The 252,132-nt window shown below is 44.2% G+C and overlaps 3 protein-coding genes across 3 annotated transcripts; 1 reads left to right on the plus strand and 2 right to left on the minus strand.

Moving 5' to 3' along the window:
- Positions 1-74,392: 74,392 nt before the first annotated feature.
- On the minus strand, positions 74,393-84,726 carry LOC115458685 (C-type natriuretic peptide 2-like). The gene is made up of 2 exons (XM_030188513.1): positions 84,637-84,726; positions 74,393-74,665 (listed from the first exon to the last, which is right to left on the minus strand). Exons 1-2 carry the CDS (start codon positions 84,724-84,726, stop codon positions 74,393-74,395), a joined length of 363 nt encoding a protein of 120 aa, XP_030044373.1.
- Positions 84,727-94,649: 9,923 nt separating this feature from the next.
- Positions 94,650-101,354, minus strand: LOC115458690 (C-type natriuretic peptide 2-like). Its single transcript, XM_030188517.1, has 3 exons — positions 101,144-101,354; positions 98,500-98,800; positions 94,650-94,750 (listed from the first exon to the last, which is right to left on the minus strand). Exons 1-2 carry the CDS (start codon positions 101,228-101,230, stop codon positions 98,525-98,527), a joined length of 363 nt encoding a protein of 120 aa, XP_030044377.1. The 5' UTR covers positions 101,231-101,354; the 3' UTR covers positions 94,650-94,750; positions 98,500-98,524.
- Positions 101,355-125,098: 23,744 nt separating this feature from the next.
- Positions 125,099-235,568, plus strand: LOC115458686 (DIS3-like exonuclease 2). Its single transcript, XM_030188514.1, has 13 exons — positions 125,099-125,185; positions 127,800-128,505; positions 139,290-139,448; positions 140,241-140,386; positions 147,182-147,235; positions 165,626-165,727; positions 198,325-198,541; positions 204,549-204,655; positions 208,330-208,576; positions 212,697-212,725; positions 213,147-213,277; positions 234,021-234,100; positions 235,447-235,568. Exons 2-13 carry the CDS (start codon positions 127,821-127,823, stop codon positions 235,566-235,568), a joined length of 2,079 nt encoding a protein of 692 aa, XP_030044374.1. The 5' UTR covers positions 125,099-125,185; positions 127,800-127,820.
- Positions 235,569-252,132: the final 16,564 nt, after the last annotated feature.

Here is a 252,132-nt window from a genome sequence, read left to right on the forward strand (position 1 = left end):
ATGTCCTTGGGCTCAAACTCGGTTAGACTCAGATCCGGAAGCTTTTGAAAAGTAGATTGACTACTTCACTGTTTGATGTAACTTTGTTAGCAAATGTGTAAATGGATTTTAGTTATGGTGTAATATAACTAGCAAAGGTAGTAACTGGGGGGGGGGGGGGGGGGGGGGGGGGGGGTTGTCTCTGCAAATATGGTAATCCTAAGTGGATTGTAGCTGGGCAGAAGCCCACCTGTTAAGAGGCAGGGGACTAGGAGTGAGGGGATTAGGACCTCTCTTTGCTTGTGGGTTGACACTGAAGGCTTGTTCTAAAATTATAATAAGGAAAGGGAGTAAAAATGTTCATTTTGCTATACCCAAACTTTATCAACTAACCTGCACTACAGAAAATTAATTTGATTACAAAAAAAAATTGCAAACATAAAATGAAAACCCTTCATATAAAATTGTTATAATTGTGCAATCATCACAGTGTGAGAGTAACCAATAGGAACCATCATAGCACATTAACGGTTCAAAAAGAGTAAGACATTTGGTGGCTCAATTTCAAAGCAGTTAGACTTACAAAGTTCCATAGGTTATTATGTAACTTTATAAGTCGAAGGCCTTTGAAAATATGCCGCCAACAAGGAACATCAAGGTTTTGTAGGAACAGTACTTAACTGTATTTATGAAACAGTACTTATCTTGTATGATGGCTACTGCCTCAAATTAAGATGTATATCCATAATGTCCAATAATTATTTATTGCATTTGTATCCCACATTTTCCCACCTCTTTGCAGGCTCAATAATAATATATGGTGAAATTGGTCTCGCTCAATAATAATATGTGGTGAAATCAATCTCGTACAAAAGTAGGCTCATGCTGCTTCACAAAGTGTATAAAAGTTATTCAAACTTGATTATTTCCTCAACGCAGAACTGAGTTTCATCTTGATGAAGGATGCATATTGTCGGCATCCATCAAAAGGCCTGTGATAAAATTATTCTTAGGACTAGGCAGCTGAGGATTTTAACATGCAAAATGTTATAAATGAGCCCTGTAGTGACTTGGCCCAAGCATATTAAAATGTTTTCCTTTGCGGTGGCGGTCCATAAATTCTTTCAAACTTCCTATCGAAATGCCCTCTTGCCTCAAATCCTGTCCTGGGAAAATCGCTCCAGTATACATATAAGAACATATGAGTAGTCGTAGTTGGTCAGACCTGTGTCCATCTAGCCAATATCCTGCTTCCAATAGTGTCCAATCCATGTCACAAGTACCTGACAGAATCCCAAATAATAGCTACCAATCCGAGGGCAAGCAGTAGCTTCCTCATGGTGTCTCAGTAGCAGACTATATACTTAGGCATGTATTTTATACACGTGCAAGTGTGTGTAAATATATGTATCAGGCAATTTTCAAAAGACCCATTCCAAAACTGATATCACTTCTACCCTCAGCTTGAAAAGTGAAACAAGGGCAGACTGACCAGTGTGTCAAAAAGGCAGTGCCTGAGGGCCTAGAGCAGTAGGGAGCCCCCCCCCTCCCTTAACTAGTAATAACCAGCATCATATTTCAGATGCATGTTTAGGGGCCCATGAGCCTTGCTGCCTGGGGGCCTAGATCCCTCTCAGTCTGTGAAATGAAGACATGAACAGATTAAGGAGACTTACTTCATCCTTCTTCAACTTTTACAGCCCATTCCAGACATAGCCCCGATACGATCCAGTCTGTGCCCAAAGCAGTTGCTTTGCCTAACTTCTTCATAATCTTCCTTTGATTCTACTTCTCTAGAGACCAAGTGCTTAGCACAATCTATGTCCAGGATAATGCACATTAACTGTAGGAAAAAAAAAAAAACACATATTAGATAAAGTGAAAAGGAAGACAAATATCTCCCACCAGCTCTTGTCTCCCCACTAGAGAGCAGAGCAACAGGAATGTGGACAGAAAGACATGTAGAAGCCCAGCTGACCCTCCTGAAAGATTAAGTGCTACCTCAGCAGATGTACTGGGCTTTGGCATCAATATCTCCTGCATGGTCAGCTCCTTTCCCCTTGAATCCATTTCTTGCTCTTGCATGGAATGACATACTAATAAGTGTTGAGAGTGGGATGAAGGAAATCTTACTTAAAACATTCCCCCCTCTCTGCCATCTTTTGGCATTTCATGCCTATGAAGGAATTCAATCCTCCACTCTTGATGTCACCATTCTCCTTTGCCATCTTTTGGCATTTCATGCCTATGAAGGAATTCAACCCTCCACTCTCGATGTCACCATTCTCCTTTACTACTTATGGCTCCAATACACTTTTTCTTCTTGGTACTGTCCCTTCTTAATCTGTTTCTCCATCTGAAACCACTGTACACTGCAGGAACACATTGTCCACCCTCTGTATTCATCATCTCACCATCTCTTTTTTTTTTCCTCTTCCTTTTTCTCAGCTCTCAACCTTCAACATTTCCTTCCTTCCATTCATCCCTTTCTATCTGAGTACATCTCCCCTTCGTTGCTGTAGTCATACCTCTCCTACTGTTCTCCATACTCTCTTGCTCCTTCTTCTGCTCTCCGCTGGGGACATTAATCCCAATCCTGGTCCTCCACATCAGCTCTCATCCTATTTGTACAGGTCACACCGTGATATCTCCAATCTAATTTCTGTTCCTCTCCTCCCCCTTCTTCCCTGCCTTTCTCTTGCGCTCTGTAGAATGCCCACTCTGTCTGTAACAAACTTTCCTACATCCATGACCTCTTTATCTCTCGTACTCTCCATCTGCTTGCCCTAACTGAAACTTGGCTTTACCCTGAAGACTCTGCTTCAGTCGTGGCCATATGCCATGGAGGTTATCTTTTCTCCCATACTCCTTGCCCGGTTGGCCGCGGAAGTGGTGTCAGGCTACTACTCTCACCCTCTTGTAGATTTCAACTTCTTCTTCCACCTCAGTCTCACTGTTCTTTCTTCCTTCGAAGTCCACTCCATCCGTCTTTGCTCCTCTGCCTCTCCGAATAGCAGTAATTTATCCGACCCCCTGATAAGTCCCTTTCTTCCTTTCTCACTGACTTTGATGCCTGACTTTCCTTCTTTCTTGAACCTTCATCTTCTTCCGAGTTTGACCCCCGTGCCTCCCTCTCTCTCTCTCTCTCTCTCTCTCTCTCTCTCTCCTCCGACTGCAAGCATGACCTGTCCTCCGGTAGCCCCGTCCCTTCCTGCGTGCCGGCTGTAATTTAAAAATTCTAACCTCTGAGTCCGGTGTCCGCAGTGAAGGCGAGCGGCGCTTCAGCCTGCCTTCCCATCTGTCTCGGCTCTGCCTCTGGTCCCGCCCTTCCGGTAACAGGAAATGACCAGAGGCAGAGCTGAGACAGATGGGAAGGCAGGCTGAAGCTCCGCTCGCCTTCACTGTGGGCGCCGGACCCTGAGGTAAGAATTTTTAAATTACAGCCGGCATGCAGGTGTCACGTCTGTGGTTGTGACCCCTCTCAGACTTTTTCTGGGGGTCAGCTTCTGAGCTGGCTTCTGTCTGTCCTTTGAGTTAGTTCTGTCTCTGTGGGCTGGCTTCTTCCAGCATGGCTCTAATTACTCCACTATACTGCACCTGTGTGTGTTGCCTGAGTTAGCTGTGCCTCTGTCTCTATGTGCTGGCTGCTTCCAGCATGGCTCTGATTGCTCCACTGTGCTGCACCTGTGTATGTTGAGCCTTTCTATGATTCAGTATGCTTTCTGCCTGCTTCTTGGTTTGTGCTCCCCTCGCCCTCTGGTGATCAGAACCGGTGGTTGCCATAGACTGTCTTGCTGTCCCTACCCGTTCCAGGCTTCAGCCTAGTCCGGTCTGGATCTTCCAGGCTGCCAGACTTATCTTTCTTGTTTGTGCCTGAACAGCACCCGTAGTTGCCTTGAGATTGCTGCAGTGAGCCTCAGGTGCTGATGGGCTTTATTAATCACCTAGAAACTTCTGTGTTTGCCTTTGCATCACCTAAGGTCCCTGGTATGCTGGTGTGCTCGGTGCACTTCTGCCTAGTCCAGTTTATTGTCTGAGATTCTTGCCTGATTCTAGTCTAATCTTTGTGTAGTTTATCTTGTATTGTATTGCTTGTTTCCCAGACTTGTTTCTTGTTTGTATTTCTCTGTCTAGTTCTTGGTTGTCTGTGTTACTTGTTTGTGGCTGCTTGGCAGCTTTCAGTTCTGTCTCTTACCTGTCTATGTTTCCTTTCTTAGTGGCTGCTTTGCAGCTTTCAGTCCTGAACCTTAAGCCTGTCCATTTCCTGCCTAGTGTAGTATTGTCTGTCTGTGAGTGCTAGCCCAGTTTCCTACCTTGCTGCCCATGTATATTCCTTTCCCCTCTGACCCTTAGTCCTACCCTGTTCAGCCTAGTTGGTTTCCAGTTCCTGCACTGTCTGGTAAGTCCTGCCGGCCACCTGCACCTGAGGGCTCAACCCCTGGGGAATGGTGGTCAAGTGCAGGTGCAGTCTAGCTGTCCATGCCAGAGTTCTGCCTTGTCTCTGCTGTAGGGTGGTTTTGCCTGCCGCTGCCGCTCCTCGGCAGTGGCCCAAGGGCTGACGAACCCAGGTTCTGCTTTGAAAGCCTGACAGAAGGAAGGGAAGGGGCTGCCGGAGGACAGGTCATACTTGCAGTCGGGGGGGGGGGGGGTGCGTCCTGCAACTCGAAGGGGATGGGGACCTGTAACTCGGAGGGGAGCAGAGGGAGGAAGGTAGGGGGGCATGGAGGGGAGGGAGCTGGAACTCGAAGGAGAGGGGGGCGATTGTGTACTCACCTCCAACGTTCTATGGCTGGCTAGTGCTGGCTTCCCTTCCCTCTCACTTCCCATTGGTCTGCCCTCTGATGTCATCTCCAGGGTGGACCACTAGGAAGTGTGTTATGACTCCAGGCATCCAGACAGAGGTGCAAATTATTATATAGGATGGAAATATCAGCAAAACTCTACAACGGAAAACAAAAGCTACCTCTACCTTCTCCTCTTCTAATACGACTCTTCAAAAACTCAATGAATAATCACACGGACTATAGATGCCCTCTCCACATTGCACAACACTATTGTAACTCCAGCAAAGTGTAAATTGTAAGCCACTTTGAACCGAAACTTGTTTTTGAATAATAATGGGATACAAGAATGCATAAATAAATAAGTAGGGAAAGCATGTGCCACATGGAATTATTTTCAGCATATCTGTTTGTGTCCGTGTTGTCTCTGACCTAGAAGGGAGAGAGGGTATTGAAATAGTCCATGGTTTGAAATAAAAATAAAATGAAGGCAAGCGTGATTATTTTTTTATTGGATGTAACTGGCAATGTCAAAGGTTTTGTTTTAATTTCATATATACCTGCGAGCCCAAAGAGTTATTGGAGCAGGAACCGAAACTGTGCCCTGCTGCCACCACCCCCTCACGGGCCACCCACCACTCTGCCCTCCTCGCCCTCTCTGGGTGGTCTAGTGGTGTGTTTGGGACAGGAGCATCCTGAGTTGCTCCTGCCCCCATCTGCTGTGCTGAAAAAATGGTGGCCATGACTTCCTGTGGCTGCCTCGCAAGACTGCTGTGTAGGCCATTCTCAATTTCAAAATGGCAGCTATGACCACCCGTGGCTGTCTCATCTGCCATTTTGGAGTTGAGGAAGCTGGGTGGAGCAATTTGGGATGTTCCTGCCCCAAATACACCCAAATGGTGGGCATTTTCGGTGGAAACCTGATCCTGGATTTTGAGTCGGTTTTGCTGCCGAATCTGAAACTGAAATTTGGTTGGCCTGTAGCTCTAATTATTAGCCTCATCCTTCACTCCTCTTGACAATATAACATAACATTCTGTTGATCTTGATGCATTTAACATTAAAAGCACAGGCACTTCTCCACCAAATAGTATCCAGGAGCAAATTCCATGGCTCAGCCACTATCACTGTTGCATAAGTAACTACTGAGAAAGCAAACAACTCAGTTACTAGGTTTTACAGTAGAATTTACAATACAGGAAAACAAATACACATTTGATATTCTAACAGCCAGTCCAGCAGTGATACAGGAAAACATATGGAGCATGTCTCATGCAATAATTTCCAACCCCTCTGCATGCATGCTTGTATGTACATATATGTATTTGCTGGTGTAATTCTCCTCTTGGTTATTGCTTGTTTTCTCCAAAGACAAGCAGGCTGATATTCTCACAAGTGGGTGACGCCACGTCGGCCCCGGAGGATTTTATAGCAAAATCTAAAAATCTCTTCTACGGCGTTCCGTCGCGCGAGCGATCGCACTGCGCATGTGCGCACACCTCTTCCCGCTCGCTGTGCGGACACGCCCCTCAGTTTTTCTTTTTCCGCGTCTGAGGAGACACGGAATTCGTTAGTGCTTCGTGTTTTCTTCAGGTCCTCGGAGTAAAATCTCTTTTTTTATTTTACCCTTTTGGGTGTTCTTTATTTTTTTCATTTGTACCTCTTTCATGGCAGGCTCATTGTGGCTTATATATACAGGTACTTTTTTGTACCTGGGGCAAGGAAAAGTTAAGTAGTTGCCAGAGTCACAAGGGGCTGTGCCTGAAAGGAAAACAAAGCATATAAGCTTCTCTTTTTCTTTTTTCTTATAAAAGTGCTGGTATATTGTTATCTGTGGGCTCTCTCTCGCCAGCAAACTAAACAAGCCCACATTTTTAGGATCCATTTATTAAAACTTTACAAATGGCTCTCCAGAGCTGTGAGAGCCTGCTCCAGCACACCACTGTCTTTAAGCCCCACAAGTGGTGAAGGTGTATGTCACAGGAAAAAACAGGAACCTAAGCAGGTGCATCCCTGGTCAGCCACTGAATGGGCAACCTGGTGACACAATATCAGTGGTGTAACCTTTGAAGTGAGTCTCCACCCGCCTCGGCGCCTCCTGCTCTGCAGGTCATTCGGGCGCATCGGAGGATGTGTCTTGGGCCGGATCATCTCCCTGTGAAGCGCAAGTAGTGTCTCAAAGACGAGACGTATTCTACTCTGCCAGGGATGCCCAAAGGAGATGCCCAGAGCTTTGCTCCCTCTGTTATGGAGGTATCCGGGCTTCAGACATCAGTCGGTGCCGAGAGCGTTGCTCCCTCTGTTATGGAGGTATCCTGGCATTGGACGTCGCTACACCGGTACCAGGTATCAGTGCCATCGGTACCGGGTATCATCGGTGCCGTGGATACCATCGGTACCGGGTATCATCGGTGCCGTGGATACCATCGGTACCGGGTGTCATGGGTACCGTCGGTACCGAGTATCTTCGGTACCGTCGGGTACCGAGTATCTTCAGTACCATGGGTGCCGTCGGTACCGAGTATCATCGGTGCCATGGGTGCTGTCGGTACCGAATATCATCGGTGCGTCGGTACCGAGGAGTATCGGTACCAGGAACATTGGTACCATGGTCGGTGCCATGGGTCCCGTCGGTACCGGGTATCATCGGTACCATGGGTCCCGTCGGCACCGGGTATCATCGGTACCATGGGTGCCGTCGATACCGAGTGTCATCGGTGCCATGGGTGCTGTCGGTACCGGGTATCATGGGCACCATCGGCACCAGATATCATGGGCACCATCGACTATCGGTACCAGGTATCATCACCCATCGGTACCGAGTATCATGAGTACCATCGGTACCATAGTATCAGGTATCGTCGGTACCGTGGATACATGGGTATCAGGTATCATGGATGCCGTTGGCACATGAGTACCATCGATACCAGATATCATGACCAGGTACCATCAGTGCCATGGGTGCCATTGGTACCAGGTGTCATGAGCACCGTCGGTGCCATGTGTACCATCGGTACCGTCGGTGCTGTTGGTGCCGGATATCATGGGTACCATCGGTACCACATGTCATGGGTACCATCGATACCAGATATCATGACTATCATCGGTACCAAGTACCATGGGTACCATTGGTACCGGGGGCCATCGGTACCATGTGTATCATCGGTACCGTCGGTGCCATGGTCTAGCAGTCTGGTTTCGATTCCCTTGCATTTCCAGACTTTGTCCTTGGCTTCGGGACCATGGGTACCATTGGATGCCATGGGTGCTACCGCCTCTTGTGGCATCTAGCTATTCACCTGGTCTCCTTCACCGATGCTGCCTCTGGTATGGGTGTTCGCACCCTACCGGGGCAACTTCTCGACCCCGTAGTAGAACTTACCGCGCCTCCATATCGGACGCGTTTGGATCTGAGCTGCTCTGTTTGAGTAGTTAGCTCAGTTCAATGATGGTCATCTGACATTACAGTGGAGATTGTGAATCCCAATGCCCAGATGCTCGAGGTCCTGGACTACCATCTTCACCTGAGTCTTCTGCCACTCAGAACAGATAGGAGTTCTAAGAACTTACTTCGGCGCCCCAGGGGCCAGAGCATACATCCTTAGCCTCTTTTGGAGAATGGCGTACCAGGCTGGCATGATCGCGTCCAAAATCAAGTCCTGTCAGATCTTTACGAGCATTCCCACCGGAGTAGGCTAAACCTTTTCACCAAGTGGTCAGGTAGCACACGGTGTGTCGCAGGTTCCTGTCCAAGGGCATTTTCGACACTTGTAATGTAACACCTAGATTTCTGCTCTAGGTACAGTGATGCGCAGACTCTCATGACTGTGTGCCTCTCACCTGGCGGAGGAGACTCAGCAGAAAATTGTAGATATGCTGTGCATACACTTCCTCATCTTGGAAGTTCTTTAGAGAGAAGAGTAGTTTTCCTTGTGCCTTAAGGGGTCGTACCTATACTCCTACTTCTCGACAGCCGGTTCAGGCTATGCCTCAGCACGCTCGTTCTAGTCAGCGGCGTGCACTTAATCAGGCCCCTGCAGCTATTCCCCAGGAACCAGAGAGGGGTTTTGACTGGCTCCAATTCAGCATAGCCACTATAAAAAAAAAAAAAAAAATGTCCGTACCGGCCAATCTGCCTGTCGGGGGGGAAATTTAAATTTTCTCCACCAAAGGTGACTTCTTTTATCCTCCAACCGGTGGCTTTTTCAAATAGTCCGGTTAGGATACATTCTCAATCTGGAATCAAACCCTCCACATTGTTCATTGGAAGCTTAATCCTTTAGCTTCCATCAAAAGTGAGTACTTGCAGAGGAACTCTCTGGTTTTCTCAGCGCCAATGCAGTCGAGCCCGTTCCACCAGGGCAAGAAGGGTTCAGATTCTATTCCAGGTCCTTCCTTGTGGGTTGCGTCCCATCATAGACATAAGGGGCCTAAACAGATTTTGGTTCAGGATGCTTTCCCTGGGCATCCTTCTTCCCATACTTCAGGAAAACGATTGGTTATGCTCTCTGGATTTACAGGATACTTATACTCTCTTTGCATCCAGAGTATGTTTTTTCCTAGTGCCTGGCTGTTGTTGCAGCGTATCTTCATGGACTGGGAGTGCATGTGTTCCCTTAACACGATGATTGCCCGTCTCAACAGATTACAGCACAGTACATATTGAGACTTCTAGACACATGGCTTCCACAGTTCATGTAACTCCCATGGCACTTTTGCACATGACATCCGCTCAGTGCATCGTGGCTTCCCAGTGGTATCAAGTTTAGGGTATCTAGAGGATGTAACCCAACTGTTCGCCAGTCTTCGGAATTCCCCTCAGAGGTGGTTAATTCTCTCCATTTTGATTCTGAGGCGTCCCGTCCACCTTACTCAGTCAAAAGCTGCTGACGAAGGTTGCATCCCTCCTGGCTATCCAACCAAATTATTTTAATTCAACCAAACAATCGGGTTGTGATGCACTCGATAACAAAGGAGTACTGGATCTTGCCCTCTGAGTCAGGATGCCATGCAGATGTAGCGGTGGGCCCGCAACGCGGCATGTTTTCTCCAAGCCACTTATCTAATTGGCGTAAACAGCAGTCTGGCCGACAGGCTGAGCAGGATAATGCTACAGTCATGGTTGTTGAGCATGCCTATAGTTCGAAAGATCTTCCGAAAGTGAGATACCCCCTCAGTGGATCTTTTTGCTACTTAGTCCAATCGCAAAGTCCCTCAGTTCTGTTCCAGGCTGCAGGTTCACGGCAGGCTACCATCGGATGCCTTTCTCCTTCTTTGGGAGACAGGTTTTCTGTATGCGTATCCTCCCTTACATCTGGTGGAAAAGACTTTGCTGATTCTCAAGCAAGATTGTGGAGCCATGATTCTGATTGCTCCTTTCTAGCTGCGTCAGATAGGATTCCCTCTTCTTCTGGAGTTGGAATGTTTTCCAGCTCTCATTACGCAGAACGAGGGGGCACTTCTACATCCCAACCTCCAATCTCTGGCTCACACGGTCTGGATGTTGAGAGTGTGGGTTTCGTTGAGTTTTCCAGAGTGTCTCCCGACTCTTGCTTGCTTCCAGAAAAGATTTCACAAAGAGGTGTTATTCTTTTTCATGGAAGAGGTTGCCGTCTGGTGTGACAGCAAGGCCCTAGATCCTGCCTCTTGTCTTATACAGACCTTGCTTGAGTTCTTTCTACACCTGTCTGAGTCTGGTCTCAAGACCAACTCTGTCAGTATTCATCTTCGTGCAATAAGAGCTTATCATCAACGTGTGAAAGGTCAGCCTTTAGCTGTCCACTTCACGAGAGGTTTATTTCTCCCCCAATATTGAGAGAATCCCTTGTATGTGTCTAGGGGAGATTATTTCTGTTGGGCTTAGCACCCCCAATAATTTTGACAGTTGGCTCTTATGCTTCGGTCAGAGTTCCTATCACTCCTTATCCAGTATCTTGGGGTCCCAATGTCGTTTTCATCCAGCTGCTGCAAGCTTAATTCGGGCCACTGGATTCCTGCCATCTGAAGTATTGGACCTGGAAGGTCGTTTTCCTTAGTGGCTGTTCCTTCAACTCGTAAGGTCGGTGAGCTTCAGTCTCTAGTAGCTCAAGCGCCTTACCTTACTTCTCATCTTAACAGAGTAGTTCTCCGCATGCAGACAAAGTTCTTACTGGCGCTGGTATCAGAGTACCAGCTGATCCAGTCAGTTGTCTTGCCAACATTCTTTCTCCCTCATCTTACAAGCCCTGGCGAAAGCAAGCTGCGCACTGTTTGCGTGGAGCAGACGAGCTCCCGCGGACGGTCCGCCCAGTTGTTTATTTCTTTTAATGCCAGTTGCTGTCGGAAACCGCATCATTTCTTCTTGGCTAGCAGATTGCATCTCCTTCATTTTTGTCCAAGCTGGACTGACTCTAGAGGGCCATGTCATGGCTCACAAAATTAGAGCCATGGCTGAGTCGGTGGCTCATCTAAGATCAGTCACTATTGAAGAGATCTGCAAAGCTGCGGCGTGGTCATCAGTCCACACATTCACATCTCACTACTGCCTTCAGCAGGATAGCCGACGCGTCAGTCGGTTTGGGCAGTCGGGGCTGCAGAACTTCTTTGGGGTTTAGAATCCAACTCCAACCCTCCTAAGCCCATTTTTGTTCTGTTCCAGGCTACACTCATTTAGATGTTTCTTCTTTTCAGGTCAATTTTTATTCTGGCCTCGCCGTTGCGAGACCCAATTGACCACTGTTGTGTTGTGTAAGCCTGGAAGCTAGGGATACCCCACTTGTGAGAATATCAGCCTGCTTGTCTTTGGAGAAAGAGTAGTTACTTACCTGTAACAGGTGTTCTCCGAGGACAAGCAGGCTGCTTGTTCTCACGACTGGGTTGACGTCCGCGGCAGCCCCCACCAACCGGAAAAAGCTTCGCGGGACGGTCGGCACGCAGGGCACGCCCACCGCGCATGCGCGGCCGTCTTCCCGCCCGTGCGCGACCGCTCCCGCCAGTTACTTTTTTCCCGCGACTGAGAGAGTCGTGTTTTTGCAACTCTCTCGTTTCAGCCGCCGGAATTTTCGACCGCGTTTACGCGGGTCGTCGCTCTTGGCCCTTTTGGCCTCTTCTTCTTTCAGTTTCGTTTGTTATCCAAAAAAAAAAAAAAAAAAAAAGAATTTTGCGCGTGTGGAGCACGCGCTCCTCCTTTTTCCCTCGCTTTCTAGCGGGGACGCCTCGTTGCGGCCTAGTGGCCGCTCGGTCGGTTTCAATTTTCGTGGTGTGATTTTAGCCACCATTGCCGACTTTGACTTCGCCGACGCGATTTTTCCGTCGATGTCCTCGAAGGTCCCGAGTGGATTTAAAAAGTGTGGTCGCTGCGGCCGGCCGATCTCGCAGACCGACACCCACGCTTGGTGCCTCCAGTGCCTCGGGCCGGAGCACAATCTCAAGTCGTGTGCTTTGTGTCTCGGTCTCCGGAAACGGACTCAGGTTGCGAGGCAAGTTCTGCGGGACCGTCTTTTTGGAACTTGCGCCGGCCCCTCGACGTCGACCTCGACGGCATCGGTATCGAAGGCCGGTTCTTCGGTACCGGTATCGATGCCCGAGACATCGGCACCGATGGCAGCGACCCCAGGAGAACAGGTCCCGTCGGCCCGCCGGTCCGCCGGCGAGAGTGGGGTAGAGAGACCGCGTGGGCAGTCGGCCCCGGTCACTCCCTCAACTCGTGAGCCACGGGACCGAACCCTGTCGGACCCGGTACCTCGAGACCGAGGGGGATCGACCTCCTCCTCCTCCATGCCCTCCGGCACCGGTGACGTGCACCGGAAGAAGGACAAGAAGCGCCGTCACCGGGAGCCCTCGGTGCCTGAGGAGGTGTCGACGCCGAAGCGGCATCACAGAGAGGAGAGATCTCCGTCGGTGGTGGAGGTACCGACGCGTCGGGGTTCCGGCACCTCGGTGCCGTCTCCTGGCCCCCAGCAGCTTCTGGCACCGACACCCTTGCCGGCCCCACCGCCTTTCTCGGCAGCGGGCCTGGACGAGTGCCTCAGAGCCATCCTTCCGGGGCTCCTGGAAGGGCTGATGCGCCAGGCTGTGCCGGCGCCGGGGGTGCTTGCGCCCTCGGCGCCGATGACTGTGGCGCCGGCGAGCTCTAGCCCGGCGCCGGGGCAGTCGACACCGCCGCCGCTTGCGGTGCCGGTCTCGACAGCCACGCAGGTGGAGTCCCCGTCGACGTCGATGGAGGGAGCTCCGTCCCCGCCGGCGCGGGAGTCCACCGCTCGACGACACCGAGGCCTCGGTGCCTCGACGTCGAGCCGGGCCCGGTACCGGACTCAGCTACATGAGCTAATGTCCGATACCGAGGATGAGGACTCGTGGGGGGAAGAGGAGGACCCGAGATATTTCTCCTCAGAGGAGTCTACGGGCCTTCCCTCGGACCCCACGCCGTCACCGGAGAGGAAGCTCTCACCTCCTGAGAGTCTCTCCTTTGCCTCCTTTGTGCGGGATATGTCTATAAGCATTCCCTTTCCCGTGGTCTCTGTGGAAGAGCCGAGGGCCGAGATGCTCGAGGTCCTCGACTATCCATCACCACCTAGAGAGTCCTCCACGGTACCGCTGCACAATGTCCTGAAGGAGACGCTGCTCCGGAACTGGGTGCGACCATTAACTAATCCCACCATTCCCAAGAAAGCAGAGTCCCAGTACAGGATCCACTCTGACCCAGAGCTCATGCGGCCCCAGTTGCCCCATGACTCAGCGGTCGTGGATTCTGCTCTCAAGAGGGCACGGAGTTCGAGGGATACCGCCTCGGCGCCCCCGGGGCGGGAGTCTCGCACTCTGGACTCATTTGGGAGGAAGGCCTACCAGTCCTCCATGCTCGTGACCCGCATCCAATCGTACCTGCTCTATATGAGCATCCACATGCGGACCAATGTGCAACAGCTGGCGGACCTGGTCGATAAGCTCCCGCCGGAGCAGTCCAGGCCTTATCAGGAGGTGGTCAGGCAGCTGAAGGCGTGCAGAAAGTTCCTGTCCAGGGGGATTTTTGACACCTGTGACGTGGCATCTCGTGCTGCGGCCCAAGGTATAGTGATGCGCAGGCTCTCATGGCTGCGTGCCTCTGACCTGGACAACCGCACCCAGCAGAGACTGGCCGACGTCCCTTGCCGGGGGGATAACATTTTCGGTGAGAAGGTCGAGCAGATGGTGGACCAACTGCATCAGCGGGAAACCGCTCTCGACAAGCTCTCCCACCGGGCGCCTTCAGCACCCGCCCCCACGGGTGGGCGTTTTTCCCGGGCACGGCAGGCTGCACCCTATTCTTTTGCAAAGCGTAGGTACAACCAGCCGGCCCGAAGGCCTCGTCAGGCACAGGGACAGCCCCAGCGCGCTCGTTCTCGTCAACAGCGTGCGCCTAAGCAGCCCCCTGCGCCTCCACAGCAAAAGCCGGGGACGGGCTTTTGACTGGATCCACGGGAACATAGCCGCCCTACAAGTGTCCGTACCGGACGATCTGCCGGTCGGAGGGAGGTTAAATTTTTTTCACCAAAGGTGGCCTCTCATAACCTCCGACCAGTGGGTTCTCCAAATAGTGCGGTGCGGATACGCCCTGAATTTGGCCTCCCTGCCTCCAAATTGTCCTCCAGGAGCTCAGTCTTTCAGCTCCCATCACAAGCAGGTACTTGCAGAGGAACTCTCCGCCCTTCTCAGCGCCAATGCGGTCGAGCCCGTACCACCCGGGCAGGAAGGGCAGGGATTCTATTCCAGGTACTTCCTTGTGGAAAAGAAAACAGGGGGGATGCGTCCCATCCTAGACCTGAGAGGCCTGAACAAATTCCTGGTCAAAGAAAAGTTCAGGATGCTTTCCTTGGGCACCCTTCTGCCAATGATTCAGAAAAACGATTGGCTATGTTCCCTGGATTTAAAGGACGCATACACTCACATCCCGATACTGCCAGCTCACAGACAGTATCTCAGATTCCGCCTGGGCGCACGGCACTTTCAGTATTGTGTGCTGCCCTTTGGGCTCGCCTCTGCCCCACGAGTGTTTACAAAGTGCCTCGTGGTGGTAGCGGCCTACCTACGCAAGCTGGGAGTGCACGTGTTCCCATATCTCGACGATTGGCTGGTCAAGAACACCTCGGAGGCAGGAGCCCTCCGGTCCATGCAGTGCACTATTCAACTTCTGGAGCTGCTGGGGTTTGTGATAAATTACCCAAAGTCCCATCTCCAGCCAACTCAGTCTCTGGAATTCATAGGAGCGCTGCTGAATTCCCAGACGGCTCAGGCCTACCTTCCCGAAGCGAGGGCCACCAATCTCTTGGCCCTGGCTTCGCAGACCAGAGCGTCTCAGCAGATCACAGCTCGGCAGATGTTGAGACTTCTGGGTCATATGGCCTCTACAGTTCATGTGACTCCCATGGCTCGTCTTCACATGAGATCTGCTCAATGGACCCTAGCTTCCCAGTGGTTCCAAGCCACCGGGAATCTAGAAGATGTCATCCGCCTCTCCACCAGTTGTCGCACTTCACTGCTCTGGTGGACCATCCGGACCAATTTGACCCTGGGACGTCCATTCCAAGTTCCGCAGCCCACGAAAGTGCTGACGACGGATGCATCTCGCCTGGGGTGGGGAGCCCATGTCGATGGGCTCCACACTCAGGGTCTGTGGTCCCTCCAGGAAAAGGATCTGCAGATCAACCTCCTGGAGCTCCGAGCGATCTGGAACGCACTGAAGGCTTTCAGAGATCGGCTGTCCTGTCAAATTATCCAAATTCGGACAGACAATCAGGTTGCAATGTATTACGTCAACAAGCAGGGGGGCACCGGATCTCGCCCCCTGTGCCAGGAGGCCGTCGGGATGTGGCGTTGGGCGTGTCGGTTCGGCATGCTCCTCCAAGCCACATACCTGGCAGGCGTAAACAACAGTCTGGCCGACAGACTGAGCAGAGTCATGCAACCGCACGAGTGGTCGCTCCATGCCAGAGTGGTACGCAAGATCTTCCGAGCGTGGGGCACCCCCTCGGTGGACCTTTTCGCCTCTCAGACCAACCACAAGCTGCCTCTGTTCTGTTCCAGACTTCAGGCACACGGCAGGCTAGCGTCGGATGCCTTTCTCCTCCTTTGGGGGACCGGCCTCCTGTATGCTTATCCTCCCATACCTTTGGTGGGGAAGACCTTACTGAAGCTCAAGCAAGACCGCGGCACCATGATTCTGATAGCGCCCTTTTGGCCCCGTCAGATCTGGTTCCCTCTTCTTCTGGAGTTGTCCTCCGAAGAACCGTGGAGATTGGAGTGTTTTCCGACTCTCATTTCGCAGAACGACGGAGCGTTGCTGCACCCCAACCTTCAGTCTCTGGCTCTCACGGCCTGGATGTTGAGGGCGTAGACTTCACTGCGTTGGGTCTGTCTGAGGGTGTCTCCCGGGTCTTGCTTGCCTCTAGGAAGGATTCCACTAAAAAGAGTTACTTTTTCAAGTGGAGGAGGTTTGTCGTGTGGTGTGAGAGCATGGCCCTAGAACCTCGTTCTTGCCCTGCACAGAACCTGCTTGAATACCTTCTGCACTTATCAGAGTCTGGCCTCAAGACCAACTCAGTAAGGAATCACCTTAGTGCGATTAGTGCTTACCATTATCGTGTGGAAGGTAAAGCCATCTCTGGAGAGCCTTTAGTCGTTCGATTCATGAGAGGCTTGCTTTTGTCAAAGCCCCCTATCAAGCCTCCTACTGTGTCATGGGATCTCAACGTCGTCCTCACCCAGCTGATGAAACCTCCTTTTGAGCCACTGAATACCTGCCATCTGAAGTACTTGACCTGGAAGGTCATTTTCCTGGTGGCAGTTACTTCCGCTCGTAGGGTCAGTGAGCTTCAAGCCCTAGTAGCTCATGCTCCATATACCAAATTTCATCACAACAGAGTAGTGCTCCGCACTCACCCAAAGTTCCTGCCGAAGGTGGTGTCGGAGTTCCATCTTAACCAGTCAATTGTCTTGCCAACATTCTTCCCCAGGCCGCATACCCGCCCTGCTGAACGTCAGTTGCACACATTGGACTGCAAGAGAGCATTGGCCTTCTACTTGGAGCGGACACAGCCCCACAGACAGTCCGCCCAATTGTTTATTTCTTTCGACCCTAACAGGCTAGGGGTCGCTGTCGGGAAACGCACCATCTCTAATTGGCTAGCAGATTGCATTTCCTTCACTTACGCCCAGGCTGGGCTGACTCTTGAGGGTCATGTCACGGCTCATAGTGTCAGAGCCATGGCAGCGTCGGTGGCCCACTTGAAGTCAGCCACTATTGAAGAGATCTGCAAGGCTGCGACGTGGTCATCTGTCCACACATTCACATCTCATTACTGCCTCCAGCAGGATACCCGACGCGACAGTCGGTTCGGGCAGTCGGTGCTGCAGAATCTGTTTGGGGTGTAAATCCAACTCCACCCTCCAGGACCCGAATTTATTCTGGTCAGGCTGCACTCTCAGTTAGTTGTTCTTCGTAGGTCAATTTCTGTTGTACCCTCGCCGTTGCGAGGTTCAATTGACCTGGGTTATTGTTTTGAGTGAGCCTGAGAGCTAGGGATACCCCAGTCGTGAGAACAAGCAGCCTGCTTGTCCTCGGAGAAAGGGTATGATACATACCTGTAGCAGTTGTTCTCCGAGGACAGCAGGCTGATTGTTCTCACCTTCCCTCCCTCCTCCCCTTTGGAGTTGTGTTTCATACTTTATTGCTTGTCATTCAACTGGCGGGAGCGGTCGCGCACGGGCGGGAAGACGGCCGCGCATGCGCGGTGGGCGTGCCCTGCGTGCCGACCGTCCCGCGAAGCTTTTTCCGGTTGGTGGGGGCTGCCGCGGACGTCAACCCAGTCGTGAGAACAATCAGCCTGCTGTCCTCGGAGAACAACTGCTACAGGTATGTATCATACCCTTTCTCCGAAGACAGCAGGCTGCATATTCTCACAAACCCTCCCACCTCCCCTTTTGGAGTTGTCTCCTCCATCTTTTGGATTTAACTGAGGGGCGTGTCCGCACAGCGAGCGGGAAGAGGTGTGCGCACATGCGCAGTGCGATCGCTCGCGCGACGGAACGCCGTAGAAGAGATTTTTAGATTTTGCTATAAAATCCTCCGGGGCCGACGTGGCGTCACCCACTTGTGAGAATATGCAGCCTGCTGTCTTCGGAGAACACCTGTTACAGGTAAGTAACTACTCTTTACTAGCTATTATAGCATTGATTCTCTCATGCCATCTACTCTCCTTATCACTCTATTAGAGATCCTATGTACTTGTCCTACCCTCTCATGAATTTCGACACTGATTTCATGTCCACGAATTCACCATCCTTTCCGTGAAGAAGTATTTCCTCAGGTTACTTCTGAGTCTATATCCTTTCATAGTAACATATAGTTAATTACGGCAGATAAAGATCTGAATGGTCCATCGAGTCTGCCCAACAAGATAAACTCATTTTACATGGTATGTGTTACTTTATATGTATACATGAGTTTGGTTTGTCCTTGCCTTTCTCAGGGCACAGACCATAGAAGTCTGCCCAGTACTCTTCTTGTACTAAAAGTTCTGAAGCTAACGTCGAAGCCCCTTAAAATTTACACTCCAGCCCATCCATATCTATTCAGCCATGGTCGGGGCACAGAGCGTAGAATTCCGCCCTGCACCGGTTTTACTCTCCAAATACTGGCGTCGCCACCCAATCTCCGCTAAGATTCTGTAGATCCATTCCTTTTAAATAGGATTCCTTTGTGTTTATCCCAAGTATGTTTGAATTCCATTACCGTTTTCTCCTCCACCACCTCCCACAGGAGGGCATTCCACGTATCTACCACCCTTTCCTTGAAAAAATACTTCCTGACATTACTCCTGAGTCTGCCCCCCTTCAACCTCAATTCATGTCCTCTAGTTCTACCACCTTCCCGTCTCTGTAAAAGGTTCGTTTGTGGATTAATACCTTTCAAATATTTGAATGTCTGGATCATGTCACCCCTGTTTCTCTTTTCCTGCAAGGTGTACATGTTCAGGTCAGCAAGTCTCTCCTTGTACGGTTTGCAACACAAATCCAATACCTTCATCCTATGCCCCTTAGTTCCAGAAATTCCTTTCAATTGAAAGAGACTCACTTCCTGTGCATTTATGCCACCTAAGTATTTAAATGTCTATCATGTCTCCCCTTTCCCACCTTTCTTCCAAAATATACATATTGAGATTTTTAAGTCTGTTCCCATAAGCACATAAATATTGCCATACTGGGAAAAACCAAAGGTCCATCAAGTACAGCATCCTGTTTCCAACAGTGGCCAATCCAGGTCACAAATACCTGGCAAGATCCCAAAAACGTACACAACATTTTATACTGCTTATCCCAGAAATAGTGGATTTTCACCAAGTCCATTTAATAATGCTCTATGGACTTTTTCTTTAGGAAGCCGTCCAAACCTTTTTAAAACTCCGCTAAGCTAATCACCTTTACCACATTCTCTGGCAACAAATTCTAGAGTTTAATTACAGGTTACCTGTTTATGATGAAGATCACTGACCATTTTAGAAGCCACCCTCTGGGTCAACTCTGTTTATCTTTTTGAAGGTACGGTCTTCAGAATTGTACATAATATTCTAAATGAGGTCTCAGCAGGGGCCACCTTAAGATGATCACATATGATCACACCCAAGGCCCTCTCCATTTTCATGGGGGGGGGGGGGGGAGTTTGAACTGACCAAATGGTCCCATGAGCAGCACAGCCACAGTAAAGTATATATATATGTGTGTCTGAAAAGTGACCGTGTATGTTTGTGCATGTGTGTGTGTCTGAAGAATGAGAATGCATGCAGTTCCCTGTACATCCGAAGAATGAGACCCATGCTTGCATGTGTATGTTTCTGGAGCAAGTCTGTCATAAACAGAAGGAAAAAAGTCCACGGATGGAAGACACCAGGCATAAAACCGTAGAGAAACCTCTCATAGATGGTGTCCAAAAACTTCTTTATTATAATAATCTTCAGAAACAATCACGAAGACCCCCTGGTTTTTTGTTTTTGGGGAGGTTTTTTTGCACAAAGATGTATTTCTGTGCATCCTCAGTGAGGGGGAAATTTTTAGCCAGTGGAATATGTCTAATTGTTACCTAGGCAAAGTCATTTGAAAGAGGCTGAAGATTGCCTCCTCTCTGTCCATATCTTTTCAGAAGCACCAAAGAAAGCTAAAGATCATCATCTTTTGTTCCTTCTGTTTGTGAAGATTTTTTTCATGTTATGTTACACCAGGCTTATATTCCGGGACAACCTTAACTATTCTGTGCAGATTACCTAGAGTATTGTGTTCAATTCTGGTCGCCGCATCTCAAGAAAGATATAGTGGAATTGGAAAAGGTGCAGCGAAGGGCGACTAAAATGATAGCGGGGATGGGACGACTTCCCTATGAAGAAAGACTAAGGAGGCTAGGGCTATACAGCTTGGAGAAGAGACAGCTGAGGGGAGACATGATAGAGGTATATAAAATAATGAGTGGAGTGGAACAGGTGGATGTGAAGTGTCTGTTCACGCTTTCCAAAAATACTAGGACTAGGGGGCATGCGATGAAACTACAGTGTAGTAAATTTAAAACAAATCGGAGAAAATTTTTCTTCACCCAACGTGTAATTAAACTCTGGAATTTGTTGCCGGAGAAAGTGGTGAAGGCGGTTAGCTTAGCAGAGTTTAAAAAGGGGTTGGACGGTTTCCTAAAGGACAAGTCCATAAACCGCTACTAAACGGACTTGGAAAACTCCAAAATTCCAGGAATAACATGTATAGAATGTTTGGGAAGCTTGCCAGGTGCCCTTGGCCTGGATTGGCCGCTGTCGTGGACAGGATGCTGGGCTCGATGGACCCTTGGTCTTTTCCCAGTATGGCATTACTTATGTACTTATACAGAAATTCCAGGAGCTATATGTAAAACTTTGTACATTTCTACCTCTGACACATCACTCATAAATTTTGCTCTTTTGGGTCAGTCCGCCCTTGACATCTCTGTAGTGTACAAGAGGCAGTGGAGAGTGAAAATGACTTGCCCAACATCCTGGTTCTCAGCCACTGCTCCAAAGCTTCCAAATTACTCAATTCCAGGAGGGAATCTTTTGGGCTATTCATAGTCCCTGCTTCACTCATCACAATACAATACTTAGTACAGCCACTAGAGGTCTCTGCTCTCTACACAAGGTAGAAGCTTAGAGATTTCCATCTATAGTGTGTTTAAAAGTATGTTGATTGTTAAGTCATCTTGTGTTCTCTTTTGGAAGACACAGCATTTAATACATAAATCTGTAACTCGTTTTTGTCTTGATCAGCCTTATGTGAGGTCCAGGTCAGGCCAAGCATTCTCTGGGAAGTAGAGGGGCTGCTGGCAAAAATGAATCCGCCCACTCCACTCTCTTCTGGCACACAATAATTCAGTCCAGGTTAGAATTTGGTTTGTGAAACAACTGGGTTCCCAATGTCCTACCTGTAATAACGTCCTGGGCGACACGCTATCTAGCGCCTCCACCCAGCCCAGTAAGCCACAGCTACTGCAGGGGGAGACAGTGGACAGGGAGTTTTACACACAGCCCTTGGGATAGCCCTGCTTGAATTAGAATTTAAGTAAAAAAGGGACAACAATTTTCACAATTGCCAACTACAGGCAGAAGCAGGAAGAACAAATCAAGCATGTCAAATGCAATCTTTTATCTGTTGCAGCAGAGCTCACCCTTCTTTGAGAGACCCCTGTGCAGTTCTCTTAAGGCTCTTCCCCATGGACTAAAATCACAGCCAATTAGTTGAACAGCTAATGAGTGCTTACCTCCTGCTGGGACAAGGGTTTTGCCTCCTGCTGGGACAAGGGTTTTGCCTCCAAACCTATTATGCACAGTGCAGTCAGCAAAAGTCCACAAGCCAGAACGTGCATGGTCTGCATTCTGGGTTCCACAATAGTACCGGTGCCGCTGGAGCTAACAGAGAGACAGATAAAGCCTAGATTGGAAGAGCTGGAATTTGCCAGCTGCCTATTTAGACAGGGTTTCTGAAGTTCCTCCTCTCTGGGAAGTACAGGAGTTTGTCAGGCTCCTAGCTCTATTCAGTCATTTTTATAACCCAACCTGGTGATATCACTCAAGCACTGACCGAATCAGAGCTGGATTTATGTGTATTGTGGCCCCTAAGCTGTAACATTTAAGTTCCTCCCCCTAACTATGAATTCAATTTTAGGTTTAATAATCTTCCATGCTGGTGAAAGTGTATGCAGAAACTGAAACATTACATGCAGACATTTTTATTAATGTCTAGGTCAGCTGACAAAGGCCTATATGGTTTGGGGAAAATTCTGGAAACTCCAAGAGCGATGTGCTCAATGACTTCATGTGGCCACATACATTACCTTTTCTTTCCTTGGGGGGGGGGGAGCGGGAGGCCCCTACTCTTTTATTTATCATTGGTGAGAATGATAGTTGTGTTTCTGAATTGGATTTTTGTAAAATGTGATTTGCCTGTCTCATTAAATAAGCAGTCAAAAAAAAAAAGAAGGTATAATTGAGAATGCAGTAGATATTGCACCATGCACAAAAGAAAGTGTTTATCAAAAACTGGAAGTAGACAAAGCCATGGGGTCAGATGAGAGCCATCCCAGGATACTAAGTGAGCTCAGAGAGGTTTCTGGTGGGTTCTCTTAAAGATTTCATAAATCCTTGGAAACTGTTAATATGTGTCCCAGCTTGAGACCCATCCACTGGAATAGTGGTGGGCCAAGTTACATAGCTTAAACTGCTGAAAAGCACTGGCTAGGCCAGAAAATCTGATGATGGCCTTGTAGCTGAGCGCCAGCGAGAGCAGGGCCGCTTGGTGAGCCTTATTAAAAAATTGTGTGATAGTCAAATGCAGGGTAAGAGCTAAGATCAAGGAATTAATGGCTAAAATCCTAAAAAGTTTGGTTCAGAAAATGGAGTCTGCTGCAGTTAATATGGCACCTAGAGTCACAAGATATAAAACTGATCTCTCTATATTACGAAAGATGTTTACAAGCCCGGAAATTGACGTTATTAAGAAATATCAGAAAGGAGGGGTAGGTGGGCACCTGACCTGCGGATAAGTATGATCCTTGAGATGAGGAGGTCTCTGTCTGAGATCCCTGAGAATTCTGTAGCTGAGGATTTGTGACAGGTTTATCACAATATCCGGGGGGTATTGGGGTAGGGTTACCATTTTGTGTCCTCTGAAAAAGAGGACACATGTCACGCCCCTACCCCGCCCCCACCACGCCTCATGCCATGCCCCCGCCACGCCCCATGCCATGCCCCTTCAGGTCGGGTTCCGCCCCTCCTCCCCCCCCCCCCCCCCGTCGCATAGTCCCCTCCAACCATCACATACCCCCCCCCCCCCTCACTTACGATCTAGCCCTGGTGGTCTAGTAGTGTCTTCTCTTCGGGGCAGGAAAGAGCCCCCTCTTTCCTGCCCGGAGCGCTGCCTGCCCTTGCCTGCTGCATCCTCCTTGGTCTGGCTGGGGATTCAAAATGGCCACCGAGAGTTGAAGCGGCCTCGCGAGAGTTCAACTCTCGGCGGCCATTTTGAATCCCCAGCCAGACCGAGAAGGATGATAGACAGGGGAGGCAGCGCTCCGGGCAGGAAAGAGGGGGCTCTTTCCTGCCCCGAAGACGTCACTAGACCACCAGGGAACATGGTAAGGAAGGGGAGAGGACGGGAGACCAGGTGACCCACGGCGCCGATCGCCCGCCCACCGCACGCACGCGCGCGCCTCCCCGCACCCGCGCTCACGTTTGTCCAGAAATCCGGACAAACGTGGGCGCGGGCAAAATCCGCCGGACGCCCCGGACATGTCCTCAAAAAGAGGACATGTCCGGGGAAATCCGGACGTATGGTAACCCTATATTGGGGTATATCCCACTGCGCATGGTAGCAGCTTGGTAGAACTAGCAGCAGCTGCTGCGTCATAAGGTGGAGGGGCAGTAGGTATCACAGCCTCCTGATAAGGGGGTTGATCACAATCGGACTTACCTAGAGCTCTATCGTGCTGGTTTCGTGCAATAAGTATGAATTTATTAATGGCAGCTAAATGTTTATCCCTAGATTTTCCTGTTTTGTTGGACTCATTGTAGCAGACCAAGGCCTGGAGCTTGCCCTGATCAAATGAGCCCTTTGATGGCCATTCCAGTCCCTGATCCTTGGCGGACCAAACGGTATGCCAGGTCTGACATAAACGGGTAAGATCTTTTCTATCGGCAGGGAAAAAGTTGAGGACTCTTTCCAAGGGAGTAGGGGATGAGGGAGTGGACATAGTGGGATCAGAAATAAAGGGAAAACAATCCTCATAGGGAAATGTGTGCAATGTAAAGTGGTATTTAAGATTCACAGGTGATGCAAAAATAAATCTCAATCTGGATCCTAACTCAAATATTTATAGTAGGGGCATCTGAAAAAGATATGTAGAATAAACGTGCAAAGAGATATTATCTAAACAAAAACATGCATCATGCGTACACAAAACACCTTTATACTCACGCGTCTTCAAGAGCGTTCCAGCCACGGAACCTAGAACAGAGATTACTAATTGGCGGAAAGCTCAATGCTTTTGCCGCATGTTAGGTTAACAGACAAATGAAAGACACAAAGGTGAAAGGAGAGTTTAAGAAAATAGTGCAAGAAGTGATTGGTGTCAGCTATTATAGATCTATACTACTCTACCCCTAATTAATGAAAACTACCCTCCAGAGTGTGCTTCTAAAGGCATAAAGAAACCCCGTTCCCCTGCCTGCCAAGAGCTATCCAGGTTACTTGGCCATGAGCTCCAGCCCATGATAGAGCCCCCAAAAAGGGACATTGCAGACACTCCCAAAATGAACTCAAAAAACCAGCGAATAAGGTCTCATGAGTCGAAGAGCAGCGGTCCAATGGGTTTCCGCTGATTAGGGGATCTCACGCGACTAACCACCCCAATGGGCCTTTAAAGCTTTGGCGGCATCCACTCAACAACAAAGCATGCAAAAATTTCATAGCTGGGCAGCATCTCACATAACCTTGCCGTCCTAAAAAGAATTGATGGTTAAGCAGCATCCCACATTACCTAACCGTCCCAAAAGTATGGAAAGGCCCTAGTCAACTAGTCCAAACTCGCAATGAAAAGGCGTCAGACGTCTCTATATTGCCCCCACGCTCATCTGTACTAGGTAACTCATATGTGGGCAATAATGCCAAATCCGCAGGCCACTCCGAAAATGGAATGGAAGTCTGCTTCTACTAATTGAGATACTGTCATCCATTGAAGGGTCCCCTCCAATGGGTGTAAGCCCCAGGCATCGATATCAAACCCAATGGTTATAGCGTGACACTGGTATATAAGAAAATAAAAATAAAGAGTAGAATAAAAATATAGCCTATCCCAGGGAAGAGCCCCTGAAACAAACTGCAAAGATAGTAAAAATAGAATAAATCTTATTAAAAAAAAAATTGAAAGAAAGATTTGTAACACTGAACACATGTAAGCTCTTGGGGGTTGGTACAACCATAAAAAAAGTCATTTGTTGTAATATATTGGCCAGAATGAAAATATGAAAAATGCCACGTTCATCACTCCATGACAATATATTTTTCATTGAACAAACTACAAGCAGAAAGGTTTAGAAGCATTGAAACGGAACAGCTGACAGTAAGGAAACCTATAATGCAAGAGCGAACAGTACAAATTCATTCATTCAGTTATGTCAGGAGTGAAAAAGACAGTTTTAGTTAGAAATAAACAAGTAAAAAGTTGTGCAGCTTCTACCACAGAGCGAACGAAACAAACGTTGCAATTATAGCATAAAAAAAAAGAAAATCTGCAAATAAAAATGACACGCAGTAAAGAGGGAGGGAGGTGGGACTTACAGATTGATAGACAAGCATTAGAAACCAATAAGCAAGCAGATAAGTAATTTCCCCTACATCGGAGAAGAAAAAGAATAAGTGAACAGAATTAATAAAATAAAACCAGGTTGTGAATTAATGTTCTGGAAGGGTTAAAATTATAATGCAGAAATAGAGTCTATCCTTAAGAAAGCAACGAGCCAGCGCTGCAATCATGAAAGCGAAAGTAAAAAGCATTCAAGCATTGACGTTATTAAGAAATATCAGAAAGGAGGGGTAGGTGGGCACCTGACCTGCGGATAAGTATGATTCACAGATGAAAAAAAAAAAGTCTCTCTCCATTGAATTGTATGGACTGCAAAAACTATATAAGAAATGTAAATCTGAGCAGGAATCGGAATCTTTCCCCAACGCTAGTCAGAGGGCGAAGCTACGGTCCGTTGAACTCAGAATCTGACTGATGTGTGTAGCAGCTTGAAGTTTCAATTGGTGAGAATAAAGACTATTTCTATCATAACATTCTCTAGCCTCTGTGTTAACTTTTCTGTTTCATTTAACACTTTTATTCACATAAGTAGATTATCTTTTAAACTCCAGTAGATCATGAGGGAGAATAGATGGCCAAAGATTCACCTAGATTCCAGAAACCAGAGGTTCTACGGGATTGGAGAAGAGTGGATGTGGATCCTCTTCACAAAAGTGGTGATAGAGGAGAAGCGGAAAACTACAGGTCAGTAAATGTCATTTAAATGGTTGGAAAAGTAATGGAGGTGCTGCTGAAGGGAAGGCTAGTGAACTTCCTGGAATCCAATGGATTACAAGATCCAAGGCAACATGGTTTTAACAAAGGAAAATCACGCTAAATGAATTTGATTTTCTTTGACTGGGTGACCAGAGAATTGGATTGAGAACGCGCAGTAGCTGTAATCTGCTTGGATTTGAACAAAATCTTTTGGCATGGTTCCTCATAGTAGGCTCATGAATAAACTGAGCTGGCTGAAGTTTGGACCCAAAGTAGTGAACTGGATTAGAAACTGGATTAGAACATTGCCATACTGGGACAGACCAAAGGTCCATCAAGCCCACTATCCTCTTTCCAACAGTGGCCAATCTAGGTCACAAGTACCTGGCAAGATCTCAAAACAGTAAAACAGATTTCATGATAATGCTTCATCTTATCGAACTAGCCAAGAAGTGCAGAGTGATGCACTTGGGGTGCAGAAATCTAAAAGAGATGTACCAGATAGGAAGGGAAAGATTGGTAAGCTCGGCTCAAGAGAGGGACATTGGGTTGATAGTGTCTGAGGATCTCAAGATGACGAAACAATGAGTTTAATTACACGTTGATTGAAGAAAAATTTTCTCCAATTCATTTTAAATTTACTACACTGTAGCTTCATCACATTCCCCCTAGTCCTAGTATTTTTGGAAAGTGTAAACAGACGCTTCACATCTACCCGTTCAACTCCACTCATTATTTTATAGACCTCTATCATATCTCCCCTCAGCCACTTTTTCTCCAAGCTGAAGAGCTCTAGCCACTTTAGCCTTTCCTCATAGGGAAGTATTCACATCTCCTTTATCATTTTCGGCGCCCTTCTCTGCACCTTTTCGAATTCCACTATATCTTTTTTGAAATGCGGCGACCAGAATTGAACACAATATTCGAGGTGCGGTCGCACCATGGAGCGATACAAAGGTATTATAACATCCTTATTTTTGTTTTCCATTCCTTTCCTAATAATACCTAACATTCTATTTGCTTACTTAGCCGCAGCAGCACACTGAGCAGAAGGTTTCAACGTATCATCAACGATGATACCTAGATCCCTTTCTTGGTCTGTGACGCCTAACGTGGAAGCTTGCATGATGTAGCTATAATTTGGGTTCCTCTTTCTCACATGCATCACTTTGCACTTGCTCACATTAAACGTCAGCAGCCATTTAGACGCCCAGTCTCGTAAGGTCCTCTTGTAATTTTTCACAATCTTTGAATAACTTTGTGTCATCAGCAAATTTAATTACCTCACTAGTTACTCCCGTCTCTAGGTCATTTATAAATATGTTAAAAAGCAGCGGTCCCAGCACAGACCCCTGGGGAACCCCACTAACTACCCTTCTCCATTGAAAATACTGACCATTTAACCCTACTCTCTGTTTTCTATCTTTTAACCAGTTTTTAATTCACAATAGGACACTACCTCCTATCCCATGACTCTCCAATTTCCTCTGAAGTCTTTCATGAGGTACTTTGTCAAGCGCCTTCTGAAAATCCAAATACACAGTATCAACCGGCTTACCTTTATCCACATGTTTGTTCACCCCTTCAAAGAAATGTAGTAGATTGGTGAGGCAAGATTTGCCTTCACTAAATCCATGTTGACTTTGTCTCATTAATCCATGCTTTTGAATATGCTCTGTATAGTCTCTACCATTTTGCCCGGCACAGACGTCAGACTCACCGGTCTATAATTTCCCGGATCTCCTCTGGAAACGTTTTAAAAAATCGACGTTACATTGGCCACCTCCAATCTTCTGGTACCATGCTCGATTTTAAGGATAAATTACATATTACTAACAATAGCTCCGCAAGTTCATTTTTCAGTTCTATCAATACTCTGGGATGAATACCATCCCGTCCAGGAGATTTGCTACTCTTCAGTTTGTAGAACTGCCCCATTGTATCCTCCAGGTTTACAGAGAATTCATTAAGTTTCTCCGACTTGTCAGCTTCGAATACCATTTCCTGCACCGGTATCCCACCCAAATCTTCCTTGGTGAAGACCGAAGCAAAGAATTCATTTAATCTCTCTGCTATGGCTTTGTCTTCCCTGATCACCCCTTTTACTCCTCGGTCATCTAGTGGTCCAACTGATTCTTTTGCCGGCTTGCTGCTTTTAATATAGGTAAAAAAAATTTGACTATGTGTTTTTGCCTACAATGCAATCTTTTTTTCGAATTCCCTCTTAGCCTTCCTTATCAGCGCTTTGCATTTGACTTGACATTCCTTATGCCGTTTCTTATTATTTTCAGTCGGTTCCTTCTTCCATTTTCTGAAGGATTTTCTTTTAGCTCTAATAGCTTCCTTCACCTCACTTTTTAACCAGGCCGGCTGTCGTTTGGTCTTCCGTCCTCCTTTTTTAATACGAGGAATATATTTGGCCTGGGCTTCCAGGATGGTGTTTTTGAACAGTATCCACGCCTGATGTAAATTTTTGACCCTCGCAGTCGCTCCTCTAAGTTTTTTCTTTTCATTGTTCTTCTCATTTTATCATAGTCTCCTTTTTTAAAGTTAAACTCTACCGTATTTGATTTCCTATGTATACTTACTTCAAAGCTAATATCAAATCCGATCTTATTATGATCACTGTTATCAAGTGACCCCAGCACCATTACCTATTACTACTAACTAGCATTTCTAAAGCGCTACTAGGGTTACGCAGCGCTGTACAATTTAAACATAGGACGGTCCCTGCTCAAAGAGCTTACAATCTAAAGACAAAAGAACAATCTAGAGGACGAGTGAACAGTTAATCTGATAGGGTGGATAGATTGGGGCATTCTATCTATCTCGAGCGGTTAGGCGCCGAAGGCAGCATTGAAGAGGTGAGTTTTAAGCAGAGATTTGAAGATGGGTAGGGAGGGGGCATGGCGTATGGGTAAAGGAAGATTGTTCCAGGCATAGGGTGAAGCAAGGCAGAATGAGCGGAGCCTGGAGTTGGCAGTGGTGGAGAAGGGTACTGAGAAGAAGGGCTTTGTCCTGTGAGCGGAGGTTACGGGCGGGAACATAGGGGGAGATGAGGGTGGAGAGGTAGTGAGGAGCCGCAGACTGAGTGCACTTGTAGGTAAGGAGGAGGAGCTTGAATTGTATACGATATCTGATCGGAAGCCTGCTCCAGCTCATGCACTCCACTAAGGACTAGGTCCCAATCAGTAAAAGCCACGAAGCCTTATAGAACTGCTGGATCTAAGATGAAAAACAGTAATTTCTACTGGTGGTTACCATAAATCAGGGGTCTTGAGAATCTTTCACCATCTGACAACCCAAGTAGCACCATGAACCTTGGAAATGCCTGAATGGTTTTTGAATAGGGTATGCACAGCACAGCAGATTTTGTGAAGTGTAACAGAAAGGACAGTCCCAGAGAAGCATTCAAATGTAACGTGCTGGCAAGGACTAGCTTGTGTCTGCTGTAGTTCGTTAACCCTATCACCGAGTGATTGTATAACTTGGACTGTGTTTCCTTATGGACTATGCTAAGGGCTGGGTCTACTATAATGACAGCATGCACTGGCATTTTTGCCCAAGCAGCCCTTGCAGTGGAGGAGTAGCCTAGTGGTTAGTGCAGTGGATTTTGATCCTGGGGAACTGAGTTCGATTCCCACTGCAGCTCCTTGTGATTCTGGGCAAGTCACTTAACCCTCCATTGCCCCTGGTACAAAAATAAGTACCTGAATATATGTAAACCACTTTGAATGTAGTTGCAAAAACCACAAAAAGGCAGTATTTCAAGTCCCCTAGATGTAATTTTTTTTTGGTTACATTTGTACCACATGCTTTCCCATTCATGGCAGACTCAATGCGGCTTACATGGGGTAGTGGAGGGTTAAGTGACTTGCCCAGAGTCACAAGGAGCTGCCTGTGCCTGAAGTGGGAATTGAACTCGGTTCCTCAGGACCAAAGTCCACCACCCTAACCACTAGGCCACTCCTCCACTTGATTCTAAAAGGCATTTCAGAAACAATCTTTTCTAAAGTAACCTCCAGTGTAGACTACACAGATTATGTTCTATACTGTACACCAAGCAATTGGGAGGTCCTTTTCCTAAGGTGCGCCGAAAAATGGCCTGCGTTGGTGTAGACGCGTGTATTGGATGTGTGCAGGTCCATTTTTCAGCGCACCTGCAAAAAAGTCCCTTTTTGTGGCAGAAAATGGCCTGTGTACAATGCTGATTACAGCCGTGCACTGGAACTTTTCCAGCGCGCCTAGTGGCCGCGTGTAAAAAAAGAAATTACTGCCCTGACCTTGCAGCTTAGTAAAAGGGCCCCTTGGTGACCTGACCATGATTATGTTTCTGGTCGGTTGTCTGTTCATGTTTCGACCCATGTGTTGTTCCTTCAACGTAACCTTTTACTGGATTTTCCTCCAGTCAGGACTACAGACTGATCATTAGAAGAAAGAGTACATTAGGAAGTCTGGCATCCTTGACTTGGAATTTACTCCCTTGGGAATTGCAGGAAGAAAGAAACCACAATTTGTTTAGGAAAAAAACGTAGAACCTGGCTTTTCCTTAAGGGTTGAACTTTACATAAATTATTAAATATCTCTTCTTTTAATGTCTGCTGATGTTTATTTATTGTAAGGGGGAACATCCATGAATGATAGTGTTAGTAAGGCAATGTAGGTAATTTGTTATTATATATTGAATCTTAAGTTAGCAAATGCAGGAATCCCATACCAATAGCCTTTATTCAAAATGGGCATAGTCAAGGTGTAAGATAATGCATCTTGGAAATGCATAAGGGGCATTGGTATGGGATACCTGCATTTGCCAGCTTAGGATTAAATATATAATAGCATTATTACAAAAAACTAGTAATCTTAAAATCGACTACCCTACTTTGAGAGACACATATATACCTTTATTGTTATTTTTGTAAAACCTTTTTAATACAAATCGATAGATATGGTAACATAAAAACCAAAACTACATGCTGCAAAAAAAGTTTGGCAGTCTTTCTTACAAGATTGGAAAATATGATTATACATATATGAATATTTGAAATGAACATAATATATAAAGACTGCATTATGGTTACGGCAGACAGAGACATATAGGAAAGGTGTATGACCAACCTGATAAATCCCATTGAGGGGGATAGTCGAATGGCACCGGCCATCTCCGAGGACGGCACCATGAAGGGGCGGAGCCAACCATATTTTCGAAAAAGATGGCCGGCCATCTTTTTTTTCGATAATACGGTTGAGGCCGCCCAAATGTCAGAGATGGCCGGGTTTGAGATGTCTGGCCTCAGTTTTTGCCCATAATGGAAACCAAAGCCAGCAATCTCAAATCCGGCCAAATCCAAGGCATTTGTTCGAGGGAGGGGCCAGGATTCGTAGTGCACTGTTCCCCCTCACATGCCAGGACACCAACCGGGCACCCTAGGGGGCACTTCTAAAAAGTAAAAAAAAAAAAGAAAAATAGCTCGCAGGTGCATAGCTCCCTTACCTTGCGTGCTGAGCCCCCCGACCCCCCCAAAACCCACTCCCCACAAGTATACACCACTACCATAGCCCTAAGGGGTGAAGGGGGCACCTACATGTGGGTACAGTGGGTTTCAGGTGGGTTTTGGAGGGATCCCATTTTCCACCACTAGTATAATAGGTAGGGGGGGGATGGGCCTGGGTCTGCCTGCCTGAAGTGCACTGCACCCACCGCAACTGCTCCAGGGACCTGTATACTGCTGCGATGGACCTGAGTATGACATTTGAGACTAGCATAGAGACTGGAAAAAAAATATTTTTAAGTTGTATTTTTGAGGGTAGGAGGGGGTTAGTGACCACTGAGGGAGTCAGGGAAGGTGATCCCCGATTCCCTCCAGTGGTCATCTGGTCAGTTGGAGCACTTTTTTGGGAGTTGGACCTGAAAAAAAGGGACCAAATCAGTGGCGTACCAAGGGGGGGCGGTGGGGGCGGTCCGCCCCGTGTGCACGCCGCTTGGGGGGGGGGGGGGGTGCCGCGCGTCTGTCGGCAACGCTCATTCCCTCTGTCCCGGAACGGGTTACTTCCTGTTCCAGGACAGAAGGAGCAGGGAACGAGCGAAGTCGACAGGCGCGCAGCACCCCCCAGCAGGTAAAGATGCACCCGGGGGGGGCGGGTCATTTCGCCGGGGGGAGCTGTCCGTCGTTTCGACGCTGTGGGAGGGGTGCCGCGGGTCTGTCGGCAACGCTCGTTGCCTGCTCCCTCTGCCCCGGAACAGGAAGTAACCCGTTCCGGGGCAGAGGGAGCAGGGAACGAGCATCGCTGACAGACGCGCAGCACCCTCCAGCAGGTAAAGATGCACCCGGGGGGTGTCTGTCGTTTTGCTGGGGGGGGTGTCACACTGCATCCGGGGGGGGGGGGGCGCATCGGCGATCCGCCCCGGGTGTCAGTCACCCTAGGAACACCACTGGACCAAATAAAGTGGATCAAATTCTCGTCAAGGCCGGTTTTCTTTTTTCGATTATCGGGAGAAGCCGGCCATGTCAACGCACGCCCCCGTCCTGCCTTTGCTACCATGCTGACACTCCCCCTTGAACTGTCGCCGGCCCCGCAACTGAAAGCAGTTGGAGCCAGCCAAAATCGGCTTTCGATTATACCGATTTGGCCGGATTCGGGAGATCGCCGGCCATCTCCCGATTTGTGTTGGAAGATGGCCGGCGATCTCTTTCGGAAATCACCTGGATTGTCTCTCAGTTGTATAAGCCTCTATAAAATTGAGCTGTTTGGTGTATAGCTAGAGAAACATATAAAGATAATATTATAAGAAGAAACAAATATGAGCTGATCAAACAACTGAACCGTGACTGTGAAAATTAAGGAGTCATGGAATAAGAGGCAATGTCCTTCTGTGGATTAAGAATTGGTTATTGGACAGAAAACAGAGGGTAGGGTTAAATGGTCATTTTTCTCAATGGAGGAGGGTGAACAGTGGAGTGTCACAGGGATCTGTACTGGGATCGGTGCTATTTAACATATTTATAAATGACCTGGAAATCGGATTGAAGAGTGAGGTGATTAAATTTGCAGATGACATGAAACTATTCAAAGTTGTCAAGACGCATGCAGATTATGAACAGGAAACTGGAAGACTGGGTCTCCAAATGGCACATGAAATTTAATGTAGACAAATGCAAAGTGATGCACATTGGGAAGAATAATCTGAATCGTAGTTATTTGATGCTATGGTCCACCTTAAGAGTCAGTACTCAAGAAAAAGATCAAGGTGGAATTGTAGACATTACGCTGAAATCTTCTGCATAGTGTGCAGCAGCAGCAGCAGCCAAAAAATTAAACCGGATGCTAGGAACTATTAAGAAAGGGATGCAAAGTAAGGCCAAGAATATTATAATGTCTCTGTATCGCTCCATGGTGTGACCTCACCTTGAGTACTGTATTCCATTCTGGTCACCATATCTCAAAAATGATATAGTGGAATTAGAAAAGGTTCCAAGAAGAGTGATCAATATCTTAAAGGGCTAAAATACAAATCCATACACGCGACCAGCTTCTCATACATCTGCACGCAACTATGGAACGCATTGCCGAAGGCCATAAAAACAACGCAAGACCTAACCATCTTCAGAAGGCTACTGAAAACAGATCTTTTCAGGAAGGCATACCACAAACATCCATCTTAAATACTAAATAATAACATTATACACGATCCATACAAAACCAACCTTTTATCGCATGACTGCTTAACCTCTCTACTAGTAATGATCAAGCATTACCACTTTAAACCTCATATCGAATAAGGTCTCTCTATAATCGATGACCTAATATCTCTTACAACTCAATTTATTACTCAGGAACCTTCTTGCAATACCATAATTTATTCCTCTTCACCATGTATGTATGAACATGGTATAAATATACACCACGATCTGTTCCATATTTATTATGCTCCATGTATGTTACCATCTATTTATGCACCTTAATGCAATACCATTTGTAATTCTGTTACCCGGAAATGGCAACCGCCATTACGGCAAATGTAAGCCACATTGAGCCTGCAAATCGGTGGGAAAATGTGGGATACAAATGCTACAAATAAATAAAGGGAATGGAATTTCTCCCATATGAGGAAAGGCTAAAGAGGTTAGGGCTCTTCAGCTTGGAAAAGAGACAGCTGAGGTGAGATATGATTGAGGTGTACAGAATGCTGAGTGGCATAGAATGGGTAGAAGTGAATCAATTTTTCACTCTTTCAAAAAGTACAAAGCCCAGGGGACATTCAATGAAATTACATGGCAATACTTTTAAAACAAATAAGAGGAAATATTTTTTCTCTCAATGAATTGTTAAGCTCTGGAACTTTTTGCAGGAGGATGTGGTAATGACGGTTAGCATATCTGGGTTTAAAAAAGGTTTGGACAAATTCCTGGAGGAAAAGTCCATAGTTTGCTATTGAGACAGACATGAGGAAGCCCCTGATTGCCCCAGGATTGGTATCATGGAATGTTGTTAGTAATTGGGTTTCTGTCAGGTACTTGTGACCTGGATTGGCCACTGCTGGAAGCAGGATACTGGGTAGATGGACCATTGGTCTGACCCAGTATGCCTATTCTTATGTTCGTATGGTGTAACTCATCTACAAAGATATCATGAATTGTTCGTTTGTGAAGCGCTGTGTATGACTGGTAGCACTATAGAAATTATTTTATAGTAGTAGAATCATGTGACTTACAAAACAAACTATGATGCCATTATTACAGACCAAACCCCAAATTGTGATAGTATGGCTGAGCTTCCTAACTTTATATTAAAAATGGAAGTGGAAAAACATAATATATTATGTGTGACTAATAAAAAATGTAATGTGCCAGAAATGCCTTAGTGAAATGGTTAGAATAAAATGAAATAAACCTAGAAGTGTAAATATGTTGTGTGGATGAATAGGTAGCACGACTCACCCGTGTAAACTGAAGTTCCAAAAAAGTATCACAATCGTAAACACATGTAACTATAAGGAACAAAACATGGTTATGAATTAAACTTGTGAGTTTGCATTTGCAAAAATTTGTGTTTGCTATATTGAGAATCAGCTGTGAAATTACCACTGATGAGAAATATAAAAACAAATAGAAATCCACATCACTGAATGAGCCGTTGGTTTTAATTGCTATGTAAACCTTGTACATATTCGATCATGGAACTACAAGAAGCAATACTGGACATCATTGTAAGATAACCATCAATCATATGAATGAGAGATTTGCATACAATGGAGGTAGTAAGCATTATAGATCTTGGCAGCCCTCAAGAACTGAGGTGAAGGCTAAGGCCGTATATACATGGATCAAGACTACTTCGAAGAAATTGTCAGTTTTTGCATAACTGTGGAGAAAATTGTTATTTGGAGCACTGTGCGTTACTGGTGAGTCTCAGACTAGACATCCTGGACCTTGAAGGGAAATCCCTTCCTTCTGTCGAAGCATCCACTCCTAGACATAAGAGTGCATTCTACCGAGAGTAGTGGAGAAAGGAGGACCATGGGAAAGAAATTATTTTCATGTGCACCTAGAACAAAGAGCTATACAAAGTGGCACAGCAACATGGGGCTCAAAGGTTTAACAAACTTGCTAGACTTTTGAGTTCATATTGGATATTCGGAAGAAACCTTTGAAAATGATCTTTTTAAAAAATTTTGTTTGAATGGATTGACTTCTAGATTTTCTTTTGGGTCTGTGTAGCTCAGTTACTGTTTTAATTCAGAAACCAAAATACCTTCAATTTGTATTGGGTTTGATATTTTAATACACCATTTTGGAAACTGAAACTAGATTCATTTTATGCATTAGAAAAGGACCAAAATATTGCAGGGTTAGTTAAACGGTGCAATGAGAGGCATCATACCAAGAATTTTATTAAAAATAGAGCATTTGAAGCACGTTTTTGAATTTGCAGCAAGTAAAGTATCTCTAGGCCTCAGTTAACCTTCGAGTTAGTGAAAGACTTTTGATTGGCCATTTTAAGAGCTTTCTTTTTTATATATTATTGTAACCCTTTCCTGCCTGGTGGGCATCATGGTGGGTTACATTAAATAAATTAGGGACTGGTTTGTGAAGTTAGGGCTAGGATCAACCAGGGCTGAGAGGCCAAAGTGCAGAGTAATCTGCTCACTCAGCACTCTCCTTCCATCCCACAAGTCACTTTTGGTTCAGAACTGCAAATTCTTGCCCAAATATTTATTTAAACTTGAAAGGTGGCATAGATAGATATGGGGCAACTTTACAACACATAAATTCAGTTTTTAGGGTGGCGAACTCAGGAATAATGTCAGGAAGTACTTTTTTACAGAAGGGGTGGTAGATACCTGGAATGCCCTCCCACTGGAGGTGGTAGAGATGAAATGGGTAAAGGAATTTTAAAATGTGTGGGATAAACAAAAGGAATCCTGTTTGGAAGACATGGAACCAAACAAGCTGGGCAGACTTCTGTGGTCTGTTCCCTGATTGTGGCTGGACAGATTCAGCTTCAGTAGCTGGAGAACAAGGTCAGTGTTGGGCAGACTTCTAGGGTCTGTGCCCTGAAAATGACAAGGACAAATCATGATCAAGTATACGTATGTAGTTTACATCTTACTTTATGCAATGAGTTATGTTGTTGGGCAGACTGGATGGACTGTACAGGTCTTTATCTGCCGTCACCTACTACGTTACTATATGTTAACCATATAAGAAATAGAATAAAATAGATTTCCGTATGAACCTTTTGCCGTGGTAGAGGTTCTAGACAAATGTCCTTAGCAATGTTCTGTCTGGCCCCTTCTCCACAGGAAAACTGCTCTGAAAGTCCTTTGATACTATACTGGGGCTCTTTGAGTCTGCAAGTAGAAAGTCCTTGTAGATGGGTTCTTCCATGATGAGCTCATTGCTACTTGGGTTCTCTGTCCTATTGTTACTCCTTCTGGGTCCCTCCTCTTCTTTCAGGCTTGCTCTTGTTTCTCTTTCTCCCTGTCACTTACCGGGCTGTGGTGGAGCTGGTTCCCCGTTCCAACTCTCCTCTGATGCAACTGCTGGTTTGCTCTGGCACTTACATCTCCCACTCCTCCTCTCTCCAGGCACAAAGGCTGTACTGGCCAAAGACACTCTTCTCTAACGAAGATGTATTATTAGCGGGAGAATAAAGCCAAGCCTAGTCCCTTCACAGTTGTAGTCCAGTGCCCGGGGAGCTGAGGGTGCTCCCAGTGGGTTTAGTATGTATACCAACAGAGTTTACTCTGAAGGATGTCTCTTCTCACTACTGTCAATCACAGTTAGAAGGAACATCCCCTGTTCTGGAAGCTGTGTTGCTATTCTAAGTCAAAAGGTTACGCTGCTAATATAAGTACATAAGTAGTGCCATACTGGGAAAGACCAAAGGTCCATCTAGCCCAGCATCCTGTCACCGACAGTGGCCAATCCAGGTCAAGGGCACCTGGCACGCTCCCCAAACGTAAAAACATTCCAGACAAGTTATACCTAAAAATGAGGAATTTTTCCAGTCCATTTAATAGCGGTCTATGGACTTGTCCTTTAGGAATCTATCTAACCCCTTTTTAAACTCCGTCAAGCTAACCGCCCGTACCACGTTCTCCGGCAATGAATTCCAGAGTCTAATTACACGTTGGGTGAAGAAAAATTTTCTCCGATTCGTTTTAAATTTACCACACTGTAGCTTCAACTCATGCCCTCTAGTCCTAGTATTTTTGGATAGCGTGAACAGTCGCTTCACATCCACCCGATCCATTCCACTCATTATTTTATACACTTCTATCATATCTCCCCTCAGCCGTCTCTTCTCCAAGCTGAAAAGCCCTAGCCTTCTCAGCCTCTCTTCATAGGAAAGTCGTCCCATCCCCACTATCATTTTCGTCGCCCTTCGCTGTACCTTTTCCAATTCTACTATATCTTTTTTGAGATACGGAGACCAGTACTGAACACAATACTCCAGGTGCGGTCGCACCATGGAGCGATACAACGGCATTATAACATCCGCACACCTGGACTCCATACCCTTCTTAATAACACCCAACATTCTATTCGCTTTCCTAGCCGCAGCAGCACACTGAGCAGAAGGTTTCAGCGTATCATCGACGACGACACCCAGATCCCTTTCTTGATCCGTAACTCCTAACGCGGAACCTTGCAAGACGTAGCTATAATTCGGGTTCCTCTTACCCACATGCATCACTTTGCACTTGTCAACATTGAACTTCATCTGCCACTTGCACGCCCATTCTCCCAGTCTCGCAAGGTCCTCCTGTAATCGTTCACATTCCTCCTGCGACTTGACGACCCTGAATAATTTTGTGTCATCGGCGAATTTAATTACCTCACTAGTTATTCCCATCTCTAGGTCATTTATAAATACATTAAAAAGCAACGGACCCAGCACAGACCCCTGCGGGACCCCACTAACTACCCTCCTCCACTGAGAATACTGGCCACGCAATCCTACTCTCTGCTTCCTATCTTTCAACCAGTTCTTAATCCATAATAATACCCTACCTCCGATTCCATGACTCTGCAATTTCTTCAGGAGTCTTTCGTGCGGCACTTTGTCAAACGCCTTCTGAAAATCCAGATATACAATATCAACCGGCTCCCCATTGTCCACATGTTTGCTTACCCCCTCAAAAAAATGCATTAGATTGGTGAGGCAAGACTTCCCTTCACTAAATCCGTGCTGACTTTGTCTCATCAGTCCATGTTTTTGTATATGCTCTGCAATTTTATTCTTAATAATAGCCTCCACCATCTTGCCCGGCACCGACGTCAGACTCACCGGTCTATAATTTCCCGGATCTCCTCTGGAACCTTTCTTAAAAATCGGAGTAACATTGGCTACCCTCCAGTCTTCCGGTATTACACTCGATTTTAGGGACAGATTGCATATTTCTAACAGTAGCTCCGCAAGTTCATTTTTTAGTTCTATTAATACTCTGGGATGAATACCATCAGGTCCCGGTGATTTACTACTCTTCAGCTTGCTGAACTGACCCATTACATCCTCCAAGGTTACAGAGAATTTGTTTAGTTTCTCCGACTCCCCCGCTTCAAATATTCTTTCCGGCACCGGTGTCCCCCCCAAATCCTCCTCGGTGAAGACCGAAGCAAAGAATTCATTTAATTTCTCCGCTACGGCTTTGTCCTCCTTGATCGCCCCTTTAACACCATTTTCGTCCAGCGGCCCAACCGACTCTTTGGCCGGTTTCCTGCTTTTAATGTATCTAAAAAAGTTTTTACTATGTATTTTTGCTTCCAACGCTAATTTCTTCTCAAAGTCCTTTTTTGCCCTCCTTATCTCCGCTTTGCATTTGGCTTGGCATTCCTTATGATCTATCCTGTTACTTTCAGTTGGTTCTCTTCTCCACTTTCTGAAGGATTGTTTTTTGGCTCTAATGATTTCCTTTATCTTACTGTTTAGCCACGCCGGCTGACGTTTAGTCTTTTTTCCCTTTTTTCTAATACGTGGAATATATTTGTCCTGAACCTCCAGGATGGTGTTTTTAAACAGCATCCACGCCTGATGCAAGTTTTTTACTCTGCGAGCTGCTCCTTTCAGTCTTTTTTTCACCATTTTTCTAATTTTGTCGTAATCACCTTTTCTATAGTTAAGCGCTAGCGTACTTGATTTCCTAGTTTCACTTCCTTCAATGCCAATATCAAAACCGATCATATTATGATCACTGTTATCAAGCGGCCCTCGTATCGTTACCCCCTGCACTAGATCATGAGCACCACTAAGGACTAAGTCTAGTATTTTTCCTTCTCTTGTCGGCTCCTGAACTAGCTGTTCCATGAAGCTGTCCTTGATTTCATCAAGAAATCTTATGTCCCTTGCGTGTACAGATGTTACATTACCCCAGTCTATATGCGGGTAATTGAAATCCCCCATTATTATTGTGTTGCCCAGTTTGTTTGCGTCCCTGATTTCCTTTAACATTTCCGCATCCGTCTGTTCGTCCTGGCCAGGCGGACGGTAGTACACTCCTATCACTATCCTTTTCCCCTTTGCACATGGAATTTCAATCCACAGTGATTCCAAGGAGTGTTTTGCTTCCTGCAGAATTTTCAATCTATTTGATTCAAGGCTCTCGTTAATATACAATGCTACCCCTCCACCAATCCGATTCACCCTATCACTACGATATAATTTGTACCCCGGTATGACAGTGTCCCACTGGTTATCCTCCTTCCACCAGGTCTCAGAGATGCCTATTATATCTAATTTTTCATTTAGTGCAATATATTCTAACTCCCCCATCTTATTTCTTAGGCTCCTGGCATTCGCATATAGACATTTCAAACTATGTTTGTTGTTCCTAAGTACATCATGCTTAGTACTTGACAGTATTAATTGGCAATCTTTTGTCTGATTTTTATTGTTATTTAAAGATACCCGATCTACTACAATCTCTTTTGCAACCTCACTATCAGGATACTCTATCTTCCCTGTTATGGTGATATCTTTGAAAGATACCTTATCCCGAACCATGCTCTTTTGAGCGACTGTCGGCCTTCCCCCCATTTCTAGTTTAAAAGCTGCTCTATCTCCTTCTTAAACGCCGATGCCAGCAGCCTGGTCCCACTCTGGTTAAGATGGAGCCCATCCTTTCGGAATAGGCTCCCCCTTCCCCAGAATGTTGCCCAGTTCCTAACAAATCTAAAGCCCTCCTCCCTGCACCATCGTCTCATCCACGCATTGAGACTCTGGAGCTCTGCCTGTCTCTTGGGCCCTGCGCGTGGCACAGGTAGCATTTCAGAAAATGCTACCCTGGAGGATCTGGATTTCAGCTTTCTACCTAAGAGCCTAAATTTTGCTTCCAGAACCTCTCTCCCACATTTTCCTATGTCATTGGTACCCACATGTACCAAGACAGCGGACTCCTCCCCAGCACTATCTAGAATCCTATCTAGGTGACACGTGAGGTCCGCCACCTTCGCACCAGGCAGGCAAGTCACCAGGCGATCCTCACGTCCACCAGCCACCCAGCTATCTATATGCCTAATGATCGAATCACCAAGTACAACAGCTGTCCTAACCTTTCCCTCCCGGGCAACATTTGGAGATATATCCTCGGTGCGAAAGGATAATACATCCCCTGGTGGGCAGGTCCTGGCTACAGGAGTACTTCCTACTTCACCAGGGTGATGCTCTCCTTCTAGGAGACCTCCCTCCTCCAAGGTAGCACAGGGGCTACCTGACTGGAGGTGGGACTTCTCTACAACATCCCTGTAGGTCTCCTCTATGTACCTCTCTGTCTCCCTCAGCTCCATCAAGTCTGCTACTCTAGCCTCAAGGGAACGGACACGTTCTCTGAGAGCTAGGAGCTCTTTGCATCGGGCACACACATATGACACCTCACCAATTGGGAGATAATCATACATGTGACACTCAATGCAAAAGACTGGATAGCACCCCTCTCGCTGCTGGACTGCTGACTCCATCTTAGTGTTTTTTGAGTTTTTCCGTAATTTAAAACTTGCTAAAGTATTAAGGATATCAGCCTATCACTAACTTACAGTTCCTCCTTTAAACCCCAATCTTCAAGTTCCGAAAGCACAAGCAAAATTTGTTCACTTACCAGAGAAATATCCTCTTCTCCCAGAACTTATTAGAAGGTTGAGTTACTAGAGGTCTCTGCTGATCAATTTACAGAAGCAGAGCCCACGTTCTATTTATATTATTTTGGTGGAAAAATCTTTTTTCACACATTACACAATATGGTGAAATTTGTTTGCGAAGCCACACAAGAGGCTGGAGTAAAGACTTTCAGCGGCATAATCAAAAGAGAATGACGCCCATCTTCCGACACAAATCAGGAGATGGGCATCCTTCTCTCAGTGTCGCCCAAATCGGCATAATCGAAAGCCGATTTTGGGCGTCCTCAACTGCTTTCCGGCACGGGGACGACCAAAGTTCACGGGGGCATGTCGACAGTGTACCGAAGGTGGGACGGGGCGTGGTTAAGAGCTGGGCGTCCTCGGCCGATAATGGAAAAAAGAAGGATGTCCCTGATGAGCATTTGGCCGACTTTACTTGGTCCAGTTTTTTTCACGACCTAGCCTCGAAAAGGTGCCCGAACTGACTGGATGACCTCCCCTTACTCCCCCAGTGGTCACCAACCCCCTCCCACCCTAAAAAAAATTTTAAAACATTTTTTTCCAGCCTCTATGCTAGCTTCAAATGTCATACCCAGCTCCATCACAGCAGAATACATGTCCCTGGAGCAGTTTTTAGTGGGTGCAGTGGACTTCAGGCAGGCGGACCCAGGCCCATCCCCCCCTACCTGTTACACTTGTGGTGGTGGTAAATGTGAGCCCTCCAAAACCCACCCGAAACCCACTGTACCCACATGTAGGTTCCTCCCCTTCACCCCTTAGGGCTATGGTGGTGGTGTACAGTTGTGGGGAGTGGGTTTTGGGGGGGGGGGGTTGGGGGGGCTCAGCACCCAAGGTAAGGGAGCTATGCAGTTGGGAGCAATTTGTGAAGTCCACTGCAGTGCCCCCTAGGGTGCTCGGTTGGTGTCCTGGCATGTGAGGGGGACCAGTGCTCCTCCCGCGACTAAATGCCTTGGATTTGGTCGGTTTTGAGATGGGCGTCCTTGGTTTCCATTATCGGCGAAAACCGAGGTCTTCCATCTCTAAGGTTAACCATCTCTTAGGTCGACCTCAGTGTTGAGATTTGGGCGTCCCCGACCGTATTATTGAAATGAAAGATGGACGCCCATCTTGTTTCGATAATACGGGATGCCCTGCCCCTTCACGGAGACGTCGTCAGAGATGGGTGCCCTTAGAGATGGGCGTCCCTGTTCGAAAATGCCCCTTATATTGTCCTAAAAGCAAATACTGTGCTTCAGCATAAGATTTCTATACTGTCTTTTCGGAAAAGAAACAGGTCAAAGCGTTGTACAATATCAATAAAAACATAAAATAAAGAAAAGAAATAGAACAGCATAATATTGGCAGGATAGAAAACTATCATAACTAAGACCAAACACTCAAAGCGTAGCAATCATTCACAGAACACAGACTCATGAGGTCTAAGCATGTCCTGAATGAATGACGGTTTCTGGCTACTCCCAGCACAGAAAAGTGGCAGAAATATGTGTTCCCTTATAAAACCATTTCTAGCACCTCATATTGTAAGGGGAAAATGCCTAAGGAGTCCTTTTACTAAGGTGCACTGAAAAATGACCTGCGGTAGTGTAGGTGTGGTTTTTGGGTGCGTGCAGAATCATTTTTCAGCGCACCTGTGAAAAAGGCCATTTTTGCCAAAAATGGCCATGTGGCAAAATGAAAATTGCAGCGTGTCGATTTTGGGTCTGAGACCTTACCGCCAGCCATTGACCTAGCAGTAAAGTCTCATGTGGTAACTGGGCGGTAATGTTCTACACACGCCAAATGCTACTTGGCACGTGGCCGGAAAAGCAAAATTATTTTTCGGCCATGCTTGTCAGCTGCGTGCCAGAAATGAAATTACCTTTTAAAGATACACCAATGGAAACATCCGAGATTGCTGGACATTTTAACTAAGATTCCTGAGGCAGGCACGAGCCCAAACATGGTACCGTGTTCAGTCAATATCAAATAAAAGTTTTCAACTACGGACTGAGAGTCTTTGGTCTGTTTTGAAGAACCTGATACTGTTCCCAGTTTCTGTCTGACAGAGAAGATTTACAGCCATCATTAGGAGCCCTTTTACTAAGCTGTGTAAGTGTGCATGTGCACCAAAATGGAGTTACCGTATGGCTACCATGTGGCTATTGCATGGTAGCCATACGGTAACTCCATTTTGGTGCACATGCACACTTACACAGCTTAGTAAAAGGGCTCCTAATGATGGCTGTAAATCTTCTCTGTCAGACAGAAACTGGGAACAGTATCAGGTTCTTCAAAACAGACCAAAGACTCTCAGTCCGTAGTTGAAAACTTTTATTTGATATTGACTGAACACGGTACCATGTTTGGGCTCGTGCCTGCCTCAGGAGTCTTAGTTAAAATGTCCAGCAATCTCGGATGTTTCCATTGGTGTATCTTTAAAAGGTAACCAAAGGTGGTCTTAATGAAAATATTGAACAAGTACAGATGTTTCCGTTGATGTATCTTTATAAAGTGAGCAAAGGTGGTCTTTAGAAAGACCGTTAGTGATTGAATTGCTTATGGACGCCACTGTCATGCGAGAAAACCTTTTCTCGTATGACTGTGGCGGATTGAGAGTATTTGGTCTGTTTTGAAGAGCCTGATCCCGTTCCCACTTTCTGTCTGACTGCGTCTTTCTCTCATGGGACCTTCGTGTTCTTTCCACTTTTGTGGTTTTTCTGTAAATCTTCTCTGAACATATTGTATGTCATTTTCTTCAACCCTTCACCAGATGCTGAACTTCGATCTCCTAAATGCAAAATGTTGCCAGTTATTACTATATAGAAAGATTTTGCCAGTAAGTAAAGACAGTATTTCAGGATGTTGATGGAATGACTTTGTTTTGTATTTTTACATTTTGCAGCTATTTTGGACAAATTGTTACAATGTTTGACCCTCATTCATTTACTTACATAAATAAAATTCTTATAAATATCTGTTTATAAACAGTATAAATAGCTTTCCAACATAAATACATTGATGCATGGCATGAATTTACAAGACACAGTGGCACAGCTGGTTCATCAGTCTCTGACACCTGGGCCCTGGTATTCTGAATACAGTAACCCGACAGCTTCGGGGAAAATAAAGTACAACCAAAAATTGTAAGCAATGGCAATGCATCTCCTGGTACTGGTGATAAAAGGGTTTCTTTATTTCAGCTGTTTGATGCTGGATGGAATATTTAAGAGGAGGTGGGCTGTAGCTGTCTCTGAAAAACCAATGTCTAGTTATAACCCTGAAATGAAGAAAGGGAAACAAGGTTACTTTTGCACATTTGTCCCCATCCTTTGATCTCTGATGCAGTCTCCAATCTCTCCCCCCACTCCCCAGTCCCCTACCATGATTCTCTGCTCACGATGCTACCAGTTCCCTTTATCACCAGCAGGTGGCAGAGTTAGAACAATGTTTGAGGTTATATCACACCCTGTGAGCTCCATGTCCTTTTGCCTGGCAGAGGAGCTGACAACAGATGTAGCACATATACAAAACTAAAATCTATCCAGGTATTACTGATGTAATAAAGAAATCTGTTCATCCATTCTTGTGGAGTAATTCAATTCAGACAGGGCTGGATTCATTTGCATTGTGACTTCTAAGCTGTAGCATTTACAAAGTCCTCCTTGATTAAAGAGGAAATACATTTCAAGGTTAATAGATGATGAAAAATAAATATATATATAAAAGTCAATGAAGTGTCAATAATAAAAATAATCCTTATGATGACTTTACATTGTAATTTTCATTGTTTTCATATGCATTTAACTTTTTTTTAACGAGGTGACAACTCTTGTAATGTGAGTCCCTAAGCTGTAGCCTGCCTAATTTATAGGTGAATCTGTAAGTCTGGACAGTTATTCATTGTTTATCTCTTCTTTCTGCTTTGTCCAGTGTTCTGGATTGGGGGTTTAATTTGATACCTGCAGTGCAGAGACAATGGGACTGGGTTTGTGCTGCAGGTGCAAAATACTCCCTTTGGCCCCTGTGTATAATATATTATCTGTTCACACATTGTATAGACACAGAAAATAAACAAAGTTGTGACATTCTGGATTGACATTACACTAAAACAGTCAGGTTTTCAGGGTAGCCACAATGAATATGCATGAGAGAAATGTGTATACAATAGAGGTAGGGCATGTAAATTTACCTCATGCATATTCATTGTGGCTATCCTATAAACCTGACTGGCCCAAGAACCCGGCCTGCACTAAGGATATAATGGTTTGCAGTCCCTAAGGAAGTGCACCCCAGGTCATCATACAACAGTGACACCTAGTGTTCAACCCTGGTGTCCACATGTCCCACGTGCCACAGAGCTCTGAGGGCTTTTGATATCACCTGTAAAAGACCTGTTCCTTACAAGTGGAATATGGCAGCAGGTGAGGACCACAAGGAGCCATCTAATGACTGCCCAATGTACTTCTTAACATAACACCACAGACCGAACGGACATGGAGCAAGAGAAAATGCAAAGCTCCACCCCCACCCCCACCCCCACCCCCAACAAAAAAGCAGTTAGTATAATTTTCAGAACAAAATTTCTATGAAAACAAAAATAACAGAGGCAGCAAAGGGAAGGCAATATCCAAAGACTGAATCAGTTATCTATTAAAAATTCTGCCCCACTGCAATGCACTACAACTAATTGACTTTCTTGCCATCTTGATCAGGTGCAGGTTATCTGTAAATACGGCTACTCTGAGTGCAGCCAGAGAATGACAAAAGGAGATTTACCTTTCCACCACTAGGTGGCAGTGGTCTAACATCCCAAGTCGCTCAAGGCTCCTATTCGGTCCAGTTTCAGACCAAAGCAGCCTTTAGAGGTTGTGGCTTTTTTGTTGTTATTTGTGAAGTTTCGTTTCTTGATGTTGGAATAATTATTCAACACTCGGGCCCAAGTCCTCTGGGATCTGGAGTCGTTGTGCAGGTCCCTCAGTAGCCGGGATTGGGACTTCAGGCTTCCAACCTTGTCTCCGCTCTCTCTAGATGGCAAGTATTCTGCGAGCTCTTTATCCAGGATACTGCGCAGTGACTGCAAGAAAGGACAAAAAAACACACATATTAGAGATCGTGAAAAGCAGTGGCATAGCTAGGTGGGGCCACGGGGGCCTGCCCCCCCCAGATTTGCTCTGGACCCCTGGTTGGCTGGCAGGGGTCCCCAACCCCTGCCAGCTGAAGACTTCAGTGCTGGTCGGCGGCAGTGCTGCCACATTGCCTGCCCTGCTCTCTTTTCCCCTCACGTTGGGCACGCTCCTTTTAGTGAAATTGAGCAAGGTATTTGCGGCGGCGGTGCTTCAGCTGGCGGGGGTTGGGACCCCCATCAGCCAAGATGTTACAATGGAGGCAGTGGGCAGCGTAGGGGGGAGGCGGCAGAGGGGGGTGACCAAAATGTGCCACCTCGAGGTCTGGCTATGTCCCTGGTGAAAAGGAAGACATATATCTCCTACCAGCTCTTGTCTCCCCACTAGAGAGTAGAGCAGCAGGAATGTGGACAGAAAGATATGCTCTGTTTCTTGCATTAGAAACCCAGCCGACCCTCCTGATAGATTAAGTGGTACCTCAGCAGATGTACTGGGCTTGGCATCAATATCTCATGCATGGACAGCTCCTTTCCCCTTGAATCCATTTCTTGCTCTTGCATGGAATGACATACTAATACGTGTTGAGAGTGGGATGAAGGAAATCTTACTTAAAACATTCCCCCCTCTCTGCCATCTTTTGGCATTTCATGCCTATGAAGGAATTCAACCCTCCACTCTCGATGTCACCATTCTCCTTTACTACTTATGGCTCCAGTACACTTTTTCTTCTTGGTACTGTCCTTTCCTGATCTGTTTCTCCATCTGAAACCACTGTACACTGCAGGAACACATTGTCCACTCTCTGTATTCATCATCTCTTTTTTTCCTCTTCCTTTTTCTCAGCTCTCAACCTTCCTTCCATTCATCCATCTCCTTTCTATCTGAGTACATCTCGCCTTCGTCACTGTCGTCATACCTCTCCTACTCTTCTCCGTACTCTCTTGCTCCTTCTCCTGCTATCCGCTGGGGACATTAATCCCAATCCTGGTCCTCCACATCAGCTCTCATCCTATTTGTGCAGGTCACACTGTGATATCGCCAATCTAATTTCTGTTCCTCTCCTCCCCCCTTCTTCCCTGCCTTTCTCTTGCGCTCTGTGGAATGCCCGCTGTGTCTGTAACAAACTTTCCTACATCCATGACCTGTTTATCTCTCGTACTCTCCATCTGCTTGCCCTAACTGAAACTTGACTTTACCCTGAAGACTCTGCTTCAGTCGTGGCCCTATGCCATGGAGGTTATCTTTTCTCCCATACTCCTCGCCCGGTTGGCCGCGGAGGTGGTGTCGGGCTACTACTCTCACCCTCTTGTAGATTTCAACCTCTTCTTCCATCTCAGTCTCACTTTTTTTCTTCCTTTGAAGTCCACTCCATCCGTCTATTTGCTCCTCTGCCTCTCCAAGTAGCAGTCATTTTTTGACCCCCTGATAAGTCCCTTTCTTCCTTTCTCACTGACTTTGATGCCTGGCTTTCCTTCTTTCTTGAACCTTCATCTCCTTCCCTCATTCTTGGGGATTTTAACATCCATGCTAGTGATCCCTCTGACTCTTATGCTTCTCAGTTTCTTGCTTTAATATCCTCTTTCAATCTTCAACTGTGCTCCACTGCCCCCACTCACCAGAATGGCCACTGTCTTGAGCTTATCCTCTTCTCAAACTGCTCACTCTCCAGTTTCTGTGCCTCAGCTATTCCCCTCTCTGACCATCATCTGATAACTTTCACACTTAAACACCCGCCTCCCCAGTCCCGTCCAATCTTAACCAATACCTTTAGGAATCTTCAGGCTATTGACCCTTCTACTCTGTCGTCCAGTATCTCAAATCTTTTCTCTACCACTATGTTATCCAAGTCTGTCAATGAGGCTGTCTCTTCCTATAATACTATTCTCTCCTCTGCTCTGGATACTCTCGCTCCTCCCATTCCCCGTTCTGTAAAACTTACCAAACCCCTGCCTTGGCTGACCTCTAGAATCCACTACCTACGTTCCTGTTTCTGCTCTGCCGAACGCCTTTGGCTGAAATCCTGTACCCATGCTGACTTCATACATTTCAAATTCTTGCTGACCTCCTTCCAGTCTGCTCTTTTACTTGCCAAACAGGACTATTACACCCAGTTGAGAAATTCTCTTGGCTCAAACCCGCGACGTCTCTTTGCCACACTGAACTCTCTCCTCAAAGTGCCTTCACTGCCAATCCCCCTTCACTTTCCCCTCAGGCTCTGGATGAGTTCTTTCATGATAAGGTTCACAAGATTAAGCTTGAATTCTCAACCAGGTCACCTCCACCTCTCCTTCCCTTAGTCCATTCTCTCAACCCTCCAACCCCTGCCTCCTTTTCTTCCTTTTCTGAAATCACTGAAGAGGAAACTACACATCTTATTTCCTCCTCAAAACTAACTACCTATTCTCACCCATCTACTTAACAGTATCTCTCCTACTGTCATCCCTTTTATCTGTCATATCTTCAATCTTTCACTGTCCACTGCAACTGTTCCTGATGCCTTCAAACATGCCGTAGTCACATCACTCCTTAAAAAACCTTCATTGGACCCTACCTGTCCTTCCAACTATCACCCCATCTCCCTCCTTCCTTTCCTATCCAAGATACTTGAACGTGCTGTTCACCGCCGTTGCCTTGACTTTCTTTCATCTCAAGCTATTCTTGATCCAGTTCAGTCTGGCTTGCGATCCCTTCATTCAATGAAACAGCGCTTGCTAAAGTCTCCAATGATCTGTTCCTGGCCAGATCCAAAGGTCTCTATTCTATCCTCATCCTTCTCGAACTATCTGCTGTTTTTGACACTGTTGATCATAGCCTACTCCTTGATACACTGTCCTCACTTGGATTTCAGGGCTCTATTCTTTCCTGGTTTTCTTCTTGTCTCTCCCAGCGTACCTTTAGTGTATACTCTAGTGGATCCTCCTCTACTTCTATCCCACTGTCAGTTGGTGTACCTCAGGGATCTGTCCTGGGACCTCTTCTTTTCTCCATCTATACTTCTTCCCTTGGTACTCTGATCTCATCTGGCCCTACGTAAACAGGAAGTGCATCAGAGAGGGTCGGATGTACGCGGCAAAGGGAGCGGAGCTGCATGTGTGAACGACAGCGCTTTGCGACGGGCGAAAGAGAATGCATTGCAGCGGAGCCTGGGGAGAAGAGTTATTTTAAAGGCAGGCACACAGGCAATGCTGCTGAACGCTGCCTCCTGGATGGCCGTACCGGCAGAGCCACGGGAGAATGGGCAGCAGCAGACTGGGGGATTGGGCGTCCAAATGGCAGATGAAGTTCAACGTTGACAAGTGCAAAGTGATGCATGTGGGAAGGAGGAACCCGAATTACAGCTATGTTATGCAAGGTTCCGTGTTAGGAGTTACGGACCGAGAAAGGGATCTGGGAGTCATCGTGGATAGGACGTTGAAATCTTCAGCTCAATGTGCTGCGGCGGCTAAGAAGGCAAACAGAATGTTGAGTATTATTAGAAAAGGGATGGAAACCAAGCATTAGGATGTTATAATGCCATTATATCACTCCATGATGCGACCGCACCTGGAGTATTGTGTTCAGTTCTGGTCACCTCATCTCAAAAAAGATATAAAGGAATTGGAGAAGGTGCAGTGAAGGGCGACAAAAATGATAAAAGGGATGGGACGACTACCCTATGAGGAGAGGTTAAGACGGCTAGGACTCTTTAGCCTGGAGAGAAGGCGGCTGAGAGGTGATATGATAGAGGTTTACAAAATAATGAGCGGGATAGAGCGGACAGATGTGAAGCATTTGTTTATGCTTTCTAACAATAATAGAACCAGGGGACACAAGATGAAATTAGAATGTGGTAGGCTTAAAACAAATCGGAGAAAGTTTTTCTTTACTCAGCGCGTAGTTAGACTCTGGAACTCATTGCTGGAGAAGGTAGTGATGGCAGCTGGCCTTGCTGAGTTTAAAGGGGGTCTGGACAGATTTCTGAAGGAAAAGTCCATTGATCGATATTAAATTTTGGGGGTTTTGCCAGGTTCTTGGGGCCTGGATTGGCCGCTGTCGGAGACAGAGTGCTGGGCTTGATGGACCTTTGGTCTTTTCCCAGCGTGGCAGTGCTTATGTGCTTATGAAGGAGGTTGGATGGGCGGGCCTGGAGGGAAAGTGGCTGAGAGCTGCTGGACTTGATGGGAGGGAGAGGAGGAAGGGGCTGGAAAGCTTCTGGACATGGGAGGGAGAGGAGGAAGGGGAGGGAGAGGAGGAAGGGGCTGGATAGCTTCTGGACAAGGGAGGAAGAGGAAGAAGGGACTGGAGGGAAGGGACAGAGCTGCTGGACATGGGAGATAGGGGCTGGAGAGCATCTGGACATGTGAGGGAGAGGAGGAAGGGGCTTGAGATCTGGACAAGGGAGGAAGAGGAAGAAGGGACTGGAGGGAAGGGACAGAGCTGCTGGACATGGGAGATAGGGGCTGGAGAGCATCTGGACATGTGAGGGAGAGGAGGAAGGGGCTTGAGATCTGGACAAGGGAGGAAGAGGGACTGGAGGGAAGGGACAGAGCTGCTGGACATGGGAAGGAGAGGAGGAAGGGGCTGGAGAGCTGCTGGACAAGGGAGGAAGAGGAAGAAGGGACTGGAAGGAAGGGACAGAGCTGCTGGACATGGGAGGGAGAGGAGGAAGGGGCTGGAGATCTGGACAAGAGAGGAAGAGGAAGAAGGGGCTAGAGGGAAGGGAGAGAGCTGCTGAACATGGGAGGAAGAGGAGGAGGGGACTAGATGGAAGGGAGAGAGCTGCTAGAGGAAGAGGAGGAGGGGATCTGAGTGGAAGGGAGAGAGAGCTGCTGGATGTGGGAGGAGGAGGAGGGGACTGGAGAGAAAGAACTGCTGGATGTGGGAGGAAGAGGAGGAGGGGATCTGGATGGAAGGGAGAGAGCTGCTGGATGTGGGAGGAAGAGGGGGAGGAGAACTGGAGGGAAGGGAAACAGAGATACCAGACCAAGGAGATGAAGGAAAAGGGAACAAATACTAAATGTACAGTATGAGGGAGGAAGAGAGGGCCGGGTGGGTAGGCAGGCAGGGAATCAAGCAACCAAACCAGATGCTGGAAAGGGGAGGGAGTGAGAGGGAGAGAACCTGGATGGGGTAGGGTCAGAGAGGGTAGAGATATAATGGCACTGTGGACAAAGAGAGGGGAGAAGCTGGATAGAGAAATATAGGGACACAGAGAAACAGGGATACTAAACATGAAGGAAGATAGAGGTACAGAGATGGAAGAAGATGGATAGTGGACATGGAGAGAGAGTAGAAACATCAAATGGACATGAGACTTTGGTGAGTGAGTTAAGAGAAGACAGAAGGATGTAGAAACCAACATGACTTGGAAAAATAAAATGAGCAGACAACAAAAGGTAGAAAAAAGAATTTTATTTTTCTATTTTGTGACTAGAATATGTCAGATTTGAAATGTACATCCTGCCAGAGCTGGTGTTAAAATATGGCTGGGGCCCAAGGCAGATATTTAGGAGGGGACCCCAAAGCTTACTAACAGGCTGCACCTTCTTCAGCTTCCAGCTGGCCTGGGGTTCTCTCTGGCTAGGGGGCCAAACGCAGTTGCCCTAGTTGTACCTCCCTAACACTGTCTCTTGCATGTGCTATCATATTTTGCACAGTATAGGAAAAAATGCATCTCTTAGTATTTCTCTGTGCTGTGCTAAATGCAAGGTCTGACCTCTTGGGATTTTGATTTAATTTGTTTATGGTTTGTGGTCACTTATTCTGTATTTGGCATTTGTGTTCTGTGTGTGTGACCAAAGTATTCTGTTAGCATCAATTTTCTATGTAATATTCTATAGTACTTTGGCTTGTTCAGTTTTCTTGCTGTATTGATATTTTAGGGCCCCACTGTAATATTTAGGGCATATTTGGGGGAAGCATATGTGTGTTGGTGGACCGTGGCTCAGTGGAGGATGAAGAGGGCAACCTGTTATAGTTCCCCTAGCTCTCAATGTGGCCTGCAGCCACTGAGGCCAGCACTGCTACTCCCATTGAAGTTATTGGGAGTGGGGTAGGTGTGTGATAGGAGTAGGGGCGTGGGCAGGGCATATCAGGTGGCAGGTGTTTCTCTAGTGCCCATCCATCCAACCTGTTGGACCACCCAAAAATTGCCTTCTGGATACTCCACTGGCTCCAGGGCCCCCTCCCCTCCCCTTCGAGTTCGACGCCACCCCTCTCCTCTGAGTTCCAGACTCCCGCGCCTCCCTCCCTCTCTCTGTCTCCCCTCCGACTCCAAGCAAGACCTGTCCTCCGGCAGCCCCTCGCCTTCCTGCGTGCCGGCTGTAATTTAAAAATTCTAACCTCGGGGTCTGGCGTCCGCAGTGAAGGCAAGCGGCACTTCAGCCTGCCTTCCCATCTGTCTCAGCTCTGCCTCTGGTCCCGCCCTCATTTCCTGTTTCCTGTGTACTCACCACCAACGTTCTGTGGCTGGCTGGTGCTGGCTTCCCTTCCCATTGGTCCACCCTCTGACATCATCGCCAGGATGGACCAATAGGAAGTGTGTTACAAACCCAGGCATCCAGACGGAGGTGCAAATTATTATATAGGATAGGATGGGAATATCAGCAAAACTCTACAACTGAACACAAAAGATACCACTACCTTCTCCTCTTCAAATATGACTCTTCAAAAACTCTATGAATAACCACTTGAACTATAGATGCCCTCTCCACATTGCACAACACTATTGTAACTCCACCAAAGTGTAAATTGTAAGCCACTTTGAACCAAAACTTGTTTTTGAATAATAATGGGATACAAGAATGCATAAATAAATAAAATAAGTAAGGAAAGCATGTGGCACATGGAATTATTTTCAGCATATGTGTTTGTGTCCGTGTTGTCTCTGACCTAGAAGGGAGAGAGGGTATTGAAATAGTCCATGGTTTGGAATTAAAATAAAATAAAATAAAATGAAGGCAAGCGTGATTATTTCTCTATTGGATGTAACTGGCAATGTCAAAGGTTTTGTTTTAATTTCATAAATATATATATGCAAGCCCAAAGAGCTATTAAAGCAGGAACTGAAACTGTGCCCTGCCGCCACCACCACCCCCTCCCTGGCCACCCACCACTCTGCCCTCGCCCTCTCTGATGTGGTGTCTTTGGGACAGGAGCATCCTGAGTTGCTCCTGCCCCCATCTACTGTGCTGAAAAAATGGTGGCCATGACTTCCTGTGGCTGCCTTGCAAGACTGCTGCATAGGCCAGTCTCAATTTCAAAATGGCAGCTAAGACCTCCCGCGGCTGTCTCATCTGCCATTTTGGAATTGAGGAAGGGGGGGGGGGGTGGAGCAATTTGGGATGTTCCTGCCCCGAATACACCAGTACAAGGTAGGAATGGGAAGGGGGAGTGGTGGGCATTTTCGGTGGAAACCTGATCCTGGATTTCGAGTCGGTTTTGCTGCCGAATTACATATAAGTACATAAGTAGTGCCATACTGGGAAAGACCAAAGGTCCATCTAGCCCAGCATCCTGTCACCGACAGTGGCCAATCCAGGTCAAGGGCACCTGGCACGCTCCCCAAACGTAAAAACATTCCAGACAAGTTATACCTAAAAATGCGGAATTTTTCCAAGTCCATTTAATAGCGGTCTATGGACTTGTCCTTTAGGAATCTATCTAACCCCTTTTTAAACTCCGTCAAGCTAACCGCCCGTACCACGTTCTCCGGCAACGAATTCCAGAGTCTAATTACACGTTGGGTGAAGAAAAATTTCTCCGATTCGTTTTAAATTTACCACACTGTAGCTTCAGCTCATGCCCTCTAGTCCTAGTATTTTTGGATAGCGTGAACAGTCGCTTCACATCCACCCGATCCATTCCACTCATTATTTTATACACTTCTATCATATCTCCCCTCAGCCGTCTCTTCTCCAAGCTGAAAAGCCCTAGCCTTCTCAGCCTCTCTTCATAGGAAAGTCGTCCCATCCCCACTATCATTTTCGTCGCCCTTCGCTGTACCTTTTCCAATTCTACTATATCTTTTTTGAGATACGGAGACCAGTACTGAACACAATACTCCAGGTGCGGTCGCACCATGGAGCGATACAACGGCATGAAATTTGGTTGGCCTGTAGCTCTAATTATTAGGCTCATCCTTCACTCCTCTTGACAATATAACATAACATTCTGTTGATCTTGATGCATTTAACATTAAAAGCACAGGCACTTCTCCACCAAATAGATCCAGGAGCAAATTCCATGGCTCAGCCACTATCACTGTTGCATAAGTAACTACTGAGAAAGCAAACAACTCAGTTACTAGGTTTTACAGTAGAATTTACAATACAGGAAAACAAATACACATTTGATATTCTAACAGCCAGTCCAGCAGTGATACAGGAAAACATGTGGAGCATGTCTCATGCAATAATTTCCAACCCCTCTGCATGCATGCTTGTATGTACATATATGTATTTGCTGGTGTAATTCTCCTCTTGGTTATTGCTTGTTTTACTAGCTATTATAGCATTGATTCTCTCATGCCATCTACTCTCCTTATCACTCTATTAGAGATCCTATGTACTTGTCCTACCCTCTCATGAATTCCGACACTGATTTCATGTCCACGAATTCACCATCCTTTCCGTGAAGAAGTATTTCCTCAGGTTACTTCTGAGTCTATCCCCTTTCATAGTAACATAGTAACATACAGTTAATGACAGCAGATAAAAATCTGAACGGTCCATCCAGTCTGCCCAACAAGATAAACTCATTTTACATGGTATTTGTTACTTTATATGTATACCGGAGTTTGATTTGTCCTTGCCTTTCTCAGGGCACAGACCGTAGAAGTCTCCCCAGCACTGTTCCTGTACTAAATGTTCTGAAGCTAATGTCGAAACCCCTTAAAATTAACGCTCCAGCCCATCCATATCTATTCAGTTATGATCAGGGCGTAGATTGTAGAAGTCTGTCCAGCACTGTTCTTGTACTAAAAGTTCTGAAGATTCTGGAATCCTAAAGAGTTACACGATTCCGGAATCCCAATTAGTAGCAACATTCCACGTAGAACCCCAAAGAGTAACATAGTAAATGACGGCAGATAAAGACCTGAACGGTCCATCCAGTCTGCCCAACAAGATAAACTAATTTTATATGGTATGTGATACTTTATATGTATACCGGAGTTTGATTTGTCCTTGTCATTCTCAGGGCACAGACCATAGAAGTCTGCCCAGCACTCTTCTTGTACTAAAAGTTCTGAAGATTCTGGAATCCTAAAGAGTTACAAGATTCCGGAATCCCAATTAGTAGAAACATTCCATGTAGAACCCCAAAGAGTAACGTGGAGGGGCATAAGCGAATGCAAACGCCCATCTCCATGGGCGTCTATCTCCAAGGACAGGAGCGGGACAGACCGTATTTTCGAAAAAGATGGGCGTCCATCTTTTGTTTCGATAATATGGTTGGTGCCGGGCAAATGCATCAGATTTGGGCGGATTTGAGCTGGGTGGAATCATTTTTCAGGGATAATGGAAACCGAAGGCGCCCAGCTCAAAAAAAAATAACTCCAAGGCATTTGGTCATGGGAGGGGCCAGGATTCGTAGTGCACTGGTCCCACTAACTGAATGGAAAAAGCCCTTCCCTTAATAATCTGGAAAGGAACGGGCATGCATGAAGGAAATTGAATGCAAATGAGCTGCTCGTTGTTAGCTCATTTGCACACGATTTCCTTCCGAAGGAGGGTGCCCGAATTGCCCAGATGACCACCGGAGGGAATCGGGGATGACCTCCCCTGACTTCCCCAGTGGTGATTAACCATCACCTACGCCGAAAAAAACAACTTTACAAACTTTTTCTTTTTTTAAGAGTATATCCTTTGCTATGCCTCTGTCCCTGGAATATGTCTAATTGTTACCTAGGCAAAGTCCTTTGAAAGAGGCCGAAGATTGCCTCCTCTCTGTCCATATCTTTTCAGAAGCACCAAAGAAAGCTAAAGTTCATCATCTTTTGTTCCTTCTGTTTGTGAAGATTTTTTTCATGTTATGTTACACCAGGCTTATATTCCGGGACAACCTTAACTATTCTGTGCAGATTACCTAGATATACAGAAATTCCAGGAGCTATATGTAAAACTTTGTACATTTCTACCTCTGACACATCACTCATAAATTTCGCTCTTTTGGGTCAGTCCGCCCTTGACATCTCTGTAGTGTACAAGAGGCAGTGGAGAGTGAAAATGACTTGCCCAACATCCTGGTTCTCAGCCACTGCTCCAAAGCTTCCAAATTACTCAGTTCCAGGAGGGAATCTTTTTGGCTGCTTCACTCATCACAATACAATACTTAGTACAGCCACTAGAGGTCTCTGCTCTCTACACAAGGTAGAAGCTTAGAGATTTCCATCTATAGTGTGTTTAAAAGTATTTAATTATTATGTTGATTGTTTATTTTTACATTATAAGTCATCTTGTGTTCCCTTGGGAAGACTCAGCATTTAATACATAAATATGTAACTCGTTTTTGTCCTGATCAGTCTTATGTGAGGTCCAGGTCAGGCCCAGCATTCTCTGGGAAGTAGGGGGGGGGGGGGCTGCTGGCTAAAATGAATCCGCCCACTCCACACTCTTCTGGCACACAATAATTCAGTGCAGGTTAGAATTTGGTTTGTGAACCAACTGGGTTCCCAACGTCCTACCTGGAATTATGTCCACTATGCCACAGCTACTGCAGGGGGAGACAGTGGACGGGGAGTTTTACACACAGCCCTTGGGATAGCCCTGCTTAAAATAGAATTTAAGTAAAAAAGGGACAACAGTTTTCACAATTGCCAACTACAGGCAGAAGCAGGAAGAACAAAACAAGCATGTCAAATGCAATCTTTTATCTGTTGCAGCAGAGCTCACCCTTCTTTGAGAGACCCCTGTGCAGTTGTCTTAAGGCTCTTCCCCATGGACTAAAATCACAGCCAATTAGTTGAACAGTTAATGAGTGCTTACCTCCTGTTGGGACAAGGGATTTGCCTCCAAACTTATTATGCACAGTGCAGCCAGCAAAAGTCCACAAGCCAGAACGTGCATGGTCTGCATTCTGGGTTCCACAATAGTGCCGCTGGAGCTAATAGAGAGACAAATAAAGCCTAGATTGGAAGAGCTGAAATTTGCCAGCTGCCTATTTAGACAGGGTTTCTGAAGTTCCTCCTCTCTGGGAAGTACAGGAGTTTGTCAGGCTCCTAGCTCTATTCAGTCATTTTTATAACCCAACCTGGTGATATCACTCAAGCACTGACCGAATCAGAGCTGGATTTATGTGTATTGTGGCCCCTAAGCTGTAACATTTAAGATCCTCCCCCTAACTATGAAGTCAATTTTAGGTTTAATAATCTTCCATGCTGGTGAAAGTGTATGCAGAAACTGAAACATTACATGCAGACAGTTTTAGTAATGTCTAGGTCAGCTGACAAAGGCCTATATGGTTTGGGGAAAATTCTGGAAACTCCAAGAGTGATGTGCTCAATGACTTCATGTGGCCACATACATTACCTTTTCTTTCCTTGGGGGGGGGGGGGGGAGGGGATGGGGGAAGCGGGAGGCCTCTACTGTTTTATTTATCATTGGTGAGAATGATAGTTGTGTTTCTGAATTGGATTTTTGTAAAATGTGATTTGCCTGTCTCATTAAATAAACAGTCAAAAAAAAAAAAGAAGAAGGTATAATTGAAAATGCAGTAGATATTGCACCATGCACAAAAGAAAGTGTTTATCAAAAACTGGAAGTAGACAAAGCCATGGGATCAGATGAGAGCCATCCCAGGATACTAAGTGAGCTCAGAGAGGTTTCTGGTGGGTTCTCTTAAAGATTTAATAAATCAATGGAAACGGGAAAGGTTCTACGGGATTGGAGAAGAGTGGATGTGGATCCTCTTCACAAAAGTGGTGATAGAGGAGAAGCGGAAAACTACAGGTCAGTAAATGTCATTTGAATGGTTGGAAAAGTAATGGAGGTGCTGCTGAAGGGAAGTGAACTTCCTGGAATCCAACGGATTAGAAGATCCAAGGCAACATGGTTTTAACAAAGGAAAATCACACTAAATGAATCTGATTTTCTTTGGGTGACCAGAGAATTGGATTGAGGACACGCACTAGCTGTAATCTGCTTGGATTTGAACAGAATCTTTTGGCATGGTTCCTCGTAGGAGGCTCATGAGTAAACTGAGCTGGCTGAAGTTTGGACGCAAAGTAATGAACTGGATTAGAACATAAGCATTGCCATACTGGGACAGACCAAAGGTCCATCAAGCCCAGTATCCTCTTTCCAACAGTGGCCAATGTAGGTCACAAGTACCTGGCAAGATCTCAAAACAGTAAAACAGATTTCATGATAATACTTCATCTTATTGAACTAGCCAAGAAGTGCAGAGTGATGCACTTGGGGTGCAGAAATCTAAAAGAGATGTACAAGATAGGAGGGGAAAGATTGGTAAGCTCGGCTCAGGAGACGGACATTGGGGTGATGGTGTCTGAGGATCTCAAGATGACGAAACAATGTGACAAGGTAGTGGCCATGGCCAGAAGGATGCTTCTGTAGTGGATTTACCCCAAGTACATCTAATAATGGTCTATGGACTTTTCCTTTAGGAAGCCAGCCAAACCTCGCCAGGATGAGCAGGTAGACGCAGAAATGATAAAAGAAATCTGAGACGCAAACAAAATGGGCAATGTGATAATAATGGGCGACTTCAATTATCCAAATATAGACTGGGTAAATGTAACATCGGGACACGCTAGAGAGGTACAGTTCCTTGATGAAATCAAGGACAGCTTTATGGAGCAGCTGGTGCAGGAGCTGACGAGAGAAGGAAAAATTCTAGACTTGGTCCTTAGTGGAGCGCATGATCTGGTGAGGGACGTTATGGTACTGGGGCCGCTTGATAACAGTGATCATAATATGATCAGTTTTAATATCAACCTTGAAGTAACTATACACAGGAAGTCAAATACGTTAGCATTTAACTTTAACAAAGGAGACTATGATAAAATGAGAAGAATGGCTTTTTAATATATTTATAAATGATTTAGAGATGGCAACAAATTCCAGAGTTTATGTTTAAATCTTTTTATTAGTGGTAACAGAGCTTGAACAAGTTGCTCAAAAAATGAGACAAACGCAAATTATCAATAATATCACTTAAGTCACCATACACTTTTACATTTTATCCCCCCCCCCCCCTTCCCCCCTCCCCATCCCTCCCTATTCCATCTCTCGCCTTATGTTTATTAATGCGAATCACCCTTGCTTATTCCAAAAGGGTGCATACCACCCTGCTCAATACAACCACACAGAACAGCCAACATCGAAACACAGGAGGTGTCGACCATACGATATAGCCTGCCCCACATGGACTTATATCTTACGACATAATCTGCCCCACATGTACTTATATCTTACAGCCCTTCATCTTATGCCAACACCTCTTTAGAAGTCGTGCAAACTTAGTAATAGGAATCCCCATATTCAAGGGGTGAGTCATCTCTACATTGTGGATTGTCCTTGTCTGCTCTTCTCAGTATTACCTCAGTCCTTCCCGCCTCACCCACCCCCCCCACATAGCTTCCCATCAGTCACTCCACATTCATCCCCTCTCAACCCAGTTCATTCAGCACCTGACTTCTAACTCTAGGGGCTACCACATTCAAATATGCAGTCCATGTTCGAACAAAGTGTTGTCTCCTTTTCGGCGTGTAACGGGCACCCCTAGCCTCCCATAACATGAGAGCATGCAACTTGTTCCTCCAGTACCAGTATGAGGGCGGTATGTCCATTAGCCAGTGGTTCATTATGCATTTCTTCCCCAGAATGCAGGACTTGCTCAGGAACAATTTTTCTTCCCTTGTTCCCACTGTCCATACTCTTGGGGAGCTAAACATTACCCGTTCAAATGTAAAGTGTATCCTACTTCCCAATAGCTCTGATACGAACCGGGCGAGAGACACCCAGAATCCTTGAATGAGCCTACATTGCCATATCCCATGTGCCAGAGAAGGCATGCCCACTCCGCACTTCCCGCATGTATCTGCCCCCACTATCCCGGCATGCCACGCTTGCTTACCCGAGAAATATGCCCTGTGGATTGATCTAAAATGACATTCCTGCAGTTCCGCACTATGCACCACCCCTGTCATCCCTTTTAAGGCAGCCATTACCTTCTCGATTGCAAAGGAACCCCCCACTTCTTGCTCCCATCTCGCCACTACCTCACCAATATCTTTTTTAGGCTTCAGTTCTTCCAGTGCCTTATGAAACAAAGAGATTGAAGTCTGCCCCACTGCATCCCCCTTCAGAAAGTCACGAATCTTCCTCCCAAAATCCAATGTGAGTGCAGACTGGGGCAAACCTCTAAAGTAGTGTTCCAACTGCAAGTAGGCCAATTTTGCCAGTGGACCTCCCACACATCTCCTTTCAAATTCCCCATAGGGCAACAGCGAACCATCCACTTGCAAAAAACTCTCCAATAAATACACTCCCTGCCCCTTCATGTCTTGAAAAATACGACTCTCCTGACCCGCCGGAAAGTCCATGTTCCCCACTATCGTCAGCATCACGCTGGTTCCCGGATCCTGTCCCCAGTGCCCTAAGAGTACCCTCCAGGCCTGTCGTAGAGGTTGCAAAAGTACACTATCTTTAAACGGGTTTGGTATCCCCCTTCTGTTAGCGTGTAACAAACAATTTAAGGACCATGGCCTGAAGAAAGCTTGCTCCCAACATATATCGGTATAGGTTGTCTTATTAAGGAGCCAATCCCGCAAGTGTCTAGCCAAGCACGCCCAATTATAATCCTTCAAATCAGGCATGCCCAAGCCTCCCTTACACTGCGCCCCATATACATGTTTCCACTGCATTTTCGATTTTTTCCCCGCCCAACAGAACCACGCTACATGCCTCTGCAGGGCTTTCAGATCTTTAGCCAACAGCCTAATAGGCAAGATCTGCAGCATATACAACCATTTTGGGAATATTATCATGCGATATAAATGTATTCTTCCAAGAAAGGACAGTGGCATGGAAATCCACGCCGCCAGCTGTGCTTTAGATTCCCCAATCAAACGAGGGACGTTAACCTTATACAGCTGCGCTGGATCCATTGGGAGCTGCACTCCCAAGTACCTAAACTCCTTATGTGTTTGACGGAGCTGTGTCCGATTCCAAATCACCGGATCCACCCCCGCACTAACTAGTGCCTCCGATTTCTCCAGATTCAGTTTAAACCCGGAAAAGTCCCCATATTCCCGCAAACTGTCCATCAGTTGGTCCAACGAACTCTGTGGGTCTGTGATCAGTACCAGCAAGTCATCCGCAAATGCCGCAGTTTTAAACTCCTGACCCCGGATCCGTACCCCCTTAATTCCTACATTATTTCCAATTTCCCGCATTAGCGGGTCCAGGGTCAATACGAACAAAAGCGGCGAGAGCGGGCAGCCCTGCCGGGTTCCCCTCCCTATAGTAAACCAGCCAGAATATAGCCCATTGACACTTATTCGCGCCCTAGGCTCCGTATACAAGGTCTGTAAAGCCTTCCCAAAAAATCCCGTTATGCCATATGCCTTTAAGGTCTCAAACATAAAGCCCCAGTCCACCCTGTCGAAGGCTTTTTCAGCATCAAAGCTGATTAACATAGCTTGCAAACCTTCATTCCGCACTCGCTCCAGGGCACCAAGTATTCGCCTTAGATTCTTGACTACTTTCCGGCCTTTCACAAAGCCCACCTGTGACTGCTCCAGCAATGTCGGCAAGAACCGAGCTAGTCTATTTGCCAGTATCTTAGCTATAAATTTTGTCTCTGAATTCAACAGAGATATAGGCCTATAGGCCTCCGGCAGGTGCGCTTGCTTGTTCGGCTTCAGTATGACCGTAATATTAGCCTGGTTCAAATGGCTGGGCATCTGTCCCCTACTGATCACTTCGTTAAAAACCTCCGATAATTGTCGTCCTATTCCCGGCCTAAGTAGTTTATAGAATTCATTGCTGAGACCATCCGGCCCAGGTGTCTTACCCAGCGAGCTCTGCTTTACAACCCAGTCTACCTCATCCTCCGTTATTGCTGCATTTAAGATCTGTAGGTCATCATTGTGCAGCTTCGGCACATCAATGCTCCCAAGATATGCCTCACTCGGAGTTGCTATCTCCAGCTGCGGTTTGTACAGCGCTTCATAGAATTGCCTAAAGATCTCCGCTATTTCTCTATCCTTATGCTTTAGCTCCTTTTGTTTATTAACTAGCGAAAGAACTTTCCTGGAGCCCACCTGCTTATGCAATAATCGAGCTAAAAATTTTCCCCCTTTGTTAGCGAATTTATACAGGTGATACTTATAATACAGTGCAGATTTTTGCGCTGTTTGCTGCAGAAGTTCATTTAAAGCTTGCTGCGCCTCCAACAACCGGGCCCGCACTTCTGGTGTCTGAGTGTGTCCATATAGTCTCCTCAAAGCTGTTACCCTCCTCTCCCACCTCTGCACTTCTCGTTGCCTCACCTTCCTCCGAAAGCTATTGTAGGCTATTGTCTCCCCTCGGAGCACCGCTTTCGCGGCCTCCCAGAAAAGCACCGGGTCACTCCTATGGGCTTCATTTTCCTCCTGATATTGCTCCCATCTATTTCTCAGCTGCAGGTGGAATTGCTTGTCTCGGTAAAGGTATGTCGGGAAGCGCCAGGAAGAGGTCCTCTGCGCATCTCTGTTCAATTGCATGTCCAGGGAGACCCAAGCATGGTCAGAGACCACTATTGGACCAATCTTAGTCCCCTGTACTCGTGTTAACATCTCCCTTGCAATCATTATATAATCAATGCGGGATTGCGTGGAGTGGGCTCGGGACAGGTGCGTATAATCTCTCTCTAATGGATTTAGGGTTCTCCAAACATCTATCACATCTAACGCCTCCTCCAACATCCCCAAACCCCTCTGGCTTCTGGACAGCTCCCTTCCCGTTGGCTTAGATCTATCTAATTGCGGTTCTCTGACTTCATTAAAGTCCCCGCCCATCACAACAGGGCCTTCTCCCATGTCCTGTAACCGCCGCAGAAGCTGCTTATAGAACACCTTCTCAAATTTATTGGGCGCGTATATATTGCATAACAGCAATGGCTGTCTCTCTATCTCTAGAGCCACCAGGACATACCGCCCTCTAGTGTCCTTTATAGTTTTCTGTACTTTCACATGCAGACCTTTGCGGATCAGTATTATCACTCCGCCTTTCCCGTCTACTGCAGGGGAATCCATAAACTCTCCCACCCACCATCTCTTCAGCTTCTCGTGTTCTACTTGTGTTAAGTGTGTTTCTTGCAGGAGAGCTATTGTTGCTTTCTGATCATTCAGAACTTTCAAGATTTTCTGCCTCTTTATTGGGGAGTGTATACCCCCCACATTCCAGGTCACAATCTTTATATTTATCATCCCCAAATGCTAGTGTGCCTTCCCATCCTCTGTCTCCCAGTTATACGCACCCAGGAGATGTCCCAGCCACCACCTCCCGGGTAATCTTCTTTATCTTCCACCTCACACCCCGTCCCAGTCAGCCAGATTTCACTCTCACATACCACACACATCCACATTCGTCTCTCTCCAGTAACCCTCCTTTGTCCTACCCCCCCCCCCCGACCCTACTCCTCCTTCCCCTTCCCACCCCCCTCCCAACCCCTCCCCCCCTATCTCCCCCCCACCATACTGTACCCCCACCATGCCCGAAGGCAAATGAGCTTCCGTGTCCCCAGGATTAGGACACTTTCTTACTCCTCTGAGGGTTGCAACCCTCTGGTATCCATGTCAAACTGCAGGCTACCCACAGCCCCAACTATAAACAGTTGCGACTCACAACGATGAGTCCGCACAAACATTTGTAACAAGCAACTTGAAATCTCTTCCAGACTCCTGCGGTCATAATTACCACATCAGACTTGGCCAAGTCTTTAAGAAGTTGTCCTTTCAGCCATTATTCCCTCCATGCACACCTCCGTCTGCTGCTTGCAGTTTGCTGACATAATCCTTCGCCTCCTTCACCCTCTCAAAAAAGACCGCTTGGCCATTGTTGATCACCTTCAGCCGCGCTGGGTAAAGGAGGCTAAACTTGTATTTGAGACCAAACAAAGTAGAGCAGACAGGGGCAAAATCCCTTCTTGCTGCGGAAACTTTCTGCGAGTAGTCTTGAAAGCATAATATGTTCTTCCCTTGGTAATCCAACTTTTTCCCCGCTCTCAGGCATTGCAGAATCTCTGCCTTGTGGGCATAATTCAAGATCTTTAATATGGTTACCCGTGGCCTGTCCATATTATCTCGCCTTGGGCCCAAACGATGCGCCCGCTCAATTCTCAGCTTCCCTCCAAGGCTCGGATGCTCCAACGCTCCTGGCAGCCATTTTTCCAGGAATGCACTCAGATTTTTTTCCCCCACGCTTTCTGGGAGACCCACAAGTCGCAGATTGTTCCGTCTTAAGCGGTTTTCGAGATCCTCTAGCCGCGATTCAAATTCCTCCATCCTGCGAGTTAGTTTCGGCTGCTCTTCTGCTACCTTCCGGACCTCTTCCTCCGCCTGCCCCACTCGCTGCTGCACCTCGTGGAGTTCCGCCATCAGCGTGGCCTGCCTCTCTTCCATGCCGTCCAGCTTGTCCAAAATTAGCTGCAGTTTCTGTCCGACCGTCTGCTCCACTGCCGCCTTCACTTCTTCCGTGATCTCAGCGGCCCATAGTGAGCTGGGCGAAGGTGAGTCGGGCGCTCCTTTGTCCGCCATCTTGCCGTCTCCCGGACGTATGCGGTCTTTGGGCTCCTTCCGCCCCGATTTCGTCGCCATATCTTTTAGTTCGCCGCTCCTTGTCTCCGGTCTGTGCAGGACTCACTCCCGTTCTGGAGCCGATGTTTATTTTCTGTTTAGGACGCCTTTTACGAGTGCAGGTCAGTTAGTGTCCCGGAGTAGCTTCGCCTTCCGCCTCGCTACTCCATTCCCCAGCCGGAAGTCGTCCAAATTCCAGAGTTTAATTACACGTTGAGTGAAGAAAATTTTTTTCCGATTCGTTTTAAATTTACTACATTGTACTTCATCACATGCCCCCTAGTCCTAGTATTTTTGGAAAGTGTAAACAGACGCTTCACATCTACCCGTTCAACTCCACTCATTACTTTATAGACCTCTATTATATCTCCCCTCAGCCGCCTTTTCTCCAAGGAAGAGCCCTAGCCGCTTTAGCCTTTCCTCATAGGGAAGTCGTCCCATCCCCTTTATCATTCTCGTCGCTCTTCTCTGCACCTTTTCTAATTCCACTATATCTTTTTTGAGATGCGGCGACCAGAATTGAACACAATATTCGAGGTGCGGTCGCACCATGGAGCGATACAAAGGTATTATAACATCCTCATTTTTGTTTTCCATTCCTTTCCTAATAATACCTAACATTCTATTTGCTTTCTTAGCCGCAGCAGCACACTGAGCAGAAGGTTTCAACGTATCATCAGTGACGACACCTAGATCCCTTTCTTGGTCCGTGACTCCTAACGTGGAACCTTGCATGACATAGCTATGATTTGGGTTCCTTTTTCCCACATGCATCACTTTGCACTTGCTCACATCAGCCATTTAGACGCCCAGTCTCCCAGTCTCGTAAGGTCCTCTTGTAATTTTTCACAATCCTTCCGTGATTTAACGACTTTGAATAACTTTGTGTCATCAGCAAATTTAATTACCTCACTAGTTACTTCCATCTTTAGGTCATTTATAAATATGTTAAAAAGCAGCGGTCCCAGCACAGACCCCTGGGGAACCCCACTAACTACCCTTCTCCATTGAAAATACTGACCATTTAACCCTACTCTCTGTTTTCTATCTTTTAACCAGTTTTTAATCCACAATAGAACACTACCTTTTATCCCATGACTCTCCAATTTCCTCTGGAGTCTTTCATGAGGTACTTTGTCAAACTCCTTCTGAAAATCCAGATACACAATACCAACCGGCTCACCTTTATCCACATGTTTGTTCACCCCTTCAAAGAAATGTAGTAGATTGGTGAGGCAAGATTTGCCTTCACTAAATCCATGTTGACTTTGTCTCATTAATCCATGCTTTTGAATATGCTCTGTAATTTTTTTGTTAATAATAGTCTCTACCATTTTGCCCAGCACCGACATCAGACTCACTGGTCTATAATTTCTCAGATCTCCTCTGGAACCTTTTTTAAAAATCGGCGTTACATTGGCCACCCTCCAATCTTCCGGTACCATGCTCGATTTTAAGGATAAATTACATATTACTAACAAGAGCTCCGCAAGCTCATTTTTCAGTTCTATCAGTACTCTGGGATGAATACCAGAGTACTGATAGAACTCTGGGATGAATACCATCTGGTCCAGGAGATTTGCTACTCTTCAGTTTGTAGAACTGCCCCATTACATCCTCCAGGTTTACAGAGAATTCATTAAGTTTCTCCGACTTGTCAGCTTCGAATACCATTTCCGGCACTGGTATCCCACCCAAACCTTCCTCAGTGAAGACCGAAGCAAAGTATTCATTTAATCTCTCCGTTATGGCTCTGTCTTCCCTGATCGCCCCTTTTACTTCTCGGTCATCTAGCGGTCCAACCAATTCTTTTGCCAGGTTGCTGCTTTTAATATAGCTAAAAAAATTTTGACTATGGGGCTCATTTTCAAAGCACTTAGCCTTCCAAAGTTCCATAGAAACCTATGGAATTTTGGAAGGCTAAGTGCTTTGAAAATATGCCTCAATGTGTTTTTGCCTCCAACGCAATCTTTTTTTCAAAGTCCCTCTTTACCTTCCTTATGTCACAATGGTGACTGTTTCCTTGTCTGTGCTCACCTCTCCCTCTGGTGGCCAAAACCGGTGGCTGCTATGAACTGTCACCCGTTCCAGACTTCAGCCCCGTCCGGTCCGTATCTTCTGGGCTGCCAGACTTGCTTCTATTGTTTGTGCCTGAACAGCACCCGTAGCTGCCTTGTGATTCCTGCAGCTGAACTTCAGCAGCTGATGGGCTTTATTAATCACCTGGAAACTTCTGTGTTTGCCTTTGCATCATCTAAGGTCCTTGGTTTGTTGGTGTGCTTGTTGCACTTCTGCCTAGTCTGGTTTCTTGTCCAGTTCTAATTAGTCTATGTGTAGTTTAGCTTAGGTTATTGCTTATTCCCTAGTCTGGTTTCTGGTCTGTATTCCTGGTCTAGTTTCTGTTTGTCTGTTCTTGCTTAGTGGCTGCTCTGCAGCTTTCAGTCCTGACTCTTGTCTGCCAGTGTTTTTCAGTGGCTGCTTGGCAGCTTTCAGTTCCTGTCCTCTAGCTTGTCCATTTCCTGCCTTGTGTAGTATTATCTGTCTGTGAGCCCTAGCCCTGTTTCCTGCCTTGCTGCCCATGTATATTCCCTTTCCCTCTGACCCTCAGTCCCTGTTCAGCCTAGTTGATATCCAGTTCCTGCCCTGTCTGGTAAGTCCTGCTCAACTCCTGGGGAAGGGCGGTCAAGTGCAGGTGAAGTCTAGCTGTTTCTGTCAGAGTTCTGCCTTGTCTCTGGTGTGGAGTGGTTTTTCCTGCCACTGCCACTTCTCGGCAGTGGTCCAAGGGCTCACGAACCTAGTTTCTGCCTTGAAAACCTAACACCTTATCAGCACTTTGCATTTGACTTGACATTCCTTATGCCATTTTTTATTATTTTCAGTTGGTTCCTTCTTCCATTTGCTGAAGAATTTTCTTTTAGCTCTAATAGCTTCCTTCACCTCACTTTTTAACCACACCGGCTGTCATTTGGTCTTCCATCCTCCTTTTTTAATACGCGGAATATATTTGGCCTGGGCTTCCAGGATGGTGTTTTTGAACAGCATCCACGCCTGATGTAAATTTTTGACCCTCGCAGTCGCTCCTCTAAGTTTTGTTTTTCACCGTTCTTCTCATTTTATCATAGTCTCCTTTTTTAAAGTTAAACGCTAACGTATTTGATTTCCTATGTATACTGTTATCAAGCGGCCCCAGCACCATTACCTCCCGCACCAGATCATACACTCCACTAAGGACTAGGTCCCAATCAGTAAAAGCCACGAAGCCTTATAGAACTGCTGGATCAAAGATGAAAAACAGTAATTTCTACTGGTGGTTACCATAAATCAGGGGTCTTGAGAATCTTTCACCATCTGACAACCCAAGTAGCACCATGTACCTTGGAAATACCTGAATGGTTTTTGAATAGGGTATGCACAGCACAGCAGATTTTGTGAAGTGTAGCAGAAAGGACAGTCCCAGAGAAGCATTCAAATGTAACGTGCTGGCAAGGACTAGCTTGTGTCTGCTGTAGTCCTGTAACCCTATCACCGAGTGATTGTATAATTTGGACCGTGTTTCCTTATGGACTATGATAAGGGCTGGGTCTACTATAGTGGCAGCATGAATTGGCATTTTTGCCCAAGCAGCCCTTGCAGTGGAGGAGTAGCTTAGTGGTTAGTGCAGTGGACTTTGATCCTGGGGAACCGAGTTCAATTCCCATTGCAGCTCCTTGTGACTCTGGGCAAGTCACTTAACCCTCCATTGCCCCTGGTACAAAATAAGTACCTGAATATATGTAAACCACTTTGAATGTAGTTGCAAAAACCTCATAAAGACAGTATGTGAAGTCCCAGTTCCCTTTCCCTAGATGTAATTCTAAAAGGCATTTCAGAAACAATCTTTTCTAAAGTAACCTCTAGTGTAGACTACACAGATTATGTTCTATACTGTACACCAAGCAATTGGGGGGGTCCTTTTACTAAGGTGCTCCGAAAATGGCCTGCGTTGGTGTAGACGCGTGTATTGGATGTGTGCAGGTCCATTTTTCAGCGCACCTGCAAAATTCCCTTTTTTAGCAGAAAATGGCCGTGGTAAAGTTTCACGCATTAACTGGATGGTAATGGACTACGTGCGTACAATGCTGATTACAGCCGTGTACTGGAACATTTCCAGCGCACCTAGTGGCCGCACGTAAAAAATGAAATTACTGCCCTGGCCTTGCGGCTTAGTAAAAGGGCCCCTTGGTGACCTGACCCTGATTATGTTTCTGGTCGGTTGTCTGTTCATGTTTCGACCCATGTGTTGTTCCTTCAACATAACCTTTTACTGGATTTTCCTCCAGTCAGGACTACAGACTGATCATTAGAAGAAAGAGTACATTAGGAAGTCTGGCATCCTTGACTTGGAATTTACTCCCTTGGGAATTGGAAAAAAATTGGTGAAATTTGTTTGCGAAGTGGCTAGGGTGACTCTTCCACACAAGAGGCTGGAGTAAAGACTTTGTGTCCTAAAAGGAAATACTTTGCTTCAGCATAAGATTTCTATACTGTCTTTTCGGAAAAGAAACTGGTAAAAGCGTTGTACAATATCAATAAAAACATAAAATAAAGAAAAAAATAGAACAGCATAATATTGGCAGGATAGAAAACTATCATAACCAAGACCAAACACTCAAATCATAGCAATCATTCACAGAACACAGACTGAGTATCTCCATTTGGTATTTTCTCATGAGGTCTAAGCATGTCCTGAATGAATGACAGTTTCTGGCTACTCCCAGCACAGAAAAGTGCCCAGACTTTAGAAATATGTGTTTCCTTATAAAACCATTTCTAGCACCTCATATTGTAAGGGGAAAATGCCTAAGGAGTCCTTTTACTAAGGTGCACTGTAAAATGGCCTGCGGTAGTGTAAGCGTGGGCTTTGGGTGCGTGCAGAATCATTTTTCAGCGCACCTGTAAAAAATTAAAAAATGTTGCCAAAAATGGACGTGCGGCAAAATAAAAATTGCCGCGTGTCCATTTTGGGTGTGAGACCTTACCGCCAGCCATTGACCTAGCGGTAAAGTCTCACGTGGTAACCAGGTGGTAATGTCCTACACATGCCAAATGCTACTTGGCGCGTGGCCGGAAAAGAAAAATTATTTTTCGGCCATGCGTGTCAGCTGCGCGCCAGAAATGAAATTACCACAAGAAGTCACGTGGTAGCCATGCGGTAACTCCATTTTGGTGCACGTACACACTTACACGGCTTAGTAAAATGTTCAGCAATCTCGGATGTTTCCGTTGATGTATCTTTATAAAGTGAGCAAAGGTGGTCTTTAGAAAGACCGTTAGTGATTGAATTGCTTATGGACGTCACTGTTGTGCGAGAAAACTTTTTCTCGTACGACTGTGGCGGATTGAGAGTATTTGGTCTGTTTTGAAGAGCCTGATCCTGTTCCCACTTTCTGTCTGACTGCGTCTTTCTCTCATGGGACCTTCGTGTTCTTTCCACTTTTGTGGTTTTTCTGTAAATCTTCTCTGAACATATTGTATGTAATTTTCTTTGACCCTTCACCAGATGCTGAACTTCGATCTCCTAAATGCAAAATGTTGCCAGTTATTACTATCTAGTAAAAAAGGCCCGTTTCTGACACAAATGAAACGGGCGCTAGCAAGGTTTTCCTCGGAGTGTGTATGTTTGAGAGAGTGTATGTGAGAGTGACTGTGTGTGAGAGAGAGAGTGTGTGTGTGACAGAGAGAGAGTGAGTCTGGGTGCGAGTGTGTCTGTGAGAGAGAGTGTGTGTGAGAATGAGAGTGTGTGCAAGTGCGTATGTGAGACACAGTGAGTGTGAGAGAGAGAGTGTGTGTTTCACACAGATACAGTGTGTGTGAGAGAGAGAGTGTGTGTGAGACAGACTCTCTGTGAGACCGAGTGTATGAGACCAAGAGAGTGTGTGAGTGACTGTGTGACACATAGAGAGTGAATGTGATACAGTGAGACATAGAGTGTGTGAGTGAGAGAGAGAGAAAGACACTGAGTGTGTGAGAGAGAGAGTGTGTGTGTGTGACAGATACCTCCCCCCCCCTGGTGTCAGGCCCTCCCTCCCTCTCTCTCTGGAGTCAGGCCCCCCCTCTCTCTCTGGTGTCAGGCCCCCCTCCCTTTCTCCCTCCTTCCCTCTCTCTCTCTCTGGTGCCATGGAGAGCGAGTTGCGAGGGTGTGCTTGGCTCCTTGCGCATGCGTTGTTGTGTTTCGCGTGGCGAGAGAATGAGCACTGGACCCGTGGAGAGTGGCGCTGGTGGCGGGAAGAGTCTGCCTCAGTGTCGCATCGATCATCTGATTAGCGCCGTGGAGAGCGAGTTGCAGGTGGGCAGCGAAAAAGGAGACCCCATGGAGAGGCAGCTGAGCGTTACTGTGCAGGACGCTGAGCTCTGGCAGTGCTTCAAGGAACTGACCAATCCTATTTAATAGAATGCACCTCCAACACTTCTGCTTGTGACGGACCCGGAAGTACAGATGGATACAGAGATCACGGATGCTTCAGGCTTCACTTTCTCGGCTTCAGAATGTTGGAGGTGCTTTTTATTATATAGGATAGAAAGATTTTGCCAGTAAATAAAGACAGTATTTCAGGATGTTGATGGAATGACTTTGTTTTGTATTTTTACATTTTGCAGCTATTTTGGACAAATTGTTACAATGTTTGACCCTCATTCATTTACTTACATAAATAAAATTCTTATAAATATCTCTTTATAAACAGTATAAATAGCTTTCCAACATAAATACATTGATGCATGGCATGAATTTACAAGACACAGTGGCACAGCTGGTTCATCAGTCTCTGACACCTGGGCCCTGGTATTCTGAATACAGTAACCCGACAGCTTCGGGGAAAATAAAGTACAACCAAAAATTGTAAGCAATGGCAATGCATCTCCTGGTACTGGTGATAAAAGGGTTTCTTTATTTCAGCTGTTTGATGCTGGATGGAATATTTAAGAGGAGGTGGGCTGTAGCTGTCTCTGAAAAACCAATGTCTAGTTATAACCCTGAAATGAAGAAAGGGAAACAAGGTTACTTTTGCACATTTGTCCCCATCCTTTGATCTCTGATGCAGTCTCCAATCTCTCCCCCCACTCCCCAGTCCCCTACCATGATTCTCTGCTCACGATGCTACCAGTTCCCTTTATCACCAGCAGGTGGCAGAGTTAGAACAATGTTTGAGGTTATATCACACCCTGTGAGCTCCATGTCCTTTTGCCTGGCAGAGGAGCTGACAACAGATGTAGCACATATACAAAACTAAAATCTATCCAGGTATTACTGATGTAATAAAGAAATCTGTTCATCCATTCTTGTGGAGTAATTCAATTCAGACAGGGCTGGATTCATTTGCATTGTGACTTCTAAGCTGTAGCATTTACAAAGTCCTCCTCCATTAAAGAGGAAATAAATTTCAAGGTTAATAAATGATGAAAAATAAAAAAAATATATATAAATCAATGAATCGTCAATAATAAAAATAATCCCTATGATGACTTTACATTGTAATTTTCATTGTTTTCAAATGCATTTAACTTTTTTTTAACGAGGTGACGACTCTTGTAATGTGAGTCCCTAAGCTGTAGCCTGCCTAATTTATAGGTGAATCTGTAAGTCTGGACACTTATTCATTGTTTATCTCTTCTTTCTGTTTTGTCCAGTGTTCTGGATTGGGGGTTTAATTTGATACCTGCAGTGCAGAGACAATGGAACTGGGTTTGTGCTGCAGGTGCAAAATACTCCCTTTGGCCCCTGTGTATAATATATTATCTGTTCACACATTGTATAGACACAGAAAATAAACAAAGTTGTGACATTCTGGATTGACATTACACTAAAACAGTCAGGTTTTCAGGGTAGCCACAATGAATATGCATGAGAGAAATGTGTATACAATAGAGGTAGGGCATGTAAATTTACCTCATGCATATTCATTGTGGCTATCCTATAAACCTGACTGGCCCAAGAACCCGGCCTGCACTAAGGATATAATGGTTTGCAGTCCCTAAGGAAGTGCACCCCAGGTCATCATACAACAGTGACACCTAGTGTTCAACCCTGGTGTCCACATGTCCCACGTGCCACAGAGCTCTGAGGGCTTTTGATATCACCTGTAAAAGACCTGTTCCTTACAAGTGGAATATGGCAGCAGGTGAGGACCACAAGGAGCCATCTAATGACTGCCCAATGTACTTCTTAACATAACACCACAGACCGAACGGACATGGAGCAAGAGAAAATGCAAAGCTCCACCCCCCCCCCCCCCACCCCCCCAACAAAAAAGCAGTTAGTATAATTTTCAGAACAAAGAGATTATAAAATTTCTATGAAAACAAAAATAACAGAGGCAGCAAAGGGAAGGCAATATCCAAAGACTGAATCAGTTATCTATTAAAAATTCTGCCCCACTGCAATGCACTACAACTAATTGACTTTCTTGCCATCTTGATCAGGTGCAGGTTATCTGTAAATACGGCTACTCTGAGTGCAGCCAGAGAATGACAAAAGGAGATTTACCTTTCCACCACTAGGTGGCAGTGGTCTAACATCCCAAGTCGCTCAAGGCTCCTATTCGGTCCAGTTTCAGACCAAAGCAGCCTTTAGAGGTTGTGGCTTTTTTGTTGTTATTTGTGAAGTTTCGTTTCTTGATGTTGGGATAATTATTCAACACTCGGGCCCAAGTCCTCTGGGATCTGGAGTCGTTGTGCAGGTCCCTCAGTAGCCGGGATTGGAACTTCAGGCTTCCAACCTTGTCTCCGCTCTCTCTAGATGGCAAGTATTCTGCGAGCTCTTTATCCAGGATACTGCGCAGTGACTGCAAGAAAGGACAAAAAAACACACGTATTAGAGATCGTGAAAAGCAGTGGCATAGCTAGGTGGGGCCACGGGGGCCTGCCCCCCCAGATTTGCTCTGGACCCCTGGTTGGCTGGCAGGGGTCCCCAACCCCTGCCAGCTGAAGACTTCAGCACTGGTCGGCGGCGGTGCTGCCACATTGCCTGCCCTGCTCTCTTTTCCCCTCACGTTGGGCACGCTCCTTTTAGTGAAATTGAGCAAGGTATTTGCGGCGGCGGTGCTTCAGCTGGCGGGGGTTGGGACCCCCATCAGCCAAGATGTTACAATGGAGGCAGTGGGCAGCGTAGGGGGGAGGCGGCAGAGGGGGGTGACCAAAATGTGCCACCTCGAGGTCTGGCTATGTCCCTGGTGAAAAGAAAGACAAATATCTCCTACCAGCTCTTGTCTCCGCACTAGAGAGCAGAGCAGCAGGAATGTGGACAGAAAGACATGCTCTGTTTCTTGCATTAGAAACCCAGCCGACCCTCATGAAAGATTAAGTGGTACCTCAGCAGATGTACTGGGCTTGGCATCAATATCTCCTGCATGGACAGCTCCTTTCCCCTTGAATCCATTTCTTGCTCTTGCATGGAATGACATACTAATACGTGTTGAGAGTGGGATGAAGGAAATCTTACTTAAAACATTCCCCCCTCTCTGCCATCTTTTGGCATTTCATGCCTATGAAGGAATTCAACCCTCCACTCTCGATGTCACCATTCTCCTTTACTACTTATGGCTCCAGTACACTTTTTCTTCTTGGTACTGTCCTTTCCTGATCTGTTTCTCCATCTGAAACCACTGTACACTGCAGGAACACATTGTCCACTCTCTGTATTCATCATCTCATCATCTCTTTTTTTCCTCTTCCTTTTTCTCAGCTCTCAACCTTCCTTCCATTCATCCATCTCCTTTCTATCTGAGTACATCTCGCCTTCGTCGCTGTCGTCATACCTCTCCTACTCTTCTCCGTACTCTCTTGCTCCTCCTGCTCTCCGCTGGGGACATTAATCCCAATCCTGGTCCTCCACATCAGCTCTCATCCTATTTGTGCAGGTCACACCGTGATATCGCCAATCTAATTTCTGTTCCTCTCCTCCCCCCTTCTTCCCTGCCTTTCTCTTGCGCTCTGTGGAATGCCCGCTGTGTCTGTAACAAACTTTCCTACATCCATGACCTGTTTATCTCTCGTACTCTCCATCTGCTTGATCTAACTGAAACTTGACTTTACCCTGAAGACTCTGCTTCAGTCGCGGCCCTATGCCATGGAGGTTATCTTTTCTCCCATACTCCTCGCCCGGTTGGCCGCGGAGGTGGTGTCGGGCTACTACTCTCACCCTCTTGTAGATTTCAACCTCTTCTTCCACCTCAGTCTCACTTTTTTTCTTCCTTTGAAGTCCACTCCATCCGTCTATTTGCTCCTCTGCCTCTCCGAGTAGCAGTCATTTTTTTACCCCCTGATGTCCCTTTCTTCCTTTCTCACTGACTTTGATGCCTGGCTTTCCTTCTTTCTTGAACCTTCATCTCCTTCCCTCATTCTTGGGGATTTTAACATTCATGCTAATGATCCCTCTGACTCTTATGCTTCTCAGTTTCTTGCTTTAACATCCTCTTTCAGTCTTCAACTGTGCTCCACTGCCCCCACTCACCAGAATGGCCACTGTCATGAGCTTATCCTCTTCTCAAACTGCTCACTCTCCAGTTTCTGTGCCTCAGCTATTCCCCTCTCTGACCATCATCTGATAACTCTCACACTTAAACACCCGCCTCCCCAGTCCCGTCCAATCTTAACCAATACATTTAGGAATCTTCAGGCTATTGACCCTTCTACTCTGTCGTCCAGTGTTTCAAATCTCTTCTCTACCACTATGTTATCCAAGTCTGTCAATGAGGCTGTCTCTTCCTATAATACTATTCTCTCCTCTGCTCTGGATACTCTCGCTCCTCCCATTCCCCGTCCTGTAAAACTTACCAAACCCCAGCCTTGGCTGACCTCTAGAATCCACTACCTACGTTCCTGTTTCCGCTCTGCCGAACGCCTTTGGCTGAAATCCTGTACCCATGCTGACTTCATACATTTCAAATTCTTGCTGACCTCCTTCCAGTCTGCTCTTTTACTTGCCAAACAGGACTATTACATCCAGTTGAGAAATTCTCTTGGCTCAAACCCGCGACGTCTCTTTGCCACACTGAACTCTCTCCTCAAAGTGCCTTCACCGCCAATCCCCCTTCACTTTCCCCTCAGGCTCTGGATGAGTTCTTTCATGATAAGGTTCACAAGATTAAGCTTGAATTCTCAACCAGGTCACCTCCACCTCTCCTTCCCTTAGTCCATTCTCTCAACCCTCCAACCCCTGCCTCCTTTTCTGAAATCACTGAAGAGGAAACTACACATCTTATTTCCTCCTCAAAACTAACTACCTGTTCCTCTGATCCTATTCTCACCCATCTACTTAACAGTATCTCTCCTACTGTCATCCCTTTTATCTGTCATATCCTCAATCTTTCACTGTCCACTGCAACTGTTCCTGATGCCTTCAAACATGCCGTAGTCACACCACTCCTTAAAAAACCTTCATTGGACCCTACCTGTCCTTCCAACTATCACCCCATCTCCCTCCTCCCTTTCCTATCCAAGATACTTGAACGTGCTGTTCACCGCCGTTGCCTTGACTTTCTTTCATCTCAAGCTATTCTTGATCCACTTCAATCTGGCTTGCGATCCCTTCATTCAATGAAACAGCGCTTGCTAAAGTCTCCAATGATCTGTTCCTGGCCAGATCCAAAGGTCTCTATTCTATCCTCATCCTTCTCGAACTATCTGCTGTTTTTGACACTGTTGATCATAGCCTACTCCTTGATACACTGTCCTCACTTGGATTTCAGGGCTCTGTTCTTTCCTGGTTTTCTTCTTGTCTCTCCCAGCGTACCTTTAGTGTATAGTGGATCCTCCTCTACTTCTATCCCACTGTCAGTTGGTGTACCTCAGGGATCTGTCCTGGGACCACTTCTTTTCTCCATCTATACTTCTTCCCTTGGTACTCTGATCTCATCTGGCCCTACGTAAACAGGAAGTGCATCAGAGAGGGTCGGATGTACGCGGCAAAGGGAGCGGAGCTGCATGTGTGAACGGCAGCGCTTTGCGATGGGCGAAAGAGAATGCATTGCAGCAGAGCCTGGGGAGAAGAGTTATTTTAAAGGCAGGCACACAGGCAATGCTGCTGAACGCTGCCTCCCGGACGCCCGTACCGGCAGAGCCACGGGAGAATGGGCAGCAGCAGACTGGGGGATTGGGCGTCCAAATGGCAGATGAAGTTCAACGTTGACAAGTGCAAAGTGATGCATGTGGGAAGGAGGAACCCGAATTACAGCTATGTTATGCAAGGTTCCGTGTTAGGAGTTACGGACCGAGAAAGGGATCTGGGAGTCATCGTGGATAGGACGTTGAAATCTTCAGCTCAATGTGCTGCGGCGGCTAAGAAGGCAAACAGAATGTTGAGTATTATTATAAAAGGGATGGAAACCAAGCATGAGGATGTTATAATGCCGTTATATCGCTCCATGATGCGACCGCACCTGGAGTATTGTGTTCAGTTCTGGTCACCTCATCTCAAAAAAGATATAAAGGAATTGGAGAAGGTGCAGAGAAGGGTGACAAAATGATAAAAGGGATGGGACGACTACCCTATGAGGAGAGGTTAAGACGGCTAGGACTCTTTAGCCTGGAGAGAAGGCGGCTGAGAGGTGATATGATAGAGGTTTACAAAATAATGAGTGGGATAGAGCGGACAGATGTGAAGCATTTGTTTACGCTTTCTAACAATAATAGAACCAGGGGACACAAGATGAAATTAGAATGTGGTAGGCTTAAAACAAATCGGAGAAAGTTTTTCTTTACTCAGCGCGTAGTTAGACTCTGGAACTCATTGCTGGAGAAGGTAGTGACGGCAGCTGGCCTTGCTGAGTTTAAAGGGGGTCTGGACAGATTTCTGAAGGAAAAGTCCATTGATCGTTATTAAATTTTGGGGGTTTTGCCAGGTTCTTGGGGCCTGGATTGGCCGCTGTCGGAGACAGAGTGCTGGGCTTGATGGACCTTTGGTCTTTTCCCAGCGTGGCAGTGCTTATGTGCTTATGAAGGAGGTTGGATGGGCGGGCCTGGAGGGAAAGTGGCTGAGAGCTGCTGGACTTGATGGGAGGGAGAGGAGGAAGGGGCTGGAAGGCTTCTGGACATGGGAGGGAGAGGAGGAAGGGGAGGGAGAGGAGGAAGGGGCTGGATAGCTTCTGGACAAGGGAGGAAGAGGAAGAAGGGACTGGAGGGAAGGGACAGAGCTGCTGGACATGGGAAGGAGAGGAGGAAGGGGCTGGAGAGCTGCTGGACAAGGGAGGAAGAGGAAGAAGGGGCTAGAGGGAAGGGAGAGAGCTGCTGAACATGGGAGGAAGAGGAGGAGGGGACTGGATGGAAGGGAGAGGGCTGCTAGAGGAAGAGGAGGAGGGGATCTGAGTGAAAGGGAGAGAGAGCTGCTGGATGTGGGAAGAGGAGGAGGGGACTGGAGAGAAAGAACTGCTGGATGTGGGAGGAAGAGGAGGAGGGGATCTGGATGGAAGGGAGAGAGCTGCTGGATGTGGGAGGAAGAGGGGGAGGAGAACTGGAGGGAAGGGAAACAGAGATACCAGACCAAGGAGATGAAGGAACAGGGAACAAATACTAAATGTACAGTATGAGGGAGGAAGAGAGGGCCGGGTGGGTAGGCAGGCAGGGAATCAAGCAACCAAACCAGATGCTGGAAAGGGGAGGGAGTGAGAGGGAGAGAACCTGGATGGGGTAGGGTCAGAGAGGGTAGAGATATAATGGCACTGTGGACAAAGAGAGGGGAGAAGCTGGATAGAGAAATATAGGGACACAGAGAAACGGGGATACTAAACATGAAGGAAGATAGAGGTACAGAGATGGAAGAAGATGGATAGTGGACATGGAGAGAGAGTAGAAACATCAAATGGACATGAGACTTTGGTGAGTGAGTTAAGAGAAGACAGAAGGATGTAGAAACCAACATGACTTGGAAAAATAAAATGAGCAGACAACAAAAGGTAGAAAAAATAATTTTTTTTTTCTATTTTGTGACTAGAATATGTCAGATTTGAAATGTACATCCTGCCAGAGCTGGTGTTAAAATATGGCTGGGGCCCAAGGCAGATATTTAGGAGGGGACCCCAAAGCTTACTAACAGGCTGCACCTTCTTCAGCTTCCAGCTGGCCTGGGGTTCTCTCTGGCTAGGGGCCAAACGCAGTTGCCCTAGTTGTACCTCCCTAACACTGTCTCTTGCATGTGCTATCATATTTTGCACAGTATAGGAAAAAATGCATCTCTTAGTATTTCTCTGTGCTGTGCTAAATGCAAGGTCTGACCTCTTGGGATTTTGATTTAATTTGTTTATGGTTTGTGGTCACTTATTCTGTATTTGGCATTTGTGTTCTCTGTGTGTGACCAAAGTATTCTGTTAGCATCAATTTTCTATGTAATATTCTATAGTACTTTGGCTTGTTCAGTTTTCTTGCTGTATTGATATTTTAGGGCCCCACTGTAATATTTAGGGCATATTTGGGGGAAGCATATGTGTGTTGGTGGACCGTGGCTCAGTGGAGGATGAAGAGGGCAACCTGTTATAGTTCCCCTAGCTCTCAATGTGGCCTGCAGCCACTGAGGCCAGCACTGCTACTCCCATTGAAGTTATTGGGAGTGGGGTAGGTGTGTGATAGGAGTAGGGGCGTGGGCAGGGCATATCAGGTGGCAGGTGTTTCTCTAGTGCCCATCTATCCAACCTGTTGGACCACCCAAAAATTGCCTTCTGGATACTCCACTGGCTCCAGGGCCCCCTCCCCTCCCCTTCGAGTTCGACGCCACCCTTCTCCTCTGAGTTCCAGACTCCCGCGCCTCCCTCCCTCTCTCTGTCTCCCCTCCGACTCCAAGCAAGACCTGTCCTCCGGCAGCCCCTCGCCTTCCTGCGTGCCGGCTGTAATTTAAAAATTCTAACCTCTGGGTCTGGCGTCCGCAGTGAAGGCGAGCGGCACTTCAGCCTGCCTTCCCATCTGTCTCAGCTCTGCCTCTGGTCCCGCCCTCATTTCCTGTTTCCTGTGTACTCACCGCCAATGTTCTGTGGCTGGCTGGTGCGGGCTTCCCTTCCCTCTCACTTCCCATTGGTCCACCCTCTGACATCATCGCCAGGATGGACCAATAGGAAGTGTGTTACGAACCCAGGCATCCAGACGGAGGTGCAAATTATTATATAGGATGGGAATATCAGCAAAACTCTACAACTGAACACAAAAGATACCACTACCTTCTCCTCTTCAAATATGACTCTTCAAAAACTCTATGAATAACCACTTGAACTATAGATGCCCTCTCCACATTGCACAACACTATTGTAACTCCACCAAAGTGTAAATTGTAAGCCACTTTGAACCGAAACTTGTTTTTGAATAATAATGGGATACAAGAATGCATAAATAAATAAAATAAGTAAGGAAAGCATGTGGCACATGGAATTATTTTCAGCATATGTGTTTGTGTCCGTGTTGTCTCTGACCTAGAAGGGAGAGAGGGTATTGAAATAGTCCATGGTTTGGAATTAAAATAAAATAAAATGAAATGAAGGCAAGCGTGATTATTTTTCTATTGGATGTAACTGGCAATGTCAAAGGTTTTGTTTTAATTTCATAAATATATATATGCAAGCCCAAAGAGCTATTAGAGCAGGAACTGAAACTGTGCCCTGCCGCCACCACCACCCCCTCCCTGGCCACCCACCACTCTGCCCTCCTTGCCCTCTCTGATGTGGTGTCTTTGGGACAGGAGCATCCTGAGTTGCTCCTGCCCCCATCTACTGTGCTGAAAAAATGGTGGCCATGACTTCCTGTGGCTGCCTTGCAAGACTGCTGCATAGGCCAGTCTCAATTTCAAAATGGCAGCTAAGACCTCCCGCTGCTGTCTCATCTGCCATTTTGGAATTGAGGAAGGGGGGGGGGTGGAGCAATTTGGGATTTTCCTGCCCCGAATACACCAGTACAGGGTAGGAATGGGAAGGGGGAGTGGTGGGCATTTTCGGTGGAAACCTGATCCTGGATTTCGAGTCGGTTTTGCTGCCGAATTTGAAACTGAAATTTGGTTGGCCTGTAGCTCTAATTATTAGGCTCATCCTTCACTCCTCTTGACAATATAACATAACATTCTGTTGATCTTGATGCATTTAACATTAAAAGCACAGGCACTTCTCCACCAAATAGTATCCAGGAGCAAATTCCATGTCTGAACCTGTATCACTGTTGCATAAGCAACTTCTGAGAAAGCTAAACAACTCATTTACTAGGTTTTTCAGTAGAATTTACAATACAGGAAAACAAATACACATTTGATATTCTAACAGCCAGTCCAGCAGTGATACAGGAAAACATGTGGAGCATGTCTCATGCAATAATTTCCAACCCCTCTGCATGCATGCTTGTATGTACATATATGTATTTGCTGGTGTAATTCTCCTCTTGGTTATTGCTTGTTTTACTAGCTATTATAGCATTGATTCTCTCATGCCATCTACTCTCCTTATCACTCTATTAGAGATCCTATGTACTTGTCCTAACCTCTGGTGAATTCAGACACTGATTTCATGTCCACAAATTCACCATCCTTTCCGTGAAGAAATATTTCCTCAAGTTACTTCTGAGTCTATCTCCTTTCATAGTAACATACAGTTAATGACAGCAGATAAAAATCTGAACGGTCCATCTAGTCTGCCCAACAAGATAAACTCATTTTACATGGTATTTGTTACTTTATATGTATACCGGAGTTTGATTTGTCCTTGCCTTTCTCAGGGCACAGACTGTAGAAGTCTCCCCAGCACTGTTCCTGTACTAAATGTTCTGAAGCTAATGTCGAAACCCCTTAAAATTAACGCTCCAGCCCATCCATATCTATTCAGTTATGATCAGGGCGTAGATTGTAGAAGTCTGTCCAGCACTGTTCTTGTACTAAAAGTTCTGAAGATTCTGGAATCCTAAAGAGTTACACGATTCCGGAATCCCAATTAGTAGCAACATTCCACGTAGAACCCCAAAGAGTAACATAGTAAATGACGGCAGATAAAGACCTGAACGGCCCATCCAGTCTGCCCAACAAGATAAACTAATTTTATATGGTATGTGATACTTTATATGTATACCGGAGTTTGATTTGTCCTTGTCATTCTCAGGGCACAGACCATAGAAGTCTGCCCAGCACTCTTCTTGTACTAAAAGTTCTGAAGATTCTGGAATCCTAAAGAGTTACAAGATTCCGGAATCCCAATTAGTAGAAACATTCCATGTAGAACCCCAAAGAGTAACGTGGAGGGGCATAAGCGAATGCAAACGCCCATCTCCATGGGCGTCTATCTCCAAGGACAGGAGTGGGACAGACCGTATTTTCGAAAAAGATGGGCGTCCATCTTTTGTTTCGATAATATTGTTGGTGCCGGGCAAATGCATCAGATTTGGGCGGATTTGAGCTGGGTGGAATCATTTTTCAGCGATAATGGAAACCGAAGGCGCCCAGCTCAAAAACGAATAACTCCAAGGCATTTGGTCATGGGAGGGGCCAGGATTCGTAGTGCACTGGTCCCACTAACTGAATGGAGAAAGCCCTTCCCTTACTAATCTGGAAAGGAACGGGCATGCATGAAGAAAATTGAATGCAAATGAGCTGCTTGCTGTTAGCTCATTTGCACACGATTTCCTTCCAAAGGAGGGTGCCCGAACTGCCCAGATGACCACCGGAGGGAATCGGGGATGACCTCCCCTGACTTCCCCAGTGGTGATTAACCACCTCCCACCCTGAAAAAAACAACTTTACAAACTTTTTCTTTTTTTAAGAGTATATCCTTTGCTATGCCTCTGTCCCTGGAATATGTCTAATTGTTACCTAGGCAAAGTCCTTTGAAAGAGGCCGAAGATTGCCTCCTCTCTGTCCATATCTTTTCAGAAGCACCAACCTTAACTATTCTGTGCAGATTACCTAGATATACAGAAATTCCAGGAGCTATATGTAAAACTTTGTACATTTCTACCTCTGACACATCACTCATAAATTTCGCTCTTTTGTGTCAGTCCGCCCTTGACATCTCTGTAGTGTACAAGAAGCAGTGGAGAGTGAAAAATGACTTGCCCAACATCCTGGTTCTCAGCCACTGCTCCAAAGCTTCCAAATTACTCAATTCCAGGAGGGAATCTTTTTGGCTGCTTCACTCATCACAATACAATACTTAGTACAGCCACTAGAGGTCTCTGCTCTCTACACAAGGTAGAAGCTTAGAGATTTCCATCTATAGTGTGTTTAAAAGTATTTAATTATTATGTTGATTGTTTATTTTTATATTATAAGTCATCTTGTGTTCCCTTGGGAAGACTCAGCATTTAATACATAAATATGTAACTCGTTTTTGTCCTGATCAGTCTTATGTGAGGTCCAGGTCAGGCCCAGCATTCTCTGGGAAGTAGGGGGGGGGGGGGGGGCTGCTGGCAAAAATGAATCCGCCCACTCCACACTCTTCTGGCACACAATAATTCAGTGCAGGTTAGAATTTGGTTTGTGAACCAACTGGGTTCCCAACGTCCTACCTGGAATTATGTCCACTATGCCACAGCTACTGCAGGGGGAGACAGTGGACGGGGAGTTTTACACACAGCCCTTGGGATAGCCCTGCTTAAAATAGAATTTAAGTAAAAAAGGGACAACAGTTTTCACAATTGCCAACTACAGGCAGAAGCAGGAAGAACAAAACAAGCATGTCAAATGCAATCTTTTATCTGTTGCAGCAGAGCTCACCCTTCTTTGAGAGACCCCTGTGCAGTTCTCTTAAGGCTCTTCCCCATGGACTAAAATCACAGCCAATTAGTTGAACAGCTAATGAGTGCTTACCTCCTGTTGGGACAAGGGTTTTGCCGCCAAACTTATTATGCACAGTGCAGCCAGCAAAAGTCCACAAGCCAGAACGTGCATGGTCTGCATTCTGGGTTCCACAATAGTGCCGCTGGAGCTAATAGAGAGACAAATAAAGCCTAGATTGGAAGAGCTGGAATTTGCCAGCTACCTATTTAGACAGGGTTTCTGAAGTTCCTCCTCTCTGGGAAGTACAGGAGTTTGTCAGGCTCCTAGCTCTATTCAGTCATTTTTATAACCCAACCTGGTGATATCACTCAAGCACTGACCGAATCAGAGCTGGATTTATGTGTATTGTGGCCCCTAAGCTGTAACATTTAAGATCCTCCCCCTAACTATGAAGTCAATTTTAGGTTTAATAATCTTCCATGCTGGTGAAAGTGTATGCAGAATCTGAAACATTACATGCAAACATTTTTATTAATGTCTAGGTCAGCTGACAAAGGCCTATATGGTTTGGGGAAAATTCTGGAAACTCCAAGAGCGATGTGCTCAATGACTTCATGTGGCCACATACAGTACATTACCTTTTCTTTCCTTGGGGGGGGGGGGAGGGGATGGGGGAAGCGGGAGGCCCCTACTGTTTTATTTATCATTGGTGAGAATGATAGTTGTGTTTCTGAATTGGATTTTTGTAAAATGTGATTTGCCTGTCTCATTAAATAAACAGTCAAAAATAAAAAAGAAGGTATAATTGAAAATGCAGTAGATATTGCACCATGCACAAAAGAAAGTGTTTATCAAAAACTGGAAGTAGACAAAGCCATGGGATCAGATGAGAGCCATCCCAGGATACTAAGTGAGCTCAGAGAGGTTTCTGGTGGGTTCTCTTAAAGATTTAATAAATCAATGGAAACGGGAAAGGTTCTACGGGATTGGAGAAAAGTGGATGTGGATCCTCTTCACAAAAGTGGTGATAGAGGAGAAGCGGAAAACTACAGTTCAGTAAATGTCATTTGAATGGTTGGAAAAGTAATGGAGGTGCTGCTGAAGGGAAGGCTAGTGAACTTCCTGGAATCCAACGGATTACAAGATCCAAGGCAACATGGTTTTAACAAAGGAAAATCACACTAAATGAATCTGATTTTCTTTGGGTGACCAGAGAATTGGATTGAGGACACGCACTAGCTGTAATCTGCTTGGATTTGAACAGAATCTTTTGGCATGGTTCCTCGTAGGAGGCTCATGAGTAAACTGAGCTGGCTGAAGTTTGGACCCAAAGTAGTGAACTGGATTAGAACATAAGCATTGCCATACTGGGACAGACCAAAGGTCCATCAAGCCCAGTATCCTCTTTCCAACAGTGGCCAATATAGGTCACAAGTACCTGGCAAGATCTCAAAACAGTAAAACAGATTTCATGATAATACTTCATCTTATCGAACTAGCCAAGAAGTGCAGAGTGATGCACTTGGGGTGCAGAAATCTAAAAGAGATGTACAAGATAGGAGGGGAAAGATTGGTAAGCTCGGCTCAGGAGACGGACATTGGGGTGATGGTGTCTGAGGATCTCAAGATGACGAAACAATGTGACAAGGTGGTGGCCATGGCCAGAAGGATGCTTCTGTATTGGATTTTCCCCAAGTACATCTAATAATGGTCTATGGACTTTTCCTTTAGGAAGCCAGCCAAACCTCGCCAGTATGAGCAGGTAGACGCAGAAATGATAAAAGAAATCAGAGACGCAAACAAAATGGGCAATGTGATAATAATGGGATACTTCAATTATCCAAATATAGACTGGGTAAATGTAACATCGGGACACGCTAGAGAGGTACAGTTCCTTGATGAAATCAAGGACAGCTTTATGGAGCAGCTGGTGCAGGAGCTGACGAGAGAAGGAAAAATTCTAGACTTGGTCCTTAGTGGAGCGCATGATCTGGTGAGGGACGTTATGGTACTGGGGCCGCTTGATAACAGTGATCATAATATGATCAGTTTTAATATCAACCTTGAAGTAACTATACACAGGAAGTCAAATACGTTAGCGTTTAACTTTACCAAAGGAGACTATGATAAAATGAGAAGAACGGCTTTTTAATATATTTATAAATGATTTAGAGATGGCAACAAATTCCAGAGTTTAATTACATGTTGAGTGAAGAAAATTTTTTTCCGATTCGTTTTAAATTTACTACATTGTACTTCATCACATGCCCCCTAGTCCTAGTATTTTTGGAAAGTGTAAACAGACGCTTCACATCTACCCATTCAACTCCACTCATTATTTTATAGACCTCTATTATATCTCCCCTCAGCCGCCTTTTCTCCAAGCTGAAGAGCCCTAGCCGCTTTAGCCTTTCCTCATAGGGAAGTCGTCTCATCCCCTTTATCATTCTCGTCGCTCTTCTCTGCACCTTTTCTAATTCCACTATATCTTTTTTGAGATGCGGCGACCAGAATTGAACACAGTATTCGAGGTGCGGGTCGCACCATGGAGCGATACAAAGGTATTATAACATCCTCATTTTTGTTTTCCATTCCTTTCCTAATAATACCTAACATTCTATTTGCTTTCTTAGCTGCAGCAGCACACTGAGCAGAAGGTTTCAACGTATCATCAGTGACGACACCTAGATCCCTTTCTTGGTCCGTGACTCCTAACGTGGAACCTTGCATGACATAGCTATAATTTGGGTTCCTTTTTCCCACATGCATCACTTTGCACTTGCTCACATCAGCCATTTAGACGCCCAGTCTCCCAGTCTCGTAAGGTCCTCTTGTAATTTTTCACAATCCTCCCGTGATTTAACGACTTTGAATAACTTTGTGTCATCAGCAAATTTAATTACCTCACTAGTTACTCCCATCTCTATGTCATTTATAAATATGTTAAAAAGCAGCGGTCCCAGCACAGACCCCTGGGTAACCCCACTAACTACCCTTCTCCATTGAAAATACTGCCCATTTAACCCTACTCTCTGTTTTCTATCTTTTAACCAGTTTTTAATCCACAATAGAACACTACCTCCTATCCCATGACTTTTTCAATTTCCTCTGGAGTCTCAATTTCCTCTGGATCCTCTTCTACTTCTATCCCTCTGCCTGTCGGCGTACCTCAGGGTTCTGTTCTTGGTCCCCTCCTCTTTTCTATCTACACTTCTTCCCTTGGTTCATTAATCTCATCCCATGGCTTTTCCTACCATCTCTATGCTGACGACTCCCAAATCTACCTTTCTACCCCTGATATCTCACCTTGCATCCAAACCAAAGTTTCAGCGTGCTTGTCTGACATTGCTGCCTGGATGTCTCAACGCCACCTGAAATTAAATATGACCAAAACCGAGCTTCTCATTTTCCCCCCCAAACCCACCTCCCCGCTCCCCCCGTTTTCTATTTCTGTTGATGGCTCTCTCATTCTCCCTGTCTCCTCAGCTCGAAACCTTGGGGTCATCTTTGACTCTTCTCTCTCCTTCTCTGCTCATATCCAGCAGACCGCCAAGACCTGTCGTTTCTTTCTTTACAACATCCGTAAAATCCGCCCCTTTCTTTCCGAGCACTCTACCAAAACCCTCATCCACACCCTTGTCACCTCTCGTTTAGACTACTGCAATCTGCTTCTTGCTGGCCTCCCACTTAGTCACCTCTCCCCTCTCCAGTCGGTTCAAAACTCTGCTGCCCGTCTCATCTTCCGCCAGGGTCGCTTTACTCATACTACCCCTCTCCTCAAGACCCTTCACTGGCTCCCTATCCGTTTTCGCATCCTGTTCAAACTTCTTCTACTAACCTATAAATGTATTCACTCTGCTGCTCCCCAGTATCTCTCCACACTCGTCCTTCCCTACACCCCTTCCCGTGCACTCCGCTCCATGGATAAATCCTTCTTATCTGTTCCCTTCTCCACTACTGCCAACTCCAGACTTCGCGCCTTCTATCTCGCTGCACCCTACGCCTGGAATAAACTTCCTGAGCCCCTACGTCTTGCCCCATCCTTGGCCACCTTTAAATCTAGACTGAAAACCCACCTCTTTAACATTGCTTTTGACTCGTAACCACTTGTAACCACTCGCCTCCACCTACCCTCCTCTCTTCCTTCCCGTTCACATTAATTTGATTTGATTTGCTTACTTTATTTATTTTTTGTCTATTAGATTGTAAGCTCTTTGAGCAGGGACTGTCTTTCTTCTATGTTTGTACAGCGCTGCGTATGCCTTGTAGCGCTATAGAAATGCTAAATAGTAGTAGTAGTAGTAGTAGTACTTTGTCAAACGCCTTCTGAAAATCCAGATACACAATATCAACCGGCTCACCTTCATCCACATGATTGTTCACCCCTTCAAAGAAATGTAGTAGATTGGTGAGGCAAGATTTGCCTTCACTAAATCCATGTTGACTTTGTCTCATTAATCCATGCTTTTGAATATGCTCTGTAATTTTGTTGTCAATAATAGTCTCTACCATTTTGCCCAGCACCGATGTCAGACTCACTGGTCTATAATTTCTCGGATCTCCTCTGGAACCTTTTTTAAAAATCGGCGTTACATTGGCCACCCTCCAATCTTCTGGTACCATGCTCGATTTTAAGGATAAATTACATATTACTAACAAGAGCTCCGCAAGCTCATTTTTCAGTTCTATCAGTACTCTGGGATGAATACCAGAGTACTTATAGAACTCTGGGATGAATACCATCTGGTCCAGGAGATTTGCTACTCTTCAGTTTGTAGAACTGCCCCATTACATCCTCCAGGTTTACAGAGAATTCATTAAGTTTCTCCGACTTGTCAGCTTCGAATACCATTTCCGGCACTGGTATCCCACCCAAATCTTCCTCAGTGAAGACCGAAGCAAAGAATTCATTTAATCTCTCCGCTATCACTTTGTCTTCCCTGATCGCCCCTTTTACTTCTCGGTCATCTAGCGGTCCAACCAATTCTTTTGCCAGCTTGCTGCTTTTAATATAGCTAAAAAAATTTTGACTATGTGTTTTTGCCTCCAACGCAATCTTTTTTTCAAAGTCCCTCTTTACCTTCCTTATGTCACAATGGTGACTGTTTCCTTGTCTGTGCTCACCTCGCCCTCTGGTGGCCAGAACCGGTGGCTGCTATGAACTGTCACCCGTTCCAGACTTCAGCCCCATCCGGTCCGTATCTTCTGGGCTGCCAGACTTGCTTCTATTGTTTGTGCCTGAACAGCACCCGTAGCTGCCTTGTGATTCCTGCAGCTGAACTTCAGCAGCTGATGGGCTTTATTAATCACCTGGAAACTTCTGTGTTTGCCTTTGCATCATCTAAGGTCCTTGGTTTGTTGGTGTGCTTGTTGCACTTCTGCCTAGTCTGGTTTCTTGTCCAGTTCTAGTTAGTCTATGTGTAGTTTAGCTTAGGTTATTGCTTATTCCCTAGTCTGGTTTCTGGTCTGTATTCCTGGTCTAGTTTCTGTTTGTCTGTGTTCTTGCTTAGTGGCTGCTCTGCAGCTTTCAGTCCTGACTCTTGTCTGCCAGTGTTTTTCAGTGGCTGCTTGGCAGCTTTCAGTTCCTGTCCTCTAGCTTGTCCATTTCCTGCCTTGTGTAGTATTGTCTGTTTGTGAGTCCTAGCCCTGTTTCCTGCCTTGCTGCCCATGTATATTCCCTTCCCCTCTGACCCTCAGTCCCTGTTCAGCCTAGTTGATATCCAGTTCCTGCCCTGTCTGGTAAGTCCTGATCAACTCCTGGGGAAGGGCGGTCAAGGACAGGTGAAGTCTAGCTGTTTCTGTCAGAGTTCTGCCTTGTCTCTGGTGTGGAGTGGTTTTTCCTGCCACTGCCGCTTCTCGGCAGTGGTCCAAGGGCTCACGAACCTAGTTTCTGCCTTGAAAACCTAACACCTTATCAGCACTTTGCATTTGACTTGACATTCCTTATGCCATTTCTTATTATTTTCAGTTGGTTTCTTCTTCCATTTGCTGAAGGATTTTCTTTTAGCTCTAATAGCTTCCTTCACCTCACTTTTTAACCACGCCGGCTGTCATTTGGTCTTCCATCCTCCTTTTTTAATACGCGGAATATATTTGGCCTGGGCTTCCAGGATGGTGTTTTTGAACAGCATCCACGCCTGATGTAAATTTTTGACCCTCGCAGTCGCTCCTCTAAGTTTTGTTTTTCACCGTTCTTCTCATTTTATCATAGTCTCCTTTTTTAAAGTTAAACGCTAACGTATTTGATTTCCTATGTATACTTACTTCAAAGCTAATATCAAATCCAATCATATTATAATCACTGTTATCAAGCGGCCCCAGCAACATTACCTCCCGCACCAGATGATGCACTCCACTAAGGACTAGGTCCCAATCAGTAAAAGCCACGAAGCCTTATAGAACTGCTGGATCAAAGATGAAAAACAGTAATTTCTACTGGTGGTTTCCATAAATCAGGGGTCTTGAGAATCTTTCACCATATGACAACCCAAGTAGCACCATGAACCTTGGAAATGCCTGAATGGTTTTTGAATAGGGTATGCACAGCACAGCAGATTTTGTGAAGTGTAACAGAAAGGACAGTCCTAGAGAAGCATTCAAATGTAACGTGCTGGCAAGGACTAGCTTGTGTCTGCTGTAACCCTATCACCAAGTGATTGTATAATTTGGACCGTGTTTCCTTATGGACTATGATAAGGGCTGGGTCTACTATAGTGGCAGCATGAATTGGCATTTTTGCCCAAGCAGCCCTTGCAGTGGAGGAGTAGCCTAGTGGTTAGTGCAGTGGACTTTGATCCTGGGGAACTGAGTTCAATTCCCACTGCAGCTCCTTGTGACTCTGGGCAAGTCACTTAACCCTCCATTGCCCCTGGCATAAAATAAGTACCTGAATATATGTAAACCACTTTGAATGTAGTTGCAAAAACCTCAGAAAGACAGTATGTGAAGTCCCAGTTCCCTTTCCCTAGATGTAATTCTAAAAGGCATTTCAGAAACAATCTTTTCTAAAGTAACCTTTAGTGTAGACTACACAGATTATGTTCTATACTGTACACCAAGCAATTGGGGGGTCCTTTTACTAAGGTGCTCCGAAAATGGCCTGCGTTGGTGTAGACGCGTGTATTGGATGTGTGCAGGTCCATTTTTCAGCGCACCTGCAAAGAAGTCCCTTTTTTTAGCAGAAAATGGCCGTGGTAAAGTTTCACGCATTAACTGGATGGTAATGGACTACGGGCGTACAATGCTGATTACAGCCGTGTACTGGAACATTTCCAGCGCACCTAGTGGCCGCACGTAAAAAATTAAATTACTGCCCTGGCCTTGCGGCTTAGTAAAAGGGCCCCTTGGTGACCTGACCCTGATTATGTTTCTGGTCGGTTGTCTGTTCATGTTTCGACCCATGTGTTGTTCCTTCAACATAACCTTTTACTGGATTTTCCTCCAGTCAGGACTACAGACTGATCATTAGAAGAAAGAGTACATTAGGAAGTCTGGCATCCTTGACTTGGAATTTACTCCCTTGGGAATTGGAAAAAAATTGGTGAAATTTGTTTGCGAAGTGGCTAGGGTGACTCTTCCACACAAGAGGCTGGAGTAAAGACTTTGGTGCCTAAAAGGAAATACTTTGCTTCAGCATAAGATTTCTATACTGTCTTTTCGGAAAAGAAACAGGTCAAAGCGCCGTACAATATCAATAAAAACATAAAATAAAGAAAAAAATATAACAGCATAATATTGGCAGGATAGAAAACTATCATAACCAAGACCAAACACTCAAATCATAGCAATCATTCACAGAACACAGACTGAGTATCTCCATTTGGTATTTTCTCATGAGGTCTAAGCATGTCCTGAATGAATGACAGTTTCTGACTACTCCCAGCACAGAAAAGTGCCCAGACTTTAGAAATATGTGTTCCCTTATAAAACCATTTCTAGCACCTCATATTGTAAGGGGAAAATGCCTAAGGAGTCCTTTTACTAAGGTGCACTGTAAAATGGCCTGCGGTAGTGTAAGCGTGGGTTTTGGGTGCGTGCAGAATCATTTTTCAGCGCACCTGTAAAAAATTAAAAAATGTTGCCAAAAATGGACGTACGGCAAAATAAAAATTGCCGCGTGTCCATTTTGGGTGTGAGACCTTACCGCCAGCCATTGACCTAGCGGTAAAGTCTCACGTGGTAACCAGGTGGTAATGTCCTACACACGCCAAATGCTACTTGGCGCGTGGCCGGAAAAGAAAAATTATTTTTCGGCCATGCGTGTCAGCTGCGCGCCAGAAATGAAATTACCACAAGAGTCACGTGGTAGCCATGCGGTAACTCCATTTTGGTGCACATGCACACTTACACAGCTTAGTAAAATGTTCAGCAATCTCGGATGTTTCCGTTGATGTATCTTTAAAAGGTAACCAAAGGTGGTCTTAATGAAAATATTGAACAAGTACAGATGTTTCCATTGATGTATCTTTATAAAGTGAGCAAAGGTGGTCTTTAGAAAGACCGTTAGTGATTGAATTGCTTATGGACGTAACTGTTGTGCGAGAAAACTTTTTCTCGTACGACTGTGGCGGATTGAGAGTATTTGGTCTGTTTTGAAGAGCCTGATCCCGTTCCCACTTTCTGTCTGACTGCGTCTTTCTCTCATGGGACCTTCGTGTTCTTTCCACTTTTGTGGTTTTTCTGTAAATCTTCTCTGAACATATTGTATGTAATTTTCTTTGACCCTTCACCAGATGCTGAACTTCGATCTCCTAAATGCAAAATGTTGCCAGTTATTACTATCTAGTAAAAAAGGCCCGTTTCTGACACAAATGAAACGGGCGCTAGCAAGGTTTTCCTCGGAGTGTGTATGTTTGAGAGAGTGTATGTGAGAGTGACTGTGTGTGAGAGAGAGAGAGTGTGTGTGACAGAGAGAGAGTGAGTCTGGGTGCGAGTGTGTCTGTGAGAGAGAGTGTGTGTGAGAATGAGAGTGTGTGCAAGTGCGTATGTGAGACACAGTGAGTGTGAGAGAGAGAGTGTGTGTTTCACACAGATACAGTGTGTGTGAGAGAGAGAGTGTGTGTGTGAGACAGACTCTCTGTGAGACCGAGTGTATGAGACCAAGAGAGTGTGTGAGTGACTGTGTGACACATAGAGAGTGAATGTGATACAGAGACATAGAGTGTGTGAGAGAGAGAGAAAGACACTGAGTGTGTGAGAGAGAGAGTGTGTGTGTGTGTGACAGATACCTCCCCCCCCCCCCCCGGTGTCAGGCCCTCCCTCCCTCTCTCTCTGGAGTCAGGCCCCCCCTCTCTCTCTGGTGTCAGGCCCCCCTCCCTTTCTCCCTCCCTCCCTCTCTCTCTCTGGTGCCATGGAGAGCGAGTTGCGAGGGTGTGCTTGGCTCCTTGCGCATGCGTTGTTGTGTTTCGTGTGGCGAGAGAATGAGCACTGGACCTATGGAGAGTGGCGCTGGTGGCGGGAAGAGTCTGCCTCAGTGTCACGTCGATCATCTGATTAGCGCCGTGGAGAGTGAGTTGCAGGTGGGCAGAGAAAAAGGAGACCCCATGGAGAGGCAGCTGAGCGTTACTGTGTAGGACGCTGAGCTCTGGCAGTGCTTCAAGGAACTGACCAATCCTATTTAATAGAATGCACCTCCAACACTTCTGCTTGTGACGGACCCGGAAGTACAGATGGATACAGAGAGCACGGATGCTTCAGGCTTCACTTTCTCGGCTTCAGAATGTTGGAGGTGCTTTTTATTATATAGGATAGAAAGATTTTGCCAGTAAATAAAGACAGTATTTCAGGATGTTGATGGAATGACTTTGTTTTGTATTTTTACATTTTGCAGCTATTTTGGACAAATTGTTACAATGTTTGACCCTCATTCATTTACTTACATAAATAAAATTCTTATAAATATCTCTTTATAAACAGTATAAATAGCTTTCCAACATAAATACATTGATGCATGGCATGAATTTACAAGACACAGTGGCACAGCTGGTTCATCAGTCTCTGACACCTGGGCCCTGGTATTCTGAATACAGTAACCCGACAGCTTCAGGGAAAATAAAGTACAACCAAAAATTGTAAGCAATGGCAATGCATCTCCCGGTACTGGTGATAAAAGGGTTTCTTTATTTCAGCTGTTTGATGCTGGATGGAATATTTAAGAGGAGGTGGGCTGTAGCTGTCTCTGAAAAACCATTGTCTAGTTATAACCCTGAAATGAAGAAAAGGAAACAAGGTTAATTTTGCACATTTGTCCCCATCCTTTGATCTCTGATGCAGTCTCCAATCTCTCCCCCCACCCCCCAGTCCCCTACCATGATTCTCTGCTCACAATGCTACCAGTTCCCTTTATCACCAGCAGGTGGCAGAGTTAGAACAATGAGGTTATATCACACCCTGTGAGCCCCATGTCCTTTTGCCTGGCAGAGGAGCTGACAACAGATGTAGCACATATACAAAACTAAAATCTATCCAGGTATTACTGATGTAATAAAGAAATCTGTTCATCCATTCTTGTGGAGTAATTCAATTCAGACAGGGCTGGATTCATTTGCATTGTGACTTCTAAGCTGTAGCATTTACAAAGTCCTCCTCCATTAAAGAGGAAATAAATTTCAAGGTTAATAAATGATGAAAAATAAATATATATATAAAAATCAATGAAGTATCAATAATAAAAATAATCCTTATGATGACTTTACATTGTAATTTTCATTGTTTTCATATGCATTTAACTTTTTTTTTTAACGAGGTGACAACTCTTGTAATGTGAGTCCCTAAGCTGTAGCCTGCCTAATTTATAGGTGAATCTGTAAGTCTGGACAGTTGTTCATTGTTTATCTCTTCTTTCTGCTTTAGCCAGTGTTCTGGATTGGGGGTTTAATTTGATACCTGCAGTGCAGAGACAATGGAACTGGGTTTATGCTGCAGAAAAAACTGCCTTTGGCCCCTGTGTATAATATATTATCTGTTCACATCACGAACCACAAGAGGAGAAACCCAGAGCTGAAAAGTGCTACTGAATGCAGTATGGTGGCACTGCAGGTGCATGGCTGCTTAAAATATTTTTTTTGTTACATTTGTACCCCGTGCTTTTGCACTCATGGCAGGCTCAATGCGGCTTACATAGTATATACAGGTACTTATTTGTACCTGGGGCAATGGAGGGTTAAGTGACTTGCCCAGAGTCACAAGGAGCTGCCTGTGCCTGCAGTGGGCATTGAACCCAGTTCCCCAGGACCAAAGTCCACCACACTAACCACTAGGCCACTCCTCCTGCCCAATGAATGAGGTACGGGGGCAGTGGAGAGAGATGTGGGTCCTGCTTTAGATCAGGATTAAAGCTGCCTGTTGTCTCCTGCCTAACAGCATTTCTTAATGTGACAGTTAATTTCTGTTTCAGATTTCTTATCAACGTTGAAAGAAGTCACAGATATCTCTGTCACCAGGAATCTTTAGCTATACTTGCGTTGCTTATACATGCTGGTGCTTAACCCTTCCTTCTCCCTTTAAAAGCATGGAATAAATTAATTTTCTCCCTCACAATATGGCCAGGTACTTTATGCCTATAGGCATTGCCTAGGTCATGAAGGTGCCCATGAGGTCCAGGCACCTGTGATTTCTGCAGACAGAAAATGAGATCTAGGTAAGTTATTTCTCTGCTGTTCCCCAGGAGCAGGTGCTCCTTAAGCCAGCTAAAAGTAAGCATACCCTGTGCAAGTTTCAAACTGGCTAATCCACCCAGATCCTTTGAACACTGTTCATGTGTTTATAGTATACAGTAAGATATTCTGTATGTCACATTTCATATATCAGGAGAAACAGAGTCTGACTGCTCTGAGCGGTTTAACTCCATAGGTTTAAGATGAATTTTAGCTCTCTTCATGCCTTTGCAGCTAAGCATCTTCCATGCTTATCACACACCTTTTTAAATCCTCTTACTGGATTTGTTTCATGCTTTCTTTGTTGTTCTTGTAGCTCAAAGTGAGTTACAATTGGGTACTTTCCTGTCCCCAGAGTGCTTACAATCTTGAGATTGTACCTGAGACAATACAGGGTTGAATGACTTGTCCAAGGTCACAGTGAGCAGCAGTGAGATTTGAACTCTGGCTTTACAGGCCCTCAGCACACTGTTCTAACCACTAGACTACTAATTACTCCACTGGATTTATCTCTAACACCTCAGCAGGGGTGTAGCCAGCCCTCCAATTCTGGGAATGTCCAAGGATGGACTGGGGAGGGGGGAGAAACACATTCCTCCCTCCTCCTCTCTCACAGCCCCCCACCACTAAACACCTTTGCTGGGGATGATGCCAAGGTCCCACCAGCCAAATAAATACAGGTGGCCAAGCCGCTCCCCTCCTCCATGCATTGGTTTCTTAAGGCAGAAGTCGGTGACATGCTTCAGCCGTGGATGCTGGGACTTCTCATGCATGCGTGCTCCCTTATATGGTCTGTAGCCCCTCCCAGCGCATCACAGGATGCACTGGGAGGGGCTGGGCGCTGCCATTTTACGGCGGTGTCAACCAGGGAGAGGAGGGAGGCAGGCTACCTTCCTCCTCCAACTAAGGTAGGGGGGCCGGGAGGGGGTTCTTTTTAATGGACACCTTTTTAAGCGGCCACTGGACCACCAGGGACCATTTTCTGGGGGTTTGGGGGGGCTGGAGACCCACCGAATCTCCAGACCTCCCTGAACCTGGGGGAATGGGATCATCAGGGGGACCAGAGGTCCGCCGGACCCCCCTGTTGCTCGCTGGGAGGGAGGGAGGGGGTTTAGCCGGCGGCCACTGGACCACCAGGGACCATTTTTCGGGAGTTTGGGGGGGGGGCTGGAGACCCACCGGATCTCCAGCCCTCCCTGAACCTGGGGGGGGGTCATTGTCGGGGGGGGGACCTCCAGCCCCCTGTTGGTAGGTTTGCTTTGGGGGGGAACGGGGGCCTGCCAGCATACAACTGCATGCTGGACAGGGCTCACCATTCCTCCCCAATGATCTGCAAACCCTAACGCCAGCTCGGAGCTGGTGTAGGGTTTGCCTCAGCCAGCGACCCAAATTTTGGCGCGCTGACCGCTGATCATTGGCGATGAATGCACTAAGCCCTGTTTAGCATGCTACTTTCGCAAAGAGCAATGCGCTCGAAGGCTCTGATCATGGGGTGCTAGCAAATGCTGGTGCTAGTATGGCGCTAGCAGCCTCTAGCGCCAGCGTTTGCTTTTGTTCATCTGGGTATAAGGATAATAATGGTTTGCAGCCCCTAAGGAAGGTCATCATGCAACAGTGACACCCAGTGTTCAGCCCTGGTGTCCACATGTTTCACATGCCATAGAGCGCTGAGGGCTTTTGATGTGATGTCTGGGTTTGTATCACCTGTAAAAGGCCTGTTCCTTACTTGTGGAATATGGCAGCAGGTGAGGACCACAAGGAGCCATTATTTTTATTTTGTTACATTTGTACCCTGCGCTTTCCCACTCATGGCAGGCTCAATGCGGCTTACATATTGTATACAAGTACTTATTTATTTGTACATGGGGCAATGGAGGGATAAGGAGGTGCCTGTGCCTGAAGTGGGAATTGAACTCAGTTCCTCAGGACCAAAGTCCACCACCCTAACCACTAGGCCACTCCTCCACTCTATCTAATGTCTGCCCAATGTACTTCTTAACATAACACCACAGACCAAACGGACATAGAGCAAAAGAAAATGCAAAGCTCCCCCCCCCCCAACAAAAAAGCAGTTAGTATAATTTTCAGAACAAAGTGATTATAAACTTTCTATGAAAACAAAAATAACAGAGGCAGCAAAGGGAAGGCAATATCCAAAGACTGAATCCAGGTATCTTTTATAAATTCTGCCCCTCTGCAATGCACTACAACTAATTGACTTTCTTGCCCCCTTGATCAGGTGCAGGATATCTGTAAATCTATTCTCAGTGCAGCCAGAGAATGACAAAAGGAGATTTACCTTTACACCACTAGGTGGCAGTGGTCTAACATCCCAAGTTGCTCAAGGCTCCTATTCGGTCCAGTTTCAGGCCAAAGCAGCCCTTAGAGGTTGAGCCTTTTTTGTTGTTGTTATTTGTGACTTTTCGTTTCTTGATGTTGGGATAATTATTCAACACTCGGGCCCAAGTCGTCTGGGATCTGGAGTCGATGTGCAGGTCCCTCAGTAGCCGGGATTGGGATTTCAGGCTTCCAACCTTGTCTCCTCTGTCTCTAGATGCCAAGTATTCTGCCAGCTCTTTATCCAGGATACTGCGCAGTGACTGCAAGAAAGGACAATAAAACACACGTATTAGAGATCGTGAAAAGCAGTGGCGTAGCTAGATGGGGGCCTGGGCCCCCCCCCAAAAAATTGCTCTGGGTCATGAAGGTCCCCAACCCCCGCCAGTTGAAGACTTCATTCAGCGCTGCCTGCCCTGCTCTCTCTTCCCCTCACGTTAGGCACGCTCCTTTTAGTGTATTTGAGCTAGGTATTTGCAGCGGGGGTTGGGGACCCCCACCAGCCAAGATGTTACAGTGGAGGCAGTGGGCGGCATAGGGGGGAGGCGAGGTGGTGGAGGGGGTGGCGGCAGAGGGGGGTGACCAAAATGTGCCATCTCGAGGTCTGGCTATGCCCCTGGTGAAAAGGAAGACAAATATCTCCCACCAGCTCTTGTCTCCCCACTAGAGAGCAGAGCAGCAGGAATGTGGACAGAAAGACATGTAGAAGCCCAGCCGACCCTCCTGAAAGATTAAGTGGTACCTCAGCAGATGTACTGGGCTTGGCATCAATATCTCCTGCACGGACAGCTCCTTTCCCCATGAATCCATTTCTTGCTCTTGCATGGAATGACATACTAATACGTGTTGAGAGTGGGATTGCTTTTGACTCGTAACCACTTGTATCCACTCGCCTCCACCTACCCTCCTCTCCTCTTTCCTCTACACATTAATTGATTTGCTTACTTTATTATTTTTGTCTATTAGATTGTAAGCTCTTTGAGCAGGGACTGTCTTTCTTCTATGTTTGTGCAGCGCTGCGTACGCCTTGTAGCGCTATAGAAATGCTAAATAGTAGTAGTAGTAGTCTCTTGTAACCAGAGCTAATATTGTGATGTCATAATGCCTCAGGCCACCAATAAGAGCCAACCTCATCAGTGATGTCACAATGGCTTGATTGTCCTATACTTGGCTCACTTTTATTACATAGCTCTTTGAGCAGGGACTGTCTTTCTTCTATGTTTGTGCAGCGCTGCGTACGCCTTGTAGCGCTATAGAATGCTAAATAGTAGTAGTAGTAGTCTCTTGTAACCAGAGCTAATATTGTGATGTCATAATGCCTCAGGCCACCAATAAGAGCCAACCTCATCAGTGATGTCACAATGGCTTGATTGTCCTATACTTGGCTCACTTTTATTACATAGCTCTTTGAGCAGGGACTGTCTTTCTTCTATGTTTGTGCAGCGCTGCGTACGCCTTGTAGCGCTATAGAAATGCTAAATAGTAGTAGTAGATGAAGGAAATCTTACTTAAAATATTCCCCCCCCCCCCCCTCTGCCATCTTTTGGCATTTCATGCCTATGAAGGAATTCAACCCTCAACTCCTCTGATGGAGGCTGTTCCTATGCAAGGTTCAGATCTTTATGATGTGCAGAAAAATGATCACAAGTCTTCCCCCTCTAAGGTCTCATCGGTTCCAGCCTCCTGCATTGTAGAAGTGGGGGTGACCCTCCTCAGGAGCCTGTCATGACTATCTTAATAATTCCTCTGCTTCTTTATTTATTAACATCTCAGATTCCTTATTTCATTCAATCATGACCTACACTGTTCTGGCTTTTTCTTAGTAACAGAGACTGTATTTAAGTCCTTTCCAAAATCTTTCATCTACAACCTCCCCCAACCTCTAAGCCAGGGGGTTATGAGAGCTGTTCTCCTCCCTTCCCTCAGAGTCAGCACATAATATCAGCAAAGGCTGTATGGAAGAACTGGGATTGAAATGGGAAAGTGACTTTTTGTCTTCAGAGGAGAAGAATTAAATCGTGAGGACTCTTGAAGATGCCCCTGATCTTGAGGGCAGGTGGGTGGGAAGAGAGAAAGAAGTTCGAGGATGCTGAGGGAGCCAAGTATTGGAAGAGACCCTAAGATCCAGTACCCCACCCCACACATAGGCAGTTCAGAGCAGACAAGGAAGGGGATGGGCTAGGGATCAATTGTGCAGGGTTGTTTTGTTTTTGTATTGGGGGGTGGGGGGAGGTAATGCCACGGAGATGCAGATTAGGGTTTTTCTTGCAGAGAAACGGGGCGCTTTCAGGTCAGAGAGAAACAAATGAGATGTAGAAAATCGGGTTCGGGGTGAAATCTGGAAAAACAAGTACTAGAGCTTCACAAGCTTCTGTGCAGTATTTATCTCAATGGAAAAGGAGCTTTTATTTTACAAGCTTTGTGCTGATTTATCCAATGCTTCTAGCAACAACAACAAAAAACCTAGTTTCCAGGTGTGCACATAACCGTGCAGTGGGAATAAATCAGAGTGAAAGAGTGCCCCAGGATCTCAGCCCCACAGACTGAAATCTGCATTTCCCTCTTAAAAGCAAAGCCAATTAGTTGAACAGCTAGTGGGTGCTTACCTTCTGTTGGTTCAAGGGTTTTGCCTCCAAACTTATGCACAGTGCAGCCAGCAAAAGTCCACAAGCCAGAACGTGCTTGATCTGCATTCTGGGTTCCACAATGGTACCGGTGCCGCTGGAGCTAACAGAGAGACAGATAAAGCCCGGAGTGGAAGAGCTGGAAGTTGGCAGCTGCCTATTTAGTCAGGGTTTCTGAAGTTCCTCCTTTCTGGGAAGTACAGGAGTTTGTCTGGCTCTTGGCTCTTTTCAGGCATTTTTATAACCCAACCTGGTGATGTCACCCAAACTCTGGTCCAATCCAACTCCACTCTACGCCTTTTCTCGACAGCAGGAGCACAGAAATCTTAGAAATATTTTTTTTAAACTTCAGATAAATGAAGATCTGATTGTGTTTAGGTATTTTCCTGTGCCATCTTCCTTCAGCCCACTTCTCTGCCTGGATTTCCTCTGGTGGATATTTTTGGGGGGCATTGATGTGACAAGGTTTAGGGGCTGTTTTCTACAATTCCCCTGAAGGGAGTCCCTCAGCAGTGTCAGTCCTGGAAGTCTGAGCTGATGAGAGAGAAAAACTCCTTCTAGTAAAGACTGCAAATCCATTTAGTCCCTCTCTGTCTCTTTTGACATCTCCCCTCCCCCATGCTGCCCCCTCCTGCTGTGGCCACTCAGACTCCTTTGGATAAAGGATCTGAGATGCAGAAGATCATCAAAGCCTGAAATCTGCTTCCAGCATGAAGTCCTGAGAAAACTATCTGATTCCAGAACAGAAAGTGAGGATCCCAGTGGAGACAGACAAGCAATTGTGCCCACCTGAGCTTAAAGTGATTGCATGAATGTGCTGGTGTGAGAGAAGTACAGAGACCCCTGGGTCGCTCTCTTCTCACCTCAGTCACCCTGTTTATGTCTGCTTCACTATTTGCTATACCAGACTCAGTGAGAAGGCATCGGAGTGGCTCACGATTTTCAAAAGCAAATTCAAGAAAGAAAGAAAGAGTAAATGGGAGGATTAGAAGTGAAGTCAGTGTGAGATGAGATGGAGTGGAAAAGAAAAAAACAGGCTCCAGCTAACTCCTGCCCCCCCCCCCCCCCCAACACACACACACACAAAATATCAACCCCACAAAGGCCTGGAAAAAGAAATGAGAGTTCAATATTCAAACTCCATTGTCAGTGTTTCATTGAAATAGCCAAGGCATCTGAAATCATATTCGGATATTCAGCACAGGTTGTCAATGCCTAATATCCAGGTCTAATGGGGAGGGTCTTGATTAACTGGATTACAGTGATATTACTTGGATATTTGTCCAGATAACGTAGGACAGTTGTTTGCTGAAAATGTCTGTATACAGTTCTGATGGTGATATCCAGTGCCGTTACTCAGATAATCATGTGGGTAACTCAGGAGAGCTTTGAAATTTCAAAATTATACATCAAGCAAATGCCATCATTAAATCTTACAAGAAAATAATGTAGATCACAAGTCATATATTGAGCCAGGCAGTTCTTACCACCTCTGAGGAAATGGGAGATCAGTAGGACAGTCGAGCAAGGGCTGAAGCTTTGTTTAGGGACTGTAGAAGTTGTTCTCTTCTCCTAGCTGGGCTCTGACAGACTCTGCAGTATATTAGGTTGGAAACTAAAGATGCCCTGCTGTTACAGCACAGATGCGTTTATTAGATATTTCATTAGTATTATTCTTGTATCGTATAATCTCTCTTATTTGAATTTCAATGCTGTTAAATATTATTATTATTTGTTACATTTGTATCCCAAATTTTCCCACCTATTTGCAGGTTCCATGTGGCTTGCATAGTACCGGAGAGGCGTACACCGACTTCGGTATGAACAATTACAAGGTGATGTAGTGGTAGAATAAGGATCATTGGAACAGACATATAGGGAATCGAACGGAAGAGTTATGTATATTTTTGATCTTGTTTCATGGTTGTCCTATTATTAGGTTTTAATTTGCTGTGTTTACTGTATTTATGTTCATACTTGTACATTTTACTCTTGTTATGCTGTTAACAAAATTGTAAGTTTGATGTTAAACTATACCTACTGTACACTGCCTTGGATGAATCTCTTCATAAAGGCGGTTAATAAATCCAAATAAATAAATACAACAAGAAAGAAAGAACCCTTAGGACAGCTTTTCACTGAGTGGTGAGTCTTCTCATGACGAGCAGGAGCAGGAATAGAGCTGGAAGCATAGAAGCCAACTTTTCAAAATTACTGGGGTGCTAAACCCAACACAGGTTCTTTCCCTGGACACAGTTCAAGGAGTTTGTTCAATATTGGAGGGGCTCATCCACCGACAAAGCTGGCTCCTATGTAGTTCCTTGGGCTACAGAGAGATGATGGGATCTGGAGGGATGTAAAGACTGAGAGCATCAGACAAATATTCAGATGAGCCCCAGGGATGTATTATTTACCTACTGCTAAAAGGAAACTTCAAAAGGTCGACCCAATGTGGGTCAACGTTTGGATGCTCTGGATATTTCTTCTGTATTGGAGTCAACTGGTGTGGTAGCCGTGTTAGTCCACCCTTAAAGGTAATAAATAGGAATAAATCAAAACAGAGAAAATAAAATAATACTTTTTTTATTGGACTAACATTACATTTTTTAATTATCTTTCAAAGAAGCTAAGTCCAATAAAAAAGGTATCATTTTATTTTATTTTCTATGTTTTGATTTATTCCTATTTATTACCTTCTGTATTGGAAAAATCAGAGTCACAACTAGTTATTCTTGTGACTTTAATTGCAACTATGGCACTTGGTGTAGACCAGGATTAGTTTCTAAGTATGTCTGTTAAAAAAATTGTTTAATTTGAATTTTTAGAATAGTCTCTCTGACTCTCACCTATCCACCCCCATCCTGTTAGACTGTCACTGAAATACTTTGATGTTTCACTCATATATACTGTCATCCACCAACTTTTGCTTATTTCCGATCTGACGAAGAATGGCAACCTTCGAAAGCTAATCAAGAAATGTATTAAGTTATGTCCAATAAAAAAGGTATCATCTTATTTTCTTTTCCATGTTTTATTTTGTTTTATTTCTATTGATTACCAGAATAAAGTTCAAAGTATCTACAAACTTTGAAGGAAAGTATATAGAATCCATAACTAGGTCTTCACACAAGTATGTAAATAACAATTATTATTATAAACCAAATATTAATTTACACAAGAAAAGCATAAGGAAGTGCACTGTTATTTCAAAAAAGCCCTTTAAATCAAGTTATGCTAATCTGGATGTTAATCAGCAGCAGTTCCTTTTCCTTCCAAGAAAAACTGAGATGGTTGAAAAAAATGCACATATCTAACATTATTTAAAGAAACAAGACATAGGTATGGAGATTACAACTGAGAGGTTGATCCTACATGCAACACTTGTTGGTGAAAGCAAGAAATGTTTCCTCCTGCTCTGTGTAGATTTTGAGACATCAGGAAAGATGGAAATTTTCCCTCCCAGAAAATTACACTCAGTCTGAAAAACAAATGGAATAATGTGTCTTTGTGCTCTGGTTATAGTCTCCTCTGTAGAAGTCTCCAGAATATTTATCAAATTTAAACTATTCAACGGTAGCTCCACTTGTTTTGATCATATTAAAGAGCTGCTTCACTTCTTAGGTGGCAAAATAATATAGTAAATCATATTTAAAGGAAGAAACCCAGAATCTTCACATTTAAGAAACTTATAATGCATTTCCTTTGGTGTGCATATAAGCAAACTTGGAAAATTCAGCAGCTTTAAGTTCAAGCATTTTGTATAATTCTCAAAATTTCCAGTTCTCTGATACAATATAATTCTATCTTGGTTAAAAGTCATTTGAAGGGATTTCACCTGTTGAAGTTGGGTCTGGAAGTCCTCCACAGTAGTTGCTGAAGGAGCAAAGTCTCAAGCTTTTGCAGACATTCTGAATCCTGGAGAACTGCGGGTAGGACCACCTGGCTTCCAGAACTTTCCATATAGAATCCAGGGTAACTTCAGAAGGCTTCTCCAAAGTTGGTAACACGGAAGCCATCTGCCATCTGAGATTCACCAGTAGGTGGCCTCTGATCTGCTGGAATATGTGCCCCCAGGAACTTCTCTTGGCATCCCACCCAAAGCAGTTTGCTCTGCCATTGCAAACTGTCCACCAGCAGCTTCACCCTCAGGCATGGGGAGAGTTGAGGGCCAGCAGGGTTGACTGATACTTTGCTCCCGAAGCCCGGGCTCTTCTTCTCACTCTGGGCAGCCATAATGCCTTCTTGACTGCAAGTAAAGGCGGTGATCTCAGATTGCCTGAGGCAAGAGACTCAGACCAATGGGCGGGCGTCGCTTCAGCATTATAGGTAAGAAAAAAATTCAAAGGAGCAGAGAAATCATCTCAACAACCGCATGCTATGGCAGCCATCTTGGCCCCATCTCATGCTCCTAAGTATGTTTTTTAAACACCGTGAGGTTGAATTTTGGAATATTCTGGTAGGATTTTCCAAGATCTAACTAAGGAAATTCAGAGAAGAATAGAGTTTATGTTTTAAGGCCAGAGGTACGCCAGTTAGGAGCTCCTTCTTTCTGAAATATCTCTGTGTGTTGTCAAATACTGATTGATCTGTTGAAAATGTTTTTTTTTTTTAAATCTGCCCCAGTTCATTGCTTTCAACACAGCAGGAGGGTGATGGATGCTCCTCTGTGTATCTTTTTAGGCCATAAATTGCTGAAATATATGATTGGTTTTTTTTGCTGAAGTGCTACCCTGGTGGGGGGTTTTGGGTTCAAGTAACAGACGATGTTTCTTTGTGATTTTCCTATTGGATCTTCTAGTGATATTGAGGATTTGATGCTTCAGAGGTTTTGTTTTTTCTTGAATAAATCATTTTTTTCTGTTTGGGTTATTTTGATACCTACTAAGCATTGCTATACAAGTGTCAATACTTGAACTGTAAAATTGAAATTATCAATAAAAATCAAATGTAAACATCATACATGAGTATTTTAATTTTGAGCTTAATTCTATAGGTAACTGGTTTCTTAGCAAGGAGGGGTGATACAGTTGAATGTATTTCATGAAGGAGCAGCTTCACTGCAGTGGTTTGAATCATTTCAGATCTTTTCGGTGCAGAGAGTTTCAGGCCATTATATAAAGAATTACATTAGTCAGTACAGCTCTGTCCAAGTGCAGGAAACGCAGCCTGGCAAAGATAAGGTCTAACCTCTGAAATGCATTTGAGTACCAAGAAACAAGTCTTAACTACTGATGAAATATGGACATCAAACGACAACTGGGAGGCAAAGAAGGAACCCAGGATGGCTATAGGATCATCAAGTGGAACAGGCTGCCCAAGAAGAACCAGGAAAGAGCTGGGCGAATTTGGCCAGCCCATGATCCATATTGAAGTCAGAATGATTGAATATTTTGACACCCAACAGACAGGACTTAACAAGGATCTGGGTTTTCTAGCCCATTATAAACCATAAAGTTGTATTTCTCTGTTTATCACTCTCCTCTCACCTACCCACACCCATCCTGTTAGACTATCAATGAAATTAAATGCTTTGATGTACCCATGCATACCTCCTACCCACCCCCACCTTGCTAGACTTTGATGCTTCACTTATATATACTATCAACTAACACATTTTCTTATTTCCGATCTGACGAAGAAGGGCAACCTTCAAAAGCTAATCAAGAAATGTATTAAGTTATGTCCAATAAAAAAGGTATCATCTTATTTTCTTTTCCATGTTTTATTTATTTTTTTTATTTCTATTGATAACCTTTAAGAGTGGACTAACAGGGCTACCACACCACTCTACTTGAGAATTAAGTTGTCCTTAACACATCTGAATACTGCTTCCAAGCAGTTTAGTTTATTGTGATATACCGGTTAGGACGTGTCAGAACAGCGGTTTATACACACACACTCACACCCTACTTTCAATGTCTTTCACAACCCTGTCCTCACTGCCAATACCCCCAAAACACACACATCCATCCAACACAGACAGCCCCACATGGAAGAAAAAGTCACAGGGACAGATGAGGAGGAGGAACCAGCCTTTTTTTCTGTGGCCTAGATTTCACTCTCTGCTGCTTGGAGCCAGTGTAAACCTCTCATCAGGAGAGTGATATCATCATTCGTTCACTTAGTTCATCCTCAATGCAAATTTCACCCTTGGCCCCAATTAACTTCCAGCCTTCGAGCTCCCTCCCTGCTAAAATGTTGATAATTAAACCCAACAGTATTATCACCCCAGTCAAAACGATCCTGTAGAATTGGACTGCAGACCTTTCAAATATTAAATTGGGTTTCTTGTACGTATACATCATAAGGGTGATTTCCCTGGGCATCTGGCCATTGGGACATTGTCCATCTTCCCTGCTGGTTCTCGGAATTACAAATATGGATAAAATAATGCGATTGTTGTGTTAGTCCACTTGAAAATAGAAATAAAAGATCGGACATGATGGCACGTTTCCCCTTCCTCCATTTGCACATCTGTCTGCGGGACTTTGTGTGAAGAGATGTAGTAAAGTGTTGCCTTGGTAAGGGACTATGTGGCTGTGTGAGGGCTATAGGAGATGCTATGAGATATATCGTGCACCTGGGGTGGACCACCCCCACCACCCCGTCCTCAGTATGCCACTGGAGCTCAGCAGTGTTTTTCAGCACTAGAGAGGTGCCTTCCACAACTGGCATCAGATTCCATTATAGAATAGAAGCGTAACCCAGTACTGTTATGCATCTGCAGTTACTTCAGCCATAGATGTGGCGTAACTACAGCCACGTAAATGTAGGTTATGTGCAAAAGCAGGAACCTTGCCATGCTCTCTACCCTTCCCCCCTTGCATTTATACTTTCAACCACTAAGGGGCACCACTGTGGAATAGCATGTAGTTGCTCTCCTGTAAGGGTAAGTGCGCTCGTACGTGATTGCTAGGGTTCTGCATATTTACGCACGTGACTGGCACTAAATGTGATCAAATTCCCTTCATGTTCATAAATTTGAGCTCATAAATCTAGGCAAAGCTTATACGAGTAACTTTTAAGCTCCTAAATGAAGATGAATTTTCTGCTCGAGACTTAGGAGTTGATATTCAAAGTGATTTAACTGGTCAGAAATGGTACCTGCTAATTTTCAGTGCCAGTGAAAATAAACCATTTAGCACTGAACTGAAAAACTGGCTATTTCAGGGGGCCACCGGGGTGGATTCTGCACTTGGCTGGTTAAGTGCTTAACTGGCCAGGGTAACCCCATGAAAGAGCCGGTTAGGTGCTGAATATCACACTTACGCTGCGTACGTCTAGTAGCGCTATAGAAATGATAAGTAGTAGTAGTATTAACCGGCCATGTGTTAGCCAGCTCTGCAAACCCCGAAATTCAATGCTGCTGGCTGAATATCGAGCCCCTGTTCTCTTTTGTTAACAGCATAACAATAGTAAAATGACCAAATATAAACATAAATCCAGTCAATGAGATAAACGCAGAGACGGCAAATTGAAACCTAGTAATAGGGCTAAAGTGAAACAGTATCAGAAATATAAACATTTAACAGCACTGTAGAACAATCGTGACACAGAAATAGGACAAATGTCAGCAGAATAGAAACAATATCCTAATAGACAGCCTGGAAGAACATTCAAATAACACAGAAAAGACAGAACGGGGGAAGTGACGACTCTGTGCTCAGGTCAGACCAGAAAACAACTGTATCTGTGAATGTGCTGGAAGGATATTCTGCACATTAATATATGCACTGCAAAAATGTCATGTACTGAATACACTGATATTTATGCATCGAATAACATTCCAGCATAGGCTCACAATATGCTCAGACACCTGTGCATGTGTCTGATCTGATGTTGTCTCCATGATTAGCGCACAAGTTCTGCTTGTAACAGATTTGCATATGGATAGCTCACAGCATTGGTGAGCAAAAATTGAGCCTAACATTTGTGTTAAAAGCTCTGCTGTCAGCCATTGACACATGGCTTTAACACACGCTTTCTGCATTGGTCTGATAGGTAGTAAGTTCTTTGGGGACAGGGAAATTCCTACTGTACCTGAATGCAACATCCACTCTCTCCATTCCTGGATAAGAGAAAAGGAAACCACAGAGCACTGGTGGGACAAACCCAGAGAAAGTGTCCCGGAAGAGAAATAGCCTTTCAGTTAAGATAGAGATCTGGTCTTTTGGAACCCTACATTATTTTTGCACCACCTTTTCCTTGTAGGGAATTGCTGGCTGCGTGAAATCTTGGGACGTGCAGGGCTCCACCGAACTCAGCCTTTGCAATGGGAAAGAATAACAGCAAGAAGTAATCCTCACGTAGAATCACAAGTGTTTGCTCAAGATACAAAGGAAATGTTCATTCACACATGAGGTAATACCGATAAGTCCTCAGCACTCAACGCCTGCCTGCCAGGGACTGGCAGCTGCTCTCTGGATGTGCCCAGCCCTGGCCTCTCACCACACCTGCCTGCCCTCATGTCCCACTTCCCGCTTACTTAATTTGTCCGCTATGTTTCTCATATTCTTGTGTTATTATTAATTGTATTTCTATTCAGCCATGGCAGTAGCCAGGGCAGAGCAATGTAAGCCACATTGAGCCTGCAAATAGGTGGGAAAATGTGGGATACAAATGCAACAAATAAATAAATAAATATTGTTTAACACCACCGAGACCTCCCGCTTCACTTTTTGCTGGAGTACATTTTCGACAGCCTACAAGTGTAAAATGGATTATACTTTGATCTTGAAACTGATAAACATCCTGATGCTCTCTGAAGGGGGCACACAGGACATTGAAGGGGAGAAGTTATCAACGTGGAGTTATCTGGGGTGGACTGGGAAATAGCTGGACTATTAATACAGGCTGCGCATCATACTAAAAGCACTTCCTGGAAAACCACTCCATCTGTTGAGTATTGGAGTATTCAAGGGATGGAAATTGCTTTTTTGGAGGAGTAGCTTAGTGGTTAGTGCAGCGGACTTTGATCCTGGGGAACTGGGTTCAATTCCCTCTGCAGCTCCTTGTGACCTTGGGCAACTCACTTAACATAGTAACATAGTAACATAGTAGCTGACGGCAGAAAAAGACCTGCACGGTCCATCCAGTCTGCCCAACAAGACAAACATATGTGTATACCTTACCTTGATTTGTACCTGCCTTTTTCAGGGCACAGACCGTACAAGGCTGCCCAGCAGTACTTCCCGCCTCCCAACCACCAGTCCCGCCTCCCATCACCGGCTCTGGTACAGACCGTATAAGTCTGCCCTCCCCTATCCTCGCCTCCCAACCACCAACCCCTCTTCCCCTCACCTGCTCCGCCACCCAATTTCGGCTAAGCTTCTGAGGATCCCTTCCTTCTGCACAGGATTCCTTTATGTTTATCCCACGCATGTTTGAATTCCGTTACCGTTTTCATCTCCACCACCTCCCGCGGGAGGGCATTCCAAACATCCACCACCCTCTCCGTGAAAAAATACTTCCTGACACTTAACCCTCCATTGCCCCAGGTACAAAATAAGGACCTGTATATACTACGTAAACCGCTTTGAACGTAGTTGCAGAAACCACAGAAAGGCGATATATTAAGTCTCATTTCTCTTCCCCCTTTCCCTTTGATTGAAAAATGATCAGAGATAGATCTGATGCCTGCCATAAGGTTTGGCAGAAGTATTGGACTTATCAGGGCCCGAAGAGCTCATACAGTATAATTCTAATTGTTTCTTGTATATAACAATTTGCTGATTTTTGGCTGTTTCTTCTTATTGTTATCTATATGTGGTAGCTACTGCTTGTTTTTTGTTTGCGTGTTTTGCCTAATAAAAAAAATGTTTTTTTTGAAAGGCTCCAACCTTGTTATAAAATTTACCCTCTTTATTCCCTTACTTTATTCAGATATCTAAATACTGTGCCCCTGGCTTTTCACCCTGCTTATGTCTTGTCCAGATATTAAACCTAATGGATGTATCTCACTATAGTTTGTAACTTGCCTGTATTAACATCTAGGTGGTATATGAAAAGTTGTGTAAATAAATAAATAAAGAAGCTTTCTTTGAGCGCTTTACTTGGAAAGAGGATCATGTGGTCTACACTTGAACTCCAGACCTTGTAAAGATTTTCCGGTAGCGATAAGGGAAGTCGAGAGGGTGAGGATTATCATTGGATCCTGTTAAGGCAGCTCTTCTGAAGTTTGGGACTTTTGTACAACTGCAGTTTGTGATCCAGACAATGTTTACATTGAACAGCACAGGCTGGTAACCACCGAGGCCAAGATGCACTAAAAAAAATCATTAAAGCCCTTCCCTTACTGATTCCCTTAGGAAATCGGTAAGGAATGGGCATGCATCAAGGAAAAGCTCGTTGTAGCTCACTTGCATTCTCTATTCCATCGGTAAACAGTCGGCCAGTCAGCTGGCCAACAATGCGCAGAGCAGCCAAGCGTTATGCTGGCTGCTCTGCGCATGCCAAATACGCCTCTGTGCCGCCCGAAAGGAAGATGCCGCGCCACTCACCCCCTCCACGGCCTGCTGCCGGAAGGCACTGATGCGGCTCGATCGTAGCAGGAGAGTGCAGTTGAGGACATCCATCCAAAAAGACATCCTTTTGGACCCCCCCCCCCAATAATAAAAACATCCTTTTTGGACGTGCTTCACTCAGCTATGGGACCTTGAAGTCTCTGAGCCAATCACAATGCGGTTAGCTGAGCTAAACGCGCTGTGATTGGCTCAGAGACTTCCAGGTCTCTCAGCTGAGTGAAGCACGTCCAAAAAGGACGTTTTTATTATTGCGGGGGAGGGGGAAAGACGTTTTTTTTGGATGGGCGTCCTCAACTGCACTCTCCTGCTATGATTGAGCCGCATCGGAGCCTTCCTGCAGCAGGCCGTGGAGGGGGTGAGCGGCGCAGTGTCTTCCTTTTGGGGGGAGGGGCACAGGTTTTTATTAAGGATGTCCAAAAAGAACGTCTTTGGAGTGGGGTTTTTTTTTCAGGTGAATGACGACATTTTTTTCTTCTGATTTGCTCCAACTAGAGGTGTAGACCTCCCGTTAGGTTTTTCACGGTAAGGGGATCGGAAAACCGTAGTGCATCTCATTATAAAAGCCTTGCAATAGCCTTTGGATCATCTGCATTCCGTTTTTGTTAGCTGCTACCGTGATCGGAAAATGGCTCGGAGAAGCCTTTAGTGCATGCCAGGGTGTTTACTACTTGCTCGTTAATGGCTCATTAAGTTTAGTGCATCTGGCCCTGAAACTCTAATTGTTCCCTACCATAATCTGAGTGATGCTACATCCTTTTCTTAGTACCAGACCCAGTGTCACCTTGCCACACTTCACTGTCATATTATTTTGGGAGGACATGATGAGAGAGGTGTTCCAATGGAAATACATACCCAGAAGTCACAAAAAAAAAAAATCAGTAGCCTCAGAGAAATAATTTGAGGGCAGGAAGAAGTAAATATGTTTATTTACAGTGGAAACAAATAGCAGCACACATCTTGGTATTGATATAACTGTGAGAAAGTGGCTAGGCACATTCTAGTTCTCCTTAAGACACATCCTCCTGGGGCCAACTTAACACAGCTAGGATGGGAAAGCCTAATTGTGAGGGTGTGGCCCAGACTGGTAAGGAGAAAACCTCTGAGTTGGGAGCTATCAGGGAACCCAGAGGGAAGAGAAGGGACCCTGAGACTGTAAGGACTGCTGATGAAGAGTTTTGATGTCTTTTCGACTGCAGGATAGGACAGGATTTCTTACATGTTTAGAAGAGAATACTACTACTACTACTTATCATTTCTATAGTACTACTAGACGTACACAGCGCTGTACACTTGAACATGAAGAGACAGCCCCTGCTCGACAGAGCTTACAATCTAATTAGGACAGACAAACAGGACAAATAAGGGATAAGGACAGAGAGTAGAATGATTCTAGAATCCCAGAGAATAGCAAGATTCTCTGCAGAATCCCAAAGAGTAGCAAGATTCTAGAATCCCAAAGACTACTACTACTACTTATCATTTCTATAGCGCTACTAGATGTACAAAGCGGTGTATGTACTCTTGAACATGAAGAGACAGCCCCTGCTCGACAGAGCTTACAATCTAATTAGGACAGACAAACAGGACAAATAAGGGATAAGGACAAAGGGTAGCAAGATTCCAGAATCCCAAAGAGTAGCAAGATTCCGGAATCCCAAAGAGTAGCAAGATTCTGGAATCCCAAAGAACAGCAAGATTCCATGCAGAATCCCAAATAGTAGCAAAGATTCCGTAATCCTACAGACTACTACTACTACTTATCATTTTTATAGCGCTACTAGACGTACGCAGCGCTGTGCACTGAACATGAAGAGACAGTCCCTGCTCGACAAAGCTTACAATCTAATTAATACTGTAGAGACATTGAATGCTTTAGAGCCTGTAAGACAGAACAGGCCTCTCTTATGTTAGAGTTAGAAGTTCTTTGTGTTTTGAATCTGAACTACATACATAACGATTTAGGCTGTCTTGAAACTGTACTCGGGTTTTGTGCGTTTAAAGGCTCAGGGCACAATAATAAAAACACCTGGTTGCCCATAAATATTACCACTTTTTCAAGCTTTTTAAACATTAAAAAGCATGCTGATATCAACAATGTTCTAAATGTGTTATGATCTTCTCTTAAGGGCAAAAACTTGTTCCTTCTATTATTCTGTATCCTCAAGGTGATTTGCTTTTGGGATGAAGCTCTAGAAACATACATTTTACTAGAAATATTTTGACTGCATTCCTTATTTACTATACTCAAAACCAGATCAAAGGCACAAAGGCCTCTGGATGCCTGCTTCTGAGGAATAAAACCACCAGCCTCTATAGGGATCGCTATCTCAGACGGAGCCCCAGTTCTGTATGGGAAAATCACAATCACAGAGAACAGCCCAAATCTGTCCAGGATGAGTCCCCAAATCTGTAGGGAGGTGTACAATGTCTAGGGAATTCTTTACCAACTCCTGGTCCCAACTCCAGTCTATTTGCAGTAAGTACACTGACAGGAAACATTCCAACGGAAGTAAAGATTTATTATATAAACAGCCAATAGCAAATGAGCAAGCTAGTAATGTTTCTCTTAGCGGGAACTTTCCTCCTAACTTCTTAACAACTTCCTGTAACAACTAAGAAATAAATTCCTAATGAAACAAATACCAAAGTTTCAAATAGCTTGACTCACACTTCTCAAACAGAAAATATGTCTGGCTGACCTCCATGCACCAAGAAGAATGAAATAAACAGCCATACAACCTTCTGTGGCAGATAGATGATGTCTGGTCCATTCCTGGAAAGTCTCTGTAACTTGGTAGCTGAATCAATTCTTATAACACAGGCTCCAAAGAAGGAGAAGTAAATAATGTTCCTTATCAACAAGGGGGGGGGGGGCAGTTTTCCTGGAGGCAGAGTCAAGATGGCAGTGGCATGTTGAGGCACATGAGGAGCTCCCGCAGATCTTTCCTTTTGCTTAGTTTTCCTTAATTGCTTTGAAACACCGAGTTAAGATTTCAACCTACCTAGCTCAGCAGAATCCAGCAGGGTTAGCTCAACAGACCATCCAATGCTATGCCCAGGGTAATCTCAGCTTTGCCCTGAGCTAAACACAGGAAATCCCAGTTCTGTTTCAAAAAGGACAGCCCCCTCCTTCTCTCCAGCCATCCACCCAAAGGTCCCCCTCCTCCTTCTCTCTAGCCATCCACCTACAGGCCCCTTCCTGCTCTCTAGCCATCCACCCATAGCCCCCCTCCTTCTCTCTAGTCATCTACCCGCAGCTCCCTCCTCTCTAACCATCCACCCATAGGCCCCCTCCTTCTCTCTAGTCATCCACCTGCATCTCCCTTCTCCTTATCTCTAGCCATCCACCCACAGGCTCCCTCCTTCTCGCCAGCCATCCACCCACAGGTCCCCCTTCTCCTTCTCTCTAGCCATCCACCTACAGGCCCCCTCCTGCTCTCTAGCCATCCACCCATAGGCCCCCTCCTTCTCTCTAGTCATCCACCTGCATCTCCCTTCTCCTTATCTCTAGCCATCCACCCACAGGCTCCCTCCTTCTCGCCAGCCATCCACCCACAGGTCCCCCTTCTCCTTCTCTCTAGCCATCCACCTACAGGCCCCCTCCTGCTCTCTAGCCATCCACCCATAGGCCCCCTCCTTCTCTCTAGTCATCCACCTGCATCTCCCTTCTCCTTATCTCTAGCCATCCACCCACAGGCTCCCTCCTTCTCGCCAGCCATCCACCCACAGGTCCCCCTTCTCCTTCTCTCTAGCCATCCACCTACAGGCCCCCTCCTGCTCTCTAGCCATCCACCCATAGGCCCCCTCCTTCTCTCTAGTCATCCACCTGCATCTCCCTTCTCCTTATCTCTAGCCATCCACCCACAGGCTCCCTCCTTCTCGCCAGCCATCCACCCACAGGTCCCCCTCCTCCTTCTCTCTAGCCATCCACCCATAGCCCCCCTCCTTCTCTCTAGTCATCTACCCGCAGCTCCCTCCTCTCTAACCATCCACCCATAGGCCCCCCTCCTTCTCTCTAGCCATCCACCACAGAAAGAAAATAAGCATTTGTTTTCTTTCAAAAGGATGCTTTATTTTGCTTTTATCAGTGTGTTCACCTCAGAAGCATTCAGGTTACAGATAAGCAAACCTCTCACTCTCTGCATCCCCCTCCCAGCCCCCCACTTTTTTTATGTTAGCAAACCCGTTTATCATACAGTCATATGTATAAAAATGTAATAACATGTGGCAAAGTTAGGCATGTCAGGACAAGTAAAAATGTAATCAATAGCCATAAGGCAAAGTGTTAAAATTTTGAATCAAAACCTGTTTATCATACACGACCCTTTGAATTTTTTTAAGTACATGAGATTTAACCTGCCGTCGGACCTTGTTTCTATCGTTTTTTGCTGAATGGATATCTTAGTTTGTTCATTCTGGGCACCCTTGAATCGTAATCCAGAACTTCTCTCCTTTACACTGCAAAAAGGTATTTTCTCACTGTTTTCACTGTTGAGTGCGATGCCTTTTACCTTCAGATGGGTCTCACCACTGGATAGCTTGTACCCGTATGTTTTAGGACCGGCCGATACGAACTCTGTGATATGCTCACCCTTAGGGATCTCACTCATTAATTCACCTAAATAGTCACCCTCCTTACTTACAAAAATCACAGTCTGCATCGTGATAAAGGCAGTACTCTTGTAAAGTGTCAAAAACACAGTACAGCAGTGTTTCCCAACTCCAGTCCTAGAGTACCCCTTGCCAGTCGGGTTTTCAGGACATCCACAATGAATATGCATGAACTTGATTTGCATGCACTGCCTCCATTATATGCAAATCTCTTTACACCAGGTTTTAGTTGGTGTAATTGACTAAATTTAGTCACTCATAATGTATGCCTAAATTAAAGACTACTTAAATTAATGCAATTGGATTTCCACGTGGAAATCGAGGTTCGATATATAGAATCTAGCCCTTAATGTGTAAATGCATGAGGGCGTTCAGACAAGTGACACATAGGCATGTCTTCCAGTTACATGTAAGTTACATGTGCCCTGGCCACATTTAGAAACCCAAAGTTATAGCAGGTTTATGGCTGGTGGAACTGTGGGTGCCTAGATTTTAGGTGCAGCGAAGTTGGGTTACACTAGGATTCTATAACGGAAGCTGGGCGCCCAGAACATAACATAAGAGGTGTCCTGATGGGTCAGAGCAAGGGTCCATCTGGCCCAATATCCTGTTTCCAGTGGCTACTCCAGGTCAAAAGTACCTGGCAGAGTCCCAAAATGTAGCAAGATTCTATCACTTAACCTCAGGAATAAAAAGTGGCTTTCCCCAGGTCTGCCTTAATAATGGTTTATGGACTTTTCCTCTAGGAATTTGTAGAAACCTTTTAAAACCCAGCTACATTATCTACTTTTACCACTTGCTCCAGCAATGAGTTCCAGAGCTTAACAATAAACTGAGTGACAAAAAAAAATACTTTTTCCTATTTGTTTTAAATGTGCTACTTGGTAACCTCATGGAGTGTCCCCAGATGTCACGATAGAATAGAGACTCTCACTGCATGGCATTGGGGTTCTGTAAGGGGTGCCCACTTATAGAATTGCCCCCTTTGTGTCTTGCTGTTGTGCCTCAAACAAGATTGGTGAACAAGCTGCTAATTTGGGGGTTATTCTGTTCAACAGTCTAAGTCATCTGAAGGCCACCCAAACTGGGATGGTAGCAGAGCTGTAGCAGTCGGTGAATCTTGTCAGCTATCTTTTACAACCCTGGAACTGCAGATGTTCAGATTGTACATTATTTACTGTGTGACGGAAGTAAGTTCAATTCCAAAAGCCCCAGCCTCGCTTTGGACCTGAATAAATTATTACTTAGCATGGCTTATTCAATATATTCTGCCAGTGATAAATTATAATTGACCTTAATGGTTCTTCTAACAAACTTAAATTATATTTGAAATATTGGATTTGATAGTTTTGCATATTCACTGCCTGCCATGGCAGACCATGTCTGCAGAAGAATGACTCCTAGACTTCACTAGGATTCATTCTGCTTCTGTCTTTGGACCTGTCCCTGCAGCTCTTAATTCCTGATCTTTAGATTTCTGTGAGGAAGCAGAAGTACAGTGCTGCAAGGTCCAGCTTGTGTTATGTAAGTGGTTACGCTTTCCCCATCTATATTGAACTGGTCTGTGATTACAAGAAAAATTCTGATCCCAAAAATAATCTGAAATTCACTGTTTTTGAAAGTTCCCGAGACCTCAGGATATTGTTAGGTTTTGTGAGGGATTCTTTGTGTAGGTTATAATATTCAGAATAATTTCTGCTCTTCCTTGTGTGTTGGTCTCTTTTCTCTGTCGTTCCCCCCCCCCCCCCACACTGAAAGTGTCCAAATCTCCCTCTGCTCTTTTCTCCTTCTCTCTCACTTTTAACTTACTTCTTCTTGTCCCTGCCTTTATAAAAACAATCACAAGCTATCACGGAAAAAAAATATTTATATGCTTTGCTGCCACCATAAATAACAGTTATCTTTTAAAATCTTCCTGAAATTAACTTATGTGGTGAACCAGATGCCAGTTGTGGACTTCATAGTCTGTGAGTCTGAGAGGGTGTGGAGGTCAGTCTCAGGCTCAGCAGTCTCTCTGTGCCTCTGTGAGGAAATGGCAGTCAGTCTCATCAGTCTCTGCCTCTGTGAGACCACAAGGGAGGTCAGTCCCACCTGTCTCTTTGCACCTTGTAGGAAATAATTTCTTAGAAGAGCCTTATCAAATGTGGTCTATCTATTAGGATTTATTTACCCATTATAGGACAGTGACCCTGATACTAGACATGGGGAATTTCCTCCACTCACAACACTTCAGCAAAAAGCAGCTCTTTTCTCTTTTGGCCTAACTCTAACCAAATGATGTTTGTGAAATTTCCATTTGTAATATGATCTAGAAGTAGCAGAAATAGTAACATAGTAACATAGTAGATGACGGCAGAAAAAGACCTGCATGGTCCATCCAGTCTCCCCAACAAGATAACTCATATTTGCTACTTTTTTGTGTATACCCTACTTTGATTTGTACCTGTGCTCTTCAGGGCACAGACCGTATAAGTCTGCCCAGCACTATCCCCGCCTCCCAACCACCAGCCCCTCCTCCCAACCACCGGCTCTGGCACAGACCGTATAAGTCTGCCCAGCACTATCCCCGCCTCCCAAACACCAGCCCCGCCTCCCAAACACCAGCCCCGCCTCCCACCACCGGCTCTGGCACAGACCGTATAAGTCTGCCCAGCACTATCCCCGCCTCCCAACCACCAGCCCCGGCACAGACTGTATAAGTCTGCCCAGCACTATCCCCGCCTCCCACCACCGGCTCTGGCACAGACCGTATAAGTCTGCCCAGCACTATCCCCGCCTCCCAAACACCAGCCCTGCCTCCCAAACACCAGCCCCGCCTCCCACCACCGGCTCTGGCACAGACCGTATAAGTCTGCCCAGCACTATCCCCGCCTCCCAACCACCAGCCCCGGCACAGACTGTATAAGTCTGCCCAGCACTATCCCCGCCTCCCACCACCGGCTCTGGCACAGACCGTATAAGTCTGCCCAGCACTATCCCCGCCTCCCAACCACCAGCCCAGCCTCCCAACCACCGGCTCTGGCACAGACTGTATAAGTCTGACCAGCACTATCCCTGCCTCCCACCACTGGGATATATGTAGATATATGTAGATCTTCAGAGCTGGTGGTGGGAGGCGGGACTGGTAGTTGGGAGGAGGGGAAAGTGCTGGGCAGACTTATAGGGTCTGTGCAGGAGCTGGTGGTTGGGAGGCGGGGTTGGTGGTTGGGAGGCGGGGATAGGGCTGGCCAGACTTATACGGTCTGTGCACTGAAGAGGACAGTACAAATAAAAAAGTAGCACATATGAATTTATCTTCTTGGGCAGACTGGATGGACCGTGCAGGTCTTTTTCTGCCGTCATCTACTATGTTTTATGTTTATCTTCATTATAAGGGATTTCTGGGGACCGATAAAAATCATCCTTTATATCCACACAGTACATTAATTAACTTTTTTTTACACAACCACAGCTCACAGCCTTCTGTTGTTAACTACAAAATGTAGAGCATATGGAAATGCAAAGAAATGTAACAACACTTACACTGCAGTTAAAATAGTCAGATAGAGATGCTTGTTTAAGAGAGTCAGTCAGTTCATTCGTAGCGCAACCGCAGTGTCAGTCTCTTTGCAACTTGTCCACATCGAATTTCATCTACCATTTGGATGCCCAGGTCTTCCCGCCTCCCAAAATCCTCCTGCAATTTTTCACAGCCCACATACAATTTAACAATTTTGAATAATTTTGTATCATCTGCAGATTTGACCACCTAACTCATAATTCCCCTATCCAGATCATTTATAAGTGTTATGTTTCAATGTTTTTTTTTATTGAAAACAGTACAAAGAGGTAATTATAGTCTGTACTCATTAAAGAGCAACTGCAATAAGCTGTTTCCAAATTTGTAAATATCATATCTCTGTCCCCCCTTTCTATTCATATAGAAGATTTAAACATTTGACTTATAACAACAGACCAACTGCATTTAACTAACTGAATAAGCTGTAAGTCTAAAGCACTCTTACTATTTGGTGTTTCCGTATTAATTTTGTTACAGCATTCGTATTGATGAATCAACAAAACTGATCATTAACATATTCAGTAGCCAGTAATTTGAAATCATAAACAACAAAGTCGTATTCTCGCCATCAAGGTTATAGAGCTTAACGCCTCACACAATCTTTCCCTCCTCCCTCCACCCGAACCGCCCATCCCCTTCCCCACCCCCTATCTTCTTCCCTACCTACATTATAAAACTCCCCCTTTCCCTACCCTCCCCCCAGGTTCCTGTGTGTACCATCCAATCACCATCCGTCTTTACCATCCGTAATGCTCCAACGAAAACTATTCAGAACTTGGCTGCATGCCAATGGAGAAATCCTTTTCAAATATGCCCTCCATACCTCAAGAAACCTCTGTTGCCTCTTAGGAGATTGATGTGCCCCATGGGATTCCCATGACATGAGCTCATGTAACTTATTCATGGGAGGTCTGTCCAATACCCAATGATTAAGAATGCATTTCTTCCCCAAAACACATGACTGACTTAGGAAATATTTTTCTCCTTGCGTGCCAGATCTCCACAAACTGATGGAGCTGAACATCACCCTTTCAAAAGAGAGGACTACTTGGCGTCCTAGCACCAATTGTAAAAACTGAGAGAGAGCTGACCAGTATACCTTCATGTGTCTACAATGCCACATACCATGCAAGAAAGAAGCGCCCGCCAATGCACAGTTTTTACATCTGTCTGTGTCCACTACTCTCACGTGGTATCCTTGTCTCTGAGAAAAATAGGCTCGATGTACTGTTCTGAAATGAATTGAAGCTCTGCACTATGTACAATCCGGGAGCTTCCCCCAAGCGCTGTCACGATAAGACGTTCGGGAATCGGTCTCCCTACATCTTGACTCCGAGTCGACACTTCCTGTACATTTCTAGCTGGCTTGTGCTTCCCCAGCTCCCTGTAGAACCAAGACACCGAAACTTGCCCTGCAGCATCCCCTTCTAAGAACTCCCACAATTTTTGTCCAAAACCCAATGATAAGCTATCCTTCGGGAGGGTATTCAAATAATGCGATAGCTGACAATAAGCGAAAGTTGCTGCTGGACTCTTGTGCTGAAATCATAGACCCCTCAGCTTGGACTTTCCAATAGTACCACCCCCCGGTCCTCCAGACTATAAAAATTGAATTCTCTCTACCCGGCGTGAAATCTGCATTTCCCTGCAGGGGTAAGAGTACACTGCTAGTCGGGATCTGTCCCCACAATTGAAGCAATTCGCGCCATGAGGACCATAGAGGTTGAAGCAGAACACTACCCCGCACTCTCTCAGGAAGACGTTTCAAGGGAGCATGCGGTAAGTAATTTAGATGCCAAGGGCTAAAATAGGCTCTTTCCATGACCAAATCCGTGTACGTAGTAGTGCCCAGGATCCAGTCCCGCAAGTGTTGCAATAAACAAGCCTGATTATACATACGCACATTGGGCAGTCCCAAGCCCCCCTGAGTCTGAGCTCCAACCATATGCTGCCATTTCACCTTAGGCTTCCTACCTGCCCAACAGAACTTGGTTAATACCCTTTGAAGTGCTGTCAGATCTCTCTGCAGTAAACGAATCGGAAGCGACTGTAATACATATAGCCACCATGGAAAGAGTATCATACGATATAAATGTATCCGGCCTAAAAGAGATAAAGGGATAGAAGACCACAACATCAGTTGTTCTTTAGTATCTCTAAGCAGCTTTGAGATATTAAGGTCATACAGTTGAGCCAGATTCATCGGCAATTGAATATCCAGGTAGCGAAATGAACCTTGAGCCCAGCGCAATGGAAAACTATCACCCCACTCGTTTCGCAGCCCCTCAGTGCTTGCCATCGCCTCTGATTTCGTGAGATTTAGTTGGAACCCAGAAAAATCACCATACTCCGTTAGACTTTCCATAAGATGTGGTAACGACTGATGGGGGTCCGTTATGAGTATCAACAGGTTATCAGCAAAAGCTGCAGACTTAAAAACAACATCCCGGAACCGCACCCCTCAAATATCCACGTTGGCCTGGATTTCCCTTAGCAATGGATCAAGCGTTAGGACAAAGAAGAGCGGGGATAGAGGACAGCCCTGCCTGGTTCCTCTATTAATAGGAAACCATTCTGAGAGTAGACCATTAGCATACACTTATGCTTTAGGCTCAGCATATAAGGTTTGTATCGCCTGAGCAAATAATCCTGTAATACAATAGGCCTTCAACACCTCAAAGAGAAAACCCCACTCCACCCTATCGAAAGCCTTTTCGGCATCAAAACTAATTAAAAGCGCTAGAGCCCTCTCTAGGTGGACCATCTCCAATGCTGCCAGTATTCGTCTCATATTCTTCGCAATCATTCTGCCACAAGTGAATCCCACCTGTGGTTCCACTACCAAGGACGGAAGAAATCTCGCCAGCCTGTTAGCTAATATCTTGGCTAAAAACTTAGCCCCCGAATTCAACAAAGAGATGGGGCGATATGAATCAAAGCGATTCATTGGCCTATCCAGTTTTGGTAGAACATTAATCTGGGCTGAATTAAGATGAAATGGCAAGTGCCACTGTTGGATAGCTGCATTAAACACCTCTGTCAATATGGGACTGAACTCAGATTGCAAAAGCTTATAAAATTAATTCTGCAGTCCATCTGGCCCGGGGGCCTTACCCAAGTGGCTTTGTTTGAGAACCCACTCCACCTCCTCTACAACAATAGGCTCGTTCAGCAATCCCAACTCCAAGTCAGACACCTTAGGCAAGTCGATACTTGAAAGGTAGGCTTCACTAGGCAGCGTCAACTGGTGTATAGAGTTGCATTAAAAAAATCTTTCAAAAACCTTGTTAATTTCAACATCACTATGTACCAGGTCTCCTCCAGCATCTGTCAATGTAAGTATTTTACAAGTGCCCACATTCCTAGCTACCATTCTAGTCAAGAGCATCCCACTTTTATTTGCAAATCTGTAAAGCTGATACTTGTAATATGCAAAGGACTTCTTGGCTGTCTCATATAAAAGCTCATTCAGGGATTGATGCGCTTCTAGCAACTGTGTCCTAACCCGCAACGAATGCCCCACCCCATACTGCTTCCGAAGAGATGTCACCTGCTTCTCTAGATGTAGTATGTCCTGATGCCTAGCTTTCCGTTTAAAGTTAACATAAGAGATGATCTCTCCCCGAAGAACGGCCTTTGCCGATTCCCAAAATAGAATTAGATTATCCCTATGAGCTTCATTATTATCCTTATAATCTTGCCACTTAGAAAGCAGGAACGGTAAGAATTGACTATCCCGATAAAGAAAGGTAGGAAATCACCATGTGTCACCCTTGGATGGGGACCCGCCTATACGCATCCTTATTTCTACCTAAGCATGATCTGAGATCATTATGGGTCCTATCTGAGTATCCTTCACCGACGACAAAAGTTCCCGTGAAAGTAGCACATAATCAATTATTGACATCGTAGAGTGTTCCCTAGAGACATGTGTGTAATGTTTCTGCAAAGGATGTAGTGTTCTCCACACATCAACTATCTCTAGTGCAGCACATAACATAGGAATGCCTCTCTCAGTTCTAGCCAACCCTCTCCCCGTCGGTTGAGACCTACCCATGGTGGGATCAATCACGTCATTTAAATTCCCCCCAACAAAACTGGTATCTCCCCAAAGTCATGAATGTTGTGGATAATCTGGACAAGAAATGCCCTTTCACAATTATTTGGGGCATATATGTTGCATAACAAAATAGGCTGTCGGTCCAGTACCACTGAGGCTAGGACAAACCTTCCCTCCGGGTCCACCACTACCTGCTTGGTTTCTACGTTTAGGCCTTTTCGGATTAGCGTCACCAGTCCTCCTCTCCTACCCACCGCTGGGGAATCAAAAATCTCACCCACCCTAATAATACCTAACATTCTATTTGCTTTCTTAGCCGCCGCTGCACACTGAGCAGAAGGTTTCGACGTATCATCAACGATGACACCTTTCCTGGTCGGTGACTCCTAATGTGGAACCTTGCATTACATGACTATAATTCGGGTTCCTGTTTCCCACATGCATCACTTTGCACTTGCTCACATTAAACGTCATCTGCCATTTAGGCTCCCAGTCTCCCAAGGTCTTCTTGTAATTTTTCACAATCCTCTTGGTAGTATTGAATAACTTTGTGTCAGTGGCGTAGCCACAGGTGAGCCACTTAGGGCTCAGGCCCATCCAACAGTAGCACATGGTAATGAAAATGCTGCTCTCCACAATACCGGCACCTTCGCATGCTCAGTTTTCAGCGCCTGCCTGCTGCACACTACCAAGGTGAAGACGGGAGAGAAGCACTTTCCCACCAGCTGAGATATTTTTTTTGATGTGGGCGTGGGGGAGAGAACATTTGGTGCCCACCCACTTCTTGCCTAGGCCCACCCAAAATCTGCTGTCTGTCTACGCCCCTGCAAATTTAATTACTTCCCTAGTTACTCCCATCTCTAGATCATTTATAAATATGTTAAAAAACAAGCAGCGGTCCCAGCACTAGTGGTAGATTGATAAACAAAGATACAGATTTTGAAAAGCACACTAGCTGTAACTGGGAAGCAATGTAAAAATTGCAACCAAGGGTTAACATGATTATAAGGTGATGCTGTAGAAATTTGCTGCACTTTCCCTGCTCAGCTGCTTTTCTCCCGCTGCACGCGCACTCCTCCCTCCCTCCTGCAATGACAGCAGCGCACTAAGCCACGCCTCCACGCCCAAGGCTCCCGCAGGCCCCGCCCACCCGGCTTGCCGGCCACGACGTCATCAGCCAGCGACGGCAATCGGCGCTTTTACTTTTCCCGAGCAGATCATTGGGCTCCAGCCGAGGCCCCGGGAGGCGACCGGTCCATCTGCCCGTTCAGGTAATGAGTGATGAGGACAGAGGCTCCCGCTCGCCGGCTTTTCAGCTGCCTCAGCATCAGGTCCCTTCGTTTTCTGTTATTGTCCCTCCTCCTCCTCCCATTGGGGGAGGGGAGGAGGAAGAGGAGGATGAGGAAGAGGAGGAAGATCAGGGATCCAGTGGATGGTAACAGCAGAAAGCAAGTGGGTAGAGAATGACACGGGGACAAAGCTTGGCCCTGGCCCCACCCGCAGAAGCCTCGAACACTTATCATTTGATATTTAAATCTTTTTATTAAAATATAAGAAGGAACAATAGGCTGTGCAACTGTTGTATATAAATTACAAATAGAAAACAATAATAACAATGAGCAGCTATAATAACCCTCCTTCCCACCACCACCCTCTATCCTTCCAACCCCAACAATAGGTGAAGGAATCCTAATCCACACTGTTAAAATGTCCAGGGGTACAAAATTCAACCCATTCTATATGCCCTAGAGGGGAGAAATAACCTATAAAGCACTGTTATGGTTTTTTAATCTGTGGATAAATAAGAAATCATCAGCAATCTCAGGATTCAATCTAGCTCTCCTGTCTTCCACAGTCCTTCCTGGAATAGAAGTTGTCTTCTTAGAAGATGTGCTGGTAGCAGGATGTACAGGATCTCCCATGCAAATTTTGCTACTTGTGGCCAGTATGTTCGCTTGTTTTTCCAAAAAATCAAAATATCTTTGTAGGCATCACTTAAACATAAATAACAGTCCAGTTCATTAACAGGCTTCAAAGTAGAAAATGACACGGGGACAAAGTTTGTCCCCGTCCCTGTGGGCTCTGTCCCCATCCCTGCCCCACCCCCGTGGGATCTGTCTCCGTCCCCACCCCGTCCCCGCGGGTTCTGTCTCCATCCCCACCCCGTCCCCACAGGCCCTGTCTCCATCCTCGCCCCGTCCCCACAGGCCCTGTCTCCATCCTCGCCCCGTCCCCATGGGCTCTGTCCTCATCTGCAGAAGCCTTGAACACATATGATTTTATATTTAAATCTTTTTTATTAAAACATAAAAAGGAACAATATGCTGTACAACTGTGTATAAATTACAAATAGAGAACAATAATAACAATGAGCAGCTATAATAAAACCCTCCTTCCCACCACCACCCTCTACCCTTCCAACCCCAACAATAGCTGATTTCTACTACACCAAGTAGAAGAGTGTGGTAGCCGTGTTAGTCCACTCTTAAGGTTATCAATAGAAATCAAACAAAATAAAACATGGAAAAGAAAATAAGATGATACCTTTTTTATTGGACATAACTTAATACATTTCTTGATTAGCTTTCAAAGGTTGCCCTTCTTCCTCAGATCGGAAATAAGCAAAACGACAAAGAAGGGCAACCTTTGAAAGCTAATCAAGAAATGTATTAAGTTATGTCCAATAAAAAAGGTATCATTTTATTTTCTTTTCCATTTTTTATTTTGTTTGATTTCTATTCATAACCTACTACACCAAGGAATCCTAATTCACACTGTTAAAATGTCCAGGGGTATAAAATACAACCCGTTCTGTATGCCCTAGAGAGGAAAAATATGCCCTATGAAGCACTGTTATGGTTTTTTAATCTGTGGATAAATAAGAAATCATCAACAATTTCAGGCTTCAGTCTAGCTCTCCTGTCTTCCACAGTCCTTCCTGGAATAGAAGTTGTCTTCTTAGAAGATGTGCTGGTAGCAGGATGTACAGGATCTCCCATGCAAATTTTGCTACTTGTGGCCAGTATGTTCGCTTGTTTTTCCAAAAAATCAAAATATCTTTGTAGGCATCACTTAAACATAAATAACAGTCCAGTTCATTAACAGGCTTCAAAGTAGAAAATGACACGGGGACAAAGTTTGTCCCCTGTCCCCATCCTGTCCCTGCGAGCTCTGTCCCCATCCCCACAGTTGCTGAGGTTCCCCGTACCCGTGTCATTCTCTACAAGTGGGACATTGACCATGGACTCCAGAAATGATTTATTGATAATAAGACTCAACGCAGCCAGGCGACCACAGAGCTTTTTTTTTTTTTTTTAATCTACGGTCTTTTTCAAGACCCTTCTTTAGTGTGTTTTGCATTGAAAACGATACTACATTAGAGATTTTGTTATCCAGTTGTCATCAATAGACTCCTGAGGCAGGCCATAGGCCAAAACATGGTGCTGTGCTGTGTTGAGTCTTCTTTTTATCAATAAATCTTCCTTAAAGTATCAAGATTGTCCCTCTTGTTTCTGGAGTCCACTGTCGATTTCCAAAGTTTAGGGGTTGCAGGAATTATGCGCATTGTACCTACTTCTTTCCAAATATTTGACTTCCGCACCTCACTAATTAGTCCGAGGCAGGTTACAATTAAAATATATACACTTTAATATTCCATCCATCTCAACCCTCGCGCTCTATCCCACCACTGTCTAAAATATATTACAATTATACAATCCATACAATACAGTTCCAGTTTTCCACACCCCTCAAATAACCAAGCCTTCACTCTCTTGCAGAAAGCAAGATAATGTCTTTACAGTTCTTGGAAAATGTACGGCACTCTGTCCTAATTGTTGAGAGAGTAACAATTTTTCCTGTCTCTCTCTTTTCCCCCCGCTAAAGTGTGATTAGCATACGTGGGCCATGGATCACCAGGAGTATATGAGAGATGGGCAGAGTAAACTGATGCCTCCCCAGAAGAATGCATATGCTAGACTTGTGCAGCAGCACCATAGTCCTCGATTCAAAAACTTTTTAAATCACATTGCTGAGATAATGCATCTAGATGAAGGCAGTGTCGAGGACCCTGGTTTAGAGAGTGGTTATGCCTTGAGAGGGTCCATGAAGGAAGATCTGGAGAGAAGTGAGTTATATGCTCCAGGGTTCTCACCTAAGAAGGCAGCTCAACCTGAGAAGCCTGCATTTCTGGGAGCTGAGAAGAGAAAAGAACATAGTGATGTTATCAGAAAAATCCCTGCTCTGTCTAATAACCATCAGCAGAAAAGAAGAGACCTCGGCATTAACCAAGCAGGCAACTTTGATTTGGAAGAAGAATCAGTTATGTCTAAAAAACATGGGCTGATAATTGTAGCTGATGCTTCTGGTGGTAGAGTTGTGTTTAATTGTACAAAGAAGGAATCAGATTTTCAAAAACCATTTGGGTCAAGTGAGCGAAATGAACAGGAGTGCATGAAATTCAAACAGAAAAAAAAGAACGTGGGTGTCTGTAACCTGGAAAAAGATGAATTCTTATCTGGCAAGTTTACTAAGGATCATTTTTTGCCAAATTCTCTGAACCTCAGTTATTTGCTTTCAGACCAAATTCAAGGTGAGCTGTTGTCTCTTACTATTATACCAACTAAGCTGATTATTCTGGAAAATACCCAGTGTGTTTATTTGGATTTATTAACCGCCTTTGACTGTCATTTCCTTATTATTCCTACTATCTATGTTCTGATGGGTCAGCTAGGGTATGACCTTTCTCTCCAATCGAGGATTACCCTCTAGGACCCCCTCTACTACCTGGTCTCAAGTTCTGTCCCTACTGGTCTTTCTATCTCTCTCCCCTGGGCGTGTGGGTGCTCTTCTGCACCTCTCTTACCCATGAGCCCAGACATTTCCCATTTTGTCTCGGACAGTACGTGTCCTTCTGCTCCCCTGAAGAAAACTCGTCTTTTTATCTTGTTCATTCTTTCTCTCAAGATATTGCATAAATCAGCATCCCATCTCTGAATCACCTTCATTCAGCTATCAGCTCCTGCACCTCTGCTGATCAGAGGAGTGAAGGACGTGCGAGATAAAATGTAGTTTGGTTTGGGGTAGGGGCTTTTTATCCTTTTAAAGAGATTATACTTACCTTCTATGTGAAGGTGTCAGAAAGCAATGTGTGCAGAAATATTGTTGAATTGTGGGGTAAACCCCAACCCGGCTGGGAAGACTAGGCATGAAAGATCAGTGCTATGGATTCTTCCACAATTGTGTTACCACCTTCGATCTTGTAAATACTAGATAATACTTGTAAGTATAGATTGAGAACAAATTGCTTGTTTTACATAGACCTTGTGGTATTCACAGCTCTGTAGAAGGATGGGTTTGCCCTTTGCAGGTGATGCTAAGATGTGCAACAGAGTGGAAATCCCCATGGGAGTATACACAATATCCTATATAATAAAAGGCACCTCCAACATTCTGAAGCTGACTGCATGGCTGAGGCATTCCTGCTCTCTGTATCCATCTCCTGAATTGACATCACGTACTTCCGGGTTCGTCACAAGCAGAAGTGACCAACCACACGAGGTTTCTCGGCTTCAGAATGTTGGAGATGAATTCTATTAAATAGGATTGGTCAGTTCCTTGAAGCACAGCCAGAGCTCAGCGTCCTGCACAGTAACGCTCAGACACCAGAGGGAGGGAGGGGGGGCCTGACACCAGAGAGTGGGGGGGAGGTATCTCTGTCACACACACTCTCTCTCTGTCTCTCACAGTCAATGTCTTTCTCTCACTCTCTCACACTGTTTCTCACACACTCTGTCTCACACTGTATCACATTCACTCTCTATGTGTCACACAGTCACTCACACACTCTCTTGGTCTCATACACTCAGTCTCACAGAGAGTCTGTGTCTCGCACACACTGTATCTGTGTGAAACACACTCTCTCTCTCACACTGTGTCTCACATACGCACTTGCACACACTCTCATTCTCACACATACACTCTCTCTCACAGACACACTCGCACCCAGACTCTCTCTCACTCGCACACACACACACAAACTCTCTCTCTCTCTCTCACAGACACACTCGCTCCTAGACTCACTCTCTCTCACACACACACACACTCGCACATTCACTCTCTCTCTCACAAACAGTCACTCTCTCAATAATACACACTGAGGAAAACCTTGCTAGCGTCCGTTTCATTTTTGTCAGAAACGGGCCTTTTTTACTAGTTTTTAAATAAATCCTAATAAATAAGTAAATGATGCAGTCTAAGAAAGCTCAAGGAGTAATTTAATACTCGGTAATTAAGAGGATACAAGAGAAGGTGAGGTGGAGCAATCGGAGGAAGCAGCACACCGTTGGCTTGAGATACTGGTGAATAGCAATACATAATCCCAACCAGGAGAGACACCTTGGGGGTCATGTTTGATAATATCCGTGCAACAAAAGCATGACCAGGTGGGAGCTAGAATGCGTAAGGAGAGGCACAATTAGGAGGAAGGAAAAGGTAGCAATTATTGAGACCTCACCTAGATACTGTATTCAGTTCTGGAGGCTGGACCACCAAATGAGTAGAGATAAGCTAGAGCCAGCTTAGAGAGAGGCAATCAAAATGGGATGGAGTCTGCACCACAATTCATGAGCTGTGACTTCAGCAATGCATTTATTTATATGTGGAATACAAAAGCAGTAAACAAGAAAGTTTATGTTTTTATTTATCAGATCTTTTCTCTTGAACAGTAAGAGACCTGTTTATTAAGGTGTTCAAAGATTTTGCATCTTTACTGCTGCAGCTCATTGTAAAATGTCCTCATTCCTGTAATTGACTCATGCACTGAGAGGAAGGGGGACATTAAAGAAAAAGGTTCTCTCTACCTCCTCTCAGCCCCTGACTTAAAAAGAAATCCCTGTTGTGACCCCCCCCCCCCCAAACATAAAAACTTCACTGGTGTCTAGCTGCACTCCCCCTCCCCCCCCCAGGGTGTACTTTGAAGAGGCAGGAGTGACAGTGCTACCATCTTTTCTAAGTGATATTGCAGAAGGGCTGATGGGAAAAATGTTATTAAAATGTTTCATTGTATTGTGCTGATATACTTTGTGTTATATGAATATTCCTCCAGGCTGCATATTATGATGTATTATTTCTACTCTGCTGGCATTTATCATGTTATATATGATTGTTCTACTGTTTTATTTTAATGTCAGAAATATACACATCATATCGTTTCTTCACTCAACGCTTAATTAAAGTCTGGAATTCGTTGCTGGAGAATGTGATAAAAGCAGTTAGCTCAGCAGGGTTTAAAAAGGTTTAGATAATTTCCTAAAAGATAACTTCATAAGCTGTTATTAAGATGGATTTGGGGAAAATCCACTGCTAATTTCTAGGTTAAACAGCATAAAATTTATTTGACTGTTTTGGGATCTTACCAGGTACTTGGATTGGCCATAGTTGGAAATAGGATACTAGGCTTGATGGACCTTCGGTCTGTCTCCAGTATGGCAACACTTATCTTCTATATATATAAAAGGCACCACTGAAGCCTCCAGCCGGAAGTGTGAAGCGCCAGAGATATCCGGTTTCCCCATGAGTGAAGGAAAACAGCACAGCACGAAATCCCAGGAAACAGTGAAGGACTCAGAGGGGGGAGGGGAGAGAGATGCCCTCACTCTCTCTGTAACAAAAACACAGAACAGCAGGAAACAACACTGAAGGACTGCACTCCAAGGGGGAGGGAGAGAGGGCAGAGGGCAGGGACACAGACACACTCCCACATGCACACTCTGAAGAAAATCTTGCTAGCCCCCGTTTCATTTGCATCAGAAACGGGTTTGTTTTTTTTACTAGTGTTCTTATATAACTTGTATTTCTGCTTAAGAAGATTTAAGAAAGTGTATATTCATTTTTGTTTAGAAGCTCTAAGAAGATTTCACGTTTATATTTTGAATAAAAAATGTTCTTGGAGCTTTTTTAAGACCAGTGATGGAGAACTGTGAGCTGTTTTTTTTGCGTTCTAATTGTCTACCTGACTCCAGGTTTACCTGTTGTTTTCATTAGGTAAGACAGTCACAGCCAACTGAGGTCTTTTTTTCCGCCTTTTTAGAGAAAATATAAAGAAAAATTTATTTAAAAAAATATATGTATTGGTAGTAAGGCAAAGGATTTCTAAGAGATGTCATGAGCTTTGTGTTTATGTTTTACAATCTGAAGTACATTTGTAATGTGACTTATCCACTATCTACATGTTTTTGGTGTGTTCACTTATATAACCTGAAGAAATATTTCTTCACAGAAAGGGTGGTGAACCTGTTGAATGGCCTCCCAACGGAAATGGATGAGACGAAAACAGTATTTGAATTCAAGAGAGGTTGGGACAAGTCCATGGGGCATCTAAGGGAGTGATAGGGAGAGTAGATGGCATGGATGGGCAGACTGGATAGGCCGTATGGACTTTATCTGCCCACATTTTTCTCTCTTTCTATGTTATTCACTCCTATCTTAGCTGAGATCATTTTTCCTGCACCTTTTCTGACTCGCCCTTATTTCTATCTATTTAAAATAAATAGGGTAAAAACATACAAATAAAACATATACTTGCATTAATACAATGCAAATCCAATTTCACAAGTCCTTATATTGACACCGTACAAGTAGAAGACCGATACCCAGTCTTAAAAGCACTCTGCTGCCTTAGTAAACAAGAGCAACTGGTTTCTAAAGCTCCCTTAAACGGTTCCATTCAAAGGATTCTGTTAGCCCTGTTTTATCTGTCTCGCTTACGACCTGCTTTCTATTAAGAGGTGTTAATGTGTATTGAAAGCAACACACTATGCCATAACCTGTCCTGCCAGACCTGAAATGCCCTGTACGAAGAGACAGCAGTGCAAATATATTGCAGGTCTGTAAGACACCAAAATGCCTCTCAACAGGAAAACAGAATGATAAGTTAAACAGATCCCTAGAGAGAAGTTACATGCTAGCGGAATCCCTCACTTTGCTGTGCAGACTGGATGGACCGTTCAGGTCTTTATCTGCCGTCATTTACTATATTATTATATGCAGACAACAGACCCCAAAGCAGAATCAGAAATATGCAGACACAAAGTAAATTTGACTTTGCTGTCTGCTCCAGCCTCTCACCTATCTGTGAGGGGAACTGGATTAGGGAGCAGAATGCGCCTCCTCTTCCATCTGTACTAGACTCACCCTCTCCCATCCTGTTCCTGGGAGAAGTTGGGACAAGAAGCATTGCCGTGTGTGTTCCAGCGATGGGTCCCCTGCCCCCTTTGCCCCTTGGCCTGTCAGGTTCCTTCCGCTCTTTGGGGCACCCAGTTCAATTGGAAGTAATGGTATCTTAAGCCTTCATTCATGGGTACTTTCTCCACATCCACAGTATCATCAGCTGGTGAGGTCTTCCGTACAGCCCTTGTGAACTGCTAATGCTGCTAATTAAACAGGACAAAATTCTTTTGATTTGGCAGTAAGAGCAAATTTCCTGTTCCACTATGGCAATGAGGTCACAATCTTGGTGATGCAATGTTTCTGTGACATCAGCGTCTGCGCTCTAAAGCTCCAGAAATTTCTAACTGACCGTTATTTCACAATATTGCTTCTTGTGGAAATGAAGGACACTTTAATGGATGGAGGCCACTTATTCTAAAGGTAAAAAAATAACCAGATTTTCCTTCCTACCCAGTCAATCCATTTTTTAACTGTTGTAGCAGCATCTCCTCTACCACTGCCTCCTTATCTTCAAGCTGGGTAAAACTACTACTACTACTTAACTTTTCTAGAGTGCTACCAGGGTTACGCAGCGCTGTACAGTTTAACAAAGAAAGACAGTCCCTGCTCGAAGGAGCTTACAATCTAAAGGACGAAATGTCAATTTGGGGCAGTCAGGATTTCCTGAATAGAGGTAAAGTGGTTAGGTGCCGAAGGTGACATTGGAGAGGTGGGCTTTGAGTAATGATTTGAAGATGGGCAGGGAGGGGGCCTGGCGTATGGGCTCAGGGAGTTTGTTCCAAGCATGGGGTGAAGCGAGGCAGAAAGGGCGGAGCCTGGAGTTGGCGGTGGTGGAGAAGGGTACTGAAAGGAGGGATTTGTCTTGAGAGCGGAGGTTACGGGTAGGAACGTAAGGGGAGATGAGGGTAGAGAGGTAATGAGGGGCTGCAGATCGAGTGCATTTGTAGGTTAGTAGGAGAAGCTTGAACTGTATGCGGTAAAAGGAGAGCCGGGAGGTGAAACCACACTTCCCTTCCTTCAATACACTGCCTCGCTCCGAATCGTCCTCACTACATCCCATTTTCTGTTTTGAAGTTTAGCTGGTGGGGCTCTGGCAGCCCTCCTCCACTTCAGCTGGCGGAGTTGGGTTCTCGAGGACAAGCAGGCCATATTTTCACGTGTGGGTGATGTCATCAGAGCTTAAACGAATGCAGCTTTAAGAGCACATGCGCGAGTGCCTTCCCACCCACTGCGAGACCATCGGTCTCTTCTCATCCGCAGTGAGGAGAGAACACAATTGTCCCGCTCTTCTCACAGCGTATGGTGTGCGAGCATTGTTTTTTTTTTTTGTATTTGTGCCTTTCCTTCGGGGTTTTTATACCTGATTTTTGTTTTCTTTGGAAAAAGTTTCCTCTACCTTCCTTTATAGTTTTTAGTTTGTTTTCCCCACTTTCTTCTTTGTTTTTTTTTTTTTTTACCGCACTCGATAGAGCTGCTTTGGGCTGAGCTCCAGTCTGGCCCCTTTTTTCTGTCACCATCGAGCTGTTTGATTTGGCCATGGCTATTTTCCCTGAGGCAGGGAGATCATCCTGTGGCAGGTACCATTCTAAAAATATCTCACTTAGTAAGTAATTTGATGTGAATTGCAAGGAACTAGCTTATCTTCACTTATTTTGTGCCAGGAAACAAACAAATTGCTCAGCAGATGCCTCTTATCTTCCAGATGCACTAGTGCAATTCATCAAAGAACCGTAGCACATCTAGGACTCCAAGAGCAGTGGCGGTAGTTGAAAGGTGGCTTTTCTACAAGTGAGAGCCATCTTGAAGTTGAAACTCCGTGTGGTCAAAGCCAGGTGCAAACTCAGTTGTTGGGTCTTTAGCCAGAGAGTGAGGTTATGTTTCTGCGTGTATGTGGGAGAGATGACAGCTGAACTCCTTCATTTGCCATGCTGTTGGCCAACACAACAGGCTTGGCGTAAGGTATCAAGGCTGGGTGCAGAGTGGGAGTCTTTGCAGACGACTGTACCAATAGGGGCGGGGGAAGTTCCTTTTTTATTTTACACATCAGTAGTAAGGAATTCATTTGCGGACTTCCGGTGAGCGCTCATTCAGGACGCAGACATGCTTAGCAGAGCTCTCTGATCCCCAGCAACCAAGCGGACCCACTCAGTCCTTTTAACTTGGATTTGCTTTGGACTAGGCAGTTAATGTTGTACCCATATAATGCCGAAGCAGTTGAAACCGAAGCCAACAGCCTTGATCAAAGATATGTATGCGGCAAAAGTTTCAAAGGCCCACCACAGGCGCTAAAGCCTTCTGAAAGCCCAACAGGGACTTAATTGGTTTTGGATCTATCAGAATCACCTGTAGACCCTTTGGAGGGTGGATGGCAGAGAATCCCATCCTATAAGGGATTCAGCTTTGAGAGTTTCTTTTCCAGCATCAAGCTGTCAGGATCTGGAATTTCCTGGCAACATCTGTGCTTAACAGTACCTGCTATGCTCGGTTTCACAAAGCTATAAACACTGTATTATTCAAGAATCATGTGCTGTCATATTTATTAGATCAGACCAACATATTTCATTAGATTACCGTTGTTAGCTTTTGTCCTAGTTTACTGTTACTGACGTCTTGTATGGTAAAATGCTTCGAACCTTTCGAGATGGGAGCTGAATATAAGCCCCATAAAAAGTTCTAAGGCAGCACTTGCAGATCTGGTAGGGGCTAAGCTGGAGGAAGTTTTTGAAGCCATTAACACCCGGATAGACGTGGTGAAGGTGCGCCTCTTACAACTAGAAGAGGATGCAGCGGAGGATAGAATGGAACAGTTACAAGTACAGCAACGAGTGGAGGATCTACAAGATAAAGTTGAAGACCTAGAGATTAGGAGATCGAATATCCAAATATTGGGAGTCCCAGAAGGCCGAGAGGGTAACTCGTAATATCACCCCTCTCCTCAGGTCACTTCACTGGCTTCCGATCAGATACCGCATTCAATTCAAGCTTCTCCTTCTTACCTACAAATGCACTCAGTCTGCTGCCCCTCACTATCTTTCTACCCTCATCTCCCCTTACGTTCCCGCCCGTAACCTCCGTTCACAGGATAAATCCCTCCTCTCAGTACCCTTCTCCACCACCGCCAACTCCAGGCTCCGCTCATTCTGCCTCGCCTCACCCTATGCTTGGAACAACCTTCCTGAGTCCTTACGCCAACCCCCCTCCCTGCCCGTCTTCAAGTCTTTGCTTAAAGCCCACCTCTTCAATGCTGCGTTCAGCACCTAACCCTTACCGTTCAGTGAATCCAGACTGCCCCAATTTGACTGCCCCTATCAGACCGATCGTTCACTTGTCTATTAGATTGTAAGCTCTTTGAGCAGGGACTGTCTCTCTTTGTTAAATTGTACAGTGCTGCGTAAACCTAGTAGCGCTCTAGAAATGTTAAGTAGTAGTAGTAGTATCTTCTGCAGGCTCTCCATATGAAATTGAGCGAGCATATTGTGAAGTAGGCCTGAATCTGCCTGCACGTGCACTGGTGGTAAAACTACGGCGTTATCATTCTGCGTAAAATATGATGACTTGGACATGGGAGTTTTCCCAGATCTTCCAGACAATGTGATGGTGAATAGAATTGTGGACATATAAGAAGGACCTCCAGCAGAAAGGCCTCCAGGTGGACCTTTGGTACCTCACCCATATGACGCTTACAGTCAGTGCAGGTAATAAACCCTTGGAGTCTCTCTAGAAGAAACATCGGCATCACATGCTCAGTTATCTACTGGCTTGGCAGTCTTATGCAACTTAGGCAAGTGGCCACCTTTGCAAGCTAGGCTTAGAAGGGGAACATCCGCATCTGAAGAAACCCCGAGGCCTGTAAAGAATGCTTCACAGCGGACACAGTGCTCCAATTGGTCCAGTGATGCACAATCTTACAGCAATGAGTGAATCTCTCATTCAGACACTGAGCCCACTCCAGAGTCCACTGGCCAAGGTGCAGTGGAGCTGAGGAGTGCTAGATCTTCAGTGGTCTTTATGGACGTACGAGGACATAAGGACAACAAAGGCCAGCATGTTTGAAGGCAAACCACATCAGTGGTTATATCCCGGATACCTATTTGCACTACTGGCCTCAAACTGTTACATGGAATATTTCTGAGACGCTCATGCTTTTTAAATTAAATACTTAGTCGCTTGGTGAGGCCACAGCTGGAGATTATGTATGGCGACATTGCCCATCACTCTTGTGACCTTTAACTGTGGGTGATTGTGTACTTATGAGATGTGTGTGTTTCTTCAGGGTAATGGTGTTGGGGGGAAATGCGTAGATTTGATTGTAATTTTTGCAGTTGGGGAAGATGTGTGGGATGGGGGCTGGTTGGAGGGGGGGGGGGGGAAGGATGCAGGTTTCTTGACGAGAGGGGTATTTGGGAATGTTTAGACCCAGAATGAAACGGATGTCTATAAAGTCAGAATCCCATGTGGGAGGTACATAGAGTTGTCATACCTGATAATTTGGTCCTATGCCATTAGATCAGCTTAAATTTGCCTCCTGGAATGTCTATGGAAGAGTCGTATGTTAAATTTTGTAAACTTTTAAAAACACATCTATTTCAGAATACATTTGAAAGTAATCTGGGATAAAAAAAATGCAACATAGCCAATATGATTGTTCAGTAAGAACTCATTTGTCTGCTTATAAAATTTGTTATGAATGGATTGTTTATTGATGTTTTTATTTCTTAGAATGGATGCTTTTAGTTTGCTGTGCTTTCCTGTCCCACAAATGGACTTCCTCTATGTTTTTAAATTTGGATATTTTACTATTTAAGATGTAAACCGTTCTGATTTGTGTATGCAACAAGAAATGGTATAGAAAATAAATAAACGATAAACAATAAACCCAATTAAATGAAAAAACGTTCTAGGGTATTTTAAGAAAGAATGCATAGACAAATTGAAATGAAGCTGTTGGGGAGAGGCTTATTATTCTCCAGGAGGCTGTAAAGATAGAGGAGTAGCCATATTAATTAAAAACACACTTCCTTTTGTTATGTATGACACGAAGTATGATGAAGAGGGGTGTATGGTGTGGGTAAAGGGAAGAATTGATGAGAGAGGTCACCATTTTGATGGAGATTACCCCTCCAGGCCAGGGGCTGTTGCTGCTGGGAGGAGACTCCAGTTGTGTCCTCAGACCTTTGGACTCAGGGTATAAATCTTTATAGATTTGCTAGCATTTCCTCTCATAGTCTTCAGCATACTAGGACTAACAGTTTCACCATTCGGGGGCACATTAAGAGCTCCTAACGCTGGCTTCTGGGAGTTCCTCTGTCTTCCACTCACTCTCATGTCTGCCGGAACCAGAAGCCCAGGAATATCAGCTCTGAGAACATCTCCCAATACCATCTTTAGTTTCATCACATTTGCAGCAAGGGACAGGAGACCTGAATCTGAGCCCCACCCTTCGCAGTACTGTTATCCCCAGGGAGGGCACTTTAATGCATCTTAAGGAATTGTTTTTTTGTCACTTTGCAGACTAAATAATACCTTTATTGAACCATTATAAAATTTATGCAAAAATGATTTTGTATGCGAGCTTTCCATGCCACATTGGTCCCTTCTTAAGGAGGTTTTGAAGGAAATGTAACAAGAAAGGAATGTGAAATATGGGGTAGTCATTTGCAAGTCCGAGTTCCTAAATGCTGACCTAGTCCTTGTTTTGTTGTGTGTGTAGACACGTACAGCTGTGCACACATGCTCTTACACCTGTGCACGTGCTCCAGTGTCCTTGCATGGTAGAAAAAGCAGCTCCATCTGGCAACATTCACTACTGCATTTGGCTTGCCCATGAGTTGTCATCAGAGGAGAGAGATTTGGTCCTCCTGTGTAGCACAACCGTTACGGCCTGCTTCAAAGGCCAAGCTCTACTGTCTTTGGTCTTGGCTACTATTGGCCACCAGACAGTGAAGACTGAGCCATTTGTGGTTTCCCTCTTTCACAGGTAACCTCCAGGTCCAGTAAGGATTCCACACTTGGAATCCTGCTTTACTCTGTCTAACTTATGAAGCATAAAGATTCTGGGAAGGATTTTTGTAAAGTATACAAGAATGCTGTAGATGCTGGAGGTGAATGTTTGGTTATGCACTTTTTAAAATGTGTCTGTTGTTTTAGGTGGCAACAAGAGAGGTTTCGCAAGGATGCGAAACAATTCTGAATCGGCCAGACCACCACCCAGCTACGAGAGAAAGAGGCAGCTTTCGGAATCCCAGCTTGAAACTTGGACCAATTCCGACTATGGAGTGAATGCAAGACATCTAGAAGCCCCACGAGGTACATAAGTACATAAGCATCGCCATGCTGGGACAGACCAAGGGTCCATTGAGCCCATCACCCTGTCATTAATTTGGACTTTAATCTCCCTGCTGATCTGGTGTAATGTGCTTCCCTACAGTAGAATCCCCTGTTCTCGTACAGTTTTATACGTGGTGGTGAATTTTTCTTTGTGTTTCTGTGTATTTAAATGGGAAAACTGATGTTATAGTAAAGGAAGATCTGTTACAGTGAATAAGCTTTGGCCTTGTTCTCCTTATTTTGATGATGAATATAGAGGAGAAAGTTCATAGCGAGATAAAGATGTATGATCTTTATCCCACTTGGAATGGGTCTGGTTTGTTTGTTTTTTAATCTAATGTTTATGGCTGTTTCACCTGGCAAAGGAGCTTCTCTTATGCCCCTAAAAAAATGAGATCACCAGGCAAAAGGTTTGCCTCACCTAGAAAAGAAAATCTGCTGCATAGTCAAATGAGATTTAGCCATCCAGCACAGATGATATTGTTACAGTCCCTGTGGCCTGATCCCTCTCTCCAGCTTCCACTAATGCCTCTCTAGTTCCCTGCACGCTTTGCTTCTGCTTGCTATTCTCTGTCTATAGTACCTGAATGTGTTTTATCTTGTTCTTGTTGTAATCCTCCTTGAAATGACTGGGGTGTAAAGGGAATGGAAATGCAATTGAAATTAAGGGGATCTTTTACTAAGCTGCGTTTACCGCCAGCTGATTCTACCGTGAGCTAAAAACGCTCCTGCTGTTTGGAAGTGAATATGATTGTTGGCTCCTGTTTACAGGTGTAACTCATGCTGCCAGCTCACCAGCCAGCGATAAAAAAAAGAATCGTCGTAAATGCAGCAGAGGAAGGAAGAGGACTGTATTTGAAACCTATATGTCAAAATCGGATGTATCGGAAGGACTGAAACGAGGAGAACTGATCCAGGTGCTTAAAAATCTGCTCTGTACACACGCTCTATGAGTTAATTTTTTGATCTTTCATTGTATGTTCTAAATGAGAAAGAGATTAAAAAAAGAAGTGTTAAGGTAGAATATTAAAGCAGTTCAAGTCTTTAGACGAGGTTGTCTTGGTATTTTGTTCTGGAATTATTGTCTTGGACACAAATATCTTTAGTGTGAGCCGGGTTTCACAGAAGTGAAATGATCTGCCTTCTGTAAAAGATTGTAGAGCCAGAACTACAACCCAGGAGTCTTTTGGTGATATTTAGAAAACAATTTAATCGTATCTAGTAACATGGCCATGTGGCGAGTAGCACTTACCACTACCCATTGAGGGGACGGTAAGGGCTCCTGCGGTAACCCGGCGGTAACCAGGCAAAGCACGGCACAGCCTGATCACCGTCAGGTTAGCGCTGGGGTAAAAATATTTTTGTTTGCGTTGGAAATGGTGTGCACTGGAGGTGGAACTGCGGGCGGAGGTTGCGTTGGGCTGGTGGTAATTCCGGGTTGCCCTTAGTGTCCCGAAGATGGTGCTCAAGGTGAGACCTTACAGGTGACCTATACTAATACAATATGTCTCCTTTTCCTGCTGACATCACCTTTACTTCTGCACCTGACCCTACTGTCATCATTGTTTATTACAGTAGATGATGATCATGAGATCATCTGAGATGATAAGTCCGAAGTCTCTTTCTTGTTTGACATTTGTCATGTGGCTCATGGATTTTGTCCTGGATGTGGTGGTGAACATCAGTGGTTCTCAGCTCAGTCCTTGAAGCACAACCGGCCAGTTGTTTTTTCAGGAAATCAACAATGACTATGCATGAGAGAGATTTGTATGCACTTCTTTCTTGGTATGGAAATCTATCTCGTACATATTCATTGTGGATATCTTGAAAACCTGAGCACCGAAGCTCATTTTCCAAACCCTTGCTTGTTCTTCACTTGTTTTAAGCCGCTTTTCACTTTTTCCAGCCCTTGTGATTTGTTTTTTTTTCCAGTTTTTAGTCTCAGATGGCATGTCATGACTATGCAAGGTCCTTCACTGCAGGAGTTAGGGTCTCCTTTGAGAGTTGACCCTCTGTTGTATTTGGCTGTCTCTGCCCCACGCCCTCCCACCGAGAGCTGCAGTGTATCAACTCGGTGAGGCATGAGATCACTGACTGCCTTGTTGAGGAAGAGACTTGGACCAAACCTGCCACCCGTCCATCAGACATTAGATTCCCTTCCTCCAGCGTGTTTTATAAAATCTTATAGGACAGCTCAGAGCTGCAGTTTAGAGCTGCAGCTTCTGACTTTGCCAAAAAGTCTCTTAGTCGTGACCTGCAGTTCTGCTGCTGTTGAGGCATTGGGTCACATCTAAACAAAGATGCAGTATTGTTCATGCAGACAGATCTGAGGAGGGATTTGAACTCGTATTCACAAGTCCGTTCTGTGAATTATTCTCACTTTTGATCTCTTCATCTTGTTGTTCACAGAGCTTTTGCGTACTTCGAATCAGGGATTTGAAGTCCAGCAGGTGCTGTTTGACAGGAGCATGAGGGCTGATTCTCTGCTTAAAAAGAGTTTTTGGTTCTGGATTCTCCGAATATGATGGGTGTCCTGACAGTGATTGTCTGACTAAGCTGTTCACTGCTCTTGCTTTTGCCAGCAAAGGACAGGAAACTGATGCGCTGTTTCTCTATCTGGAGTAAAAGCAAGCAGTACCTCGTCTGAGGTGTGGCCAGATAAATATCTGAAGATAGGTGCCCGAGGAAAATCTGTGGGTTTGCTGCTGAGAATCCAGTGGCCGCAAGGTGGCTGATAAGTTTGATTAATGCTTTCTTGCTTCCCAGTGACATGTTCTCTTGATGTGAAATTGGCAAAGAGAGCGCAGCATTTGCTAGCCATCAAATTGTGTAAGTTATCATTATTTGTGTGACTTCATGAGACTCTAGCTAGGCACTTGGTGTCCTCTCCTGAAAACCCTCTCGCTTCCCAGCGCACATAAGAACAGTTGTTCGTACAGATGGGGAGAGTAGCTGGTTCCAGATATGATATCACAGCGTGAAATGTGCAGAGTTGTAAATAAGGTTTTCAAAGAAGTGTTGCACAGGACCATCTGCTTCTTAATAGAAATGTTATCTCTGGTAATAGCTTTTGAAGAAGATGTGGAAGCAATAAAACTTTCAAGTACAGGCATGTGCCGCGATGTCATGTTCATTCCCGGGATACCAGTTTGGTGCTGCTCGCTCCCTGCCAGATGGGGATGCCAGCTTCAGAATTTGCTGGTAGGAAGCTCTAGTTACATCCTTCCCTAGGGACCTTTGTGCTGGGTCCTGTGCAGAATTGTCAGGCTGAGTTCCTGCCTGAAGGAGGGGGGGGGGGGTTAATTTGGTCAATAAATGAAAGTTGTTTAAGAGATGGCAGAGCAGGTGCACTTTTAACAATGGTTTCCATGTTTTATGTTTCAACAAATTTTATTGATGATCCAACCAAATGAACAATCAACACAACACGCTCAATATACAATAAGTGCTAATAAGATGATAAGCGGAACATCAAAAAAGTTTAACATTTTTCTCTCCCCCCACCCTTCAGGTTTAGTTTGGTAATTTTTATTAATAATATAACAAGGTGAACATCAAGTACATTAAGTTGAGATGAGATAGGTCGAGCAGGCTGAACAAGAGTAAGCAGTAACCATATCCCAACTAATGTTTATGTTAACATCCCCCCCCACTCAACCCCCTAAATCACCCCACCCTCCAAAAAGATTCCTAGGAATTTTGTTGAAAGATTCCAACAGTTAAATCACATCCTACCATTCCAGACAAGCAATAGTTACTAACAATCAAGCAGATGAAACCTTTGAACACAAGGGTCATTGTCAGTAAAAAGAAAAAGGGGGAGGGGAAACCCTTGCTCAAACCCGCCCTCCTCCTTAACCCGCTATTCCTCTATCCAGAACAAGTACACCTATGATTAACGAAACCCCAAACCTCCTATACGAGCCTATTGGAATAGATTCAATAAACCCACCCCCCAACCCACCCCATGCGATATCTCCTAAAAACTAATTATAGTGAGGGAATCCTAATCCATCCCAACAATCAGCTACCCCTCCTCATCCAGAACTTGATAGTGCACCAAGTTGGTTAAGAATAAGGCTGCGGGCACGGTGCGCTAGGTTGTGGATATAACTCTCTCCTAAGTTAAGTAAAATTGGCATTGTAAATTAAATTTTAAGTGTGAATCTCGAAGCTCCAATAAAAGTAATGCATGAAATCTATTGCGCCATTGCCTTTAAGAAGGAGCCTCCGGTTTTATCCAATTTACTAAAATACATTTTTTACCTGTTAGATATGCTTTATGAACCAATAAGTTTTGATGGACAGTACCCACCCCCAAAGGGGCTACAACTCCCAGCAGCACACTTTCCGGCAAAACCAATTGCTTCTGCCCCAAAATTCTCTCCATAAAACGAATCACTTTTAACTAAAAAGCTTTTATCGCTGGGCAGGCTCAGAGAGCATGATAAAAAGTACTCATAGGTCCTCTACATCTAACACATTGAGGCAAGTCTGCGCTGCCCATTTTATGCAACCTTGACCTTGAAGTATAGGCCCTAAAAATCACTCTACCCTGACACTCTCTAAGTTCTGCACTACTTGCCCTACGTGGTGTTTGACTCATGCATCGCACCAAAACTTCGTTGTAATCGGTTTCTGCAAGACCTCCGACCATCTCTGAGCAAGAAGGCCTAATTCCTTTTGGGGGCAGTGCTGCAATAATCTTTTGTGAAGCATTGATATTGAATAGCTTCATTCGTGGCTGTTTCATAAAGTTCGTGGAATTTGGTAGACACATTAACCTCAAGAGAGGACCGAGGCAAGGTTGCTATATAATGGGACACCTGTTTATATGCAAATCGATCTGCCCATTCTATCGTGCCGAGATCTAATAGCTCCAGCGGCTTGATGTTTCCCCTTGAATCCAAAAAGTCTTGTGTTGATTGAAACCCTTTGTTTCACCAAGCCAACAGGTGCGGATTTTCTGTTCCCAGGAGGAAATCTCCATTCACACAAATAGGTAACAATCTACTACAGTGAGGGTCAAAAGACCAGAGTCACGCCATGTCTCCCCATAGTGCCTTTAAGGGGCGAATTATAACGCTTGCACAAAGATGAAGCGGCAATGCTGAGGGCAAGGCCTGCAAGACATAATGTAAGTGCAATGGGTGACACTGAGCAGCTTCCATCTGGATCAGTGTGCAGTATGCCGTTCCAAGCAGCCAATATCCCAATTGTCTCAACATACAAGCCATATTGTAGCGCTTTACGTCCAGAATGCCAAAGCCTCCTCTATTCCAATTACCCACCATGCTTTGTAAACGAACCTGTGGCCTTTTCTTCGCCCCAAAAAATCTAGAAAGCAAGCCCATCAAGACTCTCAAATCCCTCTTAGCAAGATACAACGGTAATATCTGTAAGCAATATAGCCACTTAGGGAAAACAGTCATATTAAACAGGGCTATACGTCCTAGCAAGGATACCGGTAAGCCTTCCCACCTCTCAATAAGCTCCTTAGTGAAAGAGAAAAGTCTGGCAACGTTTTAGCTGGTACAGTTGCTCAGGGTTCCCCGGTAGCTGTATCCCTAAGTAAACGAAAGATGTCCTAGTTCTTTTAAATGGACAATTCAGTTGTTTCCATAGCACCTTTGAAACATGAGTAGTTTGAACCTCTGATTTGTCTAAATTAAGACAGAAACCTGAAAAATCCCCAAATTCAGCAAAGAAATCTAGGATAGCTGGCAAAGACGTTTGGGGCTCCCGTAGAATCACCAACAAGTCATCCGCAAAAGCGGATATTTTGAAGTGTTCTGTGCCTATCAAAACACCTTTCACATCTTCCGCCCCCATGATATCCCGAATCAGAGGATCTAACACCAGAACAAAAAGAAGTGGGGACAAGGGACAGCCCTGTCTTGTACCTCTCGCAATCTCAAACGTGTCCGATGACATCCCATTCACCCACACCTCCTCTACCGGATCCTGATAAAGAGCTTTTATAGCTGACATAAAAAACCCACCTATTCCATTTGCCTCTAAAGTCGCAAACAGGAAGTTCCAATGGACACGATCAAAGCTGACAAGCAATGAAGGAGTGGAGCTAAGTTGTAACTGCTCCAACGATAACAAGATCTTTCTTAAATTCCGTGCTACTGAACGTTCCCTCACAATACCCACCTGGGGGGCTGCTACCTGGTCGGGCAAAATCCGAGCGAGACGGTTAGCCATAATTTTTGCAAACAATTTAGTTTCGAAAGGCAGCAGAGATATCGGCCGATAGGATTCTGCCTTGTTTGGATCTCTCCCTGGTTTTAACAACACAATTATCTGAACAAAAACATTAAACACGAAGCCACTTCCGCTACTAAAATTTTGTAAAACTCTGAGGAGAATCCGTCTATTCCGAGTGACTTATATAGTGGGCTGTCTCGAATACACCAGCTGACCTCTTCCTCGGTAATATCTGCATTAAGAATGTCTTGTTGAGCTCCCATGAGCTTAGGAAGTTCTTATCCCATAAGATATGACCCAGCCTCAAGGCCCTCATCTGCTGGTGATGAATATTTCCATGTTTTTAAGTATGTTTCAACCTTACTCTGTCCACGGGTGAGGGTGCCAGGGCTATCGAATGGTGCATTTTATACACTACTGTTGAAATTAGACAATAACCAGGCAAACTTTGGGAAAGAAGAAAAGGTGGTCTGGCTGGGTTATGTTAGAGCTGCCATCCCTAACCCAGTCCTCGGGACACACCTAGTCTTACCGGATTTTCAGGATATCCACAGTGAATATTCATGCACTGGCTCAACTGTAGGCAAATTTACCTAATTCCTATTCATTGTGGATATCCTGAAAACCTGATAGGACTAGTTGGGACTGGCTGGAAATGAGGTCTGTGAGCGCTGTTAGGTCAGTGTTTTCAGCTCCTTTCTTCCTGCAAAAGGATACTGTAAGTCACCACAGACACTGGGTTCTAATCTTGGCTCTGCAAGTGATTGAGATACATTGGACAAGTCAGTTTTTCTCCCAGGTGTCTGCTTTCTTACTTCCGATGGCCTGATATTAGGAGAGATGCTGAGCTTTGTCTGGCTCTTACAAAATGGTTTAGTTATCCATGGTGTAATTCTGTCACATATCACTAATGCATTTGTGCGTAATTTAAAACATATAAAATGCAGCCTGAAAATCAGCATGTGCCCTTCCCTTAAGCTGTTACAATTTCTCAAGTGTACAGACAGCCTGACAGTGAAGCTTACAAACCTATGGGACAGACAGAGCAGCAATATTGCCTCTGTTCAAAAATTATTTTGTCTAATTCATTTGTTTGTATTTCTGCTCGTAATTATTTTGTGTTCTTAATTTCCTGCTTTTGTGAAATTGATTTGGTTCCCTTTATTAATTAATTTTTTTGCATTGGAAACCTCTGTAGCAAATTTTATTAACATAAATTAGGCAATGGTGTTGTGAACCCAGGAGTTTTCCCCTCGTTGTAGAGCCTTGTCTAGTCCAGCCAGTGACATGATGAGCCTCTGGAAACCTGCAGGTGTCTGGGACCTTCCTCTCCCTGCTCACCCCAAGGCTTCTGAGTGCTGTTTCTTAGTATCCCCAGCCTTGGCTAACTCGAGGAGCAAAACCTGGGTTGTCTTCTGAGCCACTGATTTGAAAGTACACCTTTTTAGCAGTTCTCCTCTGCATGGATTTACACTTTGCTGTTTTTATAACTCTTCTAGGGTGCTGTACGAATAAATCCTAAGAAATTTCATGAAGCCTTCATTCGTTCCCCGGTAAGTTCCGTTTTAGGGTTCTGAATGTTATCAACGTGCTTTTTAACAATCTCAGCACTTGCTCTGTGTCTGTTAAATCTGACTGAGATGACAGGTGCTCTGTTATAGTCTTGGTTTTTGGCACTTTATAACACAATACTGAATGTTGTGCATTTATTTTCTTATGTACCTCCCTCAAGCCCAAAAGCTACTGAAGTGATGGTCACTCAGGGACAGCTGTCCCTGGAGGCCTCGAAATCTGAGTTTGTACCTGAGGCATTGGAGGGTTAAGGGACTTGCCCAGAATCATAAGGAGCAGCAGCGGGATTTGAACTAGGGTCCCCCTACTTTTCAATCTGCTGTTCTTACCATTAGCCTACTCCACTTTGACCGCTCGTTTGTGGACTGGGCTGCCAGAGCAGTTACTTATCTTTCTTTTCGTAAATGTCTTAAGGCAAATCTTTATACTCGGGCTTTTGACTAACCAGTGTAAGGTGTTACATTTTATTATGCTGGATACTGGATGCTGCATATTTGTGTTTGGTTAGTGTATTATTTTTGCTCTATTTTATGAATGTTTTAAATTGCAGACCGCCTAGGTAAGAGGAACCCGAATTATAGCTACGTCTTGCAAGGTTCCGCGTTAGGAGTTACGGATCAAGAAAGGGATCTGGGTGTCGTCGTCGATGATACGCTGAAACCTTCTGCTCAGTGTGCTGCTGCGGCTAGGAAAGCGAATAGAATGTTGGGTGTTATTAGGAAGGGTATGGAGTCCAGGTGTGCGGATGTTATAATGCCGTTGTATCGCTCCATGGTGCGACCGCACCTGGAGTATTGTGTTCAGTACTGGTCTCCGTATCTCAAAAAAGATATAGTAGAATTGGAAAAGGTACAGCGAAGGGCGACGAAAATGATAGTGGGGATGGGACGACTTTCCTATGAAGAGAGGCTGAGAAGGCTAGGGCTTTTCAGCTTGGAGAAGAGACGGCTGAGGGGAGATATGATAGAAGTGTATAAAATAATGAGTGGAATGGATCGGGTGGATGTGAAGCGACTGTTCACGCTATCCAAAAATACTAGGACTAGAGGGCATGAGTTGAAGCTACAGTGTGGTAAATTTAAAACGAATCGGAGAAAATGTTTCTTCACCCAACGTGTAATTAGACTCTGGAATTCGTTGCCGGAGAACGTGGTACGGGCGGTTAGCTTGACGGAGTTTAAAAAAGGGTTAGATAGATTCCTAAAGGACAAGTCCATAGACCGCTATTAAATGGACTTGGAAAAATTCCGCATTTTTAGGTATAACTTGTCTGGATTGTTTTTACGTTTGGGGAGCGTGCCAGGTGCCCTTGACCTGGATTGGCCACTGTCGGTGACAGGATGCTGGGCTGGATGGACCTTTGGTCTTTCCCAGTATGGCACTACTTATGTACTTATGTACTTAGGACCTAGGATAATGTGGTCTAGAAACTGTGTGCTAAATAAATTCAGACCGTATAACAGTACATTTTGTGTATTGATTTCTCCGGTGTTGTCCTAAGACACAGGAGAGATGCTTAATGGTTTCCTATAAGGGAAGCTCTGTTTAGTAAATCTTAGAATTGTTTTGGAAACTTAAATTTATAAGTAAAGGAAGCTAGTCAATACAAGTGTGTCCACATTTTGAGAAAGCGTGATCAAGACACTTGTATAAGACTCCTGAGGAAATAGAAAGTCATGGGATTGTGCATTGTAGGGATGTGCACAAGAAAAGAATTTTCATTTTCAATTCATTTGCTTTTGTTCTTAATTTTTTTTTATAAGTTTGCTTTACACATTTGTTTTAGTAACTATTTTTTTTAACACACAGAACTTTTTAACATGCACAAATAGATTGTATGTGTGTTAATTCCTAGGTTAATATACTTTAAATTGTTTTTTTATTTATTTTGGCTTCATTTGTTATCATAGCAATTTACAGTAACCAAAAATTAGTATAGACGTACACATCGTTTTCCACAGACATTAGCAGACAAACCTAAAGACAGGTTGGGAAAAGAAAAAGGTAGGGACAAGTGACTAGAACAGCAGCAATACATCTAGTGACAGTGCAAGTACACTGAACAGAAGAGGTGGGGTTGCCGGTGCGACAGAAAAAATGACTAGTTGTGAGGGAATTTATGAAAAGGCCTGGGAAAATGCAGATTTAAACTACCTCCTGGAACTCGAGATGGAGTCATAGAGGCAGCGAGCTTCAGAGAGAAGGAGCAGTATGGCAGAAGGCTGTGGCTCGAGAAGAATCTAGGTGTATTTTTGAGAGGGATGGGACGATAAGATGATGTGTATTTAATGAACTGAATGCGAGCTAATGAATGCACAACCCCAGTAAACTGGGGACTGGTGAGAGGAAACAAGTTGGGCTGACTGGTCCATTTTTCCAGTAGAGAGAGATGAATAATGAAATGCCTTATAGATCTGAGTTACAACACATTTATATTCTAATTTGTTTACTTTTGATATACCTCTGATTTGGCATAACTTCTCATCAGCTTATAATTATTCCTAGGTAATAGGAAAGTAACAGAGCAGAACCTTCAAGAAAGTTACATTAACCCAAAGGAGAAATAATCTAAAGTACAGGTATATTTTTCAGGACTCCCTGCAATTCAAGGCATCCCTGAACCACTCATAAATGAATAATATTGGGCTTTTAGTTTTTGTCATAGGTCTCTTTGAACAGCTATGTTTTAAGGTATTTTAAATGTCCAAGTGAGAATTCTCTCTAATATACATCGGGAGGGCTGGATTTTATCCCACCTAAATGACAGTACTACCAGGGGATTTTGGTTGGGAGCATATGGGATTAGATAGCAGTAGGCCTAAATCATCAATTTTATAAATTAAACTCAAAACTTTGAATCGGATCCTTGCAGCTAAGGGCAACCAGTGTAGGAGAGGGTTACGTGATCAGTTTAAGTGCCGTATCTTGTATCAGTTGAAGATCTAGGATTTCAGAAGAAGGCTAGGTGTGAGATTACGAGGGCTAAATAGATTCCACACTGAATGAATTAGCCTCGGTTTATAAAAGCTGCTTTGTCTGCAGATGGGGGCAACGTGTAGGATGATCAGATTTGCAGATGACACAAAATTATTCACAGTAGTTAAAATAGAAGAAGGAATTGCAGGATGACTTTGAGACTGACTTGTAAATAGTAAAGAAAATGAATTGTGGACAAGCGGAAAGAACTGCAAATGAAGAAGAAAAATCTTAACTGAGAATGGGGTACGATAGAGATGTGAAACAGAACAACAGGAAATGTTCGTTATCCTTTCAAATAGCATTAAGACGAAGGGACCCTTCATGAACTAGTAGTTTTTAATCGATACCTGATTGAGCTTGGAATTTGTTGCTAGAGAAGATGGTAAAAGCCAGCCAGAAGGTATAGATGAGATTGGCAAAGCTTTGCTGTTTTTCATCTCTTCTGTGAGTGTGCAACAGGGACTGGACCTCCCCACTGGGATGTGCTGGGCTCTTTCAAGAGATTCAAATTGACCATTGGAAAGGATGCTGGGCTCGATGGACATTTGGTTGAAGCCAGCGTGGCTCTTTTTTTCTGAGACCTGGGCATTAATGAGTCAGTCAGATCACTCAGTTTAAGGATGCCTGTTGTATTTCTGAGTAGAAATACGATTGCTTTCTGGTTGCTGTGAAGAAGTTAGTTTCCCAGTTCTTTTTAAAATAAGATAACATAAGACCTCTACTATGTCTAAGATGTGCAGTGAATTGTGTTGTCTTCACACTTTTAGGCTCATTTTGCCCTTTCACTTCGTGACCAAAGGTGGCACACGTGCATTTCGAAAAGTCCTCCTTTGCGGTCACGCCTTTGAAGAAGGTTTATAAGGTTGGGGAACAGAGGGCTTCTGTTATCTTAACTGCACGAGTAGAGGATCTTAATGTTTGAGAATGGAAGTGGTTACATTCTGCTTCTCCATGTCAGATGTAGGGGAAAGAGGCTGTTTCATTGTTGGAGCTTAGAAGCCAGCTGAACCCAAGACCACCAGTCAGTGAAATTTAAGCCCTTTGCTTTATTGCCACACAGGCTTTTGAGTATTTTCCACTGATTAAAGCTAAGCTCCCTTGAACAGATTTGCTAGCCTTTTTTTTTTCTTTCCCACCGCATGAACTAATTTGTAAAGCAGTTGCAATAAAATCCTGCCCTGCCTTCTTAACAGCCAGAGTTTGTCCATTCTGTGCACACAGGCAGAAAGAGCTGCATACAGTTTTCACACCGAGTTCCTGAACAGACATGCGTGAGTTTGCAAATAGAGGAAGAGGAGATGCGCCATTTTGTCACGCTGCGAACTAAGAGCCTCCACTTTCTGCATGTATTAAGGGTTCTTAGAAAATGCAATTATGGAGCAAAATTGTTAGCAGTTTGTGTGTTCAAATGCTACAAGCTGTGATTGCGCTCACAACCAGCGTTCCCTCTAAGCTCTGCATGTGTGCGCCCACACAAAAAGTTTTGCAGGCTTTATTTATTTTCACACACAGTCAAGGCCGAAAACTGCGCATAATATGTTTTTTGTGCACATATGGGCCATCAAAAATTAGAGAGAAGGTTGGGGATGGTTACATTCAAAGCGGTTTACATATATTCAGGTACTTATTTTGTACCAGGGGCAATGGAGGGTTAAGTGACTTGCCCAGAGTCACAAGGAGCTGCAGTGGGAATTGAACCCAGTTCCCCAGGATCAAAGTCCACTGCACTAACCACTAGGCTACTCCTCCACTCATTCCACCAATAAGAGCCAACCTCATCAGTGATGTCACAATGGCTTGATGGCCCGATACTTGGCTCACTTCTGATATTGTGATGTCATAAGGGAAAGGGAAATGGGACTTGATATACCGCCTTTCTGAGGTTTTTGCAACTACATTCAAAGTGGTTTACATATATTCAGGTACTTATTTTGTGCCAGGGGCAATGGAGGGTTAAGTGACTTGCCCAGAGTCACAAGGAGCTGCAGTGGGAATTAAATCTAGTTCCCCAGGATCAAAGTCCACTGCACTAACCACTAGGCTACTCCTCCACTCATTCCACCAATAAGAGCCAACCTCATCAGTGATGTCACAATGGCTTGATTGCCCGATACAGTTCCCCAGGATCAAAGACCGCTGCACTAACCACTAGGCTACTCCTCCACTCATTCCACCAATAAGAACCAACCTCATCAGTGATGTCACAATGGCTTGATTGCCCGATACTTGGCTCACTTCTGATATTGTGATGTCATAAGGGAAATGGGACTTGATATACTGCCTTTCCGAGGTTTTTGCAACTACATTCAAAGCGGTTTACATATATTCAGGTACTTATTTTGTACCAGGGGCAATGGAGGGTTAAGTGACTTGCCCAGAGTCACGAGGAGCTGCAGTGGGAATTGAACCCAGTTCCCCTGGTTCTCGGGCCACTTCACTAACCATTAGGCTACTACGCCATAACTCGTTCTCTTTGTTTGTGTTTTTTCTGACATCCTATAAATTCAGATTGACTATTTTTAAACACTAACTTCAGTACCTCGTATCTGTGTTTAGTGTGTTAGAAAATCAAACGGTGAGGTGTGTGTAACGTTCTCTTATTCACCTAAATACAGTAGACATAGAGTACATGGTATGTGTTCACTTGACACGTATTAGACCTTTGTCCTAGTGTTGCTTTTCCTGTACAGCTGCTCACTATATGTCTCTGCAGCCCGTGCCGTTCACTTGCCTTCCTGGTATTTCTCCCATGCTTTGCCTAAATTCTATTTCTGTAGCTTCCAAGGTCTGCTGCGGCTAGGAAAGCGAATAGAATGTTGGGTATTATTAGGAAAGGTATGGAAAACAGGTGTGAGGATGTTATAATGCTGTTGTATCGCTCCATGGTGCGACCGCACCTTGAGTATTGTGTTCAATTCTGGTTGCCGCATCTCAGGAAAGATATAGTAGAATTGGAAAAGGTGCAGCGAAGGGCGACTAAAATGATAGCGGGGATGGGACGACTTCCCTATGAAGAAAGACTAAGGAGGCTAGGGCTATTCAGCTTGGAGAAGAGACGGCTGAGGGGAGACATGATAGAGGTATATAAAATATGAGTGGAGTGGAACAGGTGGATGTGAAGCGTCTGTTCACGCTTTCCAAAAATACTAGGACTAGGGGGCATGCGATGAAACTACAGTGTAGTAAATTTAAAACAAATAGGAGAAAATGTTTCTTCATCCAACTCGTAATTAAACTCTGGAATTTGTTGCTGGAGAACGTGGTGAAGGCGGTTAGCTTGGCAGAGTTTAAAAAGGCGTTGGACGGTTTCCTAAAGGACAAGTCCATAGACAGCTACTAAATGGACTTGGGAAAAATCCACAATTTCGGGAATAACTTGTATAAAATGTTTGTATGTTTGGGAAGCTTGCCAGGTGCCCTTGGCCTGGATTGGCCGCTGTCGGGGACAGGATGCTGGGCTAGATGGACCTTTGGTCTTTTTCCAGTATGGCATTAATTATGTACTTATGGTTTGCTGTCATTTCAACCTTTTAGAGATTATGGCCTTGCATGTTCGTTCTCTCTGGTTATGTCTTCCTCCAGGCCTCTTTTATCCCACTTTTAGAAGTGCTGGTTGGCAGTGAAGTCTTTTTTTTTGCTCTGAGTGCAGGAGGCCATTTTGTCCCAACAGTTCACATTACACTTGTGTCATGTCTTTGAGAGCGTCCCAATGGATTGGTCTCACCCCGTGCTCTCGATGTCACTTCGGTATCCATCACTTTCTCCATCCTCCTTTTCTTCTCAACTGTGCTTATTCACACTGTCATGTCAGTCCCTCCATTTCCTCATTTTTATCCTCATCTTTTTCTCTCCTCTGTCATGCTGTTCCTCCAGCTGACAGCCTTGCCTGCCTGCCTGTCTCTCGTTCTGGATTCAGTCCAGCTGTTTGGTTTCCCCTGACCATGCTGACACCACTGTCTTCTACCCGTTATGTCAGTGATGTGATGAGATGATAAAAAGAGTCGGACTGTCAGCCTTGAGATAATGGGGAAAGCGGTGATGGGATCGTTTTGCCTTTTCTGAGGTGACATTCCTCTGCTCTGCATGTACCACCCATCAAATTTCAGCAATATCTGTCCGGCTATTTTCTCATGATGACGGGACCACTAGAGGGACAAGACAGCTGAACAGACATGACCAGGACTTCAGCAATACTTCTTTCAGAAAAAGGAAAAAAAAACCCAGCAAAAAACCAAAACCCCAACCCACCACCTTAAGTATATATGGTTTTTCTCTTCTGCTCCTTTGTTCACTCTGTGGGGAATAGCAGAGGGCAGCTGAGAAAAAAACAAAACATTTGAGGTCTTCTGGGGACATTGAGCCTGCAAATAGGTGGGATAATGTGGGATACAAATGCAATAAATAAATAAATTAGCAGGTGAACAAATGAATTTGTCTCTTGGGGCTGCTGTTATTGGACACTGACAGGATAGTTGGAAGCCCACAATGCTGATTTATAACTTACTCTCTGCAAGCACCTGAAGAGGCTTCCCAGACCTCAGCGTTACAGCATTATGTGCTCATACGGTTTTATGATGGGAACATATTGAATGGATGATGGAAAATGTAGTTCAAAAGGTGAATAAAATAAAAAATTAGAATTGTGGTTTTATGAGGATTTGGAACGTATTTGATTGATACGTGTAACGTGCGTGTGTGTCTTCCCAGTCACCAGCTGAACCTGTTGCTTTGTTTCCTCTTGTTACATAATGTGTGTGTAAACATTAGGCATTATTTCACTTGTTTAACCTTCCAGTTATTTGACCAGGCGTATCTTTGGTATTTAATATCGTACTTTTGCAGGTAGCATGGGAGAAACGTTTATCCCTCACAATGTACCGCAGTCAACAGAAATGCACTGGAATGCATAAAGCAAGAGGGACTTTCATCTGGAAATGGTGGCATGGACGGGCGATTCTTAGTGGGAGAAGTATCGGGAGGAGAAGAGGCCAGAACATGTGCAGAAATCTGGAGCTTTTTATGGGCTTCAAAGGGTTTAGCAATTTTTCTGCATCTTGTCACGGGAGGCTGCAGTTGGGCAGCTGTCTGGGCCACTCAGCTTCCTGGAAGGAGTAACTGTACTACACCCAATTGGAAGAGATTTATTTTATTTATTTATTTATTTGTATCCCACATTTTCCCACCCATTAGCAGGCTCAATGTGGCTTTCAAAATACCGTAAAGGCGAACGTCAAGTCCGACTTTTAAAGCCCTCCTTCCAGTAACCAATCATTTCCATTAACCTTTGTACTTTTAATTTAAAAGTACTAAAGGAAAAAGTATACCTGTGTAGAAAAGGGCCACTGAAGCCCACCCAGTCTGCCCATTTGCCCCTGCATTCTATTGTCACAAGTCTTGTGTAGTGATCCCCCTCACTCTGTCACTCGGGTCCCTATCGGGGCAATTCTATAACTTTTGACTTCACATAAGATGTTTAAGTCCTCTTTGAAAGCCGTCTTCCAGCAGTAGTTCTTGCTGGCAGCCTTGCTTAAGTTCGTGCTGTGCTGTGGCATGGCCTCGACTTTGTCTTCCCTCTTACCCATTTCTGTTCTGTTTGTATGTAATGCATCTCCTTATGTGATTTCCCTTCTTCTTAAGTTCCACTCTCTGTGTTGTCTGAATTTTATTACGCCTGTATTTTATATACGCGTAAATCATTTAGCTTTACTCAACATTGTCACTATACTGAGGAAGTGACATCGCTGCCTGCAATGGGCACCTGAGAAATAAGTCAAAGCCTCTAGTGAGCAAGTGATCTGTGCTCTCTGCATCAGGTAAGTGAGCCTTCTGAGAGTTTAGCGAGTATATCTCAGTGTAAAAGAGCAGTACATCTTAAGGAGTACACTCAAGTACAGGGTCTGCCTGGGTGGAGGTAGGAGTAATAGCAGAGGCTAAGCACATGAGTGAGAAGCAGGGTGCAGATCGTGAGGAGAATTTGGGGGAGGAAGACTTCAGGACAGATGTGCAAGAGTGGTTCTGAGCTTTAAAGCGGGACCTCACTGAGATTACAGAAGAAATTATGGAGAGAATTGCTGGGGTGCGGAATTACATTGGTGAAATAGACAGGTGGGTGGAGGAAGTAGAGATCAAGATGGGAGGATCATAAGAATATAAGAATAGCCATACTGGGGCAGACTGATGGTCCATGTAGCCCAGTATCCTCTTCAGGTCACAAGTTCCTGGCAAGATTCCATGCTTCCAGGCTTTCTCCATTTCAGTCTCAGTAGCAGACTGTGGACTTTTCCTCGAGAAACTTCTCCAAACCTTTTTTTAAACCCAGATACACTTTATGAGCAGCTTGTGTGTGGGTTTGCCTGTGTTTTTGGGACAGTATCATTGGGCCAGCGTGGGAGCTTTTTTTGTTGTTTTTACAGTTCCTCTCTTCATTCGACAGCAGCCATTTTGGTCTCAGGCTGCAATAAGGGATTGCTCTTTCTCCTTTTCTGTCTTCGCAGCCTTCAGGCTGTTGTGGTGTGGATGGCGCCAGTTCCCTTGATGTGGCAGGGTTTTTTTTTTTTCGTCTGCCTTTGTGATTTCAGGCCTTGACGACTCCGTGCACAGTGAATTCCCATACAGAAGAAGCCTGGACCTTGCTGCTCCCAGCTCACTCTTGGCTGCCCATGCAGCCTTTTCTTTGGTGGCCTTCTCCAGGCTACTTCCCCCCCAAACCCACCTCCCCGCTCCCCCCGTTTTCTATTTCTGTTGATGGCTCTCTCATTCTCCCTGTCTCCTCAGCTCGAAACCTTGGGGGTCATCTTTGACTCTTCTCTCTCCTTCTCTGATCATATCCAGCAGATTGCCAAGACCTGTCGTTTCTCTCTTTACAACATCCGTAAAATCCGCCCCTTTCTTTCCGAGCACTCTACCAAAACCCTCATCCACACCCTTGTCACCTCTCGTTTAGACTACTGCAATCTGCTTTTTGCTGGCCTCCCACTTAGTCACCTCTCCCCTCTCCAGTCGATTCAAAACTCTGCTGCCCGTCTCATCTTCCGCCAGGGTCGCTTTACTCATACTACCCCTCTCCTCAAGACCCTTCACTGGCTCCCTATCCGTTTTCGCATCCTGTTCAAACTTCTTCTACTAACCTATAAATGTACTCACTCTGCTGCTCCCCAGTATCTCTCCACACTCGTCCTTCCCTACACCCCTTCCCGTGCACTCCGCTCCATGGATAAATCCTTCTTATCTGTTCCCTTCTCCACTACTGCCAACTCCAGAGACTTCGCGCCTTCTGTCTCGCTGCACCCTACGCCTGGAGTAAACTTCCTGAGCCCCTACGTCTTGCCCCATCCTTGGCCACCTTTAAATCTAGACTGAAAGCCCACCTCTTTAACATTGCTTTTGACTCGTAACCACTTGTAACCACTCGCCTCCACCTACCCTCCTCTCTTCCTTCCCGTTCACATTAATTGATTTGATTTGCTTATTTTTTATTTTTTGTCTATTAGATTGTAAGCTCTTTGAGCAGGGACTGTCTTTCTTCTATATTTGTGCAGCGCTGCATATGCCTTGTAGCGCTATAGAAATGCTAAATAGTAGTAGTAGTAGTACTCCCAGTTGCGTTTTCAGTCTGCAGCTCACTTCTGTTTCTGAGGCCTTGGCCCTGGCAATGCTGTCGAGGGCTGACCTCTTTTCCTGGAAGGGAGTGTATTTCCTTCTCACCTTGAACTAAGGGGCATCGTCTCCTCACGGTTGACTGGCCTGCTCTTTCCCGACTGCGTAGGCAGCCTTCAGCTTGTGCTGAAGATTGCAGGGGCATTTGAGGTCCTGTGCTGCATTTACTCCAGGTACTGGATTGCGGGGTTTCTTGTTTGGGTAGTTGGGGGCTCTATGTCAGTTGGACTGTTTTTTTTCTTTTTGCTGAGGCATGGCCATTTTTCTCCTCTGATGTGGGGAAAGCTGGCAGCCCGTGTCCGCATGAGCATTTAGTGGTACGCTGCTGCATTGGCTGCCTTTGTGGCACATCGGTCATCCTGGCATGTCCTGTCTAAGACAGCAATGCCATATGGCGTTGAGAGCCTTAGCCTCCAAGTTATGTGACCTATTTTTCAGTCCCTTGCTGCGTTGTCAGCCTTCAGCTCCCGACTGCATTTGTGGACTTCGACCAGCATACGGTGGCGTTTCTACCTTTCAGCTGTCTTCACCTTTAGCCACCTTAGGGCTGTTTCAGCATGGGCTATCGCCCTTCAGATTATTTAGCGCTTGCAGTATTGACCTTTGGGTCACTGTAGCCTTGTGGCTCTGAGTAAGTTCCAGGTGGGATGTCCCCTGGGCGGCTGGCAGGTTGCAGCCTTCTGTTTTTTTTTATTTTGCTTCTGATCAGCAGAAGACAGTTTGGCGCCTTCACCTTCCTCTTTGTGGCCGCTGCTTAGCCCCCAACTCTCCTGTTGGGGGCTACGCAGGCCACCTAGTTGTCTCTTTTTATTTCTACAGGCAGTCCTTCACTGTTAGCAGCTCCAGCTGTGTCAGCCTCCGGCAGTTCCTGTGGCCATTGTCAGCCTTTGCCTCACAGTGACAGCTTCAGCTGAGTGTATGGCTACTGCTACTTGGCTAGCTTGTGACTCTGATATTGACAGAATTCGGTTCTTTCATGGCTGTTGAGCTTCTTCCAATGGTACATGTGGATTGGGGTTCCATCGCTGTCTGTACAGCACGGTTTCCCCTTTCCACTTGCTGTGCTGTTCGTATTTGGCTGTGAAGCACAGTTCTGGCTACACCATATCTAGTATGGTTCACTTTTGCTTCACTGGTCCCAGTCTCAGTTCGGATCTTTCATCTCTGTTGATTGGACTGGCTCCATATCTGAATGGGGAGCAAACCCCCCTGTTTTCTGTGTGGAATTCAGCCCTAGTCCTGACTCTGAATACCCCTTCCTGTGCCTGGTGGCCATGGCTCCTTTGTGTGGCACAGTTCCATTTCTGATGGTGAGGTGCGGCTCCATCGCTGCCTGTTGGGCATGGCTTTGTCTCGGATAATCAGCAAGGCTGCATCTATGAATATGGATCATAGCACTATCTTGGGGTGTAGAGCATGGCTTCATATCTGCTGCTTTCATATTGCTGTAGTACAGTTGGCTCGATCTCTGTCTATGGGACACAGCTTCCTCCTGGGTTTTGGGGCACAGCTGCTTCATTGCATGAATTCCCAACTCCACCTCTGAGCACGAGGTGAGCAGGAAGTGGATTGCCCTTTGGTTATGCCTTATAGCTTCATCCTTGGAGTTGTCCAAAGCTCCGTCTCTGGATGCATAGTTCAGCTCCATCTCTGATTATGGAGCACTGCTCCTTGTCTCTGATTTTCCCACTTTGTTGAGGAATCTGTTCTAGCTGGGGAACAGGCCTCTGGTGTTCTGTAGTTTGCAACACAGTCCTTTTTGTGTGGAATGTCACTAGCTGGGGTCGTATTTCAGCTCATCTTATGTCTATAGGGTTCTGCTTTGCTCTGAGTTTGAGATGCAGTCTCACCCTTTCCTGGACCTCAGCCCTATCGTGTGATAGGATCCTTCCTGTCTTGTGTTGGAGTTCTCCTGTGACTTCATGTTCAACTGGCTCCATCTTCGCATGGTCAGCGTGAGTCCAGCTCAGCATTTTTTGCTTGGTTCCATCGCTATTTTGAAATCCTGACAGTGTTCTGTGCAGACCCCTTATTCGTGTCTCAGAGTCAAGGGTGACTCTCAGCACGGTCCTGCCATTTTTGCCTGTGGTGGTATCCACACTTCCATTAATCAGCCATTCTTTTCTTTGGGAGGAAAATCATCCTTTGAGTTTCCATCTGCTGCTTTATATCATGGTTGCTGTGGACCTTTCTGGTACCTTCAGGCCACCGATGCATATCAGGGCATAGTCTCCCTTCCTGCTACTGGTGGGCCCCAGTCAGGGCAGTGCAGCCTCATATGCAGTCATAGCTCGCTGGAGTCAGGTGCCTATTGCTTGTGCATATGTCCTTTGGGTGCATCACCTCTTCCTTCTTTTCTATGAAGATCCCCTACATGGTCATTGTTCTGCACATTTTCCGGACGTCATCCAGTTGATGGGTTCGGCTAGGTCTAAGACATCCTTCGGGGCGTCGGTTCTTTCCGAGGCTGTGTCTGGTTCCCATCCTACTTATGGACTGCTTTGCTACATCCCGCAAGTCTCTGGATTCATCTACTGCTGATGACAAGGAAGGAAAATTTGTCTTACCTGATAATTTTCAGTCCCACCCTTTCACGAAGCTGACACTATTAGTTCAGTCTGTTTCTATGCTTAGGTTTCTTGCTGTGGTTGCCTGTGCATAGTTCTGCTAGTTGACAGGTTTATGCCTAATTTCTGTGAGGAGGGAGAAATGTTTTCTTTATTCCTCCTTCTTTGTTATGAGAAATACTGACTGACCAAGGAGCATACCGTCCTATGTGGCAGAGTTCAATTTGGTGCTCTCTATCTCCACCTGCTGGTAGATGGTCATAACCCATAAGACTCTGGATTGGTCTGCTGTGACTAAAGGAAAGAAAATTATCAGGTAGGACATAATTTTTCCTTGTATTTGATCCTTTTATGTCCCTCTGAGAAGAAGAGGTTGGTAGGACTTGAAGAAATTTGGCTAGCAATTAAACTCCTGAAAGCAGACATGGCGCCAGGCCTGGATAGGTATACTGCCAAATTTTATAATACTATTTAATATGGAGATTAGGGAAAATCCAGTTAGCAGAGACAGCAAGTTGCATGGGAATTTATCCCTAAACCAGGCAGACGCTAGCTGCTAGGTGGATCATTTAGGCCCTTATCTCTGCTGAATTTAGATGTTAGGCTTCATAAAGTCATTGGATGCCAAGTGGACGATAACATCTGGAAAATGTTGAACTTAATCTGGGTAGCCCAAGAACAGCATACATAGTAACATAGTAGATGACAGCAGAAAAAGACCTGCATGGTCCATCCAGTCTGCCCAACAAGATAAACTCATATGTGTATACCTTACCTTGATTTGTACCTGTCTTTTTCAGGGCACAGACCGTACAAGTCTGCCCAGCACTATCCCCGCCTCCCAACCACCAGCCCCGCCTCTCACCACCGGCTCTGGCACAGACCGTATAAGTCTGCCCACCACTATTCCTCGCCTCCCAACCACCAGTCCCGCCTCCCACCACCAGCTCTGGCACAGACAGTATGCCCAGCACTATCCCTGCCTCCCACCTCCGGCTCTGACCTTACCTTGATTTGTACCTGCCTTTTTCAGGGCACAGACCGTACAAGTCTGCCCTCCACTATCCTCGCCTCCCAACCACCAACCTCTCTTCCCCCACCTGTCTTCTTATTGCTTTTGATCAACAAGGAGAAAACATTTGATCATGTAGCCTGGAACTTATGTTTAAGGTATTGGGAAAGGTGGAATTTGGACTTATCATCTAGTAGTTTTCAGACTACCTCAATTACTGTAATCGGAGGCAGATTCACTTTAACTGACAGCAAACTCAAAATACCTCTCTTTCCAACAAGTATGTAAATAAGTTCCTGGGTACCTTTAGTTAAGGCAGTGTGCTACAGATTCGTGATAGAGTGGTGGAGAAAGTGAAAGGGATCCATCGTGAACAATCGTGTCTCACTCATTCAGGGGAATTATTGAATGATAATCAACTAAGGGAGCTGCAGGTCACATTTTTCCAAGCAGACTTTGTTTTATATTTTAAAGTGCTTAGGTGCAAAAATAAAGTGCAGCAGATTTTATAGAACACCATATTATCCCTAGATACCAGTAAATAATTAAGGGGAAATATTGTCCATGTCATCCATGATTAAATGTTTGCTGCAAATCGAGATGTCCAGAAGACCTGGTAGGAATTTGCTCTTTGCTTTGCTCCAGAGCACAGTCAGCAACATTAGAGACTGTTCTAAACTGAATATTCAAGGCTAATTTATATAGGTTGATTCTTAACTGCTGAATTTGTGTGTTTTGTGAGTCACTCTTTACGTCTGCTCATGGTTGTGGCTTTCCTCGTTGTCTCTGTTCTTTTCCTTTCTGGTTTCATACCTAGAAGTGCTTCTTTACCTAGTCATTAAACCAGAAAAGAGTGACATGTAGTCTGTATGATTATTACACCCCTTGGCTGCCAGAAATCCAGCTAAAGACTACAGTAGATTTTTTAGTGCAGTACATGAATGCGTCTGTCTTTGTTTGGGGATTCACATGTTGCTCGTTCAAGGGACTTTTTGTGTCTTATTTTTTACAGGGTGATTGTGCACCCTTTCTTAGATGAATAAGTTAAGGTACTGAATAAAACCTACCCTCGGAGAAGGGGAAAGGGAAATGGGACTTGATATGCTGCCTTTCTGTGGTTTTTGCAACTGCGTTCAAAGCGGTTTACATAGTATATATAGGTCCTTATTTTGTACCTGGGGCAATGAAGGGTTAAGTGACTTGCCCAGAGTCACAAGGAGCTGCAGTGGGAATCGAACCCAGTTCCCCAGGATCAAGGTCCACTGCACTAACCCCCAGGCTACTCCTCCACTTATCAGTTCATCTTCATCAAGTGGAGACTGTTCAGTTATCAAATGGTTATATAGTTAATCTTAATGAGCTGCAGGCCCCTGTTGTATAAAGTCATGTAGGTACCCGTGGGCCTTGATAAAATAACAATATAAAAAAACAGGTCAAATGCAGCTGAGGAGCAGGTGTAAATGTAGACATTTACGTGTGTATTATATTATAACCTACATGTTCACATAACACTGCTCAACCCCACTCCCAATGCATATACCCCTGAGTGGTGTACAAGTATGCACCTGCTTGGCATCCTTTATAACATTATCCCTGGAATCAGTCCCCCTCTGTGGATGCATGTATTTATTTGGATGGATAGAGAGACACTCACACTGCACATTTAATGCATGCATGTTAAAATTAACACTTGTGTGACCTTCCCACCTACCTCCCTTTCTCTCCCTGGTCCTCCGGGCTTGCTGTCTTCATTGACAGAGATTAAACCAGGCTGCTTTTGGCCAGCTCTTGGGTAGTCCTTCTCTCTGATGCAGCTTCTTGTTGCTGCGTGGATGGGAAGCTACATTGGTTGGGGCAGCTACGGAGAGATACTGGACCCAAGCTTGGGGGTGGGATACGGTGGAGAGAGAGACAGAGACTGGACTGGGAGGGAAAGAAACAGTACATAAGTATTGCCACACTGGGACAGACCAAAGGTCCATCAAGCCCAGTATCCTGTTTCCAACAGTGGCCAATGCAGGTCACATATACCTGGCAAGATCCCAGATAAGCTCAATACGTTTTATGATGCTTATCCCAGAAATAAGCAGTGGATTTTCTCAAGTCAAATTAATAATGGTCTATGGCCATCCAGACCCTTTTTAATCCCTGCTATGCTAACTGCCTTTACCACATTCTCTGGCAACGAATTCCAGAGTTTAATTACACATTGAGTGAAGAAAAAGTTTCTCTGATTAGTATTAAATTTACTACTTTGTAGCTTCATCGCATACTTCCTAGTATTTTTGGAAAGAGTAAACAAACGATTCACATCTACCCGTTCCACTCCAGTCATTATTTTACAGACCTTTATCATATCTCCCATCAGCTCTCTTCTCCAAGCTGAAGTGCTCTAGACACTTCAGCCTTTCCTCATAGGGAAGTCGTCCCATCCCCTTTATCATTTTCGTTGCCCTTCTCTGTACCTTTTCTAATTCCACTATATCTTTTTTGACATGCAGTGACCAGAATTGAACACAATATTCAAGGTGTGGTTGCACCATGGAGCGATACAAAGACATTATTTTATTTTATTTTATTTTATTTATTTATTTATTTATTTATTTATTAGGATTTATTTACTGCCTTTTTGAAGGAATTCACTCAAGGCGGTGTACAGTAAGAATAACGTCCTCACTTTTGTTTTCCATTCCTTTCCTAATAATACTTAACATTCTATTTGCTTTCTTAGCCGCGGCGGCACACTGAGCAGAAGGTTTCAACGTATCATCAACATTGACGCCGAGATCCCTTTCTTGGTCAGTGACTCCTAACGTGGAACCTTTAAACATTGCAACATCTTTCAATAACATAATACCCCAAGCTACAGCCATCGATTGTAGAAATATTAAAAAAAAAAATCCAGCCGCTGTTTCCTGTGTCAACAGAGCAGCAAATCCACTCCCAGTAGATCGCTGCTAATTTTCTTCCAGCTCTGTCCTGCCAGCAAGAGCCCTGATGCAGGTGTGAACCTCCACACCCGTGAACTGGGTCTCCCGCCCCGCCCTCTTAATAACCAGGCTCATCCCCCATGAGCCATCACTCTTGTAGCTCTGGATTTCTGCAGCTGCGAAAACCCAAAGCCAACCACCTGTAAATAAGCCTGAACACAAAAATAAGCAAAACCCCATAATCAAACCATACAAAAAATGGAATGGGTGGGAGGGTAAACTGCCTCCAAGGAGAAGGAACGCTCTGATCCTTCAGGGGGGACAACCTTTAAGGAGAACCAGAGACCAGCCTACACCTCACTGCCTACCCTATCTCCTAGCCAGTAGGTTGGTGGGCAAACTGTTTGTGTTTAAATGTGCCTTATTGCCATTGCCCGGGACCTGCCAGTAGCCAACCGCACATGCCTTGGGTGAATAGGCCCTGTTTGCGGTTAATTGGGGCCCATTAAGACAAGCTCTCGGGCTTCTCTTTTCTGAGTAGATTATAGCCCAGTGTAATTATATTCCAGTACCTTATCTCCATGACTGCCACTAAATCTAAGTTGGTCTCGTTTCTAGATCTGGAAGTTTTATTTTCCATTCTCTGGGCATTAGTATTCTCGTATCTCTAGATGTTGCCATTTTCCTATATCTATTCAAGTGGAAATGTAGTCACATATAGCAGCGTCTGTCTGGCAGCCTACACGGGAGATGTATGAGATCAGTATTTAGACAACAGCCACATTAGAATTGCTGCTTACTTAGATCCTTGATTGTCGGCTGTCTCTGGGAGTTTTAGGATATCCAAGTAAATATGCATAAGAAAGATATACATACACTCCGTCTTCTGCTTGGAAATCTATCTTAGCTCTATTTTGAAAACCAGATTGACTTCCTGGGTGTGTCCTAATGAACGGGGCTGTGAACCACTGATTTGGACTATTTCAGAGCTTTGTCGATGGGCATGAGAAAAGGAGGGGTTGCTGGAGGGTCTAAGTGGGATTCTTTTATACTCCTCTAACCAAGACTGGGGCATACAAAGGCAGAAGACACAAGGACCATCTGGATTGAAGAGAGGTATCTCACAGGAAGTTACATTCTGGCAGCTGGCATGTATTCTGGCATTGTGATCATGAATAACTGGGCAGACTGGATTGGGTGGTTGATCTTCTTTTTTCTCTTCTGCAGGATGGAACTCGAGATATTTTTATTGATGGAGTTGTTTCAAGGAACAGAGCTCTTAACGGCGATGTTGTGGTGGTGAAACTGCTTCCTAAGGAGCAATGGAAGGTCAGTGTATCCTTTATTTCAGGTCCTTTTTTTTTGTATATTCCTAAGAGGTATTGAATGATACGCCAACACACATGGAATCACATTTTCACATCATCTCATTTGTAGGAATTTACATTTTAGATATACAAATGGATTATTCTGTTTTTAGGTATGTTTCAGGGACAAGTGGTTTTATAGGTCAAAATAAAAATAAATATGTTTTTAATGCAGATCTCTTTTGTTTAAATATAACTAAATGGGCTATAAGCCCCTAATGTAGTCCATTGGCTTTCTTATATTCTGGTTTAGTGGCCTTTACCAGGAGAAAAAAAAAATCTCTGCACGAATATAACACGTGCTAGGGTGCCTCTATAACCAGCCCCTCCAAATGACACACTGATTACGATTTACAACAAATTACTACTCTACCTATATTCCGTTCCATTATTATACTTCTTCTGTGTACATCCGTATACTGCACAAATTGCCATGTTTGAAAATATAAGTGAGATTAAATACAAATGCTACCAACAATAAAGAGTGACAACGTGGATGCAGCAGCTCTTAGGTTTGCTTGCTTTGTTTTATGGCGATGACGGCTTCACTGGGAAGGGAAAACTGAGATTGGATAGGGACACAGAGGGGCACTACTGGAAAGGGGGGAGGAGATAGGGACACAGAGGGGCACTACTGGAAGGGGGAATGGTGATATGGGGACAAGGAGGTAATGCTGGAAAAGGGGGAAGATGGGGACACCAGGAGGGCAGATGCTAGAAAAGGGGGAGATGAGACCAGGAAGGCTAGTGCTGAAAAAGAGGTGAGATGGGGAAACAGGGCAGATGCTGAACTTGGGGGTAGGGACAAGGGACACAGAAGGGAGATGCTGGACAGGACAAATAGTGATGCAGAGGAAAGAAGGATGGTGCACTTGGAGACAGAAGAAACAGAGAAAACCAGAAAAGAGACAGTGGGACCAAAGCAATTGAAAAAATAAATTGTTCTAACAGTAGAAAAAGGTATTTTATTTTGAATTTGGTATTAGGAATATGAAATGCACGTCTCTGATATCTTCAGATTAGCAACCCTGCAGGGGTCCGAGTGCATTTTCTTAAGTCATTTTGGATGTACTGCAGCACAGATTTTGATGGGTAGAATCAGGGACTGCAAATCCCACATGAATGTGGGATAAGAGTTCACACTTGGACTGGTTGAAAAATCTCCCTTCTGGAACTGGATCACTTGGGAGCTCTATACATAGCTATTTGATAGTGGGGACAGAAAACTAAAGATCAGTGCCAAATAGATGTAGAGAAGGAAAAGAAGAAGACAAGAGGAGAGAGAAGAAATGGAAAGGCCAACCTGGAAAATAATTTGTATGACTGACTCATGGAACATGGAAAAAAAGACTGGGACCAGCCAAATTCCCAAACAACAAAGGTAGAAAAAACATTATTTTTATTTAATACTTTGTAAGGGCTGAGATGTACCTGCTTTGTAAAATGTATATTTTTTTATGTGTATTTTGCGAAGTACAGGAGAAAATGCTTTTCTGTTTCTTTTTACCAGTATTGCACTGTTTATAGAGTCTGGTTTTCTTGGGCAGAGAGGAGGGGGGTCTCTACTTCAACTTTTGTTGTTGGTTTTTGATTTTTGTGGCTCCCTATTCTGTATTAGATTGGTAGGATGGAATGTTGTCATAGTTTGGGTTTCTGCCAGGTGCTTGTGACCTGGGTTGGCCACATTGGAAACAGGATACTGGGCTTGATGGACCATTGGTCTGACCCAGTATGGCTACTCTTATGTTATATAGATGAGGGTCTGTCCATGTTCTGCATGTGCGACTGAGGTGAAGAATTCTGCTAGTATGTAGTGTCTGTGTAGGAATGTGTAACAGTGCAGCTTGTTCCAGTTTCCCAATAGTAGGTATATTGGTGCTCGAGAACCCAGTGTAATATATATAGCACTGTCTTTTCATAGGTGGTTTAGGGTTGTTATGGGGTGGTAAGTTTTGTGTTCTAGGGCAGTGTTTCCCAAGTTGGTCCTGGAGTACCCCCTTGCCAGTTAGGTTTTCAGGATATCCACATTAAATATGCATGAAATTGATTTGTATATACTGTCTCCATTACATGCAAATCTTTTTCATGCAGATTCATTGTGGATAGCCTGAAAACCTGAATGGCAAAGTGTCTAGCCCTATTTGAAAGTGGGCTCAGCCACTCTGGGGCAAGGGCTGCCTTTGGTGGTCCTTGTCAACCAAAATAAAAATCCCAAAGACTAGTGGTCTCCGCATCCTGTAGAGTCACCACACAAAAGCCCATCTGATTTAAATAAGGTGTCTAGTAGTGGAAGGACTGAGTGTGCTATTCCTGAGGTGATGGTCACGATTTGAATATTTTAATTTGAAGTTAAGAAAACAGGTTGCCTGCTCTGGCCAGTCCAGGGACCACTTCTGTGTCCTTCCTCCTGATGTAACTTACTGTTTCCTTGTAGGCAGGACGCAACAGAGACAACCTGTATTAATCAGTGCCCGCCACAGCCCTTGAGCAACAACACAGACACTGCTGTCTAGCTGACACCAACCGGCGCCTATTTTATAAAAGTCTGCTCCCCCTGAGATCAAAACCTGGCTACGTCTCTGAGGGGAAGGGAAAGACAGAGGTGATCTGATGGACAACTCAAGGTTAATGTTGTGAACCTTGTCATGGAAGTACTAGACCATAGTCTGGGGTGAAAGTGAAGGGAGGTTGGAGGTAGAGGCACTTTGAGGAGAGAGTTCAGTGTGGTAAAGAGATGATGAGGGTTGGAGCCAAGGATGTTTCTCAAATGGATGCAGTAGTCTTGCTTGGCAAGTGGAGGAGCAGACTGGAAAGTGGTCAGTAAGAATCTGAAATGTTCAAGGACCTTATATGCCTGTTCTTCCAATTAAAATCTTACATAGTTAGGAGGAATTGGCTCTAGTAGTGACAGAAGACCCTCCTGTCAAAAGCAGCACTTCATCGTTAAACAAGTTATTGAGGAGAGACTCATAGTTGTTGGCTGTGAGGACATCATGCTGGCAGCTCTGGGAAACAGATACCTGGCTAAGAAGAGATTTAATTGCAGTAGGCAGTTTAAAGACCTAGAGAGGAGCTGCTGTCATTTGCGGTTGCCAGTTCATCATTGACAGTAGCTGGCAAAGTCTAAAGTGACAGGTAGGAGGAGGATTGCAATCCGTTTCAGTCAGCTAATAGACATCACACACTTTCCTGCCAGCTACTAGGCGGAGCTGTGCGTTACACAGGTTAATCAAGAAACCTTCCCACAATTAAGAGAGAAAACGGAATGTGCCAAAAGCTGCCAAATAGCCGTTATATTTTGTCTCAAAATCTTTCTACTTTTATTTATAAACAAAACAAGCAGCTTTGACTGACAAGGTAATTGTACTGACAAGGTAATTGTATTCCTTAGCTATTATAATGAATTGCAGCTGTAATTGTAATTAGGATGTTTTCTGTCATGGATAAGTGTCACAAAGTATTGGAAACAAAAGAAATGAATTTTACTGAAAGAATAGTCCTTCCATTTCCTTTGAAGCCAAGTCGTAGCAGAGTTAATTAAAATCGGTGTAGACAGACTCTCTAACACAAAACCGGGCAATGTAGATGGGAGATTAGAAATGTATAGACTCGCTTTTGTGAATGCAGGTAGAAACAAAGAGAAAGCCCTTCCTTTCAAACTTGGAGTAAGACACAATACAAAGAAATGAGAGGTATTTTAAAAAGAGAAGAGTTATTAATTATTTGGTATTACTATATGAGGGTGGTTCTATCAAATGTCAAACTAAACTATATGGGAAGTCAGGCAAATGATATACAGAGTCCTTTTAAGGGAGCTGGTTATATAGAACTGTGATTGATGGGCTGCTACATACGCATCACCTACTACTTGCATATTTGTACTGTGACGTTCTCCCCTTTCAACTGGAAGTGACATCTTGAGTTCTTCCTGACAACACTTCTCCCTATCCAGGGAAGTATGGCAGAAACTCTTCTTTCCTTTTAATAGGAGGTGAGCATGTAGAATTCCCTCCTTTTCAACATGAAGTACTAGGAAGCCTGAACTCTTCCACTAGAAAAGAATTGATAGGAGAGTTCTCTTTCATGTGTTTTATTTCTCTTTCAAAGTCAATGTTCAAGGTTCCCCTTTAACTCAGGGTGAATAATCATAAGACATATGTTATTTCATCCAATATCCCCCTTCTGAAGCCTTCCCCGGTAACAGTTCGTGGCTCTGTTACCCTCCTTGCGCCATGTGATGCGACATCTGTGGAATACCACTTGACAAATAGGCTTTATGGGATATACAAATTAACCACTCAAAAGGCAGATCTTCTCTCTTGGGCTATACTTTAGTTACTCTGAAGGGATATTCTTCTTGCAACAAACACTTTTGCAAGCACTCTTGAACTGAACCCTCCACTGGGAGAATGTGTGGGTCAGTTATACAATACTTGAGCAGCCAGCTTCCCAGAATATGCAAATTAACCATTCTAAATGCAAATCCACTCCAATTAGCTTCTGCTAACCACTCTGTAGGGGTTACTCTTCTGTCAACAAACAATTCAGTACACTCTCTTCAACTGAGCCCTCCACTGGGAGATGAGAGTCTCAGATGAAAACATCCACCACCCCTTGGACAGGATTTCACTTCACCTCAATGTTACAATCCTGTCCTCCACCCCCGGCTGTTGATATTAGAGTCTTATTTCAAGGCTCACAGTGTTACCTCCACACTGTGGCCAAACCAACGTTCCTTATGCTTCCCATTGTTCTGGACTACAGGTAAGTACCTTGTCTTTCTTTAGGGAACCTTCTTTCGGGTCCAAGCCCCGGGGTTTCCAGCCCATCTTTATGGATCCTTTCTTTTGGTGTCCAGTTATTAATTGCTTGGCATTCTTCTTGGAAGGCTCCTTCTCCTTCTGCTCTCTTCTTTGGAAAAGACAATTTTTAAAGGGCTACTTCCTACCAACCCCACCCTTCCTGGACTCCTCCTATGTTCTGCAAAAGGTACAGAAACTTATCCAATGGGCATGCCTTCTGAAGAGAACTATTCGTAGCTTCTGCCCCTCCCCCTGCCCAGCTATCTGTGTGTTATTTTGTAGAGGCCACTAAGGGGAGCCCTGCCTCAATGATAGCCCTGACAAAGGTCTCCTCCATCAGAATGCCTTCTAGTGGTCACTACCCATCTAAGCAGGCTGCTTCTACTCCTGAGAACCTTCTAGTGGCTCCCTTCAGGTCATTATATAAGCCTTCCACCATAAGAGGTCCCTCTGGTGGCTAGGTCCTGTTCAGGCATGTCCTATATTTATCTCAGTACATGTGGAGATACTGCTTGTACAAAGTTTGGCGTCTGTATTATTTCGTCTGGCTGTGTCGAGTCTTGTCACGTTACGGACTACCACTCATTTATGTACAAGATTTCTGATGATTTATAGATTTTTATGTATTTTAATAAACTAATATTCTTGAGGTTTTTGATCATCTACGCCTTGTGTTTCTCCCTCATTCCCTCGTAATTCCATATACGGATAAATAAAATATTAATTTTATTAAAATGTTAAACATTAAATATTTTATGTTTAAACAAATTTTATTGAACAAACAATAAAATAAGAATCCAAATAACAGTCGTGAGTTGTTCATCATTTCCAATGCATGTCATCCACCTCCCTACGAATAGTCATAATCGTGTATGTTCCAATGGAAACGTTAAAGAAAAAAACAGTCACTAGGACAACAATATAGCAATTCCATAGAAGAAGGGGAGGCCTGAACTCTGATGACCTTCCCCCATCTAGCCCTAGCGTTCCATTATTATGCTCAACGATTGTAATGATGACACAACATAAGAAACAACCAGTCAGCTGTAAAAACCACAGCTTTGAATTCCCATAAGGAATTACAAACAAATGATTGGGTAGTCATCAAAGACATTTACAGAAGTTCTTCCCATCCCCCCCAGTCCCCACCTCCAACCCTCCCTCTCCCATAAATCGTATTCTAGGAAAAAAAGGGGGGGGGGGGAGAAGTGTGTGCTGCACACCGTACTCACTACATATAACCCAAGTTCTCGAAATCAGCCCACCTTTTTTGAAAAGAATCTCCTCGCTCCACCACCAAGGCCCGAAAATCAGTTTGGGTTAAGAATCAGACTCCTGGCTCTATGTGGCAAAGACCAAATGTACACATCCCACACTGCAGGAAACACCCTCAGGCGTTTAGGGGAGCACCTGGCGTACTGACGCTCCAAAAGCATTAATGCGTGCATACGATTCCTCCAAGCCCAGAAAGAAGGAGTCTTCTCCCCCACCCAGACCCCAAGAATTATTCTCTTACCTATAGCTCATAAAATAAGGTGTGATGTGATACTACATATTCATACTTGACATGATTTGACCTTGCCATTTTCAGCTCACAGACCATAGCCTTATTCTCCAACTACTGAAGCTCACTCCAACCCATTCAAATCTCTCCAGCCGCGATTGTGGCGCAGACTGTAGAAGTCTGCCTTGTTCTCCAACTACTGGTGTCGCCATCTAATCACCTCTGAGCTGGGTTGATTTCACGCCTTCCATGCAAGATTCCTTTGTGTTTATCCCACACATTTTTGAATGCTGTTACTGTTTTAAACAACCTAATTTAAATTTTTTGCATTAGGGTGTTCTATCAGTGCTCAGTGGTTAAAACCTACAGTCGGAGGTCCTAGGTATAATAAAGCTGTGGTCTCCATCTGCCTTCGTGAGCTGGAATTTAAGGTGCTTGTGTCTGTCAACCATTCGTGTGATTAATGAATAAGTGGTCAGTGGTTTTATTTTAATAACTGATTTTTCTTTTATGTGTTAACAGTTTAGAGGTTAGATTTTGAGCTTTAAAATTATTCACAATTTCATACAGAAATGCATGCAAATTATTCTAATAAACCTGCACAGATTGAAATGGTCCATTGATTATTTTTCTCCTTTTTTTTTCTGTTGTTTACTATGGAAATATTGTAATTCATTTTTTTTCTTATTGATGTATGATTGCAAACTGCTTTGTTTTTCTTATAATAAAGGATATCAGGTTTTGAATAAACTAAATTGAACTATTGTCTAGCCACAGTTTATACTCTTCACCGTGCATTTAGCTTTTAAGATTGTTATATATATTTTTAAATATTTGTAGTGAAAGACTATTTGAAAAACAGTTATTTTTTTGTGATCTTTGTATAAATGCTTTAAATTAATATTTTTTTTTATTAGAAAGTAATATATGATGCAATGAGAAGGGTAAAAAAAAAATTGACCACAATCCGAACACCCAACTCTTTTGCAGCTTGTAAACGTGATTGGAGATGCAGTCTTTTGTTTCTCATTGCTGTGGTCCAAAATGTTTTGAACAAGCAAATGTACTGTGACCATATTAGCTCCAAAGCCCTGAAGAGAGGCAGTGCACAAGCCTTTAGAGAAATCTACATGATTGATTTCCAGGAGTGACTGGAAGCAACCTTGGAATTTTATTTTTTCTCCGAGACTTGGCTTGCCTCTGCTGCCCGCTGTCCTATCTGATCCCACGCTGAGCGTTCGTAAGCTTCGTACATTACACGCTCTTAGAGCTGCACATTTTATTCTACTTTTAATGGTGGTTTGGCTTTAGGGAATAAATGGCCTGTCAAAATGAAAGGTTGCCCATTATTCTGCTGTCCTCCAGACAGCTTTTAGAATGGGTTACCTATTGCAGAAGTGGTTGCTCATTGATCATACTGCCAAAATAGTCAGCCTGATTGAGCTGATGTGTGGCTGCCATAGAAATTCTCATTGAGAGGGAAATATAAGTTGTTGTTGACTCTGTCCATAATGTCTTTACCTTCAGTTGTTGAAGACATCTTTTAGCTTCATGATACTTAGGAGGAAGCGTTACTACACCTTGGTAAACGTAGCAGCCTGGACACCCCATGTCATGTCTTGTTTCTTGTTGATTTTTAAATTAGATATATTTTTATGACTATTCTGTCTTGCTTCTTGATTCATAAGAACGTTAGCATTATGCTTTTGATCATAATTTAGTACTGCAGAAACATAGTGCCCTGTTTACTAAGCTGCGCTAGAGACACGTTAGTGCTTTTAGCGTGTGCTGTGTAGGCGTCTACAATATTCCTATGGGCGCCTACACAGCGCGCGCTAATTTTGTGCACGCTCTAAAAATGCTAGCGCACCTTTTCTTTATTTATTAGGATTTATTTACCGCCTTTTTGAAGGAATTCACTCAAGGCCAGTAGGAATAGATCAACCATGAGCAATAGACAATTACAGCAGTAAAAATATTCGAACAACAATACAAAGTACGGCATGGTATACTACTTCCAATGACAACACAATGAGGCATATTTTCAAAGCACTTAGCCTTCCAAAGTTCCATAGAAACCTATGGAACTTTGGAAGGCTAAGTGCTTTGAAAATATGCAGTATGTACTAGAACATTATAATTGGTAGTGAAGAGTAAGGCAAAGTTGTAACATACAGATGAGTAAGAAAGTAGGACAAATTAGAAAGTAAGGTGATTGATTTGAAGAAAGTTGCACGTGGGGTCAGAGAGATGGTTAAATATTATCTCAGCTAGGGTAGGAGTGGATAAACATATCCTGCTGCAGTTTGTGCAGCCCGAGTCAATCCTTGTGTGTGTGAGTGAGACTAACAGGTTAGTTACTTCTTCCATTAAAGGCTTGGTTGAAAAGCCAAGCTTTCACATGCTTCCTGAAGTAGAGGTAGTCTTTTGTTAAGCGGAGCCTTTGAGGCAATGCATTTCAGAGTGTGGGGGCTACTCCGGAGAAGGCTTGCTTGCGGGTATCACATTGTGTAATGTCTTTTGGAGAGGGTGTAGTTAGTGAAAGTCCTTGGGAGGACCTTAGTGTCTTTGGCGGTGTGTGGAGGATCATCCTATTCAGATACTCAGGGCCATTTCCTTTCAGGGCCTTGAAGATCAGACATAGTTTTAAATTTAGCCCTGTATTGTACTGGTGGCCAATGAAGTATTTGCAAAAATGGTATGATGTGGTCACGTCACTTGCAACTAGAGAGTTGCACGGGGACAGAAATCCTACCCATCCCCACCCGTCCCTGCTGGAATCTTACCCGTCCCCACCCATCCCCGCTGGAATCTTACCCGTACCCACCCATCCCCGCAAAAATTTAAACCATCCCAACCCGTCCCCACCCGTCCCCGCAAGAATTTAACCCATCCCCACCCATCCCCGTAAGAATTTAATAGTACATAAAAGAAAGTTCCAGTCAGCTCCCTTTCTGGATTTTTCTGGATTTGAGCCACAGCACTGTAGGCAAGGACAGACCGGAAGTTGGAACTTGGAACACTCTGGTGCGCACATGTAAGATTTGTCTCTGATTCACTGGGATTGTGTGCTGAGAGGCCGCCACATGCACGCGCCAGTAGGTCAGGTGACATCTGATTCTCGTGCCTGTGTCAGAGCTGAGGTCTGTGCACCAGCCTGGGAGCAAAGAGGATTAATAGTAACAAAGTAAGTGACAGCAAATAGACCTGAACGGTCCATCCACTCTGCCCAATAGTCACACTCATGATCAATTCATCATTAAATCAACGAGTGTGATATTATATACTTGATTATGGTCTTTCTTTCGTGTTTCTGGAACAAAGACCACAGGAGTCTATCTGGCCCCATCCTTATGTTCCAACTGCTGGAGTTACCATCGAAGCCCACTCCAGCCTATTCATGTTCTCATTTGTGGGACACAGACCGTAAAAGTCTGTCCAGCACTGTCCTCATGTTCCAGCCACTGAAGTTGCTGTCTAAGCCCTTTCCAGCCCATCCTAAACCAGATTGCCATGTATGAGACACAGAACATACAAGTCTGCCAGGTATCAGCTCTAGTTCATCACAGCCAGAGTCGCCATCTAAGCGTCACTTGACACATCCACACACATGCAGCCATTTAAGGTTAGCTTTTATATAACTTCCATTTTCTAATTAGAGATCCTCTGTGTTCATCCCACGCCTTTTTGAATTCCGTCATCATTTGTGACTCTACCACCTCCTTAATGGAAGACTTTCCACATTTATGCTGTTAAAGCAAGGAAGAAGAGGAGGAGGAGACAGCACTCAAATAAATTGGTATTCGGTTGATGAGAGGCTGGTGCAGGTGCAGCTTACACTTCCACGGGAAGCCCACAGAACTGGTTCCATCCCCGCGGGAACCCCGCAGGAACTGCCTCCGTCCCCGCGGGAACTCCGCAGAACTGCTTCCATCCCCGCGGGAACCCCGCAGGAACTGCCTCCGTCCCCGCGGGAATCCCGCGGGTTCCGCGGGATTCCCGCGGGGACGGAAGCCGTGCAGCTCTCTACTTGCAACCTTCTATGAGTCTTGCTGCTGCATTCTGAATCAACTGGAGCTGGTGCAGGCCCTTTGTAGTCAGACCATTGTATAGTGCATTGCAGTAATCCAGTCTTGATGTTACCATGGCATGCACAACTGGGATAAGATTTACCTTCTCGATGTAAAGTTGGGCTTAGACGTCATATCAGAAATGCCCCTCCATGTGACACAAACGCACGTATTTGATTCCACCGGAAAGTTACATAGTAATAGCTACCTAAGGTGGAGAAGCACTGGGAAAGACAGAAACTTTCCAAGTCTAAATACCTAAGAATAGGCAACCTGAAAATCTTTTCTACATCTTCCCAACTTCACATTGGATTCAAATTCTGTAGGTCTTCTGTCATCTTTTCATCTTTTAACTTCTGTAATTAAACAATTAGTTGGAATCACTAATTTCTTTTCTTTTCTTCTGGTTCTATGGTTTCTTCTTGGATTTTCTGGATGCAAGAGAAATGGTTTAATTGGTTTGCTGATAACTGTCTCTGTGTTTATAGATTTTTGAATACCATCCATTAACTTAATGATTTATCTATTTTGTGTAGCTCGGTGCTCCTGACCCCTTGGCTTGGCTTGTGTTTTTAGCCTGTTTCAAAGATAGTTGAATAGTGCGTTATGCTGGAGAGAGAGATTTATATTCTAAATGAATATTGTTGGTGAGATTTGTGAAAATTTGGGCTTGGAATTATGCGAAGCACAGTTTGCTTGTGTGTGTGTTTTTTGATAGCTTGATTCTGCTTTTCTTGGCTGACTGAAAGTTCAACTCATTTCCTTTCTGCTTTGTTCAAGGAACGTGCTTCAGAGTGACATCTGGGTGGCACATGGTGCATTTCCAGGTGAAAGAACTTACCTGTCCCATGGCTCACCTTGATCTGGGTCCTCTGGGAAAACGGTGTCGCTCGTTTGTTACCATCTTGCCTGTAGCTTTTGGCATTTATTGTTCGTTGTTGGATTGACTCTCTTATACAGGACTTAGTGTTGGCTACAGGCCATTGATTTTAATTTAGTCCAGCGAAGTGTATGATATTCATCCCTCTGTGTACAGTACAGTATTTTCCGTCCTTTTTCTTTGTTTTTTCAAAGCCTGTCCTTGTACGTATTTCATCTCTATGTTTTTGTGCAACCTTAGCATCACTAATCTAAGGTTTAGACAGTGGCCCTCACATTCAGTGGTCAAAAGAATCCTTTTTGTAATTTAAAGCATTGGCAAAGCGCAGTAAAACTAATTTGTTGCAGACTTGTGTGCTTGAATTCAACAGTAGTTTTTACAGCAGTAATTCTACTGTGTAGTGGGAAAATGTAAAGTCTGTCTGTAGGATATTTTCACGTCCATCGCTGTACAGTCTCCTAGTGTCGTCATATATCTCAACACCAACAAATTGACAGTGTAAAATGAGAACAAAATGCTTAGGTGACTGGACTGCTGTGTATGCAGCCAGTCGTGTTTGCATATCACAGTTCAGAATCGGACCTTTCAGGGTAACCCCCTTTGGACAGAGAGAGATTCAGTACTAGTTCAAAGTGGTTTACGTTTCAAGTACACTAGGTATTTCCTTGTCTCTGGGGAGACACAATCTATGTTTGTACTTGAAGCAATGAAGGGTTAAATGACTTTCTCAAGATTAGAAGGATAAGCAGTGGGATTTGAACTGTACTTACCTGGTTATCAGCCAGGTGTTCCAGTCACTAGGCTGCTCGTTGGCCTCAGCACTTTTCAGTAGTGATCAGAAGGTTGCATTATTGAAGAGTTGTGTGATATGGGGCAACATTTGAACAGTTTAGCACTGTCCCATTTCCTACCCCATAGTTACATTCCACTCTTCACTAAGGATCATTATTGCTCCAGAAAAGCCTTTCACCAGTGTAATGAGATTGGTGTGCTGCTACCTGTGTGTGTTTTTGCACTGCTCCTTCCAGAATGACAATTAGATGTATCTATCAACCAAGTGGCTCCAGCTAGTGTTTTGATCGTTTGCAAGGTATCCAAGCCATCATCCCCATAAAAGTCAGGCTACTGGTTTCCCAGCTCTGCTTATATTGGTGTCTTGTAAAGAGACTCAGGATTTTCTACGCTCTGAAAGTGATAGGTCAGGTTTGAACCAGGTAGGTTTCATAGGTTTTCTATGTAAGCTGTATTTTTCAATGTTGGTTTAGGTTTCAAGTGATTCATAAAGAATGGCTGGGCTGCAGTCAGACTGAACCAGGATGATAGCAACCACACTTATCAGCTTTACACTCTAATATTGCTTATCAGGGTATACATGTTACCCTTGGATTTAAGAAGAGGAAATAAGTCATCAGTGTCTGAAGCGATGACAGATTTGCTAGGTTAAAGGTCAGTAGAAATCACACAGGAAAGAAAATAGTAAAAAGAGAGAAGGATCTTTTCCCAAGTCTTTTGACTTCCTTTCAGCCCATCATCCTCTGTTCCCAACTGTGATAGAGATATAACCAGCCTGAAAGAGTAGGTGGGGTGTACTTTCAGCTGCCAGCTAAAGGAAGGGCAGGGAGCTGTGCATCCCGCACTGTAGGCCTCTAGGACTTCAGTCATTTCCTGGCACCGCTGGGAAGGGAAGCTGCACCTCTAGGAGGCACCTGGCTTTGATGCCTTTGAAAATTAGGTGGGAAATGGGTGACCTCAGTAGTTTTCTGTTTCTTTTGTTTAATGAGATGATTGGCTGTCATTGTAATTTTTATTATGTTAATTTATGTTTATTGTATTTTTTTCTTGTTTATTTCTTTTAGATCGTTGTGTTTATATTATGCTCTAAAGTTGGATTTTGCGGTATATAAATCTTTGGATTAAATTAGATGATTTGTCCTTTGGGGCGGAGGGAATGTGTTTCTACAGGCCGAATGTGTAGGAAACGGTTTGAAAAGAGGTAGGACGGTTGGTGGATTGAGAATTAGGTCCAATTTGAGGAGTTGCACTGAGTGCTGAAGTGTAATGTGTCCATGTGTTCCCAATCCTGCCGTCTGTGTATTGGGCTTGATGGACTTCGTTCCCGAGTTGTACTATTTCACTGTCCCTCTAGCAGCATGTTATGGCTTTCAGTCTACTTGGGCACTTTCACAGAGGACTCCGCCATGGATATAGATGTTAAACTGTCACTTAAGTTTGTAGATGAAGCGTATACCTTGTTTGGTATTTCACTTGCTACTGCTCTGTACATAATTCATTTTAAATAGGGGCAAGAAGATCTCTGGATCGGAATGGCATAAAAGTTGCCAGCTGTTATCAAAGTCTCATCCACTGGAAACTGTGTAAACACTATAACATTGCTGCACCAGAAAAACACTGGGATTACGACCTTAACAGAACTGTGGAAAATGAAGTCGTTTTGATCCCTTGGGACCCAGCAATAAAACTTCAAAGCAAGAAAGGTGGACGCTGTCGTAATGGAGAAAAGCACAAGAATGGCATTTTCAGTAGACATGGTGGTACACTTAGATTAATCTGTGCTGTGTCTGGAGAAAAAGAAGATCCTTAAATACCAACAGATGAAATCTGAGGTTAAGAACATGCAACAGAAAGATAGAGAAATGGTTCCAGGTGTATTAGGCATCAGGAATCTGATTAGAAAGAGCGCCCAACAGCAGCTCGATATGCTGGAATCTCTTTGAGACGTGAGAGACTGAGATGATACCCTGGCACAGGAGTGAGGTTCATTACTATAATGCAATGAGAAAATAAAATCCATTTGGAGCCGATACCCCCGAGAGGAAATTGAAGCTTGAGAAACTTAGCAAAATGTGCACATGAACCCAAAAGAAGCAAACCAAGGCTCACAGGACAGAGCAAGCTGAAGGGAGACTACTTATTGCATTAAAAATGAATGTGTATTAAAATTAAGATATCTATAAGAGGAAAGGTAGTGATTTTGGATTTAGTGGTGGATTGAGAATTAGGTCCAATTTGAGGACCATACGCCAGGCCCCCTCCTTGCCCATCTTCAAATCCTTGCTCAAAGCCCACCTCTTCAATGTCGCCTTCGGCACCTAACCATCATACCTCTATTCAAGAAATCTGGACTGCCCCTACTTGACATTTCGTCCTTTAGATTGTAAGCTCCTTTGAGCAGGGACTGTCCTTTTTTGTTAAACTGTACAGTGCTGCGTAACCCTAGTAGCGCTCTAGAAATGTTAAGTAGTAGTAGTAATAGTGGTAGCACAATGTGAATTACCTTCAGGTACTGTAATTATTTCCCTGTCCTTGGGGACATCACAAACTAAGTTTGTACCTGAGCCAGTGGAGGATTAAGTGACTTTCCCAAGGTCACAGAGAGCAGCAGCAGGATTTCAACTCTGGATTTCCTGGTTCGCAGCCTTTTGCTGTAGCCATTAGGTTATTCTTCTGCTCTGTAAAGAGTATAAGAATTGCCAAACTGGTTCAGACCAAAGGTCAATCAAGTCCAGCATCCTTTTTTTTCCCAACAGTGGCCAATCCAGGATCCCAAAAGGTAGGTAGATTTCTATACTGCTTAACCCAGCAATAAACAATGGTTTTAGCCAAGTCCACCTTATCATGGTTTATGGACGTTTCCTCCAGGAACTTTAACCAAACCTTTTTTTTAAACACAGCTATGCTGATTTTATCGCATCCTCCCAGCAATGAATTTCAAAGCTTAATTATGCATTGAGTAAAAAAAATCCTATATAATAAAAGGCACCTCCAACATTCTGAAGCTGACTGCATGGCTGAGGCATTTCTGCTCTCTGTATCCATCTCCTGAATTGACATCATGTACTTCCGGGTTCGTCACAAGCAGAAATGACCAACCACACAAGGTTTCTCGGCTTCAGAATGTTGGAGGTGCATTCTATTAAATAGGATTGGTCAGTTCCTTGAAGCACTGCCAGAGCTCAGCGTCCTGCACAGTAACGCTCAGACACCGTAGTAGTAGTAGTAGACACCAGAGAGGGGGGGGGGGGCTGACACCAGAGAGAGAGAGGGAGGGAGGGGGGGCCTGATATCACAGAGGGGGGGGGGGGGGGGAGGTATCTCTGTCACACACACTCTCTCTCTCTCACAGTCAATGTCTTTCTCTCTCTCACTCTCACACACTGTCTCTCACACACACTATGTCTCACACTGTATCACATTCACTCTCTAAGTGTCACACAGTCACTCACACACTCTCTTGGTCTGATATGCTCAGTCTCACAGAGAGTCTGTGTCTCACACACACTCTCGCACACACTGTATCTGTGTGAAACACACTCTCACACTGTGTCTCACATAGGCACTTGCACACACTCTCATTCTCACACACACACACACACACACACACACACTCTCTCTCTCACAGACACACTCGCACCCAGAATCACTCTCTCTCTCTCTCACACACTCGCATATTCAGTCTCTCTCACACACAGTCACTCTCACATACACTCTCTCAAACATACACACTCCGAGGAAAACCTTGCTAGTTCATTTGTGTCAGAAACGGGCCTTTTTTACTAGTATATATATTTTTTCTCCCCATTTGTTTTAAATGTGTTGCTTTGTAAATTCATATCATGTTCCGTAGTCTTGGTATTTTTTTGAAAAAGTAAACAGTCAATTCACATTTACCCATTTTGCTCTACTCATTGGTTTATAGTCCTTTTGAGGATGCTTTTAACTCTTAACCCCTATTCATCTGTTCCCACAATAAAGAACTCCCTAATCCCTTATACGTCCTGTCTGTCTGTCTTGAATACATTATAAGCTCTGTTGGACAGGAACGGTCTCCTACATGTTTTGCATATAGTGCTATGTCTGTCTAAGAGTACTATAGAAATTGTTAGTAGTAGTACCTGTATTGTGTCCCCCTCAGCTGTCCCTAGCATCTTTAGCCTTTCCTCATAGAGTTGTTCCATCCCTTTTCTATTTTGTCTGCCTTTGTTTGTATCTTTTGCTAATTTCACTATATCTTTTTGAGATGTGACCAGAATTGTGTTGCAATACTCAATGTGTGGTTTCGCCATGGAGTGATACAGAGGCATTATAATATCCTTTGTTTTATTTTATTTGTTTCTTTCCTAATCATTCCTACAGTCTGTTTGCGTTCGTGACCGCTGCCACACACTAAGCAGAAGATTTCAACATTAAGGCAGGTATATAACCAAACTAGACTGTTGTCATGGCCACATTTTGGCTAAAATGCCTGTCTTAGGGGTCCAAAATTGTTGAAACAAGCCAATGGAAAGGAATTAAAAATGGCACTGTATATTATGTTAACATTGCCAACTTCTCAAACTTGAATTTCAGCAAAGCCTTTGATCTTTTTCCTCAAAGGAGGATCGTGAATAAAGGGGGGATGGGTGCTGTGGTAGTGAACTGGATCAGAAATTGACTGACAGATGGTGAAGAAGAAAGAGCAGCGAGTAGAGGAATATCTCAAGGATCGGTCCTTGGACAGATTCTGTTCTGCATCTTTATAAATATTTCCAAAGGATTACAAGGAAAATATTTGTCTTTTTGCGGATGACACAAAGATTTGCGACAGAGGACACCTCAGAAGCAGTGGACAACATGACGTTATTTACAAAAATTAGCATCAGCTAATGCTTGGCAATTTAAGCTTTATTGTGAAGAGCTACAGAGTGATGCAGAAATCCAAAGGAGCTGTGTGCGATAGAGAGACTGATATACACAGACCAGGAGGGTGGCGATTGTGTTTAAAGACCTCACGGTGGTGAAACAATGTGACAAGGCAAGGGCCAAAGCCAGAAGGCTGCATAGAGAAACATAACCAGCAGAAAGGGGGAGCTGTTAACGCCTCTGTACAAGTTGGTGCTGAGACCCCACTTGGAGTACTGTGTTCAGTCTTGGAGGCTGTAATTCGCTAAGGATACAGTTCAGAGAAGGGTGACCAAAATGGTATGAGTCTGTGTCACAAGACATTTGAAGAGGGATTTGGAAGACCTGAATATGTGTACTCTAGAGAAGAAAAGGGACTAGGGAGGTAGCACACCAACATTTAAATACCTGAAACCTTTTCAAAGAGGGGAAACTACAGAACTGGAGTCATAAAATGAAGCTGCAAACAGATTAAACTTTAACATCGAGAAATATTTTGTTCAGGAAAAGGATGGTAGATGCCTGGAATGTCTCAGTGGCAGTGGTGGGGATGAAAACCAGGACAAAATTAAAAGGCATAGGATAAATACTGAAGTTAGCAAGAGGGTGGAATTAAAGCAAAACTCAATGACTTTCACACTTCCAAAAAGCATGTGGGACAGGAGGTGGCAGGTAGAACTCTAACCAATGACATATAAAGAGGGTAACCTGCACAAAGCAGCAAGTAAAAAAAAAAAACCCTAGTCACCTTACTGGGTAGACTAAATTGACCATACTGGTCTTTATCTGCTGCTCTTTATTGTGTGACTACATCTTTTTCTTGAGTGGTCACTCCTAATGTGAAACCTGGGTATAAATTGGGTTATTCTTCCTAATGTGCATCACTTTGCACTTGCCAATTTTAAATTTCATCTACCATTGGGATGCCCAGTCTTCCATTCTCGTAAGGTCCTCTTGCAATTTTTCACAGTCTTCTTGCAATTTAACAACTTTGAATAACTTTGTGTCATCACTCACTAGTTACTCCCATTTCTAGGCCATTTATAAATATGTTAAGTAGAGGAGTGTGGTAGCCGTGTTAGTCCACTCTTAAGGTTATCAATAGAAATCAAACAAAATAAAACATGGCAAAGAAAATAAGATGATACCTTTTTTATTGGACATAACTTAATACATTTCTTGATTAGCTTTCGAAGGTTGCCCTTCTTCCTCAGATCGGAAATAAGCAAATGTGCTAGCTGAGTTAAAAAGCAGCGGTCCCAGCACAGACCCCTGGGGAATCCCACTATCTACCCCTCTCCATTGTGTGCATTCTTTTACATGCCCTGTATGGTGCACTCCGCTTTAATGTATGAATCAATAAGTTTCTGTTTGTGAGGTTGCTGTCTCACCTGCTTTGTGCTGCTGGGCTGTTTTATTACAGGGGAAGCCAGTGTTGAATGGGAAAGCTCATATGCACCAAACCTTAAAATAAGAAGCGATGACAGAACAAGGCAGAATTGTTTGATACTGAACAATTCCAGCACTGGGCCAGTTCATTATGTACTTTGATGTACCTACAACTGCCAGGATTATCCTAGAACCCCACGTGTAATTCATGGGAGGCAAATGTCTATGATATGAATAATTATCCTAATGAATGGTAAGCTTTTTTTTAAAGTGTTTATTCCACAACAGATCTAATCTTTTGCTTATGTTCTACCAACTCCCCTAGGATCCAGAACAGATTTCAGAAAGGTTACATGCAGGATACAAATAAAAAACAACCCATAAGAAGTTTAAAAAAATCAGTTAAAACATTTGCTAAATTAAAGGGTCTTTAAGAAGCATTGTAAAACTAGGTAAGACTTCAGAAGTCTTAACTCTCTAGTAAGGTATTTCAAATTGCCGCTACCTGATAACTTACAGAGCCTTCAAGTAGTTTTTGTAAAATGTATTTTTTTTTCACAGAAGATAAAGGGGCAGATGGGCAACATCATCACAGTTGTCAATCTTCATTAAGAATATAAGAAGAGTCCTACTTTGTCAGACTGGTGGCCTATCTAGCCCAGGATCCTGCTTTCAACTGTGGCCAATCATGTCACAAGTACCTGGCAGAATCCCAAAGAGTACAAAGATTCCATGCTACCAATCCCAGGGATAAATAGTGGCTTTTTCCCCATGTCTATCTTAATAGTAGTTTATAGACTTTTCCTCCGGGAACTTCCCCAAACCTTTTATTAAACTCAGATATGATAACTGCTGTTACTACATCCTCCAGCAATGAGTCTTAGCAATAATAAAAATCAACCTATTTTATGCCATCCAACCACCAACCAATTGCAGACCAGATTCAGTTGAAAGAGTCCACTCTAGACACATCTATTCTGCAAACATCTGGGACAAGATTGTTGCTGAGTATGACATATTGGAAGCAGCTTCTGATTAGTGGCATTTTTCCTTACCTTGTTTTAATTTTAATCCTTCTACAAAACGCCTAAGCGGCAGGGGAAACAGCAGACTCCCACCCGTCTGCCACAGCAATTTGTCCTCTGCCAGTCAGAGATAACTGGCTTCCTCTAAGCCTCGACTTTGGGTTAGCCAGAAGGTTAGGGCATAAGGAAGAACCCTAACCTCAGCAGTGAAATTTAGTGGAGCCTGCAGGGACTGTCAATCCATTCAGTGCTACATACCTGGAAGTTGGATGAGCAGCAGCTCAAACTGAAGAACACACTGCTGGACTCTGTCGAGGGTGAGGCCCCACCTGCGATTCCATCGGCAGGAACATTGCAAGCTATGGAGTCTGCTACTGCAGGACAATCCTTGGAGGCTATTGGGGAAATATGGGAAGCAAGTTTGTTGATAACTTGAACTCTCTTGGAAAGACCAGTGCAAATCACTCTTGAGTCTTTGTGGACTGCTCTAGACACCATTTATCAGGTATGTGCCCGGCCGACTCCCTCTGTTCATCAAAGTATAGCTAGGATTCGAAAGTTGGAAAATTCTGATGAGCAAAATACTAAAAAGACTCAGGATATATTGAATCAAATTCAGCAAATAAAACAGACTCGGACATCTTTAATTCAGGACAAAGTGTTATTACATCACAGAATTGAAAATTTTGATAGTTAAGTTAGACAATTAGATTTGAGACTTCTGAATCTTCTAAATTAATAACAAACCGCTACTTTTAAGGAGCTCTTTTATCGATTCCTTAAAGAAAGCTGTATTCTGATCAATCTTTACCTTACTTGCATAGGATATATTTTTTCTTAAGGTTTGGTTGTCTCAAGAGTTGCCACAAAGATCTTTGGAAGACGTTTCTTCTGATGGTTTGGACATAAATATATTGGAACGCTCTGCGGAGGAAGTTGTAGAGAGATCATTTCTCCTTGTTACTTTTATCTTCTTACAAGATGAAGAAGCACAATGGCGAGTGTTTGTTTGTTTGTTTTGTTCCTCTAATTTTGTTTTCCTGGGAGAAAAAAATTTCCATGTTCCCGGATGTCTATAAATGGACTCAAAATAGGAGAGAAAAGTTCTTGAGTTTTCCAGCAACAAGTTTCATATTTCAGATAAAATAGTCTTTTACAAGTTTAATCAATTTATGAAAATACTAAATATGTTTTCTATGATGTTGCACAACTACAGTTTGGGTTTTTTTGGAAGTTAAAGGTGTTGTAATTTGACCGCTTCTCTTTAGATGTCTTGTCTTGATGGTTTATGGATTTATGACAAGGTCGTCCTGCTTTTCTGTTTAGTTATTTTCCACTTCCTTTGATTATTTCTTTGTTTCTTGTCCCTCCCTGTATGTGGACTTTATATACTTGAGCACTAGTTATATTTCCGATTGATGAGATTCTATTGTTTGCTGTGTTTGAAATAGCTCATTTCCAGTTCAAAGCATTGTTTGATGTAGTTGTATGAAAATATGATAAAAAAGGAATAATTGTGTTCAGCCAATAGAGTAACCAGGGGCTGCAGATAGGATGTTACACAATGAAGAAAATGAAGAGCCCTGTAGGACACCAAACTGAACGGGAATCCAATCTGAATCATCCAGATCTTTCATGTTGAAAGTGTAGAGATTGTTTTGTTAGATCAGTGTAACAAACTCTTACTAATTTTTTAAAAATTTCACAAGATGTTATTGAGCAACAGATGTGTACGTATGTTACATCTTTCAGCTTAGTCCTCGGTCCATGCAGAAGTCATTAGATCACTTCTAAAATGTTCAAAACAGATGTCACCTTGCTAAGGACAAACAGTAGAAAACTTGAGTCTCTCTCTTCAGATGGAACAAACCCCAACTTTAATGCATTTTGTATGTTTTCACACAGCTGAAATTTAAAAAAAATGTGCAAGGGTGTGAAGACTTTTTTGCAAAGCAGTGTAGTTAATTTATTGGTTGTAGGGGTGGGATGTGAGCTAAAGCTAAGCACGAACTGTACGTTTCCTCTTGAACCTACATGAGATTATCTCCAGTAATCTTTCTCCTTTATTGTTTCTTATCAGTAGGTTTGGTCTTGCAACCTTTTGTATTGTCCTGGGTCAGGGACTTGGAAGTATTTCTAGTCAGTTATGAAACAAATAGGAAGGCTGAGTACTAGGTAAGGAGTAACATTTTTGTTAGATGTGGATGTCTCTGTCAGGGTGATAATTATAGAGAAATATGATACTGTACAAGCCAAAGAGACATAAAGGAACCAGCATCAACATGAAGAAATAGGCAAGTTGAAAAGTACACACTAGGTCTTGGTTTTATAACAGGGCATTGATGGTGTCTGTCTACTAAAAGCACTGTAAGACGCCAAGAACCAGCCCCGTGGTGCACAAATGTCCACTTGCTCCAGAGCAGATGTAAATGTGTTTGTGTTCTTGATGTGAACTTTCTAAACTACGCATATCCGTTGCATCTGTGGAAAAGAAGGACCTAAGTGAAAGGATTTTACTAGGAAGATGGTGTTCAGTTCTATAATGTTAAAACAGTAGAAGAGGGAGGGAGAGCAGAGAAGGAGTTCCGATGGAGCGATACCCTTTCAGTCCTTCGCCTTTAATAATTTGCATCTCTTTTGTCCTCTTACTGTCAGCATAATTGCTCCTTAGACTAATAACACATCTCAGAATGTAGAAATGACAGTTTTTCACAAGTGACTTTATTTAGTTTTTGATTTGGGGGTTGGAGGGGAGAGAGAGATGGTGTGGGAGAAGGAAACCCTTGCTTGCTTTCTTCTCTGTTTTAACAGTCCAGAATGGCTCATTATTCTGCAGTCTTGGTTGCCTGTTGCATTATAGATCTGCCAAACAAATTAATTAAAAGCAATACATAGTGGAGTACATGCCAGGAAACATATCCCTAGCAATGAACTTTTGTGAAATCATCTGTGGACTTTTGTGAAATCATCTGTGGACGTAAGTGAAAATCACCTCTGCCTGTCTTCTCTTCCTGTAACTCAACAGTCCATGACGGTGCAAACAGAGAGATTAAAATCCCTGCCTTTGTGCTAAGTGATTCTTTACTCCAGACTTAAATCCCACCTACCCCAGTCTGTTGATTGCCTTATATAGATTGATTCACAGAGGTACTTGCCCCACTCCTGTGTTTCTTGTGTACAGGGAAACACGATCATATTAACCAACTCCAAATCCACCATGACAAACCATAAAAAGAAATGGAGGAAAAGGGATTTGGTGAAAACTTTCAACTATTTGGCAGACTTTTGTTATGATGTGGGTGGCTGCTGTCACTTATGGCAGGGGTTCTCAACCCAGTCCTTGGGGCACACCCAGCCATTCAGGTTTTCAGGATATCCACAGTGAACATGCACAAGAGCAATTTACACACACTGTCTTCTTTGTTTGCAAATATGTCTCATGCATATTCATTGTGGTCATCCTGAAAACCTGGGTGACTGGGTTGAGAAGCACTGATCTATGAAGGGGCAGATGTGAAGTTGCAGGGAGGGGATTGAATGTTGAACAGGATACATGAGAGGTCATTCATTGCTTGGGGGTGGTTGATTTCTGGAGTGGGCCTACCAGAAGAGGTGGTAGAAACAACCATTATGACTGGGGGGGTTAGGGAGTGGAGCTGGGGGGGGGGAGCGGGGTAAAAGAAGTGAGAGACACATCCGTGGGGCAGTTGTGGGGGGTGGAGAGTTAGTATTGGGTTACATATGAGAATTTATGTAGTAGCCAAAGTAGAGGAATCATAACTGGGCTGACTAGATGGGTAAGTTGGTCTTTATCTGCCATCATTTACTATGTTGAAAGTGGTTGGATTAGGCCGAGGGATCTTGAGTTGGTTGAACAATGAAAATGTGTGTGTTCTTCTGCTCAGTGTAGTAAATAACATACATAAGTACTACTACTACTTAAACATTTCTAAAGCGCTACTAGGGTTACGCAGCGCTGTACAGTTTAACAGAGAAGGACAGTCCCTGCTCAAGGAGCTTACAATCTAAAGGACAAATGTACATAAGTATTGCCGTACTGGGACAGACCGATGGCCAATCCAGGTCACAAGTACCTGGCAAGATCCCAAAACAGTATATTATATTTTATGCTGCTTTTTCTAGAAACAGCAGTGGAATTAATTATTAATTAATAATTAATCAAAGACAGTATATATCATCTAACAGACTTTTGCATAACTTATGTACATCAGATTTTCAATGTGTGACTCAAGTAGGCTCTAATTTATCACCTTCTACTAATCACAATAATAGAAATAGAAGGAATTGTTTGAAGACGTTTTACAAAAAGAGTCAATTCTTAAATCAAAAAATTCATTCTTATCTGCCTATGCCTGTTGGATATATAAATGCTCGCTCTGTCATAAATAAAACTGAAATAATTCGAGACTGGATAGAAGAGGCTCGGTTTGGCATAACTCTTACTGATGAGAACTGGCTTCAAATGATGGATGATCCAGCAACTCTAGACATTTTCCCACCGGGATACAAAATTCTTCATCTCCCCAAAACTAAGAAAAGGGGAGGAGGTATAGCCAGCATCTACATTCTTTGATGTAAAAATTACACAAAAATGGCAAACTCCCCAACTAGAAATTGCAACCTTCTCTATAAAAGATTCTTCCTTATCAAAGCCAATTCAAATATTATTATATATCAGCCCCCTGGATGTTGGGAGCAAGTGGAAGCAGTGTTCAGTGAGTTCACCGCAACTGCTTGTGTCAATAATGATGACATTTTGTTGATTGGCGATAACAACCTTCATCCTGACAAACCTAATAATCATACCAGTCAATTTCTTGATGTTCTTCAGTTGTGGCAGTTCTCAATCTTCCTTGGCCAATCTTCTTGTGTCAAAGGTCATCAATTGGATACATTAGCAACCAAATTTGGAGACTCATTTAATTTTTTGTTTTTAATCCACAATGGTTACTGATTCCTTGGTCAGATATTTACATTAAATTGGATGGAAGCTACATTTAATTTTAAAACAAGAAAAGATTCTCTCATCTTTCAAACCAGAGGTAAAATTGGTCAAATGAGCAGTTTAGTCAACTATTTTCCTCTCCTTCATCCATTGACTTCAGTCAAAAATGGAGTGACACCTGTAGCATAGTTCTAGACAAGATAGCACCTATGAAAACCAAATCCAGACCTAATCTGAGGTTATCTCCCAGGTACAATGAAGTTTTCTTAGAAATGAAACGAAAATGCAGAAGATATCAAAGAATTTAGTCCAAAACTAAAACTAATGATAATTGGATAAATTGTAAAAAGCTCCTAAGAGAATACAAACATATGATTTCCAAAGCTAAAATTACTTTGTACTCTAAATTCATAGGCAAAACAACAAGAAATGCTTTAGCTAATTCATTGCTGAATACTCAACAGGAAACCTCTTTAAATGATTCTGTCCCTTCAGTGGACCAGTTGGCCTATTATTTTGAACAGAAAATAAAATAAAACAAGAATTTTAGAGTAATTCCTTAATTTACAAAATCAACCACCCTTTTGCTCATCTATGAATAGAATTTGGTCGACTTTTCAACCCATTACATTGAACCAAGTCAATTGTTTCCTTTGCAAATATACCAAATCATAATGCTTGCTTGACTCCTGTCCTAATTATCTCTTGAAACCATCCCCTAAAGTTTTAATTGATCATCTAAATTCAAGTCTAACTTAATGTTATCTCAGGGTATACTCCCTGCTTGCAGTGGTAGCATAATTTTAACTCTGATCCCGAAAAAAGAGTCAAACTAGTGTTGTTTCCAACTACAGACCAGTGGCCTCAATACATCTATTGGTCAAAGTTTTAAGGGGCTAATCACTCTATCAGTTAATTGAATATTTTCATCTTCATTCAATTCTATATAAATATCAATTGGGTTTCAGGCCTCATATAGCACTGAAACCGTTTCTTAGATGAGAATGAAGCTTCGGCAACAAAGTTTTAATTCTCCAATTTGACATGTCTAGTGCATTTGATACATTAGATCATGACATGGAACTGTCTTAAAATGGATGGCTGATGGCCACGCAAGGAGATACCATGTTGTCACCAGTTTTTGGTTTGTCTTTAATATGTAATTAATGTTAATAATAGATTCACTTTTATTTCATTTGTTTTGCCCAAGAGTTCTGGAAGCATGTTATAATTAAAGAGCTCAATATTCAGTGGGATGGTGGCTGTTGAACTTTGATATCCATATAAAATTATACATATAAATATCTATTATCTGTCTATAATGTCTCTAGCATGCACAAATCTTGCCACTGAATATGTATCTGAGGAAAGGAAGAGTAGTAGGAGTAGGCTCTTGAACAACACTAGTAGGCGACGTAGATTAGGAACAATCTCTTTATTTAAATATACACTCGACTCAACACAGCTGTGTTTCGGCGCTACAGACGCCTTCTTCAGGAGTCTTGTGATATATAAATATACGAATATTAAGCTCAAAGAGAATGAAAGCAAGGCTTCTGCTACAATTGTAATCCACTGCCGATGCAGGAAAAAAAGCTCAGCGTATTCAATTGCACTTCTGTGAAGTCGTATATTTAAATAAAGAGATTGTTCCTAATCTACGTCGCCTACTAGTGTTGTTCAAGAGCCTACTCCTCCTACTCCCCCTTTCCTCAGATTCTACTTTTCGTAGGAATTTGTGTACCTCCACCCTTGTGGTGGTTTGGCTTGCTTGTACTGAATATGTATGCCTGTAAAGTTATACAGTATTTTCTCGAATATACCCCTCTCTTTTGTACAACCCTTGGGGAAGTACAGTTTTCCTAAGTGAAATTTATGTCTAGCCTCACATTCTTGTATACCTGCAGCCAACTCAAAACAGAGCATCGCCATCATTTATTCTGCTGATCCCAACCACTTGCAAAATCGTATTTCCACACTCGTGCATACCGCACTCCTCTTCTGTGTAATGTGTGTATTTACCCTGTATGGATGGCAGCTGAATATCATTATTATTGTTATAAGGTTTTGGCTGACCTTGGATTCTCTCAAATGTCGCCCACATTAAAGTAATCTTTAGCTGTTTAATTATTTAGACGGCCAAGTGTTAGCTGTTCTGTGATGATGATAATAGAAAACATATATGTGATTGGCAGCTGCTGCCCAATCACACAATTTCTTTAAAAGTACCAGGTTCAGTGTGTTTTACTCAGACACTCTTCAGAGGAGATATAGTGGAAAGCTCAGGGTGTGTTCTGGCCCAGTAATGCTCAGTAATGCCAGATAATTTTCAGACAGGGGGTTCAGGGTAAGTGCTAGTCTGTCTGGGGAGGGGAGGCATGGAAAGATTCTTGTAGCTTATCTACTCTTCTGTTGGGACCGGTCACCGCTCAGCATGGGAGCACTTTATTTGCAAAGACATTCAAACAGTTGCAGAGAAGAGAGAGCAGTTCAGAGCTTCAATGGTCTTTCGCAGCTTCAAAGGTGAGAAACTTTGGGTGACTCTAGTGCTGCCATTTCCCAGGCTACTCCTGCTTCCCTCCCACTATCCAAGTAAACCTGGATGGTGAGATGTTGGAAGTTCCCACTGCTTTATATATACTTTGAGAACTTCCAGAAATTGTGCCTTAAATTGACTACTTCCCACCCATTTATTTATTTATAGCTTCCTAATTGAAAGCTCTGACAGGGGGATGATCAGAAGCAAACGCCAGCGCTAGAGGCTGTTAGCGCCATACTAGCGCCGGCGTTTGCTACCGCCCCATGATCAGAGCCCTCGAGCAAACCCTACGCCAGCTCTGAGCTGGTGTTAGGATTTGCAGATCATTGGGGAGGAATGGTGAGCCCTGTCCAGCAGGCCCCCATTCCCCCCAACAAGGCAAACCTGCCAGCGACAGGGGGCTGGAGGTCCAGCGGACCTCCGGTCCCCTTGGCGATCCCCCTCCCCCCCCCCCCAGGTTCAGGGAGGGCTGGAGATCCGGTGGGTCTCCAGCCCCCCCTAACTCCCCTCAACATGTGCACCTAGTCCCTGGTGGCCCAGTGGGTTACCAACCCCCCCCCAGTGACAGGATACAGGATACACTGGGCAGGGCTGGGCGCCACCATATTGTGGCGTCGAAGGAAGAGGAGGGAGGCAGGCTACCTCCCTCTAACGACCCACAAGGTAGGGGGGTAGGGAGAGGGGGGCAGATTGATCACTGGACCACCAGGGACCCTTTGCTGGGTCTCCAGCCCTCCCTGAACCTAGGGGGGGATCATCAGGAGGGGGAACCGGTGGTCCAGTGGACCTCCAGCCCCCCTGTTGCTGAGGGGGGGGGGGGGGGTTGGTCGCCCACTGGGCCACCAGTGACTGGGTGCATATGTTGAGGGGAGTTAGGGGGGGCTGGAGACCCATCGGATCTCCAGCCCTCCCTGAATCTGGGAGGGGGAATCGTCGGGGGGACCGGAGGTCCACCGGACCTTCAGTCCCCATTGCTCAGGGCAGGGGTAGTTGGGGCCTGGTGGTCCCATGGACCTCCAGCCCGTGTGTTTGATAGGTTTGGGCTTTTGACAGCCTAGACCTGTCAAACAAGTGCGGGAGGATTGTGCTGAGCGCATGCTCAGGCACAATTCTCCTGCACTTCTACCCCATGATCAGAGATAATTGCATGTTTAAATTTGCATGCATGTTCCAGCGCTATTTTAGAGCGCTGTTTGGAACAGCGCGGGGCTTTTGATCATCTGCTTGTGAGTGGATAGCAGTAATTCACATACAAAACACTGTGACTTTTTACAATAAGAGAAGATTATTGGCTGTGGAAAGTTCTTCTTGGTCCTGCCTTGCTTCCTGAGCATTGTGCGTTTGGCCCAGGTGCACTGTTCACAGCTTTGAAAGTTTGTCAAAACACGCAGTAAGGAGTCCTCCGGAAGTGGTAGTGGGAGTGCAGTTTATCTTGTGCAGGTTTTCCTCCTGCTGCCAAAGATGATAGAAGAGGCACAAATAGATCCTCTTTATCTGCTGTAACATACTCTGAGATTAAAGAGATCTGTGTTCAGCACACACAAATCAAATCGAGCTGTGAAGAAAGCTCCTTTTATGACACTCAAAGCCCTGGGGAGAAGGGGGAGGGCTGCCCCCTTTCTTGGAAGGCTCACGCTGGCTGTTTGCTTTCTTTAGGGTTAGTGTGAACCAGATTTGTATTTGTTGATTATAATTTCCCAATACTAAAGCAGAATTGCCTCTTGTTTTCCCCCACTACATATTACACTTTTTAGGTGTTAAATACATCTATATAGGTTAGTAACATAGTAGGTGACAGCAGAAAAAGACCTGTACGGTCCGTCCAGTCTGCCCAACAAGATAAACTCATATGCGCTACTTTATATGTATACCTGACCTTGATTTGTATCTACTCCCCTAACAAGGCTCATATATGGGTTTAACCTCCACCTTAACTAGCAGGAGGAAATCCAGAAAGAAAACATTGCGAGGCTGGTACTAACAACGGCTAAGGGGGAGCCCTTGACACAGCCTTTTAGGGCGAAACATGCATGTTGGGCATTGTTGAACCCCTGGTCTGACCGTTCAGTGCAAGTTAAGTATTGCTTATAAGTAACTTAGAGATTAAAAAGTAAAATGAATAGTTAAATAAGTAAATGAAGAAACAGTTTAATAAAATATTATCGCCAGTGAGGATTTGGGTGCTATGGAATGTCCAATAAAAGAGTGAAATTGGTCATGTGCACTGCTGAGGCCATAAAAAACATATGAATGATTTCTATATGATATATGGTTAAGGTGGAGGTTAAAACCATATATGAGCCTTGTTAGGGGAGTAGTTACAGTTGAAGGGCTCTTAAAGAGAGAGTTAGTAGTGCCAAGTACGCTTGATTTGTATCTACCATTTTCAGGGCCTCCCAACCACCGGCGCTGCCACCCAATCTCCGCCACGCTTCTGAGGATCCATTCCTTCTGAACAGGATTCCTTTATGTTTATCCCATGCATTTTTGAAATCCGTTACCGTTTTCAGTTGCCTCTCTTTTTATTCAGAGACTGTGAAAAATGTTATACCTGAAGATTTTTCAGATGTACAGCAAAGAGAATCAAGTTTGTCACCTGTTCCTTACAACTCTTTTGATGCAGAACTTATTTAAATTTGGTATTTCAGGATGATCGTTCATCTGCGTAATCATTTTTTCCCCATAATCCACAGATGGTCCAGACTCGGTTTTTGTTAAATTTATTTATTGTAAAGTAATAATCATTTGCAGCACTGGAGCATCTTCCATCCAGACTCAATCCCAACCAGCTTGTTACGATCATGGCATGCCAAGAAAAAAAGTGCTTGTAGCCCTCTCCAAGATGGAAGTCATTGCAGCTCCTCACCACCTGCATTATCTGATGGTTTCTGTTTTATGTTGGCAGAGGAGAGATGGAAAAAATATTAGCCAGTAAGAATGGGTAAACAGAAAGTGAGTGAAGTGGCTCAATTTTCTTATTGCTACAGCTGAGCCAGGATATGAACCAGTGAGATCCTGCTTACCATTAACTTGTTCATTTCCAGAGCTCACTACACCTCACTCCGGAACAGAAGATACCTTGGTGTTCATTGTGGAGGGCAGAGGTTAAACTGGTGTTTTAGCTCCTGCCCTTATTCTACACACATAGTAGACAGTGTTCCATCTGAATTTAGAAATCTTATTATTAAGTTGGGTAAACATTGACGGGAAGTCTATAAGGAAACATTGAAACAGGGGCAGGAATCTTGTAAACTGTTCAGTGTAATAGTCTCCATTTTCCCTCTTAAGAGAGCCAGTGTAGCAACATGTTTTTTCTAATTTTGTGTGTTTTTTTGGTGGGGGGGGGGGATTGTTGAAGGTGAATGCTATTATTTCCCCACCCTCTTGTAAATCCTGTTTCCATTGCTTTATTTACCTACTATAATTTTCATAAGAACATAAGTATTGCCATACTGGAACAGACCGAAGGTCATCAAGCCCAACATCCTATTTCCAACAGTGGCCAATCCAGGTCACAAGTACTTGGCAAGATCCTAAAACAGTACAACACATTAGTGCTGCTTATACTAGAAATAAGCAGTAGATTTTCCCCAAGTCCATTTTAATAACGGCTTATGGACTTGTCTTTTAGGAAGCTATCCAAACCTTTTTTAAACCCTGCTAAGCTAACTGCTTTTACCACATTCTTTGGCAACGAATTCCAGAGTTTAATTACACGTTGAGTGAAGAAATATTTTCTCCGATTCGTTTTAAATTTACTACTTTGTAGCTTCATTTCGTGCCCCCAGTCCTAGTATTTTTGGAAAGAGTAAACAAGTGATTCACGTCTACCTGTTCCACTCCACTCATTATTTTATAGAACTCTATCATATCTCCCCTCAGCCATCTTTTCTCCAAGCTGCAGAGCCTTAGCTGCTTTAGCCTTCCCTTATAGGGAAGTCATCCGATCCCCTTTATCATTTTCGTCATCCATCCAAGGAACACATTGCCTTTAAAATCTGCACCGTGGTCCACAAAATTCTCTATGGCGAAGCGCCTGGGTACATGACAGACTTAATCGACCTACCAACCAGAAACACCTCCGACTCAACACGATCATATCTAAACCTACATTACCCAAGCTGTAAAGGTCTTAAATACAAATCTACCTATGCATCCAGCTTCTCCTACATAAGCACACAATTGTGGAACGCACTACCAAAAGCCTTAAAAGCGACATACGACCATCTAAACTTCTGGAAAATACTAAAAACCACCCTGTTCAAAAAAGCACACCCTCCCGATCCAACGTAAAGGACTGACCGTGGCTACACAAGAAAACCGAAGCATTTATAAACACAACGCTACTCTCTCACCTTACGACTATTACTGTGACTTTGCCATTTAAATTACATCTCATCACAACATCACGTTGTATTTGTTCACACCGGAAACAGCAAATGCCTTCCGGTACTATATAAGCCACATTGAGCCTGCAAATAGGTGGGGAAATGTGGGATACAAATGTAACAAATAAATAAATCCTTCTCTGTACCTTTTCTAATTTCACTATAACTTTTTTGACATTCGGTGACCACATAATTGCACACAGTATTCAAGGTGTGGTCATGCAGTGGAGCGATACAAAGGCATTATAACGTCCTCATTTTTGTTTTCCATTCCTTTCTAATAATACCTAACATTCTATTTGCTTTCTTAGCTGGTGCCGTACACTGAGCAGAGGGTTTCAACGTATCTTCAACAACGACGCAGAGATCCTTTCTTGGTCGGTGACTCCTAACATAGAACCTTGCATTACATAGCTATAGTTCGGGTTCCTCTTTCCCTCATGCATCACTTTGCACTTGCTGACATTAAACGTCATCTGTCATTTAGACACCCAGTCACGTAAGGTCCTCTTGTAATTTTTCACAACCTTCTTGCAATTTAACAACTTTGAATAACTTTGTGTCATCAGCAAATTTAATTACCTCACTAGTTACTCCCATCTCTAGGTCATTTATAAATATGTTAAAAAGCAGCGGTCCCAGCACAGACCCCTGGGGAACTCACTAACTACCCGTCTCCATTGAGAATACTGACCATTTAACCATACTGTCTGTTGTCTATCTTTTAATCGGTTTTTAATCCACGATAGAATATTACCTGCTATCCCATGACTCTCCTATTTCCTCTGGAGTCTTTCATGAGGTACTTTGTCAAACGCCTTTTGAAAATCCGGATACACAATATCGACTGGCTCACCTTTAAAGAACTTTGATTGTGAGCCCACTTGGGACAGACAGTGCCTGTATTCAGTATGTAAAACTGCTTTTACATAAGTATAAGTCTCCAGTTTGTTTGCTATGTTGATTTCCAAGTACTTGAATCTCTCCTGATTTATTTTCTTGGCATGTTGCTGTAAAATTTTTTTTTCCAAAATTCTAGATTCCATTTCATCAGGATTTATATTATATCCCAAGATGCGCCCAAACTGCTCTGTATGCCCCTTCAGATAGGGGCTGATGAATAGAATAAAATGCTTTCAAGATACAGAGAAATTTTCACTTACACACCTTATTTTTCTCCAGTGAGGTTTACAACTAAGAACCAAATACAGATTCATGTTATACAGACTTACAGCGGAGCATAAACCCATCACAGTGACTTGAGCTTCTTAGCAGCTGACTTGTGCAGGCAAATAACAGAGGTTATTCCTTTTTCAGGTGGTGAAGATGGCTGATAGTGATAGAGGACCTGAAGGTGGGCAGCATCCTGCGGTACCTCAGGAGCCGCCAGAGTCTGTACTGGGAGATGTGGGTGATCCTGATGTTATCATAGAGGCTCAGTTTGATGACAGCGGTGTGGAGGGGGGACAGGGAAGCTTGCCAGCCTTGCTGTTGGACAATGTAAAGAAGCTGTCCATTGGTGTCGGTGAGAATGGTGAGTGAGACTGCATGATTCCTTTCACTTTCACAGTACAGCATGGGTTCTCAATCCCATCCTCGAGACACACCCAGCCAGTCAGGGTTTCAGGAGATCCACAACGAGATGAATTTGCATGCACTACCTGTATTTTATGCAAATTTATATCTGGCATATTCATTATGGCTAACCTGAAAACCTGACTGGCTGGGTGTGTCCCAAGGACTGGCTTGAAAAAACCATAGTAGAGTAATTGAATAGTTTTTTTTTTTACCCTTTTTGGGTGTCCCAAGAGTTTTTGCAAAACTTTGAAGATGATCTTGACGTCTTTTACTTCTGAACTGCTCACAGTCGTGTTGTTAGAGATAACACGACTGATATTCAGAAAAGGCTGGGTTTCTAAGTTGGCTTCTTAAATTGTCCCCTATTTTCAGTAAAGCACAGGATCCAAAGTTTAATTATTTTCTCTGAAAAAAAAAAAAACGCACCTAAATTTAGGAGCTTAAACTTTGTGTCTCGTAAAGTTAGTCTTGCAGGGAGGTGGGCTGCAGCGCAGACAGGATGGCAACCTGAAGTGGTAGCTCCTGCTGAGAATGGCTTAATTCAGTTTTAGTCACCCAATTAAAGCTTCTTCCTTTGTTGATATCTAATTTTTCGTCTATGTGTCTGGGACCAAGTCTGCAAAGGGATGTAGTGCTTTTATTTCGCCAACTGCAACAAAAAGGTCTAAAAGGGAACCGGCCGGAAAAGATGGCATCTGGCAAAAATGATTTTGCGCCTGATACAAACATAGTAGCAGAACTACAAGGCTTGCATGTGTTACTACAAGATAATTTGCAAACCACTGGTGAAATTAAAAATGAAATCACTTCAATGGCAGAACTGAATAGTTTTAAACAATGTGTAACTTTGTCTGAGTTCCGGCTTGGCACGACTGAATGCCGTTTAACTGCTGTGGAACGGAAAATTCACAGTGTGGATAAAATTCTAAAGGAGCTTGAAGACCTGGCTAACCGTAACAGATGGAATAGTATTTGCATTATAGGGCTCCCGGAAGGAAGCGAAGGAGCTGATATGACACCTTATTTGGAAAACGTTTTACCAGAATGGCTCCAGCCTAGTTTCCAGCGGCCATTTGAAACTGAGTGGGCTCATCGTGTACCATTGCGTTCTCTGCCTGGGAAATATACATCTCAGCCGATTGTGCCAGCAGTTTTTAGATATCGTAACCCTTACAAATGTTACCTGTAGCAGGAGTGAAGTCTCCTCTGATGTTTAATGGGAAGCTCACGTATATTGTTCCAGACTTGCTAAGAGTACTGCACATAAGAGGAAATGATTTTTGGCTATGCGACCTAAATTAAAGGCTCTGGGTGTCCGTTCTGGTTTGTTCTACCCAGCTCGTATGTGAATTACATGGCAAAACTTCATGAAGAATTTTGACTGTCCTCATGACCTGGAACAACATATGGCTACAGTGACCATTGAGACAGTCATACAGCGGTGAAGTCCTGCAATGGTTCCACTGTTTCTTAAAGTCAAGAAAATGTTATGTGGTAGTATTTCTTCAACCTGGCTCTCTGCCCCAGGGTTCCCGCCTTTCTCCCATTCTGTTTAACATAATGATGGTCCCACTGTTCTGCAAAAACATAAGAACGGCAATATTGGTTCATCTAGCCCAGTATCCTGCTTCCAACAGTGGCCAATCCAGGTGACAAGTACCTGGCAGAAACCCAATTAGCATCATTCCATGCTACCAATCCCAGGGCAAGCAGTGGCTTCCTCCATGTCCATCTCAATAACAGGCTAGGGAAGTTTCCTCCAGGAACTTGTACAAACCTTTTTTAAACCCACGTATGCTAACCATGGGCTGTAATTCGGGCTCCCCTGCCGTACCACATATAAGTTGAGCTCCCAGAGTTGATGGCTTGTATTTTGTGAAAAAGAAACGCAATGCTTTTGCTATTACACAGATAGATAAAAGTGGTCCTTGTTTTGGTTGTTAAATCTTTGTCAAGAGTTTATATTCCCATGTTCTGGATTATAAACATATGATTCCCAATTATAGCATTTAATTGCCACAGAAAATAAAACAGAAGTACATTCTGTTCCCTGTGACGCTGGATTCCCTAAAAGGGAAAACTGAGTCACCTCATTGGCTGATCGCTCTATTCTGACTTATAACAGCTGCAATTCTAAGCTCTGACCATCAAAATTCGCAATAAACTGCAAGTAAGGCTTTCTGCATAAACACACTGCAGTACTCCAGGTGGGTAAAGGTCCCGAGGTGGACCTTCTCTCACGATATCACTCATGTCCTTCCTCATGACACTCTCGGGCATCTAACTAAGCAACATGCCAGCTGCCATTTTACATAGCAGAAAGACATTTGGAGGGGGAGCTTAGTGGTTAGGGGCAGGGAAGCCAGGCTTCAGACCCCGCTTCTCTCACTGACACTCCAGGGGTGTCTGAATTACAGCCCATGGATCAAATCCTCTCCATGGAGCTAGTTTCGATGTGTGAGCTGCTGTGAATCGCTTTCTTTGCACTGTCCTAGTGATGTCATCAGCAAAGGCCCAAAACATTCTGTGATGATGATTTGTGATGTCATCAAAAGTGGACATTTGAGGTCTTTCATTATGGCATTGCCAGGACAGCTTAGGTAAGGTTCTGACCCCGGCACATTGGGGAAGCCAGAAATGCCTGCTTAGGCTCCACCTGGGGGTGGGGGGTGGGGGGAAGGGATGCACAAAGCCACACAGTACAGCCACGTGCAGCTATTTTTTTTTACTGTGGGTGTAATAGTGGTCCATAGAGAAAGCTAAGCGTGTGCAAATGTTATGCATGCAGAACTTGTATTGTAATTAAGGGGAGGGGGTACGTCCTACCGGACATGCACATGTGGATTTCATGGTAAGCATACCTACATGTATGTGGGTCCGAAGAAAAACAAGAGCCTGCCTACATCTGCGTGTGTTCTGCATATAAAAACCAGCCTCACAATTTCATGCACACAGAATTTTTTTCAAGACTGATATTTATGTGCTGACACTTATGATTATACCTCTCGCCAGTCCTTTAAACTTGCAGTTATTTCTGGCTGCTGAAGAAGACAAAACGGGCAGCTAAATCCTAAAACTTCAACTCAATCCCATGCATAGTCATTGAAAACCCTGATTGGGCTGTGACCCTCGAGGACTATGGTTGCCCACCTCTTCCTTAACAGATATGTGACACTTTAACCTCTGAAGTAGTTTGTTTGGCATTTACTAAATAAAAGTTTTTATATTGAAACACAGCGTTCCGTTCATTATTGTTTTTCATTTTGTGTGCGCACTCTTTTTTTTTTTTTTTTTTTAATTGATCTGTGGATAAGGAAATTAATATGTTTATTATCTGCCTGTAAAGATACAAATTCCTTTGAAAACTGACCTAAGAGTTTATTTTGTCTCAAGATTGAAACAAGGACAGAAAATTTTTTTTCTTGGTTTTATTTGGCTACTGACTAAACCAGGCCTCAACAAATTTTCTTAGGATCTAGGAGCTAGACTTGGTATGACTGGAATTATTTACTTATGCTTATTAATATATTGCATACAATGTTCTCAGTTATTTATTACAGTAATAGGGAAAGAGCGGATAAGAGGCTACTGCTCTCCCTATCTCCCACCCATCTATAGTGTATGCAGCAGCGGAGAGAGGCTTTAGGCTGTGGTTCCTGGGGCTATAGGGGAGAGGCTAGAATTGTAGTTACTAAGGGTGGGTGAGGGGTGCAACCACCCCACCCACCTTCCCCCCAAAACTGCAGCCTTAACCTTTCTCATTGCCTACCTGCCCCCAGCAGCCTCTGCAGTTTTAACCTCTTCCCGCTGGTCGTCCGCCGCTTCTCAGCAGCTACAGCTTAAGGCCTACCCAGGAATTCCAGAAGCATCTCTGCTCCCAGCAGTAGCCTCACAGCTTCTCTCTCTTGCCCTCCCCCCCCCCCCCCCCTCATAGCTTAATTCTTCTCTCCCCCCCCCCCCCCCCCCATACACACAAGAAGAACTGGACTCTTTAAATTTTTGAAATGAACCTACCAACATGGTTGCTAGAGAAAGCTCTTTATGAGCTGCGTCTGCCACTGCTAGTGCTGTAAATATCCTGATTAACAAGGCTGTATATTGGCCTCCTTTCCAGGGTGCGCACCCCGGAACGTTCTCTGTGTCCCAGCAAGACCCCCTAATTCTCTCTCCATCCCTGCTCCCATTTTACACACATCCACATAGCGCTTTCTGCCACTACCCCAAACATCCCCCATAGTTTTCTCTCCATGATCACCTCTTCCATATAACTTCCTGTGTCACCCCTTGTGCAGTTGTCTCCTCTGACCCCCTCCCCATAACTAAACCCCTCCATACATCTCTCCTACTTTCTCTCTCTCTCCTAATTGCACATACCTCTCTCCAGCTCCTCCAACCCAACACACAGACATCTCTCTCACCACCCACCCGCAGCACACAGAAACCCAGCTGACCCCCCTCACCCCCTCCCTGTGGCACGCAGAGACCTGGTTCTTTCTCCCTACCTGTGGCACACAGAAACACAACTCTTCCTCATCCCCGGCCCACAGCACCAGCCCAACAAGAATTACAAGTGGCAGCATTGGAGAGCGGCTGCGTAACAGGTCCCATCTTTCTCTTCTGCCGCCCTGGCGCCAAATGAAAAAATTTTGAACCATGTGATTCAAATTTTACATTCACTACCGGGCAGCAGAAGAGGAGGCTGTAGCCTAGTGCACAGCCACTCACTGTTTCTGCCACATGAGATCAGCGTCCTGAGGGGAGCGGGGAGGAGAAGCACCTGCAAACATCAAAGGTAATGGGGGGGGGGGGGGGGGGGGGTGTTGCCTGTGTGTAAGTGTCAGAAGTGCTGCGGGGGATGAAAGATTAAAGGACCTGGTGCTGCCTGTGAGTTCAGGCCACAGAACTTAGGTGCCAGGTCCGATTTTATTTGTAGTCATCACGGTGACCTGGCACCTGAGGTTTGTCAAACCCTGGATTAAACCATTACAAATGAAGAGGGTGGTTTGTTTGTAAAATGTATTTATAATTAGGGCTGGGCACTTGATGAATTTTTTTTTTTTAATTTGAACTAGGATTACATTTTTTAATCCTGATCAAAATTTTTAACTCCCCCTCTGTTGTCCAGCATTGTTTTCTTTCCTATTTCACCTTGGCATAATGTAGCAGAGGGAAGGCATCGGTGTCAGTTGCAAGTAGCATCTGTGAATCGCTGTTGGAGACCCTATGAAGAGCCAGATAAATGTTATGATAAACGTGGGGGAAGAGATGCTGGACCCGTGTGCTGGGCGGGGGGGGGGGGAGAGAAATGGGTGTCAGGGTTGTTAGGTTTACCAGCAGAAGGGAAGACACTTGAGTGTATGTACAAGGGAAAGATGCAGCAGGAGAGGAGAACCGTACTTGTATGGGGGGGGGGGGGGGGGAGGGGAGCAATATGCTCCGGGAAAGAAGTATGTTTATACAACGTTCGTTTTATTCAGTAGTTTTAAATAATTTCTATACAGTTTGCGCAGTGTAAAATTATTTGTACCAAGCCATCCAGCCCAGAGATGCGATTAATCATGAGATTAAAATATCACGATTCATTTTGATAAAAATGTTTAATCGTCCACCTCTATTTAGAATGTTTCCCAACTTTTAAGGTTAAACCTCTTCTGAACAGTTTCTGATGCTGTCAATGACCTCAGCTGGATGGTTCCACTGCAGTTTTCTTTGTACAGTAAATGTTTTTTTTGTTTTTTTTGAGACCAGCTCTTCAGTTAACAATAGTTGGTTTAATTTGGTACAGATGTTAAGCAGCTGCAAATGACTATTCTTTTAGGTTCAGCCGTGCAAACAGATTTGACCTGTATTGTGTGTTAGGGAGAAAATCCTGAGTGCATCTACTCCATAATATCTTATAAAAGCAAGTGGGACAACTTTCACAAGCCTCAGATAATCTCTCGTTTTTAATGTTTTCAATATAGCAAACAACATATGCAGTGAGTCGGCACAGATTTCAAACGGAAAGAACATCTTGAATGCGCGTGACGCAAAACGTCTTCCGGAAACATTCCTTCAAAGGACTGCAAAGGTGAGAGCAGCACTTCCAACATCTCAAATGGCTTAACCAGAGATTTCAGTGAGTAGGTCACTGTTAGGTCATTTTCCTTCTGTTTTTGCTGAGGTGCAAGATGGGACTGTATTGATGGTCTTCCCAGTTCTGTCTTCAGTCTCTCATCTCACAAAACAGTTCCTTTGTGATGGTGGCTTCAGCCCAGAAACTTGGCTCTAAACTTATTTAATTCATAACGAGCCAAGTGCTAATGACATTTGTCCATTTCTTCAGTGTGTCACCAGGTAGAAAAAGGCTTTACATTCCTGGGTTCAGAATCATCCAGTGCTGTGATAGTTTCTTACATTTTAGGTTTATCTGGATAATCAGTTTGAAGACTTCATAAGGGAAAGAGCTTGGCTTACTTTGTTGTAATATTCAAAGGTGCATCTTAGCTTCTAGCTCTTCAGATGTTCGGAAAAACGTTTTGACAGTCACTCATAAGGAATGGCGATGCCATAACAGGTCTTTGTAATCCACATTGAGCTTGCAAATACTACTACTACTTAACATTTCTAGAGTGCTACCAGGGTTACGCAGCGCTGTACAGTTTAACAAAGAAGGACAGTCCCTGCTCAAAGGAGCTTACAATCTAAAGAACGAAATGTCAAGTTGGGGTGTCTAGATTTCCTGAGTAGAGGTGTAGTGGTTAGGTGCCGAAGGCGACATTGAGAGGTGGGCGTTGAGCAAGGATTTGAAGATGGGCAGGGAGGGGGGCCTGGCGTATGGGCTCATGGAGTTTATTCCAAGCATGGGGTGAGGCGAGGCAGAAAGGGCGGAGCCTGGAGTTGGCGGTGGTGGAGAGGGGTACTGAAAGGAGGGATTTGTCTTGAGAGTGGAGGTTACGGGTAGGAACGTAAGGGGAGATGAGGGTAGAGAGGTAAGGAGGGGCTGCAGATCGAGTGCATTTGTAGGTTAGTAGGAGAAGCTTGAACTGTATGCGGTACCTGATCGGGAGCCAGTGAAGTGACTTGAGGAGAGGGGAGATATGAGTATATCGGTCCAGGCGGAAGATAAGACGTGCAGCAGAGTTCTGAACGGACTGAAGGGGGGATAGATGGAAAGTGGGAGGCCGGTGAGGAGTAGGTTGCAGTAGTCGAGAGGTAATGAGAGAGTGGATGAGAGTTTGGGTGGTGTGCTCATAGAGGAAAGGGCGAATTTTGCTAATGTAATGCAAATAGGTGGGAAAATGTGGGATACAAGTGCAATAAATAATAATAATAATAAGAGACTCCGGAGGAAATTAAAAAGCCATGGGATAGTTGGCAATATTCAGTTGTGGACTAGGAACTGGTTAAAAGAGAGAAAACAGAGGGTAGGGTTAAATGGCCTATTCTCTCAGTGGAGGAAGGTGGATAGTGCAATGCCACAGTGCTTTTAACACTTTTATAAATGATCTGGAAATAATGGGAACAGTGAACAACAAAGAATATTTGGAGATATCACAAACCTGTTCAAAGTTTTTAAATCACATGCGGACTGTGAGAAACTGCAGGAGGACCTTAGGAGGCTGGAGACTGGGCATTCAAATGGTAGATGAAATGTGGACAATTACAAAGTAATGTACCATGGAGCAAATCAGAGGCATTATAATATTCTTGGTCTTATTTTGCTTCCCTTTCCTAATTTATTTATTTGTTTGTTCGTTGCATTTGTATCCCACATTTTCCCAGCTATTTGCAGGCTCCATGTGGCTTACATAGTACCGTGGTGGCGATCGCCAATTCCGCTAGAAGAAATACAGAGTGGTTTAGTGTTAATGTTCATCAATGATAGATCCTGTTTTGCTTTTTTGGCCGCTGCTGTACATTGGGGAGAAGATTTCAGAGTATTGTCTATAATCACACCTAGATCTTTTCTTGAGTGCTAACTCCTAAGGTGGACCCCAGCATCATGTAACTATGATTTGGATTATCTTCCCAATGTGCATCACTGCATTTGTCTACATTAAATTTCATCTGCCATATCCTTTTCCAACAGTGGCAATTGGTTATTGGACAGAAAACAGAAGGTAGGGTTAAATGGACATAGCATGTTGAGAGACAGGCAAGTTGGACACACTGAACATTACTGGTAGGTTTAGTATTTGATATTAAAGAGACGGGGCATGTTCTGGAGTAAGGACTCAGAAGTAGTAAAATGGTTTCAGGTGGCTGAAGTTTGCTGAATCTGACTTAGAAACATAAACCAGTATGTCAGTAGAAGATTTTACTTAGCTGCTAACGAGAGTCCCACCAGGAAGTGAATGGTGGTAGGAGGATAAGGGAATAATCGGGATGAGAGAACAAAACCAGAGCTGCTTTCAAGTCGTTTGCTGGCCTTTCAGAACAGTTAATTCTCTCATATTCAGAATTGACTTTAGTGACATTGTTTCTCTCAGAACGTGATTTTCTCTCTCTCTAAATCCTTGTTAACATTTTAAACATTTTTGTAAGCAATAGTGCCAAAGGGTTGTCTGGTAAGGTTTCGTCTCTTTGCGGATGATATCAAAATGTGCAATAGGGTAGACACCCCTGAAGTGGTGGGATAACATGAGGAGGGACCTAGTGAAAACTTGGTCCAGAATCTGGCAGCTAAGATTTAATGCTAAAAAAATGTCCAGGGCTATGCATTGGGCTATAAGAAACAAGGGAACGGTACAGTTTAGAGGGTGAAGTACTTTGTGCATAGGGAGAGGAACCACCGGCAGGAAAAAGGAGGTATGCCTCCAACTTTACTTTTTTAGGCACAAAATTGTGGAATGCCTTACCCAAATCAGTCAGATCTACTCAGATCTACCTACATTTCAGAAAACTGTTAAAAAAAGCTTATTCTCCAGGTTCAACATAATTCTGTTCAACTTTTAGTCCTAACAAGATTCAAGGACGCTAATATCTTTATTATCTTTTATATATTGTTATCTACTGTATAATTGTACCTCATGCACTGTAGCCTTCCTACAGATTAGTGTAAGCCACATTGAGCCTGCAATTAGTGGGAAAATGTGGGATATAAATGTATTAAATAAATAAAAAAAGGATGAAGACAGTGCAGAGGGCAGCTATTAAAATGGTCAGTGGTCTTTAACATAAAGTGTATGGGACAGACATTAAAGTCTTAATATGTATATATTGGAAGAAAGGCAGGAGAGGGGAGATATGATAGAGACTTCTGTGGTCTAAATGCCCAGGGTATGAACCTTTCATTTGAAAGGAAGCTCTGGAATGAAGGGGGAAGGGGATAGACTCAGGAGTAAGCTAAGGAAAATCTTCTTCACGGAAAGGGTGGTGAATTCATGGAGTGGCCTCCTGGTGGAAGTGGTGGAGATGAAAACTGTAACTGAATTCAAGAGTGCTTGGGACAAGTCCATAGGATCTCTAAGGGTGAGGAAGGGATAGTAGATAGCACGGATGGGCAGACTGGATAGGCTGTTTTTCTCTGTCTGTATGTTCCTACGTTAAATCCACTTGTGCTTCTAGCTACACTGATGTACAAACATTTTAATATTGCACTGTGAGATTACATTATGTCTCTTTCAAAGACTCCCGTTCATCAGACATTGGGTTCTTGCGTCTAGGAGGCTCTGGCTCCATAGAGTTTGGTGGTGTAGTGAATTCCTGGTATATCACTGGTTTGAAATGGAAGAACTGCTGAATTTTGCTTTTGGCTTCTAGGTTGTCTACATATTGGAGAAGAAGCATTCCAGGGCAGCCACTGGCTTTATTAAGCCTCTAACAGACAAGAATAGTGAACTGTCTAAAAGATGTGCCATGTTTTCACCAGTGGACCACCGACTCCCTCGTGTCTATGTGCCATTGATGGATTGTCCTGATGATTTTGTGGCAAGGCCTGATGTCTATTTGAATATAATATTTATCTGTCGAATTGTTGAGTGGAAAGAAGACAGCAACTTGCAACAGGGTACGTTTTCTGTAGCAACTAAAAATGAATAGTAAAGAGGTGAATGCCAGTATTTACAGAGGGGTGGGAGTTGCTGTAGTTTCTTCACTTTGATTTTAATGTTTGGCGTTTGATGCAGTTGAGGTTTTATCTCTTATAGGTTTGGGTTTGGGAAGGATGGCTGGGAAGAGATCTGGTTTATCAGCAGATAGTGTAGTGCTGCAGTAAATTCAGCGGACGTACACTGACCTTGGTGGGGACGGGAATTGAAATTATCACATTGAGTTTGTGGAATAAGTGGTTAAGTAAACGGGAGTGAGAGATGCAAGGTAATTTGCATTGACTAGTAGCAAAGGTATGCAGAACGCTTTGGAAATTGAGAAGAATCAGAAAGCTGCTTTTTCTACCATGACATTTTGCTTTTTAATTCAGTCGCTGAGTCTGTCTCAGATTGACTACTGCAATGAAGTATATAACAGATGCAAAGAATTAAATCTAAAGAAACTGTAAACTGCCCAAACCACAGCATTCTTGATCTTTGGCGTCTTGCGTTATCAGAGAGCCTGGATTGGCCGCTGTCGTGGACAGGATGCTGGGCTCGATGGGCCCTTGGTCTTTTCCCAGTGTGGCATTACTTATATACTTATGTAGAGAGCGACTCCGCATACTGCAAGCCTTACATTCGCTCCATGTGAAAACGAGGATATGCTTTAAAGTTACTGCCATCATCCTTGACTATATGTGCTGTCTAATAACTCTCCCATTAAGAAACGCAGCAGGGGTGGGGGGGGGGGGGGACTGGAATTTTCTATTACTTCAATAAATTACAAATCTATCTATGCTGCAGGGTTTTCCTACTTCACCACTAAGATGTGGAATTCATTACCAGCAGACATAAGGTGGATAACCGATTATTTATTCTTCTGCAAAATGCTCAAATTCTATCTTTTAAGAAGAAGATTAGGACCAGTAGATACAAAGTGTTCTACAGAATAAGTTTACAATTGGCTCATTAAATGTTGGCAAATGCCTATAGTCTATTGCTATAAACAAAACTCCTAAAGGAGAATGCTAATTACTGTAATCAGGGCCTATATGTATAGTGGTGGATTCTGCTACTACTACTTAGCATTTCTATAGCGCCACTAGACTTACGCAGCGCTGTACAATTGAACATGAAGAAGAGAGTCCCTGCTTGACAGAGCTCACAATCTAATTAGGATTCTAGTTAAATGAATTTCACACTAGGAAATGTGAAGTCGTAGAAAGTTCTATGTATAACCGTGTTAACTGTGACCAATGTTGAACTGAATCATATTTGGAAAATGTGGGGATATAAGTAAGTAATAAATGGATCTCTTTGAGCTGATTGCACACTGCCAGCATGGATTTTTGCATTCTTCCATTAAAAATTTAGGGCCTTGATATTTCAGTAGCGCTTTTTCTCTTGGTGGCTTGGATCTTTGCAAGTATATGCTGAAGGTTCACAGAGGTCCCTGAGTGATCTGGGCTGGCTCAACCTCAGACATTCCACATTGATGCATTCAGTCCTTTTGGGAGTCTAATTACCTGACGTAATTTCATTGCTTTTGGTTGTGTTGATTTGCTGGGACTAGTCTAGGGCCTTGGCTTGCTGACGGAGTAGTCCATTGTTCTTTCTGTACGTCTACCTGTTCACGTGAGCTTGAAGTCAGACACCTCTTCTTGGAATTCACCTAGTGCATCTTTAGTTTCTTCGAGCACGTCTTTGACCTGCAACAGTTCAGTCATTAGTGCCTGTAGGGTAATATCAGCCTCTTTATCTCTTACTATTTTCCGTGGTGAAAACATTGTTTCTATGTGGAATTCTGCGACGTTTTTTTCTAATGGCGCATTTTCGATTTAGGAGAGGTGCAATGGAGCTTTTAATTTGACTACTTTACAATAGATATCCCCACCCCGCAACATGTGGTAGCCAGTATCTCAAGCCACAGAGAAACGTAGATCAGCAAAGGTTTGTGGAACTTGTAGGCAGTGAGTCACCAAGGAGTTTTTTTCATCCAAACCCTGAATACAGCTACTGTGTTCAAACGAGTCCTTCAGTGTCTTCAGCCTACACCAACCGGTTGAAAATGAGTTTTATTTATTATTTATTGCATTTGTACCCCACATTTTCCCACCTATTTGCAGTCTCAATGTGTCTTACATAGTACCGTCGAAGGCGTTTGCCCAGTCCGGTGGATAACAAATACAAAGTTGTATAGTGATCATATGAGTATAAGTGGAGGGTCGGAATGGATGAAGATTGCCTGATGTCCTGTTCGATCATAGTCATGCTGTGTGTGGTAGGTGAAGAGGGTTACGTGGGGTCGTTGGGGTAGGCTTTTTGAAGATGTAGGTTTTTAGTGATTTCCTGAAGTTTAGATGGTCATGGATTGTTTTCACGGCTTTTGGGAGCCCATTCCATAGTTGTGCACTTATGTAGGAGAAGCCGGCTGCGTAAGTGTTTTTGTAATTTCAGTCCTTTGCAATTTGGGTAGTGTAGGTTTAGGTAAGATCTTGACGATCTTAAGATTTTAGGTAATCAAATGTCCATTCAAACACAACCTCAGTACCAGCAAAAGGTTCTGGCAGACACTGCAATGGCCACAGGGATGATGTCCTTTTAAAGCTTTTCCACTGCTGGGTGATTGTAATATGACTGCACTAGTATATCCTAAAGGTTCTTAACTCATTTGGAAGCAAACAGAGGAATCTCTTAGCAAACTGATGTAACAGCAGCACATTCCAATGCTTAAAAAACCCCGCACGCACTGCATATATTGAGGAAGAATAAGGTAAGCCATGTACTGGGCAGTCTTCAGATAATAACAGGTGTGTACATTTGGCCCATCGACCTCCCTTATAGGCTTTCTTAATGATTTTACCAGGATACCCCCGGTCTCTAAAACGTTGTGACAAAATGGAGGACTGAGACTTAAATTCATTGACAGTGGAGCAGATTCTTTTCACTGTAAGGAGTTGACCTACAGGGATGTTTTCTCTAGCTTCTGAGGGTGACAACTATCAAAACATAAGTGTTCCTATCTGTGGGTTTCCTAAAAATAGAAGGATCTTCCTGAAAATATGATAGCAATGTTATAAATATCTGATAGAGCATTACTCCATATGATATTATTTCCACTTTGTTTTCTTGTTCTTTAATGTATGACACCTGCTCTGCAGCTCAGTGGTTTTCAGCTGTTTTACTATGACTTCTTTCACTTAACATAGTAACATAGGGGCTCATTTTCAAAGCACTTAGCCTTCGAAAGTTCCATATAAACGTATGGAACTTTGGAAGGCTGAGTGCTTTGAAAATATGCATAATAGTAACATAGTAGATGACAGCAGAAAAAGACCTGCACAGGTCCATCCAGTCTGCCCAACAAGATAAAACTCATATGTGGCTACTTTTTGTGTATACCCTACCTTGATTTGTACCTGTCCTTTTTCAGGGCACAGACCGTATAAGTCTGCCCAGCACCTATCCCTGCCTCCCAACCACCAGCCCCTCCTCCCACCACCGGCTCTGGCACAGACTGTATAAGTCTGCCAGCACTATCCCCGCCTCCCAACCACCAGCTCCGCCTCCACCACCGGCTCTGGCACAGACCGTATAAGTTTGCCCAGCACCATCCCCCCCTCCCACCACCGGCTCTGCCACCCATCTCGGATAAGCTCCTGAGGATCCCTTCCTTCTGAACAGGTATTTCCCTTTATGTTTGTCCCACGCATGTTGGAATTCTGTTACCGTTTTCATCTCCACCACCATTCAAAAAGAAAAAAACACAGATTCAGTATGTGAAAATGGTTTTCCTATGTAAATGGGAGGCTGCTTTTCTTTTCCCTGTTTATGTTCTTGGCCCCACTGGACCTGGAGTTTACCTTATCTGTGCCGACATGCACTGTGGTGTGATATGTACCTGCTTCTTTTGTATGTGAATAAACGACACGTACCCTAGTATATGCGTTCACCAGCTGCCCAGCTGGAGACGAGGAGCGTGATATACAGCTGTGGGAATGAGAGTAGCTCAAGGGACAGAGAGAGGAGGGGAAGGAATTCTAATCAATTTTTACAGTCATGCTTTTCTTAATTCTCTTTTGTATTTTGCTCTTACAGACATTTGGCCAAAAGCCTTGGCCAGGCTGGTGAGATTGAACCGGAACAGAAGGGATCCTTACGGAATATGGAGTGGATTTCTCGGACTTTTCTGATGCAGCTCTGGAGTGTCTGCCTCAGTCTCTGCCTTGGACTATCCCACCAGAAGAGTTCCAGAAAAGGCGGGATCTTAGGTAAATACAGAGCTCGTGAGTGGTTCTGGTTCTGTTTCCCAGGAACAAGAGTGATGTCAGCGCTGGTCCTGTTAGCATCATACTACTGAACCAGTGTTAAACTCTTGGCACGTTCATGTGATAATCTGAATGTTGTACTTTTGCACATCTGCTGTGTTGGATGTACTTAACCAGAAAAACCTCATTGGCTATACCATTAATTATTTTTTGTTCTGGCACGTAATTTCTCCACTCTGTGATTGTTCTAATTAAGCCCCTTGTGTTCTACCATTCATAGTTCCTTTGTAGTAAATTAGTAATGCTTGAACTTAAGAACATAAGCAGGCCATACTGTGAAAGATCGAAGACCCATCAAGCCAGTATCCTGCTTCCAACAGTGGCCCAACGCAGGTCACTGATCCCAGAACAGTAAAACACATTTTATGCCTGCTTATCCTAGAAATAAGTGGGTTTTCCCAAGTCCATCTTAATAATGGAATTTGTTGCCAGAGAATGTGGTAAAGGTGGTTAGCTAGCGGAGTTTAAAAAAGGTTTGGATGGCTTCCTAAAGGAAAAGTCCATAGACCATTATTAAATTGGACTTGGGGAAAATCCACTATTTCTGGGGATAAGCAGTATAAATGTTTTTATACTTTTTTGAGATCTTGCCAGGTATTTGTGACCTGAATTGGCAACTGGTGGAAGCAGGATGCTGGGCTTGATGGACCGTTGGTCTTTCCCAGTATGGTAATCTTATGTACTTATCAAGAGACTCGTGCTCAAACCAGTAAAGTCTGTCCCTGGCTACCAGGATTTAGTGGCTCATCTGCATGAAATCTGTTACAGACCAGTATCCAATGTTCTGTCTCATCTTTTGCTGGCCCGTGTGTGCATGAAAGACATTTTATGTGCACGTTTCAGCCTCGAGACTGTGTGCGGTATAGCCTATGTTCAAAATAAAGAAAAGCCAGCATGTGGCACTGCCTTTCGGACCCTGTGCACGTCTTAGAGGGAACACTGACGGTAGTGAAGTACATAGGGTACGCAAGGTTACATATAAACTCTTGCGTGTGAAGGTACTACTACTACTACTTACATTTCTAGAGCGCTACTAGGGTTACGCAGCGCTGTACAATTTAACAAAGAGAGACAGTCCCTGCTCAAAGAGCTGACAATCTAATAGACAAGGTGAACGGTCGGTCCGATAGGGGCGTCAAATTGGGGCAGTCTGGATTCACTGACCGTAAGGGTTAGGGTGCCGAACGCAGCATTGAAGATGTGGGCTTTAAGCAAAGACTTGAAGACGGGCAGGGAGGGAGGGCTTGGCGTAAGGGCTCAGAAGGTTGTTTCCAAGCATAGGGTGAGGCGAGGCAGAATGAGCGGAGTCCTGAGTTGGCGGTGGTGGGAGAAGGGTACTGAGAGGAGGGATTTATCCTGTGAACGGAGGTTCGGGCGGGGAACGTAAGGGGAGATGAGGGTAGAAAGATAGTGAGGGGCAGCAGACTGAGTGCATTTGTAGGTAAGAAGGAGAAGAATTTGTGGGGGGAGATTCAGAGACAGAGCTGCTAAGTCTAAAATGTAGAGACAGAGCTGCAGCCAGCCAGTTAATCTGTAAAAAAGGTAGGATTTACACTTGTGTATCTTCTTCAGCAGTAGAACCAGCACCTTGACTCTCTCATCTAGAGCCTTCCATTATGGAGAGGTTTAAGTTAACATATGAAAAACTGTGTGCTACTTACTTTTCCCATGTTGCAGGTGTAAGTCATTCCCTCTCAGGAATTGTGAGAACCGGATGTTTTCATTGTGTTTGATGAATGAGTTCACTGTGATGTTGCTCTGTGTATCAGTAACAGTGGCAGCATTGTCCTGACTTCTATTTTTAGTTTCATAAAATCAATAATCGATGCTAAATTCTTCACGCCCATACTTTTCTGAAGTTTATTTACCATTGGCTACGTTGACAACGTCCCTGATTGATGGTGCCAGTGGGGAGATTGAAAGTTATTTTGTAGGGTTGAGGTGTGACTTCCAGGTCATGTTTGCTTTCTAACACCAACCAAATAAGGAGTTTATTTACAAAATTGAGCTAGTCTGTTCTGAATGCTTTATAGAGAAAATGATTCTTCAGAGAGCTTTTGTTGTCTGCCTGTAATTATTTAACAGGGATACCCGTGAGTGAAAATACTAACTTTGAAGTAGGTTAATTACAAGTTAGAAGTGAGAACGGAACAGAATTATCTATGATACCAGAGGCAGGTTAAAATGTGACATTTTCAGCATTTTTATAGATAGCACTTTAGAAATAGGATGTTTGTTTCTGCTCTTTACTTATTCCTGTTAAATTTAAATTGTACCTGCCCAGATATTTATATAGTGAGAGATGGTAAGAGCAAAGCTTTTGCTGTAGTGCTAATACTTTTGACTTTTTGCATTTACAAGTTGCCTTTTGCTGGGTTAATTGTTGTTTTTACAGTTAAGAATGATTATAAAGTATGTGAGATCGTGCCCTGTGCTGAGGAGAATGGATTGAGGACAGTTTTCTTTTTGTTAAGATATTATTCTGCATCAACTTTATTATGGAATTTTGAACATCTCCCAGAACTGACAGGTTGGACGATTTAATACAAATAAAGAGAAAAGGATTGATAATATAGATAATATCTGTTCCAAGTGAAAGTTGTGTGTTTTAATGTATCATTTTTTTTTGTGCCACTTTTCTCAGTGAAGGCTATACAGCTGACATATTAAAACAGTTAAAATCAAAAGTATACCATATCATCACTTAATCAAAGGTTAACAATAATATATTAAAAAAAAAAATCTCATGATCCACATTAAATTAACAGTTGAAGGTGTATCCAACAGCCATGCTGTCACCACATTATTAAACTTTAAAACATCTAATACTTTAGCTCTTACAAGAAATAAATTATACAGGAGAAGGGCTGCTATCAAATAAGACTAATGTAATTCCATTGGACTTAGAGATAATTGTTGCTGAGGGCATTGCAAATTCTGAACTGACACCCCAAACACAGCGAAGGCGACTAAAAGAATGAGCAGACGATGTTCCAAAAGTCTAATAGTTATTGATCAACATCCAAGACTTGACACGAGCCGTGTTTCAGCCAGTCCAGCCTGCCTCGGGAGTCTTCTTAAGGATGTCTGTATGATAGGGACAAACTGAAGATCATGTTAATTTCTTAACCACTTTTACGTGCAAGCTGATGCTTCCTGATAAAGGGACAGTGGTGGCAGAGATGCCTCTCAAGGGTAAATATGGGAGGAGAGCGCCGGCAAGCGGAGAACTCAAACACCCCACGGTAAAAAACAGGAAAGTGCAGAGAGTGGGGAGAACGACCAAGGATGCCAGAAACTGGAGGATGTTCGTTAATGAAGAATTTTATTAAAAGTTTGAAGACTCGACACAACGTTGTGTTCGGCCGTCAGGCCTGCATCAGGAGTCCTGCCGTGCAGAATGCTGCAGAGTAATAATGATGAAGGTCCTTTGAAGATCTCACAGCAGTCTCTTGTGCAGAGTATTGCTGAATAACATTAAGGATGATTCTTCTAAAGAATGTAGGTAGTCTTTTAAGAAGACTGTTGAGAAAAATCCGTCGGAAGCACTGCACGTACTGCTGGTAAAAAAAAAAGATGCTCTCAAGTACAGAGTTGCAGCCTTCACGTCTCAACGATCACCATCTTGGCCCTTGCAGTTTCAAGGTCTGAAGTGTACAGAAAATTTGGTCAGTATTTAACCCCCTCCCCCCCCCCCCAAAAAAAAAAAAACCCCGGGAAGGCAAGGAGGAGGAGTAGCCTAGTGGTTAGGGTGGTGGACTTTGGTCCTGGGGAACTGAAGAACTGAGTTTCGATTCCCACTTCAGGCACAGGCAGCTCCTTGTGACTCTGGGCAAGTCACTTAACCCTCCATTGCCCCATGTAAGCCGCATTGAGCCTGCCATGAGTGGGAAAGCGCGGTAATAATAAAAACAAAACAGACCCATGTGTAAGGCAGGTTATAAAGGTACAAGCGAATAGAGAGGGTAATCCAGCAGACACAAAAAGTAATACAAAGAAAAAAAGCACAACTGGGCCTTCAAGACTGGGATACACTGAGTTCTTTATTGAAAAGAGACCCTACACGGGCCGTGTTTCTGTGTCAGCAATGCCTGCCTCAGGGTCCAAGTTTTGCAGGAGTTTTATGAAGCATTGTTGATGCCGCTGCGGACAGAAAACCATATTCGTTGTGTTTGGGGAATTGAATTTCCCACTTTGCATACCTCGCAATTAGACTTGGACACCCGAGGCAGGCGTTGCTGACGCTGAAACACGGCCCGTGTCGGGTCTCTTTTCAATAAAGAACTCCGTTGTCCCCAGTCTTGAAGGCCCAGTTGTGCTTTTTTTTCTTTGTAAGGTTATAAAGGTAAAAGGAGAACAAGAGCAATATGGTTCTTTTAGGAGGTAACAAAAATGGTGAGAGCAAAGAGATTGGCATTAAAAAAAACAAACACACAAAAATAGCACAGAGGAGGAGGAAGGTTAGAATGGCCAGTAGAGCGGTTATGCTGTGGGTGGGTAGGATCCAGTAGAGTGGTTATGCTGTTGGGGGGGGGGGGGTAGGATAAATCCATGAGCTGCATGTTGTAAACATAAGCCCCTCCCCAGCCTGCCCCGGGAACTCCGCTGCTTCACCTGCCGGATGATCACTTCACCTGCATAGTGGTAACACAGTTTATAAAAGTCTGTTTCCCTGCACGAAGGCAGATTTTACTCACAGAAATGCTTCCCCATGAGGCGTGTGAGGCTCTTTCATTCATTTATTTTTTTTCTTGAGTTGCCATAACAATCCCATTGCTATGAGAAACAAGCTTATGGCTTTCGTTGGAGGGCAATTTGACACCATTTTAGAAAACCTTTTCCCAGTTCAAGGGATGGCTTTCAGACCTCAGAAATTTAAAGGAGGTTTAACTCTTCCTAGGCTTAGTGGTTCTGAAATGATGGGGTTTCTAGAAATGCCATCATGTTCATCATGGCATTAAAATGTTAGTATCTGGAAGAGAGATAAGGTGAGACACTCAAACCTAAGCTAAAAACCCACCTTTTTGATGCTGCTTTTAACTCCTAACCCTTATTCACTTGTTCAGAACCCTTATTTTATCATCCTCACTTTAATATTCCCTTATCTCTTGTTTGTCCTGTTTGTCTGTCCTAATTAGATTGTAAGCTCTATCGAGCAGGGACTGTCTCTTCACGTTCAAGTGTACAGCGCTGCGTACGTCTAGTAGCGCTTTAGAAATGATAAGTAGTAGTAGTAGTGTATTCTGCGCTCCTGGCTCTGAGCACAGTCTGACAAAACTACATTTGAGGAGTGGAGAAGCTGAGAGCGGCTCTTTCAGTCATATAGACTGAATCTGTCTATATCAGCCATTCATATCCCAGTCCTCGGAGCACATCTGGTCCCATCGGGTTTTCAAGATATCCACAGTGAATATTCATGAGCTAGATTTGCATTCACTGTCTCAATTGCATGCAGATTTATTTCATGCATATTCATTGAGAATATCCTGAAAACCTGATGGCATTAGGTGTGTGACCCAAGGACTGGGTTGAGAATGGCTGGCCTATATGTTCCGTCTCCAGTCCATTTATACCCTATTCTAGCCGTTGAGCCCATTAAAACGGGCTAGTATGGGGTTTTGGCAAGGCCGGTCCCCCGGAGTCGCCGCCACCACCCCTGCACCCGGCCCGGGCCCTCTCTTCGGTATTGAACTTACATCGGCGAAACGCAGGCAGCACGCAGATCAGCTGAGCTCCCATCGGCCTTCCTTCTCTGCCTGTGTCCCGCCCTCGTGTGACGTACGTCAGTGAGGGCGGGACACAGGCAGGGAAGAAAGGGCTGCGGGAGCTCAGCTGATCTGCGTGCTGCGTTTCGCCGATGTAAGTTCAATACCGAAGAGAGTGCTTGGGCCGGGTGGAGGGGGGCGGCAGCGATAGCGGTGACCTCTGGGGGGAGCGGTAGCGACGTCGGCGGCTTCGCACAGTTTCCCTCTCTGTCCTGCCCCCGTCATCAGGTATTGATGTGGGGGCGGGACAGAGGGAAGTCTCTACTGTGCATTTGCGAGTGTGTACAGTCACTCGCCATTTATATGTTTGTTCAGATGTTTTATTGTGTATTGTGTTGACATTGTAAGTAGCTACTGTGTCATAATGTGTATTATTTTTTGAATAGTTTTACTGCTGCGATCGTTCTTTAGGTCTTATTCTTGCTACACACCATCTTCGGTGAATTCCTTCAAAATGGTAGTAATCATAATAAATAAGAAAGCGACTGACTGGGGTAGGAACTGGTGAGTGGAAAAACGACAGAGGGTAGTGGTAAATGGAGCTCATTCTGAGGAAAAGGATGTTACCAGTGATGTGCTGCCAGGTTCCATTCTTGGGCCGGTTCGTTTTAACATTTTTTAAGTGATGTTGCTGAAGGGCTGTCTGGTAAGGTTTGCCTCTTTGTGGATGATACCAAAATCTGCACCCCTGTGGATAACGTGAGGAAGGACTTAGTGAAGCTAGAGGGATAATCTGGAATTTAATACTAAAAAAATGCAGGGTTATGCATTTGGGCTTCAAAAACTCAAGGAATGGTACAGTTTAGGGGGGTGCATGAAGAGGAGCGGGGACTTGGTGTGGATCAGGTAGAAAGCTAGACAGGATGCTTGGATTCATACAGTAAGAAGGCCATTAGGAAAAAGGAGGTGATGATGCTCCATAGGACCTCTAGGTGTGACACCTTATTTAGATTACTGTCTACAATTCTGGACACCATGCTTTCAAAAGATATAAATAGGATGGAGTCGGTCCAGAGAGCGCTACTAAAATGGTCTGTGATCTTCGTCCTAAAGTAAATGGGGACAGACTTAAAGATCTCAATATGTATCATTTGGAAGAAAGGCAGCAGAGGGAGATACGCGATAGAGCCATTTAAATACCTATATGGCATAATGCACAGGAGGGGAGTTCTCTTTCAACTGAAAGGAAGTTTAGAATGAGGGGGCATAGGATGGAAAGTAAAAGGGGATAGACTCAGAAGTAACTTCAGGAAATACTTCTTCACAGAAAGGATGGTGATTTCGTGGAACGTCTCCTAGTGGAAGTGGTGGAGACGAAAACAGTATTTGAATTCAAGGGAGCTTGGGACAAGTACAGAGGATCTCTAAGGGAGTCATAGGGAGAGTAAATGTTACATATGGGCATTTATAGGCTTATATGGTCTTCATCTGCCTGCATATTTGTCTGTTTTTGTTTCTTCCTGCTGTGGACAGCCTTTGTTACTTTCCTGTATATGGAAGAAAAGGTGGTGAAAGCCGGATGTTAAATGATAAGTGAGAAACAGCTTGCTGCTGAGAGTATAATGGAGAGGCAGGACTTTGCATGTGGGATCTCTGATGAGAGGGGCTTGAAGGGCATAGGAGCCAACTTTTCAAAATTATTGAGGGTGCTAAGCCCAGTGGAAAAAACCCTCCCTAGATGCATACAAGGAATTTTCTCAGTGTTGGGGGTGCTGAAGCACCCATTGAGCCGGCTCCTATGCTTGAAGGCACCTCAGTGAGCGGCAGATAGAAGACCTCCAGAAGAGAAAGTGGATGTGACCACAACGTAAAAGACTGGAGGAAGAGTCTGATCTTAATGGGAACCCAGTGATGAGAGCCAGATAGGAAGGAGGGGAGCTCTGAAAGAGAAGGTGGAAATTTAACCTCTTCCCATGGGAAGATTTCTTGAATTCAGAAGGCCGAGCTAGTGGAAAGCTAAATTGGGATTTGTGTAGTGCTACCAGGTGTAATCACTTTGCCGACACACACACACTACTAGTTTCTGCTTTTTAAAGCTTATGGACTTATAAAGATAGACAAGAAGTGGAGACAAATCATTTTCAGGGGGTTGGCTGATGCCTTTTCATAGTCTGTCTGAGGAAACTGTCTGTAGGTGAGATAAGGAGATAAAGGGGTTGGATTTGATATACCACCTTTCTGTGGTTACAATCAAAGCGGTTTACATATATTCAGATACTTATTTTGTACCAGGGGCAATGGAGGGTTAAGTGACTTGCCCAGAGTCACAAGGAGCTGCAGTGGGAATCGAACCCAGTTCCCCTGGATCAAAGTCCATTGCACTAACCACTAGGCTACCTCCTCACTCATTCCACCAATAAGAGCCAACCTCATCAGTGATGTCACAATGGCTTGATTGCCCGATACAGTTCCCCAGGATCAAAGTCCACTGCACTAACCACTAGGCTACTCCTCCACTCATTCCACCAATAAGAGCCAACCTCATCAGTGATGTCACAATGGCTTGATTGCCCAATACAGATCCCCAGGATCAAAGTCCACTGCACTAACCTCTAGGCTACTCCTCCACTCATTCCACCAATAAGAGCCAACCTCATCAATGATGTCACAATGGCTTGATTGCCCGATACAGTTCCCCAGGATCAAAGTCCACTGCACTAACCACTAGGCTACTCCTCCACTCATTCCACCAATAAGAGCCAACCTCATCAGTGATGTCACAATGGCTTGGCTCACTTCTGATATTGTGATGTCATAAGGGAAAGGGGGAAAGGGAAATGGGACTTGATATACTGCCTTTCTGAGGTTTTTGCAACTACATTCAAAGCGGTTTACATATATTCAGGTACTTATTTTGTACCAGGGGCAATGGAGGGTTAAGTGACTTGTCCAGAGTCACAAGGAGCTGAAGTAGGAATCAAACCCAGTTCCCCAGGGTCAAAGTCTGCTGCACTAATCACTAGGCAACTCCTCCTGATGTTTGTAAAGTGGCCTCAAGGTATGCTTAGGCTGGATTTGAATTTGGCAATGTGCACTTATAAGGAACGCTATTAAGACCCAGATTTAGCAAAGGGGCAGAAGGGAATGAATAAGAGCAATTTGTCTGCTGAACAAAGTTTGGGAAGAGGGTGCATGGGGAAACTAGAGAGGGAGGTGGAGTGTTGCAGAGTAAGTGTTCCTTCAGATGAACTTGAGCAGTTGGATTTTTATGTAGAAGTGGACAGGAATCTATCATGGTAATTCAAGGAGTGAGGTAATGATGAGGGGAGGTAAGTTGTGCTTCTGAGTTCTATTGCATTAGCTGCCTGAGGCAGGTTTTAATTAGATTAGAGAGGAAACTAACATCCTGCCTGCTGGATACTATGATATCACTGTGCACTATACACCTTTATTTTCCCAGTTTCTTTGGAAAAACTTTCATAATCAAAGGAGAGTCAGTTGTGCCTGGTATTTTCTGTTTCAGAAATAATACATTTTTCATGATACCCCCCCCCCCACCTCTTTTCCTGAGATGCAGTTAATTTAGTGGACAGAAAGCAGAATATACTGAGGGAAAAGAAGTTAACATTTTTCTCCTAAAATTCTGTAAAGGAAAAAAAAGATTGCTGATCTACTCCTTAAATCTAACCATCTTCCATTTCTACACTGAAGGTGCATTCAGTGGGTTTACAGTCTAAAGGGTCCGTTTACTAAGAAGCATTATGGCGATAACGTGTATTATTGGCCGGTTAATGTGCATTAATTGACAGTAACGTGTTATTTGCCAACAATGCAGCTTAATGCAAAGCTTTTAGACCATAATACATGCAAATGCATGCAAAGTAGCTCATTATTTTGCAAAATGAATACTGAATCTTGCAGTAAACTTTGCAAACTGTGCCATTCATAGAATGTTTACACCACCTCTAGAGATGTTAACTTTCCTTCAGGAGCAGCCAAAGGGGCTGGTAATGAGGAAAAAAAATGACTCCCTTACCCCTTGATTCCTTAAAAAAAAAAAAAAAAAGTGTGTATCTCTCGAGTTAGGTCTTTCTTTCTTTGAGATGATGCAGCTGGGAATGTATGATGTTTCCAGCTGCAGGAAAACAAACAAAATTTTTTATCTTAGTTAATGAATTTCATGGTACAATTTCGTGTGGTAAAACGGTGTTTTAGTGGGTTAGTAAACAGAGGTGTCACATTGTACCTGATCATAGATACCAGTTTTGTGCTTGAGCCACCCCCATTGTCCACGGAGGGGTCATTTTTATTGCGTTTAGCACCCCCATTGGATGTGAAGTGACTCGCCCTATGGCACCAGGTGCAAGAGTGAGACATGAGCTGTGAACCCTGGTGTCCCTGGTATTCACTGTGCTGCTGAAGGCTCCTCCATTTCACCTGTTGTCCTGTTTTGCATCTGAGAAGAATCATAAATGCATCCAGGATATTTCCTTCTTTTATTCACCCATCTTCCCCTGTAATGTAGAAGTGGATTTGGTGAGATGTATAACAGCCTTAATTTGAAGCGAGTGTATTGGAAGTTCACTTAGTGTAACTGTTCTGTACACGAGAGGAGGAAGGACAGTGTGTAATAATTGCTTTCTGTTAAGTTGCTGCTCTTGATCTTTTCTGAGTCGATGCTATTCGAACGCGATGAACTGTTCTCTATATTAAATAAAGCCCTGTTTGAGATTCTAGCTGCAACTTGTTCTTGATTGTGTTGGAAGGAGCTCATTGTGACTCGAGATTGTGACAGAGTTGTGCTAAGTTGGAGACATATTCCCTTCCTGATATGTAACCTGACGTTCCTGGAGTGGCCTAGTGGTTAGGGTGGTGGACTTTGGTCCTGAGGAACTGAGTTGGATTCCCACTTCAGGCACAGGCAGCTCCTTGTGACTCTGGGCAAGTCACTTAACCCTCCATTGCCCCATGTAAGCCGCATTGAGCCTGCCATGAGTGGGAAAGCGCGGGGTACAAATGTAACAAAATAAAAATAAAAATGATCTCTCTGCCCCTGTAACCAACATGGAACTTTCCGTAGATGTGAGAGGTGGATTGCTCCTCGGTGGCTGTTCTGTGGTTGCCAGCCTAGTTGGTGGAACCCTGTTGCCACCCGTCCTCATCCTTTGGTCTTTTTTTTGCTTTTTCTGCAATATGACATTCCTCATGGCAGACTCTAAGGCACTGCATCAGGAATAATTAGGACCAAAGAGAGAAGACAGTAGTAGATTTGTACTTCATTTGTCACATCATGTTAAAGCAGGAAGCCGGAGGTCTTATTAGCAGTGCCAGGGCTCTTACTACCTTCTCTTCCTTCAATTAAAAATAAACAAATTTCAGTCAGTAATATACGTTGACAAGAAATATATGTAAGTTCACTGTTCAAATGTGATGTGGAAAGGGAGGTCTAGTTTCAGTCCATGAGAGGTGGTGCATTCAGGCCTGGGGAAGTAGGGAAATAGCTGCCATCCTCGGTGTTGACTAACATTTGTTGTCAGTGAGGGTGGGCTATGGTGGAGCCACTGCCCTTTCCAGTCTTTGGGTTGGCGAGTGTCTCCTGAGCAGCCAGGATGTCACATCTGGTGGAGAAGAAGGTTGCCATGATTTTTGAGGGAGAAATGGGCAAATAAAGTGGAAAATATATACATAGAGAGGGCACACTGGCTCGAACGCCAGGGATGCTACAGAGCAAGACTGAGGTACAGTGCTCAGTGCTATCAGCAATATTCATACTATATATACAGTGGTGAATTTTATTGGCCCATAAAGGCTGGAGGATGGAACTGGGTAACCTTATAGAAGTACGATTGCATGATGGCTCCAAAAAAGCACAGGAAAACGGGACAAGCTTGGGACAGGGATGAGAAGAAGGTTGTGAGGTTGGGTAGAAGGACATGGCCAAGAGGAAATCGATATTGGTTTGCATTTGGACATTTTTGCTGGTAATTCTATAACTGGGGATCTTGCGGGGAGCTTATTCTATAAAGAAATATAGGAGCCTGTTGCAAAAGGTGTTTGACTATACCAGCCCAAAACTGGAATGTGTGCACCTAACTTCTTGGGATATATGCGTAACAGACTATTCTGCGCATTACACATGTAAGTCTGAGTCCCCTGTGTGCATTTATCGTGTATTTATCGAACGTGCTCCATTATACTAATCAGTTACATATGGAAGTCTGAGTCCTGTGTGCCGGGGATACACGTGTAGTTAGAGAAGGTGCCGCCATAATTCAAGTTGATCATGCATGACAGTCTGAGTCCTGTGTGCATTTATCGTGTATTTATCGAACGTGCTCCATTATACTAATCAGTTACATATGGAAGTCTGAGTCCTGTGTGCGTGGGATACATGTGTAGTTACAGAAAGTGCACCATTATTCTAATGGATTATGCATGAAATTAACATGTTACTATTACTGCATACTTTAGGGCTAATTTAAAGCTTTTTGCATGTGAAAATCTTGTTTTACGAACTGTGTGACCACGTACGTGTATGAAAAGGCACATGATCTGCACATTGGCATTCCCAGGGGCACCGCTTGTGCGGAGCCGAAGTGGATGTGTTTTAATCTGTAACTATAAATGTGTAAAATAAATGCCCATATTTTACCCCCCCCCCTTTTTTTATTTTATTTTTTGGAGTAGGTGTACATTTGTGCAGGGGCATTTGCATGCTGTTGGGCTGGTCCTGGCTGCCACACAGAGGCCACATTACTTTTATAAAATAGGATAAATAGATGCACATTTTTGACTTCTCATTTAGGTGTCTTATTAAGCCAGTTATTGCATTTTTGATACACTCTTACTCTCTGGTAGATATTGTTCTAATACCACCTGCAAAGTGATTTTTTAATGAGATCATTCTAAGAAAACAAAAGAATCTTCACTTTTGTGTAGGGCAGGGGTTCTCAGTCTTCATGTTTTCGGGATAATTATACTTGATTATGTGGGAGAGAGATGATTCTCATTACCTTGAAACACTTAGGCCAACCAATTCCTCAGGTGACATTTGTTCAACGGTAGCGATTAAGGATACTGTTGGATTGGGAAGCATTATTTCTTCAGTTTGAAATATTTCATTAACTATAGGTGAGGTTCCAGATGTTTTGAAGATTGCTACGGTCCGATCTTTATTGAAGATAACTCTGGATCCGTCTGTTTTGAATAATTTTCGACCTGTCTCTTCATTAACTATGATGACTAGAATTTTGGAGAAAATAGTTTTAAAACAACTAGAAGAATATTTGGAATCAACACATGTATTCTAGACCCTTTCCAGTATTTTAAAAATGTATTTATTTAGATTTTGCTCACCCTTTTCAGTAGTAGCTCAAGGTGAGTTACATTCAGGTACACTATGGTTTTCAGAGGGCTCATAGTACAGAGTCTTTGTTGGTCTCTACTTTGGATGTCTTGAGACAAGATCTGGATCATGCCTCTTGTTATTTCTTGGTAATCTTGGATTTATCTGCTACGTTTGACACAGTGAACCATGCTATTTGATTAATAGAATGAGAGCTTGTGGAGTCGCAAGCCATGTGTTGTCATGGTTTGTCTCTTTTTTTTGGCTAATTGAAAGTTAGAAGTACGGAGGGGTGATCCGTTTTCACAGAAAAAGGATTTAAAGACTGGTGTCCCGCAGGGTTTATCCCTTTCTCTGGTGTTGTTTAATATCTATTTAATACCATTATGTTGCCTGATGAGCTCCCTTAATATTCACTGTAGGGTTTATGCAGATGACATCTAGTTTTTCTTCCCTTTTGATACGTCAGTTGAGGATGCTATTGTGTTTCGATCTATCTTTGTGGTCATAGTGAAATAGTTGAAGGATAACAAGTTGGCCCTAAATGTAGAGAAAATGGAGATTATGATTTTGGGTAGGTAGGGTGAACATCAGATTCAAGAGAAGATTAAACTTTGTGAGAATGAAATTTACCTGACACGAGGTGCGTAATTTGGGGGGTTATTTTAAACCTCTTGTTAGAAAGGTAATTCAGAGTTAGTTTTTCAAATTAGAGATGCTAAGACATTATTCCTGTTGAAGATTTTAAGCTGTTTATTCAAAGTTTGGTAGTGAGTGGTCTGGATTACTGCAATGCCCTGTATCTGGGCTTGGCAACGTTAGGGCTTTGCAGGTTGTTCAGAACTTCAGCACGCCTCATTTCTGGTTTGTCATGCTTTCATCAAATCTCCCCACTGTTGAAGAAGTGTCATTAGTGGAAAAGAGAATCCAGTTTAAAATTTTGCTTCTGATTCACAAAGCACTACAGTCTGATGCTGGTTATTATTTGAGAACTGTGCTTAGGTCGTTAAAATCAGCGGGAACTGGTTTGCTTTCTATTCCAGCTTTACAAAAGATCCATTTTGAAGAGACAAGGGAAAAATCATTTTCAATAGCAGGACCTAGACTCTGGAACTCGTTGCCAGAGCAGATTAGGGTAACAAGGAATATAAGTCAATCTATTTATGGAGGCATTTGTAAATTGATGTATTGAATTTTTATAGTTGGCTAGAGACATTCACTACTATATAAAGGAGATAACAGGATTTGCTTTATTTTTGTTTATTGTTGAGCTGTTTTATGATTATGCATTTTTGTAATCCACCAATCCAAGTTTTTATGCAGAATATAAATAAACTATAAACTGTGAACTTCTGTATCTTTTCTTCACCACATTAATTATCCCCATGTACATCTCACACTCAATTCCACCATCTTTAAATAATATTTCTTAGATCCCAGAACAATCAATGACAATGGTCTGCCTGTGATTCTGTTTGTTCCTTCCTCATGCGCTCTGAAAGGAATTCTTCCATTCGGTGGCTTAATTCTATCTGCATGATCTTATATTTGTCATCTAGAAGTGTAATGTTGTTCACCTTGGCTCAGTGTTTGTGATAAGTTTCCATTCTCTGTAGCTGGATTCAGACCACTACAGAACTAACACATTTGGAGGCATCACCCTGCGGAAAAATAACTGAAGGAATTAGTGAAAGGTGGCATGAAGTCTCTTTTAAAACGGACTCCTCCCCCTCTCTTCTAAGGTTACTCAGCCCATGCCTGCCTACCTACCTAGTTTGTATTTTTCTATTTGTGTGGGTGGCCGAAGAAGGGTTAAACTAGAATATGTGCTGTTTTCCTCCCTGGACCTTGCCATTCCTCCTGTCTCCCTGAGAGTGCCTCTTTTGAACTGTACACACACGCACACAACACACACACACATCTTTTAAAGTTGCGTGGGGTGTTGATGCATGAGAGTGAGGTGTAGAGAAAGAAAGTGCATCCTTTTATATGATATACCCCTAGGTGTAAGTCAGACAGTGGAGAGAAAACAAACACACACAAGGCAGTTTGCAATTGTATTAAAAAAAGTTCTTTATTCCATTAACCGAGGACCTGAAATGGGCCGTGTTTTGGTCTAAAGGCCTGCAAACCAAACATCTGAGACGTTAAGTTCAATATTTGATGTTCTTGAAGAAACTCTATATCTGCTAATTTCACGTAACAGTGTCGAACATAAAACGATCAGTCTGAAGATTGGAGGAATAGCTTGGCGGTTAGAGCAGCGGACCTTGATCCTGGGGAATTGGGTTCAATTCCCGCTGCAGCTCCTTGTGACTCCGGGCAAGTTACTTAACCCTCCATTGCCCCTGGTACAAATAAGTATCTGTATTTCCTATGTGAACCACAGAAAAGGCGGTATATCAAGTCTCATTTCCTTTTCCCTTATAGTCATGTAGAGTTGAATTTGGCACCGGCCCAGCTAGGTGCTGCCAATGTTCAGACTCATTGTGTGTTCCTTTGACACTGTTATGTGAAATTAGCAGTTATGAGTTTTCTTCAAGAACATCAAATATTGAACAACGTCTCGGATGTTTTGGACTCCTGATGCAGGCCTTGAGACCGAAACACGGCCTGTTTCAGGTGTCACTAGAGGGCTGGGCTGTAAGCCTGCTTTAGAAAGCACATAGGGACCTATGTTGCTGTTGTAAAACATATGATAGAAGAAGGGGTAAAATCCAAAAATCTTCCAACTCAGTCCTTTGTACAAATATGCTAAGTCGCTTAATACCGATGTAGCTACACTGATTGAAATTATGAATAGCTGTCATAAAGAAGCACATGTTTGGGGATTCTGTAGGCTAAGAGACGTGGGCTGGCAGAAAATTACTAAATAAGTTATTCTGGACAGGTTTCTAGGGAATGAGTTGTACCTCTTATTTGGCTCTTCGGTTTCTGCCAGACTGACTACCAATGCAAAACCATGCCAAGATGAAATATATTATTTTTGATAGTTATAAAAATAACAATATTGAGATGCAAAGTAAGTTACAAATATATATCTGTGCACTACAAAAATAAGATTATTACACCGATAGATCTATATAAATAAAGATATATGATCACACCAGTAATATCCTAAGGAGATTATGATAAATTATCCAATAATACATCTATCTATCTATCTATCTATCTATCTATCTATCTATCTATCTATCTATCTATCTATATCTATCTATCTATCTATCTATCTATCTATCTATCTATCTATCTATCTATCTATCTATCTATCGTAGATTACATACTCTTGACAGCAAGTTATCCTACTGACCACAAATCGTGAGAAACTAGTCCTTCACAGACAAAAACCTTAGACTAACTATACACTGAAGTATAGTTAATAAATCCTGCTTCTCTTACCCTGAAGTCCATAATGCAGTGGGTGAAGAATCGAATTCCTCTGTTGAGACTCTAGCAGAATTCTCTGCGAGTCTCTCTCAGTCCAGAATAAAATCCAAAGTCTTTTTACTCTGTATACTGATTACACAGCCTTTTGGGTATGGCCTCAGTGCTGTGGCAGAACTGACCTTGTCGGCTTTTATCACTACTACTACTTAACATTTCTAGAGCGCTACTAGGGTTACGCAGCGCTGTACAGTTTAACAATGAATTCAGTTCACTGTTGTGTGTAGGAAAATCAGTCTCTCTAGTTAGTCTGAGAGCGATCTAGTCACCAGCAAGTCTTCTACATATGTAACATAGTAAATGATGACAGATAAAGACCTGAACTGTCCATCCAGTCTGCCCAACAAGATAAACTCATTTACATGGTATGTGATACTTTATGTATATCCGAATTCTGTGTTCTACTTCTGCCCTTCTCTCTTCTTCAGTCCAAATTTGACATCCCTTTTGCTCAGTGATAGCTAATCACAAAAGTGTACTTTTGTCCAGCAGAATTCATGGTGGACAATGCAAGGTCTTGTGATAGCAGCAAAGATACTTTTTATCAGTCACAAGTCGAATGGTAGCAAACTCCCTCTTGATTCGCATATGCTTCTGGAGCCATTGTCTCCGTGAAGTAAGCTCCTCTGTGCTTCCCAGGAGGTAACTGGACGCTAGTTAGCAGTAACAACGTGTCCTTGGATGAAGTCATCATGGGTATGCCAAGCAGTAATTTTCCTTTGGCAGAAAACTGGTTTCTAATGGTTTCTGATGTTTTCAGGCCACAGGCTGTAGAATCCAGTTGGTAAAGATGGTTCAGGCTTAGCAGGCCTCAGACCAGCAAAGGTGAGATAGCAGAAAGTACGTCTACAATTCTTAGAGGGTAATTTTTATAATGGACTCCTGATTTGTACAGAGGGAGGTACGTAAATTGCACTACTTTTCAAAGGGAAAATATACACGTTTTTTTCCTTTCAGAAATTGTACAGCCTGCGAGCAGAAATCCGTGCAGGCAGTTACACTGTTTAGTGCCTCCATTTCATCTCATTTTACACACTTAGAGGTGTGTTCTATCAAGTATGTGTGTCATACCTGCTTGCCCACCCTCCCACTGCAATTCTTACCTGCTTGCCCATCCCTCAGTGCAGATTCTACCTGTTCACCCATCCCCTCGCTGCCAGTTCTTACCCACTTGCCCATTCCCCCGCTGCCGGTTCATAGCTGCTTGTTCGTCCCCTGCTACTGAATCTTGCCTGCTCACCCATCCCCTCCTGCTGCGTTTGACCATCCCCTCGCTGCCAGTTCTTGCCCATCCTCCAGCTGCCGGTTCATACCTACTTGCCCATTCCCCCGCTGCCGGTTCATACCCTCTCACCTCTCTCCCTGCAGCCGGTTCATAGTTGCTCGTTCGTCCCCTGCTACTGAATCTTGCCTGCTCGCCCATCCCCCTGCTGCCGAGTCTTACCTGCTCGCCCATCCCCCCACTGCCGAGTCTTACCTACTCACCAATCCCCCAATATTTAGGAGCTTACTTATCTCCCCACTCTCTCGATGATTCTTTGAGTCTTAGCCTCCCTCCCCCCTGCCAATTTGTACCTGAACATGCATAAAGTTAATTCTGCCTCAGAGCAGGTGTAACTTTGGCTCCTTTGGGATAATGATTTCGTGAAGGCAGTTAGTTGTTATGCTGTCTCTATACAAGAATGCATAAAATAAATAAAATAGATCCGTCTCTGTGCCTTGACCACCTCGGTGCCCTTTCCTTCCCCATATGCTGCTCAGCAGAAAACGACCGCCCTTAATTTTATTAAATGGCTTTCTTGCCATTCCCTTTTCCCTCTGGAAGCTGTGCCCTCATGAAGAGGTCATCGCACATACCAGGACCTGATTGGTGCTTTTGTGATTCAGTGAGTCACTCCCTCAGGAATCAGCCTAATGAATTAAGAAATAGCTAAATAGCTTTATATAACAAATCCTAATTGATACAGAATAATGATTACTGCTGGGAGCAGGCCTGGAAATGGATGGAGATGCGGTATAAGTAGCCTTTTAGAAAAGCTGTGTCTGGAACCAGTAGTGGAGGAGTGGCCTAGTGGTTAGAGTGGTGGACTCTGGTCCTGGGGAACTGAGTTCCATTCCCACTTCAGGCACAGGCAGCTCCTTGTGACTCTGGGCAAGTCACTTAACCCTCCATTGCCCCATGTAAGCCGCATTGAGCCTGCCATGAGTGGGAAAGCGCAGGGTACAAATGTAACAAAAATAAAATAGATACTATTGGAGATTCTACATGGAATGTTGCTACTACTGGAGATTCTACATGGAATGTTGCTACTATTGGAGATTCTACATGGAATGTTGCTACTATTGGGGTTTCTACATGGAATGTTGCTACTATTGGAGATTCTACATGGAATGTTGCTACTATTGGAGATTCTACATGGAATGTTGCTATTCCACTAGCAACATTCCATGTAGAAGGCTGCGCAGGCTTCTGTTTCTGTGAGTCTGATGTCAGATTCACAAAAGCAGAAGCCTGCGCGGCCACATTGGTGACCTGCAAGGGCCGACTTCTACATGGAATGTTGCTAGTGGAATAGCAACATTCCATGTAGAATCTGAAATAGTAGCAACAGTGGAGGAGTGGCCTAGTGGTTCGGGTGGTGGACTTTGATCCTGGGGAACTGAGGAAGTGAGTTCGATTCCCACTTCAGGCACAGGCAGCTCCTTGTGACTCTGGGCAAGTCACTTAACCCTCCATTGCCCCATGTAAGCCGCATTGAGCCTGCCATGAGTGGGAAAGCGCAGGGTACAGATGTAACAAAAATAAAATAGATACTATTGGAGATTCTACATGGAATGTTGCTACTATTGGAGATTCTACATGGAATGTTGCTATTCCACTAGCAACATTCCATGTAGATGACTGCGCAGGCTTCTGTTTCTGTGAGTCTGACGACGTGCAGGATGTCAGACTCACAGAAGCAGAAGCCTGCGCGGCCACATTGGTGATCTGCAAGGGCCGACTTCTACATGGAATGTTGCTAGTGGAATAGCAACATTCCATGTAGAATCTCAAATAGTAGCAACAGTGGAGGAGTGGCCTAGTGGTTCGGGTGGTGGACTTTGATCCTGGGGAACTGAGGAAGTGACTTCGATTCCCACTGCAGGCACAGGCAGCTCCTTGTGACTCTGGGCAAGTCACTTAACCCTCCATTGCCCCATGTAAGCCGCATTGAGCCTGCCATGAGTGGGAAAGCGCAGGGTACAAATGTAACAAAAATAAAATAGATACTATTGGAGATTCTACATGGAATGTTGCTACTATTGGAGATTCTACATGGAATGTTGCTATTCCACTAGCAACATTCCATGTAGAAGGCTGCGCAGGCTTCTGTTTCTGTGAGTCTGATGTCAGATTCACAAAAGCAGAAGCCTGCGCGGCCACATTGGTGACCTGCAAGGGCCGACTTCTACATGGAATGTTGCTAGTGGAATAGCAACATTCCATGTAGAATCTGAAATAGTAGCAACAGTGGAGGAGTGGCCTAGTGGTTCGGGTGGTGGACTTTGATCCTGGGGAACTGAGGAAGTGAGTTCGATTCCCACTTCAGGCACAGGCAGCTCCTTGTGACTCTGGGCAAGTCACTTAACCCTCCATTGCCCCATGTAAGCCGCATTGAGCCTGCCATGAGTGGGAAAGCGCAGGGTACAGATGTAACAAAAATAAAATATACTATTGGAGATTCTACATGGAATGTTGCTACTATTGGAGATTCTACATGGAATGTTGCTATTCCACTAGCAACATTCCATGTAGAAGCCTGCGCGGCCACATTGGTGATCTGCAAGGGCCGACTTCTACATGGAATGTTGCTAGTGGAATAGCAACATTCCATGTAGAATCTGAAATAGTAGCAACAGTGGAGGAGTGGCCTAGTGGTTCGGTGGTGGACTTTGGTCCTGGGGAACTGAGTTCAATTCCCACTTCAGGCACAGGCAGCTCCTTGTGACTCTGGGCAAGTCACTTAACCCTCCATTGCCCCATGTAAGCCGCATTGAGCCTGCCATGAGTGGGAAAGCGCAGGGTACAAATGTAACAACAACAAAAAAAAGTATTGTGGCCTTTTTCTGTGTAACATGAAAGCAGACAAAGCACATTGCTCCTTTGTGATTTTGAGAACTGCATCGTTATTTTAACAGCTTTAACATTTGTTAATCCAGTTGGTGATGCAGATACACTTGTATTTCGCACTCAGGTGCTGGAAAGCAGGAGTGCAGGGGATGAAGCCTGTATGTTCATATAGAGGCCTAAGATGAGCAGCCCATGCAGTTGCAAAGTGTGTGATCCCTTCCACCGCCTGTGTTCTCTAGCTGACGTTAAAAAAAAGCGTGAATGCCGTAGGTATCCCCTGCACATCGTGCATCGTACTGGCTGTTTCTGCAAGCAGTATTCCTGCTGGTCTTTTTTTTTTTCAGTAAGAAAAGCAGCTTTCTTCCTTCGTATCTTCCTCACTGGCGCTCTAGATTTACAGGTTAGAATTCTGAATTATCAGGGTGTGTATTAGTGGCGCTAATGAGAGATTAGAAACTTAAGCAGTTCTTTTTCCTTCTTTTTCCACAGAAAGGAGTGCATTTTTACCATTGACCCAGCGACTGCCAGAGACCTGGATGATGCTTTGTCCTGCAAACTTCTTCCTGACGGTAAACACACACACGCACTTTCTCTCATTTCACTGGAGGGTGGGAAAATTTCATTCATGCACCTTCACGCATTTCACTGGAGGTGAGGATAGGGATGGGGGAATTTCCTTTCTGATGGTAAGCCTGAATGTTAATTGCATTGGCATCTAATCTATGAAGTACTTTATGGGGTAACTTGTAAAATATTTTTTTTGCGCATAAACAGGCTTTTATAAATCACCCCACTGTGTTTGTTAAAGTACATTGAGTGACAAAACAGCGAGCCACATGTAGTTTTCCAGGGAGTGAAAGGTGGATTATTTGCAATACTGCTTTCTCTATCTGGCCTGAGCGTTGTACCGCTGTTTCGTGTTAACGATTGGGGTTTTTCCTAGCAAGTATACCAGTAATGCTCTCTTTTCCTAAAATGCAACAGTGTGTGCGTGTGAGAAGACATTGGTTTGTCTGGTTATTTGTCTGTCATTGTAACTGTTAATAGCAAAAAAAACCTCAAAAGGCCTTTAGTAATCATTACGCACGATGCTAATGAGAGGAAACTAGAAGATATTTTTATGCTTGACGAGTTTTCAGATACGTAATTGGAACTCACATGGTGGAAGAAAAGTCTCGAGGTTTCTTCTTTATCTAGTTCAATGCTTATCAAACGTTTTGTGGCCACGACCCCATTATTGTGGCCAAGAAAGCATGCAATCCGTGAGGCCTTGCCTTTCCATTCATACTGCTACTCTCAGCTCCCAGTGTCACAGCCGATGCTGTGTCATTAGGTCCATACAGTGTAATTATAGCCAATGAGGTGCTTTTTTTCCCCCCTGCTCATCCAGGTTGTGACCACAAATGCGAGTTAGCGATTCCATTTGGAGAAGTCATGATCTAGATGTATTTAGCTGTATCTCTGGTTTGATGGCGACTGGATGCATTGTTTCTTCTCATGAGAAATGCAGCCCATGTTTCCTAGATGTGTGGAAATAACCTCTCAGAAACTTTGCATTTCCAGATGGCTGTGGAGCATGTCCTCTCCTGAAAAGTTTTTTCATTTATTTCTTCCTACCTGATTCACCTCTTAGGATTGACACTTGCATTTTCTTCTTTGTCGTATGTAGAAGAGTTACTTCATTAATCTTTGTTGGGTTCTCTGAGGGATGTAGCCTCCTTCAATGCCCACATGACAGAAGAGTAATCCTTGGCTCTCCTTTGGCTGGAGTTATACCTTTTTACTTCCAGCCCTGACACTGAGCTCCATTTCACTACCAGCAGGCTATCCCAAGTGGCCCTGACATTTGTGGGAGCTTTATTTTCATATTTAAAAACTCTTCTTTCTGAAATGAGATTTGTAATTGATCTTGCAGTCCCAGGTCGAGAAGTATTTGAAGTGGAAATTGTGTACATTTTGTTCCAGACTGAGGGGTTGCTGTGGAAAACTATCATGGGCCACAGCTCATGGTTAACGAGAGCTCAGCGTGCACATTAGTGGGCGAACAATACAGAAATGAGTTCATCACAATGGACATCAGCACACAGCTTAATTCTAGTCGCCGTATCTCAAAAAAAGATATAGCAGAATTAGAAAAGGTTCAAAGAAGAGCGACCAAAATGATAGAGAGGATGGAACTGCTCCCATATGAGGGAAGACTAAAGAGGGTAGAGCTCTTCAGCTGAGGGGGAGGGGGGTATGATTGAGGTCTACAAAATCTTGAGAGGTGTAGAATGGGTAAAAGTGAATCGATTTTTCACTCGTTCAAAAGTACAAAAATTAGAGGACACTCCATGAAGTTACTTGGAAATACTTTTAAAATAATAGGATAAAGTATTTTTTCACTCAAAGAATAGTTAAAATTTGGAACTCATTGCTGGAGGATGTGGTAAAAGTGGTTACCATATCTGGGTTTAAAAAAGGTTTGGACAAGTTCCTGGAGAAAAGTCCATAGTCTGTATTGAGATGGAGATGGGGGAAGCCACTGCTTGCCCTGGGATTCGTATTATGGAATGGTGCTACTAATTGGGTTTCTGTCAGGTACTTGTGACCTGGATTGACCTTCTAGAAGCAGGATACAAGGCTAGATGGACCATTGGTCTGACCCAGTATGGCATTTCTTATAATAAATAAATGATAACAGAATGGAGACATGAGCTATATCAGCTGATACGATGAGAGAGATTGGACGTAAAGCTGGGGTCCCTGAGGGCTTCGAGGACATTTCAACAAGTGTGGTCCCCAAATTGGGATAGATTTCCACATAGATCGTGTAGTCTTCTGCTGAACTTGTGATGCTGTAACACTGGGATTGTGGAGGTGGGAGGATGTTGCTTTGGTTTTCCCCATATGTTTTCACCAGGTACCACTGTGAAGGAACAACACGGTGTGTTTCATAGGTTGCTGATTGTGAGCAATTGATTTTGACTGGAGGGTTTCATGGGGTTACGGGCAGGGCCGGCTTTAGGGGCAGCAAACAGGGCAGCTGGTCTGGGCCCCACAGCTCCAGGGGGCCCCCGTGGGCCAGCATGTCCTGCCCTTCTCTTTACCCCTGTCTGATGTCTCCCTCACCTTCCCACTCTAGCTTAAAAATATATTTTTTCTGAGCAAAGGTTTCTGGCCCGAGAGCAATTGAGAAACATGCTGACTTTGGTGAAATTCGGCTTCCTCAGCACTCTTTCTCTGCCATTGCAGTCTGCAGCGGGGGGAGGGCGAGTAGGTAAGAACCGGCAGCAGGGGGATGGGCAAGTGGGTAAGAACCGGCAGTGGGGGGATGGTTGAGCGCAGGAGGAGTGGATGGGCGAGTGGGTAAGAAACATTTTTAAGCTAGACCGGGAAGGTGAGGGAGATGTCAGACCAGGGTGGAGAGAGGGGAAGACATGCAGTCCATGGGGGTTGCCCAGGAGCAGCTGTTTTTGAACTAAACTGGGTGTGGAGGTAGGGTTCAAAGAGAGTGGGAGATGGCGGAACGAGGGTGTTTGGGGGAGGCGAAAGGGAAGAAATATTGGGCTTGGAGACAAGAGAGGGAGAGAGATGGTGGACAGAATGGAGGGAGGCAAGAGAAAGGGAGAGACATTGGACCTGGGGTGGGGAGGGAGGGGGACAGAGATACTGGATGGGAGGGTAGTTGGGAAGAGAAAAGGAGAGATTGTGGACCTGGGGTGGTGCAGAGGGAGGGAGAGAAGCTGAATGGGAGGGCATTCTGGAAGAAAGAAGCTGGAACTGGGGATGGGAGTGAGGGAAGAGAGTGGGAGAAATGTTGAGTCTAGGGGTGGAAGGGAGGGACAGATGCTGAACAATGGGATTGAGGGAGGAAAGAGATGCTACATCAAGGGATGAGGGAAGAAGAACAGAAGAGAGAGTAATGTTGAACTATGGGGTGGGGAGAGAGAGGAGGCGAGATGGACCCATGGGGGGGGGGGGGGAAGAAATGGGAGAGAGATGCTAGGGGCTGGAGGGAAAGGGAGATATCAGGCAATGAGATTGGGGTTGTTTCAGATGTTTCATGTTTAGGATTGGTGTTACCATCTATGTCTGTGTGAATATTCCCTTATCTCTTGTTTGTCCTGTTTGTCTGTCCTAATTAGATTGTAAGCTCTGTTGAACAGGGACTGTCTCTTCATGTTCAAGTGTACAATGCTGTGTATGTCTAGTAGAGTTAGAAATGATAAGTAGTAGTAGTAGGGTGGGCTATAAGAGTGGAGAGAGGAGAGGAGATTCTGGAAATGGTTGAACCATGTGGGAGAGGTTAAAAGGGGGGTGGCAAGAATGAGTGAGAGGAGATTAGTGAGTACAGAGGTAGAAATGTGATAATGGGGAGTAGATGGAAGGAAGTAGGAGGCTGGGAAAGGAGTGAGATGGGAAATGAGAGAGGGACTGAGAGGAGATGGAAAATTGATAGGTGCTAAAAAATAAAAAAAAAAGAAGGTGAGAAAGAGAATGAAATTTGAGTGGAAAAGGCAGAAAAGGAAAAAGGGAGGAATAGCTGAAAAGGAAAAAATTAATGTTAGAGATGGGTGTAGTGAGGTAATGGAACAAAAGAGGAGAAAAGAAAAACGGGCAGCAGACACTGCAAAGAGAATTAGCAGAAGACAGACAAGAAAGCAGAAAGAGAAACTGGGACCAAGATGATGGAAAAGCAAATGTCCAGAAAACAAAGGTAGAAAAAGTGTTTTATTTTGAATTTATTAACTGGAATATGTTAGCTTTGGGATAGGCACATTACAAATGGTTTGTATTCTGTGGCACGGCTGATTTGAGGGAGGGAGGGGGCTTGAGCCCAAAATAGGTGGGCACCAATTTTTCCCTACCAGAATTCAAATATAAATACTTGAGCTGGCGGACCCCCCCAGGCCCCACCAACTGAACCTCCTCCTCCAGCCTGGCAGCCAGAAATCTCCAAGCTCTGCAGTTGGTGGCAATATCCCCAAATTGCCACTGCCCCCCCCCCATCACCACGCATGTTCAGATTTCATGAATGTGTGAAAGATGAGCAGGTGTTGGGGGGGGGGGGGACAGCAGCTCTGAAATACTACTTTTAGCTACAGGGCTTGGACACTTCTGGTCGCTGGACCTGAGGAGGGGAAGGAGGTGGTCATCAGCTGGTGAGCCTTGGGGAGCCCCACCAACCACAGCAAAGGAGATGTTAATTTGGGGGGATCTAAGTCCTCTCCCCTCTCTTCTTCGTGGTTATGCCACTGATTGTGTTCTCCAGTGTTGCAGTAGTTGCCGAGTTTAACTTCTTAGCATTCCCAGTTCTGTTTTGGTGTTCTGTATTTGGTGAAGGTCTGCCTGTGTTTTGTGTGTGAAGAAGTCATTTAAGGTTGTTTAATGTTTGGTAGTAATGATGGATAGGGAAATCGAGGGAGGGGGCAGGGAAGAGAGGGTACTGTGGGCCCCCTCCTTTTCTGTCCTGGGCCCCAGCATGTCTTAACACCAGCCCTGGTTTCGTGGGATTGTATTAAAGTACCACTCAGTTTAGACTATGTTATATGCTGTTCTGTGGTTTCCAATAAAGGAAAATTATTTTTAAAAAATGGTAACTAGGTTATTAGCTACAGTATTCTGCCCTGATATAGAGAAGTATATAGAAGATTTTAAGGTGAGCCAAACGCAGCAAATATACCATCAGGTCTTGCTTACTCTCTGTATCAGGGCAGAAAATCTAATGGCACCCCTAGACACCCAACTCCACTCTCATCAACATTGCTCTCAATTCTCTCCCCAAATAGCCTTGGTGCCTGGTGTCACCCCCCTCCCAAACCAATAGCAGCACCCCTCAAGCTCTGTAAGTCCTGGACCCCCTAGATTTCCCCCACTCCCTGGTGTGCCTTCAAGAAGCAGGAGCAATGCACACTCATTCGTGCCTCTGTGCCGCCATCTTAGAAAATGGTGGCACCTGACCCCGCACCGTGCATTCTTTGTGGGGCTCAGTCTGCCAAAGACTACCAAATAAGGGAAAAATTCCGTATTTGGTAGAATGACCCTTCACAAATGCACCACATGGGGTTAGGCAGGCCATTTTCCAAGATGGTGGCGCAGAACCAGGAACAAGTGTGCTTTGCTCCTGCTTTGTGAAGGTGTACTGGGGGGGTAGGGGTGAGGGGTGCTGCTAGACACCAGGGCTATTGGTTTGGGGGTTGAAGGGAGGGGATTCACTAGGGCTATAGGTGGGAGAGAGGGAGAGTGGGTGCCACTAGACTTCAGGGTTATAGGGTGGGGGTGGGGTGCCACTAAACATAAGGGCTTATTGGTTTTAATGGATCAAGGGGGATTGGGTGGGAGATCTGGGAATTTTTATTTTTTGGGGGAGGGTGGAGATGACCCCTTACTCTGCAGCATGTATTTTTAAAATGTCTCCCTTCCTGTCACTGAGTAAGGCAGTCACCAGTCACACACTGACAGGAAGTGGGCCGTTTTCCACTGGATGGCAGATTACTGCTGCGGTGGTCCTGGTTTGTTTTTCCTGACAGTGCACACTTATTAACAGGTCAGTAATTTTGCGTGCTCATTGATAACTGCATCTCATTGGTAAATTGTTTTGTGGTCAGCAGCTCTAATGTTCGGCTTTCTGCCTTCTAAACTATACTGTATTGGGAAAAGTGAATAACCCGCACTATTTGCAGTGGTCCTGAGCGTGTTTAGCCCACCTACATTGCAGTCAGTGTTTTAAAAACAGAAACCGTGCATATTGTTTCCTTTCAACCATTTACACCCACACAGTGCAGATATTAACAGGGTCATTTCCTAAAGGTTAATGCAGGCAGATATTAGCAGGTGGTAACCATTAGTAAATGAACCTTTTCCAACCACAAGAAAATTGTAGAACCGGAGGACATGAAATAAAGCTGAAGGGAGGAAAATTTAAAAGCAGCATCATGTAAATGGTGATGGTTGCTTTGAATGACCTCCCGCTAGAAGTAATTAGGGACAAGATCAGTAAAGGACTTCAAAAAGGCACTGGGTAAACACATAGGGGAAGAGGGGAGGCTTTTTTGGAATTCGGGACTGCTCTGAAGGAACAACCTGAGGGGTTCCAGTGTGGAGGTCCAGGGGATTAAGGGTGGGTCTAGGTATGTGGTACTTTGTTTATATTTTTCTATTATTTTTTTCTTGGCCTGTACTGTTTGGTGTTATTGTATCCGATTGCTCTTGGCTTAATAAGAGAATTTTATAATAATGGAGCTATTTATATATGATCTATAGCTGCTTTAGGCTGTTAATGGGAAGTGATGTCACTACAGTTTCACCAGATGTGTGATGTCACTCAACTGGTGAGCTGCCAGCAGTGATATCACCATTGGCAGTTATCCAGATGTGTGACATCAGTATGGCAGTGTGGGCAGCCTTCCAGACATGACATTAATCGAGGCAGCAGACCAGATATCCGCCCTTTTCCCACACTCTTCTGCAGTGGTATCTGCTGTGACTGCTCTGTTGGGGTTTGGCTCAGGGCTGAAAAGGGCTGCATGAAATTTGATATTTTGTTAACAAGTAGAACAGGTGTGAACCGAGATTTCTCAGACATAGTGTTCCTGAACGCTCATTCAGTATTCACATGGAGAGAAATACACTGCCCTAAAGATTGCAGTGGGGTAGAGTGGAGGGACCTGTGTTAACGAGGTAAATAGAGAATAACAGAAAGGCCACATTTTCCTGTGATGCTGGGTGAGATGAAATCTTTCTGACGCCCTGCTTTTTCTGTGGGGGTTTGATTGTAACCAGCAGGCTGGAAGTATTGTCCGAGAGAATTTGGGAACTGGCCTGATCAGCAGCATATGCTGAGAATGTCAGAAACGATGACGTACTTGTAAAATAATCCTTTAACGAGAGAGCTGGTTTTTAGCATTTAATCCAACTAATTCTGTTGAACCCAGAGCTTCCCAAACCTAGGGGTCCTGTAGCCAGTCAGATTTTCAGCTTATCCACAATGAATAACCATGAAACTAATTTTCACAAACCAGTCTCCGGTGTGGGAAAACGTGTCTCGTACATATTCCTGGGGTGTGGTGAAGTCTGACGAGCTGAGGGCTCCCCAGGACGAGTTTGGGAAGGCCTGATTTAACCCCTAGTGGTTGTGGCAGTAAGCTTTGTCTTCGGACGTTTTTGCACATCGGTGAATATCTTCTCTTGGCTAATGCTTCCAAATATATTCATGTTTGTTTGTTAATAATTTTCTCTACTGCTTAACTTACGCAGAACACATCGGTTTACATTAAATGAAAATAATAATAGAAAAGAACCTAAAACAAGCACATTAGCATAAGATATACCAATAGATCTACCAATAAGAAACAGAGTCAGGTCGTCGAGATCATACCTAAACCTACACTACCCAAATTGCAAAGGACTGAAATACAAAACAACTACGCATCTGGCTTCTCCTACATAAGCGCACAACTATGGAATGGACTCCCAAAAGCTGTGAAAACCCATGACCACCTGAACTTCAGGAAATCACTAAAAACCAACCTCTTCAAAAGGCCCAGCCCAACGATCCTATGTAAACCTCTTCACCCAAAACACAGCATGCCTAATGATCGTACTGGACAACACACAATCTTCATCCCTTCCGACCCTCCACATATACCTCATTCGATCACTATACACCCTTGTATTTGCTATCAACCGACTTGACGTCCACCATGACGGTATTTTGTAAGCCATATTGAGCCTGCTAATATGTGGGAAAATTCGGGATACAAATGTTACAAATAAATAAAAACTAAAAAAAATAACCACAAACAAACCAGACCGAGACCACAGACTTCCAGAACCCTGTACTAAAATGTGCCTTTTTAATACATTTGGGCAGTGTCAGCCAGTGGTCCATCTAGCCCAGTACCTTGTTTCCAACAGTGGTACCTGGCAGAAAGCAGAAAATAGTTCCACAAAAATGAGGGAAAAAAGAGCCTACGTGCAGTACCCACTGAAGGAGTAACCATCCGACCCTCCTTCAGAGATTTCAGCATCCTCCCAAGAATGTACGCAATAGTCATACATTATGCACCAGAACCAACAAATGCCTGGCCAGTAGTAGCATTTCATTCTCCAGTTGCCTGAATCAGAAACACTTAGTGGGGGTCTTTTATTAATACTGTGCACAGGCATAAAGTGAATAAGCAAATGGAAAGGAAACTGCCAGCTCATGACCCTGAATATAAACATCTTTCCCTACAGAAATCCATCTAAAGTGCTGCACACCAGGTACCAATAGGCTCTGCAGATCTGTGCTGATAGCAAGCAAAAATAAAGGTTTGTACTGAATTGGTGTGAACTAGCTTTTCTCAGCTGGGGTTTCAGGTCCTGTGAGAGAGAGAGAGAAGCAGATGGCTTCAGTACGAACCTTGTGCCCTGCACACAGAGTGCTGATGCTGGGCATGTAACTCGAGTCTGTGTGCAGGGCTGCTTGGTTTGTTTGACTTTCTTCCCTCCAGCCATGAAAGGTCTGTAGCAGCTTCCTGCCTACGTACTGCACCACATGTGGTTTTACTGAACAGTCAGAAGCTACCAGCAGACGCAGATCCAGGCTTGGCGAAGTCGAGTTTCAATGATCAGTGGCAGAGGAAATCTGTACTTCTAAGTTGGCAAGAAGGAAACGAGCAGAGCACAGGCTTAAAGGTCTTGCAATTACCTCATCCTGATTGTGGCCTGGACTTGTTGCAGTTCTTGGCTTGTGTATTATTCATTTTTGAAAGAGAACTTAAGACTCATAGTTCAGAAGGTTTAATGTCCAGCCAGGTGAAATACTCTCCTTCTTGAGCTTTAATGTAGAAGTTGAAGCAGATGTTGACCTGCCTTTCATATATGTACCTGATCCTCCTTGGTGGATTCGCTGTCTGCTGCAGAGCAGTGATATCGGTTTCTCTTCCCCATAGAGGGAAGTGGAGACATTTCAGTGTCACTGGTCTAGTGCCGAGGCAGAGGCTGGTAAACCCATGGTGCATCATATCACTTCGCTGTGTAGCAGGAGGTTACAATCTGCAGTTCTCAAAGACCCAAGGCAGATAAACCACAGAGGTTCACTTTTTTTTTTTTTGCTTCAACGCATATAGATATGTGGACATTGAAAGCCATAGCTGGCACATACAAGACTGTGCTGTGTCTTATTTTTATCATGTTCCTTCGTTCCATAGTGTTACTTTAAGAACAAGTTGGGCTCATTTCAAATAGTTTTTTGCAATGAAATAATTTTTTTAGCAAATTTGTGTAGATATGTGTTGCTGTGTTTAAACGTACTTTCATTGATCTGAATTGCAGAGCATTGGCTGCTGTATCATTCCTGGTGAAGAGAAGGATCTTTTATGTTTCAACGGTTTTTATTGATGATAATAAACATTGTGAACATAATCAATAAATTCAAACACTTCGTAAACATAAGAACAGGTCACAGTTGCATACATACATCGTAACTGCATCATCAATATTTTCTAACATCATTTTCTCCCCACCCCCGTTTAACATCGTCACAGTGGTCTTCTTACTTCATGGTGTCTAGTCTTTCCCAATGTCTATTACAGGACTGTACCCATCTACAACATGGAGTGCTTATCTCCTACACGCCCCATTTGCTAGGGCATTCCAAGTTTATTTAGCACAGCACTTCGAGCTTTGTGGGAGATATTTTGCAATACTTAATCCTATATTGATAAACTCCTTTCTTTTCTTTGGATTACCGTAAACCGCCTAGCCTCTCAAAGCATTAATTCATGCAACCTATTTCTCCAATACCAAAAGGAGGGTGGATCTTCTTGCATCCAGTGTCCAAGTATGCATTTTTTCCCCACTGCATATGCCTTGCATAAAAATAGCTCCATATTTCTGTCTGATATCCCCGCATCCCTTTTGTTCAAGAACACTCCTCTCTAAGAGGGGAGTAATCTTTGCCCTAAGATGTTCAAGATATTTCTGTATCGCTCTCCAAATAGTTTTATTCTAGCACATCTGCAAAATGCATGCAAAAAGGTATTACTTTCTCTATTACACTTTGAGCATTGAGCTTCGCCTATCCATCCTGCATTTGCTGCTTGTTTTTGTGTTATGTATCCCCTATGTATTACCCTATATTGACTCTCCTGTAACTCTGCCCCACCTACTTGTTTTGGTATATCTTTTATCAGTTAGAGAAGGATCAATTTTTTCACCAACAAAAAATAGGGGCGGGGCAGGGTGGTCCTGTTTGGTTTTGGTGCTGGAGCTCAGGGTCTTGTTCTTGCATCCCATCAGAAATTGTACAAGCCCAATGGCAGGTGCACACGTTTGCTGAGATTTTCCTCCCTGGTGCTCGCGGCCATGGCTCTTGCAGTATCTCCGTCATCTTCAGCCCTGGTTTTCAGTGTGACAGCATACAGTGCGAAGCGTTGGCCAGTGGGCCAGCTCACAAAATTATTTCTAGCATAAATTGCTATCAGTGTTTCTGGGAACGAGGAAAGCATTTTTCTGGTGCAATTAGAAGGGACCAGGGCGCCAGTAACTGGCTTTTTGGATAAGGAGGTAATTCTATCACACTCACATTCACTGATGAAGTGCTGAGAGTTTACAGTGTTTAAAAAAGTTTTATTTATATAACTCTGTTCTTTTTAGCCTTTCTGCAATGGCACTTTCCTCCAATAGTCTGGAAGTGATTTGAACATTTTTAGTGAAATACATCTCAGAAAAGATGTCCCAGCTCAGGTTTCCAAAATCACGGACCATTCTATACTGGGCAAACTCACTCAAGGTGATTTAAAAAAAATAGATACAGGGTTGGAAGGCAGGGAGAGGAGAGACATGCCAATACTAACTATCTGCTGGGTCCAAAGGATTCCAGGCTGGCGACCCGGCTTGACCCAGCTTTTTTACTCTCAGTGTATGAATATCTGTGCATCTGCCTCCCATGATTGATTGGCCAGAGTTAAATGGTTCCTATTCGTCCAAGCAGAGATGTATGGATTTGAATGGCACATGCACATAGCACTGGCTTAAGTGTTTTATACATGTGGATGTTGTACACTAAAGCCGAGTGGCACTGTTGTTTGAAGTGTGTTTGGCGCGAGAACCATTATAACCGTCAACACTCAGAAATCTGAACCCTAAATAGCGTGACGTCCTAGTTGGGACTGAACAGCAGGCTGAGTGAGCTGTGTTCTTTCACAATATCTTTTTTTTTCACATTTGAAGCTGAGCTGGAAATGAGTCTGGCACGGGCAATAAAGTACAGATTGATGATGGATAGTTAGGAATTGAAAACAGTTCAGAAATGACCTCAAAAGCAACTCGACCGTGTTCAGAAAAACAAAAGGACATTGAAGTTAATGTGGTGGTTTCTGTTCCTCGAGTCCAGTCACCACCTTCTCTTTTGTGCTCCTTAATGTATTTGCCAATAATGAAAATACACATTTTCTATATGAAAAACTCATGCAAAATTTGGAGAAAACTTGCTCTAGATCACAACTTTCATAAGTGCCCTCCAACTTGCACTGCAGTTTGTCCTACATTGTGCTAAACTTTGCTTAAAAATGAAGAATTTCTCTGAAATTAAAGCAGGTTGTCTCCTGTCAGAGCGAGTTTTGTTGTACCCTAGGGAGTCAGAAATTGATCCATGAGTTTCATAGTTGTATGTTTTGATAGAAAGGATTTAAAGTTCCATCTCACTTTCTCAATGGTAGTAACTGTATATGAGGTACCGAGACGCGGTAGATAACTTTACACGCTGGAGTTAGAGATTGAAAAGTGTGACGTAGCCACAGATTGCCAGATGGACAGCATATAGGACCCTGTTCTCAGGAGGGTTTTAAGAAAATGGACCTGCAGAGCTGTGTTCTAGTGAATATATTCGTTTTCTAAATTTCCCTTGATGTGGAAGCTGAGATTGTAAATGGTGATAGAGTCGGCTGAGCTTGACGAGCACAATTACTTATTAATGTGCCTTGTCCATTCAGTAGATAGAAAGCTCAGGTTTACTTAACCATCCTGCCTATTTGAGTAAGGTAGTGTTTAATAGAAAAATACCCTTACACAGCAGGAGAGCAGGGTGGATTAAAAACCCCCAAACAAACCCTAAAAAAAAACAAAGAAATGCTACTATTGGAGATTCTACATGGAATGTTGCTACTATTGGAGATTCTACGTGGAATGTTGCTACTATGGAGATTCTACTTGGAATGTTGCTACTATTGGAGATTCTACATGGAATGTTGCTATTCCACTAGCAACATTCCATGTAGAAGGCTGCGCAGGCTTCTGTTTCTGTGAGTCTGACGTCCTGACGTCCTGCGCAGCCACATTGGTGATCTGCAAGGGCCGACAAACTAAGAAACCATCTGTCATCATAAAAGTTTTAGAAATATACCCCTCCTGCCACCCAAAACCCCCCACCCTCCCTCGTTAGGGAACCCAGAACCCCAGATCATGCAATAAGGAAAAATAAACATACAAACAAACCACCCCCATCTCCAACAAAGTGGAAAATATAGATCCAAGAAGCCTTTACTGTCATAAAAAGGAAATCTCAGATACCCCCAGACCCCATCCAAATCTCATCCACCCCCCTCCCACAGCACCCAAGGTCCCAATTGGTTTAACAAAAGACTATGTTCTAGAGGGGACAGAACTTTAATATAAGGGTCCCAGGGGAGAAAGAAGCAGTGAATGTGTTTAGGGCAGTTCATAGCATCCCTAGCCTCCAAGAGTGCCAACTGATGTAAATGATTTCTGCAACTCGGTAACGGAGTTCAAACATGCGTGGGATATGCATAGAGGAATCCTGTGCAGAAGGAATGGATCCTCAGAAGCTTAGCTGAAATTGGGTGGCGGAGCAGTTGGGGGGAAGAGGGGGTGGTGGTTGGGAGAGAGGATGGGGAGGGCAGACTTATACGGTCTGTAACAGAGCCGGTGATGGGAGGCGGGACTGGTGGTTGGGAGGCGGGAAATACTGCTGGGCAGACTTATATGGTCTGTGCCCTGAAGAGGACAGGTACAAATCAATAGGTATACACAAAATAGCACATGAGTTTATCTGTTGGGCAGACTGGATGGACCATGCAGGTCTTTTTCTGCCGTCATCTACTATGTTACTATGTTACTCCAAAAGGAAGGAGGATCTGGTGAAACCCAGACCTGCCTAATAAATTTAAGCCCAACAAGCCTCACTTTCCAGAAAAGGAGTAAGCTCCCTCTCTCTAGCACCCCAGAGCCCAACAGTCCCAAAAGCCACACAGATGGCCGCTGCGGGGCCGGCATAGACAGAGTGAATACAGCACTGCACCATTGCAGCCCAGAGAGAATGGAATAAGGAACCCTCCCCAGCTTTCCATTTCATGCGAAGAGCCGAAGGCACCACTTCCGCATGGAACAGTTGCAGTTGGGAGAGAGAAGCATGCAAGATTCTATGATGGCTTTCCTGCAAAATAGTAGTAGCAACCACTTGGGGAGCACTATGCAATGCAGAAAGAACATCTCAATCTTGCAGTAAAATACCCAGGTCTTGCTCCCATCTGCCCTGAACCACACCCAGGTCCTTAACTGCTAGGTTACCCCCTAGCACCTTGACCAGCGACCTCCACACTTCCCATAACAGTCTAAGAGGCATACTCCGACTCCAAGATTTAGGCAACAGGGAAGAAGGCACCTGCCGTAAAGAGTTAAGATGATAATATGGTGGAAAAAAGGCAGTCTTGTAGGAATATGGAATGTAATCCTGACCTCCATACAGCCACATACAGGTGATGGATCAGACCAGCTTGATTATACTGCTGCAAATCAGGAAGCCCAAGCTCCCCCCCCCTCCAATGACCCAAAACCACTGAAAACGGAACTTAGCCTTTTTACCAGCCCACAGAATTGGGAAACCAAACGGGAAACACTCACAAGCACCCACAGAGGAAGTGTCTGCAGAACATAAAGCCATTTGGGAAACACGTTCATGCGAAACAGATTGGTCCACCTTATCAGATAGAGGGACAGGTACTGCCACCCCCCCCCCCCCCCACACTGGTCTCACTTTAGGAATATCATGGCATTGAATGTGTGTATCTATATATCTTGTTTTAAAATTTGTTTTATGTAAGGTGCTCTAGGGTCTTAAGTGATCATGGCAGGGTATCGAGAGCACGCCAAATGGACCTGCATCCATAATTACCTAAGTTTGGATCAGACTGAGTCCCCTCCAGTGGAACATTGTAAGTTCTAAATTGATCACTGAAAGAACATATTGGCGAGAGACAAACACATAGACTCGTTCTGTGGGTAGCCTATAAGGTGCTTCTGAGTTAGTTTTTCACGGATTACGCAGGACCATATACTAACAGGCAACGTTAAACTCTCTCATCGCCTAGCAAAAGGCCTTAGGTACAAATTAAAATCAGGGGATAAGAGTGAAACTGCCCATAGCATATTTTTTGATTCAGAGCAAATCAAGTCCCATCTCTGAAACCAACTGCCTCCAGGCCATGAGGTTACTAGGCAGGACTCTCAAAATAACAAAGATTAGGTTCTACCCTAGTGCAGTTCCCAGATACTTCTGGGTTAATCAGATTGTCCCAAATATACAAAAAGAAGGACCAAAAGCAGTTTGTGAAGGAACTTGCATGCTCTTGACACTTAGAACATGTGGATGTTGGCAGAACCCTTCTAACAAGGCTGACATAAGACCTATGAATGATTTGCATTACATCTCACTGAGCCATTTGTTTCTTTTGTGGTTAACTCAGAAAAGTAGTTCTGGCCATCGTTAGAAGTATAGGACTGTCCAGGAACATTCTAGACAGCTTTAATGAGATTTGCATTTGGAAACGGAAGGACTGTTCCAGTGGACTGAGCAGGCAAATTCTGGAATGACTGAGAAAAATGTAGTTTGAAACCCAGATAAAACCAGCCAAGAAATTGAAGTGGAAGTGATTGTTGAAGTTATTTGATAGAGTAGGCTCGCGGTGCTTCTCTTGGTGAGCTTGCTCCCTCAAGCTCTCTTTATAGATGAATAAAGTTGCTTGAACAGAAAATAATATCCTGAAGAGATGAAAAGAAAACTTGGCCCTTCCATTCCCAGAACAGTATATCAGGGTACACCCAGATTGGTTCTAATTCAGTTGGAAAGTTGATGGGTGCCACTTCCTCCCATCCTTAAGCCTTCTTTTCCTGACAGACTTTATCTTGTGAACAGGATCAGAAATAGTTACGGTAGAAAAGCCGAAATGTTCCCTTTCCCTCCCTTCTAGTCCTAGTGGCTAGTCTTGCATTTCAACAAGAGCTTGTAGGAACACAAATTGTCTTCTGCTGTTGATTTATTTGCAGACTGGGAGCTGGTTTGTTTTTATGAAAGTAAAACGCGAGCTGTTCCTTGTTTTTATCCTGTGCATTAATGAGATGTTGGAAAGTGTAGAAATTAATTATTCTATCCTTGTATGTCATGCATGAATTGGTGGTAGAGCTTTCTGGGCAGCAAACGTCTGTGTGATTCTCAGCCGTGCTCGGAAGCTATAAGTTTGGTTTCTCATTTTCATTCCATTTATTGCTGCATTTGTTTTATAGTCTGTCATTTACCCAAACATTGAAATAGTTGAAAACTGCAATAGACAGTCGCAAACCAATCAAATATATTTGTTTAGAGCCTAATCTGCTTAATAAGTTGAAATGGATAATAGCAACGAATGAATTTCTATAGTGATTTCCATGGAAATTGGGTAAGAGGACACTTGACATTCCCGAAGGGACTCATGGTTTGGTTTTGTTGAGGAGCATGTACTTGGACTGCGTGAAGGAAAAGGAGCCCTACTGCCAGTGGATAAACTGAGACTCAGGGAGAAGTGACTTTGTTGATCATATGATTTCTCCTGGAATAACCAGATGGAGAATGATCACGCACTTAAAATCTGAAAGGCAGAAGGAGGGAATACAGAACTTAGCATTAGTTTGTACAGTATATAGAGTGTAAAGGGTACAACCAAAGCACTTTCTAAGTTTCTGCCTGTGACAGCGGAGGAGGGTCAGAAGGAGTTACTGTGGGAATCAAACCCTGTTCCCCAGGTTCTCAGCCTGCTGCACTAACCATTAGTCTACTCCTCCACTCTTACTATGTATCAAAGTTTGAACGTTGAAAAAAATGTGGATAATAAATCTAAATCCTGTTCAGCCTAATGGTTAGAGCAGCAGACTGAGAGCCAAGGAAGCCCAGTTCAAAAACCCTAAGTCCTGCCACTGTGGCTCCTTGTTACTTTGGGCAGTCACTTTACCCTCCAGGTGCCTCTGGTACAAACCTAGGGCTGATTCCCATGGGGAAAATGGAACTGAATGGGCTTCCTCTCATTTGCCATGCAGGAATCGCTAGCATGGCTTTGTAAAAGAAACCCTTAGCCTGTGAACCCCCTCCAGGGACAGGAAAACATCTTCTGAAAAAATGGTGTGAGCCAAATCCAAAATGCCTTCCCCCTCTTTTTGGTTTTATATTTAAATGATATAAGTTTCTGCTCCTCAAGTAGATCCAGTGCTTAGATCTCTGCTATATTCTTATTAGTATTTGCTGACGTAGCTAGAATCATGAGATTTAATAAATATTTTACTGCTATGAGCTATCATTTTCTTTATTTAGAATGAAATATGGACATATTGGAGTGAGTTATGTAACTGTGCACGTTAGTAAAAACTACACATATTCCTTCACCGTAAATTATTCCAGGAGAGCCACCCGTTTACAGTTCTCTGCTAAAAATCAAGAGAAGCCCCTTTCCCACTCCACCCTCAGGAACTTTACATATATAAAACCCCATTTTGCATACTGGTGCCCTTACGGAACGCTAGCATAACATAACGAGCTGACAGAGGTGCAGGGCCACCCAGTATTCTCTACGAAGCCCTTCCAAAACAACTGAATATTTGGATACCACTCCATTCACGTCCACACATACACACGTGATTACATGAGCCGTGCTTTGTGTGCTTTCCCCACTTAGGGGACTGTCTGTCTGGGGTCAAAATAAATCTCTGAAAAATTAGCAGAAGAGGACCAAATTTGGCATGTTGTGGGGGACAAGAAATCAAGGAAAGACACATTGAGTTAAAAATGGCCTAGATCAGATTGGAGTTTCAGAAAAAGTCCTCCAAATTGGCCTAATTTATTTCTATGGGAGAGGCTTTCCCAATGCCTGCTGAAGCCTAGCCCCTCCTTACAGAATACTTCTTTGAAACTGCATTCTCCCCCCCCCCCCCTCATCTCCTAGTTACAGACACAGATACACCTACATGCACATACAAAACATTTGAATAAATAGGCATATGCAGATGTGCACACACACACAAACACATATACACACACTTGTTTAAAAGGGTTGGAAATAATTTCATGCGATATGTCGTGTGCTTGTTCTCTGCTTTCCTCCCAGCTGCTCCACATCTGTACTGCTGAGATGTCTCTTAGTGAAGATGTGTATTTCATTTTCTGTGTTGTAAATTCAGTTGTGAAACCTAGTGACTGAACCAGGTAACGAAGTAACTTTTTAAATGGTTTCTATGTACTGTGGCACTTATAGGCCCATTCTACATAAAACTTCAAGATTAGAATTGAAACACCCAGGTCAGGATGCCTCTGAGT

The sequence above is a fragment of the Microcaecilia unicolor genome, unplaced genomic scaffold, assembly GCF_901765095.1.
Source record: "Microcaecilia unicolor unplaced genomic scaffold, aMicUni1.1, whole genome shotgun sequence".
In the NCBI taxonomy this organism is placed as follows: domain Eukaryota; kingdom Metazoa; phylum Chordata; class Amphibia; order Gymnophiona; family Siphonopidae; genus Microcaecilia; species Microcaecilia unicolor.

Coding starts and splice junctions, on each gene's coding strand:
- LOC115458685 (XM_030188513.1), bottom strand. CDS start 84,726: ATGCAGACCATGCACGTTCTGGCTTGTGGACTTTTGCTGGCTGCACTG. Junction 74,666..84,636: donor AACCCTTGTCCCAACAGGAG/GTAAGCACTCAT, acceptor CCTTTCTTGCAG/TCACTGCGCAGTATCCTGGA.
- LOC115458686 (XM_030188514.1), top strand. CDS start 127,821: ATGGATCACCAGGAGTATATGAGAGATGGGCAGAGTAAACTGATGCCT. Junction 140,387..147,181: donor AACGAGGAGAACTGATCCAG/GTGCTTAAAAAT, acceptor TAACTCTTCTAG/GGTGCTGTACGAATAAATCC. Junction 165,728..198,324: donor TTCCTAAGGAGCAATGGAAG/GTCAGTGTATCC, acceptor TTCCTTTTTCAG/GTGGTGAAGATGGCTGATAG.
- LOC115458690 (XM_030188517.1), bottom strand. CDS start 101,230: ATGCAGATCAAGCACGTTCTGGCTTGTGGACTTTTGCTGGCTGCACTG. Junction 98,801..101,143: donor AACCCTTGAACCAACAGAAG/GTAAGCACCCAC, acceptor CCTTTCTTGCAG/TCACTGCGCAGTATCCTGGA.